Source organism: Colletotrichum karsti (assembly GCF_011947395.1).
Source record: "Colletotrichum karsti strain CkLH20 chromosome Unknown Scaffold18, whole genome shotgun sequence".
In the NCBI taxonomy this organism is placed as follows: Eukaryota; Fungi; Ascomycota; class Sordariomycetes; order Glomerellales; family Glomerellaceae; genus Colletotrichum; species Colletotrichum karsti.
The window spans coordinates 1-202,943 of record NW_024065918.1 but is presented as its reverse complement, the minus strand read 5'-3'; the positions used below and the strand labels follow the sequence as shown (position 1 = coordinate 202,943).

The window sequence follows — 202,943 nt, the reverse complement described above, 5'->3', positions numbered from 1 at the left end:
CCGATCTGCCGCGTTGCTGGTCACTGCAAATAGCATCTCGCGAAGCTCTTCGTTTCCCCTGGTGGCAACCCCTCTTTCGTTTAAGTCGTCCGCGTCATGGTATCCCCACGACAGCAGCTACCCACCGATCAGATACACTAGACGGTTGGCAGCCGCAGCAGGCGCCTCTCCTTGGACCTGAATCACGTCGCCAGATCCAATGTAGAGTAAGACAAAGAAACCACCCAGACGAAGCTCTAACCCATTTCCTCGCAAACGGCATATCCGATATGACGCTGTCTTACAGTGTTACCTAAGCCAACCCAAATTCATCTCAAGTGATTGGCCATGAAACCCCCCGTAGAATGAGCAACCGGAGCTCCGATCGACCTTGCATCTTATCTTGCTCTTTTCCTTCATTGTTGTTGCTGCTGTTGATATTGTGATTGCTTATCAATTGGAAATTTCGAAGAAAAACAAGAAACACAAGATGCCTCTCCGCGGACCCGTACCGGTTAAATTGTGCACCAAGGAGAACACCGAGAAGCTCGTCCTTGGCCCGATGACGATCTACATCTTCGAGGACGGGACCAACACGGACAACCGCATCGGGTGCATGACGCTGGAGCTGCCGCCGGGACAGTCGGGACCGCCCATGCATTGGCACCGGTTCCACGACGAGTGCTTCTACATCTCTAAGGGTATGTTCTCGCGTCTGTTGTGAGGAGTGAACAGCGTATTGACTCTCTCTAGGGACGGTGCGGTTCACGACGCCTGACGGGGACCTCGATGCTAAGGAGGGTGAGTTGATGGTGGTCCCGCCAAGGGCCATTCATACGTTTGTGAACCCGTCGGAGACCGAGCCTGCTGAGTTCTTCATGACCTCTACCCCTGGTACGTGTTCTCCCCAAATGATGACCACCGCGGACGCAGGGCTGACTTTCGGGCAGGATATTACATGGACTGTGAGTACTGCAAGCAAGCTTGAGAAGTGGAGGAGCTGGTGCTGATTTGACAGACTTCCGGATGATGGGCAAGAACGTCGAGGCGGGGAAGAAGCTGAACCGGGAGGACACGAAGCACTTGATGTCGCTGTTCGGCACGTTTCCGCCGGACGTGGAGTCGGAGCCATGATGGTGTAGAGATCACAAATAATTGTGACTTTTTTCCGATAGTCGTCTCGATAATTCATTTTCTTAATCGCTGCGACCTTCGTCTCCCCGTGTCCACCGGTTCGTCCGGCTTCTCCTCCGTTTTAGGGGGCGGAGCTTTGGCTTTCTGAGCTTGAACCTTTGAACCCCGCGATTTCTTGCTGGGCGCTGCGGCGGCGGTAACTGGCTCGGGAGACTCCTCCTTTACCTCCTCCTTCACCCTCTTCGAAACCTTGGCCTTTTTGCTGGGTTTCTCCTCAGCTTCGGCATCCTTCGCTGCCCGTTTCGCTTTCGGTTTAGCCTTCGCCTCCTCTCCGCCGTCCAGCGGTTCCTCCTTCGCCGAGGCTGGTACCCGTCCCGTCTTCTTCTGCCGCGCCGGCGCGTAACAACTCGTCCGCCCGCCCACCGTGATGAAGGCGAGCTTCTCCCCGTTCGGCAGCGCGGTCGAGGCGCCCTTGCTCCCCTTGCCCCAGCGATGGTTAAAAAGCCAATCACCGGGGAACTCGTCCGAGTCGCCGAGCTTGTCGACGGCCGTCTGGCAGACGTATCGGATGGCCTCGTACAGTGTGCGGATCTCCCCCTCGCTGAAGTCGTCGCAGTACTGCTCCGGGTGCAGCTTAGACTGGTAGAGGACCTCGTCCGCGACCCAGTTCCCGATGCCGCTGATGTGGGTCTGGTCGAGGAGCAGGGCCTTGACGGGGACGTGCCGGGACTGCATCTTCTGCTTGAGGTAGTCCTCCGTGAAGACGTCGACGTCGACGACGGGGTCCGGGCCGTTCTCCTTCAGGGGCGAATGGTTGCGGATGTCCTCGCCGGGGCAGTCGACGAGTCTGATGCGGCCGAACCTGCGGGGGTCCGTGAACGCGGCTTGAACTGTCGGGTTGCCTTCTGTTTCGATCTGGAACTTCCAGTATTTGGGAGGCCAGACGTCTGCTTCGCCCTCCTTCATCTTCTTGTAGTAGTTGGTATATGCGGTCTTGTCACCTTTGATGTGGATCCATCCTAGAACACGTTGGTCAGAGCAGACGCATCGTGGGGTCGAAACACTGCTCACCCGTCATTCCCAAGTGCATCACAGCATGAGGCGGTTTGTCAAAGGTTATCCTGGTGGCGTGAGTTGGAGGCGTCTTGGGTTGGAGAAGGACGCTCACCAAAAGTACTTGCCCTGGCTTCCAACGGAGACCACCTTCTTCCCTTTCACGGCTTTTTCAAACGCAGGGCCGCTGGTTCCAACTTTTCCGAAGACATTGGCATCATCGGGGGCAGAGACCTTGGCAATCTTCTTGCCCAGGAGATGCAAGCGCAGGAAGTGCACGCACCGGGCGACTGGTGGAAGTCAGTGACTACGTGCTACGCATATGCGTCTAGGACCTCACCTTCAGCAATTTCAGGCATTTTGTCCAAACACGCTCACGAACAAATCAATCGCTGACTCCAAGAGCAGTTCTCCGTGAATCCAAGCGATGACGCGACGACATCACCGGCGGCCCACCCAAGGGGACGCGAGCTCTACGCGAGGCACGTGACCTGACCCAGCTACAGTGGGTCGTGGCCGACCGCCGGCCGAATTTTTCCCAGGTGCCCCCACATTGAAGGCTCTCTCCATCCGCCTTTTAAAAAATCTTCCTCGTCAATCCTTCCACCTCACGATCTTTCTTCACTACCAAAATCACCAACGGCTTCGTAGCCTCGCATGGTCCGGTAAGTTCTCTCGCGCGCAGCGAAGATTTTATTTCTCTCTCTCTCTCCCTCTCCATCCTGATGACAACCAAACACCGCAAACTAGAGTCTTTGACCTCTCGGAATGAAAACTCTGTTTTACACGTCAGTCTGAACGGCTTCGACAATTTCGTCTATTCTACCACGAGTCTACAGCTTCTCCCAAGCATGACGCTGACTCAACACAGGCTTTTGCAGATTTGCTTCTGACGCCGGCGCCACCGCGACTACGTCGTCTTCTCGAGATGGCTGTCTGAATGGTAAGCTTTGCGCTCTTTCCTTCCCATCCCCCGAGAACCTGATGATTCATTTTTCATACGTTTGTATGGTTGGAATTACCGGCTGAAAATCATTGACGATAACAACTGGCTGTTTCTGACTGTTCTCCCATCAACATCTTGTCTTCTGTCGTGTCTTGATTGGACTAGTCGCTAACATTGACAACCAGGCCATCTCCAGCTTCCTACCGACAAGGTACATACACTCCCTTCCCACTTCACCACCCGTCCATCATCGCCTGATGAAACGGCACTGGGCTCCGAGAGTACCCAAAAGGGACTCGCTACATGAGCAGACAAGCCACTTTGCGGCAGGCCTAGAAAACCTCGCCCACTGATCCTTCGATCCGGACACTCAACTTGTCGGGCCACGACTTTGCACAGCAGAGGCTGACCAGCAACAGTGTCGTTTTGTTTCTTGAATCATCAGTTGCCCTTGAAAGCAGCATGGTTCTGGTGTTGTCATGGTAGGTCGCAGTTTTTTTCTTCATCTCCCCCATGCCTTCCTGATGAACACCTAGATGACGAGTCTGATTTGGATCTTCCAATGCGGATAACTTTTTACCTTTACCATTCATGCAACACTGAATTGGCACTTCACACTACATTATTTTGATACGATGTGGCATGAACATCGCTGACCGTCTCTAGATCTCACAGCATCGTGATCAGCACCGGAACCTGCTTGGTTCAGTGGTACGTTCTCACAGCTCTCTTTCCCTTCCGCAGCCACCCGGCTCCGTTCTCCTGATGAACGATAAAACAAAAGACAAGCATATGTCAGAGCCTAACGGCGAAGCTGAGAAACGTTGACCACAAGTCATTCTGATCAGACATCTCACATGCAACATCTTTGAATCTCCAAGATGGCAAGGTGGCTAATAATTATCAGAACAGTGGACAACCGTGCTTGACTAACCGTCATTCATCACGCTCTCACTTGGTAAGCTCTTTTTCTCTCTCTCTCTTGCTCTTCCTGATGCATCCCCACAGCGTCTCATATGATGATCATAAAATTTTCACGACGGTCTCCATAGCCATATGCTTTGATGATAATGCCTTTGACAAGGCCCCATACTGATTTTTGACGCTTCTATCACTGTTTTCAAGAATCGTGTTTTGTTTACAGCTGCTAACTGAAGTCGTCCAGGTCCTGATCCTTGTGGGTTGATGAGTTCTTTTCATTGTGTCCATCGCCTACGTGCGGTGGTATGAAGAAGAGACAAACTGTGTCCGAGTTTGGCAGGGAGCGTTATGATGTAACATCTTGGAATTCCTCGATGCCCCTCTCTGTCCCATATCTAAGATGTCTACAGATGAGGCCGTTTTCGCGACTGGAATGTCCAAGTCAGCACCTGAATCAACCTACCACGAGCTGTACGCCAGCCCTTGGTCAGGTAGTCAGACGTCCCTGACAGGGATGTTGCAGTCGGGTCACTCACTGCTCGAAACAAATGAAGATACAAGTCATTATTAGCTATCATTATGGGTATCATTAAGTATCAGCAAAGCTGCCAGAACAACTGCGCGCCCTTTTGTTTTATCCAAGTCCAAACGCCATACCGGGCACCGACCGCATCAAGTGCCGTTCCCATCTGTCCTAGTCTATATTCCGGTACATTGCATGTACAAATCTTGCTGTTGTTGTGTTCTCAAATGCTCAGCACCACGACGCCCGCGAAGGCGGCCACCAACGCGGCGAACGAGTCTCGGGGGTTGTTTGTGAGGCCGCCACTCTTGGGCGTCGATGTTGCCGTGAAGACGCCCGTCAGGACCGTGGTCGAAGACGAAGCCGCGGGCTGGGTCGAGGTCGGCGCCTGCGTTGCCAGAGGCCAGTCGCTGGACGCGCTGTACAGCACGCCGTTGATGACGGTGCCCTCGCCCTGCTGGAGCATCTTGACCTGGTCGTCGCTGCACGAGGACTGCATGTAGCGCAGCCAGCAGGTCGGCTCCGGCGAGTCCGGCAGCTTGTCCGTGTGCGTGGCGTGAGCGTCTCCCGTCGTGTTGTACTTGGACAAGTCGACCGCATCACCTGTCGAGACGGACGTGCCGAGGATAACGCGGGCGAAGACCTGGAACGCAGTCTCCGGCTGGTAGGCCGGGACCGAGTGGCCCGCTTGGTAAATGCGACTGAAGGACAGGTTCCCGAACTGCCGGACGACGCCGCCGATGTAGGAGTCGTTAACGATGATGGGCGCGTAGCCGGCGGAGCTGAACTTCTGCCCATACGTGGTCCCGGCCTGCCACGCGAGGTTGACGGAGGCGGCCTCTCCGCCCAGCCAGTTGCAGATGTAGTCGCGGTCGCCGTATATCAGAGCAACGCGGATGCCGCGCTCGAGGAGGCCAGCCAGCTTCGGGATGATGGGTCCTCGCATGTAATCGCCGGTGGAGTCGAAATTCGAGAGGACTGCCTGGCTGGTCATGGTGAAGTTCACCACGGACCCGATTGCTTGCTGGAAGCCTGCCGTGTTGACGTACTCGAGGTAGGTGTTCGGCGGGAACGAGTCGGGGTTCTTGCGCGCAATGTCGTACCAGCTCCTCCCAGCCTCCGCGTACGGCGACATGACGTTTTGGTTGCAAGTGTCGTAGGCCTGAGAGCACAACTCGTTGACCTCTCTCACTGTGCCGGTGTTGTTGGCGTCATAAACGGAGTTTGCGGTGCGGCATTGTCGAATACGGTCCAGGCAGCCGCCGGTGGTGTACAGACTGCCGTTGGCGAGGTTCAGACGGACGTCGCTCATGGCTTTGAAACCATACGTGTTGTTGTTCGCCATGGCTGGGTAGTACGGCGCCTGGACCTGATCGTCGATGCAGCCGTTGACGATACCGAGAGAGGTGAGGTGGATTTCAAGCGTCGTGTTGGTGGAGAGCGTGCCGTTCTCGCGCTTCTCGTTCTGTCGTTCCCAGACGTCAGAGAAGACCGGCCCGTACTTTCCACCGTAGCTCTCCGCAAACAGGTTGATGCCAAGCGCGCTGTTGTTGGGCGGATTGTACTGAGGGAATGCGCCCAAGAAGCCCTGCAACATATGCCATATCGCCATGGCCGCCGTCTCAGTGGTGTTGGCCGTGTTGTTCGTGTTCAGCGAGCTGAAGGTGCCGTTGAGGAACGTCGCGGGGAGCTGTCCTTGTGGCACTGGCTGCGGCGGGGTGGACTGGTTGGCGTTAAACAGGTCCATTGAGCCATTGGTCGCGATGTCGTAGGAGAAACCAACTTGGTTGGGCTAGAAGGTCAGCATGACGGCGCCATACATCAGAGCTGTCGAGACCTACCTGGTCGATGAACAGCATGTTGGAAGCGCGGTCCCAGCCCCATTCCCTCGCAACAGTATCGTACTGATCCAATCCCTTCTCGACAACCTCGCAAGGACCGACCTCGGTGAACATTCCAAACAGCGAGCTGACACCAGGCCCTCCATTGAGCCAGATAGTCATTGTGTCTGTCGGTTCGCGTGCGCCGACAAACCAAAAGAACATGTTGGCCGGGAACGGGCCCGGAACGTTGACCCATCCCGAGTACTGCTGCTGGTTCGCGTAGGCCGTTTTGCATGCGCCTGTCGGGATCTTGTAGCTGACGGTGACGTTGCCGTCTACGGGCGAGGTGATGGTGGTGAGATTGACATTGGTCGAAGGAAACTGGGCGCCGACGAAGCCGCAGAGCAGGCTGCCGAGGGCGAGGGAACGAATGAAGCGCATGTTGAGATGTCCCGCATCGTGCCTTGCGCGCATAGTAGCCTCTACAATGGCCGGGGGGTGGCACTGTCGGGGACGTAGAGATGCTTTCAAAAGGCCAACGTCGAGACGTGGGAAAAGAGAGAAGTGACGCAGCGCAGCACAATGTTGAGAGCTGCGAGGAATGTCGAGGTTTTGAAGGTTCGCCCGTAGCGGCTTGGCAGACGTGAGCCCCCTGCATTTAGCGGCCCTTTGTTGGTGCAACGGGCGCCCACAGTGCCTTACGGAGCCCCGAACACCTAAATTAGCTGGCTGCCCCGGGTACCTCTCGCCAGTCCAGGGCTCCAGGCCGACACGCGGCCCGCGGGGAGTTTCTTGCGGATCGACGATGTTCCAGGGCGTCTGGGGGAGGAACAGTGGCCGGGGTCTAGGGGAGACGCTGATGTGAGAGGAAGACGTAGGAGCTGAGTCGTGTCGTTACCCAACCACCATCCTCGTGCAACACAATGGAACCACGCCATAACCTGCCCTGCATTGCATCCTGCAGCTCATCAGCAACCATCCTGGAAGTCCCGTATCCTGCCGCCTTACCCGCTGCGTTGCCGGGCGTTCATCTCAAGTACACGAACGAGAAAAAACAGGTTGATTCGAAACTTTATTGGGCGATCAATTCTGCGGATTACTGGAGCCATTGGAGACTTTGGTTTAAATGAAAGGATCACTTTGACGTCTGTCAGCCGTCAAACTAATCCGATCCCTCAAAACTCAATTGCCGGCATCGGATGACGCGACGACTTTTGGGGTCATTGAGTTGCCGAGTCGTCTTCTGCAGGGAGATATCGGTATTCCGACTTGCAGGCGCATCCGCCCGCGAGGACGCCGCTCTAACAATTCATTCAGTGGTTTTACGGGCTTCACTCCTTTCACTCAAACATGGGGAAAGAGAACACAAGAGTACTCCGAAGTTATTGGAGAGGAATGCAACTCCTTCGACCACCACACAAACATTCCAGATCAACGGACAATGCTGTTATCACAGATCTGGGTCGTCTAATTGTCTCCGATTGACCCAACTGGATGGAATTTGAGTATGCAGCACAATGGCGCGAGCAACCGTCGACGAATGCTGGTCCAAAGAGGTAAGGTCGGTCAAGAACTATCGCCAACGGCGCAAATCCGCCAGTAGCTGGTGCGGCTGAGCCGGTCGGCCAGGGGTAAAAGTCGACAGGAAGCCTAGATCAAAACAAGCTCTCATATTCAAAAATGTTCTGATGTTCGAACATTATTGACATTCACGATCTGCCCCGCGTGTTGTCCATCATCAGTTGATCCCGGAACCCCGCCCGGCACAATGTCCGACTCCGGCACATCCTCAGCGGACATCATCACTTACATCGGCGTACCCCTGGCCGTTCTCGGCGTTCTCCCGATTCTGTACAACACCGTAGCCACCCTCGCCGCCCGCTCGCGCATCTTGCGCATGCTCCGTCATGCCAGACTGACCGCCCTCACCCGCTCGGACGTTGTCAACCGTGTCATTGAGGTCGACCTCCCTCGGTATGCCGTCACTCCATGGGACCGGTTCGACCATCGCGAGGAGTACTGGGCTCTGTCCCGGCACCCGTCATCCATCCCGGGCGGTAGTTGGACGACCTTCAACTGGCGCACGAATACCATTGGCCTGAAGACTCAGCGTGTCGAATATGCGGACCAGCTGCGGCAGCCCCAAGTCGATGTCACTTTTGATGAGTTGATCTGCTACCTCCTAGACCTCGGTGCCGTGCCTGATCCTCACGGTTGGAGGTTACTCAGGAGTACCGGCCTATGGACCCCAGTTGGATGTACTCTGATGAAGAGCCCCGATGATCAACATAAAGCTCTCACCGTCGCGCCGCTTAACGACTCAGACGGCCATCTGTCACTGGCAGTAACTTGGTCTTCCCACTGGACCACCAGAAGCCATGAGTCTTTACCTCCCTACTGGGTCCGCCTTCCGCCTCCTCCAGCACTCGAAAACCAGGACGAGGAACCCAAAGATACGATCACCGAAGAATCAGACACCGCATCAGACACCAAGAAAGTCCCCTCCCCAACGTCCTCCGTCGACTCCATCTCCCGCGCCGTCACCACCAACGCCCAGAAGCCCATAGCCTGCAAGATATCCAGCCACGGCCTCATCAGCGCCATCCCCGAAGACGAGGACCACCCCACCACAAGCCTCTACATCGACCACGTCCGCGTCCGCCCCGGCTCCTCCACGGGCGTCTGGTTCGCCAGCGCCGCCACCGCCTACGGCACCTCCAGCACCACCATGCTCTGGAACTACCGCATCCCGGACGACATCCTCACCTTCGCCCGCGCCTCCTCCGTCCCCTGCGGCGTTCTCGAGCTCCTCGGCATCGTCGACGACTCCCAGACGCCCGAATGGGCCTCCAAGAACGACGATATGAGAGACCACATGGATCTGATGAGCCGCCGCATGCGCGAGCAGCAGAGCGCCGTCCAGGCTGAGTTGCGCATGAGTCCCGCTGACCGCGAGAACGCCATACGGGCACGCATGCGGAAGGAGACAGACCAGCGTCTCGACGATCGTGAGTCCCGACTTTCTCTTGCCATCATTCAAGGTTGCTAACGAAACTCTCAAGTCCGAGATAGGATGCGCCGCGACGCCCAGCGCAGGGAAACCCGAACCCACGAGGCGATGCAGTCCCCGAAATGGGACGCCGCCCTCGTGGCCTCCCACAGCCTCCGCTGGCTGCAGCACCACGGCCACGTCTCCTCGGACCCCATCAGCGGCTCGCTGCGCGCCGTCGCCGCGGGGCTGCTGCACCGGATGATCCTGGACGGGGTGTTCGCGGGCGAGATGGGTGCCGTGCTGGACCAGTGGAAGACATGGGCCGAAAACGGCGGGATGCGCAAGTCGGATTACGAGAGGCTGCGGGAGGGCCCGAAGAACTTTGCGCTGGCGAGCTTGTTGGTCGCGGTGATTAAGGACGCGGGAGGGGCGACGGAGGGGACTTTGAGCATGGATTTGCAGGAGTGTCTGCGCATGTGGCGGCAGGTAAGGTTAGGATGACGAACATTATGATTACACCTCTCGTTGGTGCTTGTGTTAAAATCGAATCTTGAAAGCCACATGAGAATTACTGTCTACTATGTATAAGCCATTCCTACGCCAGTAGGTTACTTGCCATACCCGTCCTATTCAAACAGAATACCGAACTCCATCGCTCTGGACAATAGCCTCCCTTGTCCTCCAAGTAAAATGGATGCAATTTCACAACTCATCATCCTGCTCTGAATCATAGATGATGTCCTCCCCCTCATCCTCCCGCAGCAGACTCTCCGGCAGCATCTGGCTCTTAGACAGCAGCTGAGACGAGTCTAGGTTGAAAGTGCCGGGTGGCAGACGAATCGGGCTGTCGTCCTCCTCGTCCACAAAGATCGGCATGCTCGAGTCATTATTTGCTGGCCGCGGCACTGATCTGGCCGGCGACAGGGACGGACTCGAGGACTGGCTGACTGTAGTCGCCTGTGACGGCCGGACCGCGCGTCTGGGCGTGGGGTTCGGCGGCCGGCTGAACGGGGTCGGAGGTAAGGCGGGCTTGGGGAAGAGTTCCGTGCCGAACGCCCGCTTCTGGTTGCGAGTGGGTGTCTGGCTTGAGGGCACGAGAATGTCGGCCTCGGACGAGAGCAGGGTCGAGTGCTCGATGTCGCTCCGGATCTGGTCGGCCAGCTCTTGGGAGACGGTGCGAGTGATGGAGGTCTGCGACGCCTGCTTCCTGGCAACCTCCGGCTCCGATTCGAACTCTTCCTGATTCTCTCCTTGCAATTCATCTTCCTCGTCCTCGCCGAATATGGAACATCGCAGATTCGCCATCAAGTGACCCACAACCGCCGGCGGCACGTAGTTGTATTTCTGCGGCGGGCCGTGAAGCCACCCGTTCTCGATCATTTCCGGCAGAGGACTGGGGTCGTTCAGCTCGTAGACCTCGTACAGGCGGTACGCGAATTTGGCGCCGGGCGTCTTGAGCTGGTTGAATTCGGCGTTGCCGATCCCGTCGCCCTCGACCTCGCCGGGCACCTTCGCCTCGCTGATGCACGCCATGTACTGCAGCTGCGCGACCGGCTTGGTGATGTACAGCCACATGCGCGAGACCGTGTTTGGGATCTTGTAGGCGCGGAACTCGTGGTTCTTTGTACCGTCGACGATGTTCTGCATGTGATCTGGGTGTATGGAAATGAAGATGTCGGATCGGTCTGTCTGAGGTGCCATGGCACGGATGACGTCTAGAGAGATGCGCTGACTCTCAAGACCTTGCGTGTGAGGTGTCTTGGGCGTTTCTTCGACGTCCTTGCCTTTGCCTTTCGGCCTCGGCGTTCTTTGGCTTTGAGTCGGAGTTTCAGAGATCGATTCCTCGGTTGTCTCCTCCTGAGGAACACTGGAGTCGCTGTGCCGAGTCGGCTCTGGGGAAGAGGTGATGACCTCCACAGTCTCCCTGCGTTCTGAATCGGATAGACCGCGGGACAACTTGGGCAAAACAAAAGGTTTCGACAGGATCACCGTTGCCTCTTCTTCTTCCTCCTCACTGGTAGCAGGGGTGACGTTCTCCTTATCAGAGTCACCTTCCTCTCCAGGGGATGGTTCCTTGGTGCCTGCCTGTTCCGACGAAGTAAGAAGCTGGTCCATCTGGAACTGAGTCTCTTCGCCAACGGCATCGTAGCCCTCAGCCTCCTCATCCAGTATGTCAAGTGCATCTGAGTCATCATCAGAGTCGGCGATCTCGCGTAGAGGTGATCTTGGCCGCCGTTTAGGAGACGGGCTGACTTCCCGCGCATTCTCCTCGTTTTCCTCGTTTTCTTCGTCCTCTGTCTCTTCCTCGTCCACAGGCACAAGACTAGCCGATGGGTGTGGCGTAATGAAGCGCACGTTCTTCGCCGGCTGCAGTGGAGCTCTCAGAGGAGACGAACGCTGAGTTGGGCTCTGGCTGCCGACCGTCGCATAAGAATCTTGAATCGTCAGAGTTCGCGGGCGTTTGACAGAGCCAGTGAGCTTGATTGGCGTGTTGGTGTTCGTAGACTTGTCCTTCAAGGGAGACCTTTTGGGGGCAGGGCTATATCTTGCCAGCATTGGTGTAAGGGGGCTACCCTGAGAGGATGGAATCTCAAAAACTGTCCGCTTGTTTGTGGGCGTTTGCGGCACGACAGACGGCGTCCTGCTGGGTGGCTTCTTTCCTGGGACGAGGTTCTCCTTATCATTCGCCGAAGGGAGAACAGGCTTTTCTGGTTCCTCGTCGGATGGCTGGAACTGCCAAATGTCATCCTCCTCCTCTGGCGACTTCTCAGCCGATCTCCTTGACATCTGGGTCAACGTCTGCGTGTGGAAAGAAGAGCTCGGGGTCGGCTCGTCGCCCGTCGTCTTTCTCCTCTTCTTCTTGCGCGCTGGCTCCTCTTCCTCTTCATCGTCGGATAGCGCGATGCGTATCGGCGACGAGCGCGTAGATTCGTACATTTGGGTCAATGTCTTTTGCTTGTGGCTAGTGACTCGAGCAGTCGGTTTACGGGCGCTATACGTGCGCACTTCAGTCTTTCGATGCGGGAACTTGACCTGCTTGGGAGGTCTGCTGGACTTGTAGACTCGGTCAGGAGGGGCAGCAACGGGCCGGACCCCGCCGGAGCGAGTTTGTGGTGGCATGTTGGGCACAATCGGGATCGTCAGGACTGAAGCGTGAAAGCTGAGAGACTCGATCGCCGTCCGTGTAATGTCAACGATATCTTGGACTCGCAGGGGGGAGATCAGCCCGCGGAGTGTATGCTGACTAGTCCCTGTGCGGACATTGAGGTCGCGTCGCGTGAAATCGATTTACGCGTGGTGGCGCCGTGGTAGTGACATCACATGCAACTACCGGGGTGCTCGGGTCGAGGGGCATTTCTCTAATTGCATCACAGACGCACCAATATTTAACGACGGCAGCCTGGGGACAAAAAGGTAGCAGATTATTTTTCCCATGTCAGAGTTATCAGAATCACAACCAGAGGGGACTCGCATGGTTTTGATGTTCTTGTATTAAGACCTATCAATTTGTAGTAGTGACAGCCTTGTGTTCCATTTAGACTATCAACTGATCTCATGAATTGTCAATTTCAGAGGGTATCCTTCAACGCCAAGATGACCAAATATACAACCGGTACGCCTGTCTGCGTTACTCTTTCCAAAATTCCGAGGCCGAGCCTTTCTCTGGAATAATGTCATGTTATTGCAAGTCCTTGGAGCATGCTCATGACACCATTCCGATACACCTTCTTTTTGGTGTGTTGCCTAGTTGTTGTCGAGAATCTTCTTCCGAGTGATACGGTTGAGAAAACGTCTGAGCTTGGAGGCAGTCTTGTTTGTTGAAGCGATTGAGGCGGAGGCTGGGGTGACGGGCTTGGACTGTGCCTGATAGGCTGCCTCGATGTAGTCGTCGATGAAGTCCTCGTAGTGGACATCGTTGATCGTAGCATCGCAAATGTGCTGGTGATAGTAGAGAGTCTTTGCCTCGTATCTGAGCTCTTGGAGCTTGGCTGCAGAGAAGCAAGGCTCAGCGAGGTAGAGGGTGATCGAAGCCATTTCGTTGAGGTGAGGTGAATTTGAAGCTGAATTGGTGTTGATAGGCGACTGAACCGATGACGAGGCTATGAATAGCAAGTGAGATGAAGTGCAGAGAAATGGTGTGAATGGAAACGCAGAATCATGACAGAAACACCGGGATCTGGGCGAGCTTTATACTATTGAGAGGATAAGGTTCGTGAGAATTTGGTTGCACAATCACTCGCGGAGCTTTGGGTGTTGCCCGACTATGAGTCAATGGAGATAGACAGGTATGATAATACCAAGGGCTGTACAGCTCAGTGTTGGGGGTTTCCCGGTGGTCTCAGTGGTAGACGTTGGGTGTGCCAATGGCAACAACACAAGGTTGAGATTCCGGAGATAGTTGCTTAGTGGTTAGCCTTGCCCACGGCGAACTCAAATCACACCATGGAACGAGCGATGCAACGCGAAATGGTTGTACAAAAGGACTCTAGCGCGGTCAGTTATATACACATCAGGACCTTCTGATTTATTTCTTGGGCTCCTCCTTCTTCTCCTCAGGCTTCGGCGTCGGCAGCTTGAAGGTATCGGGACGTCTGTCCGTGCCAGCTCCAACCTGCTCCCAAGAGCTAGTGCCACCCTCGAAGTTGCGGAAAGCCTGGGTAAGCTCCAGAGGCTCGGTGACAATACGCTTCTTCTCCTCGTCATATCTGATCTCGGTGTAGCCAGTAAGGGGGAAATCCTTTCGCAACGGGTGGCCCTCGAAACCGTAGTCGGTCATGATTCTGCGCAGATCGGGGTGGTCGGTGAAGTAGACACCAAAAAGATCGTAGACCTCACGCTCGTACCAGTTGGCGCCGTCGAAGAGAGGGGTGACGCTGGGCACGGGCGAGGCTTCGTCGGCGTAGGTCTTGACGCGGATGCGGGCGTTGTGGCGGACGCTGAGGAGGTTGTAGACGACCTCGAATCGCTGGTCTCGGGTGGGGTAGTCGGCGGCGGTAATGTCGCTGATCTGAGTGAACTCGGCCGAAGTGTTGTCTGGCAATTGTTAGATTACATCCATCGCATATCAGGACCAATTGGCTCTTACACTTCAAGAACGAGAAGACGGGGATGATTCCGGAGGGAGAGACGTAGATGGTGAGCTCGTCCTTCCAGACAGAGATCTGCTGAACGTACTTGGGCAGGCAGCCCATGATCCAGGATCCATACTTGTGCATGTTGTCGCCCTTGGACTCATACTTGTCGGCAGGGTTGACGAGGGGAGCCTTCAGGGTGCCGACAGGAGGGCGAGGAGCCTTCCTGATGTCCGCAACATCGGGCTGGCCGGTCGGGAAGCCGGCCAATTGAGGGATGGTGGTCGAGAAGCATCGGATCTCGGTAGGGCGGCAGTTGCGCAAGCCCGCCAGAGCCCTACTACGGTAGAGCCTCGTCGCCATTGTTGCGGTTGTTGCAATGCTGAGGGGGCTTGATGCCTCTGTGGGAGTTGATTGATGATGCTGTGCTCCTGCGATGCTTGGGGATTGAAAGAAGCTAGCCGACTTGGGCACGCCCGGTGTGGGCTTAGCGGGCCTGCTTGCTGCAAAACACCCGGTGCCTAAGGTAAGGTGCTTGAAGATGTTTTTTTATACAACCTAACCAAGGGCGCGGTTTTCTGGAAGGAACCAAAAAACTCAAACCTGAGAAGAAAAATCTTTCACGTCAACTTTTCTCCGTTTTATTTTTTTTAACCCTTTTGTGCCCTGGTTCACTCGACCGCACCCTCATCGCACCTTCTTCAGGTGGTTTTCAGACAGAGGGTGAGCCTAAACCCTGCTGACTTGCACTATTCTGAGCGGTTCTATTGGTTCAAGGGACGGTCTCAATCACAATCACGTGAGGCCGGCTTCGTCGACCCGCTTACCTAAGGCACTAACCCAGCGGGCGACCCATCCGAGAAAGGCTTTGGCTTCACTTGGCCGTATTGAACAACTTCCCTCTCCTTACCACCTCCACAGAAATCGTCACCTACCCTCCCGCAATACATCAATACCCTCCCCTACAGACTGTCGACACCATGGCGCCCCAAGATACCTTCATCGAGGAGGAGGAAGATACCTGGTATGTTTGCTCCCTGCTCTGCGCGCCTTGTCTTCGATAGCCACCTTGCCCCATTGGGTGGCTTCGCCTCAGCCTTCACCCGCATCACCACCCCAGGTGTCGCGATCCCACGGTCTGACGCGAATACCAAAAGCTTTGGTTTTTGAAGCCTCTTTCCAAGCTGGAAGTGGAGCGACGTCGCTGCGACCCTCGCTTCTACGTTACAGCTCTTTCACAATGTCGTGCAGTATCAGGAAGCTAACTTGTCTCCAGCCCGCTATGCATAGAAGAGTTCGACCTGTCAGATCGGAATTTCCGACCATGCCCCTGTGGCTACCAGGTACGCCGATCCGTCCCACGATGCCATCCGTTCTGCCTCCGCCGATCGCCGATCTCTGACTGTTTCATAGGTGTGCCAGTTCTGCTTTAACAACATCAAGAACAACATGAACGGCCTGTGTCCCGCGTGCCGCAGACCTTACGACGAGAAGACGATAGAGTGGAAAGTCGTCACTCAAGAAGAGTGCGTTCTCCTCTTCCAGATACAATGACACCACGCTGACACTATTTGCAGGGTCGCCCAGTTCAGAGCCAACATCCAGAAGAACCAGAAGAAGCGAGCTCAGGAACAAAGGCAAAAGGAGGCTCAGAAGCGCGAGGCTGAGAAGGAGAACCGCAAGAACCTCGTCGGCGTCCGGGTCGTTCAGAAGAATCTGGTTTACGTGACCGGCCTGACACCTACAGTTCGAGAGGACGAGCTGCTCAAGACGCTCCGCAAGCCGGAGTTCTTCGGTCAGTACGGCAACATCCAGAAAATTTCGATTAGCAATCGGAAGAGTCAAGACGGCCAAAACCAGTCACTCGGCATCTATGTGACGTTCGAGAAGAAGGAGGATGCGCAACGGTGCATCCAGGCTGTCAACGGCTCGCAGAACGGCGACCGCGTCCTCAGAGCCCAGCTCGGTACGACTAAGTACTGCTCGGCATGGCTGCGTCACGAGCAGTGCACCAACAGGCAGTGCATGTTCTTACATGAGCTCGGTGACGAAGAGGACAGCTACACTCGCCAGGACCTGTCATCGATGAACAGTATCAGCTCGCAGACGCAGCAAGCACGGCCAGTGGCGGGTGGATCATCAACCAGCGGTGGAAACAGCGCTGCCGGTCCTTCGCGGTCTGCATCTCGACAACAGAATACCCCTTCAGCACCCCCAGCGTCGCAACCCATGGTACGCACTTCGAGCAAGGAGGACTCCGAGAACGGTGGCGATGGCTCGGCGCTCCCGTCGTCGGCCAACTGGGCCAGAAACCCTCAACGCAGTCGGAGAGGAAGCCACGCCACGAGTGGCGCTGCCTCAAGCCCCGCAATTTCGACATCGCTCCCCGCAACCGCTGAGGCCGTCCCCGAGGCCGTCGAATCGCCGCCGAGAAGAGAGACCCCCGTGTCCACGGATAGCAAGGCATCCAAGCCGGCCAGTGGCGGCAGGAGCGTGTTCGGCCTGACCGAGACCACCTTGAAGGACATCCTGAGGATCATGAATGGATGCCCGTTCAGCTACCGCGTGCCTGACACGAATCAGATTGAGACGATTTACCCACCCATGTTCGACATCCGTGGCGGCGAGAAGAGAAGAGCGATGCGTGAGGAGGAGGAGTCGCGTCTCGGCGTTGAGGAGCAGCAGAGCGAGGCTCAAGAGCCCTCCGAGGGAGAGCCCGAAACCGGTGGTAGTCTCGCCCTTGGCGGTGAGCCCGAGGACCGCGATGCTGCCAGAGATTCAGGCTTCGAGCAGCGAAGACCCGGCACGCAGCCCCCCATTCAGCGGACCAACACCGACGGCCTCTTTGGCCCCGCGCTCGGCTCGGCCTTCGGTCAGGCCTCGGTGACTTCTGGCTCCGTCGCCGGCAGCCGTTCGATGACTCCCCAGCAGCAGTTGTTCATCCGCTCTCAGGGCACATTCGGTGATCACTTGCCTCCCGGCATCCCGACCGCTCAGCCTGCGGTTCAGCAACAGGGTGGCAACGGCCACAACAGACAGGGATCGAGGTTCAGCTTTGCTAACGACAGCGCGGGCACCTCCGCTTCGGTCAAGGTAGCCGCCAACCCTCGCATCATGGCACAGCAGACCGCCATGATGCCTTCGACCTTCCAGTCGCAGCCCGGCAGCCAGTATTACGCTTCGTCCATGCCGGGTCCGCCTCCGGGTCTCAAGTCGACGGGCACGCCACCAAGCATGTTTGGACAGGGTCACTCTTTCGGGGGCAGCTTTCCGTCAAAGGATTCCGCCGAGCTTCTTCAGACGTTGATTCGGGGTCGTGGAGCCAATGGACAGGGCCATGATGCTGGTAAGCGTGAGTACATGTTATCTTCTTTTTCTAATCAGTACCCATCCTCTACCTCCTCCACCCCAGCTCCTGCTTCGAATCTCCTGGCGTCGCTCTACGGTACCCAGCCCGGAGCATTCCAAGACTTCGGTCCCAAGCAGAAGAAGAAGGGGAAGAAGCACAGACATGCTAACACTTCCTCCTCTGGGGGAGGTGGCTTAGTTGATCTTGCGGACCCGAGTATCCTGCAAGCGAGAATGCAGCACCAGTCGCAGAGCAACGCCGGAGTCGGACAGGGACTGTTCGGTGGTCAGAGCCAAGGTGGGTACAACCCGAACATGATGTACAACACGCGTTTCCCGGGTGCCGGCTGGTGAGCCCGCCAGGAACGCGACTAGACGAAGGGCGGTGTTGGTCGTTCAAGGGATTTGTTTTACACTTCATGTATCATGAGAGGGGGGCGTCGCGGCATATCACAGGCGGGCGACCGTCCTCGAGGGACCGGGAAGAACCGCGCATTACACGCATTGATTCAGCGAGCATTGCGGAAAAACACATCAGGGCCGCTCAGGGGAGTGGCAAGGGCTGCATTTGGCGTCGTCTCGCGTTTCTTCTGGGCAAGGACCGACACTACAATCGTCCCGACATTATACCTCTTTTCTTTTGGACCCGCATGTCATGGTTTATGGGATCACGTCAGTCAGGCAAGCCATCATCGTCTTCCAATCGCCTAATGTACGTTAACTCACAGGCCATCCTCTGGTGACGAGGATGGCGGTGATATGAGGACAAATATAGCAAGCATCTTGCGCAAACACTTCGCTCGTTGTACCCCGCAAATCATCAAGGAAGACGATGATGGCTGCCGTGACTTGATCCTGTAAACTCGCACCGCATGTATATAAGTGCTCATGTTTCTGCGACGTTTCCTATCGTCTTTTCATCACTCCAGGGAACCTTGGCTAACTGGTTCCCTAGATGACGAGCAGCTCTCGATCGAAGAGACGGTCTTCTCAGTCGACGCCCTGGTCTCCGATGACCCTCTCCCGGCCTATGGTGGAGCGTCGATCACCGCTACCCCGACACCTCCGCCTGGTCTTGGACCTCAGCGCACAGCATCGCCGGCTATTAAGCAAGCACCAGTCCCGGTCGTTCCGTTGACGCCGAATGTACCCACGGGTCCGAAGGCGACGCCGACGATGGCCAACATCATCCGGACGGCTACACCCGACATCACGCCCCGCAAGAAGGCCCCAGGATCGGAGGCCAAGAAGAACATCAAGGCACTTGCCGTCGAAAGTGGTCTGTCCAAGGACATCGTGGCCCAGGCATCTCCGTCCAAGGGTAAGTCCGTCTTGCAGGAGGAGGACTTTCCGGCGCTCGCTGCGAGGGTCACCGCACAACGGCCTAGCACTCCGGCCAAGTCTGTCGCCTCGACTCCCAAGATTGCGCCGGCGAGCATCAAGAAGGCTCAGGCGGAACCTCCTGCTCCGGCTACCGAGCCCCCCAAGCCGACTCCCAAGCCAGTCGAGAAGAAGCCTGTTCCGGGCGTTTTGAACATTGCCGCAGCCACCAAGGCTGCCCAGACGAAGCCCGTGGAGTCCGCGAAGTCCGCAACGGCCGAGCATTCGGATTCGTCTGCCTTCCCGGCTCTGCCAACGCCCACTACCGCCGTTGCATCGCCGGTAGCCAGAGCTGCCCCCAAGACGTTGCGAGTCGTCCCAACCCCCAAGGTGGAGATGCCTCCCGCTTTGGCGTCTGGCGCTTTCTCCGCCGCCGCCAGAGCTGTTTCGTCTGCATCTGGTCGCCCCGGAACCCCTGCGAGCGAGATCATCAGCGACAGCGCGTCCATCGTATCTGCGTCCGTCTCTGCATCTCGCACAAGCTCGCCTCCTCCCACCAGGGTCGGCACCGCTCCTGTGCGTTCAACAACTAAAAGCCAACAGCGCAAACAACGCAAGGAGGCTCATAAGGAGCAGTCAGCCGTCGTTGCCGAGACAGTGAAGCAAGCCGAGCCCGAAGAGCAGGCCCCTATCATGGGCCGCAAGAAGAAGCAGAAGAAGGAGAAGCCGGTCAGCACAACCACCACAGCGGTGAAGAAGGCAGCGGAGCGTGTCGTCACACCCCCCGAGCCTCCGAAGAAGGAAGAGCCTCCTGCTCCGAAGCCTTTCGTTGAGAGAACGGTGGTGGAAGACTTGCCTACTCCCAAGGGCAGGTCGGCCAAGGCGGCTAAGAACGCTGCAAAGTCCGCCGCTCTCGAGGATCTATTCAAAGCCAGGGAGGCTACAGCAGTCTCGCCGCCCAACCCCCCCGCCTCGAGTGCGGTCGCCACAGCTGAGGAGTCTCAAGACATTGCCGAAAACCCCATGAGCCTGCCCGAAATGGTCTTTCAGGACCTCGTCAACTCCGGCTTGGCCCTCCCTGCCGAACTCCTCACTCTGCTCAAGACCTTTCCCGAGCAGAACACTCGCCCCGACCGCTCGATGGCCGCTGCGCAAGGAAACAACCCGCCCCCGTCTACTACGACCAAGGGCATCGTCAATGATGCTGACCATGCCGTTCTCCTGTCTGGAGAGCCGGTTCGCAAGGTGATTGAGGGTCAGCGTGTGCTCATCACCCCCAACGGCGATTGCCTTCGCAACTTGACCGAGGAAGAGGAGAACAAGTACCTTGAGCTGCAAAAGGTTGTCGCCGAGGCCAGTGAGCAGCCCGACAGCTTCGTCGCTCCCCGCCACCAGGCCCGCCCGGGTGGCTTCTCTCTCATCAAGGGTCGTGCCGTGCCCAACGGTCCTCCTTCTTACTTTCCCCCGTCCCCCAACGCTCAGAAGATGTTCTCTGACGACCCCGTGAACAAGATTCAGCGTGAGGAGGCCATCAGCTACATCAACCAATATGTCCTCCCTCGTCTGAACCTGGGCAACACGAACCTCTTCCCGGGCAGCTGGAAGTCGGCGCCCGGCGCGAAGGACGCCCTCTCCGCTCGTGAGACCGCCGCCGCTAGCCTTAACTCTCTGGCTCCGTACATCTATGGGCATGACGCTGCCGCGGGTGCTGGCATCTACTCCGCTGAGAGCGGCGGTTCTGGCAAAGACATCCCTGAGGACGAGACGCCGTTTGGAGGCCTCGACTCGCCGCAGCACAACGAAGCTGCCGTTAATGCTTCTGCGTCTGCTGCGTCTGCCGCTGCTGCTGCCGCCGCCCAGGCTCATGCTCAGCACAGCGCGCACCCCAGACTCCCTGGCACGCCGCTCAACAGCATGACTCTCATGAGCGTGGATGATGCTGAGGCCGCCCTTGCTCTCGCGCGTAAGGAGACCGAGAAGCTGGAGAAGAACCTCAACCAGGCCATCAAGCGCAACCGCAGACTGCTGCTCGGCGGCAGATGACTAGCCGTGGAGCTGGCGGGAATTGTGGAGAGAATCGTTTTGGTGACGGTCCAGACACTCGTTTTTGGGGTCGGAGTCGTCGGGACTGTGGTGGACATGTTAGCTGGCGCGGGAGGGCAGAGTTGGTGAAAATTTTCACCAGTAGCTGCTACTGCGCTTCATCAAAGGATATGAAGCATTGAGGATACAAAGAATCAGGGATACGACACGGGCTTTTGTGTAGCTGGAGGACACTCATTGGTTCACAGCGTTGAGTATTGGTACGATTGTGTTGGTTTTTGCTACGAGCATCATTGCCAAAGTAGCGTTTGTAAGAACATTTTGTATTCTACAAGGTACCTAGCGAGGACAGCCCTGGGTTTGGGGGTTGTCTTGGTCAAGGATGGGCGGCGTCCCAGCGAATTCACAAACTTAATGATAGTATTGATACCCATTCAGAAAGGTGCGTCCAGTTGTCTTCATCGTGAACTCCCTTTGACAGTGTTCCTTTGAGCCTTGGTTCACACATTCATTTAAGTAAGCACCTTTCAAATGCAGCAGTAGTTGGTCAAGTCGAATTCACAGACATGCTGTATGAGTTGGGTTTAATGCTTGAGGTGAATGCTTTAAATCAGGCAAAATTGCAAGTGCATACTTATACAAACGTCCACTTCCCTTGCCTGCCTGGGGTAGAATGCTAGGCGCAGCAAGGCAGTCTCGCGTCGTACAAGCCTCTGCAGGCAGAGGAGTGGTGGCCACGAGCATGATTGGGTGCCAGCCTGATCAGCCCAACCAGCCTGCACTGCCAACATCAATCCCCGCTTCCCCTCTTGACTCCTTCATGTCAGCTTCTCTGAATCAATCCATTCGACATCTTGCTAATGAGGGCAAAAGCAGCGGATGAGAACTGACTTCGACGCTTCAAACAGATTCGTAGACACTCGGAACCCTCGCGCGTTTCAAAAACTTGATTGCCACAATGGAAGCGATCGGGTTGACGGCCAGCCTAATCGCAATCCTGGAACTATGCGGCAAAACCATTCTCTACATCCAAACGGCCAAAGGCGGAAGTAAGCAGAAGGCCCAGTTGATGACCGAGATACAGTCTTTGCAGCTTGTCACCGGCCAACTTCACGATGTCTCCGATGACGATGGGTGGAAGAGGACGATGGAGATTCTCGCCGAACCCGGCGCGCCCCTGAAGCTGCTCGAAGAAACGCTGAGATCTCTGGTGCAGAAGCTAGGTTCAAACGCCGGCTTACGCCGTGGTCTCGATGTCGTTCTGTGGCCCTTTCAAGAGAAGGAAGTGAATAGCATACTCGCTATGATTGAGCGCCAGAAGGCATCTCTTTCCCTGGCCCTGGAAAACAACAGCAGGTCAGTCTTACCGGTGTGTAGCATGGATACGTAGATAGGCTTACTTCTTTGCAGGCTGTTACAGGACAGGATCGCGTCGCAAGTTAACAGCAACCACGACAGTCTGGAAGAACTCAAAACGATATGCGGCGGTCTACATGACGAGATCAATAGTAAGCAGGATTATCAGGTCTCGAAGGGGCGAACCGTTTGACTGACCATTCAACAGCGGTGAAGCGCAGCTTAGAGCAGTCCAGAGTGCGGGAGACACTCCAGTGGATGACCAAGCTGAACTTCGGGCCTCGACACGATACCATATTACAGTCATGGGACAGAAAATCAGGAACGGGCACGTGGATACTTCGTCATCCCTTGTTTATTGAATGGACGGCGAGCAAGACTACAGAAACCAAGCTCTGGTGTTATGGAATACGTACGTCAACGCCCTGAAACCGACGACGCTCTTTCTAACTAGTAATCGGTGCAGCTGGTGCCGGCAAATCTGTGATTGCGTAAGTAAGAGACGACGTTTGTGATGTAAAAATCTCACAATATCTCAGGGCAATCATATTCGATCACCTGAGGGAAAGCCTAAAGCCATCAAATCAATATGTTAGTGTGGCGACTTTGTATTGCGACCACGAACAACAAGCGGATCAGAATTTGGATGAACTTGAGCGCAGCATTCTTCACCGAGCTCTGGCCGACTGCGTAACGCTTCCAGCAGCCCTTCAAGATCTTCGAAACGAAACGAAAGATGGATTCTCTCCGTCACTGGTCAAACTTCACTCAGTCATCGCATCATCACCGGCCGCATCTCAGACTCTATTTGTCGTACTGGATGCTCTGGATGAGGCCAGCGAGATTGTACAGGATCAACTTGTTGACCGGATCTCAGCGCTCCCGTTCAGAGACGTGAGGGTTTTGTGCACGTCGCGTACATGGCCCAAGTTTGAGGAGACTTTCGCAGGTTCGCCACAGATCGAGGTCTCTGCATCCGACAACGATGTCGAACACTTCGTACTCAAGAAGATTGAGGACGTATCGAGATTGCGCAAATTCATGGGAGAAAGTACCACTCTCAGAGATCAAGTGGTTACCAAGGTCCTCGAAAAGGCCAAAGGAAGGTATGTTGAGACTTCAGTATCACAGAAGGTCAAGTTTGACACGAAGAAACTATAGCTTTCTCATGGCAAAGCACCACATGGACGAGCTTTCCTCCGCAAATACCCGGAAGCAGTTACTTAAAAAGCTTGAGAAGCTACCAGAAAAGATGCAAGATGCCTATGACCTTACTATGAAGAGAATACGACAGCAGCCCAGCTCCGACAAGACCTTAGCTGAGAGAACTCTATCGTTGGTCTTCGGTGCTCACACGCAACTCAATCTCTGGGAAATTCAGCACGCCCTAGCCACTTTGACTCTCTACAAATACGATAGGGACGATGAGGAGGATGAGCCAGACGGAATCGAGGAAGACGATCTGCCGAGCGCGGACACCATCGTCCAATGCTGCCAGGGGCTTCTGATTGTAGAATACGGAGACTCTGAATGGTTCTTTCCTGGTATCCGCGCTTCTCACTACACTGCTAGTGAGTATTTTCGTCAAACATACCGAGACTGTTTTCCGGATGGACAAGTGCTACTTGCCACGGCTTGCTGCTACTACTTGACGCTACCCAGCCTGCAGAATGCCTTCAAAGACAAACCACAGTTCGGTAAATTCCCGCCGGACTTCCCACTTGAGCCTTACGCTAGTGATCACTGGGGTGTTCACTTTTTTGAAGCTCGTAGCGAGTCACCGATTTCCTTGAGGAGCCATGTTGAGGGCGCATTGCAACATGGTTGGACGAGGTTGAAGGAACTCGCAGGGATGTCGAGGTACGATACAGAAACAGTACGCGATATCCTGGCGCCTTTTCGTGTCCTCCGGGTAATTGATCAGTGGGGAGGCGACGTCAACGCAGTTGACGGCAAAGGAGAAAGCCTACTGTACAGTGCTGTGGCCAATGGCGACATTTATGCTGCCAAATTCCTTCTCAAGCTACCAAGCCTCGAAATCGATCCCATGAGCCCTTACTTTGATCGGTTGCTGAAATTGGCCGTAAGAACTCTATGGGCAGATTTGATACAACATCTGGTCAAGGTCCTCGCTCTCGATAAAAGGCTGGTGCGGAGGAGGGACGGCGCCCTGTCGGAAAGACTGAGAAAGGTCCAGAACGACGTAATTGCGGAATTTCACAATCATTCAGTGGAAAAGCACGATTTCTTCAAAGTAGACGATCTTTTCGGGTTTTTCGATACAGTCTTGAGAACTCTGCAAAAGTTTGATCCTCAAGACGACAGAATGCTGCTCATCAACCTGATCTCGGCCCTCGATTATGTTGCTGAAGATCAATTTGAGCTTATTCGGTTTTTCTGCGATCATGATCTCCGTCTCAAAGCCACAGACGCCGATGGAAATAATATCCTACACCTGGCAGCTAAGCTTGTCCACGATGACGCTACGAGTTTCCTTCTGGAGCAAGGTCTCAGCCCGGACCTGGTCAACGTGCAAGGAAAGTCGCCTGCTCAGGTGGCAATTGATAACAACAACTTTCGTGTTTTCTTGCAGCTTCTCTCCGCGATGAGCGTCTCGGCCAGATGTCAACTGACCGACACAAGGCAGGCTGCAATTGCAAATTCGCATATAGAAAGGCCTGAAGACGACGGCTTCTCGATTCTTTTATCTGAAGCCAAGACAGGGCACTTTGGCTCGGCAATCGACGCAAGGAAAAGAACGGCCCTTATGTGGGTAGTCAGCGAGGGCAGACTCAATACAGCCGAAAAGCTGGAATGCATCAACTTGCTTTTGGACCTCGGCACAGACATCAGCTCGCAAGACGACAATGGCATGACTGCTCTGTCATATCTAACAGCCGGACCTTCTGCCTGGTCTATTAATCTCTACGACGAGCTACTTGCTGCTGGCGTAGACCAGAACGCACAAGACTGCAAGGCCATGGCACCGATTCACCATATAGTTTTTCAAAGACCATGGGTCCCAAGTGGCCAGCTGAGCTTAATTGTTGAACTTCTGCTCGACAAAGGCGCCAACGCTGGCGACAAAGATAGTTCTGGTATTTCTGCAGTCGGCCATCTTATTCATTCAGGGGGATATGCGGACGACGACGCGCTTGAAGCGGCGCAGATTCTGGCTAACGAATACGGCGAATTGGGTCCTACCTATCCTACCTTGGAAAACACCTTCGTCGCCAGTGATCAGAAAACCTCCAGGTGGGCGGAAGTCGATATCAAACCTACTCTTGCCACCCTGTGGCTTCTTCTCGGCAACGAGGCTCTGGACACGGTATCATTATTCGGGCTGAAGGTTGAAAACACCACTGGATATAAAGCCACGCTACGGTTGACTGAGCTAGTCAAGTCTGAGAAAGATGCTCTTGAGGAATGCTATCAATCTGATAAGCCGCTGGAGTGGCTCGGTCGGACTCAAATCGACAGAAGGATCAAAGAGGAGATCGGTGAGCTTCTCAATCTGGCAGGGATGGAGCTAACAAGTCCATCGAGTTACGAGGGGTCGGATACCAGTTCATGCGAATCGACTTGATGCTGCTGGGCACCTCGAAATGGCTGCTGGATATCTGCTGGGTAGAGCTGCCGTCTTGCATTTTCTTTTTGTTTAACGCACGCAGTTATTTTCAGTTCATCAGTTCATATGTCTAGAACATCAATACATTCTCATATTCAACATGCAAATCACACTGATCAGACCATCGGAACCAGAATATTTGACTGGGCCCCGAACTTGTCATCCCCGGCCGCGCCTGACACGACTGACAAGGTGGCGAGTCAAACTAGCATGACACAAAGCGAGTCCCAGCGAGTGAGAGGTCTGGAGATGAATATGCATTTAGATTTGCGCGGCAGGAAGGAGAACCGGTAGGCGGGCAGTCCTTTTGGGCAAGGGCGGCCGGGATGAGGTGAAGATACGGATTGATGGGCCGGGATCGACATACCATGGAAAGCCTCTGGTTTGTATTTGATGCTGATTATATGTATAGGTCAAGAATCACGAATCTATTAATCAGCTCAATCCAAGTAAGCATATGATAGGTTGTATGATGAAGAGCTTTTCCTCTCGTCACGTCTTTGGGCAAAGCATCCTCGAGGAAAGTCTCAACAGCCAACATGGACCATCACATCAAAAGCGACAGCAGCAAAGAAAAGCATCTGAAACATCCCTATTGTTGGCAAGAGCAAAAGAACTTTTCCTATGAGTACACTCTGAAAACTCCAAACCTGTCCACGGGATATCCTCCATCCTACCACTCAAGTCCAAAGGCCAATGCATTCCAAGGCAAGTTCTCGACTAAATTCATCGTCTTGTACAAAAGCCCGAGTCTTACCAGCCATGTTCCCATCATTCGTATTCTCATGATTCGTTGCAAGTCCATCTGTAGCAATAATCCGTGATCCCGATGGCGAAGCAGACCAAAACCTCAACGGCTCTGGTTCTCACTTGGCCTGACGACGCTTCTTGGGCTGAGGCTGCTCCTCCTCCTCCTCCTCCTCGGAGTCGCTCGAGATGTTGATGACAGGTCCCTGGCGCTTGGCGCCAGCAGTGCCAGGCTCGATCTTGGGAGCCACGGTCTTGGAAGCCGCAGCCTTGGGAGCAGCGGCCTTCTTGGTGGCCGGCTTCTTCTGCGCGTTGTTGGCACCGGCGTTGTTGGCAGGGGCGGGCTTCTTGTCCGCCTGGCCCTGGGCGATGTTGGGACGAACGGGGTTGGGGCGCGCAGCGGCGGCCTCATTGGGGTAGTACACGACATGGGTGCGCGCGGGAAGCTGCCAGATGGCCAGGCCTCCGAACATAGGACTCTGCTGATGACCCTCGATGGCTCTGAGAGCCGAGTCCCTGGCCAAGCGACCGGTCTGGTGGGCTCTGTTGCGGATGAAGGTGAGAATGTCGAGAGGGGGGTTCGCCGGGGCGCTGCCGTGGATCTTGAGCTGCTCGGCCCAGTCGAAGATGATCTTCCAGGCTCTCCAGCGGCAGGCGGCATGGTCCTCGATGATGAAGGGGGTGACGGTCTCCTGAATCCTCTGGGCGGGGTAGAGGTCGATCTTGATGACAGGGGGGTAGCGCTTGGAGGTGACGTGGACTCCGAGGTAGTGGAAGACGAGGCTGGCGTTGTTGTCGACGTGAACGCGGGTGTCCATGTTGGGAGGCAGGGGGATCTCCCAGGGGCCGCAGCCGGGGAGCTTGGGAGCCTCGACGGTGGCGCCGTCAAGGGTGAGACGGGTCCAGTAGTCGTAGGTTCTGGCGATGCGCGGCAGAGTAAGGGGCTGTCTCTGAACATTGGAGTAGTTCAGGATAGGGCCAGCAACAGGGTTAATAGCAGGAGGACCGTTGGCGTTCTGGGCGGGCTCATCGGGAGGAGTAGGCATAGGAGCGTCCATGTGAGCAGGGCGTCTGTAACGAGGAAAGCCATCCGTGGCGGCACCGATTCCAGTGGCAGGAGCCGGGATCGCAAGAGACGCGGAGGCACGAGCAGCAGCGCCATGAGCAGCAGCGCCACCAGCGATAGAGACAGTAGCCGCGGAGGCAGGAGTAGCAGTAGCAGTCGAGGTGATGTATCTCTCAGCGGAAGGCTCAGAGACGGTCGAAGCCTGGGCGGTGGTCGACTCGACGTTATCATCATCGTCAGCGATAGGAGCAAGGGGCTCGCTGGTGATACGCTCCATCAGCTCAGCAGGAGCAACGGGAAGCGGCTTCAAAGCAGGAGTGAAGGCCTTGACAGGAGCCTCGTCGTCACCCGAGCCGTCCTTGTCGGCGTTGGTGTTCCAGGTCTGGGGAACGTGCTTGGGAAGCTTGACGGCCTTGGCCTTGCGACCCGCCGACGACGACGACTTGAGAGGCGAGAAGCCCTGGGACGAGGCCTTGTTGCGGAAGGCGTAGCGGGGGGAGCCGCCGCTCTGCTTGTTGTTGTGGAACGGCATGGTTCCAGTCTGATCCGAGGCAGATCTCTTGTGAGCGCGAGGCAGGACCATAGCGATTGTCAGGCTGCTGTTCCTGTTCGACCGTCAGCCTCTGCCGCCTCTATTCCGAGTCTCTCGCGCTGTACTCGGCCCCCCGACGAGGAACGGAGAAAATAAAAAATGTAACGACGAAAAAGACGACGGGGAAAACGATGGAAACAAAGTTGACTGTCGCCATCTTCGATGGTAGAATGACTTACCTGATCACTTCAATGAGCGGTTGCAAACAATGCGATGTTTGCTCGATTGTTTGTTTGTGAAAGAGCGAGTGTGAGTGAGGTTTTTCAGGAAGATTCTTCACCTGCCCAAGAGAACCGTGAAGAAAAAAGATAATTGAAAGTCAGGAAGTGAGCTGCCGGTCTCTTCCACGCTTTGAAATTGCCCTCAAGGGCAGGCAACTTCACCAGCCGCATGGCCAGTCTGACGGGGATGACCGGTTCATGAGGGGCTGCTCCTTCCTCGAAATACAGATATTAAGCGAGTTTGTAAACAACGCGTAAAATTTGATCGAGGTAGGGCTGGGGATTTGGCAAAACAACGTTGGTTGAAGTCGCGGTTGAAGTCACGATAGTTGCGGTGGTGGAGTTGCGAAGAGTCTCTGACTTACACGGTGTCAATTCAGGGGTAGTCAAGAAAAGGGGGAGATACATAACTTACATTCTACAATACGACAAGTCTTGCACTTTAAGTAGTCGTCAAATCCACCTAAACATGATATTGCTCAACAACACCGCTTGCTTCGTCACGATATTGAAGACGGCCGTGGTGACCACACCGAGCTCACCTCGGTGAAAACACCACGCAGGGCCCTCCCTGCGAACATCGTGGGTCTCGGTATCACAACCCCGAATTTCCCGAGGGGCCCATGTCACCAAAAAATGCATCTCGGAATGCTGCGCCAGAGACATTCGCCCTCGCCGACCACTCCCATCGCGGAAGCCCAGCAATTCAATGCGTCTCTCCAAAGCAGCCCCCCATTCACTCCCCAGGATTCTCCCCCAAACCAGCCATTCGGTTTCAATATGCCGTCGAAACCACCCCGGCAGCCTCTCACCGAGGCCACCGAGGAGGACGACGCAGCTTTCCGCACAATGGCGTCGCACCAAACAGCAGCAGCAGCCGTTGAGTCGTGGCTGCTGTGACGGTCGCACGCATTCGCAACAGCTCTTTAAACCCCTCAATTCTTCCTCCAATCAGCCACCCCCGCCCGCTTCTGACATCATCCCGAACGTCGGTGTAAAGCCGTCGCCGCCGCGACACCACCACCAAGGGCTGCTGTCCGTCCGAAATTCGACGCCGCCGCCGCCGCGGAACCAGACGCAGACCCTTACCCTGGGGATCCTGAAGGCTAATGCGGCCGTATACGCCCCACGAGTTTACTCAACGTCTACTCGTGCTCGCGAGAGCTTCCGTCCCGTCCAGATCCAGACCGCGAGGGCCACGCATCCAACGGCTATTAGCCAGCCTCGGCCGACGGTATATTTAGCCAGGTAGTTTTCCAGCTCCAAGACACACACACACACCTCGCCCCCCGGTTCTCCATCGTAATTTTCCCATGTCTTCACACGATTCCCGACTTGTCCCCGTTTGCCCCGCCACATCCTCACGGATCCCACGGTCTTTTGCTTTAGGATACCCATTGTCAATTTGATCGCACGCGCGTGATACCCGTCCCCAGTTTCTCCATTCGAAGCCCTCCCCAGCTTTTGCTTTAATCCCTCTTGACCTCCTTTCGAAACTCGTTTTCCCACCAAAAAAAAAACTTGTCAACCAACCAACTCGACACAGCAGAAGAAACCACCATACAATGGCCGAGCAAAGAGACCACAAACGCCCCCGTGTGGCCGCCGACCCTGGCGAGCACCTCCCGGCCGGCATCACCGAGACGGAGGAGGAACTCCAGAAGCACTGGTTCGTCGGCAGCATCGACCAGGGCACGACGTCGACGCGCTTCCTCGTCTTCAACGGCCTGGGCGACCCCGTCGCGATGCACCAGATCGAGTTCGAGAACCACTACCCTCACTCGGGGTAAGTCCTCACAACCCGTCCTCGTGTCGTGTCCGAACCGCGGCTAACACACACCCTCCAGATGGCACGAACACGACCCCCTCGAACTCCTCTCCTCGGTCGAAGAGTGTATCGAAAAGGCCATGGCCAAGTTCGCCGAGCAGGGCTACTCCGCCTCCGACATCCGCGGCGTCGGCATCACGAACCAGCGCGAGACGACCGTCCTCTGGGACTCCCGCACCGGCGAGCCCCTCCACAGGGCCGTCGTCTGGCCCGACACCCGCACCACCTCCCTCGTCCGCGAACTGCGCTCCCGCCCGGGCGCCGACAAGCTCCAGGACCTCTGCGGCCTGCCCCTGTCGACCTACCCCTCCAGCGTCAAGCTCCGCTGGCTCCTCGATAACGTCCCGTCCATCCGCGAGGCCTACGACGGGGGCTACCTCGCCTTCGGCACCGTCGACTCCTGGCTCATCTACCGCCTCAACGGCGGCGCGTCCCTCGGCGACTCCGCCGTCCACGTAACAGACTCCACCAACGCCTCCCGCACCATGTTCATGAACCTGCGCACCCTCAAGTACGACGACGAGCTCCTCTCCTTCTTCGGCATCGACAAGTCCAAAATCATCCTCCCCAAGATCGTCCCCTCCTCCGACCCCACCGCCTTCGGCAAGATCGCCACCGGCGTCCTCAAGGGCGTCCCCATCGCGGGCTGCCTCGGCGATCAATCCTCGGCGCTAGTCGGCCAGTGCGGCTTCTCCCCGGGCCAGGCCAAGAACACCTACGGAACGGGCTGCTTCCTCTTGTACAACGTCGGCGACGAGCCCGTCATTTCCAAGTCGGGCCTGCTCGCCACGATTGCCTACGACTTCGGCAAGGGCCGCAAGCCCGTGTACGCGCTCGAGGGCTCGGTCGCGGTGGCCGGCTCCGGCGTTAAGTTTTTGGTCAAGAACCTCTCCTTCGTCGAGGACTCGACCCGCATCTCGGAGCTGGCCGAGAGCGTGCCGGACAACGGCGGCGTGGTCTTCGTGACGGCCTTCAGCGGCCTCTTCGCGCCGTACTGGATCGACGACGCCAAGGGAACCCTCTGTAAGCTCGCCTCGCCTCATTCGTGTCTTAGTCACCTACTAACACCGGTCAGTCGGAATAACCCAGCACACCCAAAAGGGCCACATCGCCCGCGCGACCCTCGAGGCGACGTGCTACCAGACGAAGGCCATCCTGGACGCCATGGCCAAGGACTCGGGCCACGCGCTCGAGTCCCTCGCCGTCGACGGCGGCCTCTCCAACTCGGACCTGTGCATGCAGAGCCAGGCCGATATCAGCGGGATCCGCGTCGACCGCCCGGCCATGCGCGAGACGACGGCCCTCGGCGCGGCCATCGCCGCCGGCCTGGCGCTGGGGGTCTGGGACGAGCTCGCGGACCTCAAGAACGTCAACCAGGCGGGCCGCAAGGTCTTCACCCCGTCGCCGGACCGCGAGAAGAACCAGAAGATGTTCAAGAAGTGGGAGCAGGCCGTCGACATGTCGAGGGGCTGGGTGCGGGATAATCTAGAGTAGACATATTATTCTGCGGGAGACGATTGTTTTTGGTTATACGGAGTATTGGATCTATAGAGAAAAAAAATAGAGAAGCGGCTCTGGGATGGGATGATTGATGTAAGGGGTGTGTGTATTTTTGGTTCGGAAAGAGATACCTATAAAGTACTATGAAGTCAGTTGGTTCCGTCCAATATGAGAATGTGACCCAAGTAACTCGTTCGTGGTCATGAGGCAGTCGTTCGACACTCGCATGACGGGGCGCATAACACGGTAAACACGGCCATCTGGTCTGGGGTCGGGAAAAGAGTCCACAGGTATCGTCTTTATTGTCATCTGTCTCGGGAGGGAGAAACCCCCACAATTCGGGTCCTCCGTCCACGGCAGGTCGAAGGGGGAAAAAAATTCCGTCACGGATGTTTTCAATCCCTCGACGCCGTTTTCTCTCTGCATTCGTGGTCTTCCCAAGGAGAGAAAAATAACAAGAAAAAAGGAGTATGTGTGAAAAGAAACACACATCATGAACAACATTTCGCAAAGCCAAGTGCTTTTTTTCGTGCTCGCCAAATGGATTTCCCTGCCGACGCCAGCCAAAAATGTGAAATGTTTGGTTTCCGCCCCGCCCCCCTTTCTGTAACAGAATCTCGTGAGTGGAGTGGTGAATCGTATCGCGACTTTGGAATTAGAAGGTCGATAAGAACAGGCGCGCAGGCAAGAAGTATGAAGAGCTTTGCTGGGGCGTCTCGGGGATATGATCCGAGGGCCTGGTATAATGTTTTTTTCTGGTCCCAGAGGGTGGTGTTTTACATGATGATGGCGGGGATGTCGACGTTGGCCTTGATGCTCTTGTGGGGGAGAATGCTGCCGCCGTTGACGTAGATCTCGTCGCCGATGGTCACGTCGTCGCCGAGGACGGTGACGTTCTCCAGACGAGCCCACTTGCCGACGGTGCTGTTCCAGCCGACGATGGTGCTCTTGACCCAGGCGTGGTCCTTGACCTTTGAGCCGGGCAGGAGCACACACCTTTGCAGACGGCAGCCGTCGCCAATAACGACGTTGGGGCCGACGGTGACGTTGGGGCCGATCTTGCAGTTCTTGCCGATCTTGGCGGAGGGGTCGATGAGGACGTTGCCGGCGTGGACGTAGGGCTCGGAGGGGGGCGCGAGGAGCTTGGAGCCCTGCTTGGTGAGGGAGGTGAGGTAGAGGCAGGTTCCGGTGAGGAAGTCCTTGGGCTGGCCGACGTCCATCCAGAAGCCGGGGAGGTCGAAGCTGTGGAGCTGGCCGTCGCGGACGATGGCGGGGAAGGTCTCCTTCTCGATGGAGGTGGGGCGGAGCTCGATGCGCTTGAGGACGCTGGTGTTGAGGATGTACATGCCGGCGTTGATGCGGTTGCCGACGAACTCGACGGGCTTCTCGACGAAGCGGTCGATCTTGGTGGCGTGGCCGGGCTTGTGGACGACGACACCGTACTTGGAGGGCTCCTCGACCTTTGTGACGACGATGGTGCCCTCGTCGCCGTGGTTCTTGTGGAACTCGGCGAGGTCCTTGAAGGGGAAGTCGCAGATGACGTCCGAGTTGAGGACGAAGAAGGGGGAGTCGTCCTTGGCGAGGATCTCCTCGGCGAGCTTCAGGGGGCCGGCGGTATCGAGGGGCTCGGTCTCGATGGAGAAGGTGATCTTGAGGCCGAACCTCTTCTCGTACTGTGATGAGGGCTTTCGTCAGCACAGGTCGACATAGGAAGGGGGAGAGCGTCAGGTTGTTTGGGGGGTCCCACCTCTGCCAAGTGCTTCTCCATAACCTCAGGGCGGTAGTTGACGGCGAGGACGACATCGGTGACACCTGCGGCGGCGAGGGCCTCGATCTGGTGCTCGATCATGGGCTTGTTGGCGAACTCGACGAGGGGCTTGGGGAGGGTGAGGGTCTGGCATTGTAGTCAGTATTGGGTCGTTGCTGCTAAGTGTCCGCAGCTGAAGCAACTGGCGATATCGTGGAGGCCGCGCGTTCAAGAGCTGGGAGGAGGAGGCAGGCGTACAAGAGGGCGGAGGCGAGTGCCAAAGCCACCGACGAGAATAATGGCTGTTGCGCGCGAAGGTCAGCCAGGTCCTGCATCGTCACTACCCCATCCTGCAGCTGCCAATCTGGGGTTGCAGAAGCGCCCGTCAAAGCATGGCAGGGGGTTGAGTGGAGGGGGAGCTTCTAGAAGCTGGGGAGAGCGACTTACCCTTCATCTTGGAGTTGTTTGGTTATGTGTGTGAGGATTGACTTGGTTCTCGTGAGAAGCGGAAAGGGAGACGCGATGGGCTTCCTTTAGAGTTGCGCGCGCGCGGGGAACAAGCGAGTGTACGAATTGGGAAAGGGTGTGGAAGTTTCTCAGCAGTGAATGGTCTGTTCAGGAACGGCTCCAGTGACGGGAGAGAAGAGAGAGAGGGTAGTGAGAAAAAATTAATAAAGCTGGTACAAAGAGCGTGCCTTCCTCTTGAGGGTATATTGAGGGTTTGGTGAATTCACACACTGAGGAGTGGTGGATCGGCAGGCTAAGGAAGTTGCTAGAGCGAGCGCAAAGAATAAAGTAAGGTAAGGTGGTGGTGAGGCAAGGCAAGGCAAGGCAAGGCCAGGTCGAGGTGGGAGGAGGGAGGTTTAGTTTGACCTGGATGGATGGGTGAATGGGAAAGGATAAGGTAGGATGGGATGGGATGAGATGGATAAGATGGGAAAGGGGAGAGAGGCACCTGGACCTTCAAAAATGACACGACATCGCCTTACCTCCCCCAAGCCTCAAGGTACCTGCTCCTCCTCCTCCTCCTCCTGTCTCGACTCTCCCGATCGACTCCTCGAGCCTAGCAGGTAGCGGGTGGTTCATGCCGCTGTCAATCAGGAGCCCAGGCCAGCCCGGGGCAATCAATTGGGGGCAGTGAGTGGAAAGGCACAGCACGGGGGTCCCCCCCAAGGCTCAAGGGCCAAGGGCAAGGCAAGGGGCCAAGCCTCATCCCGTCCCCTCAGGTCAGCTCAACAATTTGACATTGGCACCCCTGGAACGGCTACACCAACGGCCGCGTTTGTGCCACTATTAAAGGTACTGCGCGGTAAGGAGCGCTATGGAAGCCTCGAGTTGTCTGACACATTCTTCCCTTTGGTTTCTGTTCGGTCCCAATCAACACGAGCAACAAATGCACGTTTACGAGGTTCGGTATCAATCATCACTCAGCATATGCTCCCACGTTGCAGTCAGCCTCCGAAATGGTTGAGCGCATCTTCTTTACGAGCTGACCTGACTGATGCCGGATTGCTCTTTTTCAGAGGTACACTGCTACCAACGGCGAGGTACGTCCCTCCAAAAATGGCCAATGCCCACTCCCATCCAATCACCATCCTCCATTCGCCATGGTGGTCCCCCCATGTGATCCAATGACCCAATCCCGATGCCCTCAGCTGTCAAGGGTGGGGCTTGTGCGCTGAGGGCCACTGAACACTGGACGCTGCACCCTGAACTCGGTCGTCGTCGTCGTCGTCGTCGTCGTCCTCTGGGCCCGGGCGCCTCGGTCCTCCGACCTCTAAATGGCCGGATGACACAAAAGCGGGTTCCTCCCAAGGACAGCGACCCCAATTTCCCTGGCGAAATTGTTAATGCCCCCCCTTGCTTGAAGGCATGAAGCTTGAACTGGACACCCGCAGCGAGTCTGGATGAACCTCAAGACTCTTGCAAGTCACAGTCTCAAGAAATCAAAAAACCGCCGTCCTCCGAAATCGACCGCGCGTAAATCCGCCAGACTGGTCTCTCTTTCTCTCTCTCGCTCCGTACCCGGCCGAAGATCATCCAGCCGGGTCCCTCCCTACATCCGACCAACATCTGACCTCGCCCCTACTCAACTCGCAACCGTAGTCTCGGGGATCTTGGTTGCCTCTAAATCCAGCCTTCTTTTGTTCTAGAATAGCAATCTAGTGTGCTTTCTGCTCAGAACAAGTTCGCCAGTCCTCAAAGCGAACAGTTGCAGTCGCAGTTACATCCGGGCAAACCAAAAACCCTCGTGTCGAACCACGGAGATTTTCTCATTACGAGGCCAATCCTCCCTCCCTCCCTTTCCTCCCTTGCCCTCTCTTCTCTCCGATTGGATGGTGTTCAACCACGCCAGTTTCCATCATTAGAACAAACCACTGGGACTCAATCAACTCCAAGTCTCCAACATTCGCCGCAACGCCTCACCAGTGGAACCCCCCTTCCTCCTCGTGACCCTTCAAAACAAAACGGGTCCAATTCCCAAGTCGCAAAGCCACATTCAACGTTTCCAACATCCCCAAAAGCCTCACTCCATTGCGCTGTTCAAACTCGAAAAAAATAGGGGCCGCTCAACATGCGACGTGACGTACGTGTTCAACCTCCATCCATACGCCACAAGCCCTTCCAGGAATCCGCCATCCACATCCCGGGACCGCCCGGATTCCATCGCCCTCTGTGCCTCCGTATATTTAAAAATACCGCGACCGCCTGATTTTCTCCATGGTCATCCTCGACATCGGACCTCCAGAATATAAACCCCGGTCTCCCGTGATTACGAGATTCGCAATCCCAGCAACGCACGCGCACACGGACTCCCGTCCCTTCCCTTCCCTTTCCATCTGCATCAGGAGGAAATCGTCCGAATCATCCATCACCTCTGCATCGACAAACTCAATGGGCATGGGCAAAAAAACAGACCACCTCGGCACGTGGATATAAGGGAAAAAAAAAAAAAAAACTTACCTGCCATCCCATCTCAGACATCCAAATCAAACAAGCCCCCCCAAAACCTCTGATTCAGCCGCATCTTCTTCCATCACATATAGAAGAAGACGACACGTTGCCCAACCGTCGTCTCCCTTACCGACGTACCGAGAGACAAAAATGTCTAGAAAGTGTGTACCTGACCATGTCTAGAACATACCAAACCACGGGAAGCCTTTCTTCTAACCCGCCCGCCCCCGTGCCCCCCTTGCATCGATCCAGTCCATCAGGAAAAAGCCGAGTAATCTTAATCTGAGTACATACATAACATAACCGCCCACCACTGCCACCCTCTCACCATGAATTCCCATGTGATAAATCATGAAGTGAACACAACGCCGTGGCTTTCCGCTCCCACGCAACTCCCCGATCCCTCCGTCACATTGCTGCTCCTCCTGCCTCCTCCACCTCGGCTCCGGGTTACACCTACACTACGGATACACACACCTCAAGCATCCCCCCAGCGTCCCCGAAACCCGGCTGTTCGGCGTCATCCGGGTCACACCACCACCACTCCATCCATCCATCCCGCGACCGTACCTGAACTGAACGGTTTCAGGGGCTCCGATGAGAAAAGGGGTAACAAAGTGAACTGATACATCATCACCACCCTCTATCAGAGCGCGCGTGTGTGTACTTAGATTCAACTGCACGTCATGACACTTCGAGACCGAGGTAGCTGGAACGCATACATTCTTTTTTATATCTTTCGTATCATCACTATCATAAGAATCTTCAGTGGTCATTATCATCATCGTAAGGCGATGCAAGGCGTCGCAGAAGCAGTTCGCGTCATCCATCCCCCGTCTCCCACACATGTTCGAGTTGCAAGATGCATCCTGTTCCCATCCGATAGGAAATCTTCCATCACTCCCCATCCTCTCATCGTCTCGCAGGGGGCAGCAAGATCCGCCCCAGCAAGATCCGCCCGTTGTCCAATAAGTCCTCCATCATCTCCTGTGATCCGGTTCCAGCAGCAGACAGCTGTGCAAAATATGACGATGCCGCATCCCATCAAAATGTCCCGCGCTGTTTTCCAAATGCAGAGTCGAAAATGCTTTGCTTTTGAGGCAATGTAAAAAAAGGAGCGTCTGCCCCATTGTCTCGTTCAAAGTTCTGCCTCTCCCCTTTTTTCGCAATTTTCCTTCCAAATATCCTCTCTCTCTCTCTCTTTCTCGACAATGCGAGCGTTCCAAAGTAGACAGTCTAGCCACCTCATCATGGTCTTTTTTCGTTGCAATCTTTTGTCATTGTGCGTAATGTCAAATCGTGAGTCCAAAAGGAGAAACCGTATCCACGGTCGAAAGCCTCCGTGGAGTCCAAATGAAAGTCGGTCGGCCCAGAGTTGCCTCTGGGCATGAATCCGTTCGAAGGTGGGAAATAACGTTCGGCTGGTACTGTACAATCCCAGCGAAAGCGCTGGGTCATCAGAAACGTCTTGGAAAGAAATGCGTATAGCCTCTGGACAAGCCGGAAAGACGAAAGCCTAGCCCAATGGCTGTATCCGGGGAAAAGAGGTTCAAGAAGCCCGCCCGGTTATGAGAGAAATCGCAAAGATGTGAAACTGAAATCAGAGGTGCCGCGCGTAGAAGCCGTAATCTAAGTCATAAAGTCGTCATGAGGTCGTTGCAGATGCAAAGGTATGCTTCGCTTTTCCCACTCTGTTGGCCCAGTTCTTGGAACCTTTTTTTTTTCTTTCCTGACCGATCTCGGTCCAAATCCCAACTTCATTGGGTTTCCATGCCGTATGTTCTGTGCAAGACGGGTCGGGATCCTTTGATGCCGCTCGTCATAGGCTGGCGCTGGCTTCAGCCGCCACACCATCATGCAGAAGCGCTGTCCACTCAGTCGAAGGAAGCCGTAGAGGAGCTGCTGGAGTGGTGCCCGCTACGCCTGTGGCTATCCCGCGAGCCATGGCTGGACGACGTATGACGGCTGCTCTTCTTTGATCGGCGGCTGGTGCTCGTCTCGGTGGCGGGCAACCCCTGGACAATGCCGTTGCGTGCAAGCATGCCGCCGTTGACGGAGAAGTTGCGGCACACCATGAAGGCGCGCATGGCAGCGTTCTCCTGCGCCAACGAATCCGACTCGTAGGCCAAGTCCGTCTGGTACTCTCGTCCGTTGACGAGAACCAGGCACGTGTAGCCGCTGTGGTCGCGGTAGCACTCATACGAAGGATCCACCCAACCACGTCGTCGGCAAAGACCTAAATCGCATCGATTAGCCCCTGGTTCCTGCGAGTATGCCAGATTTGATCATGATGGCGTCCCAGCGGAGCGGCATAGAAGCCTTCCCCGTCATACAAGGCGAACCGCATTTGAGCCCAGCCCAACATCCCCCGGTGCATTGCCCTGGTCGTTCTTCTTGAGAGCCGCAACCATGATCTCACACCGATGACGGGGCACATGGCCACGTCCCGACTCGTTACGCAAACGTCAGAGTCCAGGAAAACGCGTGTCATTCCCGCCTTGACAGGATGCAGGGGTAGACACACTCGATCTGACCCAGTTCCCCAGGCTCATCACGTCCCGGCCCCACTTATACGGACAATTGATGATGGGAACGAGGTTCAGGGAAGAATTGGGTTCCAACGATGCGTCCAGCAAAGTCAATTGATCACTTACTCTCAAGGTACTGCATGTAGAAGCCTCCCATGTTTGCCGAGTTTCCCAATGGGTTGAGGAATATTAGATGTGGTGGTTCTCTGTTCAAGACGTGCAGGGTTCCAAGATGCGGAAACGGGCTTGACCGAAGCGCAGGGGGCCGAGATCGAAGTTGTCTCAGAACGAAGAAGGAAAAGAAAGTGAAGCAACCGAAGAATAGCTCGTTTCCAGACGACGGGATCAAGATCCAGGCGGGTTCGGGATGCAATCGAGCCCAACGGCGAGGCGAACGAGGAATTTGTGGTTGAGGATGGCCGGGGGGGGTTCGCAAGCGCACTTCTACGCACCACACGCCAGAGCGGTCTTGGGGGTTGTAATGTAAGGCGTAGGGCAGAAATCCTGGGTGGGTTCGAGTATGTATGGTTGCTCAAAGAGAGTAGAAGAGAACGGGGGATCGGGACCAGACGTCGAGTTGCTTTCGTGGTTCCCGGCTGGGAGAAGTAAGAGCCTGATGAGGTATGGAGGGACAAGATGAAGAAAGTCGGTGGAAGGGGTGGTTGATGTGTTGTACTGGTGAATGTGTGTGTGTGTTGTGCGTTGTGTGTGTGTGGACGTGGACGTGGTGGGTGTGGGTGGTGCTGTAAGTTAAGCTACGTATCCAGGGCTTCTTCCGCTCTTGGGTTGCAGGAAAATCATCAAAACCATGGACAGAGAGACATGTGTCTGCTTTATTACTGCAGAAAAAAAAAGGGTGCCTTTTTTTTCTCCTTCGTCTGGCTTCGTTCGATCAACTAGTGCGGGGGCAGGGGGAGGGGGTGGAGGGGTGTTCCAGCAACAGGAGTCCAATCCAGGGCCAACATCAACAACATATGTAAAGGTACATTAGATCATACATGGGGACATGACAACGACCGCACTGGAGTCGTGTAGTTGCAGTGTAGGAAGTAATAACAAGCTGCGGCGGCAATGGCAGCCGCTGCGGCAGGAAATGAGGGACCGACAAGCGAGTGGTGAGGGGACTAAAGGTACTTTGGACTTACAACCGGAACAAAAAAGACTAGAGACGAGACGAGAGGAGAAACAAGACTCGGAGGGGATCGAGAGGAGACGGTTGAGCCAGAGAGGTGGAATCGACCTGCTGGCTTATGCACTTGCTGTCGCTCTGCTGCTGCTTGCTGGAGAGATGGAAAGAAAGCCGCCGAATGAGCAGTGTACAAACACACAGAGAGAGAGGGAGAAACGGGCACTGGGGGAAAAAATGCACAATGGGGTGGTTCTCTTGACTTTTGGTTCGAGATGCAAGCGTCGATGCGGCTCTCGCAAGAGTGTGACCCATGCTTTGCTGCGTTGGCTCTCTCGTTGCCAGTTGATAAAAATCGCTGGAGACTAGGCAACTCCACCACGACACATTGGGGAGGAGGGGACCAGGAGGGTGGAGGGGCGTCCCAGCATCATCCATCATTGCTGGGCTACGACCAGGCCAGGGCCCAGGGCCAGGGCAGCCCAAGCGAAGATCTGTCTCTGGCTGAGAGCTCTCTCGCGCCCATCCATGTACCGCAGCGGTCGTGCTCATGTAGAGCATCGAAAGGTATCGCGATAACGTTGCTGGGTATCCGTACGGGAGTTGGCCGTGGGTGGAATTGCTTCAGTCCGAACGGCACCGGTCGCTGGTTGCTGACCTCCGGTTGCCGATGCAATGGCTCGTGGCGCTTGCTGGACCTCTTCTCAGCAAAGGAAATCAGTCCAGTTGCCCTGGCGCCGGTAATGCGCCGACTTAGACTTTGCTCTGTTTCGGGCCCGGTCTGTAGCCCACGGCATCATCGTCACAAGCAAAGGCGCGCGCCTCTCGAAGCAGAAGCTTGTACGAATACATGCAGACGTACATGGGCGAAACTTTGGACGAAGTCTCTCTCCGACCATGTGGCCCGCCAGGTCGCAGGTTGGGCTGCTTTAGCTGCTCTAGGGCTACAGCACACCGAGAGGGCGAATATGACACGAACAAGACTGCAAAAAAGTAAGAGACGGACGAGGGCTGCAAATATGCAGAGCCGGTGGCGAAATGGAGCCATTCAGAGAGGCAGGATCCAATCTGGGCGAGCCGGTCTGGCCTCGATGGATGGATGCGATCATAACCGCAGAGTGCAGCGAACGCAACTCTCGGAGACGATCATTTCACTATGTCCGTAGTCGTGCCAAGTAACGCTCGACAAGGCAACCGCTCGTCCCGGGGCCGGGTTTCTTTGGTCTCCTTGTAGAAACGTTTCGGGCTGATGGCGAGTCAAACCGCCAGAGCATGCTTATTTGATTCTTTGGTGCCTCGGTGGAGGGATATGCCTTGTTAAGCTGGCGAGGTCCTATGCCTGTCTGGAGCAACAAAGGACGACTCGAACCGATGAGAAATCGAACGTCCGAGTTTCTTTGGACGTGGTGTTAGCGGCGACTAATGCAGCTCCAATCAATCAGCGTGCAAAGGGCCGGATAGCATTGGTAGCATTTGTGGACAATTCGTTAGCAGCATGTCAGAAGTGCGTCTTTTTGCCGGTGGTGGTGTTGCTTTGATGCCGTTGGCGTTGTTGCTGATGTTACTTTCTCCCACCGCCAATTGCGCATCTCCTTGTCCCGGGCCGAGCATCGTCCTGCTGTCCAGTATTTCCAGCATCGTCATGGATGTAGGTATGAGGCCATGTACATCGCCTTCAGGGCCCGCGTGCATGTACTGACTGCGGTCGGCGGCCGTTGCTGCGGGGGCAAATGGAACCGGAGTCGAAGTCGAGGGGGAGGAAAACGACCCCCGCCAACGTTGAGATGGAATTGACCCGCTTGTCGCTTGCTCGCTTGTGCTGCGGGATCCGAGGCTGGGGATTGGAACGACGATGCGGGTAACTTGGAAGGTGACATTGTGAGACCGTGACAGAAGGACGAAGAAGAGAAGCCGAAGTCTGACTCTGAAGAACCGGCAGCCACAGGACAGCCAAGTTCGTCCGTCTGTGCCATGTCAGGCAAAGCTTCAACCAGCTATGCGATGATGCTAGCTAGGACAGGGCAAGAAAATAGGCCAGGCGCCGGGGCCACGTTTGGGATCATCCAGTGGCTCCCAATGATGTGCAGCAACGGCGGGCGATTCGCACGGCATCATCAAAGTCAAAACGGCTTCTCAGCCAGTCTCGTCTCGTAGTGTGGCGGTTGGTGCCCAGTCAGAGATGGCAAAAATCGTGAATGCCCCGGTGTCGTCGGCAAATCAGCGCTTGGAGAAATGGAGAAAATTCCCCGTCGCAGTGTACACCGGTCTCCGTACCCAAGGCATCGTAGTGTAATAGTGTGCGGCCCTTCCTTGCGGTGATGGAACAGGGACGGAGCAGCGAATCAGAGCTTGTTTTCCGGAGAACCGTTCGTTGGTTCGGAGCGTCAGCATGGGTGCCGACTAAAATAGGCCCATCGTCTCCGAGATATTCGTATGTATCCGTACATAGGCGACAGTGATCAGAGGGTTGGCGGCGAGACGCTGGAGGTGAGATGTTATTGCGAGGATTGACCGAGGTGCGTTGCTGGCGACATGTAGCGATGCTGGCGCCGGCGCTGGCAATTGGAGTCGGGTCGGGTCGATGGCGTCGTCGTCGAGGGAATTGAATTCGACGGCACAGGAGGAACGAACGACGGGCGTCCGGTGGCCAACCATGGACAAGATTCTAGCCCCGTCCCCGGCGGGCGGCAGAGAGGCGCGGCGGACGAGATTGCAAGTCGGTGAAGGGGTCATCTCTCATGTGCTGTGGTTGTTCAGGTTCAGGGCCTGGACGACGTGCATGAACAGTTGCCAGCGCCGAGAAGAGGCTACCGGAAGTGGGTTCGACGGGGGCGAGATCCATCGACATGGGGAAAACGAGCGAGCTTCAGCATCTTTTTTGGCTCGACTTTGGTGACTGGTCTTGGGGTGGGATGAGCGACATGGGACCAAGAGGGGTGCGTCGTTATCGTTGCAATAGGCAGTTGTCCATCTGCAAGAATCATCTGCATGTCTCCATTCCTCCCCCTCTCTCTGTGTTGTCTAAATGCCGTAGACTGCCTGGGCAGGCCAAAGGGTCCTCTCCTGCGGTGAAGTATCCGTAGTTGAAGAGGTTGGACGACGATACGGAGGGCGAGTGTAAATGGGCCGAGAAAAGAGGTCAAAAGCCACCGGCCACGCAAAGGCAGACCGTTGGGTGGCCGGAAACGGACGACGGCGACAGGTCCGAGAGGTGTGTGCGGGAATGCTGGTGAGGATCGCGACGGCGAACGAAGACGACGGCCTGTATGGACGAGAGAAAGAGAGCAGTGAGGTCAAGGTGAGCCTGTGAGGTGTGGTGAAGGTGTTGTGGTGGTGGTTTGTGGTTGCGAGGTGTGAGGACGCTGAGAGGGCGTGGGGAGAAAGTGGGGAAGAGAGATGTATCTCTGCACAATAGATTCGGAGCAGGGATACACTGTACTTGACAGGGAATTCTGGTGGTGCTGCATCATTAGCAGCAAGCAAGAGGAGGAGTAGCCAGATGCAGCGCTGCAAGTTGCAACTGGTGCGCGCGCGCCAAAAAGGCAGAACTAGGCAAAGAAGCGCAGGCGCAGGCAGGCAGGGCCTGAGGACGCAGACGCAGACGCAGACGCAGTCCATGCAATGATGAGTTGGCAATGCCGCTGGAGGTGGACGTTGAAATTGCAAAGGTAAGGAAGGTATCCAATCTAGGTGAGGTAGAAATGAGAAAATCAGGAAACCACGTCGGCCATGATGTACTTTGACCGCTGAGGTAATGTCCAGTTTGAAGATGTACCTAAGGTAGGTAGATGTAGCTCATGATTTCTGATGGAGCAGCGAGGCAACAGGCCCTCCGTACCTTACCAATACATCATTCATCTGCATCGTGTGAAGTCCACCTCAATCTCTGGTACAGAGTCGAGATGTGCTACTGATGCAATGTGAGGCAGGCGCATTCAGATTGCCGCAGGCGAACCGTTCCTTCCTTTCTCTCTTCCTGCCGCTTAAAGCTGACGGGCATTCGGGCAGGCGGTACGGAGTAACCTAATTCTATTGGCACGTCAACCACCTCGGCGAATCGCCCGTGCTTTCCTGCCGAATACAGAGTACATCTGGAAAATAAAATGGAAGGCGCTAATAGCTCTATGAATAATTTGATCGCACCTTCTCGTAAGAGGAAAAATGGCAGTCACTGCTCATGACCTACAAGAGGGAAGCTACCTGAACCTTACAAGAGCTGGCCAGCTCCTTCCAGCTCGCAGCGCCGCCGTAGACACCGCTCTGCGCTCTGATTCGCCAATTGCACCTTCCAGAACCCTGCCTGCGTTTTCCATCCACGTCTCCACTCTCCATCGACCGCCCCTCCCACGGCCGGCCTGGCGCTCCACCGTCTCCACAACACAAGTGAACCCCTCAAATCGGTGCCGGCCTCAAAGCTCCAGCTCCAGCTTACAACTCACAGCTACAGCTGGTGCTCACTGTCTTCGTCGGTGGCTGGAGGTGACGTGACTTGCACCCGACGGCTGGCGACATGTCGTCCTTATTTTTCCATGACACATTGCTATCCTTTTCAGCAAATGAGAAACGGCACTATTTCTTGCCTCAAATTACCGCAGAAAAATACACCATCGCATCGAAACTCTGCTGCCTTCTTCGCCCCCGGTTGTCGTTAAGCACAATGACATCCATCAGCCCCGTCATCCATCGTCCGGTGATTCAACGACCCCTCCTGGAAGACGGCCGAGACATACCAAAATGGATATCCGACAGGGAACATGGCACTGGGGATACCCTCATTGCGTCCGGAACTTCTTCCGAGCCATCTTTTCTCTGCACCTTATCCTCGCCAGCCCTGCCAACACGACGACGAACCCCCACCATTTTCGACCTCTCTCTCCCATCATGCCCGGCTTCCCACGGGCCACGGCCGAGTGAGGCCTCTCGATGACCTCGTGACTCCTCTCACCGTCTGTCCGTCGTCGGCCGTCGCACAGTCTCCATCCTCACTCGAGTCTAATACCCACCGTCGGGTTGTTGTCACCACCGCCTGCGGGATCCGGTGGCTCGGGAATACAAGTTCATGATTACGCTGGTGTCCCTTTCGTGTACCATGCTCTGTACTCAGTACCCCGTTCGAATAGCTGGCCTGCCGGGGTTGCTGTTCATGAGGGGTGTGAGGGGCGAGACATCAGGGACCTCTCCTCGCCAGCCTCTACCATACCCCGCCAGAAGAAACAAGCATATTTGGCCTTTTTCCAACGTCATTTCTCTCAGACGTCCAGTTGGTCCATCTGTCATTGGATACAGCTGAAGGGCTGTGGCCTGTGAGATGGGGGGTTCATCGTCAACATGCACATGAAGAGAGGACGACGTCTCTCGAACGAGCTTCCACGCCGGGACTAAGGTCGCACCGCAGACCAGACCGCCGTTCTACCGTTCCGACTGCAGCAGCCACGCCACGCCACGCCAGCAGCATCTGGCCTGGGCTGGCTTCTTTGCACTTCTCTGCGGGCGTGTTCACGCTACGCAGAAGGGCCTTGAACCACCGACAGTATGCCGCTCACCGTCGAGACCAATCTGACGGAATCCAATCTGAACCTCTCTTTTCCCGCCACCTTTATCGTCCGACGACGCGTCCTCCTCAATAACAAGTGGGAAAACTCATGTCTCCTCGAGACACAGAGCGGCCAGTTCTGCCGGCCACAACACCACTCCCGGGTCTTTTTGATATCAATGCCACTAACGGAGGCGTCTTGTATATGTATGACAGCAAAGACATCTGCGCCCAGGCCCTGCGCGCTCCTGCAAGGCGAGATGCGCCAATCGAACACCGCGTGGGAGCCATGGGTAAGGTCAGTCTACCGGGATCATCCACCACGCTCGCAGCAGATGTCTCTGACTTCTCAGCCTGCCTCTGCCTGATGTCTCAAATCTGCCAGCCGCCTCCAAGACAAGCATCCAGGTCGTCGTCTCCAGCCCGCCGTCTAGCATTCGTACAGGCACATCTGGGCGGGCTGCCACACGCGAGATGCGCACGGCAGAGGCATCAAAGTGGCGTGTTGCAGGGGCGGAAGCCGCCAGATTGGCCCGGCCTAGGTATGATGTGCATTCGCCGCCACCACGCCGTGGCGCTGAGAGTCAGGAGAAGCAGCGGAAAGACTGTTTCCTCCACGTTGACCGTTGAGAACGCGGGACGGGAGTCAAAGAGGTGGGCATCCCATGGATGGTACATGACGCCGACCGATCAATTTGGCCGACGGCTTCTTACAAGGCCAGATATCGTTGCTGCGTTGTATTACCTGCCATTACCAGACTGTTCGTCCTCCTCCAGCCCGCCATTGTATGTCGATTCGAGCGCTGCAGCTCGCGCGCGGACTTTACCATGCAACTCGACCCTTTGGGAGGCCCAGCCCAGACCTTGACATGTACGACCACAAAGTCTCCTGCGTCGCCATATTGCAGTGATGAGTTGTCCAAAGTTTCACGTACGATCCCTGTCCGAGATCTCTTGCGCCGGGCCTCGAAGCTGCAGGCTCCGTCGTGTTCATCCCGCAATTCTTCCACCCCCCTTATACCCTCCTGTTGGTCGCGGCCGTCGGTAGGCGCGTCGACGTTCACGGAGTATATCCCCCAAAAGCCCATTTTCACCAAAAGCCCACGTGACACAAGAGTCGACTGCATCGCAATCCTTCCTCCTTTTCATACATAGAGGGGGGGCGGTCGCCTCTGCGGCGGCCTGGTGGCGGTACAATTTCAGAAGCCCTGTTTGGCCGCGAAATACGCCTTCATGTCGTCGACGCTCTCTTGGGGGATGGTGTAGACGGGGTGGATCGTCCCGACGCGGTCCTCCTCGTCGAATATTTGCGCGCCCTCCTCGGCACACGGCGACACCACCCATTTCGGCTCCGGGAGGATCGTCTCGTCTTCGTTGACATATGTGAGATCCCACTGGTGCTGTGCCGAGCTCAGTCCGGAGAGCACGTAGCAGGTGTGGTACGCGTCGGACGGCCTGCCATCCCAAGTGTCAGATTTTCCTATTCATACAGAGAGATTGGGGACGCATGGTCGGGTCGACACTCACCTGCTCGGTTTATCACGGAGGCCGCCGCGTTTGGACCGGTCCTGTCCGCAGCACAGGATGTACCGGATCAGTCCTTCTCGACTGTACAGGCTGCCGTGGTGCGGAGCAGCAGACCTCGGCCGATCCTGGTCCTCCTGCTGCTCGTCGAGCTCGCTCGCACCCTTCAGAACGGCGTCGATCAGTGGCCAGCACCCACCGACCCAGTGGCTGTAGCAGCCGTCGACGAGCTTGTTCGTGCGCCCGCTGAAGCCACCCTCCGGAGCGTACTGCCGTGACGAGAGCCAAGAGATGAGTCGTGGCACGTCAAGGTATCTGTCACGGGGACGCGGCGAGAGTCAGTTCGAATTCGATGCATATCAATGTCGACCCCTCATTCAAAAAGGGGGGGCGACGGAGCGAAAGGGGGAGGAGGAGGAGGAGGGGGGGGGAAACCACTGCGAAAGCGAAAGAACTACGTACTTTGGAATGATGCGATGCGGAGTATCCAGAATCGAGAGGCAGCCCAGAGCGCAAAACGCGTAGGCGCCATGCGCTTCACCATCCGGTTTTCCCGATATCCCGCCCTCGAACGTTTGGCCTTATTGGGGGGCGTGTGTGTGTGAGCTCCCGGGGAGGAACGAGAGAGAGAGGCAGCCGGGGCTAAGGCATGACTTACATCTGCGTACATAATCCGCCAATCCGGTCCAAATCGTGGGCCGCTCAGGCGTCCACGCCGGCGAGTCTGTAGATAGTTCTAGAGGGAGGTTCAGGAGGGTGACGATGACGGCTGCGCAGTATGCTCCCCTAAATCGCTCGAGTCAGACGGTCGCAGGGGAAGTAGAGTGGTGAGAACGAGAGAGAGAGAGAAAGGTCTACCTGACATCCACCTCTCCGCCCAGCGTCATCTGTATGCCGCCGTCGGGCTGCTTGAGAGAGCAGATCCATCTCCACATGGCCTTCCTGTCGATGACCTCGTAGGCGTCCTCCCCACCGACGATGGCGAGGGCGAGCACGACGGCGTACGTGGTGGCCAGGTGGGAGTTCTGCCCGTGGCCGCCGCCGACGCCGCCGGAGGGGTTCTGCATGGTGCGCACCGTCCTGACGAGGTCGTCGCGGTAGACGGCGGTGTCGAAGCCGAGGAGGGCCAGGGCGTTGAGGGACCAGTAGAGGAACCAGGGCCGGCTGGCGTCGGCGGCGACGTAGGGGGCCGGGAAGCGGCCGAGCTGCTTCTGGAGGAACCTGACGTGGTTGTCGCGGAGGAGGGCGGGGACGCCGCGGGCGTTGTGGGCGACGTCCGGGTCCGTGGCGGCCAGCAGCGGCACGCACTGCTGCACGGTGTCGTCCTGGGTCCTGGAGGTGGCGGTCGCGAGGGCGTCGCGGACGGGCGGGGAGGGGGCCGTGAAGAGGGACGGCACGGCGGGGTGCGGGGGCCGGGTGGCCGCGGCGAGGTCGGTCGTCGAGTCGCTGGAGTAGTCGACGAAGTTGTCGTCTTCGTCCGGGTTGTCATTTTCGCCTCCCGGGCGTTGCGCCGCCGGCGGGGGTGGTGGTTGTTGCTGTTGTTGCTGGGCCGCGGCCATTTCTGATGCGCGCTTGGTGAAGGTGACTTTGGGACGGCGGTTGAGAGGTTTGATGCGGGGTCTCATTTCTCGGCCGCGAGGGGCGCGGAGTGTTTATGTTTTTGGAGGTTTCAGTGAGATACGAGGCTCGTACGAGCTCCTGTTTTCGTGTGTTCGAAAATATCGTTCGGTTTTGTAAGGCTGAGAGGGATGATTGGTGAGTGAGCGTCCTTCTCACTGAGGTTCGTGGTGGTTCTCGGTCATCAAAGGAAGTTCATTGAAGTGGGGGTACCCTGGTTTTGATTGGTCGAGTGTGTTTGCGCTAGTGAGCTCTGAGGACCCACCGCGGGGTTACCTTATGGAAGGTCACTGCACCACCACCATCAACACCAAGACGTCACCTCACGATGTTTTCATTCAGTCGTTGTCTTCATGCCTTTTTTGAAGAACGTTCTCCGTGAAGTTTTCTTGACCAAGTTTGCCTTATCGTGTGGTTTAGCGATCTTGTAACGTTTTAAGATGCCAATGTCATTAGAGTACCAGAAGTCTGTTTTACGTAGTTGATTCTACTGAGTTGGAAATGTATGCAACTTTTTGCTATAAGCTAACGTTTTTATATAGCTGATGTACAACCTGGTTTGTTATTAAAATCATCCAGTGTATACTCTATGAGTCTGGTGTCATGTTCGAATCATAGGTATCTTACGCAGATCTCTGAATGGCAAAGGCTGGCTGGGACTTGCTGAAGGGATGTGTTTATAGTCCAATCATCAATCCCCTAATATTCAAATAGCGTCTATTATCTTACGTACCCAAGAGTGCCTGGAGACCGAGAAGTTGGCATCTTGCCACACATCGGGATGGCCCCCATTCAGAATCCAGGACGCCGATGACGTTTTGGGTGACGAATTCCCAGGAAGCCTCCTTTCTTGAAATTTTGGATTCGTTTTACATTTATCCCTAAACTCGAAATACAAAGTGTCTTACGCACAATGTAGTCGCCCTCTTAGACTTGAGTTCATATGTTGTGTTGGTTCTCCAACTTCTCTCTGATTTCTCTGGTCAAAACTGGTATGCTTGAAATCCCTCGAACTCATGAATAGTTTCGATGACTGCGATTCCATGTCCGCAACACGACATCTCACACGTTTCCTCGATGACTCCACATGTGAACCCGAGTGAAGACGTGATCAGGGAAGGGCGCCTTCGGTATGGATGCTCCCTGTATCTCCAGCAGACGATGAACGAAGTGGAAAGCCGCTTGAATATATCAAACAGGTCAGCCTTATAGACGCCAGAATAAATCTTGGTCTCGGGGGCTCTATGAAGCCTTCTCAATGAAAGCCAATGGTTTTATCCGAACCATTATTCTTACATATTCTGAGCTCACCCATCAAGAAGGTCTGGCATCCACGGGCTTAGCGTCGTAGCTCGCATTCAAACTCATCATCGTCGGTCACCGGAGAGCTTCACTTCCCTCAGTATATGTGCCATATCACCTGTGAGAAGTGAGTGCCGTAAGGACAGCATGAAGTATGACATTTCAACGAATCCAGTCATGGTGTCAGGGACGTTGACAAAAACGCCAGAGAGAATGACGACGAGTACGAACTGACGCCCTCGTCGTTTTCAGTTCGAGAATACCAACGAGATTGATCTACAGCCCATGGAGAGGATGTCTTGGAATCCGGCGTTGGCTGCTATTTTCTGTCTGGTGCTGGTATCCGGCTCAAGATTGTCCATCTTCCAAAAGCTGTTCTCTTTAGAAAATCTCACGTCGAAAAAGGGACCGGCTGGGTTGGGTGCGGTATTCAATTACCTATGGACAACCGACGCATCTCCGGCTTCGTTCATTGTTATGTCTTTACAACTCACCAGTGTCTCGATTCAAGACGCTTTTTGTCACCAAAAGTTGTGGATACCCTCATGATACATACATTCTCCTCGGCCTCCACGGGCTCAAGTCGACAGACCACACGCTCATCACCCACACACGTCGAGCCTCGGAGCTCAAATATCGTCACGCACGTCGCGGGATTACACGCACTGGCCAACACAGAGAGAGAATGGGACGGTCTGTTGGCGAAAATCCTATTAATTGCTGTCTAGACAGGAAGTCTCGTTGTGATCGCGGAGAACCTCGTCCTAGCTCGTCATCACAGCACATACTTCGGGGTTCGTATTGGGCACGTAGCCTCTCGGCCCCGGTCCTCGTGTGCGTTTATGAAGGACATTCGTCCCGTCCCGCCTTGGAGACCTCAGTCTCGCGGACTTCGTGGTTGAATCCGTTGACGATCTCGACAGTGCCGGAATCGGGCTGGAAAGTCATTTGTCGGAAGACGAGCCTTGATCGTCATCAACCTTGTGAGTTTCATCTAGCAGCGTGGACGAAGCGGAGAAAAGATGCCTCCAGGAAGACGGCGAAAAGCAGATCTCATCATTTGGAAGAGCGACATCTGAGTGATGAATGAGTCAACCTCCATTTCATCAGAACATAGCATGAGTCCCGTGACCGCGAAGCAAGGCTAACAATTAACGGTTCACTGCGAGAATTGGTCGCATCGACAGCCAAAACTTGTCGTAGGGCAACGACGGAGATACCTTCTCTAAATTAAAGTCATATGACCTACTAGAGCAAGCTGATTATGACTTGAAGAGTATTGTGAAATAGTTCAACTCATGCCGATCGTTTTATCAACACAGCGAAGAGTCGAGCAGAAGGGCCCTCAGACTCGACATCAAATGCGCGTTTTGTTTACTGCCTCAAGACGTCGAGTAACCTTGACCAATGCCAGATTCAGACAACCGTAAACGAACCATCATGACACTGCATAACGAATGGAGCCAAATGCATCGCATGTCTTGCCGCTGGTGCAGAAACGCTCAGATGCTCACACGGGAGAACAGAGTTCACAAGCTTCGTCGCAACTTATTACCTCATGTCTGTCCGTCCGATGCTTGTCTCATCAAATTCAAAACTCACTTTCATCTCATACCAACGTGAGCTGACGGGACGATCACCAGTTCAGATGCGACAAAAACCTAAACGAACGACGTCCTCACACGAGCCTGAGAGCGCCGACTTTCTCAAACTCTCACCTTCGGTCGGTGAGCCTCGCAGTCAATGAGCTCACGGCTCACACAAGGATGATCGGTGCTCCCCATGAACCGGCGGAGGTGAAGCCGATGAGTCACCACCCGTTGGGCACGAACCGCCCGTAAGGCTGGCGCCACGAGGGACAGGAGGTTGAAGAAGCGGGGGGAGGGGGAGGGGTTGTTTCGTCAGGAACGAACATTCCCGCGCGGACCGGTCAACGACGTCCCTCCCACTTCATGAAACATCCACGACACCGCATTTTTTCTCCATCCAAAGCCCATAGAGTTTCTCTTCTTCAACCACGAGAAAGCCGATGATGCAATGGGTGACCCCGGCGGGGGTTGGGCGGACCAACAGTGCCCTCGAGCCTGCCAACCGGAAGGAGTTCCATTCGGAGCCCAATTGTAAGAACCCATCAAGGCGCGTTATCAATCTCGAGAGAAAACCCGCATTTGGAAATTCTCTGAAGAACTTCCTTCGAATGGGGCGGGCAGCCTTGTGGTGTGACTTGCTTGACGTCCCCAAATGCATGCGTTGGCCATGTACCTTCCTTGCGAGGGCGGTCAACCTCCCGGGATGCGACTGGAGCCAGCACATCATCGACGTGCTTGCATAGCCAAGAAAACCCGTCTTGCTATTCAAGAACACATTCTTCAGCTGCTCAAGCTGCGTTTCGAATTATTTCGAGCTGTAAAACCGGTGCCTGAAATCCCCGCTCATATTACCCCTCCAAAGGAAAGATGGTGGCATGAAGGAATGATGTCGAAGCAGCTTTCAGCTCCGTACAAGAACACTCAACACGGAACAAGCGGTCAAGACTTTTTCACTGCTCAGGCTCCGAGCGTCCCACTAAGGACGGTCGGTTCCGTGACGGTTTCGAGGCCGGCGTGTGCTCGGACGGTAAGCCCGAAGTGCCCGGCCCAACGACGGTCCGGCGCGCAACGCTTCAATCGCCAGGTCTGGCTGGATGTTGCATGGCTGGTGAGGTCAATCAAGACAACCCCTCCATATATCAAACGGGGCTTGGCACAATGTAGGATTGCCCCGCGTCTGGAGGACTACGAATAGTCGACGCTTCCGATAACCACTTAGCATCAGTGCCTCACCCGCAATCTAAGATGAATCGAGATCGTCTCAGCCAGCATATCCCGAGCCGTGGCTGGATTGAACGAACCGATCGAACTATCAATCGAGCCAATGCACCGCCAATTTCTCGTCTGGCAGCTGACAGCGCCTAGCCTCCTGTCTCTCAAGAGGCATTACTTGCATCACGTAATGCAAGGAAGAGGCTAGACCAGCAGAGTTCTCGGGCGAATGCCGCCAACGGCCGATAAATCTTGCGGCAGAACAGTAAGCGATTGGCCGATGGCGTGGTGGGTGTTCATGAAGGCGTTTTCAATCAGACAGGAAATCTCACACCGCACATTCAAAATCCAGGGGCGGTTTCTTTTCCCGTCCAGAAAGCCCGGGGCATGGCGGGGAGACACGACTGTGCCTGAGCGACCCCTTGCTGGCACCTGTAGATGCACCAATGGCAGCTTCAAAATTGGCTATTGCCTGCATCGCTGCCGGACGATTCGCTGCCTCTCTCTCCACGGCGGCCGTCGGGTTTGGCCATGGAACTGATTCACTTTAGCACGAGGTTCGCAGCTCAAGACGAGACAAACAGCTCTCTGACATCGGATTCTAGATTTCGTGCGACGTCGGCTTGGGCGGATGTCTGCTTCAGACCACGCGCCATTTCCAGCTTCTGGGTCTCACGCATCCGCGTGGGGAGTGAGCGGCCAACCGCTGACGAGTGCTCGTAGTGGAAGAAACCATCTTGGTTAGAGGTTGAGTATGCAAGATGATGTGCCATTTTTCATGCCTTGACTGCAGCCGACCGAGAGCTGGTAGGTGGCACGAATCGCCATCGAGAACGGCACCTCTCGGAGTGGGCACGCCGGGTCAACCATCGTCTTGTCCGTCCACAACCCGTGAGGTGTGCAGGGTGCAGGGTCTCGTCGTAGTCGTCGTCGTCGTCGTCAATATTGGAGGGATGGAAGCTGGGAACGGCCGTCTCGATGTAGATCTGATGTGCCTTAATTGCGTGCGAAGCCAATTGGGGAGACGTGCACTGGCGGCAAACGAGGGCTAAAAGAGACTCCCGCCTGCGACGTTGATCGCTCCGTGGTGCCAAAGGACAATGTGAGTGCGTAAATGGTCGGGATGTACCCTGATTGCGAGCCATTCTTGCAGTATCGCGAGGCCGTCTTCAGACATAATCCGTGATACGGGTGGGGAATATGGCGTCGTGTTAAGCTGCTGCTGGCTGGTGTCGCTCGCTACTGCAGCGCGATAAGTTCGCGGAAGATGCCTGGACCCTGTACAGACTACTGAGTGCTACTGTCTGTTTCGTCATCTGCAACTGGCTCGTTTGACAGGCTGCGGGCTGTGCACCCATTGCCCCTCATCGTGGTTCGAGCTAGAAGAGGGAGATCTGCTGAAGCCTCACCACGGCCTTTGCGCCGGCACTCCGCGATCCACCTCGTGCTCGGACTAGAGATTGCAGCCAACCACCGGGAGGTTGACAACCGTGACAGCGAAACCGTCGGACCACTGGACACATGATTCAGAGATCCGCCAGGAAGAAACTATTCCCGCGAGAGATTCCCCACCAAATCGTGCAACCCGTGTGTTGCGGCGGCGTATCGCCAGGTGCGCCTCGGCCAGGCTTCCGCATTCGAGCGTTGAGGGTCGAAGGTCAGGCCGGGTAGCATTCGAAAATAGTCTTGTTGATGCAAACCAACAATAACAATGCCAACGAGTCGTCGTCGACGAGGCTCAGATGCTTGAGCCCAGCAACAGGCGGGGTATGCGCTGCAAGAAGACAATCCGGACGCAGGCCGTCCCCACGTTTGTGGGGAGACAGCAGCATCGGAAACATCAGGTCGCGTCGCCGCGGTCGCCGTCGTGATGAGAGGACCACCGGAAGGCAAGGCAAGGCGGGTTAGAACCAATGCCTCATGCCAATAGTGGCTTCGTCTATCTGCAGCGGGGACTGGGGCGAGCCGTGAGGGTGAACCGCAGTGCAAAGTCCATCGGTCGAGGGGTACATGGCAAACAAGTTTGTACGGGCGTGTGCCAGGGCTTGCGGTGGTAGTGGTGACTGGCGATGGTCTGGTGGATTTTGTTGAGCCAGGCCAGCTACCACAGGCGCGAGGGCGCGACATCATGTACTCGCATGAGGTACGACGGAAGGTGCAGGCGTCTGGCTCTGGACCCAGAATCGACTGGAGCCCGTACGAGAAGATTTTCATCCTTGCATTTGCCAATGTGCCATGGCAGATCTGCGGCAACTTGCGATCGAAACCTAGCGTAACGGACGTCTTCTCAGTGGCTGTCCTGCCATGTTCGTGGGGCTCTGTTTCTGCGGTGGTAGGGGGCGGCTTGAAAACTCCGAAGGGTCTGGCGAGAAGTTGTGGTTCTTGACTCTCCCCCAGCCACTGCCCACCGTGCCCTTGGCAATCATGGGAAGGGTCGTGAAAAGCCTGGTTTTTTTTTCGCTTCGCGACCGAGGACTGGCAAACGACCGAGGCTGCTAGCGGACGACCATCCTTTTTGGACGGATCTGGTCGGCGTGGCCGCTTGGAGAAACAGGGCAACAATGGCATTATATTCGTGTTTTCCCTGAGTCGATTGCCCCAGTTGGTGGCCCTGAAGGAGAATCAACCCACTCTTCGAAAACGCTGCCGATACGGACTGGATATGGATATGGACCCTGGCGGAGGCTGACTGACAGGAGGAGCGATGTGCCGTTGCCGTTGACGCGAGGTGCAGATAGAGTTGGCCGCTGACAGCCGATCCATTGCCAGTGCCGTCCAGTGTGAGCTGATCGTCTCGACGTTTCCCCCGTTTCGAGTGGAAGGGCACCTCGGGCTCAGGCGGAATCAGGAGCCGCCGTGGGCATGTTTTCCCGCGCCGTTGCACTGTGTGTTGTCTTTTGTGGCTCACACGCCGTCGCCGTTACACTGCAGGCGTGGTGGTGAGAGCCAGTCTGAGTCTCTGTGCCGTGTCCGTACTCTATCCGTACAGGCCACAATGACTGTGTAGACTGTAGGACGGGAGCACAGTCAATTGCTGATCGTCGAAGCCTTGACCAAGAGCCGGCTAACGTCCGTTCTCTGCGTGGTCTGTGTTGTTGCGCAAGAACAGATGAATGCCTCGGGGCTAGCCGCTCGCTGCGGTCTTGTGCGCAGACTGCACAGGTGCTGATCGGGGGAGACCTCGTCAGTCCGATGTATGGGTGATGCCGGGCACGATCTGGCGATAACGGCTACTGCGTGTTAGAGGAGGCCGGTGGTGGCGGCTGCAGCAGCGCGAAGCGAGAGGCAAGATAGACAGTGGCAGCTGCAGTCTAGCTGTGAGCAGCACAGTGGTGAATGGAAGTTGCTGCAAGTGCCAAATGCCGATGGCCCTCAGCTCGGTTGAGGGCAGGCCAGGTTAGGAGCCATGCCTGGTTCGAGATCCTGGGCGCAGGCACAGGCAATAGGTCGAAGTTAGGACGAGAGGGTCGAGACCAAAGGTCCACCGGACCTGAGCAGATCACCATCCGGAACCTCCTGTTTTAAAGCATCGCCTCGGCGGGCAGCGTGCGTGAAGCACGAGCAGAGCTCTGGAATGTGGGCGATGGATCATGTATTGAAGCAGTCTTGCCTTGACGACATGAGAGCCAACACGACGAGCTGTGGAGCTATGGGCAGTTGTCTTGTTTGCTCGACGCAATGCCCACGAGTCGCGGAAGAGCAGCCAGCGGCGACTTTTGAACCGGAGGAATGGTCAGATTGGCGTGGAGGAGCTGCTGATGGTGGTGTCCAACTCGAATTCGAATGCGCGTGAGAGTGAGAGTGTGAGACTGTGAGGATTGAGGGTGAGAGCTGGAAGCTAGAGAGAAGATACGTACCACTACGGACCGAGAGAGAATGTGGAGGTTCAGGACTCGCCAAAGGCGGAAAGAACGTTTCCATTGTTGCTTCTACGGCTGGGGATTGGTCCACTGACAGGGCAGTACGTACCGGCGCTGTCAGTCTCGTCTTTCGCACAGTCTGGTCCCAATATCTCGACTTTTACTGGATTTTCCAGCCATTCAAATATGGGTCCTGGTCCAGTAGCCGGCGACGCTAATCCCACTCGAGACCCTCTACCGGGGTCAGCTAGCGACACGTTTTGCAACTGCCAACCGCCCGTCCACTGTTTCCTACCCGCTGAGGCTTGGGTCCCGCTCTGCAAAATACAGTGCTAGCGAGTCTTGAACACAGTCTCCCTCCCACGGAAATGGCTGGTGATTGGCCTAACCTCGTCGCAAAGTGGTCCTCGTGAACAAGCCCCCCCCTCCACTAAGGTATCGTGGACTGCCCGCTGGACGTGGGTTTTGGTGGAGGGAACGGAACGATGGAGGGGAGCCATCCACTGCCATCCAAGACTTCTCACCACTGGCGCAACTGTGAACCACCCCGGTACCTACCACCCCCGCTCCACACTCGTGCAGCTGCAGAAGGAGCATCGGCCCCCGTTCATTGGCTCCTCCTCCCGGCCGGGGCTGGACGTTGAACTGCATCTCTCACCGCTTCTTTCGCGGGCTCTTCGCCGTTCCTCTTCACCCACGCATGCCCGCATTTGGGGCACCCTCGTTGCTCTCTCGCCCTTCTTACCACCTGAAGCTCCTCTCAGTCCATACAAACCGTCGCCCAAAACCTCAGAGTCGCTGCACACAAACCTCGACTCACCACCCTCATCCACATCCAGACGCCCCGACGAAAGAGCGGTGTCCTGGGGTCCAAGGCCATATCACTCCTCCAACTCCCGTTCCTCGACTTACACCTTACCTGTTTGACCTCTCTTCCGACTGATACCAGCCGAACCCAAACATGAACGTCAACTTCGATTCGAGTGGAGGCGACGGCCTCATCGACCTCTCCTCGTTCGACCAGCGGGACCGGTTTTCCTACGCCTCTCAGATCCCCTCTTCCCAGAACAGCCCTCAGAGCGTCACGAATATGCCCGCCCAAAGGATCTGGCCCATTCCTCTGGATATGGCCTCCAATGTCGCAGCCTCGAGTCCCCCCGAGGACCAGCAAGCCCACTCGCCTTCCCACAGCTCCTCGCCCTTGAGCCAACATTCACACCACTCGCCGTATCAGCAACCCGTCAACTCCTTGACCGACTGGGCTCTTCAGCAACATCAGCACCAGCAGCAGCAACAGCCTCACCTTCCCGCCCAGGACTTCTCGCAGTTCGTTTCCGATGCCTACATGCCCGTCACCTACAACCCCTACGCGCCCGGCTTTCAGACGAATACCATCGACTTCCTCCCGGCCACGACTCAGGCGCTGCACGCCGCAAACTTTCAGCTCGCATCCGCCTTCAACACCATGCCGCCCATGGATGAGACCGTTCCCGCCATGAACTGGAACATGGGCATGGAGAGCTGGCACGAGATCCAGGCCGCCGCTTCCGCCCTCCAGATTGACGGTCTGTCACATAGCATCGGCAGCAACTCGCCGACCGGCACTTTCCTCGAGGTTCTGTCCTTGCCCAGCTCCAGCAATGGCGAGGGTTGGTCAATGGTTGTCGAGCAGGGTTCCGGAGCCGGCTTTGACCACTTCCAGCACCCCCAGCCCAACGCGGCAATTTTCAACCCCAGCCAGACGTTGCACCTCAGGACCAACTCGGACTCGTCGGACGGAGCCAACTCGTTCGAACTCGGCAGCTATGAGGAAATTGCCCCTTTCCCCATTTCCCCCTTCTCGCCCGAGTCCGATGGATATGTCGACGCCGGATCGCACCGCAACTGCTTCGGCGACAACCACAACCACAACCACGCTCACTCTCACTCTCACTCTCATGCCCACTCTCACAGCCACGACACATCCAGCCCTACGACCGCCGTTGCACCCATGCCGATCAAGACCGCCACACCGACCCGCCCGACGCCCGCCAGCGGCTCCGGCGCCACCTCGCCACCCATTGTCAGCGCCCGGAGGAACTCGGGCCAGAGACGGAGCCCGGTCACCGCCAAGTCCACCAAGTCCGTCATCCGCCGCACCTCCACCGGCAAGAAGGACGGCACCGAGGTCAAGAAGGTCGGCCGCAGAAAGGGTCCCCTCCTGCCCGAGCAGCGTAAGCAGGCCAGCGAGATCAGGAAGCTCCGTGCTTGCCTGCGCTGCAAGTTCCTCAAGAAGACCTGTGACAAGGGTGAGCCTTGTGCTGGTTGCCAGCCTTCTCACGCCCGTCTGTGGCAGGTTCCTTGCACCCGCATCGACATCAAGGACATTGGCTACTTCATGAAGGACTGGAAGGCCGACTACGAGCGTCATCTCGGCCGCGGCGTCTCCGTCTACAACGTCAAGGGCTTCGCCCAGAACGAGACGCTGATGTGGATCACTCACGGCTACGGCTTTGCTCTCCCCGTTTACGTCCGCGAGGTCTTCGTCGCCGACGAGAGCTGCTTCCAGGCTGACTGGGTCGAGTCTTGCTTGACCGACCAGGAGCCTATCGACTTCGAGCTGCGCACCGGCAACCTCGACGTCGGTGCCAAGGGTGTGTCCGTCGAGGCTTTGTCTGACTACCTCGACAAGCACATTGACGGCGGCTTTGAGGACTTCATTGAGGACCACTTCGAGGGTACCCCCTTCATCACTGAGATCCTCAAGACCGCTCACCGCTTCTACGTCAAGGAGCGCATGCCCGTCATCCGCAAGGCCCTCAAGCTTGTCCTGGCCTACAACCTCACCCTGCACATCACTCTGGTGGAGAACCAGGGCGACGAGGTCAGCATCGATGGCCAGATCGACGACGAGGACTCCAAGTACTACGGCCGGACCGTTGCTCCCGTCATGATCAACTTCCAGATCAAGTGCGCCATGGCCGACATGTGGCGTGAGCTGCAGAAGGAGATCCTCGAGGAGCTCTCCTCCCTGTACTCCAGTGTGTACAGCGGCGAGCGCCTCAAGAACTGGCCCACCATCTTCATGCTGGCTTCCATCTTGTTGGCCGTCTGGGAGGAGATGCAGTTCGACTGCCACTACCGCGTGCCCGACCCCGCCGCCGTCAACAAGTTCTGCAGCGACATGGAGACGACCCCGGTCGGTGTCATTGTCGGTCTCTTCCACGCCATCTCCCAGAAGCTTCCTGCCTTCATGGACTGGGACACCTCCAAGCACGGTCACCTCCTGAACAACAACGTCGCCGTCTGCGAGGCCATGACTGAGGTCCGCGACCACGTCATCAAGCACGGTAAGTCTCATTCATCACTTGCGCCACAAATGAACATCAGCTAACGTCCTAACAGAGTCGTACCTGCGCACTCGCCCAGATGCCACGTTTGACCGCAACGACTTTGACTGCTTGTCCAACAAGTTCCTGTCGAAGCTGGTCATCCGCGCCAACTAGACATGTTTGTGCTATAATTTGCGATATAGTCCTTTTCTCGAAACGGTGGTCATTTAAAAGCCCCCGGGTGGGCAAATGTTTCCTATGTTATTTTGAGTCACAGCGACGGCGTTGAACGAGACACCACACACACACACACTCACACACACGATCTTCACCCCCACAACCTCTGACTTCACTTCTCCTGCGGCTGGTCACCTCACCACGAATCATCGCGATGTGTTACGACCCTTTTTCACGATTCACATTTACGAATGTATGACTTGAAGCTTTCAGTTGGATTGGAGGTCTGGAGTCGCGCGTCGGCTAGACGGCCACGCTGCGGCAAAGAGAGACGCGACAAACGCGTGCTCAAGACATCTTTTATTGTTGTTATTATTTTTTTTACGGAGACGTATCATGTCGGCACGACAGAAACGGAAATGACAGAGCATAGCATAGACGATCACGATATGCATTTTTTGTTTTTTGTTGGGTTTTTCGGAAGGGACCCGTTCATACAAAACAACCTTCTAGAGAGTTTGGAGAGGCTCGTTTGGCCAGGGTTTTCGGCATTTTATGTCCGTTGTAGTTAGGCCAAAATTTCGATATATCGAAAAAAGATTGCTTGTTTCTTGCCCTCCAACAATTACGATTCTAAGGCTCTTCACGTGACGTTTGTCTCCATGTCGCCCATTGCGTCTCATAATGCTTGAAGAGACTACGTGGCATTTTTGGGCTTTATCTTGGCTTGGTATCGTCGATGTCGAGTAGAACGGCCCCCAAGCAGTGCTCCATTGAGTATCAGTGGAACTGCGAAGGGTCGACGACTGCCGATTTGACTTTCAACAATTGATTCAACCCGTTGCTCCAGGTCTCGAAGCGCGACAGAGTGGGTGGTTGGAGATGGGGGCAGGGATGGAGTTTCTTTTGCCAAACACAATCATGATCTGAAGCACCATACGATGTCTCGTCAATGGTTTATATGTGTACAGATAGGAGAACGGTATCGATTAAATGGACAGAGTCAGATTCAGAATTGCCTGAGGTCTTAAATATGTCTGGGTCCAGTGTGCAGAGAATCAGAGCAAGGTAGGCTCGATCACACCGATACCACGTTGTCGTCACCGTATTACTATCCCTACCATTTCTGTTGCTAGTGTCATTGCTATTGTGGCTATTGTCATCAGGGTCTCTGCGTTGGATTCATACGAAACAATATTGCATACTAGCATGAGGTCTGGAAGTTCGTCTGAAGGCTTGAGTCGATGCGGGCAATGCGGCAAGTGGCATCGTGTGCCCATCAGTCTAATTCCGACGAAGCCCGTCGCACCGTGAGGACTGTGTCAAGTCATTCAATCAATGGGCATGAAATTGTTGTTCCTGACCACGGAGACATTCTCACGAGCGTAGATACTACCGTGAGCAAGTCTTGTCATGCGTGCGACATTCTCTGGGTTATCGCAAGATGCGGCGATGGGTGTCCTCCTGACCGCCAAAGCTAGCGAACCCCTGCGGCGTGGAATCGGCCCAGGGAGCTTATCAGCGAATCAGCTTTTGGCATACTGAGGCCAAACCAATTAGATGGCGGCCGGCTGGAAATGGTAGTGTTGGTGGTGTTCGTGAGCTGCAGACATGAACTGCCACGCTGGCCACGTTCGGCTGACGATGTGCTCTCCGAGCTCTGTCGTGACGGGATCCGAGCGTACGGGCGATGTCGCAATCCCTCATTTCTTCGGCGGACGAATGCGTCATCGGAATGGAGGATTCAACTGCTCTCGTCTCCCTCATGAGCCATGTGGCTGTTCCCTCCCGAAACAGAGCGACCGAGAGAGACAGTTTTCTTCAACCCACCCATTCCTCCCGGATAATTTCCAAGTCGAGTACATTGTTGGGCAAAAAGCCAAAGAGGTTGCTTGCACCTTTGCAGGTTCGCAGGCCGGTCTCGAACGGCGGTAAAATCAGGGTCGGGGGGCCGGAGTGGTTGGGAGGAATGACGTCTGGCGTCATCCTGCGCCAAAAAGTGCGGGGGTCCATCGACAGCGATACCGGGGTGCGCTGTCGGGGTGTATTCTCTCGTGACTGTTCGGCGACGGCGGGTGAGCCGATGTGTGGAAATGAAGGCATCCTGAGTGAGGCCGACGCGGGCACGATGGGGAGAAAACGACGATGGGTGAAGGTTGTCTGCTTTGAAGTCGAGAAAAGCTTTAGGGTCAGCAGGATTGGCAGGCGAATCTTCGGACGAGGCAAAGATTGACTGGGAGGCTCTGGAGGTGGCGATTCTGTTGGTTTGTGCAAGACCCGACTCAAGAGACTAGGAGGTCAAGTCAGGTCAGGCGTCGCCGTGTTTCTGAAAATGGCCGATATCCGGGTGGCGGGTGGGGCGGGATTCTGCATTGTCGGTCGCCCGTGTGAGGCCTCGAGTCGGTCTGGCGTCTGTGAGTTTGGCTGAGTTTTGTGCATAGTTTGCAGGTAATCCCGTCGTCAGGGTGGTGTTCTCGGTGCGGTTGGGTAAGACACCCAATTCCAGGCCCGGTGTCGAACGAAGACAGCCAGTTCTTTTACCGCCGGCCTTCTTAGTCGGGAAGGTTGGTGGTTCGCGTGGGAAAACATTCCAGTTTGTGCACTGCGAACTGCGAAGCAGTGAATGTTCTCGGCCACGCCTCAGCCATGAATCCGTCGTAGGCGATGACGATTGCTTGATGATGATGGAACAGAGTCCGATATGGACGAGCAGAGGCGGAGCAGTGACAGGGGTCGGTGGTGGGCTGACCCACCAGTGACAGACTGCCTAAGGCTCCGGGGAAACAGTAAACAGTGGCTCCCTCCTCAAGTTGTCGTTTGCCTCCGTTGACAGATTTCCCATCGGAAAAATGATATCAAAGCAAAAAAGAAAATCTTTGATTCTTCGGAAGCCCCTCGTCGAATGGCGTTTCGGAGCTAAGGCGGCATGAGCGAGGCCATCTGATCAAAGGAAAGCGGCGGGGGCGAGTGGCCAACCCAACGTTCTTGTCAGGACTCAGGACTCAGGACTCAACTCAGTCGGTCGAACTGAACTGAGACATCAGGCACAGCAGAACTGGGTTCCAGCCTTCCCAAGTCGGCGGGAGAGAGGTGATAAGAAGTGAGAAGTACCTGCCCGGCTCACCTAATCACTGCATTCCAGAAAGTACCGGCTACCTCTGGATCACTGTCGGCTCCACCTCGTTCTGGAGGGTTCCGGCTTGCTCCTGCCTGCGTTAGCGCGCTTTCCTTTCCTCCCAGTGGTCCAAGTTGCTGATGAATCATTCGCCATTCGCCATTCGCCATTCCCCCAGACAAGCCAGACAAGGACACAAGGACACAAGGCACTCTGCATAATCCGTGTCCCCACTCGCGCCTGCGCCTCCCCAGTGAGGTGCCTAGGTGCCTTCCCTTGCCTTCCGTTCGCCGCGGTCAGTCAGTCATCACCCAAACTGGTACCTTCCCTCTCGAACAGACCTCCCCGCCGCAACCTCTCTGTCTCTGTATTTAAACACTACTACCTCGCCTCTTCCTCTCCATCTCCGATTCTCACATCCATCCATCTACATCCATCAGCAACTCTCGCTACACTGGTCCACAAGAGACACAGTCACTCACAAGCATCATCAACAACACATACGAACAATCACACCGCATCAGCGAAGTCGCCCAACATGCAGATCTTCGTCAAGACCCGTAAGTTACATCACTGCCTCGCACCATCTCCCATCACCTACTGACATCTCCTCCTGCAGTCACCGGCAAGACCATCACTCTCGAGGTCGAGTCCAGCGATACCATCGATAACGTGAAGTCCAAGATTCAGGACAAGGAGGGCATTCCCCCCGATCAGCAACGTCTTATCTTTGCTGGCAAGCAGCTTGAGGACGGTCGTACTCTCTCCGATTACAACATCCAGAAGGAGTCGACCCTCCACCTGGTTCTCCGCCTTCGTGGTGGTATGCAGATTTGTAAGTTGCCTCGTCGCCTCCAACCGCGCCCCAGACAGTTCCTAACCTCCATTTAGTCGTCAAGACCCTCACCGGCAAGACCATTACCCTTGAGGTCGAGTCCAGCGACACCATCGACAATGTCAAGTCCAAGATCCAGGATAAGGAGGGCATTCCTCCTGACCAGCAGCGCTTGATCTTCGCCGGCAAGCAGCTTGAGGACGGCCGCACTCTTTCTGACTACAACATCCAGAAGGAGTCCACTCTTCACTTGGTTCTCCGCCTCCGTGGTGGTATGCAGATCTTCGTCAAGACCCTGACCGGCAAGACTATTACGCTCGAAGTCGAATCATCAGACACGATCGACAACGTCAAGTCCAAGATTCAAGACAAGGAGGGTATCCCGCCCGACCAGCAGCGCCTGATTTTCGCCGGAAAGCAATTGGAAGATGGCCGCACCCTGTCTGACTACAACATCCAGAAGGAGAGCACCCTGCATCTCGTCCTTCGCCTGCGTGGTGGTATGCAGATCTTCGTCAAGACTCTCACTGGAAAGACAATCACTTTGGAAGTCGAATCATCCGACACCATCGACAACGTCAAGTCCAAGATCCAAGATAAGGAGGGTATCCCTCCCGACCAGCAGCGTCTTATTTTCGCTGGTAAGCAGTTGGAAGATGGACGTACCCTGAGCGACTACAACATCCAGAAGGAATCCACTCTCCACTTGGTCCTCCGTCTGCGTGGCGGTCAGTAAGGGTGTCTTGTTGTCTTTTGGCGTTCACGGGAATCATGATCATGGGGGATTTGGCATATGATATCTTAGTCCCTAGTAATTAGCTGGGCAGTCCGCTCTCTAGAGAGAGCGTGACAATACAGACTCTATTGAAGTCTCAAACTTCTTGTTCCTGTCGTTCACTTGGTGACATGTTATCGTGCGATGTTTCAACCGCGAAACGCGGATGCCTTGGCAGTGACGTATCCAGTGGATCTGTGCCTGCGGCACCTGTAGTGGGGTTGCGGAGGTCTTCCACAGCATGCTAAACCTTGCACCTACCTAAATTATCTTTCTCCGAAAAACATCCCACCACCGTTGTGCCCTTCGTTTTGTTGCTATGAGCGGCTCACGAATTCTACGAAAACATCTGGAAATACACGTTCTTTTGCCACCATAGTACTTACGTTGGCCGACAGACTAAAACTGGCCTCCATCGACTACCAACCAAAGCTCGATCGACCCGCGCCAGCCTGCGAGGCTGAGAAAGGCTATGCGGTCCTTCTTCTATCACTTGAAGTTTGAGCTCTACCCGACCTCAAATCCAGCGACCGGCGACTCGACAAAAGGGAAAGCGCAGGCTTCTTCTTCTGCTAAAGGAGTTTGGCTTCCGCCGAAAGGCACCGACATCTTCGACGAGCTTCCGGCGCATTCTAGGAAATCTGCAAAGAAAACCGACATCTACCGACCACAGCCCTCGCCGCTGCAATACGACACGCCATCTCCTGCGGATACCTACCGATCGGACGACGTACGAGCTCCAAATACGCCGGGAAACACTGGTCTGATTGACTGTGGCCCGTCGAGAGCACCGGTCAAAGAGAAGAGCGGCGGAAACATCGAGAGGCTCACGGAGAGGCAGTGGCGCGCGCGCACACAAAGCTTTCCTCCCCCATCCTCATACGCGGCGATCCGGCCTGAAACTGCCGTACGGGACTGGCGGTTCGGTCAGTTGAGCATACAAAGCATCGACCTCGAGGGCGACGGCCAGAGAGGTGAAATGGCAACGGAAGGAGCGAGCTCGTCCGCGGCGCTCGGCGTGGGCCCCATCTTCGCCGGTACATCGACAAAGGCGAAATACATCCCGCTCGAAACGAAGAATACCGAAATTGGCTGGGGCGTGGTACATTTCTATCGCGAGGAGGAGGAGACTCCGGAACTGGGTCTCGAGCCTTCAGCAGATGACGGCGTCAAAGACGAAGACTGCACAACTCTGTGTATACCCGCAGTGCCCAGCTACCTCACGCCAGGCGACTTTCTTGGATATGTGGGCGAGAAATGGAGGGACGACATCAGTCACTACAGAATGGTCATGACGGCTAGGATGAATAGATACCTTGTGCTCCTCAAGTTCCGAAACAGCGAGGGCGCACGGAAGTGGCAGCGGGAGTATGATGGCAAGGTCTTCAACAGCATGGAGGTGAGTAGTCACAATGACAACCAACGTGGCGGTGGTACTAATCATTTCTCGCAGGCCCAGGTTTGTCACGTCGTGTTCGTGAAATCTATCACCTTTGAGTCCCCGACGAGAGAAAACCGAACGTTTCCCGACCTCAACCACGATCCGTTCACACCGTCCTCCTCCTCCGTCGCCGCGTCGAGCAGTCTAAAACCCTTCCCCCCGCCCACACCGAACCTCGTCGAACTACCCACTTGTCCAGTGTGTCTGGAGCGCATGGACGATACCACCGGCCTAATGACGATCCCCTGCCAACACGTCTTCCACTGCACCTGCCTCCAGAACTGGAAGGGCTCAGGGTGTCCAGTCTGCAGGCATACGAACCCAGAAACTGCGTACGACCCCTCGAATCCATATACCCAACCCTTCGGCTCCTCTGCGTCGAACCTCTGCAGCGTGTGCGACTCCACCGACGACCTCTGGATCTGTCTCATCTGCGGAAACGTTGGCTGCGGCAGGTACAAAGGTGGTCACGCAAAAGATCACTGGAAGGAGACGGCACACAGCTTCGCCCTCGAGCTCGAGACGCAGCATGTGTGGGACTACGCTGGCGATACCTGGGTCCATCGCCTCATCCGCGACAAGGGCGACGGTAAGGTCGTTGAGCTCCCAGGCAGTAACGGACAGCATGACCGTCCGGAGGGCGGGTATGAGGACGTAGTCCCACGAGCGAAGCTGGACAATATCGGCCTGGAGTACACGCATCTCCTGACTAGCCAGCTTGAGTCGCAGAGAGTGTACTTTGAGGAGATGCTGAGCAAAGTAGCGGACAAGGCCTCTAAAGCCGCCGCCACAGCAGAATCCGCATCGGCGCAGGCCTCCACCGCGCTGGAAGAGAACGCGACTCTCAAGGCGGAGCTCACGCGGCTCAAGACGCAAGTCCTCCCCCAACTCGAGCGCGACGCGGAACGGGACCGTAATAAGGCCGCCAAGTCGCAGGAGCTCGCGCGGAACCTCGGCAAGGCCCTGCAAGAGGAGAAGGAGGTCACGCAGGGGCTGATGAAGCGCGTGGAGCACAACAACGCCGAGGTCGAGGCGCTGAGGCGCAAGGACGGGGAGCACAAGGCCCAGATCGCCGAGCTGGAGGAGATGAACCGCGACTTGACCATGTTCATCTCGGGCCAGGAGAAGCTCAGGGAGCTGGAGAACGAGGGGAAGGTCGAGGCCGGGGAGATCGCGGAGGGGAGCGTGAGTGTGCCTGAGAAGAAGGGCAAGCGGAGGGCGAAGAAGTAGGGGCGTGAAGTGGTGCTCGGCGTCTTTGATTATGTGCGTTGGGTTGGAAGGGTCATAGTCTAGCGATATTTGGCTTCTAGCTAGCAGGTGTTCTTGGATTCGGCGTATGTTTTGCCATTGGTGAATAAAGCTGATGGCGCACTTCCCTGAGTAGTATTTTGTACCCATACTAGGGAGATTTGCCCATGAACCATGATTGTCATCAGGTGCCTACTATGACGATTCCCGAATTCGTTTCGTTGAGCTAGCCATCTTTGACTTCAATCCGCGTCGAATCTTTCGACAGGAATTTGAAAACAAGGGGCATCCTCTATCTTCTATGAAACGACCATATTTAATCTACATTGATTTGACGGGAATAATGATGTAATTCAACTCTTTTCATAGTGAAAGCGGCACTGCATGGCCTCTTACCGATATGCTGTATACAAAATCAAGCTGTATCCAACCAGTTGGTATGCTCAACTGAATAAGCCGGTCGCGGTTATACAAACCAGCAGTAACAATAACGGCAATTCGAGTGATGTTACTTTTCCTCGGCGTTGTTATAATGTACTCAAATAACGACGAAAACTTTAACAAAAACGCACGAGAACACCTACGAAATACTTGGGAAAACACAAATTGGAACAACGACGACGATAATGATGACGAGGACAAGGACTACAACAGCATCAATCATAGTAATGGCTACTTACTCGATGATAACAATAGACTGGCTGAGTGCTCCTCCGATCTTTGCCGTTTGATGTGTTTTTGGCGACTGGTTGAGATGAGTAAGATTTGCCTTACCACATGCTAGGCACCGTGGCTCTTCTCAAGCGTCTTCCCAAGACAATGTCACTCATGGCAAGCGACCATTGCGTGGAAGGCTCTCACTTTGATTCTCGTCGATGTGAAATACTTGAAGTTACACAGCCTGGCATCACCGAATTCCAGCATAACTTCATTGAGAGTCTGGAGGCCGCCACACGTAAGCCCCTCAGCCGAGATGACATCTCCAGATACGATCCACTGCTTGGTAAAACAGATACCAACAAACAATTGAGGCAAAACATGAAGTTGACTGGCTGGCGATATTGATCTCACGGTGGGCGGCTTACATCTCCCCCCACTTGTACCGCTACGCGACTACTATTTGAGGCTCTTGACTGCGGCGCAGAGTAAGCACTTCCGCAGTGATGGTTCGATCTGACCCTCCTTGATCCCAAATGAAATGCACATGGAAATACTCCCACCTTCCCAACGAGGAAAATACTGATGAGACCCGGTGAGACCAGAATCCTCGGCACTCCGGTTCATTGGTTATGAACCCTGTCTGGTGTAAGTCGAACTCTTCTGAAGTGGTTGCAGTGAGAGTCCTGGCATTATGATTATTACCATTGTGGGTTTTAACAATGGGCCTAAGTTTAGAATATCTTTCAGCCTTATTGTTGGTCCCGGAACTTGAGAGAGATATAAAATGGCACTTCCAAGCATGTGGTCCCCTGTGATATGCTTCATCAGCAGGTTCGTAGACATATATTCATGAAATAGGTCGCCAATTGGCCGCGACTCAGAAGACAACCATGATACAAGAAAAGGCTCGAAGGCACGAGCTTGAGGTAACTGTCAGGGCCTATACACACTCTCTCAGGTGACTGACTTGCATCGATGGTCGCCAGGTACATTCTTCTCGCTCCCTGGCCTATCACCTCAAAACCGTCCACCTCTTCACAAAAAGCGACATCAAATGTGTCATGATACCACAGACTCTCTTCACAATCTCCAGCATCCTCACCAACGGGTTCCGTACCATCGATGCCCCGCCCCAGCTCACCGCAACTACCTTGCTCCGCCCGCTCCTCCACGCCGTATCATGGCTCTACGCCAGCCTCCTCCTGGAAGACCTTGCTAACCAGCGCCTCCCGGGATCCGTGGCAGAAGACGCCTTCAACAAGCCCTGGCGCCCCGTGCCGGCCGGCCGGATAACGCCCGACGAGGCCCGCCGGGCGGCGCTGTATCTCGTGCCCGCGCTGATGGTTTTCGGGGGGTGGAGCGGTGTGTTTCGGGAGACGGCGGCCTTCGTCGCCTTTGTCTGGATGTATAACGACCTGGACGCCGCCGACACGAGTATATATTGGCGCAACGTGACGAACGGGCTGGGGCTCGCGGCCTTGTCCGCTGGAGCGACGGTCGTTGCGAGCGGGGGGTTGGAGTACTCTCCCCCTGAGAGGGCGGTTGTCTGGATTTTTGTCACCGGCTTGGTTGTCTGTACGACGATTCACGCGCAGGACTTTCCTGACGTCGTAGGAGATTGTGCGAGGGGGAGGAAGACGATTCCGCTTGTGTATGGGGACGGGATTGCGAGGGCGAGTTTGGCGGTTGGGGTTTTGGGGTGGTCTTTTGGTGTTCCTGCGTTTTGGGGACTTGGGTGGGTTGGGTATGTGCCGACTGTTGGACTTGGGCTGGCGATGTGTGTTGGGACGCTTCGGAGGAGGACGTTGGGGGATGATGAGGTTGTCTGGAGGCTTTGGTGTGTTTGGGTTGGTGTTATATACCTGTTGCCCTGTTTGCAGATAATTAGGGTCATCTTGGTACCAGTGGGCAATGACCTTGAGTTGTGAAAATATTTACCAGCCAATTTAACCACATTCAATGCCATCGTTCTCAGTCACATTCGATTTGCGTTTGATTGGCAAGGTATTATGGATCCTTAAGGACCTTAAGCTAATGTATGGCTATAGTACGCTTATAGTTGTGCACGCATGACACCGAAGCGTCTCGCGGCGGGCAAAAGCATGACCCAAATATTGCCTTTTTATTACAGTTGCGTCGACGCACTAAGAAACAATATGGACAAAACTTCCTTACGAAAAGCATTTTCAATTGAGTTTGATGGTGCCTGTTTAGTCGGCCTTTGTTGTTAGTTGCTTCGACGTCGACTTACAACTTGCGTCATAAGTAACTTCGACAAGGACTTTGATTTTCTATCAACGTCATAGTGATACCAATTCTTCACCAAACAGTAAAACTACTGCCCGGATAAATTTTGAGGGCATTCGTTCTTCGGTGCCCTCTCAGGCTGATGGGTATCAGCCTAGTCTCGTGCCGGCATTGGCACGAGCCCGTCGGTCATATCTTCAAGCTCCGTTTCTCCAGTCTGATTGGAACGGCCATTAAACATAGAGGCATGGGCTTTCAGATAGAGCTGGGCTAGACAGACGCCAGAATTAGATGCCAGAGGAAGTGACGGAAGGACTGCCTCCAGGAACAGTCCTGATTTCGTGGGCAGCTTGGCCAGAACTGATACTCCGATCATGATGGCCAGAAGATAGAAGCTGTTCAGAAGTCAATGGTATAGGACTTGATCTAGCTTGGGATAGAATTAACGTACGCGTAGGGTTGCTTCGACTTGATGGACCAGACGATGCTGAGAAGGATGTTCGAGACCATGGAGAAGCACCAAATACTACGTCAATAATGTCAGGACGTATCTCACAAGCCTCCCTTGATAAACTACGAACCTAACCCATAGCTTATCTCGAAAACCGCCAAGGTCGCGTAGCACCATATCATATACCAGGATAGACGCCGCCATGGCGAATATCATCAGGATCGATCGTAGAATCGAGAGAGAGTGGTTGCGGCAGAGCACAATGACTACTTGTCCGCACTGGCAACTGCAATTTGAAACTTTTATCAGCCACGAGACTTCGAACAATCTTATGAGAAGCTTTTCTTACCAACGTCTGGAGTACACTTGATCGGGATGGCGAGACAACAGTCCCGGAGCTCGGGAAGCTTGCTCGTGGGGCGAGGGTTCAAACTCTGCCATCCTGAGGTCAAAGGTAACGCAGAGGATGGTGAAAAAGTTAACAAGCAACTTTTGGAGCCCCTCCAAAAGTGGCCTGGGGGATGTCGCGGTAAAGGAGGGAGGTCACAGTTTACTCGAGGCTTCCAAGGCGAGAGGCGGTGCATGCTGACTTCCTAGCAACGTGAGAGCACCACGTCAGATACCCCGCATCAAGTGTACAGGAGGCCTCTTGCGTGCGGCCAATAGTGTTTCCTTCTGCTGCGGTAAAACAGCGTAATCAGGCTGGCATAGCCCGTGGACCGTCGACACTGCAAAACTAGTCACATATGAGGGAAAGCCCAGCGCTTGAGACGTCTCACGCAAGTTCCCTCGCAAACCCGGAATTCTTTTTCTTTTGACACTCGCATCCTACTGAGGGTTGATCGCATCGTTGCAAGAACTGACTCCAACGTCCTCGGCATCATGGCAAGGCTGCTTACTCTCGCGAAGATTGTAGGCCGCTGGCCATGCCGACTGCAGACCTCAGACCAAGATCTAGATGAAGAAAAGTAATTGTTCCTATCCAAGAAAAAGATCAAACTCACACTAATGCGGACTAATAGAGCGAAAATTCGATGCGAACTGGCAGATAATCCATTCATAGCGAACGTCATGGGCGATAACGTTCGCCATGACTACACAAAGAAGAAAGTGACGGGAAGATTTGCCATGGTGGAAGTTGCGGCCATCTTTTGCGCCTTGATAAGCTCACTCGTCATGGGCAGCTACAAGGTGAAGGGCCGAGCATTTGATCTTTTCAAAGAATCATCTTCCGAGTCTTCACCGGGAACTCATATTCAGGGAGCCACCGGAGAGGTGGGATGTCTACCCCAAAGGACTACCGCAAGACCGCTGACTTTTGACATATGGTTTAGGGATTTTGGGAACCCTCGCCAATGATACTCTTCATGGCAATGATTGTGTACGGGGTTGCGACGTCAACTCTGTACCAAATCAATCGCGAGGACAAATATCAGGACGTGGCACTTGCCGTAGGAGTCACTACTGGTGTGATCTACGAAGAGCTATCTGGGGACAGCATCCTTGCGACCTTGCTCCATATATTTCCTTGGAGCATCTTGCTCACGCTCTCGGTCAGTCGCATCGGCCATCGATTCTGTCGCTGCAAATTGGGTTAGGCACCGCGACATGTGCTCGGCACTTCCCTCAACCTAACGCCACATCAACAACGATCTCCGACTTGAAATATCACCTGACCGTCTGGTACAAGAACGGGAGCACAATCTCCCGTAACACTTTTCCGCTGTTAAAGCGACTGATAGCAAATTGGTTTGTAACGATATTTTCATTCTCACGATTCTAGATGCTCTCGTCACCGGCTTCCAACGTTGCGACTCTTACCTTGACTCGACACCTTACCTTGATTCGACATCTTACCCTTGGTTCGATATCTTACCATTGTGTCGAACATTTTACCGCTTCTACACTTTACCGATTCTACCCATATAATTTATCACGTTGCAGTTATTGCGCATCATCACACCGTGAACTACGGAGTGATGCTAGTGGGACGCAGTGAAGAACGGTGGAGCGTTATCAAGATAGGGTTAGGGTTGGTTCTAGATGCTGGAATGGGGTTGTGCGTGATAGGTTTCCTCTATCTTGGAACATGAAGGCACTCCACGTTATGCAATGTTTCGTCGTGTTGAGTCATATGCTCCTTTGTTTTGAAAATCTACACTTTGGATGTCAATATTTCCCAAGTCATAAATTGAGAATTGCCTAAAAAGACAATCATCAGACTTTGGCGAGGGCGAGTATTGCTTGGAGAAAAACGAACTCTGCTTGTGGGTGAGGCTGCTACAATGAGATGTTGTAATCGTCCTCAGCTGCGATGATAGCCTTGAAGTGGTTGTTGAGCAGCTGGTACCTTTAGCCATGTCACCCGGCATCTTTGACTGTTTTTGGGCATCGGACGAGCTGGAAGTCTACGTTCGAACCTCAAAACCAGCTTAATGCGGGAGCCCATTCGTTACATACCGACCACACCGAAACCGACCGAGATTCCGCCCCACTAACCCCTCCATCCGAGCTCCTGGTGCCGATGTAGATCAGCACCACCTTGACATTCTAAACCCTCTTCCAACCTCAAACCACCACAAACAACCCACGCACAATGGCAACGACCGCCGCTCCCTTCCCCTTCCCACGGGAATACTCCTTCCCGCCCTTCTTCACCCGCCAAACGAACCTCACAACGCACCACGCCCAGCTCGTGAAATGGTCCGACCTGATCCTCGCCTACTGCCGCCACAACCGCATCTTCAAGCTCTCCCTCGGCACCGCCATCCCGACCGCCCCCTCCGCCCTGCCTCACGCGCTCCCCAACACCAGCGCCACGAACACCAGCACGATACCCACCGCGACGACCTTCGACCCCGCGACCGCCGCCTCCTCGTCCGCCGCCGGCCCCGAGGAGCTCTTCCACAACAAGACGCTGAACAAGAGGCTGTCGCTGGCGGACGCGCGCGAGGTCCTCGAGTTCATGAGGAAGGACGGCCGGGCCGAGGCGCTGCCGGCCTCGACGGACGTGTTCTGGGTCTACTGGCGCACGCCGGACGAGTGGGCAGCGAGCATCGAGGCGTGGATCGACGAGACGGCGCAGAAGGGGGTCGTGTTGACGTTGTATGAGCTCACCGAGGGCGAGGGCACGCGGGGGACCGGTAAGACACATTGCGTTCACTGGGCACCGCTTTGTGTGTTTGGCTGACATGATTTCGCCGCGACAGATATCCACGGCTTGGACCCCGATCTGCTGCAAAAGGCGCTGCAGGTGCTGGTCAAGCGCGGCAAGGCACAGATCTTCGGACAAGAGGACTCGCAGGGTGTCAAGTTCTTTTGATTGTCCATCGACGATACGACGACATGATGACGATGCTATTCTTTTTGCGATTCTAGACGTAACGGCGTTCATAACATTATACCTCTCAGCTGCAACGATACCGATGACAAAGATCGATGTCCCTCCTTTCTCCGATGCTCCCCATGCACGCGTGGATATTATGTACAGGTGTAAAATCAGGTAACGATGATGGATTACCGACAACTCCAACAACACCAGTAATAGCGACAGCGGCGACCAGAACAATGCCTACGGAAATGACGACCCCACTGACATTGTCTGTGAACGGACCGACAACGTCTGCGAGCGGGCTGGCAACGTTTGCGAACGGGCATTCTAGGCCTCGTTGAAGAAGTTCTTGACGAGGTATTTCTCGTCAAACGACAGCTGCTGCCTCATGGCCATGTCGAGCAGCCAGTCGGCCGCGACGATGCGAGGCTCCATGTGGCCCTTGCGTGCCATTTCCTCGAATTTGGGCCAGAGTGCCCGTTCCTGGAGGCTGTTGGAGCTGAGCAGGTACACGGGCTCTGGCGGGGCACCACCGTCCTCCTCGGCAGTCGTGGGCTTAATCGTCGTGCCACTGCGAGCGCGGTACAGCTTGAACATGGCGCCGTTGGCCTCGGCGATGGCCTTGAAGCAGTCGGGCCCATTCTTGATTTGCTCGGTGCAGTAGATGGGGACGGTCCAAAGAAGCTTGCCGAGGTTGGCTCTTGCGCGAGAGACAGCCGTTACGAGTTCGACGCCGAACTTTTGCTCGCTTTCCTTATCGACGAGAAGGAAATCTTCGGGATCAGGTACTTCTCCCTTGTCGAGGGCTTCATCGATGAACTTGGACGACAGGATGCTGCAACCTTTGGCGAGTGTCTTGAGAAATTTGACGGTTCGCACCATATGCGGAGCGGCAAGGTAGTCGCACGGCTTGTCGTCTTGGACGATGAGAATGCCCATGTCGCGGAGATTCCTCTGCGCATCGTTAGTGATTGAATACAAGAGCTGCGCAGACTACTCACCCTTTCCTGGTCCTCCTTCGTCTTGTTGTTGACCCATCTCGAGAATCCAGTCAGGACAACTCTCATAATTTCGATGTCCGGACGTGAAGATTTTCGCTTCTTGGCTGGACGCTTATCCTCGTCCTCAACGTCATCATCAGCAACCTGCGCTGGGCTGGAGGTGCGTCCTCGCTCTCTGTCGATCTGGTCCGCGGCACGCTTACCGCCCCAAGGACCGTGTCCATCCTTGGTACTGCGCTTCTTCTCCTTCTCGTATAGTGCAATATCCGGCGCGATGCGTTGAAGATTGGTAAGGGCCTTGCTCTTTGCGCTCCGACTTCCTGTCGACATGCCAGAGGGGGTGTCGTTCTCCTTTCCGCGACCGCCTTTCTTAGGGCGGACAGGCGTCATGAAACTGTCGTCGACGGCATCCTCACTGTTCCCTTCATGCATGCCAATAACGACACCCTCGGCAGGACCATTTCGGTACGAGTTGTCGTGGGCAGCTTCAAGGATCTGACGCTTCCGCTTGGCACTCGGGGACATATTCTCCTCTCCGCCCGGATAGTAGATTTCTCGCAACTTGGCCTCATCGAAGAAGGTCTGGCCGACAACTTCGCCGAGATTTGTGCGAACAGGGAAGTGGGAGTACTTGGCCACAGAGACGCGCTGTTTTTCAGATCTTGCGTAACTCTCTTCAATCCACAAATGATTGACCGTCTCGATGTTCCAGTCCTTAGCTGCCTCATACTTTTCGCTGCTGCTCCGGGCGGTAATCAGATGCGTGTTCTCGCTCTTCATAGTCTTTGTGTAGGTGGCTCCAGTTGCCCTGATTAGGTTTTCGAGGTAAATGCGAGCATCACCGCCGTAATTGGAAAGGCAGATCTTCAGGCCCTTGAAACCCTCTATGCCGTCTTTTGGAACGGGGTAGTGAAGCAAGCGGCGCAGTGGCGAGGTCCATTGGTTGTGCGTGATCAGGTGGTAGAGCCAGGCAAGATTGCCGACGTCTTTGCCTGACTGGGCTGCCTTCACGTAGTCCTCACCATCGCGATACTGGCAGATGAAGTAGTCACATTCGTCGACATCTTCCACCACTTTACCGCCTCCATTGATGACAAGTGATTTGATGATATCCAGCGATCGGGGGCTGATAGAGAGGTCTGTCGACAGCATGACACTCTTGCCCTGGAAGATGGTGGCCGTATTGCGCGTAGTTTCAATAACATAGTCAGGTACAGTGGACGTGGCTCCGTTGAGATGTTCGTTTTCGCGAACCTGCACATCTGTTTGCGCATCGGGGTTCCTCAAGATTTCGGGATCGGGCAACATGTAAGGCCCTTCGTCGATTCGCTTGCCGAGCTTGAAGCAGTCTTCGAACCTGAGAGAGGTCAGCTAGGTGGCGGCGTTCCTTAGGACAGGGCAGTGGAGCTTACCAATGAGGCAGAACAATCTTGCATTTGAGGCCCTTTTCCACAGCAGTGGTGCACTTAGCATTGTTCATGTCGAGGGCGCAGATATGTGTGGTCTGTCGGGTGACGTCGACGCTCTCCATACCGCCCATAGCGAGCGTTGCGCCGATGATTGTCTCCTTGTCAATTTCGGGGAGGTCGGCGCAGGTCAGGTTGATTTTGGAGAAGAACATGCGCGGATCGGGCGAGTAAGGGCGGACCTGAGCCTGCTTATTCCTTTGAATCGAGGCCTTGATCCAGTTAGAGTTAACGACCGGGATCATGAAGGCTTGGGTCTCGGTGAACTGAGGAAAGTCGATCGTGTTCGCGATGATGTGGGTGACCTGTTCCAGTCGAATGGAGCCGTCGCGTCGCGGATCGAGGACCTCGCCGCCGCGTCCTATGACAATCTCGGTGAGATCGCCAATCTCCTTGGGTGCGAGGTACGCAGAAGGCACGAAGGCGAAGGCGCATTCTGCAAAGAGCCCTTTCGGGTCAGCCATGGTGAAAGCAGTTCGGAGCTGGCAGTTGGTGGTGGTTTGAGAGCCGGTGGGCAGGCTTGAAGTCGAAGTCAAGGCATGCGGTGTATGGGTTCGAGGTTTGGTGGGTAGTGTTTGGTAGCTCTGGGAAAAGCGATCGTGTTGGAGACGAGGTGTTGGTAGTTCGGTTGGCTGCAAGAGGCGATTTATTCCTGGACGCGGTTTTTGGGCCAAACGACGCGTCCTGGCATTTGCAAGGGTAAGTACTTTGGACTTCCAGCGCGGTGACTTCCCCACCAACGCGAAAGTCCCTGTACATCATGTGACCCTTGAGGAAAGTTCGCGTCCCGCGTGGCCATTAAAACGGGCAGCTTTCACTGACGCTATCGGCACTGGCAGCTGCCACCACTTCTATCGAGATAAGAAGCTACCTTATTGCAACTACGGATGACTACATCAATTACCCTGTGTTTCTTCCTCCTACATTTCGCTTCCTCTTGATATTGAAGCCGCCAATCATTATCGGATTCCGGCATCATGCTTTCTTCATTCTTCATACTCGGCCATGACCTCACCCGATTGAGACCATTCCGACCCTTCAGAGACTCGACTTGATCAGGTCCGCGGCCTTCTCAGCAACCGCATAGACAGTCGCCTGCGGATTGGCACGAACCGTGATGGGCACAATGCTTGCATCAGCCACCCTCAGGTTGCGAATTCCATGGACACGCAGCTTCTCGTCAACAACGCCGCCCAGTTCGCGAGGCATCATTGAGCAGGTTCCCGTGAAGTGGTGAGCGCCGACCGCAGTCTGCCGCACGAACTCCTTGGCCTGCTCGACATCCTCCAACTTGCTAGCCGGAACCCGCTTGCCTCCTGGCTTCAACTGGCTGCGGAGTGGCTCAGTCTCCACAATCTTCTCGATAAGTTGGACGTGCCTGGCCAGGATCTCAACGTCGAGTGGATGCGTCAGATACCCGGGGTCAATCGCCACGGCTGGCGACTCCAAAGAAGCCGACGTGATGTGACTCGAACCGCGCGATAGAGGGTGGGCGAGGAGCAAACCGAATGCAAAGAACTTCTCGTCGCCGGGAGGTGGCGGCGCCATCGTTCCGTCCGGGTTAAACAAGGCGTACCCCGGAAATGAGAGGTAGTAACCGGATGGCTCCGATGACGAAGTGAGGACCGAGCGGACAAACGACTCCATCTTTTCTGTGAACCCGGCCGTCGCCGTCGTCTTGGGGGCCGATGCTTTGAGCTTATCGAACAGTTCCCCGGCATCTTCGGTAGCCGGCAGCGGGAGGTTTGCCGTCGCCGATGTTCCACTCCTGGAGAAAGGACCCGCTCCCTTGCCGTACGCTTCCATAGCGGCGCCGACGGCCGCAGGGTCCTGGCGGACGATGCCGTCCATCGTCTCATGCTCCGGGAGCACCTCGAACGCCGCCCCAACCATGGTGTGGTTTTGCAGGTTTTCTCCAACATGCGGGTTGTCAAGCACAACGTCAATGCCAAGACCCCGAAGCAGCTCGCCGTTTCCGACGCCTGAAAGCTCCAGAATTCGTGGGGAGTTGAGGGTGCCAGCACTGAGAATGACTTCCTTTTGTGCTGTTACAATCTTCTTCTCGCCGTCCTTTGTGTACTGCACACCCTCGGCGACGATCTCCCCAGCGTCCGACTTGAAGAGAACCTTCTCCACGAGCGCTTGCGTCTCAACGGTCAGATTTGACCTAGACTTGGCAGCCTGGAGATACGCACTCCCAGCGTAGCTTCTCGTCTTCGTCGCTGGGTCCACGGTGTCGGGAGTGATGCTGCTTCCAACACCCTGACCACTCAACGGGTCGCAGACGCTGGGAAAGCCCAGCTCGCGGATGGTGTCTTGCCAGACTTTCGGCCAGAAAGACTCTGCGTTGTCGGGCAGAGACAGCTTGAGAGGGCCGTTCTGCGTCTCATCAGATGCAATGGAGTACGCCTTCTTCTGAGCGGCGCTGAACGACGGCCAGTCCCAACCGTCATTGCCGAGACTGGCCCACGCCTCAACATTGGACCGAGTCGTAACGGTGAATGACAGGCCGTTAAGAGCACCGGAACCACCGAGGAGGCGGCCTTGAGGCACACCAATCTCACGACCACCCAAGCCGCTCTATAGTTGAGAGTCAGCAAGCAGTTCATTTCACCGCACCTCGAACAGACTCACCTGCGGCACCGTCTTGAATTGCCAGTCAGAAGGTGTCTTGACCAGACTGGGTCCAAGTGCGGGAATATTGACCCTCGGGTCTGCCGTTTGGTCTTCGCCCGCTTCGAGCACCAACACCTGAATATCGGGGTTCTCGGACAACCGAGATGCAATTACCAAGCCGGCAACGCCGCCGCCGACGACAACGAAATCGTATTTTGCAGACATTTTAATGAGGGCTTGATCTTAAGCAACGAAGAAGTGCAGTTGAATGGGGGGTTGTGACAGTGGAATTCGGTCACTGTTAAATCAATCAATTCTCCGTCGGGGATTGTGACAGTGGAATGGCAACGGGCTGTTAAATCAACCAGTTCCAAGAAACCAATTCCCCGTCCCGAAGGAACCGCTACGTGTGCATAACGCCTCAGGCGAGCGGCACAGCGTGTTGTTCATCTCATGTCACTTCGCAACGAGAAGCTCTTCCGGCATCTCCCCCGCGTCGACGGTATCGCATCAATTCGGAACGCTGCGCCAGCCAACCGCTTTGGGTACCGTTGAATCAGGTTCCACCACAGAGTCACATCCGTACGACTGCGTTTCTGCACCATCGACCTGACATATTTAGTCAATATGGACGCGGACCCATCCACTTCCCCGGGAGCCCCAGTCCATGAGTCGTGTATCACGGACAGGGGCAGACCCAGCAGGTACCCGGATATCAAGGTTATCGGGATGACCCATGGATCACCACGAAGCGATGCAAGTATGTACTTTACATCGAGCAGTACAAACTCTCGATGGTATGATGGGTGTTGCAAGAATCGTGTTGATTTGCAATTCGGCCATTGGACGCTAGTCAGTTTGCGCGCTTTCTGTAACCGGCGAAAGATGGTACGGATCAGGCTAGACCCATCACAAGAGCCATGCCGGGTTCTATCACGGTAGAATGGTCATGTTAGCCAGCTCGAGGGCAGACATGAAAGAAGGTCTTTGAGCGATCTCCTGTTGCCAGTCGGACTTGGACAGTTGCATCAACGACGCAGACTTCATGATGAGTGTTCTCTACAGCTCCGACTACCAAGGCGTCTTCGTCTATGGACTTGGGCTTCTTTGCGGCTTCGCCGTTCACTATGGCCTTTTCATTCATGGAGAGTGGCATGTTCAAGCGCCCCAGATTGTTCTGGGACACTTTTGGTTTTTCATCTGTTTCGTCGCGTCGAGCATCTATTACAAAGGCACAGCCATTGGGGAGCTTTCTCAATCTCTTCTGGTGCTGTACGCTGGCTATCTTCCTGGTCTCCTAGCCAGTATTGCTCTGTACAGACTCTTCTTCCATCGACTGGCTGGCTTCCGTGGTCCGTGGTATGCCCGCATCACCAAACTCTGGCACGTATGGGCATGCCGGGACTGCAAGAACCATCTGGTCTTGGAGAAGCTGCACGAGCAATACGGAGACTTCGTCAGGACAGGTGAGGAGTCCTGCATGCCAAACTGTTTCTAAGCTGACTGTTTGAAAGGACCCAGTGAGATCACCGTCTTCCACCCAGGGGTCTTCATGGCTGTGGACGGCCCTCGATCGGAGTGCATCAAGGCCGAATGGTATGATATCCTGCATCCGGACCGAGCTCTCGTCACAACCCGCGTCAAGCCCATTCATGCTGCAAGACGCCGCGAATGGAACCGTGGATTTTCGGCTCAAGGTATGTCCCCAGTGATCTTCCGCATCGTGAGCTTATCTGACGAGCCGTGCCGCCCTACAGCCCTTGTCCAGCACGAGTCAAAGATTCTCAAGTATATTGAGCAACTGGACCAATGCATTGAAGCCAACGCCAAAGCGAAGAAACCCTCGGAAGTGCGGGACCTCTTCTTCTGGTTCGGTTTCGATGTCATGGGAGACTTTGTGTTTAGCAAGTCTTTTGACATGCTGCATCAGCAGCAGTGGCACCACATCATTGTGCGGTTGCAGCGTGCTCTCTCCCTGCTGGGGCCCTTCAGCCCGACTCCTTGGCTGATTCAAGTCGGCTTCAAGCTCGCTCCGCGAGTGGGTGTTCTCAAGGACTGGTTCGATATGGTCGCTTGGTGCGAACGGCAGATGCGGACAAGACTAGACGATGCATCTCCCAAGCCGTCGGTTCCTGACCTTGCCCACTACCTGATGGAGCTTGATGATGGCCAGACCGAGATGAAGGATCGATTGACGTGGCTCTTCGGAGACAGCCTGCTTGCCATTGTGGCCGGAAGGTAAGTACAGCCCAACATCATCGAGGTGTCGAATACTTACACACATAGCGAACCTACCGCCGCCGCCCTGATTGGCATCTTCTGCGAGATGGCAAAACACCCAGAGCACGTTGACAAGATCTACGAAGAGTTGAAGGACGTTGACGTGACGGACCTCAAAACCCTCACGAGTCTGCCGCACCTCAACGCGGTCATCAACGAAGGCCTCCGCCTCTACCCGGCCCTGCTCACCGGCGGAGCCCGGAAGACGACGGAAAACGGGGCCAACATTGGCGGCACCTTCATTCCGCCCAACACGACCATCATTGCGCCTCGGCATGTCATATCCAGAAGTGAGTCCGACGTGTTCGCATTCGCGCTCAGACCTTCGCAACTAACTATCATTTTCAGGAGAGGATTGCTTCGAACGCCCGAACGAGTTTATTCCCGAAAGATGGAGCACTCGACCGGAGATGGTCCGAAATGCATCAGCATTCGCACCTTTCGGGACAGGTATGGGCCCTCACTCCCCCTGCTCATGGGACTGGAAACTAATCCGTGCGCCTGCAGGTCACCACAGCTGTCTTGGTCGTTTTCTTGCAACGGACTCTATGAGGTTCGTCGTCGCAAGGCTCGTCAAGAAATATCACATTCGCCTTGCTCCAGGCGAGACGGGCACTCGAGTCTTTGACGAAATCCGGGATCAGTTTACATCCAACCCGGGTCCCTTGTCTCTTTGTTTCGAATTGAGGTGAACGGACTATGTTTAGATATGGGCCTTGGCCAACACAGCCTCATAATGCACTTACAGGCGGCTTAGATAGCGCTCCAAAAGGACTGTTTCGCATCAAACTTCTCTCAGCTGTTATTGTTTCCATTACAACTTTAGGCACTGCTGTTTTGACAAGAGTGCTTCCGACGACAGCAGAAGCTGCAGCAACGGTCTAAATCACAGTTGAGTACTGCCCCGGTGGCCTCAGATAGCACTCCGGGACGATCAACAAGCTGGCGTTGCATTCAATGACATTCTTTTGATGTATTTGTCCTGCATTCATTCAAACATAACGCGCATGGAATATTGAAACTATAAACTTCTAGCTGGATCCCAAGCCGGCACTCAAGCCGGAGGAGAGAAGGGAAATCCGTTAATCCCGCTGGTGTACAGCGTGCCCGATTGGATGGTCTCGGCGCTCTTCTTGAGCTCCTCTACGTCCCAGTTGGCCCATACCGAGCGTCCGTTGAGGAAGGCTGCTTCCGAACTGGTCAACCACACGGTGAAGTGGGCGGGGAGTTGAACTTCACGATGGCACGGACGTTAGCACCTGGTCGGCCCACAGCGGAGTTGACGAGTCGAAAAGGGGACCCGGATCGTCGTCGTCGTCTTCTTGATATGGACAACTTTGACAGGGACGCCACGCACCTTTATCCATGGGCAGGGCTTCGGCCTTGGCACCGCTCTTCTTGAAGATGTCCGTCTCGACCATGCCCGGGTGCAGCGTAACCGCGAACAGGTTCGGGTTCTCCGCGGCGAGGAACTCGATGATTTTGGTCTGCGCCAGCTTGGAGGCCATGTAAGGGGACAGACCGGGCAACATCGACACCGGCAGCGCGGTGGTTCCGCTCGTCAAAGCGACGACGGCGGCGTGCGAGGGGTTCGTCGTGGACAGGAACGACTTGGTCACGAGGTACGTGCCCTTGGTGTTTGTCTTTTTTGTCACATGTGAGCACACATACATGGAGAGTCGCAACTGACGTGGAGAGAAGAAAAGGCGACTGACCTCGAAGTTCTGCCACCATTCGTCGGTGGAGGACCCCGCGATGGGCGACGGGGGCGAGGTGTAGCCAGAGGCCAGGACGAGGACGTCCCACCTGCCGATCGCCGCCGCGACCTTGACCAACGTCTCCTCGCTCGTGATGTCGGCCACGAAGACCTCGGAGGGGACAGACGACGGCAGCGAGGCTGCGGTGGCGCGGAGGGCACCCTCTGAGCGACCGAGGAGAATGACTCGGGCCGCCCCGGCAGCGGCGAACGCTAGGGCAGTCTCTCGGCCAATTCCACTACCCTTTGGGATTGTCAACGAGAGCTACGAATAATAGAGTTGACGATATACAGATGCGAGGCGGGGATGGCTATCTCCAGCTTTGCTCTATCGGGAGGAACATGGCCGGGGTTATTGGGAAGGGTAGTACATACCGCACCTGCCACGATGACGGTCTTCCCCGCCGCGCTCAGCTCCGGGCGAGAAGGGGAGATAGCATCGTAGGTGTCGTTGCGCCATGTAGCGGTGGCGGAGGGCAGAGGGGGTTGCATTTTGGACTGAAATTGGTTTGACGTCAAAGACGAAAGAAGAAGCTGTCCGGATGGATATTGGGGGTGGCGAAAGATTTCGAGGTTCAAGAGACTGAGAGAAGCGTTGCGTGGTGCTATATCGGATGCGGTCGACTATCGCGAGTCCGGCCACGTCTTTTATCCCTGGGAAAACGGTGTTGTTGCGGCCCCACGTCCGAACCCGACGGCGACGGATTTAAGCAGCGGAACTCCTTCGAGCGCAGGTAACAGTGCTAAGCAAAAACACAGCCCAACAGGAGTATCGTTGGCCGTACGGCGTAGCAAGCGTTGGTTTGTCGCGATATGGACTGGATGGTCACCAACACCCAAGACGACGACAACGCTTCTCCACCGACACCAATACCAACGAGGCAGGCCGAAGGGGAGGGAACGTCGCTGGTGAAACCCGTCAGAAGTGACAACATGTGCCTTGCATAATTACCGGAGAGGCACCGCAACCGCAGAGCTGCAGCAAGGTAGAGCAAGGCAAGGCGCGGCGCGGCATTTGATTAGAAGGCCAACCGCGGTAGGCAAGACCATGGGAGAGGGATGGTGCGCCGTGAAAGGCACAACAGCCGCGCCGCGCGGCGACGGTGCTGCTACATTACAGCTGCAGCTGCAGCTGCGGCGGTGCTGAAGACATGGAGAGAGAGAGAGAACACCATGCCATGCAGAGTTGACGCCCTGTCTTTCACATGAGGGAACCGGGGTGTGGATCTCGGTCAACGTTGTGTGTGAGTGGAAGTCGGACAAGGATCAAGAAACTTTGATATATCAACTACTTGCAGCAACTCCACTTCGAAACTCCCCCCCACACCTCGAAACCTGAAGACAGAGCATTTCCAACTTCGGGGGTGGGCTGGTCTTTGAATCCCTGCAAGAATACACAGCAAAAGCGGGAACCTCACCGTTGACGGAAGAGACAAGGGACCTTGCAAGTCACAACCCTGGAGTGGCTGGGGGTTGGAAGTAAACTTGAGAGAGAGAGAGTTGCGGAGTCAGGATGATTCTGCTCCGGCCAGGACCATCGACTTACACTGAATTCCGATCACATCTCAGAGAAAGAGGGGACGTCCTGGGAAAGTTGTCACCATCGACAAGAAAAAAGTGGCAAAACCATCGACGGATACCCACACGTGCAGCAACACCAGGCGGCTGGTTGGTCCCAAAAGACGAACGAGATAATTACCTAGTATTGCGTTCGAGGTTGCTGCTGCAGCTGCAAGTTTGAGTGTGTGGAGAGATGGATCATGACCTCTGCAGTGTCATGCAGGTGCAGTTTATGCCGGCTCCCTTCTTACCTTAGCTTCACAGATACTGATTCGTGTCATCCCATCTTTCTTATACACTAGTCTCTCTCCGATCGGATGAGAGAGGGTGAAGAGAGGAGACGCGATCCGATTAAGGTGGCCTCGCCGGTACCCTTTGGATATTGGAATGGAGATGGGTTGACGCGGGAAAAGAAACTATGGCACACACACGCACACACCACGGCAAGAGTAAAGTACCTTACTGCAAGGCACGGCGGCACAGCAATATGGCAAGGGGACTTGGAGACTTGGGTCAAACCTTGGCTCAGATGACCGAAGCTGGGAACCACCGCGAATAGGGTCACATCGACTTGTGTCTCATCGACCGGCCCTCGTCCACTCTTTTTTCTGCAATTCTCCTGCCGATATGTGATTGATAGTCGGGAGTCCACGTTTCGAAAGAGTGACCTGCTGATGGTGTGTATTATGAGTGTGTGGAGGGAGGGATTTCTCTTAGACTGAATGTGATATGGATTTCGACTGAGTTCGGAATTAGACAAGCCAGAGACGAGAACTGGACCTTCTCTCACATAAGATTGATTCGACCCCCCGCGATCTAGGCCTGCGCCTCGGCGGTAGTTGTTGGATCCTTTTTCAAGGTTTGAACTTGCACCAACAGGCTTCTTGACATCCCGACGCCTTCCAACAAGCGCGCTTCCTCTTCCTGTTGGTTCGAATTTCAGCCTCTTGCTACTGCTTGCTTGCTGTTGCCCGCCATGCCCGGCGCTGGTTCGAGGGGCATTGCCCTGTTGGTATGGATCGTTGTCTTTACGGTGTTTGATGCCGTGGTCCTATGCTTGCGCTTCTGGGCAGCGCGGATGATGAGGAGAGGGTTCTACTGGGACGATGCCATGATTGGGTTCGCTTTTGTAAGTCTTTGATCTCTCACACTGACTTATACTTGACTGACTTGGACATAGGCGAACATCGTTGCGTTAGAAGGCGTGGTTATTTGGGCTATTTACAATGGTTTGGGCAAACATACCATTGAGCTCACGCTTCCCGAGTATGCGGTTCAGTTCAAGGTATGAGATCCTACGCCCCCAAAATCCTATTCCTCCACGATCCTGCTCCTTCATGATCTACCTCTCCCGCGTCACATAATTGGCTTACACCATTCGTACAGCTCATTCTAGCTAGTGGCGTCACTTGGCTGCTGGGAACCATCTTCATCAAGTTCGCCATCTTGTGGATGTACACCCGCATCTTCGCCACGGCGCAGTTCAAGCGATGGTCGCGCATCCTGATGGGCGTCGTGGGCGCCTACGGCGTCGCCTTCCTCATCCTCTTCATGAGCCGTTGCACGCCCATGTCGCAGCAGTGGGCTCCCGTCGAGGGCGGCCACTGCCGTGACATCACCATCGACCAGATCGTCTCCGTCACCATCAACATCATCGTTGACGTGGCCATGACCGTCCTCCCGATGCCGGCGCTCTGGGGTCTTCAGATGCCCCTGCGGAACAAGATTGCCGTCAGCGCCATGTTCGGCATGGGATTCTTGTAAGTACAGAACTTCGTGCTGCTTAGATAGCGACTTTTACTAATAGCAATAGGACCATCGCGATCATGATCTGGCGTCTCATTAATACCGTCACCACCATTGGTGACACCGACTTCGTCTACAACCTGCACGACATCGGCCTCATCAGCCTCCTGGAGCTGTGGATCGGCATCGTCATCGCCTGCCTGCCCACCCTCGGCCCCCTGCTCAAGACCTACGTCAAGCCGGCCGTCGCCAAGATCGGCTCCAAGCTGACCAACCCGTCCACCGACCGCGGCAACATCAACCTCAAGGACCTCTCCAGCGTGCAGAGCAGCAGGCACGGCACCCGCAGGAACTACGACAAGCTCGGCGACAACGTTTCGTACGTCGACCTGGAGCGCGGCGGCGGCAAGGTGGCTGCCGGCGAGCACGCCGTCACGACGAAGTGCCAGTACGCCCCCGGCGGCGAGGCGCCGAGAGACAGCCGGCCGGTGATTTACGTCCAGCAGGACATCACCACGTCGCAGGACTCGTGGGAGCGGAGACAATGACGAGAAAGAAGAAGTGAGAGCTGGTTTCACGAGGGATATGAGGTTTTGATACGAGACATGTTGTATACACTGCCATTCTGGGCCTTTTTTTCTATCTGCTTTGTTAATGTTTCTGTTTGTTCTCTATCTTCTGTACCCAACACTCGTGTACTCTATTCTTCAAAAATAACAACACACACAATGATTCACACCAGGGTCCCAAATTGCTTGCGTCTAGACCTCGCCAACATCGCGTAAAAGACTTCCGGGAGATTTACCAATAGACTTTCCCACGCCCACATTCGAAAGCTCGCCTCGGAGCACAAGCGCACACGGTCCTGTCGATCATCGCTCGGAGAACGGCAGCCCGACTCTGTCGTCTGTGGTCCAGAGGGGTTCTCAGTTCCCCAGGAACATGGTCTCCCATGCCATCCGAAAATGGGACGATCCAGACCCAAAACCATGGCGGGGACCACACCCAGCCCCTCTACTGAGGTAACACCTTGGGATATCCCTTCGGCATGACTGACGGTTCGTCAGGAAACTCGATCCGCTTAGTCAAAGAGCCTGGCGGAGAGGGAGCTACGGTCGCATCCGTTCGGGTACACGTGCGCGCAGTCTCGGATAGACGGTGTGAGGAGAGCCAAATCCGAGGAACAACCCTCACGATGAGTTGCCATTTCACCAAGACACACCAGCCCGTTTGCGAAGACCTTGCGAGATAGAGAACCACCCGCCCCCGTCCAACGTCGCCCTGTGATAAAAACCCCCACAATTCGGTACCTGCCTCTTTAATAGACTTTTGCAATCTATGGATCGTGTTATCTAACAAACATGCGAGTTTTCGATGGGCTGGGGCCAAGGTCCATCGAGCTAGTTGCGACGGTGTGGTAACACCACCGGTGAGAGACGCGTCCACCATGTAAGGTAGACACAGAGAGACGGTGTTTAAAGACCATGTCCACAAACAAGACCCGAAATCCACAATTGTCCAGAACCAAGAAAACCAAGACCGCGGTTATTAGACTTTGGGAATGCATTCCCAGACTGCCCATCCGCGTCAAATGTGACGACTCTTAAACGGAAACCGCTTCAAGGAACGTTTCCCAAAGGGGTCCCATGTTTAAACCGAACCGCGTGCTGCGCTTCCATGGCACACAACGTCTCTATATTGAATTGCAAGTTATTTGCCTCACTTCGTTTACAATGGGGGTATGTATCATCGTCCAGGGGTTTCCGCATATTGCATAGTGCCTGCCGCAGAGATGTCACCCACAGCAGCAGGCGGTTGTGATGCCCTCACGCAGCGTCGTCGTCGGGACCGGGGAGGCAGCCAGATGTACCTCTTAACAATTTAACATCGACGTCGTCTTGGGATATCCGGTTCTTCATGACACGGTCATGAGCTTCGGTGGGTGATGAAGCGGAGGACGTTTTGCCACGGTCCCGGGCGTCGGCGATGGAGCATGAGGTTTCTGGGACTTGGACCTCGAGGGTCGTCCCTTTAACTAGAGCCCTCGGAAGACTTCTTCTTGAAAGGCATATGAGAACCACATCCGTCGCTCCATCCACGCTGTTGTCGTCGGTCGAACCAGACTGCCGGAACACTCTCATCCACATCTCATCTATCCCCTTGAACAGAGCAGACGCAAAGAACGGGACCATCATGTCACAACCGGGTATTGGGGAACACTCTCCCCTCACGTTCAAACGCTCCTCGTTTGAGGACGACGCGGCACCCAGCAAGCCTTCGTCGACCAGCAGCAGCAGGAGCAGCATCAAGACGTTCCTCAGAGTCCCTCGTCTGATCTGGGACTTTACCGAGAGCAACTTTTCCACCTTTGTCGTGCCCAACACAGCCTTCGGCGTCCTGGGCGGCCTGACCGGCCAGCCCCTGACCTCGGGACAGGCGACGGCGCTCGCCGTGCTGCAGAGGTTCCCCTTGGTGGTCGCCTTCAACTGGTACAGCGTGCTCATCTTCGACCTGGCCAACCAGAGAAGCTCCGAGTCCGTGGCCGAGGACCTCGCCAACAAGCCGTGGCGTCCCATACCGGCGGGCAAGGTGACGCAGGAGCAGACGCGCAGGTCGATGCTCGTGGCCATCCCCGCGGTGCTCGTCTTCAACTACGTCCTCGGGGTGTGGAGGGAGGGCGTCTTCATCCTCATCCTGACGTGGCTGTACAACGACCTCCAAGGCGGCGACACGCTCCTCCGGGACGCCATCATCGCCGTGGCCTACTTCCTCTTCAACACGGCCTCGCTCAAGATCGCCATCGGGGAAGGCACCGACGGCGGCAGCAGCAGCAGCAGCAGCAGCGCCGTCGGCATCACGCGGGAGGGCTACGTCTGGGCGGGCATCATCAGCGCCGTGATCCTCACGACGATGCAGGTGCAGGACCTGAAGGACCAGGCCGGGGACGCAGGGCGCGGGCGCGAGACGATGCCCCTATTCTTCGGGGACGGGGCGTCTCGCGCGTCGCTGGCGGTGCTGGTGCCCCTGTGGTCCTGCGTGTGCGTCTACTTCTGGCGCATGGCGTCGTGGGGTGTGCTGCCGCCGGTGGTCTCTGGCGCCCTGGTGGTGGTCGGAGTCCTCCGGACCAGGACGCCGGAAACGGATGCCCGGGCGTGGAGGCTGTGGTGCCTGTGGACGGTGTGTCTGTATTCCCTGCCGCTCGTCGGTGACGGTTTCGTGTCGTCTGGGCACGTGTGAGTGAGAAGTGACGGACGGGACGCGGACGGACAACGGGAAAGGATAGGATATCGCACGTGTTGGACGGTTGAGTTGAAGAGGAAGGAGTTGGTTGGAACGGTTTGGCACAAGACACTTACGAGTCATGAGAGATAACGACACCGGGTAAGAATCGGGTGAAGTTGATTGAGGGGGAAGGGTTGTTATCGAATAGTTGACGTGCGTGATCTGTTGTCGAACAGGGATCACGAGTCAAGCAGTCGCAGGGAGCGGCCCGCGGGAAGCCAGGATTCCTCAAGCGCGGCGCCAGGGGCGTTATTTGACTTAATTCGAGATTCACCGGAGGGAACCTACCGATCAGATTCCTGTAGAAATTCACTCACTTTTCTTAGCGCAAACCGTAGTTTGACGGGAGGATCACTTGGCTCGTGAGGTGTTTTAGTGTCGGGAGAAAACAAAAAGAAGATGGTGTTGAAGTTGAAATGCTGACACAACACACGGCACACGGGGCCTAGCGCCGCCGGCTCATTGGACCTCCGACCGGACTCGGCTTCCGTCCGCTAATCCGGAGCGGCCGGGGTCAACCTTCCATGCGGTGCCACACCGGTCCCAACTGCACCAGCTGCACCAGAACTGCAGACAACCATGTCTACGGATACCTCCAAACAACCACCCACACAATCGCACACACACACTTGCTTTTGGATGAACCGTTGACAAGCATTCTATCATTTGTGAGAGCAGGGCCGGCCTACAGCTGAGGACCTTGGCAGCCCACCAACCATGTTAGTGTCTCCGTCGTCAACTCGACGGGTAACGTAGCCATCCTTGCATCTCCCACAACACGCGTGTCAGGGACGATCCCTAAAGAGGGTTGCTGCGATGTTACCTGCCTATATTAGCTCACATGAGCTCTTGGGGACCGTCTTCACCTGCATAGTACACGCACCGTCCGTGAGTCTCCGCATCTAGGCAGAATCCCGCGCCGGCTTTCCCATACGGCAGATTGCAGGTTGGAATACTCCCCCCTCGTCCACTTCTTCCTCTCCTCGGCCATGGGAGAAGGTCAACGCGCTGCCGACCGACCGATCACTTACAACTTGGCTGGCATCCAGCAATGCCACGCGGCTTTCGGCCCCGTTGCGGCCAATATTTCGTACGAGTTCGCAGGGTGAAGAGTCAGGAGAATGCCGGGTTGGACCCTTTCTTTCCAATAGCTTAAAAGTTTCTTTCCACAAAACCATCGAGAGTGCGTTGGAGTCGTGGGCCATAACTACACTGCCAGTCAATATTGGCATGGGTGCTAATCAAACCATCGTCTGAGTCTCCCGGTCAGGTCGGGATCTCATTTCCAGTTGGCATGCGAAGTTCGTCGGAGGTGCCTTCTTAAATATGCAGCGTGAAGCCTAGAGTTGCATCGTGAAGTTTTCCCTTCCTCACCTCCCTCGCCTCAGTCTCTCGCTACCCTTCCCCTTCTCCCGGCGGTTCTCCCAGTCAAGTCAAGATGGTGTCATTCCTTAACCTCCTCACCCTCGCTCCGGCGATCGTCTCCGCCGTCTCCGTCGGAAAGCCCGGCGGCTCCTTCGGCAACGACCTCGCCGAGAGGGACTCGACCTGCCGCTGCTTCCCCGGCGAAGACTGCTGGCCCACGGCCGCGGAGTGGGACGCCTTCAACTCGACCGTCGGCGGCCGCCTCGTCGCCACCGTCCCGATCGGCGCCGTCTGCCACGACAGCTCCTTCGGCGCCTACGACGAGGCCAAGTGCACCGCGCTCAAGTCCGCCTGGGCCAGCTCCGAGACGCACATCCAGACCTCGTCGTCCGTCATGGCCGCCTTCTTCGCCAACCAGAGCTGCGACCCCTTCCTCCAGCCCTCGGACCGCTGCATCATCGGAACCTACGTCCAGTACGCCGTCAAGGCCGCCAGCGCCGCCGACTACAGCGCCACTATCAAGTTCGCCCAGGAGAACAACATCCGTCTGGTTATCCGCAACACCGGCCACGACTACCTTGGCAAGTCCACCGGCGCGGGTGCTCTGGCGCTGTGGACTCACCACCTCAAGGACATTAAGGTCCTTGACTACAAGTCTGCCGCTTACACCGGAAAGGCGGTCAAGGTCGGTGCCGGTGTGCAAGCCGGCGAGGCCCAGGCTGCTGCTCACGCCCAGGGACTCGTCGTCGTCGGCGGTAACAGCCCGACTGTTGGACTCGCGGGAGGCTACACCCAGGGTGGTGGCCACGGACCTTTGGTCTCCAAGTACGGTCTTGGTGCCGACCAGGTCCTGGAGTGGGAGGTTGTTACTTCTGGAGGCCAGACCATCGTTGCGACTCCCACTGCCTACTCCGACCTCTACTGGGCTCTGTCCGGTGGCGGTGGTGGTGTCTACGCCGCTGTTCTGTCCATGACTGTCAAGGCCTACCCTGACATGATCACCTCCTCCGCCAACCTCACTTTCACCAACACCGGTGTCACCGATGAGGTCTTCTACGGCGCTGTCAAGAGCTACCTCAAGACTCTTCCCAGCATTGTTGATGCCGGCGCTGTCAGCATCTGGCTCATGAGCCCTGGTGTCTTCCTGATGCAGCCCACCACTGCCCCTGGATTGAAGAAGGAGGAGCTCCAGGCTCTGCTCCAGCCCACTCTTGATGCCCTCGATGCTGCTGGTATTACTTATGGTGAGTTTGTTATCACATGTGCTTGAGACAGGATGAACTAACGCGAATAGACTACCACATCGGCCAGTACGCCACGTACCTGGACAGCTACAACGACATGAACCCCGAGCCCGCCGTCACGGAGTTCAACGTCGGTGGCCGTCTCATGCCCCGCACTCTTGTTGCCGATGATGCCTCCGCTACCGCTCTCGTCGACGGCCTTGCATCCATCCTCAGCGCCGGCGGTATCGTCTCCGGTCTCACCATCAACGTCGCCCGCCCCTCCGGTGCCATTCCCAACGCCGTGAACCCCGACTGGCGTACGGCCCTCTTCTCCGCCGTCGTCGGAACGTGAGTCTTGCCCCTCAAACAACACATCTGTTCCATAAGACCACTCACTAACTAACCCTTAGTCCCTACGACCGCGCCGACTTCTCCACCCTCACCTCCGGCCAGACCACCGTCACCAACACCATCATCCCCATCCTGGAGAAGCTCAACCCCGGCGGCGGCGCGTACCTCAACGAGGCCGACCGCAACGAGGCCGACTGGCAGAGCGTCTTCTACGGCGGCAACTACGCCAAGCTCAAGGCCATCAAGAAGATCTACGACCCTTGCAGCACTTTCTACGCCCTCACGGGTGTTGGCAGCGATGACTGGACTGTCAAGAGCGATGGTCGTCTTTGCAAGGCCGCGTAGATGGTCTTGAGGGGTTGAGGAGAGGCAGTACTTACTTAACGTAGCGTTTCATAATTATATAATACCACTTCAAGTTTCTCACTCAAGGCAATTCGCACTTTGACATTGGACCCAACACCATTGTTATCAGGTATTTGTACCAAAAGCAACATGTAGAGTCTAGATCATCGCCTGCGTATGGGTGTCGCGTAGCGCTACATCATTGGCCCAACACATGCTGGATGACTTGTGAAAGCCGCGCCCCCATAGGCCGACGACGCGAGCCTGAATGCTGCCTTGTGTCAGCAACGATTTTCAGCTTTCTCGCTCATTCGATCTGGGATCAGGCTGACTTCCCCTCGACATAAACCCCGCGGAAATCCATCTGGCCTCAAATGCTTCTTGTGTAGAAGTATTCTCGCATCCGCCCTCGTCCGAAACACATCGCTTCAGCATAGCTTCAATCATTCTGCTTACTCGTTCTCACCATCGTCTTAAAACCTTCGCCTCAGCATAACTCCAACCATCACCCCTGCCCGTCGTTGCCAGAATGAAGCTCCTCAATGCCAAAACCCTCAAAATCGAGGAATTCTTCGGTTCCAAAATCCCAAAATATGCCATTCTATCGCACAGATGGGAGGAAGAAGAAGTCACCTACCAAGACCTTCTCGACGAAGAGGTCAGGTCGCAAAAGCGCGGCTGGGCCAAGATCCGCAAGACGTGCGAGCTCGCACTTGTCCAAAGGCTTGAATATGTCTGGGTCGACACCTGCTGTATCAATAAACAGGACTTTAGCGAGTTGACTGAGGCGATCAACTCCATGTTCAACTGGTACGCCAGGTCTGACGTCTGCTATGCCTATCTATCCGATGTGGACGATAGTGCCCCCCTAGAGAGATCTTTGTGGTTCACTCGAGGTTGGACACTGCAGGAGCTCATTGCCCCGGTTCAAGTATGGTTCTTCAACTCCAGCTGGAATCGAATCGGATCGCGCGCAAGCTTTTCCAAGGTTATACATCGACGGACTGGGATTAGCGAAAAAGTTCTTAGTCATTTGTTTCCAGACGGCTTTGGAATTCGACAACAACTCGATGAATTCCCCGTGGCGGTTCGCATGTCTTGGGCATCTGCACGGGAAACGACTAGAGACGAGGATCGTTCCTACAGTCTTCTGGGTCTATTCGGGGTAAATATGCCTTTGCTTTACGGGGAAGGAGATCGTGCCTTCATACGTCTCCAGGAGGAAATCGTCAAAGAGACGAACGATCTCACCTTGTTTGCTTGGACATATGACACAGGCGCCCCCTTCGATCATGCGCTAGATGCCCCCCAACACCGAGGAATTTTGGCCACTTCACCGGATGAGTTCAAGAACTCAAAAGATCTAAAATGGAGCCGAGGCATAGATACGAACCCCGAGGTACGTTGAGTAGGCATTATATGCGCGGAGAACTTGTCTTGCAATATGTCAGCGAAGTTAACAGTAGCTTCAAGTTTGTCATGACGAACAAGGGACTCCGAATAACCGCCGAGAGCATCCAGCTGAGGACTCACACTCGCTTTGCGACGCTGCACTGCTATTTCTTGAGCCTTGGGTGCCGCCAAGTCGAACAGGCTTCTCAAGATGACCTCGGAATCATTCTCGTACCATATTCTGGTACCCACGAGGAGTGTGTGTTCGCCAGAGGATACACGACCAGTCTTATGAGCAGCAACGAGCTATGGAAATCGACTGCCAGAATGGCGAGGGAAGAATTGTCTGACAGAATTTCGATGCCGAAGAAAATCAAGAAATCATACTTCATCAAGAAACATGTCGACGCCACTCACACATCCCAGGCGGTTGGTCTGAGGCGCCCTCTTACAATTGAGTTCAAATTGGGATGTGGTGTTGACCTCGTTAAGGCTATGCCCATGGAAGAGTGGAATGCTGTGAGCTACGGGCTCAGTAGTATGAAACTCTATGACTTCGCGGCCTTCGTCGAATTTAAGAAACCCCATCTATTGGGCAAAGCCGATCACTTTATCATGTTTTGCTGGACTGGTCTAAACGCGAATTTCAAGTTTTATTTGGTGGAAAAGACCAACCTAGAGCAGGACATTTATAAGGCCGCGATGCGCGAGGACTGGGTACTTATGCGAAATCTCTGTATGAGTACTGGAAAGACGGGTTTGCATACCGGACAACTTAGAGTATCGACGAAAAGCGTAGGAGCCATTGGCAGGCCTTTCCTCCATTCCGTTGAAATATTGTGTTCGTAGGTAGGGAGGCGCGGGAGTGAGTGTAACCATATTGGAATCCAAATTCAAAGCTAGTTTTGACCTCTTCAGTCTGAAATTCAGGTCCTTGGTGGACCTGACGCGGGGATTTGACTCGAATAATCAATTCACACCGTTTGGTGTCATGGCCCAAAGCTCGCAACGTGACCAGAACAAAATTTCATTTGCTGCTCTATCTCTAGACAACTTAAGATACCTGGTTACCACCACCAAACCGTCGCGTCTCGAATCCGTATTCGGGTCCCTCTTAGTATTCGGCTCTTTCGGACCCGATTTGACGCTCAATTAACCAATCAAATCCTGCCGTCGATCGATCTGCACGTAATCTGACAGGTACCGATTCGCCTAAAACCGAATTCCATCATGTCTTTCAGCTAACCCAGGAGCCCAGAATCCTTCACCAACAGATGACACCATGTGGAAGCCACTGTCCCGAGCGGCGTTGGTGTTGTACTAAGGTACTGCGCCCCCTCGAACCACGCGGAAGTCGTCTCACCCGGCTCGCCGTTTGACAAACATCCATACGCGGAACGCCGGTTCTCGCGGATGTCAAAAGACGTGGACCGGGGATGGGGCGGAGGTTTCCGCGGGTCCGCATTGGCCGTCGCCGCGATTTCCTAAAAGGGTAGCAACCTTAAAGTGCTTGCTCCTGAGGTAGCTCCTCCCCTAGGGGCCCCGTCCGAAATTTATTGTGAAGCGTCGGGTCTGTGATAAGACCAGTCTCACCGCCAAACACCCCACGACGCACCGTGACGTCCACGGTTCACCATTCTCCTACACTCCCTCCTTCTTCTTCTTCTCCTCCCGTTCTTTGACTCTGACAGGCATTTTCCCCACTCGTTTCCAGCAAGCCATCGCCAATTGAACCAGTGAGACCATCATGATCGCCGCTCCTTGGGACAGGGTCCCTCCCCGCGACCAGCTCTTCGTGCTCGTCACCGGCGCAAACAGGTATCGTCTGCTTCTGTTCTTCCTCGTAATTATCACAGCTAACAGGACTACAGCGGCGTCGGCCTCGGAATCTGCGAACGCCTCATCGACGACTTCCTCTCCACACGCTCCCTAACCTCCCACCTGATCCTCATCCCGACAACCCGCTCCGTCCGCAAGTCCCGCGAAACAATCTCCTCCCTCAAACTCCACCTCGACCGCACGGCGACGACATCCACCTCCCTCCGCTCCCGCGCCGGGCCCGACTACCACCCCGACGACACCACCTCCCGCGTCCACCTCCTCTCCCTCCAGCTCGACCTCTGCGACCTCCCCTCCATCTACGCCTGCGCCACCACCCTCGTCGCGGGCCACATCACCGACCCGACCGACCCGAACGCGTACCCCCGCCGAATCCCCCGCCTCGACAGCATCATCTTCAACGCCGGCTTCGGCGGCTGGACCGGCCTCGACTGGGCCGGCCTCTTCACCTCCCTCTTCACAAAGGGCCTCCTCCCCGTCCTCACGTGGCCCAGCTTCAAGCTCGCCCGACCCGGCGCCGTCCTGAACCAGCGACCCGTCCGCTCCGACCTGGTACCTAACGAATCCCCCGATAACCCCCTAGCCCACGCCTCCGCTTACGATACCAAGCCTTCCAGCCCCGTCCTCGGGGAAGTCTTTTGCGCGAACGTCTTTGGCCACTATGTTTTTGCACACGAGCTACTTCCCCTGTTGAGCAGAGCCTCGCCGGATGAGACCCCGGGCAGGGTCGTCTGGACGAGCAGCATCGAGCCGCTGGCCCGGCACTTCCGCCTGGATGATTTCCAGGGCGTCGAGACGGAGGGCCCGTACGAGAGCTCCAAGCGGCTCACGGACATCCTGGCCCTGACCTCCCACCTCCCCAGCACGCAGCGCATCTCCCAGAGCTACTTCACGCCCGAGGAGGAGGACACGGCGCGCAGACTCCCAGTTCGTCCCTCTTTCTACTTGACCCACCCCGGCGTCGTCGCGTCGAACCTCTTCCCCGTCCCCTTCCCCTTCATCCTCTTCTGGGCTTACAAGTTCGCGCTCTACCTCGCCCGCTGGCTCGGCTCCCCCTGGCACCCCGTCACCTGGTACGGCGGCGCCGTCGCCCCCGTGTGGATCACCCTGCAGGACGACGAGACGCTCAAGGAGCTGGACGCCGAGAAGATCAAGTGGGGCAGCGCGGCCAGCGTCACGGGCCGCGCCGAGGTGAAGAAGACCGAGGTCGAGGGGTGGGGGTGGGAGGGCGCCGTCGAGGACCGGGAGAGCCTCGCGAGGGACCCGGCGACGGGTGTCCTGAGGAAAGCCGTGGGCCGGCACCCGGCGGCGAGGGACCTCACGCCGGACCAGCTCGTGGAGTTCGAGGAGCTGGGGTGCACAGTGTGGGCGGAGATGGAGCGGCTGAGGAGGCAGTGGGAGGAGTTCCTCGACATTCGCGGGGGCACGACGCACGTGAACGGCAAGGCATGAAGGCGTTTTGCGGTGTGAATAAAAAATAAAAATGGTATCTAAGAAATTACAAGTAATAATACTAATTCACATTCCACCACCTACGCCGCCCGCTGCCCCGCCTCGTCGGACCTGACACGCCGCAGGCTCACCCTGTCACCCCTGCCGAACAGGCCCAGGAACAGCGGCAGCGGCACGATGACCAGCGCGACGACGGCCTGGAAGACGAGCGCGTTCTTCATGTTCCTGGGCGGGTCGGCCGTGTCGCCGGCCTGCAGCGCGTCCGAGATGATGATGAAGATGGCGCCGAGGAGCTGGCCGCCGGCCCAGGCAATGGTGCTCGTGACTTCCGGGCTGATGGGGTGGCTCAGCTCGATGAGCAGCTCGAGGGCGACGGGGACGAGGGAGAAGGAGGACGCGCCGAGGATGGCGAGGACGACGTAGGGCCCCGCGATGTTGCGCGTCTCGGGCATCCAGACGAAGACGAGGTAACAGATCCCGATGACGGGGACGGCGGTCTTGATGGCGAGGAGGAAGGCCTTTGTGCGGTCGAGGATCGGGGAGGTGATGGCGGAGGCGACGAGGCCGACGACGATGAGGAGGGCGCCGGCGATGCCGGCCTCCTCGTCGGAGAAGCCGTAGGGGTTCATCATCTGGTTGAGGAGGGAGGAGATGGAGTTGAAGAAGCCGACGTAGAAGGCGTAGGGGACGAGGACGAGCCAGAGCTCGAGGGAGCGGGAGATGAGGCGGAACGAGTCCCTGATGCCGAGCTTGAGGGTCTGGGAGGAGGGGGCGACGGGGGACGGGGGGCGGGCGGGGATGAAGAAGGCCGGGAGGGAGGCGACGGTCGAGATGACGGAGACCCAGAGGACGCCGGAGGAGACGTCGGCCGGGGAGGCGACCCAGAAGGGGACGATGAGCTGGCCGAGGGCGGCGCCGAGGGGGTTGGCGAGGGAGGTGAGGGCGGTGGCGGCGACGCGGCCGCGGTTGGTGAACCAGAGGTCCGAGTAGCGTGTCGGGGCGGCGAGGACGAAGGGCTGGGCGAGGCCGGTGAGGATCTGGCCGAACATGACGACGCCGTAGTTGCCGCCGGACCGGGAGTGGGCGCCGGCGTAGCGGACCCAGTTGCCGACGAGGATGAGGGCGGCGGCGGTCATGAAGGAGGGTTTGGGACCCTTGTGGAGGATCTTGATGGTCAGGGGGAAGATGGCGACGAAGGCGAAGAGGAAGGACGTGGAGAGCCAGTTGATGGCGGACTCGGAGACGGAGAAGTAGGTCGCCGCATTCGAGGCTACGGGGGCGAAGGTGAGCCACTGGTGGGAGTGTCAGTCTTTCTCTTGTGATTTTGTATGTAGATATGTATGCGGTGGTGGTGGTGATATGTCATTCGTCGCCTGATGTGCAGATTGTAGATGTGGCTTGCAGCGAGACACGAATTACACTGCTGACGAAGGGAAGTCCCGATCCGTCCGAGACAGCAGGAAAAAAGAGAAAACAACTCACATCCCACGACACGATGATGTTGAGCAGCGTCAACTGGGCCAGCCCGAACCAGCGGCGCTTGTAGGTGCGGTACTCGGTGGCGGTGCCCTCGAGGACGCTGTTGTTGTCGTCGTCGTCGTCCTCGCCGTCGGCCGCGACGCCCCGCGCCGCCGTGGGCGCGCCGTTCCGGGCGTGCAGGTCGTGCTCGTCGTCGCCGAGCTTGCCGAAGCCGTTGTGGGACGGCATGGCGGCCGTCTTCTTTTCGGCGGCGGCGTCTGTCGAGGAGTTGTTGCTGTCGTGGGTGGTGATTGCCGCGGCCGTGTTGTCGTTGTCGTTGCTGAGGTCGTGTGAGACCTCTGGGGTCTTGGGACGGCGGGAGAAGGGCATTTTTGAGAGAGAGGTCACCACGGACAGGGGTGGCGTGGGCGTGTGGATTAGCGGGCGCGGGAGATCCTAGCTTTGTCTTGGCGGGGAGTCCTGGCGAAGGCTTGCTTGTCTCGGGCGTCTCAGAGTCTGTCCGTCTGGTAGTGTTGTGTCTGTCTGTCGTGGGACGGATGGTCCCGACGATTTGGGGATGGGAGAAGCCGAAGGCCAAGAGGACGAAGGAAAGGGACTTGGGGGATCGGGTCGGGTGATATACCAAAGGGCTGAATGGACGTGACCGGGGGCAGGGTGAGGAGGGGACGAAAGGCCCTGTCGTTGCATGGTGCTTTTGTTGGTGTTGCATTCTCTTTTTGGACAATTGGGAGATATGGTAAATGCTGCATACCTTAGCCGATGGTAACGAAATCCTACCCACTCATGATCAAGACTCCCAGGGTTATCTGAAATCTCTTTATGGCTATTAAGGTTATTATGGCTTGCGATTGCGAACCTTACGAGACGGAATATAGCTATAGCTTTCTAAGTACTGAGAGATTTATGAGGTGTTTTGTCATTAATTGTATGATACCTCTACGTATAAAAGTAGCTGGGTCAACGGAAATCCCACCCACGAAAAGCGAAAAAGTCTGGAACTGATGGACGCTGGGAATTGAGTGATGACCAGACCACACTCGTCCCGCCCACTCTTCCGGCTGAGCTCCCCGGCCGCGCGTGCTTCATGTTGGACAGTCGAAGGGGGAGGGGACCTAGCGTTAATCCACCTCGCGTCTTCTCATTCCATGCTTACTTAGATCCAGGGCGAAGCGAGAGTTCAGTCAGCGCTAGTAATCCAACTGATGTCGCGTTAGAGTTGGTGACATGAACGGAGGGGAACCGAACCGGTTAATGCGAGGAACACACACCATCTGGCCGGTCAACGAACCGTCGCATAAACACCAACGAACGAGCCTCGAACCCAATTCTTTCCATGAATCTTCTTCGGACTCGATAAGGTAATACCTGCGCACATGTCACGTCGTGCAATTCCGACCCTGCAGATATCCGTACCCTCATCCAGAGCCGAGGGAGATGAGTTTGCTTGCTGGTGTGGTGTCGCAGAAAAGGCAGGCCATTTGTTGGCTGGAACCGAGAATTGCTCGACCTAATCGGGTCTAAACCACTTGACCAGCGTGCGGGGACGAAAAGGGCACCTGGTGACCGAGGCGTGATTGGACCGCCTCTCGGCCGATTGCATCGCATTGGGGAATCTAAACCCGGCCGCTCATTCACAGGGAACGGCAACCCCATCCGAACTTCTTTTTTGGTCGAGCCCGGGATCAGCGTTGCTTGATATGCCACCGAGAAATGATGTGCAGGAGGTGTTGCTGATGGTGTCCAAAGGCCAATGTGAATGTTCAAAGTGCTGTCGGAAAAGAGCCTTCTTGAGCTTCATGACTGCTGCGCACTCGACGATGAAGAACTCGTTTCCCAGCAGGATCTAGCGGTCGGTCGCTTCGCCGCACAGGAGCATATATCCTGCATCCAGCTCCATTCTCTGGCCCTTCATCGCGCCACTTGGACTCCCGCTGGCAAGTCCCTCAGAGAATTCTGACGTTTCCTACGACAGGCCAATCGAAGCTCCGTTCACTGCTGATCTGCTTTGAACAGCCCTAAGACGACCCTGGAGCGATTAGACTCGTGAGGCGAACCTGTGTCCTAGCTGTGCCTATGTAAGTCAGTCAGTTCTCAAAACTCCAGCTGCGATCTGCCATCCCAGCACGTATGGCTCAACGCGAGCCTCGGCACCATTCCTGGTCGGCGAGCCCATTCGATAACGATGCAGCCGCGTAGTAAATCAAGAGGAATCTATTGCGGGCGATGCCTATGGTACAAAAGACAAATGTGTCGATGCCACGTCGAACCCGGCCAGGCCCGTAACAGAGCCGTGGACCAAGCCTGACGTATCATCATTTGCGGTACAAGTGTGTCGATTCCGCCCGGTAAGAGGGGGATCAACGAGTTTGAGCTTTGCTGCTAGACGGGATCGTCTCGTCTCGGCATTGCGTTTCTTCTCTTTTCGCGCGGCCCCACAACTTTCTAAAAAAGATTCTAATGCCGATGCCGTTCCGATTCGTTGTCGTATATCATTGACAGGTGAAACCGTCCGCCCACGCTTCGCGTATTATCGTGGTTGAGGAGGAGGGCGGCACGTTTACTTGAGCTGGGCCCAGAGCTTAGGGGCGGCGCACGCGGTGGCGCAGTGGGCGAGGTGGAAGACTGGGCGGATGTCAGCAGTGGCCTCGACAGGATAATTATACCCATCTTGTCCGGCAAGATGCCGACATGATTGCTGTTTTGGCAACTTACACTCCTCGACGCAGTCCTCCTTGGCACCCTCCTCGGAGTCGGCGGCCGCGGTGACGCGCTCGACGCACTCGTCGTAGTGGTGCTTGGCCGGTGCGCAAGCCTTGGACTCCTTGCACTCTGTGGGAGATCGTCAGCATGGACTTGATCGATATCCTCACGTGTGTCCTCCCGCTTCCGCGGTTGTCCGGTGACGTCCGCTCCGGCTCCGTAGCACGCATATAAAATTGCTCATGTGCGCGTCATCGGCCGAGTGTCGCGATGTATCGATCGAAAAGACGAAGGGGGCAAAACCGACCTTCCTCGAGCTTCTCCTTGGGGTCGACGAGCTCTTCCTCGTCTTCCTCCTCCTCCTCCTCTTCTTCCTCCTCCTCTTCCTCCTCCTTGCTCTCCTCGGCGGGGCTCTCCTCCTGCGGAACCTGGTTAGCACATGTCCGACAGCTTCTCGATGGCCCCAGAAGCCCCAGGAATTTTGCGAAAAACCGTCATTGAGGAGACCCGGCGCCGCGGGAGGCGCCCGGCAACCTCTGACCGTTGCAACAAATTGCGCAGAAAGCTCGTCTCTCACCTTGTCCTCGGCGGCAGGGGCCTCGGCCTCGACGGTGGCCCACGGCATGGCGGCCTCAGCCAGGTCGGTAATCGTGTCCCAGAAACCCATTGTGGCGGAGGTTGTGTGGCTCACTCAATTGCTTGACGTGATGTCGTCGTAGATACGGTGATGGAAAAGGTGGTCGGGAGCTTTCGGCAGGTTGAGGACGAAAACTGGGTGTCTGAATCGGCTCGTAAGTTATTCCCAATTGGTCGATTTTGATTGGCTGCGGCGGAATGGCTCGCTCGAGAATGACTAAGCAGAGCGCAGCCACGTCCAAGTCACCCGCCACAACGCATTCGCCAGCTGCCACCAGCTTTGTCGCACTTCATCATTGCGCCGTCTTTTTTTTTTTCCTATCCCGTTTGGCGCAAGTTCAAAGCTCCAAGCTATCGTCACCATCACATGAAAATAACGTGCAACGCTATATGTGGAATACAAAAGTGTCACTTGTATGGTCGCGTGTGCTTGCGTACAAATCCGCTGGTAAAAGGCAGCTCGCGGAGGTCGTCCTCCACCACTCATACAGCAAGGTGACCTTGAACACCCTTTCCGTCGTAACATCCTTATCATTCTCTACTTGGATGTTCGTTAAGAAACGCAGGTCCGCCGCCGCTGGTATAGATGCTATCAAAAGTACAAATGTGTAGGGAGTGAAATGCTGCAAGGTATCGATGCAAAGCGTTAGTCGTGAGCCGTGACGGACTGGTCCCCGTTATGATCTATCTGATTCCTCGCGGATGTGGTCTTCCAGTCGCATGCTGAGTGTCTGCGCCTGCGCCTCGTCGTAACCCGGTGGCGGCTCGTCCGGCCGTCTGTTCTGGCTGCCAGAGCTTGCTGACCGACTGATCGTCTCTTGCGGAGCGAGGGTCGCCGGTGCTGCCGCACCACCGCCCTCCGTTGCCTCGTACGCCGGCAGCGGCTCGTCCGGAATGTTGACCAGCTGTCCCGTCTCCTGCTGTAGTCGCCGCACATGCTCCAGCCGTTCCTTGAGTTCCCCGAATCTCTGCATGAACTCGTTGTGTCCCCCCTCCTTGAAAGTGAGCTTCAGTTCGACCCTCGGAACGTCGGCAGGCACGCCGCCTCCAGGAACGGGCACGACGGTGGCGAGCCAGTACCACGCGGCGAAGAATGGCGTGCCCACAAACGTGTCTACGCAGCTTAGGATGGGCGCATGAAACGATTTGAACTCGGGGGTTGGCTTTGCGGGAATGTAGATGACCTGGAGAGAGCATCGTCAGCCAGCGCCATGTCTTGGGATGGGAGAGCCGCGCGTACTCGTTGCGTCGTTATGTATACCGTGCCACTGTCGCTCTTGCGCGTGAATGGCGTCCGGCCTTGCTGCAACGACTTGGGGACGGACAGCTCGAGACCGACCCTCGCGTTGGACCTGTGTCTGATATGCTCCTGAGGCAAAGGGTTGATTTCACCCGTTTGGGTGATCATGACCCAACTATCGCCATGGTCAGAATCCAGCCGGGCTTGGGCGAGCTCTCGTTCTCTCTGGACGGTGCGGGCAATGGTAAGGGCATGTTGCTCTTGCAGATACTGGTCCGTCATGGCGGACGGGGTCCTTGTGGGGTGGAAGAGCGAGGAGAGAAGGTGGTCGACGGCGGGGTACTGCCACGGACTCTGACCGGGATGCCGGCGTGGTGATGGGGCTAGGACGGCGTGGGATGATGGGAGGTTGAAGGGGGAAGCAGAAGCAGAGGCAGAGGCAGATAGAGAAGATTCGAACCAGGAGGGACGTACTTTATTGACATTTTGAAGGGAACGGCCTTCGCAGCTGCAGCGCAGAGCTTCCTAGTTCGTCTCAGCAGCGAGTTGAGGGTTGCGTGGGAGTGGGCGTGGTCGGTAGCGGCAGGGCTTGCAGAGAAGCTTCGGAGATCTGGATGCTTGTGGTGGGGTGGATCCCTGAGGCACAGGGGAGGTACCTAGGTAAGGTAGTGGGCGTGGTTGTCGCGTTCTGGGCAGCGGCGGAGGGGCGTCGGCGGCGTTGGCGGATGGATGGTGTTGAAGGGCCCTTGGGTCTCTGATACAGCTCTTGGTCGAGGCGACGGGGGAATCGAAAGGAGGGAGGAAGCAGAGGCCGGTCGATAGCGTCAGGTAGGTAAGGTAGCTGCGGATAAAGAAGGCAAGGCAAGGTTGAAAAGTAAGGTATGGTAGGGTTAAGGACCGACAGGGTTAGTTGCGTGTGCCGTACGCAGTCGTCGCGGTACGTCGAGCCAGTCAGAGTTGAAGTTGGACGAGGCCGACTACGCAGCAGGAGTGCTGTATCCGTACCGACAAGTACCCCAAAAGCGTGCGTGTAAACGGCCAACGGGACGAGAACAGTCCAGAACCCAGAGCTTGCTAGTAAGCCGACGGTGGCTGGGGAAGTTCGGATGCGTAGGTAATAGAGGTGGGGGAGGTACCGACAATGGTGTGATGACCGTGGGATGGGATGGCGAGGCGCGCAGGCAGTTGGAGTTGGAAGTCGAAGGAGTTCATCAACCTGAGGTGAGATGGGCGTGTGAGGTATGCGGATAAGGTCGACAAGGTGAGGTGACGGGCTCCCCAGGTGAGAGAGAGGGAGAGAAGAAAGAGCCAGGTGAGGTACTTCTGGTACGGTGCGTGGACGGAGTGACGGACTAGAGTCGAACAGCGGATCCAATAGGAACGGAGGGCGCGTTTAGTGAGATGACTGTCTTTTGTCTGGCTGAATCTGTTTGTCTTGATGGCTCAGTTGTCTGGAACTAATGCCTCTGCTTCTCGGTTCTTGGGTTTGACTCTGACGGCTATTGGCCGGTTCAGCCAGGGGACGACGACGTCGATCGATGACGGTTTGCGCAATTGTTTGTTTGATAACATGTGTTTGATGTTTATTTCATGATTTCGTTTGCTTCAAGCTTGTTGCTTCTCCCGTACGTCCGTCCGAGGCTCCTTCTTCCGTGATCCAGTGTCCTGAACTCCCGTCGTGGCGGCAAGGCAAATATGCACTGCTAATTGTTCCCTCCAGGGCCCAACCTTTTCCCTCAGATGAAGAATGATGGAGAGCCTGGTATCCGTGCGAATAGAATCCTTCTCGTTCGTCCAGCAGCTGCAGCAGGTGTGGACGAGGTGCCAGCGACATGGGCCCTGCTGGTCAGAACTGCTGCAGCCCAGATAATCTGGACGAATGAGCGGGCGCTTGGCCGGGGTTCGCTGGGTCGGTTGTGTGCGACCAGCAACCGCTGCAGATGCAAAAGCAAAAGACACACGGATTGCACGCCTGTGCGCTTCTCCAAATGCAACCGCAACTGCAACTTCAAGTCTCCAAATGCAAAGCGCGCATAGCCAGAACGTCCCACGTCCTCCGTTAATGCAAATTTGGTGAGTTGGATGCGGAGCTTCAACGTCGTCCCTGCAGCCGGCCAATGGAAGCCGGCCAGGGTCTGGAATTGATCTGGATTCGAGCGTATCAACCCGCCAGGCGGCGCAGTTATGGAAAAGGTGCTCAAGTTGCCCCATCCCTTCTCCCGGGGAGCCATGTCCATGTCGACTGCCTGCCGTGGTAATAAGTCGTGACTAAGGACCGAGGACGGCGTCATGACTTGACTTGGACATGGACGTGAAGGCGGGATCTCCAAGACTCGTCCTGCAGTGGCAGACTCGCCTTCGAGTATCCAGTATCTCATAGGCGCGATGCCCTGCGCTGCGCGCCAGGGACCTCGGGATGGACGCGCCGATCTTTTTGCACCCAACTCAAGCCAGGAACCCTCGTCTTGAAACAAAGCCTGCGAGGGGGATCCGTCATGTGCACTCCGCATCGCATTGCGTTGGTGTCGCCGCTGGCCACGGCCACGGCCACTGCCACTGGATTGGTTCGGTGAGCCGCACTTCACCGCGACTGCGACTGCGACCCGTGACAGCAATGACAGATAACATTGAGTGTGGTTGCCTCCGGGTTCGCGCCAAGACGTCGGCATTCTAGCTTGTCTTGTCGGGTTTCCGAGAATGGCAGTGAATCATGATGTCTGTGGAATCGCCGAGACTGCGGCCGCGAATATGAATCCAGGGACGTGGTGTCTTGGTGCCTGAAGGCGTTGGGAGCTGTGGTATTGGTGAGAGGTTGGCAGCGCAGCTTCAGCCGCGAGGGAACGTAGACCAAGACGCCAGGAGGAAGCCGATATTGGGCATTGCTCTGAGGTTCTGGCAGTCAAAGGCCCAATCGACGGACGGCGTGGCGTTGAGGTGTCTCAAGCGGGCAGATCCAAGAGTTGTCAAGTTATTTTGCGTGTTTGGGAAGAAGAAATACACTGCGCCGCGGGGAGTCCTGCGGAATGACTCGCAAATTCGAATCCCCGTACTTTGTAGTGGTCTTCAGCTTTGAAAATCGGCGGGCTTTCTTCAGGCTAGCTTCGTCCAGTGTTTTGCTGTCAGACACGGAGATGATCTTCAGCGGGACGGGACATTCCTTGACATATGGCATCGGGACAGATCCATCGTGTTGTGATTGTCCAGTTGTACGTATCTGTAGTCTGTAGTGTGTATTCCGTGCCATCATCGTCGACGGCCCAAGGCGGTCTTTTTGGTTCGGCGACATGGCTGTCCGAGACATCCCTGGCCCATGTCCGAGACATCCCTGGCCCATGTCCCTGGCAAGTGGCCGTGTCCCGCCTGGAACCCGGCAATAAACGGAGATCTCTGAGTCTGGGGGTCTGGACGAGTGGAGGGGATGGAGATGGATGGACTGGGAATGGAGCCAGCCAGTGATGAGAGACCCGTGTCATGTCCATGTCGTTGTCTTGTCGTTGTCGTTGTGGTCGCTGCCAACTCGGTATCTCTCGTCGATGCGCGATTGGTGGTGGTTGGTGAGGGGTACGGCCAGTTTTTGAGGCCAGTGTTGCATTGCCAATGATGGAAAGCAGTCGAGAGCGATGCGAACCGGACGTTGGGAGAGGGGAATTTTTCGATTGCAGGGCCGGTGAGTTGATGTCGCAGTCATCGCATCACATTTGAGATCTCGGTCAAGCGGCGCACGGATAGATTCTTTTTTGTTTTCTGCTTGATGCCTCATGTTGATGTAGCAGTGAACCTCGACTGGCACATTCCATCTTCCATGAAGCATCGATGCTTCTTTCCATCCTTCCTTCCTTCCTTCCTCCAAATGAGATAAAAGTACCTGCCTAACTCTCCACCTGGTGCCTGAGGAAAGGCAACGTGAAAATAGCAAGAAGGAAGGAACGAAGAAGAAAGATACTTACTACCTGCCTCCTCGGTGACCGGCACCTGCCCCGGCCTCTATGCAGCCACCTCCGGTCTGGGAAAGCACTCACCTCACCTCAGTTCTGCCCGTCGCGCCTTCCGTGTCACAACATCCAGCATCTTAGATTTCGCCTGCAGTGCTCTGTGGAGCTGCTCCTACCTCGATTCATCATCATGTGAGGTTCGATATGACTTGGGCCTTCCAATTGGACATGCCCATCCTCGTGTCACCTTCGCTTCTCTCGCCTTGCATGTCAAGAACTACCTTACAGTACGGATATCTCTCCCAATTCACCATTCAACAGCGGCAGCAGATTGAGGGCTGACCACCAACTCCCGTCAACTCCAGCTCGGCTCGGCTCTCGCACACCAAGCGACAAACTCCTGTCGGCGACGGTAGATGCATGTTCACGTATGGTATGCTACAGCGCCGTCTCCATCCAGCCGCAGCGGCACCTACAACTAGAAAATGATTCTAACACCTCACAGGTACGGACGGACTACGGATACATGAACCGGCGGATACCATGCTCGACCTGCCAAACCTTCCATTCGTCAAATCATGGAGGATCATCCGTCTATGCGTCTCTGACCGCCGGTCCGGATCGTCTGCCCTCATTCACGCACCGGGGCACCCACAAGAACAGGAACAGGAACAGGAACAGGAACGCGCCCCCCGGAGACACTGTCCTTGTCGAGTGCCCCCATCCGCATCCACGTCCTATCCATGATCCCCATCACGGACGCTTGCAATGGCCCATTTTGAAGCCTACGCTACCAAGCCATCGAGTCGTTGACCTTGGCTCATTCCCTGTTTGCTTACTCGGGTCCCAACATGTTTCCTACAAAATCTCGTGCGGCGCAGCCACCTGCATGAGAAGCGAGCGCACAGAAAATCCAATTCGATTTCTTCCAACAACTTTCGCCCACCCGCCGTGGCTCTCAAAGTCTTATCCGCGATAGTCGGATTGAAAACATCCACCACGCCACACTTACACCATGAATCCTCTCCGACCTTTCGACGCCCGCGCCAGCAACTGCCCAACACACGAGACATGCTGCTTTTCGGATATAATCCGCCAATAACGAAACAGCGATATCTGTTGGCTCGAGTCCGAGAACACCGTAACTGCACCCCAACTCCAGGGTCTTACCTTGCGCCCGCGTCCAGCTACATAGTACGGTATGCCGTTCCGGACTATGTTCCGGCATGTTCCTTAGACCCGGTTGACGGGCTGCCACACGTTCAAATGCATCGGGGACCGGTATCGCAGCTTTCGCATCATCAATGGAGTATTCGGCGTGCTGCCCCCTCTCGGCCGCCTTCAACGAGCCAACGCTGCTGCAACGACCAACGCGCCTGCAGGGAATAATTGCACACAAGGCACCTTGAAGGCCGCGCAGCCGCCAAGAGCGCACCGCATTCCAAGACGTCGCTTCTCCATGTGCCTTCACGCTGCTGGTTCTGCTGCTCCTGCTCCCCACCACACATAAGCCTCGAGCCTGCATTCCAGCAAGCCCGCACTTGCTTCTGGGACGTTGTCTGATTGGACGGTTTTTGCCTCGGCGGCTCCCGAGCGAGGATCCCCGAGACCCCGGCCGCAATCAACGTCTACCTTATCCTCGACGCCGTTCGTCGTTGCTTGAGGTTGCTTGAATCCTCTGTTGCATCCCCCTCTCCAAATTGACCACAGGATTCTGGCATCGTGCAATCAGCTGAGCCCAAAACTGCCGTGTCCTCAGCTTCTTGCCTCAAATTGTCATCTTAAGTCGCCCATTCGCTGCTTTACGCCACAATGGCCACTGCGGAAGATGCCCGCATTGCAGCTCTCCAGAAATTCACCGCCTGTGACATATCAGATGCCCTCGTCAAGCTCAAAGTCTCCGGAGGGGGCTTCATACCCGACCTCCAGCTTCTGGGCCAACCAAACCCTGCAAACGCTTCCGTTACCATAGCACCGGCGTCCACAATCCTGTTTGCCCGGAAAGGCGAGAAGCTGGACTCGCCTCCCACCAACATCCCCAAAGACACCCACTGGGCAGACATAACCCAACCAGGAAGTGTCGTGATCATTAGGCAGCCCGATGGCCAAAAGAACGCTGTCTGCGGGGGTATCATGGCCGTCCGGATGAAGGTCCGCCAAGCCAAGGCGGTGGTGGTCGTGGGTCGCGCAAGGGACCTGGACGAACTGACCAGTACGGGCCTGCCCGTGAGTTGATTCATGTCGTTTCTTGATCCAACGGTGGCTAAAACACTGCAGATCTGGTCGCGAGGCCTGTCCACTGTTGGAGCCGGGGCGGACAGCACGCCGTGGGCAGTCCAGGTACCCATTACCGTGGATGGCACAGTCGTCAATCCCGGCGACCTCGTCTTTGCTGACCCGGTCAACGGTGTTGTTGTCATTCCTCGAGATAAGATCGACCAGGTGTTGGAGCTCCTGCCGAAACTGACTGCTGCGGATGATAAGGTCAAGGAGGATGTGCTGAAGGGCGTGAGCGTCTTTGACGCTTTCAAGTCTCATCGGAGCAATCTATGAGCACGCCACGCTCTCGGCTTGCGACCTCTATCATTGTTTTGATACATGATTCGATGGCGCTGTTTGGCATCTATGCATTCGACGAGGCAATGCCAGTGCCATGCCGCGGGTGGTTGAAAAACCAACAGTCATCTCTCTCCTTTCCATCGGTCGCCTCTAATCATCCAGCTGTCTGTCATCAAGGCCCCGTATCGCTGATCACGCGTGATCATCGACCTCGCGAATGAGACAAGAAGCCTTCGCAGCAGAAACGCGACGAGCAACATCTTCCTGCCGCGCTGCTTCAAACATTGCAATCAACAATCCACCTCGTCACCGGTCTCCGCCCAAAGCCAAGACCGCTCGAAGCCCTACCCTCAAAACCCCTGGCCCTCGCGAATCATACCCCCAAAGACCGCACCGATCTTGTCTGTATCCGTTCCCAGGTGGAGGGGGGAGGGATTGGTTCTTTTGTCGAGGAGCCCAAAGCCAAAGCCGAAAAAGAAAAACCCAAAGCAGAAGAGAGAAAACCAACCCCGACCGCCGGTTCCTTCGGCATCCCGGCCCCTTGGGTCCTTTCGGGTTGCAACGGGCAAGGGTTTTCCGTCAGATATCACATTTTCTAGAGTTTTCCACTTCATCCTTCGCGTTGTAGGTAGGTAGGAAGAATGATTCGCACTGAGCAAAATTTCCCTCGTTTCCTCTCGCTGGGGGGGGGGGTGTTCGTTTGCCGCTACACACGTGTGTGTGTCTCCCGGAGACAGAGTTCGGCCGGGCATGGATGCGTAGTCACATGGTCTGAACCCAAGTACGTTGGACGTTCGCCCAACCAAGCTATTGTCACGCTTCATTTCCCTGTTAGTGTAGACGGGACCAATTCTCCCATCATGATGAAGAAAGGCGTATCTCTGAACCCGACGGTCCTGAGTATGAAGTTAAATCTTCTTGTATGAGTACTGAGTATAGTACTGCTTTTGTCCACCTTGTGGTTTACCTTGCCTACCTTTTGTTGCTTGGCCCCATAAGGGTTTTTGCCTCGCTATAAGTACCTCGGTCCTGATCCGTCCGTCATCTAAGATCCGCGATGCATCGCATATACGTAGGCAACAGTAACACTCTCGCCATACATACCTCTGTTAAATGTCCAGACAGACAGTTGCTGCTGAGCATCCCAGAATCATGACAACATTCTCACCGACGCTGGCAACATCGACACGAGTTTCACCAATTCCACAATTGTTAAAAAAGAAAGGTAACGAACGGCACGAGTTTGCTTTTCTATGTATGATGATCATCAATTCATAAACGTTGCCCTTTCATGAGAAGCATTAGGCAGCATGATGTGTGTGTGTCTGTGAGAGAGTTCTCACCCTTTTCCTTTTCCTCTCTCTTTCTCAGTGTGTGTGTGTGTTTAATAGTGAAAGAAAAAGAAAAAAAAAGGAGAAACCAAACTGCAATATTCTCCCAAGTTTCCCAACACCCCAAATGCAATACGACACACGACGACACACACATGATTCAACAGGAGAAGAAGGGGGGGAGGGAGGGATAAGGGCGGGCGGGATAAGGAGACCGAAAAGGACCAAAAATGACACATGACGTAAAACTCCTCCGATAACCTCCCAATAATAAAAAAGTAAAAGAGCAGCGAGAACGCGCGACTTCCGCCTTGCCTCATCTCCAATGCTGGATGACGAGGGGCCTCGGCCCGGCGTTGACGACGTTCCCGCGGATGCTGACACTGAGGGGAGCAGACGGACGACGACCTGCTGTCCCCCCATCCTGTTTGTTCATTTTCTCCGGGTTCATTTGATGTACAGTTGGTTGTTGGTGGTGGCGATGATGCCGGTGCTGCTTGCCGGGCGACGTCTTCGGGGAGAGCTGGAGCTCCTCCTATGACAGCCAGGCATCCCTCTCCTTGACGGGCGTCCTTCCCGGCTGGCGGTCGAGTCCGAAGTCGAGCTTGGGTATCTCGATCTTGGGCGCCGGCTCGGCGGGTTTCTTGGCCGGGCTCTTCTTCGCGGGGCTGGAGCTGCGCGACTCCGGGGGCGGGCCGTAGCGGACGTCCCTGGCGTCCCAGCCGTCCTCGGTGGCGGCGGCGACCCAGCATCGCAGGGCCTCGTGCACGCAGCCGTAGAACTTTTCTTTGCAGAGCCGGAGGCTGCCGCCGAGGACCTTCTCCCAGCCCGAGATGCGGAGGTCGTGGCGGAGGGCGTTGCGCTGGTCCGCGGTCGGGGTGCAGGCGACGATGGCGTTCAGGAGGTCGAGGTGGGAGGCGAGGTAGTTGGTCGCGTCCCACTCCACGCCGCCGACGTAGGGGGCGGCCGGGACGGGAGGGCGTTCCGAGGGGAAGTGCCGGTGCATGTAGGCGTAGGGATCGTACGTGCTGCCGTTGGTGATGGCGGCGAGGGGAGCACCGCCCTTGGTGGACATTTCCGAGGGCAGGGCGATGATGTTGAGGTGGTGAAGGAAGATCCAGAAGACTTCCTTCGTTACGCTGACGACCTCCTTGTTCCAGACGGTATAGGGGCGCTCTTTGCGCATGTCCAAGACGAAACCGACGGGGCGGTCCTCGTCCTTGGGTTTGGGGTTGCGGAGATACGAAAGCACCGTCTTGGCGCGGACGATGCGTTCTTGGGGGGTAGCGGACTCGATATATGTGAATAGGACTGACGTGATGATGTTGCGGGTAGTAAATTCGCTGGGGCCCTTCTTCTCCGGGTCGAACAGCATGTGGAGGAGCTTCGGGAAGAGGTCAGTATTGATGGAGTGTAAGTACTGCAGCGCCAGGGCGGTGGTGCACAAGGCCTTCAAGCAGAGGAGGTTCTCGTGAAGGAGGGCATCTTCATGCTCCTCTCTGTGTAGATCGTTAGCCTCTATGCATCATGCGCTGAGATGAGATCGGGGAAACATACCTCCACTCCACTGCAAGAATACGGTTAAGCAGCCCGACAATCTCCTCCATACCGCCCTGCTTGATGAAGTCCTCCGTCCAGGAGACCGTCTCGTTCCGCAGCAGCAGACGCAACTTGTGCAGCTTCCCGACTTCGACGAGTTCCGGCTTCTGCACCTTGCGGAGGTACGAAACATAGTCGCCCGGCCCCTGGCCGAACTTGATCTTAGAAAGAATGCCGTTGCTGGTGTTGGAGCTGGCAGATATGGGGCGTTCGCTCGTGACGCTCTCGGTGGACTTGCTCCTGAAATGACGACCGATCGAAGAGGAATCCCCCTTGGACTTCTTCGTCGGGGAGTTCGACGCAGACTGGTCCTTTTTTCTAGAAAGAGTAAAACTCCTGCCCCTGCTACGCTTGGATTGTTGGTTCTCCTCCTTATCGGAGCCGCCCATGGTGACAGCGGATGTCGGCTCAACGCCGCCGCCGTCGTTACCGGCAGCTTCCTTCGCAGCCATCTCGGCCCAGTCTTGGCGAATGAACTCCATTTTAATCGTATCGGCGAGGTTGCGCATCTTGTAGCGCTGGTTCTCGGGGATGTTGCGGCGGTCAAGCATGGCCTCCAGGTGGGTATCGATCTCCTTGGGGTCGATCTGCCTTTCTGAAGGGTCGGCCGACGTCTTCGATTTCGTCGTCTTCTGGCTGCCAATAGCAGAGAAGGCCGTGAATAGCTTCGGTCGTTGCACCTTACTAGTGATTCTCTCCGACGCGGAAGGCTCCCGACCGCCCGCCGGCGGTCTACTCCGCAGGTCTTGTGTAGATTCGTGCTTGGATATCGCCGTGGACGGGTGGTACGATTTGGGCCGCTGCTTCTTCGAGTTCATCACGTCGTTCGACGACGCCTCGCTCCCGTATCGCCCGCTGCCCGCGTCGAACGACGCCTTCCCACGCAGTGCCGTGCCGAGATCCTGACTGCAGAACTGCGCGTATATGGGAGGCGCGGGCCCGCCGACGGCGCTGGCGGACATGTCGGCGCTCGACGTCGAGCTGGGCGGCGTGCGGTTCTCCTTGTCCTTGGCCATGCGTCGTTCGTCCTCCTTGTCCTTGGAGGAGGTCTTGTTGAGGGACAGCGTCGACTTGGGCCGCGACAGGAAGCCCGCGAGGTTGGTGCTCGACTTGGTCTTTTTGGGTTTCTCGGGTGACACGTCGCGAGACTTGCGGGCGGCGTCCTTGGCCATGGACTTGAGGGACAGGTTGCTGAAGGCGGACTTTGTCGGGGAGCGTGATCGATCGCGTCGGTCGTCGTCTGGTTGTTTTCTCGGGGAGCGCAGGACGGGGTCCTGCTGGGAGTTCTGGTTCAGCTCGCCGAGGGCGCCGAAGCCGAAGCCGGTGCGGAGAGGCGAGGGGGGCGGCGGCGGCATCATCTTGCCCTCGAGGCGGTCGTAGGCGGCCTGGACGTGTTGTGACGAGGAGGAGGTGGTGGTGGTTGTGGTGATCTGGACGGAGGGGGGCGAGGTGAAGAGCGCGGAGCCCTCGGACTGGTTACGTCGATGGATGAAGCTCTTGAGGACCGAGGACCTGGGGCGGCGTCCGCTCTCGACTCCTCCTCCATTGTTATCTCCTTCGACGGCGGAGCCCATTGTCGTGGGAAATGGGGGGGGTTTCTTGGGTTCGGGGGGAGGAGAGACAGGGTCCTGCTGGTTCGGTTTGGATGAAAACAATGCCCGGTTGGAATGCTGGCCAAGATTCTTGTCTGTTGTTGCCGGTCTAAAGCGAAAAATGGACCAAAAAGTCGATGGGGGTGTTTTAACAAAACAAAACGTAACTCCAATGCTTTTATTCTGATGAATGAAGACGGTGGTGCCCCGGACAGCTGTGGTACTGGACCTCTTTCTGCTCACACCATTGTTGGGAGAGGAGGAAGAGATGAAGCTGCACAACCGGGAATGGGGGTGGGAGACAGGCGCAAAGCCAGACTTTGGTCCCGTTGCGAAAGTTACTGTTGTTTGTCGTTGCAATAAGAAAAGTTTCGGGGGGCGCTGTTTTTGGAAGAACAGATGGGAGTAACAGTTAGGTAGGATTGGTTTTGGGGAGGACGGGTTGGGCTGGGTTGGTCGTGTCGTGTCGGTGAGCTGAACACTACCTATGCATGTGGTTGGTACTTTTGGGGCAGCGAAGGAGCCGTCGAGCGTGGGGATTGTTTATCCTAGCTTCGTCGTCTGGGCGACCGCGGGTGGGCCGTGTAGGTCTTATCTTATCGGCCGTGCAACGCGCCTGCAGCTTCCAAGTTTTTTTCGGGGTTCACTGCAATTTTGGGGTGTTTTTTCTTTTTTTCTTTTTTTTTACCGAAAGTACGGGGCGGGCCGGTGGAAGTGGGTCCACGCCGGCCGAGTCGGCGTCACAGCGGGGCGGTACGGAGCTTGCGGGTCGCCAGCTCAATTGCTTAGGTAGCTTCTGCGGACGTCATAAGGGTCCTGTTGGTGATGACGACAAACATGTTATACCAATGCTCGAATTCTGTTTTGCAAGCAGCGAATCGGACAGTGACATATCAGTCGAGTTCTTTGTCCCTCCACAATGCATTGTATGCCTTCACTATTATCTAGTCCCGTGTCATGTCTAGGATCTATGCCGAAGCAATTTATATCCACCAACGCCAACCGCAGCCTGGCCTGATTTGCGCCCCGTGTTCCTCCCAAATGCCATCGTACTCAGCCTCTGCTGACAGGCTACCAATAAACCAAATGGACCCCAACCTCTGCCATGTTCCCACGTCGTCCCTCTTACCAACTCATCAGTCCCTTGGCGCGATCAAACCCGCCCCTCAACTGCGTCTCCGGCTTGACGACCTTGCCCTGCAAAATCGTATACCGCACCAGATTCTCACAATCCTCCGGCTTGATCCTCGCCAGCCAGATACACTGCGCGGCCCCGACGTCCTCCGCCTCCGGCACCGCCGCCCTGACCTTCGGCTTCAGCTCCTCCTCCCCCCCGGCCACCTTGGCCCTCTCCACCCCGTCCAGCCCGAACGCGTCGGGCCGGCGGTACACCATCACGTTGGCGCTGTACTTGTGCCCGCCCACGTGCGAGATGAAGTAGATGCCCACGCCGCCGGGCCTCTCGTCGTCCATGTCGCGGAACAGGCCCAGCGGGCGGAGGTGCCGCTCGAGTTCCTTGCGCAGCAGCGGCGCCGACTGCCCGCAGCGCGCGTCGCGCGTCTTTTGCGAGCAGAGGAGGATCAGCGCGCTGTGCGGGCACGGGCGGCGGGACATTTGCGGGGGGATGGACACAGCGGTTGCGCCTGTCTCGGTGCCGTTTGTGGACGCGACGGGGACGGTGGTCGGGAGGGCGAGGGGCGCGAGCGGGGAGGTGTTTGTGGGCGCCTTGTCGACGAACTCGGAGATGAGGTCCGGTACGCGCTTGGGTGTTACGTGGTCGATGACGACGAAGGCCGGGAGGAGGAGGACGGTCGTGGGTTCGGAGTAGTCGCTCGAGTGGCTGGGCGTGGGGATGTTGGAGGCGGAGAGCATGAGTTTCTGCGGTCCCGGTTAGCAACGACCTCTCGTGGGTGGAGGGGACACATACCCCATTGCTAGGCGCGGCGGCTTTGCCGATGGCCTCCATCACGCTGCCCTTCTCGTCCGCGACGTCCCTGACCCAGTCGCTCTTCCCCGTCGCGACGAGCGCGTGCGTGCTCCATCCCTTGATGTGGCCGTACAGGTCGTCCGCCTCGTCGATCTTGAAGCCCTTGGGGTACTTGACGTGGCAGCTCTCGCAGTCGTGCTCGCAGGCGTCGCCGTCGACTTCCGGGTCCGTCTTCGGGAAGAGGTCGGTGGGGTTGCCGCCGTCACCGAGGGCGAGCTTCCTGGCGCCGGAGATGAGCGTCTTGAAGACCATTGTGATTGCTTGTCTTTCTCTCTCTTGAAGACCTTCAGAAAGATGTTGATAACAGAAAACCAAAACAAGATCCCCCTCCAAGTGGGAAGAGAGGGAGGGGCAAAAGGGGAGAAGCCACTACTTTAGTCTGCTGCGAAAGGGCTGAATCGTAGCAAGTTGCCGTGGCGTAGTGTAGGATCGGGGAACGGCGTTCGGTCGGCCCACTCGTTCGGAAAAGTGGCGGGAAGTGGGGTGGAGGGGGAATTGCGACAATTGGCGGCGGGATGATTGGGGAGATCGAGAAAGGACAAACAGGGACTCGGCTCCTCGACCCGGCGCCAGAGAGACCTCCGGGGGCCGAACCAATGCTGTCGCTTGCTTTTCTACCTGCTGGTCAACTGCTAACAAAGCCTTCCGAGTTGTAAGGCTGTTGTGTATGCGTGTGTGCGTGGTATGCCGGCTTGGCTAGTCAGTCCCGCGCGGTTCCTTATTAATGGCCCACGGGGCTCGTATCACCGAGTCCGTCTCGGACTTATATCGTCGGGAAATTCTGACAGGAACGCAGTTTGGAGAAAAGAATGAAGATCAATTACGCCCGGCATTCCGTGCCGGTACGGCCACGCGTGCGACCCGTCGCAAATAGCGTCATGCCAGCCACCCAGCCGCGTAGCCATCCGTCTCGGATTGTATGTGAGTTTGAGGAACTTTTTGAGTTATCAGATCCTGCCAACGGCGGAGTTACTCGGCGTTCTTTTTTATCGCCGGGATTGATTGCTCGCAGAATGGCAGCTTCCCCGTCATCAAAATCATGACCACCCGAGATGTCATCTTCACTGCTGCCATTGGAGCTTCCCACTGTTTCACGCAACATCCAAACAGACTCTGATTTGAATAAGCTTGGTCATTCAACTATCGCTGATTTGCAAATGAAAATGGGAATCCATACCGTCCGTACCTCCGCTGTCTATACATTTCCCGTCCCGATCCAGCTGACGCTGGCCACTTTTAGTATTAGTTGCATCTCTCTCTCTCTCCCCCTTCTGATGTTGAAATTCTACAGTGTTGAAACGTCTTATGTGTTCTTCTTGCGAGCCTCGTTGTACTCCTCTTCTTCGCTCTCGTCGGCGCCCAACTCCATCTTGTGGTCGCCGCTCTTCCTCCTGCGCAACTTCATCGCCTCGCGGATCTTCCTGCTGGCTTCGTCAAAGCCGCCAGCCGAGTCCAACGTAGTGAAGCCGCTGATGGGGAAGCCGCCCGAGTTGAGACCGCCTCCGCTGCTGCTGCTCCGACTCCTAGAGCGAGAAGGCGGCCGCGTGGAGAAGATACCCACGCCGCCGATGTTGCTGTACGACTCGTTGCGGGGAAGACCACGGCTGGATTGTGTCGTGGTCCGTCTCGAAATGGAGGGCGGCGTGGCCGAGTCGTACGCGCTCGACGCGTCGCTGTCCCGGCGGGCGGGAGGGGTGCGCGGCCGGGAGTAGCCGTCCATCTTGTACGGGTCGGCAACCAAGCGCGTCTTCTCGAAATCGGGGAACATCTCCGGTCCGAGGGTGTTGATGAGGTCGGTGACCTGGATACTGAGCTCTGCGCGCTTCGTCCGCAGCTGCTGAATGTTGTAGCTCGAGGCGGGGTTCAAGCACAGCACGAGAGGTCTCAGGGACTTGAAGATGTCCATGCCGACCTCGCCAAATCTGAGGGCGGCGAATGTGATGCCCACCATCAACGGCCACATGACGAGGTAGGTCGTCCACCACGGAACCCACGCAGGGACGTATCCCCAGAGGTGGTCCTTCCATACCTTGTAGGTAACAATTGCCGAGTAAAAGTGATACAACGTTGGCGCGAGGAAAATAGCCACAAGGAGCTTCCACGTTGCCATGACGTCGCGCCCTTGAATCTTGACCGTCGATGCAGCCAGCGCCTGCTTCGCCTTACGAACACTAATCGCTTTCGATGCGATGAAGACAGGAGCGAAGAGGATCAAACCGGGCAGCACACCGACGAGGAGGACGAGAAGCTTTGCGATGCGATAGAACAGAGTGAAGATGACCTTGGGAATGGACATTCTCGCGTACTGAACCTGGTGGTCGCGGAGGTTGACGTAGCGGAGCTGCTTGTTGTACACCTTGACCGACTTCATCACGTCCTTGATCCGCGGGTCGTCCTTGTAGCGCTCGTATCCCATGGCCAGTCTGCGGTTCAGCTCGACAACGACGGGCAGAGGGAGCTTCTTTCCGGTGGGGTTGTAGAGGCGACGAGCGGCCTGCAGCATCATGAGGGTGTCGTAATCGGGAGTAGAGACAGTGACGGCGCTGAGTGCTTGGTAGACGGTATCCAGGAGCTGGCCGATGGCCTCTCTTCGCTGGTTGTTCTTGTACATACGGACCAAATCCGGGGGAATCTCGAGGGGCGGACCAAACTCGATCACGGCACGACTGCGGAACTTGTGCGCGTGGAAGTAGTTCATGCCGACGGGCACAATCTTCAGACCACAGTCGGGGGCTTCGGCCAGAGCACCAAGGGCCATGATCGCGACACCAGCCTTCAGGGGAAGCAGTTCGGTGCGGTCGTGGCTTCCACCCTCGGGGAAGATACCGACGCAACCGCCCGACTTGAGACGGTCAAAGACGGCCTCGTACACTTTGGTCTGATCGATGTGGGGAGCCAGCTTGTACTTGGTGCCCTCGAAGCCCTCCTTGCAACCCTTGATGTTCTTGTCGGTGAAGTTTCCATTCTCGTCGATGTCGTCGCGGCCGGTCAGCTGCTCCAGGGGAAGCTTGCCCTTGAAAGGGCGCTTGATGCGGATTTCCTCGGGTCCAATGATTTGCGCAATATCAACGCTGGCGCCGGTCTGCTTCTTGGCAGACGGCAGAAACAGCATGCCATGAATTTCACCCTCGCCCTGGCCGAACTTGGTGCCGACACCGCGAATCAGTGTAGGGTCGTTGATGGGGTCCGGGAGGTAGATAACGCCCGAGCCGGGCTTGGCGGCATCTTGAGCACGGCCGACCGGGACGGAACCGACCTGGCGCGAGCCCCAGCCGATGAAGCCATGGACGGACTTTTGGGCAATGAGAAGAGAGACTCGGCGGCCGGCTTCGTGACGGAGGGTGCGCTGGAGGATCAGAGCATCGACGAACTGCGAAGCGAAAACGGGTTAACATGTGACGGACGAAAACTGGGGCTCTTTGACAGGGAGGCAGAAGACGAACCTGGTTCGCGTGAGGAGCGGCGACGAAGAGGATAGGACCGGTCTTGGGGACCTTCCAGGAGCCGCGAGGGTGAACCTCGCGGAAGAAGAGGTCGACGAGAACACCCAGAACCCAGAGGAAGAGATCGTATTTCCAATTCACCATGGGATACAGCTCCTTAGGCGGGGTGGGGTTCGATTCGCTCTGCGGCGGCGCGGCCGCGGCCGTCCCAGCGTGGTCGGGCATGACTGGTGATGATCGCGAGATGTCGCGATGCTCGATGCTGCGAGGCGAGACGAAAGACGAGAGGTAGGGAAAAGGTACAAGAAGCTCTGGCTCTTGCGTCGCTCCAAAAAATTGCGCCACTCCCTTAGGCTCTCCTCATCCTCGGTGGTGCGGGAACCTTCGGGCTGGGCGGCAAGATGCCCTGATGTGATAACGGGAATGAGTCGCAAATGTCCGAGGAAGAAGAAAGTCGGACGGCAGTGAGCAGAGGGCACCCGGCAGGAAGATGGCGACAGAGAAGCGCCGGTCTGGTGATGTTCGCGACAAGCGGATGAACAGGAGACGGGATGCAAGAAGCAGCACCAGCCGGGGAAAAAAGAATATGCCCTGGTGGAAAAGGTGACGAAAGGGAAGTTTCCCCAAATTTTGGGAGGGATGTGGCCTCTGGCGTCCAGGGAATGCGCCGATCAAATTGGGCCTGAAGCCAATTGGCTGCACTCCACGACATGTCATTTAATGGAGCCTCTACCCCCTGCCCTTGAGGTGTGTTCTGCCTTCTCGTCAACCGCGTCTTTCCATCACTTGCTCTTCTCTCTTCTGCGTTTTTCTGCCTGCTTCTGAGACATCCACCCGTGTATTCTTCTTTCTTCTTGACGAATTTCCTATTTTCACCTCATAAACAGCAGCACAAATAGAAACCTCCGTTCGAAACATAAACGCCATCTCCAGAGGCTTGACGCTGCAGACTCCAGATCGTCTCATCCAGCCCGGCGCGCTGAACAATGCGGGGGAGCTTCTCCGTATTTTTAGTTCGCCTCAACCCAGAGCAAGGAAGCATAACCACACGCACTACGCACGATTACAGAGTACACCGGGCGAGAGGCACAAACTATCGGCCGACTGCAGCACGAATTGGAGACACAATGCCTGCTTGAGCCTACGAGCCGTACCTTGCGCAGTACCCCTCATTCTCAACCGTTGCTCTTCATGCATTTTGTTGGGACGTCGCAGACTTGACTTGACGTCGCCGTTCAACAACTGTGCTACCCACGTCACCCAATCAGGCAGACAATTCCCATTATCCCGAAAAGATCTCGCGACCACCTCCCGCTTCCGCATGTCCGATGGACCGATATACCGGCTTCGAAGAGACAAATTCCTCGGGCGCACAGAGACGCAGCTCTGGACCATCGTCTGCCGTGTCTGGACTCGACCCCGCACTTGATTGGACGACGCCCGTCTCTTTTTCCCCATCTGTGCTGTCATTGTTCTTCAGCCGGTGCCTTTTGCTAGATCCTGCGCCTGCCTGCAGAATCACGCCGCGAGGTCATTAGTACGTCAGACCTGCGTGCCTGGGCCTGGGCGGGAGAGCAACGGTCTTGAGGCTAGGACTTGGCGTGTTCTTTCTTACTAAGGCTATTGGCTTGGAATCGTTTCTGGAAACGAACGCTAGGTGACCTCACTTGCCAATCGGAAGATGCAGAGGGAAGAGGTTCTGCGCACTTTCTTCAGCTGGGCGCGGAGTAGAAGATATCTCGGACCTGCGCATCTCCTGCGTCCTCCAATCAGGGTGATCATCATGACATCGAAGCCTATCCTTCTCTCCCTGACAACTGATCATTATCAATCGTATATATTAAGACGTAAAACTATTGCTGAAAACTCTGTATCCTGATGACGGGGTCCCGCAACTGAGGGGCGGCGGATCGGCCCCGATCCCGCTCCGTCCGGTTCAAGTGGGGCCGTCGAAAGAACCGGGATCGACGGCTTCAGGCGATCGGCCAGAGATTTGCAATACGTTCGACACAAATTCGATTCAGTGCTGACTGCTCTAAGTACTTCAATATAATGACATGATGAAATTATAACGTGCTATTTGCAAAGCCTTTCCACTCAATCATTCGTCGTCGTTTGATTCGCGCCGGCGGCGGAGATCTGCCTGACGAGAACTCAGGCAGTTATTTTCTACCACCTATAGCACTCAAGCATTTGATGCAATCTCTCATCTGTATCACTCAGTCGAATTAGGGCACTCTTCAGTTGTTGCTGGATGCACATCAACAGGGACCAGAGCAAGACACCGGTCTCTCTTGAATTCCCTTTACATAAATACGGCGGGAAATGGCAATAAGTCCTTCTGGCTGCATGTTTCCTACTGCGCCAGCACTCAAAAGACCAGAATATAGAAGATTCTCCTCTCAAGGCGCCAAGGTGCGTTGTGAATAGCACTATCATACTGGACATCACTCATTTAGTTGCGTCATCGTGGAAATCTCATTGAAAGAAGCCTTCCTTAGAAAAGATGAAGGACATAAAAATAGCCAGCATAACACAACGTTGTTTTGAGAATCATGTTCAACGATGGACAATTCAGTTCAAGCCTAAAATAGTGTCAAGGGACTGGCGACATAAAAGCCGATGCCAATATGGATAATTTATAGATAGACATACATCCAGCTGCGCAGAGAAACTCCCGGAAGGATCGATAACCACACAAATCCCCGCCTCACCAGAGCAGTCGGGCCATCGGTATTCACATGCATCCATCCTCCATCCGTCCCGCCTCCAACTGAATGCCCCGTTCCACGCGCGGGACGAGCATTGCTTAAACACCGACGGCACGGTCGAACGCATAAGCTTCTTCGACGGGTCGGGGGGCCCAGACTGCGTTCCATCCCATCCTCGACGTGTAAGCACCAAAAACCTTGACCACAACATGCGCATGGCAGAGCTTCGGCGCTGCATATCATCAATTTTATACATCAGACTGGAGGATATAGCTTACGCGCATACCACGTCTGAGTGTTCACGACATGATATGTCGAGTCTACTGTCTGAGCTGCGGAGAGAATCCTCCTCTGGTGCCGGTCAGGGCATCATCGCGCCCGTGAGGTTTGTCTTCCTGGGATGACTATGCGCGGCGGCGGCGGCGGCTGTCTGTTCGAGTTCTAGTCCTCCCGTCGGAGCCCACGTCCGCGAGGCGAGGTGCCTGGAGCTCAGAAGACGGGAAAATGCGCATTTCGGCACGTAATCCCGCATTTCTTAAGCCCGCATTGATCTGCGCAGGGGAACGGTGGCGCGGCCGGTAGACCACCTTGAAAATCACAGCCAGGGAATCCTTGCCTCGCATCAGTGACAACGAACCCGGCAGCGGAGCACGAAGTGGGCTAACCAAGCCAAGCCACACAACTTCACGCGATATACGTACACATGATTTGCGGGAAAAGAAAGGTAAGGTGTTGAAGCATTTACGCATGAAGTTACGCCGGTAGATCAGTGGATATCAAAGCTCTAAATGTCTATCAACGCGGCTTCTCCGTCCTTGGCCATCTCGTCCTTGGCCCGCTGGATGACGTCGACCCAGGTGGGCGGCCGGCACCGCTCCTTCGCGAACAGCTCCTCGGCGTCGAGCCCGAACTCGAGGAGGCTGTGCTCATCCGTCCACTCGCCCATGCCCATCAGCCCGACGGGCACCTTGCCCGCGGTGTCGGGGCCGGCCTCGGTGCCCGCGCCGGGCTGGTCGTGAGGGACGACGTAGCCCGTGGGGACGGTGACGCCCGGGAGGCCGCAGAAGTTGCCCATCCAGACGTACTCCATGGAGCGGATCGTGCGGTCGCCGTCGCTGACACCATAGGCGAGCTCGCTTTCCGACATGATGGGCCAGCCCGCGCAGGAGGTCGTGGGGGTGACGATGATCATGCCCGGGTAGGTGGCCCAGAGGTGCGAGAGGTGCTGCATCAGGAGGCCGCGGAGCTTCTGGGCGAGGAGGTAGTCCACGGCCGAGGTGACGCGGCCGATGGCCAGGAGGATGCGGTTCCCGTGGGTAAGGTTCTTCGTCTCGGGGAGGAGGGTCGCGCCGTCCGTGAGGACCGTCATGGCGTGGGCCGACTGGCCCTCGGTGAGGAAGGGGATCTCGATGGGGACGGTGGTGTAGCCGTGGTGCGTCACCAGGCGAGCGATCATGTGGCGGCACAGGCGCTGGATGACCGGGTCTGCCTGCGCGAACCACGACTCCGGGATGCCCAGGATCTTGCCGCGCTTCTCGCTCGGGGAAAGGATGAACGGGGAGGCTTGGATGAAGTTTGAGTTCGCGTGCGGTGCGCCGATGGCCTCGAAGCAGGTTGCCAGGGACTCGATGTCTGCGGCGATCGGCCCGTTGACGGCGCAGGAGTTGCTGTGGTTCGGGCAGGGGTGGAAGGAGACGCGGCCGTGGGTTGGCTTGAGGCCGTAGACGCCGCAGAGGGAGGAGGGGATGCGGATGCTGCCGCCGCCGTCACTGCCGAGGGCTACTGGGACAAGGCCGGTTGCGACGGCGTAGCCTGCGCCCGAGGAGGAGCCGCCCGTGTAATAGCCGCGATTGTATGGGTTTCGAGGAGTACCGTAGATCGGGTTGTTACCGGTAGTGTCTGGATATTGTTAGATGTGCGGAGGTTTTCAAAGGATTGAACCTACCAAGTCCAAATTCATGCATCGAGAGTTTTCCCAGGATAACGGCGCCCGCTGCTTCTAGCTTCTTCACGCACCAACTGTTGATGGACTGTCCGGGCTCGACTTCGGTGGTGTAGTCGTTCCTCGAGCCGAGGCACGTCCGGTAGCCGTCGATCTCGTACTCGTCCTTGACAGCGGTGGGCACGCCGTCCAACATACCCAGCGGACGGCCCTCCTTGTACCGCTTTGTGGACGCCTCTGCAGCGATCAAGACCTGGGTGACCTTGGTGTCGAACCACGCGATCGAGTGCTCGCCCTGCGGAGCGGTGTCGCGACGGATCAGGGGCAAGATGGCGCGAGCGACGGCCAGTGGCGTGACTTCGCCTGACAGATACATCTCGTGGTAGTCGGAAACGGAGTAGTACTTGAACGGGCGCGGCTTCAGCAGCGACTTCACGTTACTCTCGCGATGAAGTACAGCTGGATCCTTGGCCTCCTCGAGAGGGAAGGGAAGGACGGTTGGATCGTAGCGTGGCTCGACATCCTCTATGTATTTGCGAATCTTGCGCACGCTTCCAAAACCGGCATTGCTCCAGATGAATGCGCGAACGAAGGACAGACATTCCATGCTGCGACTGTTAGCGACCTCGTCTCGTTGTGCCGCCTGGATAACTTACACCCATGCTGCCACCACCAAAAGCCAGCCTTTCAGCGGCGGGTTGCTTCCTCGCTCATTTTTGTAAGGGACGAGTGGTCTGGATGAGTGAGTCAGTCATCGTGTAATCGAAGCATATCGACGCGAACGGTGGTTTGTGCATCGCAACGAACGCGTGGTCATGTCGGGTGAAGCTTGTTGCGAAACGGAACGGAACGAAACGACTTACCCTGCCACAGGGACGGGATAGTTGATGAACTTTTTGCGGGTGTCGGAGCTCATGATGGGCCGCCTACGGGCGTGACTGGGCGGCGAAGTATCACCAACGTCGGCTCCGGGTTCTTGAGGTTGTTGTCGCTGTGATTCGAGGTCGAGTGCCGTCGCACTTGGCATAGTAACTGAGATGAGGCTGACGCCGTCCGATACGAAGGGGGCGGGCGGGTGACTGGGACAAGCTTATATACGTAGCCGAGCTACCTTATGAGTATGTGTCGAAACGGAAAAAAAAAACTAAGGTTGATGCGTCTGGCGCTGGGATGCTTCCGCCGGGACCTCCCTCGTGTGAAGGACCGGGCTCGACCATGCACCAGGTTTGCGCCTGGGCCGTGTGATGCTCGCCACGAACCAACGAGGGTCGGGTGGGAGGGGAGGGCCGGATGGACAGGGGAAGTTCTGGCAAACGGGCGAGTCCGTCTGAACTTAGGCGTCCAATCGCGGTGAAGGAGTCGGACGGAGCTGTCGAGGGTGCGAGGTCGGGTTGCGGTGGTGAGCCCGGCGTTGGAGTCCGGGTAGGTCGGTCAGCAGATGCCGTTGGTACGTGATTTGAATCTCGCGTCGTCCGTCGAAAGCCAAGGCCTCATCTGTCTGAACTAGAAGTAGAAGCTCAAGCTGGGTGTTCCAATGCTGATGCAGTCGGTGCGAAGCTGGCCGCGTCAGGCTGGCTTTTTGATGCTGTCCACCGGGATCCTCGGCCGGCCGATTCATCCATCCCTGTCCTTCTGTGTTAGACTGGCTCCGCAACCCGGAAGCGCTGGGTGAAGAGGTGAGTCGACTGAGCCTCTCTGTCCACGGCAAAGTATCCGTGTCTGGCTGCTCATGCAAGGGATATGAGTTATCCATGAGTTGAGGTAAGGTGACGGGTGGGCGGGATGATGAGCTTATTCCGTTTTGGCTCTCCCGCTGACGAATGCCCGCCGATGCTAGGCTGGGCGGCTCGAATGTCTCACTTGGGGACAACACGCGGGGGGACGCATCTCAGCAGGTTTCCGTCCGGTGACTAGCTGCCCACATCCTGCAGCAAATGAACGGTAAGCACCCATCATAGTAGTTGGCGAGTCGAGAAATAGAAGCGTAGGATGTGTCTTAGTCGCCTCGGTGGGCAGTGAAACGAACATGGAGCATCGCATCGCATTGGCAGCGGGCCAAAATAGTCGCCAGCGCATAACTTGAAAGAGGACTTCCCTGTCGCAGAGCCATAATCGTCGCTGTTTGTTGCTTCTCGAGGTTGATCCCAGTCATCCCAGCTGTTTGGAGTGACAGACACTGGATGCTGCAGCGACGGATACAAGTGCAAGTGATTTCTTTGGGTGACAAGACGATCACAAGTGGTGCCTCGGGAAGAGACCCGGAACGTGGAAACGACGCGCTAAGCTGAATCAGGAAGAGTCTCCACAAAGGCGGGCCACTGACGTCGCGCCACGGAGGGGGCATATTGACGACTTGTGATTGGACAAAATTCTTCGCATCAGCCACACTTTACTCCTCCTCAGCCTCGGATTACCAGCCACAACGCACGTGCCAATGATGACCGCAGACCTGGTCGAATGGCGCTTTTTTCTCCGGCACCTACTAGTCGAGGCGAATGACGGCGTGACCCAATCTCCGGAATCACCAGCGCAAGAGTCATTGACTTGGGTGCTTTCTTCTCTTCATAAACTGGAATCGGACCAGGAAATATGCACCTCGACTTCGACTGCATAATGAATCATCAAAAACTCCCTGGAGCGCGCGTTTGAATAACCCAGTGTCTTGGACCCTTCAAATCTCGACGACGCCTTTGCGACAACACTGCCCCGCAGCGCGTCGTTATCGCCATTGACTTTATTCCCCCACACAACTTTTCCGCATCTACGACCACTTGTCGCATTTGCCTGCTTCGCGCGTGCTACACTCGTAGACCTGCACATACCCGTTCTCATTGGTTGTGGCTGTAGTTGCACCCAGTGCCCAGCGAAATATTTTCATCCCTCGTTCTTTTCAGCATGACTATTGAGCTTCTCTGGATTACGCGACAATACCTCGAACCCTGAAGCTTGAACTCGTCCAATGGCATCTTCTAAACTCGACGACTTGGTGGTGAGTACTCGGTCTCTGGGCGCGTTCTGGCGCATTCTGGCGCACAATCCTGCCCAACTCCCACCCTGAGCACAGCTAACGGCGACCCAGGCGGAGTTTCCTCTCCTTGACCCCACAGTCGTCATCGCAATCGCAAGTGAGCTGGACCTCGGCGATGCTAGCCAGTTCAATGACGTCCGAACCATGCTCCAGAGCCTTGCTCAGGATGTATTAGTTGAAGAGGCAAGCGGATTCAATGCCAGTGGCGTTCCCGATGCCGTCAGTTCCAACGATACGGGAACAGACACCCGGGACGGCTCTACCAACGTATCTGATGGCTTTCAGCTTAGGGACTCCGACTCTATCGTTAGCAGAGTCACGAGCCCGCCTCCTCCCGATGAGCTCGAGTACGACGTCCCCCGCATTGAGTCTTTCGACGGGGACTCGGAGCAGGAGAAGCTGCACCAGCTCCAAGAGATGTTTTCTGATCTGAAATCGCATGACGTCAGCTTTGCTCTCAAAAAGGCACAGGGAGACTTTCAGATGGCACTGGAGACATTACTGAACATACAGTTCCTTGAATCCATCGGAGAGAGACCCAAGGGCATTGATGGCTTCTTCCAGCCAGAGAAGCAATCGAAACCCTCCGGAAAGAAGAAGGGCAAGGGAAAGAAGCGGAAGGGCTTGCTTACAGATCTGTCGTCGAGCTCCAGCAGCATCAGCGACACATCGCCAGTTACTGAAGACAATGAAAGTAAGTCGAGCCTGGTAACCTTGGACTAAGAGGCATCAAGTTGACTTGCCGTAGAAGTTGAGAAGATCCTATTCATTGCAGAGAAACTCGACCTGCCATTTGAGGAGGTCTCTACCGTATTTGACTCTCACAAAGGATCAGTGGAACGTACCGTTATTGAGTTTCTAGAAAGATACACCAAGCAAGGCGTTGTAGTCGAGAACAGCGACAGTCCATATGGAAAGCAGCATCTGCATGAGCTGAAGAAACAGTATCGACACATACCCGAGCAGCTGCTGTCGCCTCTGGTCGAAGTCACTCGGAGCGATCACAAATGGACGGAGGAGGTTGCCACCTTGCTGAATCGTTACTTCGGCAAACTTCCCGCTCAGCGCCTGAAGATCGACTACAAGCTGGCACCCCTGACAACCGAAGAGGTTGAAGGCTCGTCAGAGGGTTGGCAAAAGGTGGCGTCACCAAAGACGCCGGGCATGTCCCCGATTGTGCGGCCGCTGAACAGTCCAACTCTGAACAGCCCGACGTATGCGCCCCGCACTTACAAGCAAGCTATGGACACCGCCGGAGTGTATCGCGAGGCGAGCAGTCATTCGTTCAATACCGCCGGCCAAGTCTACAAGAAGGGCCACTTGTACAGACAGGCAGCAGGATTCTTTGCAGACCGCGGTCGGGAGGAGGCTCGCGGGTTCGCCAAGGCCAAGAGCGTGGCCGCCGACATACACGTCGCCAGCACTAGTACGTCTAATGAGATCGATCTCCACGGTGTCGAGGTCGCCGACGGCGTTCGTATCACGCGAGAGCGCGTCTGGGACTGGTGGAACAACTTGGGCGAGTACCGCTCGAGGAAAGCACAGGAAGGCTTCACGATTGTCACGGGCCGGGGTCTCCATAGTGCTGGAGGCGTCTCGCGCTTGAGACAGGGTGTTATCGCCGCCCTAGTCAACGACGGTTGGAAGGTCTCGGTCGGGACGGGAAGCTACCGGGTGACGGGACGACGTTGATGATTGATTACGTGGTTGTACAGGTGCTTGCGTCACCCCAGCCGCCTGGGAATTCGGAGACTTTTGGCGGCAGGCAGCAGCATTAAATGCGTTGAACGTATGCTTCGTGTTCGGGAGCCAAGATATATGCCATTGGGCAATCGGTTAAAAGAGCGGGTGTTATGGACATGATGAAACGACTTGTGGCCATTGTTGAAGATACCACTGGAGCGCGACGGCTGGAAGACGACTTGGATGATATACATTAACGATAAATATACCAAGAGACGTGGGAGGGCATCGTCTTTTTCTTTTGGCTAGACGCCCTGTATTCTATTCGCAGAGGATTCTGTGGATAGAGACAACAACGCGACGTTGATACGTTGCAGGGTTACAGTTAGCATCCATATTGATGTCAAACGATCGCCGCATTTTCAGCCTTGCATTGCCTGTCCAAATACCTCGAGGAATCCTCACCTCGACCGAATGACTCTAAAAGCCTAAATCCTCCAGAGTCCGCGTACGACTCTCACCCATCTTACCAGCAAGAACGTGGCAGGACAGGGACTTTGGTCGTCGATCAACCGCACCATCACCAAATCCGAAGTCAACCACAACCACACCATACCCGACCGAAACATACACGGCCACCACCAGCCAACATCTATCCTCGTCGCGAAACCACAACGCGCCCTCCCATGCACCGCCGCGGACTCCGCACTCATCATCCCCGCGTCCAATGACATCCCGGCAAGGGATGGTGTCTTAGCGACAAACGCAGCCAAGTGGGAACTCCAGGCACCCGAATTCCGAAGCACATCACTGGCCGGCTCGAAACTCTGGGCGTCGACTCCGCGATCGATGGTCTAGCAAAGCCGGGCGAAATGTTGACATCTGCGGCTCTGTACCCCCTTGTCAACATTCAGGAGGGGCAATTGGGGGGCAGGGCCATTGACGTTGGCATTGGGATGTTTTTGCCGGCCGGGCGATGCAAAGCTTCCTTCGTCCTGTCGCGCGCAGCCAGGGAACTTTGGTTTTCACTCACTTCTTGAAACAAAACCAAGCCTCATTATGAGATGGGAAGATCTATATAACGAGTAACTCACCCTCACCCCCTACCAGATGGTTCTCTCTCGATGCCCTCGCTAGACACCCAAGTCCTCTCGTCTCGTCAGGACATTTCCACGCTCGACGACATCATCACGCGGGACCTTTCTTCGACAAAGTGTCTCGGAACGTATAAAACCATGGCCTCGCCCACCCCATCCTCTCCCGCGGCGGCAGCTCCCACCACGCCGCCGCCGCCGCCGGCCGAGGCGCCCAAGACCCTCAACCCGAACGTCTTCCGCCCCGCCACGCCCCCCTCGCACCACCACTCCGACGACGGACGGGGCCCGAAGAGGGCGGTCTCCTTCATCTTCCCCACCGTCATCGTGCTGCGCGTCGTGGCCATCGCCCTCGCCATCACCCTCATCGTCCTCGAGTTCGAACGGACGGGGCGCTACCACGGCATCGGCCCCTTCCCCGTCGTCCTGGCCTTCTTCCAGCTCTTCTGGCTCGTCTTCGCGGTCCTGCGGGACCTCGGCCGTGGCGGGAGCGGCGGCAGGAACAAGGGGTTCACCGTGGACCTGGGCTTCGTCAAGTGCATCTTTGGCCGGCGCGGCCACGAGGACGAGGACGCCGGGGAGATGCTGCTGGGCTGGGTCCCGGGAGACTCTGGCAAGAAGTTGAAGAAGGCGGTGCTGTTCACGACGGCGACGGATCTGGTGTTTGCGACGATCACGTTCACGGTCGGCATGGTTGTGAAGGGGGGCTGGCATTGGTCCTGGGGTTCCGGCATCTATGTCGTCGCGTTCGTTATTGCGTAAGTTTGGCCGTCTGTGTGTCTCTTTGTGATGTGGTTGTTGCTGACGGAGGTATAGGGGACTCGAGATCATCATTGCGTTTGCGCAGCATTTCACCATTTTGAAGCGGGCCAGGATCCAGATCTCGTATGACGAGGACGAGAGCGAGGATGGTCTCGGCTCTCACAAGTACCGCATCCGCCTGCCGCAGAGCCCTGAGAGGGGACAGGCGCCCATTTCTGTTTATGCCCACACGGCCATCTGAACTTGAGGCATCCGGTCATACTTACATTGAAGTGCGGCGACGCTGTCATGTGTGAAAATGCTACTCGGCAAATAGTGGAGTTGAGAATCGTGATTCAGGCGGGGACGAGTTGACGATGAGAACGATCATAAAGGTTGCTACGCGTTTGTATGAGATTGTGATTTTGAGTATTGGCATCACGCAGGGCGTTATCTCGTTTACATATCTATCTTTAAGGCTCTAGAGCGAAATCATGCAATGAACGCTTTATCCCCGGGATTCCTCTAAGCAACGCCCCTTTTCGCGGCGACACCAGCACCGCACCTCTCCCAAATATCCCTGCTCGTCAAGACAGTCGTGATGAACATCGCAACCCCGACCGCGCCGGGTCCGATGTTAACCCAGCCCAGGATAACACCTGGAATGATGCAATCCAGCGAGTCCGAGATGACCTTGCGCCCGAGGCTCTTGACCTTGAACGCGACCTGCCTCCGCCACTTCCTCATGCCCTCCCGCCTCTTGACGACGAGAGCCTTGAGCCGCGCGCGCTCGGCGTTCAGATCCAGCTTCTCATCCTCTACCTCGGCCTTCGTCTCCTCAACGACCTCTGTCTTTTCCGCAGCCTTCTCATCTCCCGCAGCAGCAGTCCCGTTCGGCTTCTCTCCGGTGCCGTACCCCGCACCGTGCTGCGGGACGGGGGCGTAGGCGAAGGACTTCGTGATGCGAATGACGTTGCCCACGATTCCGAGGAAGAGCGCGAGGAACCAGAACCGCTGGGCCTCGACGTTCAGCGCCCTCGTGCGCTCGGGGCCGAAGAACTGGATCTGCGGGACGCCGAGGAGGTCCGGGAGGGTGAGGGACTCGAGGCCGCCGTAGAGGCCGAGGAGGGTGAATTTGAGAATGTCGAGCCACGTCTCGAGTCCTGCGCCACCGCTGGATTTCTGACCGGGAGCCGTGGAGGGCGGTGAGATGGAGGTGTAGAGGTTGTACGAGGTGCCGAAGGAGTTGAGGAACCAGAAGAAGCGGATGAAGCGCCTGGTCAGGTTGAGGTGGCCGCGGAGGGGGCCCAGGGCGTCGAGGACGGGGTCTGGGGTTGAGAGGACGAGGGCGAGGAGGGCGGGTGTTGAGGAGACGATTGCGGTTAGGGCTTGGAGGCCGCGGAGGATGCGTTCGAGGCCGGCTGGGGTTGTTAGTTGTGAGCGGGAGTGAGAGTGAGCATGATGGGTGAGAAGGGTTTGAGTGAGAAGGAGTTCCCTGAATTCAACGCCAAGCGGTCAAAGTCGGCGTTGAGACCAAAAGAAACCAACGCCAGCCTTCATGCTCCGAAGATGAAAATGAAGAGAAGAAATGTTTTGAATGAGTTTGAGATTGAGGGACTCACCGCTATCCGCCCCGAACGCAACGAACTGGTCGTATTTGAACGATGTCATCTTTGAGACCCCAGCACATGAGTGAAAATGAGCGATAATAATCACTTAGATCACCAGGCGACTCAATTCGCCAGACAACGCTTCAATCGGACTTGCTGAAGAATGAGAGGCGGTCAGCCGAAATATCTCAAAGTCCGATGTGTCGTTGAACAACAAAGAGCGCCCCGCCGTGGTCGGAGGGTCTTTTGGACCGGGTTGAGCCGGGTTTGAGACGGGATGTGCGGTCTCCGGCAATGTGGGCCGAAGAGATCCTGGCTGTAGCGGATGCGGCGCTGAGAAATCCGACCACCTCATTGGGCGGTAGATCGTTAGCCTAACGCCGACAGGGAGGCTTGAAGAATGAAGTTCAATGCTGAGGGACATGAAGATTATGCAGTCACCATGTTCATTCATGCTGCAGTTATGTCACAGGGTTGACGAACATCATTGTAGTTTAACAAATTGAAATCACATTGCTGATAGAGTACAAACCCGGTCTGAACAAAAGGAACTCCGGCGCGTTCGGGCTCTATCACAATGTACGATACTAATATATACAAGCCCTCGCGCGAGTCTACCACCATGCGAAACCTTAGCATTTTACTGTCCCGGTGCAACCAACTTGCCCTGAGCCCGCGTATCGGGGTCCCAGCCGCCGGCCAGAGCGTTAGCACCGCCGTTCTGCTGGGCGAACTCCTCCATTCTCTTCTCGAGCTCGGGGCGGAAATGCCTAATGAGACCCTGAAGGGGCCAGGCGAAAGCCTCGCCAAGAGCTGTTGGTCACGTTAGTGTTGTGCTCATTCAAGTCGTTGACATCATTGACGTCATGGAGGCGAGTCAAACATACCGCAAATAGTGTGGCCCTCGACCTGCTTGGTAAGCTCCTGAAGCATGTCGATCTCGCGTGGGCGGCCGCGGCCCTTCTCGAAGCGCTTCATGATCTGATCGGTCCACTTGCTGCCCTCTCTGCAGGGTGTGCACTGGCCGCAGGACTCGTGGGCGTAGAAGTGGGAGAGACGGCTGATGGCGCGGACAACGTCGGTGCTCTTGTCCATGACGATAACGGCGGCGGTACCGAGACCGGACTGGCTGTCCTTTAGGGCGTCGAAGTCCATGAGCTGGTTGTCACAGACGGTCTTAGGGAGAATAGGAGTAGAGGAACCGCCGGGGATGACGGCGAGCAGGTTGTCCCAGCCGCCGCGGACACCACCGCAGTGCTTGTCGATAAGCTCGCGCAGAGGTATCGACATCTCCTCCTCGACGGTGACGGGGTTGTTGACGTGACCGGAAATACAGAAGAGCTTGGTGCCCTGGTTACGCTCACGGCCAAAGCCGGCAAACCAGCTGCCACCACGTCTGCAAATGGTGGGGGCGACGGCAATAGTCTCGACGTTGGCGACGGTAGACGGGCATCCGAACAGACCGACGGCGGCGGGGAAGGGAGGCTTAAGACGGGGCTTTCCGGGCTTGCCCTCGAGGGACTCGATAAGGGAGGTCTCCTCTCCGCACACGTAGGCACCGGCTCCGCGGTGGATAAAGACGTCGAAGTCGTAGCCGGAATTGCATGCGTTCTTGCCGATCAGGCCGTCGGCGTAGGCCTCGTTGATGGCGTTCTGGAGGACGGCGGCCTCGTGGACGAACTCTCCGCGGATGTAGATGTAGGCAGCGGTGGCGTTCATGGCTCTGCCGGCGACGAGGCAGCCCTCGATGAGCTTGTGGGGGTCCTTTCGCATGATCTCGCGGTCCTTGCACGTTCCGGGCTCACCCTCATCGGCGTTGACGACCAGGTATCTCGGCTTGTTGTCCTTGTCCCAGTCCTTGAAGTTCATGAACGACTGTTTTGCCGCATTGTCAGCCTCGATTGTTGCCCTCGAATCCTCGTCCCTTGATTGCCGCGGCAAATAATATTCGCAAACCGCACAGGTGGCGACCTACCCATTTCAATCCCGAGGGGAAACCGGCACCTCCACGTCCTCTCAGACCAGAGGCCTTGACCTCGCTGATGATCCAGTCGTGTCCCTTCAGAATGATTTCCTTCGTCTTGTGCCAATCGCCCATCTTCTTCGCCGAGGCCAGGGACGGGGGCATCCGGCCGTACAGATTCTGGAAAATACGGTCCTGGTCCTTGAGTCCGCCATAGGTTCGTACTGTCGCGAAGTTTCGTGCGGCCTGCGCGGCCTGCGCGGGCAAGCGCTTCGGAGTGGCCATCGTGGGCGTTTGGAGGGGAGGAGTCGGGTGGATGGGGAGTGGAGGGTGTTCGGTCGGAGGAATTCGTCGACGTGGGAAACGAAGCTCTGCTGGGACCGGGTCGATGATGCTTATTTCCTGTTAGCGTTGATTGGCCAATGCGGGCCGGTTAGTCAGCTATGCAGTCACGTGAAGTCGTTCGATGCATTAACCGGGGTTATGCACTGGGGCAGCTTTCTGGGGAATATCGCCGTGATGCTCCACGGCAGCCAGTCACTGCCTTCTGATCACTAACCGGCGACGCGTCAAGGCCGGGCAATTTCCAGAAACCAGCTACCGTCGCGGCGGACGAAGAATGCGTATTTTATCAATGACTCGATAGAATTCAACTGGGTCGGAGCCACCAGCGCACTCGTCAAAATGTCGTCTAACAAGCGGCGTTCTATGCTGCCCGCCGTCTCCAACACCGGCCCAAAACCACCAGTCAACTTTTCCTCCTCCCTCACAGTCTCGGACAGCGCGATTCTGGTCGGAACCCACTCGATTACGATACAATCCGAAAGCGTATTGCACCCCCGGTCGAAGCTCGAGTCTACGAATGGCAGCATCCTCATGGGCCGCCGCTGCATTGTTCACGAACGAGTACACATCGGCGTCGTGGGAAACGAAGAGGTCAGCGGAGGCATCGTGCTCGGAGATTACGTGACGGTGGAAGTCGGCGCCATCATCGAGGCGGGAAACACAGAGATCGGACCGGACTCGGTGATTGGAGTCCGATCTCGGATCGGACACGGAGCTGTCATCGGCAAGGTTGGTGTCACTTTTCTTCGATAGCAAGGCCAAGACTGACGACTGTAGAACTGCACGATATCACCCCTTACGACCATCAAGCCTGGCGAAAAGGTCCCAGACTTCACCGTGGTGTACGCGAATGGCCAGAGGCGGACCGATCGACGAGGAGTCGCAGACTTGAAGCACAAGGCGCAAGCCCGACAGATTGATGTGCTGAGGAGATTGATACCCAACAAGGCCGAAAAGTGGCTGAGTTAACGAGATACAAAAATGATACCCCTGATTCTACGTTGTGCAGACGATCGCGATCTCGTGAGTGGCAGGTTGACCTATTGCGGGATGTTTGTTGGTCCGTCTTACACCATTTCTGCCAGCCTCACGCCCGGAATAGCACATTTCGCAACGTTAGCTGCAAACTCGATAGCATATCTGAGACCATGTGCTACCAGGGCAGCCAACCACCATTCTTTGAAGCGCTACAAGTGTGCATCCATACAAAACTTCGAAAAGTCTTATCGAAGGGCCGGACGGCAGGGATAGTGCTGAAAATGGTATGTAAACCCAGTGGTTTCCTCCCGGACGATATGGTCAACTATGTCTGGTTTGAGGGCCAATCGGTCGGAACAAGATGGCATCACAAGAAATTCCACCTCTTGACATAACGCCTAATCCTACATCCACCTTGAGACCCTCGTCTCCATCGACAGTTTCCAAAACCAGCGAGGAGTTGAATGCAGGTCCATCGGAAGACCCCAAGCACGGCACTTTCCATCGCCCAGCCACAACACGGTCTAAGGGCGAGTACGCCATCGTCCCTACACAAGAATCGGCCGGGGAAAAGCCTGACGGACATCGGCCCAGTCAGCAACAACGTGTGACTGCGACGCATCTCTGCGAGACCCCGACAGGTCGTACACATTACAATTTTCCAAGCAAATTCTCCATTTTGTGGCAATGGAGGTCCGAAGTCTCGGCACTTTGCGCATCGATACTTGCTTTCCTAGCTATGATCATCTTCTTGAGGACTCGCGATGGCAAACCACAACCCGAATGGGACACCATCAACGTCAACACCCTTGTCGCCATTTTCACCATGCTTCTAAGGGCTGCGATGCTTTTCATTATAGCTGAGGGTAGGGCGACTATCTTACAATGAATCGCGCCATTCCAAGCAAGCTAAAAAGTTCTAGTCATTGGACAAGCGAAGTGGTTATGGATGTCAACGCCGCGGCCACTACGGCACATCGAATACTTCGACAACGCTGGAAGAGGTGCCCTGGGGTCAATCAGGTTCCTGTTCCTCACTTGGAAGCCGTTAGTATTGCCCCGATATGTACCAGAGAAGTTGATTTGCTGATGTGTCCCCAAGGGTCTTGACCGTACTTGGTGCCCTCATCGTCGTCACGTCCTATGCGGTCGGGCCTTTTGCTCAACAGGCCGTCAAGACGTTTGCCTGTGAGATACCCTCGGCAGGTGTCGCACGCATTTCAGTCGCCGACTGGGTCGGCCAAGTTGACAGTAATGAGCCAGTTGGTACACGAACGATGAGCTATTCGTGGCTCAGTCCAACGATGCGCACGATCGCAATCAACGGCTTGCTGGGAAGCTCCCAGAACAGTCCTCAAGATCTGTTCCAATGCGACTCCAGCAATTGCACTTTCCGAGAGACCATGAACGTCACGCACTCTTCAGTTGGCATCTGCAGCAAGTGCTTAGACGTGAGATCAGAGTTGCAGGAGTACCCGGACCTATGGGACCTGACAGAGTACGGCATGGGCATTGTGGACAACAATGGCTCTGTCTACAAGTTCCATAACGATTCGGGATTTTCGATTAACTCCCGTTACCGACCAAAGGCTCTGAATATGGAAACCCAAAAGACCGACGACTACGACACTTGGACATTCGATTTCAAGTCCGGCACCCCCAAGACTTCGATTTTGACTCTGTCAACCGCCGGCTGCAGCCTGCGAGGCAACGGTAGCTTACTCCAGGACGGGTTACCAAATCGTATGTGTCCAAAACGCTACGACAATACACCGGCATTGCATTTGGGGGTGGATATCGTCGCTGCGAACTGTAGCTTGCATCCCTGTCTTCGACATTACCGGGGTTCCATTCAGAATGGCGTTCTCCAAGAGATCTTATTGACGACCAGTCCAATGATGCGAGCCAACATGTCGCAAGCAGCCAGGCTCACAAAGAGGTTGAAGCCAAACCAATACGTTGCCATAATGGAGCCGTGTATCGTTGATAATATCTGGTATTATTCGTCTAATATCAGTCAAGCACCCCGGAACGGCATTGACTGGGCCTCATGGACTTCACGCAACGTATCCTACGAAGCACCTACCTCATGTTTGAGATACCTGGACGCACAGGTTTTCTTCGGCCTTCAAAGCTTTCTCTTCAACGAAATGGTTGGTCATTGCCAGGCTATAATTCTAGGGGAAGGGTCCATCACAACAGTCGCACCGGATCTGCTGGGCTGTACTGGGGGTTGGTGGGTTGAAACACTTCACAATGGAGGGAATGCAACCTTCGACATCATTTCCACAGCTTTCGACGACATGGCGACCGCCATCACCAACCGCATGCGCACCTACGGACAAACCTGGGCGCAGGCGTCCCGAAGCTACGCCGAAGGTTCAAGCAGCCGCACGTCGGTTTGCATACGGATGGACTGGCCATGGCTACTCTATCCTGCAGGCCTGCTGGCTCTTACTTCGACCCTGCTCGCCACCGCGGTGGTGCAGAGTTGCCGAGATAGAGGGAAACGGCCCGTGTGGAAGTCGAGGATCCTGCCTTTGCTGTTCTACGGGATTTCGAGGGACGAAGCCCAGGACCTGCGGCATGATACTCCGGTCGATGAGGGTATTCCTCTGCTGCAGCTCGCCGAGATTGAAAAGCTGGCGGATAAGACGGTGGCCCGTTTCTGCAGTGATCGTCAGCGGATTGGGTTCGTTGTTGAAGGACATGCTGCTCCGAATTAGGGAGTTTGCCTATCACCATCAACGGACGGGCCGCGGCCATCTTACGACCAATGTATGCCGAGTCGAAGAAAAGTAAATACCAAGAAATTCCTAGCAACAGCGGTCACACACGACACCCACGCACAATTACCCCCTTGCCCTCGCCTGTGGTATCTACCTTTGAACGCAACCCCGCAGCTGTTGTAGTACAACGCAGGCTTTTCATCGCCCACGAAACAGGGCCTGAACAATCTTGAAGCCTGCAGGCTCTGAACTCTGCTGATACTCTGTAAACCTTTCCCGATACCTTTTTGTCACCCCGCATTCCCTTCTTTCTGAAGCAAGGCGAGCTCTCCAGATATCCAAAACAACCGTCATGGCAGTCACCGAGACTATCCCCGTTATTGACATATCCCCTTACCTCGTCGACAACTCATCCGAGGCCGCTCGCGATGTCATCAAAGCTGTATACGATGCGGTCTCGACCTGGGGCTTCTTTCTGTTGAAAGGCACCCCAGTCACGGATGCGCAGCAGACAGCCCTGTTGAAGTCGGCGAAGTCCTTCTTCGATCTGCCACTGGAGGAGAAGATGGCGTTGGACGTCGCAACCGGCGGCGTACGATGGCGCGGGTACATGCCCATGGGAGGAGAGTTCACCCATGGCGGGCAGGACTGGAAGGAGGGTCTTTACGTGGGACCGGAGCACCCGGCAGATCATCCGCTTACGGGAATGCCGCTGCACGGAGGGAATCGGTTTCCTGATGCGGCGCTCCCCAGCATGCGGAAGGACGTCATGGAATACGTCGACGAGGTGACTGAGCTGGGCAAGACGTTGACGGATGTTCTGTCCTGCGGTCTGGGACTTGAGAAGGGCATGCTTCGGGAGAAGTTGATTAGTCCGGAGCCGATTGTGCTCTTCCGGTGCTTCAAGTATGCCCCGGAGTCTGAGCTGATTGAGGGCCAGCCGCGGGGCTTTGGTATTGGTGATCACACCGATTTTGGGTACTTGACGATTTTGAAGGCTGATTCCCCTGGACTTCAAGTGAGCTCCCAGACAGACTAGAGACTGAATGGGCGCTGAATCTCTGACTGATTTCTAGATTCTGTCGCCGTCGGACACATGGGTTAACGTGCCAGTCCTGGAAGACGGATTCGTTGTCAATGGTGAGTCCTTGTGCTGCACGATAACTTCTTCTGCGTTTCTAATTTGGACCGTAGTGGGTGACATGCTGGATCGAATGACGGATGGCCGCCTTCTTTCCCGGCCGCATAGGGTGCAACGACCTAGTCCAGACTCGCCGCCTAGATTTTCATTCCCGCTCTTCTTCGACTTCGCATGGGACTGTCGGATGGAGCGTCTTCCACTTGGCCATCTTCCTCCCATGACGGCAGATCAAAAGGCACAGGCGAGCCAGCGTTGGAAGGAGACTACGTTCCGCGAGGTGAAGGGGACTTGGTCGCAGTATCTCGCGCGAAAGGTCCAGAAGGTGTTTCCGGATCTGGAGTTGCCTGATTTTGAGCCGAATGCGGCGCCTTCCACGAGATTTAGGCGGGTTGTAAGTGCTGTTTGAGCCTGCCATCGCGATGGTACGAACGATAACTATTGAGACATAGTGTATATGCCTACGCGCATTTTCTTGAGACTGAGTAGAAGTGACTTGCGCGTTACTTGACTGTTGTAAATCAACGTGGGCAGGTGGGCAGGAGCACTTATCTATGTTTAATGAAAAGATGGCGTCAATCGTTGACCTTTTCTATCGTGCTAAATAAGATTCAGAATGACGCCGCGAAAGCTTGAAGTTATAGTCATGGTGACGGCTGCCCGACCACTAGCTCATGATGTCTTTCCCTCCTGCGCTGCCGTTTCCTCCGCTGTTTCTCTGTCTTCCCCAGGGGATCCAAAACCATGTCGTGACTCATACATTGCCCAATATTCTGCTCGCAGTCCTGCAAAAATGTCGTGTTCCTTAATTGCTTCGATGGTTCGAGGACGGATACCAGTGCTGGTGTTGTTAAGTGGGAAGGACCCAAGGCCAACGATGCAATGAAGTTTTCCCACCGCACCAAGCGCAGTTGTTCCAAAATTTTGAAATCCAAGAAGGATCCCGATTCTTCCACAAGTCTTTGGATTTCTCGCCCGTAAGGCTGGATCTCGCCAAATTGATGAAGCATATTGCGATATTTGGCATCTGTTGAATCCCAAAGTCGCAGTCTTTCAAGCTGATCAGTCGGTCTGAACCCAACATGCTGAAACTCGTCAAGAACTTTGGAAACCGATACTCGAGCTTCTCGCAGTCTATTCTCTAGTTGAATGGATGTAGTTGGATTTGTCGCATCACCGGACACTGATTTGAGTTCCTCCCCCAGAATCACACTATTCGTGGTCGCGATCAGAAGTTTTAGACTGTCGAACAGATTGACCCATTGAAGTTGAACGGGCTGGAAGAAATCCGCTAATATTTGTTCAGCGGCCTTTTGTCCAACTTCTAGCTCATATGCTGTTGTTCGCAGAAGAGGAGGAATGGCAGAGTTTTGAAGCAGCATTTGCGCGGAATCTTCCGTGTGCGCAGTCTCTGAGGCTGGAAGCGTGGGACTCAAGAAAACAAAAAGCATGTAATCTTGACGAATGACGGTTGACGCTTTCGAGAGGATTCTCTTGAAGTCCCGCTTTTGTGATCTCCAGAGGGAACGACCCTGACCATGTCGAGCGTAGACTTTGGCTTCGAGTATTAGAAAGTCGTTTTCGAGACAATGCGCCAGATAGATGTTTGCATGGTTGTCTCTTCTGACGAAATGAAGGATTCGAAAACGGTTGTCTATTAGCCTTCCAACGAGGTGTTCTGGGTGAAGCGGAGATGCAGTTGCGTTGAGATGCGAGTCGTTGAGAACGCTGCTGCCCTTATCCAACATTCTGCAAAAGTCTTTGGGATAAAGAAAAAAGATACATTAGAGTAGAAGCCTGATTGTTGCACGAAGAGTTGTTTCTTGGCAATCTGTTGAATTGTAAATTCGGGACGGCGAAGCCCTCATTTCTTATACATAGAAATGACACAGCCGCACTGTCTCCACGTGCCACCACTTGTTCGCCGATCCAGATCTCAGCATACCACTCAATCAGACTTGGAATCGTGGTTAACTAGGATAGGTTCTAATACAGTGTAACGTCAGGCATCAATGCAGCTTGCAGGTTGCCTCGTTGCCTTCGCAAGGCTTAGGGTGTACCGATACTACATGATACTTACATCCAAAGACATGCAAGCGAACCAATGCCCTTAGAACTTGGTTGATGATACATGTTGCCGACTCATCGTAGCTTCTGAACGTCATGTGTCGCTACCGGGGTTGTGATTCTGGTAAGTATCGTTTTGTACGAGGATGTATTCTGGCATGTCGGACAACCCTTTAGGTCGTTCTTGGGGCCAGTTTTCATGGGGCCAGTTTTCTTGGGGCCAGTTTTCTTGGGGCCAGTTTCTTGGGGCCAGTTTCTTGGGGCCAGTTCCTCTCCTCACACAATCGGGCGACCGAGGTCGGCCGGGCCTGCTGTGGCATTAAAAGACGCTGGTTCCCCCAATGGGCTTCCTGTCAGTGTCTGCCAAGGGGCCTTCAGGCAGCTTCCCGATTTTCATCATTCAGCCATTGAACTCGAAGAATTTATTTCGTGGCACGCGGGGCATCTTGACCCCGCGCTGCCCACATTCAGGACGACCATTATGATCATCACGTAATACGACAAGGGACTGGATCTCTCCAAAGTACCGGAAGGCTTGACATCAACTTCGATTCCGAGTTTTCAACATCGTTTCCGCCTGAAGATCCCTGGTGGTGGACCTTTTGGGAAAGTGTTGCCTCAAGTACCCTGCAGAATGAAGCCTCGCTCGAACTCTGGTCTGAAACGCTCAACAACCTGTCAATCATTGGCTTCTCTGCTGGAAGAGATGATCATTCGAGCGAGCTCCCAGTTTTGCAGTGTTTGGAACCAAGGCAATTACTAGATCAAGAGGTTAGCCCAGGTCTCCAAGGAAGCCCCAATCTCATTATGCCAAAAAGTCTACATTCACCAAACCCGGCAAGCCACATCGTCACACCAAATTGGCACGCCGCAGTATCAAACTCAGTAACGCAAGAAACTCCATTCACCAGCCGGGACATTCCGCTGCAACCTGTTTCTCACCCGACGTCGACGTCTTCGCAAACCCACAAGGACCTGGAAACCATACCAACGGCGATTTCGGAGACTGGTTCCCTTGTTGGATCCAGACAAACATCATATTCGCCACCGATTTCCCAGCCAATGACCGCGGGCTTAACGTCTTGTTCAACATCTGCGACTTCGGACACCAATTCGCCATGTCTAGGCGATGGGAATGCGCGAACCAAACGCAAGGAAAACAAACGTCGTCTGAATTGTGAACGAGGTTGCACAAGCACTTTTGCTAGCCCGAAGGACCTCCGTCGTCACTACAATTCGGAGATGCATTCCCAGTCAACGACCTCGGCATATCGATGTCGTTGTGGCTATTCGACGAAACGAAAAGACCATTATCGACGCCACCTGAGAAACATACAACCCACACGTTCTTGCGATTTCGAGTTTCAATTTTTTCAATGCATATGCCAAGAGTTCAACACGCAACCCGACCATCAACAACACTTGCTACATATTGATGCCTGCGTCGTGGGTCAAGGACGCTCCGGCAGACCGAAAAAACAACGAGAGTCTCAAAAAGTCGTAACTGAGCAGTATTCAACGAACTGATGGTGTAGACACTTCATTCTACAAGTGAAGCATTCGAATATGAGGTTGTGGGGGATACGGGAATCTGGTTCCAAGGCTTCCGGATATTTTGGATGGAGCCGCCCTTGCTCTGTTGACTTGCATGATCTGTATAGAGAATATGGTTGGTTTTATCTCATAGGTTGTGCCTACTGAGAGTGTTTTTAGTTTAGTCTGAAGGATTTTCTCTTTTCTTTGTACGGATGTGTGATCAAGCTGTGTGGCAAGTGCTACGGCAAGTATCTTACTGGAATCACCCAGCCCGCAAGCGGACTTGGAAGACCTGTACCCTCTATGTCATCTCCGATGTAGTGTGGGCCCAACTCCCAGCGGGAGAAATATTGAATGTAAGGAAACCTAAGAATGGAAGGAAACATAACTAAAACCAAGAAAAAAAACACTAGAAAATGAAAGAAAAGCCAAAACTCTCGGCTAGAGAGAATCAAGAGCAAAATAGGACGATGACCTTCTTTTCATGAAAACTATATGAAAACTTCTGAATGCTAGAACAGTCCCTTCTAAAACGCGTCAATGCAACAGAACTGAAAGCGAAAATAGTTTCTTTCTGCAAGTCATTGTACTAAAGATTGTCACAGGTGATTAGTGGCTGCTCCAAACCCTAATGGTGGATAGTGTACTATGTAAACCTCTGGGTACCGTGAAGAAGTAGCCCCTGGAGCCATTTTCATGTCTTCGGTTGTCAGGTCTGTTGAGATAAGGCTTACTATGCGAATCACACATTTTTCGCCAAGATCTGGCTCAGAAAGTGGCCCCAGTGATACCGTCAACAAGGCTGTAATCCGCATGATTAAACCCTTGGGGCCAGATACGAAACTGGCCCCAGGACTTTGAATCAATCTTCAACCACCTGGGGCCAGTTTTGAGACTCGAACATATAAGTCATGGAAGAGCCTCGAGGGAAAGAGACCAAATGCTTCCCTTAAATGAAAGTCAAGCACTGCAGCATCAGGTCAATCGCCCAAAATGCCTTCAAGTCAGGGCCACGCTTCTGGATTTCAAGCCCAAAAGGTCGACAGGCAAGTAAAATACACGGAAAAACTGCGGTTGTAGCCTTCTAACGCAATACAGAGTCCTGATTAAACCCCAAGGAGCAGATGGATCGACACGTGTGGTCACTTCAAGCGCGCTGGAGTCGTGGTTCAATCAAGCCCCAAAGGACGAGCCCTGGAACGGACTGAGGTATGAGAGCACCAGCCGTGCAGTTACTCAGTCTGGGAGGCTGCACAGTCCCCAATCTTGGAGCGTTACAGCGACGAAAGGCAGCCGAACCTCCGAGCCATCCTCTCAGGCTGTGTCCAAGGCCGGGGGGACTTCCCACGCTGCGAATGCGAACTAGGCGAGAGCGATTACTCAGTCAGCAATGGACGAAATCGACTTTATTGCGGCAACTGGGGACATTGGGGAGGAGTAGATCTACGTTACATGAAGTTGGCTTTAAGTGGAAGGTCCGCCCGGCATATTGCCCCACCTTGCGCCGATCAGCCAGCCGGCGCCGGTCTATCGGTAATAGTGGAGCAAGATCTCGGAGCAAAGCCTGCCAGGCCTTTACTTGTAGCAAATACCATGGATTTGATATGCAATTGAAAGAGTCTCGACTGAACATCCTGGCCAGAATATTTTGTCCGTCACTCGCAATATCATTGGTGTACCCCAGACTCCTGTCCGCCCTAACAGTTTGAATGACATTTTTAGTGAGACTGTGTTAAGAGCAGCGGGCGCCTACATCCCACGTTATCCGGGGTCAGCGAACCTGAAACAGGTCTCAGCACGTCTCGCTTAAACACCTCGCTTCCAATCAGAAGCGGCAATCGGTACCGGGGAACGTTGCAAGGGGATCGAACATGGCACGTACATTAACTTTTAGCGCGGAACGGGAATGCAGCTTGACAGCGCCAAAGCGTCATGACCTGAAGCCAAAACCCCCCGAATAGGCTGCTGTTTCTTCCATTACCAATTCCTCACTCCTGAACGGCCTCCTACTAAACTCCGATAATGCAACATAACCTCCACCATCCCACTGGCACTTTTCAGATGACCATGCCCACGATCACTTGAGTAACGAACACCCTAAGCAACGAGCTGCTTGCTGTACTCCTAATCGACTGCCCACCATGGCGGGAAGCCTCCACGCCTACATCACCGAGTCCTTGACTCCCGGGCGCGTCTTCGCCTCCCTGTTCTTTGTCTTTGTCACACTCCTTATCCTCGACCACACATGGAAGCCGACCTATCCGAATAATATCCCCGTCGTCGGCCACGGCAAAGGTACCATTGCCCGCCTCAAGAACTTCTATCACTACGTCTTTCGGTACCGGGATTGGGTCAAGGAGGGGTACCAGAAGGTAAGCCATGCCCTGGATACCGCCAACTTCTGTACAACAAGGGATTGCTGACATGGAGGGTAGTACAACAAACAGAACCGCGCCTTCGTTGTCCCCGCCGCCGCGAGCAGAGCTCCCGATATCATTCTCCCCCGATCCCTCACGAAATGGCTACTCGAACACCCCGATTCCGTTGTCTCCGCCCACGAAGCACACAACGACGTGCTGTATAGCGACTACAATTTCTTGGGAAAGGTCTACGCCGACGATGTGTGGCATACCCGCGTTATCCACAAGAGCCTGGCTCGGCACCTCAGTACTCTGGTCCCTGGTATCGAAGAAGAGGTTGGCGTAGCTGTCGACGAGGCATTCGGTACCGACACGGAAAACTGGAAGACATTGACCTTGTGGGATGCTTGGTTGACTATTGTCCCACCTGTTACGAACCGCATGCTGGTTGGCGATACGATATGCCGGAACAAGGAGTTCTGCAAGGCCATGGTCTCGTTCGTGGACCAGGTCATTCTGAACTGCTTCGCGCTGCACATGGTCCCGCAGATCATGCTCCCCATCTTTGGGCCCTTGATTACCCTGCCCAACTGGTGGCTATGGCGCAAAGCGGCAAAGCACAGCCTCCCGGTCATTAGGAAAAGACTCGAAGATATGCAGAAGAAGGAAGCGGGAGATCCGGAATACGACAGCTGGACTGCACCGGAGGACTTTGTTACTTGGGACATCCGCATGGCTAAGGCGGAGAGGAATCACTTCGAGCTCGACCCATACGTCATTTCGAAGCGATTGTTGCCGATTCAATTTGCGGCGATTCACACGACAGTAATCACCGGACACAGCATTGTTCTAGATCTGCTAAGCTCCGATCCTGAGAAGGGATACATCGAGGGCATCAGGGAGGAGGCGGCGCGAGTGCTCAGGGAGGAGGGCGGTCGCTGGACCAAGAATGGCTTGTCCAGGTTGTACCGGCTGGACAGCGCCATCCGCGAAAGCCAGAGGCTCAGCAACTTCAGCTGTACCCTCATGGAGCGCAAGGTGGTTGCCGCGGAAGGTATCACGAATGAACAGGAGGGCTGGCACTTGCCAAAGGGCACGTTCCTTACCGTGAACCTCGAGGGTCTCCACCACGATGACGAGATCACATCCAACGCCCTGGAATACGATGCTTTCAGGACGAGTCGCGAGAGGGAAGCATATGAGGCGAAGCCGCAATCGGAGAGAGACTTGGAAGAGGGACTGAGGTTGAAGAACTTGGGCATGGTGACAACAAGCGATGCGCATCTACCTTTCGGTCATGGCAGGCATGCATGGTGAGTGAACACTCAAGTCGAATCGGTCAAATCAGGTTTATGCTAACTCATGCTAGTCCCGGCCGGTTTTTCGTGGCTCATGAGCTCAAGATGGTTGTAGCAAACCTGCTCCTGAACTATGAACTCAAGACATTGTCCGAAAGACCGAAGCCGCAGTGGGTCGGCGTCACTGTTGTCCCTCCGGTGGACGCAAAGATCGAGATCAGAAGGCGGAAAGGGACTGTCTAAACGAACAGGATACGGTTATGACTTACGAACGGAACCGGCGCCTAATGGAAGGAATGTACTTGTAGCTCAACGTGCAGGGACACGTATAATTTCTAACTCCTTGTTCTTCACCGTCGACTGTCCATGTTGTTGTGGCTTATTTGTGGTTATTGCCCGCCTTAAACTCATACGGCGAAAACTCAAATCAAGCAGTCGACTGTCCATGTGGGATGACACTTGCTGACGAGGTCGAGTGAGACCCGAAGCACAACGAACTCTGACTTTCACTGCTTCGAACATCATGAACAACTTGACGATTGGTATTAAGATGCCATGAAACTCGTACCGGCCCGTTTACACGAGGGCTCCCGTGCGATGAGTGCTGATTCCCATTTCTTCCTCCCAAGCAAGCCATTCACCATTAGGAAGGTACATCCCGAGGACTTCGCTATCCATCGTGACGCGGAAAAGCGCCTTTTCCGCCTGTTTGTTAGCCAGAGAGTACGGGCTGCAATAATCATACTGCCAGTACCCAAGGCTTTCATCGATCGACGATACTGGAAACCACCCAATCCTCTCCAGTACGCTCGGATCGACGTCGGTGATTGTTGATGGTAAATCCCCTTTGAAAAGAACGACCGAGACGACTCCGGGTGTATGTATGCCGAAGCAAAACTCTTGCCGGATGTTCGCGCTCGCCATTGTCTTTCGGTATTCGTTGCACTTCTCTTTCTTTCGAATACGATCCCACGTGACACCGAGCTCAGCAAGTCTATGCGGTGGAAATCCCAAGCACATCCAGTTCGAATATGCCTGAGAAAGGTGCCCGCCGAGGGAGGAGGTGCTGAGAATCGAGACGATAGGTAGTTCTCCCTGGGTAATTTGTTCGGGATCAACTCTCTTGGCAGCGGCATCCGCAAGATCTTGGCCGAGTCTTGTTATGTAGTGATCAATCAACGGGTTAGCCACCCAATTGAAAGTCGCTCCTTCGTTGAAGTATGTCTTGACGAAGTCGGCTGCGTCATTGACGGTGTCATTCTGATCCATGGACGCAGGCGTGTCCGAGTAGCACGAGTTCCATAGATCCTGGTAGATTTCCAGTATTGCGAGGAGCAACTTTCGTTCAACGTTGAAATTTTCCCGGTTCTTCATATTGAATGTGCCACCGCTGGTCAAGTTGCGTGGTCTATAGTAATCCCTTTGCAGAGGTCCCTCGGTATGACGGCCCAGAATACAACGGTCGACAACACCTCTCTCAATATTCAGCAGAAGCTCCTCGAGGCTGACAGAAGGCGTCCGGGCGGGTAGATCGTCCATGCGCTGCTCTTCTATATTCCCGTACAGCACGAGGTCGAGATAAACCTGCCGTTTGGCCTCGAACTCGGTGAGTTCTACCTCCTTGTTGCACAGCCATGCCGGGCCGTCGATGTCAAGTTTGAGTTCCCCAGATTCCTGTTGGAATCCGCCAGTGCGGGTCAGCAGATCGGCATGTCTTTCTCGCCGAACCTGATCGTGATGGCGTGAGAGGGCTTGTCTTCTTGAGAGTCCAGCCCTGTGGTGGTCTCCCCTTAGGTGCCGGACATCGTTCCATTTCTCCCCAACGTCTCTCAGATAACGGAGCTGCTGCGTTCTTTCTCGTTCTTCCTTTTCGAGACGGGTTCTTTGTGTTTGAGTCAAGTCGGGTAAGGAGAGGAGGTCGCTGGTGTCCCTTTTGCGGCGACGAACAACGGAGTCACCGTCCTCCAGGCGACCACGATTTGAGTCTGCATCTGAGTCAGAGTCATCGTCGTCGTTGTCTCCTGATCCCGTACTACGTCTAGGTTGGCGGTCTCGCCGACCTCGGAATGGAAGAACCGCCTGGGGTTGCCTGGAGGGCGGTGGGTGAGCTTTCGACACCGAACTTGCTTTTCGCCGAACGTTTCCAGAAACCTCTCGGTGACCAGGAGTCGGAATAATAAGCGCCTCTTCTATGGAAAGTCTATCATGCGATGCATCTATTATGTGGTTGTCTGCCACAGGATTTGAACAAGACTTGAGTGCCGCTTTTTTGGCCGCGATAATAGATGTGCTTCCAACAGTCGTCACTGGAATCGACATTTTGCCATGGGCTGGTGTTGATGTGTAAAAGTGTGCTGAACAGATGAAGCGAGAAACTGAACCAGATAGTGATGATATGAGGCTAGAGATGAGCAATAATCGTGATGATGCCTATGATTCCTAATGAGGTGTCCAAGACATCAAAGGCAAATAACTGAAAACGCGAGGACTTAGGAAAGCAAATGTGAGTTACAAAGATCTCTCAGATATTTGTGAGTCAACTAGGCGTGATAAGGCAGCTGTCTGCCTTGCCAACGCATGCATAATCAGGCAACGGGCGAGGAGCAAGGAGCGAACAGCGATCCAGCACTCTTCAGCGCCAACCAGATGCGTCACGTATCTGGTCATAAGACACACCAGATCATCATCAGCAGGAACGTGAGAAGATACTAAGGTACCGCTTTTGTTTAATAGTTGAGGCTTTGATGCCCTGGCAAACTGACAGTTTACTTCCACACGCTTGTTCAGCTTCCACGTCGACAGCCTAACGAATTATCTCACAGAGCCAACTTTTGAATTAATTCACATCTTCGACTACCTAGAATAGAGAGGTTAAATTTGGAAAACGCCAGAGTATGTTTCAGAACAAAATGACTCTTAAATCCGTTCGTCTTTCCAAGCCAAGTGTATATCCAAGTAGAACTTCTTCAATGCCTCGGCTCTCGTGCAGGCTACGGTAGTGACTGTAATGTTTTGCCCCAAAAGATCGTCGGAGTGTCACGACAAGAAATTCGCGACGTTAGACTAGTGGGCAATGTTATCATCGGGTTCAACATAATCAGAAAACTTTCTGACCTACTGAAAATCCGAGTTCTTTGCTTTCTCTTTCTGTGTTGTCACCTCCTTTTTGGCGTTCCTGTTCCACCTGAAGTCCCGCCCGAGATGGTTGCTGGTTTATTGCTCTGGTGCCCACGACTTCCCCCTGCGCTCGGCTGTTTCTTTGGTGGATTTTTCGCCCGAGGTTTTGGATCGGTCTTTTTTTCCACGTTGCCAGCTACGCGGAATTGGTGTTCCAAACATACTGTGCGTACAATGCCGCCATTGTCGACCATCGATTCAAGTCCGTATGCTTGGATGACGTTGTCCTCAACCCAACACAGCTCGCAAATGTTGCCCATTGTGTATTCACACCCGAAGTTCAGTTCAAGAAATAGGGTATACTGGATGTGGGATGAATATCAGCTGATGCTGTCGTTGATGCCCTCTAGCACTCGTGGGAATGGGGTGAAGGCGGGCTTACAACTTGAGCCGGTATTTAACGCCTTCCAGATCGACTACAGGCTTTCAACTTGTTCGCATTGCTCTGCGCGTGTGGCTGTATTAGAACGTCGATAAAACCAATGATCTGGCACTTCTGGGGCTTAGCATGCAGATGCAGGTATAAAGTGGCACAGTCGTGCCCAATCATTCTTATGTCGGCATGCCACGTAAACCAGCTGCCTGAATCTGCCTTGCTGACGTGCATATTTGGTAAGGCAAATACGATCCCCTCGCCACATTTGAACGCTACTCAGCTCGACTTGCGATAATTCAATAAGCAGCGGCGTTGTTTGGTGATCGATGGCAATGAAGCAACATTTCTACGAGAATTCGCAGAAGCCATGTCCGTCAGACAGTCAACAGGCTCTGGCACTACGAGATCGGCAAGCTCCCGCAGGTCACCGAGTCGGCATTCATCAGGGACAGAGAACGAAAAGCCCACTGATGAGCAAGTTCACGAGAGACCTTGGAAATATATCGGCTACAAAGGCTACGCCGAGTTCATCTCGTCCGAGGACGACTTTTACCTCCTTCGCAGATTCGATACTCTGAACATACGGGCGACACTAGCTCTTCAAGATGAGATCTCCCAACTTGAGCAGCAGCTCGAAAACCTTGACCAGGAAATGCGCCGAGTAAATGGGTCACACTACAACAACGGCACGATGAGGGGTGACGAAGCTGATCGGTCAGCTTTGCTTAGTGAAATCACCAGAAAGTTGAAAAATTATAGTTAGTAAACTCACCTACGGCACATAAGCTGTTCTTGATTCAATGCTCACATCACACAGACGAATTTCTCATCCAACAAACCGTCCTCAGGAAGTACCCGAAGGCACCAAAGCGAGACAGAAGAAGCTTGAAAAACTGGCATTTTAACCATGATTATAAGGCAATCCATCATGAAGAACAACGGTATCTTGATCGCGACGATCTGGTGCCCGTAGCATTCAAAGAGAAAACCCCTCTTCGAGAGGTCATTGACAGCTCCCTGCGACTGAGGACACTATCCATTTGGAGACACAAGGACAATGTAGCCCCAACCTACGACTCCAAAGAGGTATCATACTACTCGGACAAGAGAATGAACGCATTCGCCTCGGCAATGATCATTGCTATTGGTGTCACCATGCTCATTACTCCAATTTGGGTTTTGCAGAGAATGGATGACTTGAAGGAAAAGCTTGCTGTCATTACGGTATTCATCTTCGTATTCCTACTCGTCATGTCGTTGGCTATGGTGACCAAGCCGTTTGAGGCCCTTGGAGCTACAGCAGCGTAGGTATTTGGCCAATAACTTTGCCAGATTCCAACTAACCTGATTGTAGGTATGCTGCGGTTTTGATGGTATTTATACAACTAGGGTCTTAGAATTTCACGTCAGATTGGTACGAAGTCCTCTAGGCTGTTATCGAGTATAACCTGGCGGTAACCGGGCACACTAGAGACGATAACGAGGGGGGAAGAGAAGGCAGAGGCATCGATCAATGTTGAAGTCTCCTAGATAGTGGACGAGAAAAAATACCCCGATCAAATCTGATACGGCCGCTGACCTATGCAGACCGTATATCGTGAAGAATCAAAACCCTTCCAACGCAACTTCTGCTGAACCAAGGCCATCACTCTGTGCCATGATAACAACGTTGCCAGCGCCGTTGGCACTGACAATCGTCAAGAGCAAACCATGAAACGCACTTCTCTCCAGAGACGTGAAAATTGTGTAATCCGCAGGGTGGCCATTGTCAGTAGCCAAAATCTGTCCAGACCCAGCTGTAACCGACACCGATATTTTGTTGTTTGCCAAATGGACAACGTTGCCATCGCTATCCACAATTTCCACCGTGACAAACGAAAGATCTTCGCCATCTGCTGCAATACTCGTCCGGTCGGCTTTGAGACGAAGCCCGGTGGCATCGCCCGTGGTTCTGACAGTGTCGTTTGCCCATTCCTTTCCATTCTTGTACGTCACCACATGTACTTCTCCGGGTTCGTATTTGACGTCGTCCCATTTGAAGCGGTAGAAGCCTGCATCTCTCTCTTGTTCCCGTCGACCGAATGATTCTCCGTTGATGAAGAGTTCGGCCTCATCTCCGGACGAAAACACATGGACCGGCGTAATCTCTCCCGTCCGGTTTGGCCAATTCCAGTGCGGGACGATATGTGCCATGGGAAAGTCTTGTCTCCATCGCGACTGGTAGAGCCAGAATCGCTCTTTTTTGAAGCCGGCTAGATCGACAATTCCCCAATACCCGCTTCTGATGTTGTCGTAGTAGTACGGCTCTCCAATGTAATCCCAACCTGTCCAAACGAATCCACCAGAAACGAACGGATGCTCATCTTGGGCAAGAAACACTCGATCTGGAGAGGAGCCCGCCTCTGCTGAATACAGCTCATACGCACTGACACCATATTCCTCGAGAATACTGCCATCTGTTTCATTCACGGGTGCGCTGTTATATGGCGTCACCGGAAAGGAGAAAGAGCCACGAAGACTGAGTTGCGATGCGTACTCAGAACTGGTGATCACCTTTCCAGGGTAAGCTTCGTGAAATGCGTCGTACTGCGGAGTCTTTTTATTCCCGGTGAGGTATTCGTACGCGGGGCCATACCGGATTCCTTCGCCTTGGTAATTCAGACTGATGACCTCCAACGAATCGGCCAGGGAAGAGTTTGGGGTAGATCTGTTGATGGCTGCCGTGCTCAGTCGAGTGGGATCCTCTTCACGGCATATGCCCCGTAAGTAAATCGAGATTTCTGCTGCAAGCTGATCGCTGCTGACTTGTTCCTTGACTTCATTCCCGTAACTCCACATGATGACCGAAGGGTGGTTTCGATCGCGACGGATGAGGGAGCGCAAGTCCGGTTCCCGCCAGTCGTCGAAGACGAGATGGAAGTCCAATGCTGATTTCCCATCACTCCAGCTATCGAAAATTTCGTTCATCACCACGAACCCCATTCGATCAGTCATATCGAGAAGCTCGGGGGCGGGAGGGTTATGAGACATGCGAATCGCGTTGGCGCCCATTTCCTGAAGTATTTCAAGTTGTCTCTGAGCCGCTCGATGATTGTATGCCGCTCCAAGAGCTCCCAAGTCATGGTGCTGATTCACGCCTTGCAGGTACACAAGCTCGCCGTTCAGAACCACCCCCCGGTTTGGATCAAACTCCAGAGAACGGATGCCAAATTGAGTCTCATATGTGTCAAGGAGTTGCGATTCGTCAGGCTTTCCGCCGGAATACAAGCTCGTCACAATGACATAGAGATTCGGAGTTTGAGCAGGAGGTGGTCCCCAGAGCTTCGGGTTGTTGATGACGACCGAGTTGTTGCTCTGCGTTCTATCGCCGGATGACAGCTCGACGGTCTGTTGAGGAAACCTCACTGCCGGCGATTGTTGTCTAAGACCGGTGTCTCGATTGACTTCGAAGACTTCGCTGACAATGGTGACATCCAAACTGTCTTCTTTCTGAGTTCTTGCGTCTGAAATTTGAGTGGAGAGGTCAATTGTCGCCGCCTCCTTGGAAACCTCTTTGGTTGTGACGACGGTGCCCCAGTGAGATACATGCACGGCCGAGACTTTGGTAAGCCAGACATTCCGGTAGAGACCAGCGCCTGGATACCATCGTGATGATTGTCCTGCAGGATTATCTGTGCGTATCGCAAGTGTATTGTTGCCGCTCACCAAGTAAGGTGATATGTCGAGACGGAATGAGTTATACCCGAATGGCCAACCTCCAACCAAGTGACCATTCACCCAAACCATGGGGTATGACATTCCACCATCCACGTCGACATAGTGGATAGTGTCGTTCGAGAATCCATCGACGAGAAGTGTCTGACGGTACCAGCCAACTCCATGGACCGGGAGCTGCCCCATAGCCGCTGGGATGATGGGCTTGCTGCCCTCCAGAAACGGTAGCTTGATGGCCCAGTCGTGAGGGACAGTGACGGTTTCCCAGTCACCATCGTCAAAAGATGGAGATGCGAAGCTGATGTCCACTTCAGGTTCGGCCTCAGGTCGCTGGTAATGCTTCGCAGGATCGTTGATGAAGTCGTTCGCCGTTGGCATGATCCATGGCTTCAACTCGACCAAGTCGGAACTGTTTGCGTCCGATCGACGCTCGTAGATAATGCCATCAGGAATGGTTTCTGAACGTAGAAAACGCCAGCCGTCATGCAATCGAATTCTTTCGCGGGTGGTAGGAGAAGAAGCATTACGAGGAACACTCTGTCTAGGCCAAGTTCGGGCAGCTGCAAGTTCAACGAGAAACCACAACAGAAGGGTTATGTGGAAAGCCATTATCATCGTACTGTCTTTGAGAGAAGACCACTCAGTGAACAGGAAGTCTTCAAGGATACTGCGAATGCATTTGGTATGACTAGTGGATTAAAAACATAGCACACAAGATAAGTCTTAAGCGAGCTCGACGTCCATGTAGAAAGAGGGCTGTTTCGCGCTTTCATGACGCGAGCCTTTCTGTTAAGAGTGAGATTTCCCACCACCAGAACGCCGTCTCTGATGTTTGATCTAGTTTGCACATTCGATGCAGGTACTGCAAAGGGGAGAAGAGCGGGGAAGTCAGTGCAATACGACGATCCTAAGCCTCGATCCGACTCACATGCTCCGAAATTACCGGCCCATTCGTGCGTCACGTTGCATCTGTTTACAAATGAGGAATCGCTAAAGCCTGTCATTCGAGCACTGAGATCTCGGAGTAGCCCGAGAAAACGATGGACTTGTCCGCATGTCCGAAAATGCCGTAATGAGATGGCAGAAAATTTGTCGAATTGGGTGTGAACGTGCGCCATCTAGGTAGCTTGCCAGAGAACTGGTGCAGTCGCCTCGTTTCCTCCAATACGTGAAAATATCTGGGCAAGTTCGCAGTAGGTAGGGCCTTGGTATTTGTATTGTCCATTGCTAAGAGGCATGGCAGTGATCTAGTAGATTTGCATATGACTGCCTCGTTAAAGACGACATATTTACAATATTTCCATTGCCTCGAGTTCGAGGACAGATGCGAGAAAACATTGTGAAGTAATGAGAACAGATGAAGACTACAGCAACCGAGCTTGACTTTGAAAATGGATTTCCCTATCACTAATCAACGGCTGTAGGAAAACAATACCCAACTGGGCTCTTACAGGATAGTAGACCCGCGAACCAATCACTTTTTGAACATGACTTGACCACAGAATCCTACCCATCGACTTCAACCCCGCATGCCAAGTAGTTATCTCAAGCTGCAGCTATCTTGCCTTACTCCACTCAATAGCAGTACGTTTTGCTAATAAGATGGGGTTACGTGTAGCGGCGCGTGACTGATGGTTCCTCTACCCGGCGCTGTAACATATTAGTTACTTTTAATACCTAGTAAAAGATAGAAACTCTACAAATGTTACTTTGATAATTGATAAGAAAGAAAAAGCCTTCCCCATTAATGACGCGGCGTCTTATTTGTGGGTAGGGGGTTGAAAGCGGAAGTTGGAGACACTGCTCCTGGACCCGCGATTTGGAGACCACCTCTTGGAGACGTTGGCTCTCATACTATTGAAGTTGCACACAAAACGCACCCGATGAAAAGTTCAATAATGGCCTTTTATTAGAGACATGAAAAAACGAAAGATCTAAATGCCGGAAATGGCAACCTTTCCAAAGTGCTCCCGGTTCCAGACTCTCTTGTACACCTGCTTCAGCTCCTTCAGCGAGAACCTGGCATCATCCAGAACCGGCTTGATATCCCGCGCCTCGATGGCCTTGATCATATCCTGCAGCTGCTCCCGGCTCCCGACCTCCACGCCGCGCACAATGCAAGCCCGCACCAGCGGCTCGAGGAACGTCGGATCCTCAGGCGCCTGAGTCTGTCCGGCGAGAAACCCGATGACGTCGATGACGCCCCCGCGCGCGACGCACCGGAAGGACTGCCGCATCGTCGCGGGCCCGGCGACCTCGATGACGTGGTCGCAGCCAAGGCCCCTGGGCGTCAGCGCGCGTGCCATCTTGCCCCATTCCCGGTCGCGCTCGTAGTTGATGACGTGCTGGACGCCCATCGCCCGGAGGACGGCGGCCTTGGCGTCGGACGAGGTGGTCGCGATGACGGTAGCGCCCGCGGCGAGGGCGAAGCGGATCGCGAAGACCGATACTCCGCCCGTGCCCTGGACGAGGACCCAGGAGTCGGGCTTGATGGGGGCGTAGCCGTACAGCGCGTTCCACGCGGTGAGTGCCGAGCAGGGGAGGGTCGCGGATTCCTCGTAGGAGAGGTTCGCGGGCGCCCTGGCCAGCGCGCGCTCGTGGAAGACGGCGTGCTCGCGGAAGACGCCGGGGGCGTCGAGGCCGCAGATGCCGACGCCGGTCTCCTCCGTCGGGGCGGGCCCGGAGTCGAAACGCGGGTAGTAGACGGGGATCACGCGGTCTCCGACGGCGAGGGACTCGACGCCGCTGCCTACGTGGACGACCTCGCCGGCGGCATCGGAGCCGGGGATGTCGGCTGGGTTGTCGGGTTTCCAGGGGTAGATGCCCGTCGCGACTTGGCTGGGGTCAGAATCTCGGGGTCGGTGGGTGTGTCTTTGTGTGTGTTACTTACTGGCTATCTCGGGGTAGTTGAGCGACCAGGCGCGGAACTTGACGACGACGTCGTGCTCGGACGGCGTCTTGAGCTGCTGAGAGTCCTCCCAGGACAGGGCCGCGGAGCCGTCGTCGGGAGCGGTGCCTTTAATCCGCCAGCCACGGGTGGTAGTAGGAGGCGCCATGTTGGTAGTTTATGTTCGCTTGGAGTTGGAGGGTGAGAGAAGATTGGGATTTGGGTTGGTCTTCTTTCTTGCCGTTGATGGTGACTCGGTTGCATGAAGAAACGAGATGTAGGATTTAAGATTCGGACGACGTCTTATATCGATATACGACGTTAACTTTCCACTATTTTGATCGACATTAGATCTGTCACATTTAACGTAAGGAGACGCTACGTCTCCAACTTTGGCCAAGGAATTGACCTGAAGACGCTACGTCTCCAACTCTGGCTAAGGATTTGAGCTGGAGACGATGGCCACGGTGCTTAGAAATGTCGAGATGAATTGCTGCGAATTTGGCCAAGATTTACTTGATTTTGTGACCAAGCCATTCGAAAACGTCAAAGAAAAGTTACCTCTCCAACTCTAGCCAAGAAGTACGCGGAATCACGGCCATGGCGCTTATAAATGTTGATTATAATGTCTTGGAGAGGTGCCACACGGGTCCCGCTGTGACGTGTTGTTCTGCTCAAGCGTTCGGTTTCCGGTTTGCGGAAGACTCTGATGCTAAAGTGTGGGTGGAGGTCGACCTAGGAAACCGGTATCATTGTTTCGTCCTCCCATCTCTGAACGTTTATCAGTATTTCAACAGAACGTCATGAATTTTGCAGGGTTTCCAGTCTAATTACAGTAGCCTCGGCATCGAAGAGCGTGCCACAGACGCACATTACTACAAAACGCTGGAAGTCAAAAGATCACATGGCTATCGCTGTAGAATTTGGAATGCTCGGGCTCTAAGAGACATTCTGAGAAATCGAGATTTGACCGAGACAGTTCCAAGTTCGAGGATTTAGCAGCTAGTCAGGGGAAATATCTATTACGAGGTATCTACGTCAAGTCTAGATGATGGCTAGGCCTTCTCGATCGTAGCTTTCCAAAGTCCACTATATTTACAGATCTTACTACATATATGGTCACTAGGAGTGAGTTTGTGACAATGGGATGACTTCCCTATCGATGACATATCGCAACGGAGGAGAGTCACTAGAAGGCCACCGTGAAAAGCCCAATCCGGGGACAATGAACACATCCAATTCAACATCGGTATAGACTCGATCAAAATGGAACTATTCATAGTCATCAATGGCGACGACCTGTTCCACCAAGTTCGTTCAGACTTCACTAGAGAAGTATCTACTCCGGAGCGAGCGAACGCTCTTTCGCATTGATTTTGTGAATGCATCCCGCTTCTACACTCTCTAAGATACTCAGTACGTGAGCTTCCTCGGATTCTCGTTAAGAACTTTTCTCTGAGATTCATATCCGTCATAACGTAGCCTAATTCAGTTGCTTCGACGACATGTTTAACTATGACTGAAATGGCTTGAAGCCTTCATTTCCTGACGAGCCTCCACACTCCATTGGTGCGCATGTACAAATATGACCTCGGCAAAGGTTCGTAGCTCGGGTCTGACAATGGACTCAAGACAAGCAAAGATATGTTAAAATTGAAACCATGACGTGATTCTGTTCGAAGCAGTTGATACTTTTCTTGTCGCTGCTATCGACCACACTCACAGAAAGCACCAGACAGAGATGACTGGAGATCATACGTGGCATCTCGCTCTGGATGAAGTTGAACTCCTGACAACCGGCACAAACAGAAGATGCGCTTGTTTGCCTATCATTTCTGCTTCTTATGAGAGGCTACGGATAAAATTCATCTGCAATTTAACGGACAGGCTGCTTGGCACCCCCGGCGCTGCAGGCCACGAAGATTGGGCTTCCGCTGAACTCCATGTTGGGCCCTCTATAAACCTTTGACAAGTCATTTGTAGGATCCCAATTGGCGATTAAGACGAAACCAGGGCTATTTATACCCTTCTGGTTCCTCTACTCGAACAAAAGTCTTCTTTAGCATGTTGTATTGGACTCTTACGACTGTTGTTTGTATCCATTTGCTGCATTGAGGGATAGTACGGGCTGAAGTGGTAGAATTGTGTTAAAGTACAGAAGAACTCGCATTGGTAAACTGCTATAAGCTAACTCAGAGCCGGACGATACTCCCACCTCATATTGGACTCTTGCTCTGCGGGTAGTGAACCTGCGAATGTGGTATCGTTAGCCCTTTTATGAGTAACTTCCAAGGTCTAGGTGAAAGTCGCAGCTCAATATCATCAAAAACTACCAACTTAAGAATGAATACTGGCTCAACGTCAAGGCCTGTCTTTGAGCCCAAGATAAAATTTCACCGTAGCTCATCAATGTCCAATCTAGACCGAGTAACTACCTGCAGAGGTCTCAGCCATTGACCATTTTATGACTTGGAATATTCCAAAACAGAGGTATGTAAGTCATAGAGGTATGATCCTTTTCACAACATGATGATTGGATACTTCATCCTAAGCTGCAAGCATGGAAGAACCTAATGGGGATAAAGAAGATGCTCAGATATTCTGCTTCAAAAGCTAATTGAGCCAAAAGTAAACTATCTCACAGAAATTTGGACAGAGTATTCCGTAGTCTCCGCCTGAATTGGTGATGTCACATTTGCGACCCAGTCTATCCGTTCCTGAGTCCACCATCAACTCGGACGACAAAACAACGGCACGCGCGGGAGTCCACCGGCCCGGCAAATTTCACTATGAGAACCAGGATGAAGTCTACATCAACAGGTTTGATGGGCAAGCACAGGCAAATCGAGCAGGGCAAAGCCTGGTACAACATGCAGCATCTCGACCGCCCAGACCTAGCGCGGTCAGTCCCCTCACCAGCACAGACACTACAGCACACCAAGTCTGCCCTCGGTCAGCCACGTGAGAGCGATACCGAGCAGTTCTAACTTACTTGGCGCATGTGGCGGACTGTTTCAATGACTCGCCTTGTCAAACCTTATGCGGTGGTTCGGAAGGGAAGAACAATAATGGAAGAAGGGTTCTCGGCTGAAACCCGCGCACGCTGTCAAAGCGGTCCGACAACTCTTCTACATGTATTCTAACGGCCCCGCCGTCCCAGTTTCGGACTTAGATCTCTTGACTGGGGCAATAATTCTCGATCGTTAACATCGAATATCGACTAGAACAGACGGGGCGACATCCCGCGGAAGTCCTCCGAGTATCCACTGCGGCTGTCGCGCCGTTCCGGATGACCGCCCCATCGCCATTCGACTCGAACCATGGCGCAGGTTCAAGGGGCAATTGGCGAGAAGCTGTCGGAGGCTGACAAGATCGCCCTTACGGCCCTCGCCACGGCGGGCATGTACAATGCGATCGAAATATACGTTCTCATCTTCACCACGTTCCGACGCCGACGCGGCCGATACTTCTGGAGCATGTTGGTTGCCAATACGGGCATCCTCTTCCACGCCTGCGGGGGATTGGGCCGATATCTTCAAGCACAACGAACGCCTATACCTGGTTCGTTTGCGCACGTCGGATGGTACATGATGGTGACCGGGCAGTCCGTTGTCATGTACTCCAGGCTACATCTCGTTGTCTTCAACCGACTTACGATCAAGCTGGTTCTCGCTATGATAATCACCACCGTTTGTCTCGTCCATATTCCGCAAACGGTATTATTTTCACTAGTCTGGTCCGGAATCGACACACCACTGTGGACCAAGCGATTCAGTATTTTCGAGAAAGTCTCCCTGATGGTCTTCACAGTACAGGAAACCATCATCACCGGCATTTTCGTTCGCATGGGATTTCACAACTTCAAATCTTTATTCGAGTTCAAAGGAAGGGAAGCCAAGACTTTGCTGGCATACTTAATCAGCATGTTTGTGCTCGTCTTCCTACTCGACATTTCCTTATGCGTTCTGGAATACATGGACTACTTCGTGTTTCAAACAACGAGTAAACCGCTAGTTTATGGAATCAAGCTTAAGGTTGAGTTCGCGGTGCTCAACAAGCTCCTGGCCTTTACACGGATGTCATCTTGTAACTGTCAACGACTTGAGGATCTACCAGCAGCCGCTCAAACGAAACCGTCGACACTAAACACAAGCCTCGTTACAGAACCAGTTACAGACCCAGTATGAACGATATCCCACGAGGCAACGCCACTGCATCAGATTTGATAGAGGGGGCACCCAGGCGTTCAAGAACCGGTCCGGAAAAGTTAACAAACACGTCCGATGTTACCGTCGAGCATACTACGGGACATGTGCGGCTCCAAACTCGCATTTTCATATCGTACAGTGTCGACGAAAAGCAACAGATCATAGTAAGACCTGTTCTGAAAATTGCTGCAAATTCAGCTCTCCTGACTTAACAGCAGCGTCGAACATGTCTGAGAAGCACTCGAGCAAACAATTTCAGTGTACATACTGTGTGCATACCAACAAAAGCACGACGGAGACTCCCGCTCCAGTCAACGATTTATGATAATAATGATACCCCCAACGAGAGATGAAGAAAGCGGGATGGTCGAAGTATGTGCATAAAAGTATGTGCAAGCAAGTAATGAAAGATGACTATGTCGTGCACGAATGAGTGGCTCAGTGCTCTAAAGCAGACAGTCTCAACAATAGTATTAGTGTTATAGAACAAGTTACAACTCGTATCTGAACTCTTTGTTTTCCAAGTCCGTCAAGTCCCAGAACTCATGGTTAAGCTCAGCATGGTGGGCGTCCCCTAACGCCGCCTTCTCAGCATCTCTCTTCTTGTTCCTCCTGTCCAGTACCCAGCGCATCACGAACAGGTCCACGGTAACCAAGACATAGATGATGCAGATTGAGATCTTTGCGGGCAGATATCTGGGCGCATCTCGCGCCTGAAAAGTCTGGGGCGAGATGATGTTCCCCACGGTGTACGCGATCGTACCGATACATGCCACAGTTACCTTCTTGGTGGAACCCGCGACGTTGGAGGACTGGAGACCCAAGATCGTCGTCCATCCGATCGGAATACCTCCCGAAGTGTAGTATCCGATCAGTGCGGGTACCTTGGAAGTTGTTGCCATCAGAATGGCACCTACAATGGCGGGGATATGGCCGGCGATGCACCAGTACAGCCGTTGTCTGGTTTTCATGGCAAGCCACGTGAGGCCGACCAATGCAACAATCTCATACGCGCCAAGAGGTGTGACCAGGAGCAGCGACTCTTCGCTCGAGTACCCCATGCCTTTTACGAGGATGTTTCCGAAACTGGTGGCGATCGAGTTGGGGATGTTGGCGGCAAAGATCCAGAACGCGTAGAGCCAGGTCATGGTATCCGTCAAAGCCTCCTTGACATGCGACCATTTGAACTGCTGAGACCCGATACCTTGCTCGTTGTCACGGATTCGCTCCAGGTGAGCAGCCTTTTCTTCTTGAGATAAGAAGGCGGCCGAGGCCGGAGAGTCGGGCATGATGAACCAGAACACGATGCCCACCACAGCAGTAAGGAGACCGAGGAACAAGAAGATGACCTGCCACCCGCGGAGAAGCGCGTTTGGGTCCTTCCCAACGTGTACGGCTACACCGTATGCGAAAAAGCCACCAAACATCTGGGCAGCGCCGCAAACGGAGAACCAGATGCCGACACGGAAGGCCTGTTCCTGCTTGGTGTACCACTGTGATGTGAAAAGGACCCAAGCAGGCACGACTGCAGCTTCGAAGACACCAAGGAGAAAACGGCAAACGAGGAGACCGGCGTAGTTTTTGCAAGCCGCGAGACAGGCCAAGACCAGACCCCAGAGCATAATGTTAACCGAGGTGTACTTCGCCAATGGAAAGAGTTGGATGAGGCGAATGGTGGGGAATTCAAACGCCAGTTGGCCGAAGAAAAAGATGGAAGCCACCCAGTTGAACTGATTCCCATGTAGGCCCGTGTCCTGCTGAATGCCGGTGACACTGGCGTATGAGATTGCTGTCTTATCGATGTACTGCAAGAAGTAGACGATGCAGATCAGGGGCATGATGTGAGTGTCGATGCGGCGCTTCAGTCTTCGGTTGAGTTCCGGGTCCACGGCATGGCCCAGAGGGCCGGTCTCGTTGAGCAATTCGAGAGCGGCATCGGCGCCGGACTTGGGCTGATGCTTCGCGGTGTTGTCCGGATCTGAAACAGCCGGAGCGGAAGTGATCGAGGCGGGCCTCTTCTCTGCACTAGGCGAAATGTCTGTCGTAGGGGCCTCCACAGCCCCTTTCTCGTTGACGTTGGTCATAATGTCGGAATTGTTTAAAAAGTGGGAGTATTCACGGACGTGTCTTCATGGATGAACGATGGGGATTTGACGTTTATCAATCGAATCATGCTGCATGACAGGGCCCGTCGCGTCGAGCACATCATCTCCAACTCTCGAGCACCCAGCACCGGTGATTTTGGCGAGACTTCCCAAAATCGTTCGCCAAGGTGAAAATTTCAGAGCCTTTCCTACGGTAGCATCCACCCATTACCGATAATAGGCGGAAGCTCCGCCTACGATGGACGTATCATGAGCGAGAGTCTGACGATTATCGTCCTTTGGTCAAGCACGTCATCGTCGAGTCGATGGTGCAAGTCAGCCACAGGTCGTACTTTCGGTCTCCGGCCCCACATTCTCGGTCTTTTACCGACGCCCTCCGGCCCTTCGGCATACTGCAGTAACTTAGCTGCGTTGGAGTCAGAATCACTCCAAACTTTCTTGAAGCAATTATGAGAATAAAGTAGGGTTTCCATTTGAGCGTGATATCTTCCCTGGCTCACATCCTTGAAACAGATAGATGCGGTCACTGTAGGGCGAATAAGGCGCCTTACTGCTAGATATTGCCAACTCGAAATCATCAACCGCTCCTTGGCGTCAATTTCACCCACAATCCTGGCTTCATCCAGTTGTTGTAGACCGTAAGTCCAGGATAGTCTTTCTCAGGATCCCAAGCATCGTTATCTCCATGGAACTGCAAGTCGTTATGCCACAGGAGCTTGCCAATGATCAGGCGCATCTCCATGTAAGATAAGCTACGTCTAAAGTTAGTCTGGTTATCATCGTCTTCGCATCTGGAAACATACTTGCGCCCAATGCATCCTCTTGGTCCGAGAGAGAAAGCATTCGAAGCCCCAAACTTGTCGGAACTTCCTTCCCTGTTCAACCAACGTTCCGGGAGAAAGGTATATGGATCTTTGAAGTTCCTCTCGCTATGAGTAGCACCCCACATGGGCACCGAAACGGTGGTCTGTCCAAAATGTCAGCCAGAATCTCGATTTACCGTTTGGGCCCAAAAGGTCACGTACACCTTCCGGTATGAATTCTCCATCCACGGTATCACCGCCCTGAGGCACGGTTCTGACGAAGCCAATTGGCGCAGAGGGGAAGATTCGCAGGCCTTCGTCGATAACGGCACTGAGGTATGGTAGCTTGACCAGGTCTTCGAAGTTGATGTCAGCATCGGATGAGAAGTTTGACCGGATCTCTTCTGTAAGCTTGTTCAACACTCTTGGGTGCCGAAGAAGTTGATTGAAAAGCCCGGCAAGAAAACCAGCTGTTGTTTCTGTCCCGGCAATGCTACATTTGAACGTGTCAGGCACACACTTTTGCAGTCATCCATCGTGGAACCTACATGAACAGCGCTCCATTCACGATGACTTCGTTTTGATTAATGGATCCGCTCTCTTGTTGCTTAAGAAGATAGTAGAGAAAGTCCTTGTGATCTGAGCTAGACTGTGCCATACGTCTGCAATTGTGTCAGCGCACTCAGGACCAATGTTTCATAGGATAATGATGGCTTACTTCAAGATCTTCTCTCTGCTATACTCTAAATGTTGAATCCTGGTAGTGCGGATGCGTTGAGGAATCAGCTTCAGTAACTGCTTTTGCATGAAACCATCGGCCTCTGCGAGTCGCCTTGTGGCTTGTTCAAAAGCGCCAGCCTTGATCGATGAGCTGATCATCGGCACCCAAAAATGGAAGTCCTCTGCATAGTACTGTCAATTGTCTGTTTCCCCGAAAGTTATTGGTCTTGAGTTTAGCTTACCATTAGTCAGGCAGCCAAACGGTTCTCCCAAAGCCATATCGCCGATGATGTCAAAGGTGGTGTACGCAAACCAATCAACCACATTCACCGGTTTTCCCAGCTTGGCGAACTCCTGCATCTTCCGTGAGAACACATCGATGTACGACTTGACGATGTATTCCTGCTCCAGCAGAGCTTTTGTAGAGAATGCATGTGACAGCGCTCGTCGTTGCCGTGCATGGTCTGCATCGTTGGCCATCGTTATCGTTGAGACGCCGGGTACCGATTGTATGCTGCCCACATGAATCGGGTCTTTGTGGAAGTTCTTGTGACCGGGCCGACTGCCGTAGATGTCCTTCCATGCGACTTCATTGTCGAAAGATAGCTCGTTTGGAGACACGCGGACGATGGGACCGTACTGATCGTGACACGCCTTTACCCAGAAGGGAATGCGTCCTCTGACGAGAGCAATGACGTATGGGATTGGTGACACCCGAGCAAGAATCGGTCCTGGAAATCGAGCAAGCGGATGGAAATACAGGTTGTAGACCACAGTCCACAAGCTCCATATGAGAGCCTTCAATCTCCTGTTAGCTTTCTACTTCCTGTGGCCGTGATTGCAACATCTGGTAGGTTTCACTCACGCCAACGACACATACGCATACAAGCGCGTGGGCCAGAGAACTGCCAGAGTCATGCTCCGAGGATATTACCGCCATGTTTCGTGTGTTTAATTTTTCCAACGCGAGCTCAATCGTCAGACATACTTTTAATTCATGAGGCAAGATCAAAAGATGGTTATATGCAAAAACGCAGCCTATAGCCGGGGAAGTGTATGATTAAAAATATCTAAACTTGCATTCGCTGCCATATTCTTTCGCTGATCTGGTAGCTGATGGATTGTCGGTTCGCGTTAACATATCCGGTCAGGGGATAACTGACATCGCATGCTCTTGCACCGTCGGTAAAGCTTTTCCTCGACCGCCTCATTATTTAATCACCAGCCACAGCGAAGAGCAATTGAGGCTATTCTCCATGATGCCTGTAAGGTACATGAACTTCGCCACGGCAAGGTCTCCTCACATCGGAACTTCAAATTTCAACCTGTACTTTCATTGGCTAGATGCCGGTACACCGGCGCGAGGGCCGAATACCCGGCAGAGCAACCTAGAGCGGGGCGGACCCGAGAAATATGGAAACTTTCGCCGAAACTTCGGCGGATTCTCCACTTCCGGCTGGACCATCCGGCTCCGGTTGGCCCGGATCTTACGTGCGGGGATGCGACGAAAGGACAAATGACGACGTTGTACGCCGAATCGTTATCGTGATGCCTTCCACTATTTACTCGGTTCCTGCGTCTTTCTTTTCCCACCCGACTCACCGTTCTTTCTTGTCACCACCCATCTTCGCATTGCCTTGAAGATGCATGTCTCCTGCTTGTGCGGGGCGACTTCCCAGGAAGTTGAGCTGCGGCGCCCCGAGTCCGGTGCTTTGGAGTTGTCACTCGACCACAGCGACATAGAACGGCACTCAAGCGGGGTTCTGTGCACATCTTACTATCCAATCGCACGGCCGGATGTTTCTCGTGGCACTACAGCTCACGGAGGTGCCGATGGTCGCACGAGATACTTCTGCTCAGCCTGCGGCTGCCATACCTTTCGAAGCCAGACCCAGGGCGCAGAGGAACAATGGGAAGCGGCAACCGGTGTAATCAACGAAGCTGCTAGCGATATGTCTGACACCGACACACGCTACGCTAGGCACATCTCAGTGGGTGACACCAATGACGGCGGCATCTCCCTATGGCTCCCGAAAATCGGCAACCGAACAATGGAAACCGTCAACCAGTCTTTGGCTGATGGATTCCAAAAAGTCACAGCAAGAGAGGTGCTACCAGAAGTGTCACCGCTTGCGCCTCCGGACGCCCTGCCAGCCACATGCGCGTGTGGGACCGTCAGCTTTCACATCACCCGCCCGAATGAAGAAAGTTACATCCCTCATTCCGGCTACCCGGATCTGCAGTACGCTGCATGTTCGCATTCCTCGGAGTTTATGGCCAATCCAAACCGCGATAAGTGGTGGATTCGCGCAAATGGCACAAAGTACCTCGCAGGAACATGCGCATGCCGCTCTTGTCGACTCATCTCCGGCTTCGAAATCCAGACCTGGACCTTCGTCCCTCGAAGCAACATCTTCTTTCACGTCGCTGCTTCCAACGGGGAACAGACGATCACGCCTCTTGACTTTGGGACACTTCCGTCTGGCATTCTGCAAACCTACGAATCTTCCCCCGGCGTACATCGTGAGTTTTGTGGTACATGCGGCGCGACGGTCTTCTGGCACGACAAATGGCGACCTGACGTCATCGACGTCAGCGTTGGGTTGCTACGGGCCAAAGAAGGCGCAAGGGCGGACACGTGGCTGGACTGGTGGACCCGCCGTTGCAGCTTCGAGGAGGAGACCACCAGCGGTCGAACAGGAGAGCCCGCGCGGGTAGCACGAGAGTTGATTGACGGTCTAGAACGCGGCCTGCGCTCAGGGGACAAACGGGAGTTGAATGAGGGTAACCGGTGATATTTGTAAAACAAGTTCCAAGAGAAGATGATTTAATCGGCAACAATAGTCTTCAATGCTACTCTTGGACAGAAATAGAGGCCACTGACAAATCATGGCTATGTTGCTTGGCACTTCTATCATGGGAAAAAATACGCGATGCTTCCATGACCCATCACGGTTGAAAGTAAGGCTGAAAGAATGCCCCTGAGCACGCGCCAAGGACGGGCACCGAGTCATCCCATATCGATTTGTGCCCAGTTTCGAAGTAATTGACCTAAGAATTCATTCGGATGAAACGAGTTGGTAGTTGCTATTAAGATAGAAACAGCGTTCTTCTTGCATTGTTTAAGGGGCTTCTCGGCCCGCTTTGTTGGTTTGGCGGGCCAGGCACATGACTCGAAACTTTGGATCTAAACTAGCCCGGCCTTCCCAGCGCGCCGGGCCGGGAACACGGACGGACGGACTTTTTCTTTTTCGTTTAATCGGCTCCGGAGTAAATGTGGGGCGCCGGTGGGCGGCCGGAGTTATCCAGCTGACAGCCGTCCTGCCGGCCTAGCCTCATCCTTCGGAATCCTAAAGACGCGGTGAGATTGAGGCCTGTCTTACACTGCTGGTACTAGCCTCACTTGGCGCTCTTATGGTCGAGGAGCTGGCCGAGGACCCCGCAATCCTAGTACGCCGCTAGAGTCTGCTGCGCCATGGTAGGTAGGCGGAGGATTCTGATTACCAATTCCCAATTGCTTGTTAGTTATTTGCGGAGTTACTTCGAGGTATCGGGCTCATCTTTCGGTCTGACATGACTAAAACAGATGATTTTGGACATCAACCCATATGAAGCCTACAAAGAATGCCACACAAAGTTCACTTGATAGTGGAAGAAAGTCGGCGTGCTTACTACAGAACCTCAACAGAAACGATTCTGGACTCGTCACATGAAGGAAGGTGATACAAACAATTATACTCGTTCACTTGAGACTCAAGACTGTCGCAAGATGCAGCGTTTCCTTTTTTTGAGGGTTAGATGTCTGAGTAACTACAGACACGAGCTAAACAGTTGAAACGTCAACGCGGCTCTACAGAGAATGTCTCCTGAGGTAGGCTATCTCTAAATAGAAGAAATCCCAATATGAGTATGCAGAAGTATACAGTTGACTTTACAGATGCGAAACGAGAGGCATGGCTGCTCACGCTGACGTCACACAGATGGCTGAGTTGGTGAACCAATTGGAAGTCAGCCGTACCATATCGTGCACGTTGGATGTGAGATAATGGACACTGCCGATTCGCTGGATGGTGTTCAGAAAATGCTAGATGAGGCTCTAATTATGGTGTGTAGTCGTTTCGAGACATAATGTTCATGCAGTGTGCTGATGATGGTGACCTACAGGTCACATTGAGCGATTTGAACGACGTGTCCGGCTCCCGTTCGGGAGGCGACGAGGCAGTACTCAGACCGCAGAATGGCCCATTTTCCTCCTGGCAGCCACTGCGAAATGCATGTATCAACATAGGGTGTGAAGGCTTGGAAGTGCATATGTTCGGTTTCGCAATGTCGAGCTGGTCTGCTGTTTCGAATAGTGTCTCTTGTAGGGCATCATAAGGAGATGGTGTAATGACCTCTTACTGAAGGTCTTTGATTAGGTAAACTGAACAATAATTCACAAAACAGATCTTGTACCAAGGAGTGTTCGGAGATCCGAACGCTCAACTCCGGATGCACCAGCTTCTTCAAAGCAGCGAACTGATTTCCCAATGGGCAGAACATCGTTCTCACTGCCACGACTGTGGTTCGCTCAGGTATCGGATGCAATGTGCTTCCAAAGTAACCTCGGCCGATGCGTTTCATTCTATGGTTCTAGTCAGTGATAGTTGAACAGAGTTTCGGAGCCGAATAAGAATGTGAATTAGAGTCAACGAGAACGAAGCCGTCTCATCACATGCCCATACCTGGACCGTCCTCAACAGCATGCCGGGAATCACCGATCCTTCGCTGCAGAACTGAAGTCAATTAGGAATGCTTGATTCATTTCCGCCCGGAGCAAATGGCTCGGAACACCATCAGCATCCAGTAGAAAGATGGTGGTTTACAAGCAATAATCGTCTGAAGGTTTGCGTCAATGATAGTGCAGAGGGGCACGGTTGTATGATTCATCATTGGTAAGTTCAACCATATGGTGGTGTGAGATGAAGTGAAATTACCAAACGCAGAATTTCCCCCTCATTTCAGAATTCGATACCATATCTTACGGAAACTTTGCTATTGACCGGGCCACAAGAGGACCGCGAACTTCCAAGCTAGCCGAACTGCTCAATTTGTAGTGCTTGTTATGTCAACAAGCTGTCCGCGGGCGCCTGGGACTGGGACGAACTAAAGCAGGCATTGTTTCCGTGACTTTCGAATGCCGAGACCAAGGTGGTCCGATGCCATTGGAACGTCGGCAAGTGGGTGTCGGCCGAGACTCCAAGGTCCAAGATGACGATGCAGGGGTGCACGTTGCGCAGTTCCAAAAATTCAACTTGCCCAGAGAAATAGTGAGCTCGAACATGGCGGTAACGCGCAAGCGATCACATCCTTTGCAGGCTTGCAGCCACTAACCAACGTCAGATTTCAGATGCTCACCTTGCTCACCTTGCTCATGAGAGACTCATGCTCACTCTGCATGTGATGAGAAGCCACCCGCCAAGAGCTCTTGGCAGCTATAGCTGTCGTGGCTGTACGGACTATTATTCGCGACTACGTACTCTTCTCTATCACAACACTCATTTGCCTACTGTAACGCTGCACACAGGGTCGCTTAACCCGGGCATTCCCGGGGTCGCAGGATTCTCGGCCGACAGGTCCAGTGCATCGGTGGTCCTGCATGTCAAGAATCTAGCTTCCCAGTCGGGGATGGCTTCGTGGCTGGGAAACCCAAACATCAAACAGTTCTGCACCTGTCAACGGCGCCCAAGTCCGACGGATGAGCGGGCGGCGCGGGGGTCCAGATCCTCAGCAGAACCTCCAAGTTTTCCCCAACGACGTTCCCCCCGAAACTACGTACAGTACATCCAGTAAAGAGTAAGGAGTAGTGTACACCACAAAGTACGGGCAGAAAGGATATAGGGCTGAGTCAATGCACGATTGATGAAAAGCTTCCTTCGTCCCATGTGCGGCATCATTCGATTTGGGTTGGGAACTTTAGCTTGTGCAACTCCCCATAGCAACATGTGCCTGGATTGGCAGGTTTTCGGCGTGGCTAACAGGGTTCTCCTCTTGAATGCTACAGAAGTACTGCCATAGTATGCGGCGTATGGATCTGTAGTCGACGTCGACGGAGGTTTCAATTAGGCCGCAGCGCGCGGGTTCCTCCGCCAGCCGGTGAAATGATCCGACTACGGCATCTCTAGCTGTCTCTAGACAGCAATGATGTGTACAAGAATGGATACAGAGCAAAGGGGGGCGAAGTTTATTATATTCAGAGTGGATTCTGCAGCTTGGAAACTGTCATGACACAATTGGTCGCCATTGGTTCGAGTACCACCTTACTCTTCCAGTGACTTGGCACCGGCCCGCATCCAACAGTCACGATAGCTCCCCGGATTTGTGACGTTATGCCTGTTACGGACCGGTGGACAGGCCGATCCCAGCTCATCCCAGCTCTCCCAAGGTCATCCCGGCTGCTCTGAGCAAATCCTCGTCCAACTCCATAGAAGATGGGCGTGGGGTTTCATCCAGATGGCCCTTCGGCTAGCGACAATCCCCTCCCAAAAAGTGTTTAAAGCGGGTAAACAAGACCGGGGGCCTTTTTGTACGCTGACTTGTAAACGCTCATCCCAATCAAAGGAGATTGTACAATGCAGTACAAGTCAAGCGCTTATTTTGGATCGAAACCTTGCATTTCCTTGCGAGCGAGCCTCTGCACGCCCTCGCCCTTGCAGGGGTTCCTTTTCAACTTGGCAAAGACTCGTCTAGGTACCACTAAACACTTTGTCTGGTTCGCCTTTTGTGATTGGGGTTGCAGAGGGCAATACCGACATGACTGCCGTTGTAGGAAGCTTATTACCAAGCCCCCGTCAGCCTGGGAGAGAGGTACATGAGCTTTTGGGAAGGACAAGAAATCGGCCTCATCAGACTTGGCCTTGGTACCACTTGTTACTAATCGTGGATCTCACGCTGGAACCAAAATATTTCCCTTCCCACGTGAGTGACAAAGGGTCCTGGTCGGTGTGTATTACAGGTTCTGGTCTGGTCGACGAGAGTTGTGGCGGCCGGGTTTCATACATATGCCTGGGTTCGTCCCATCTTCTAGACTCTTGTTTCTGAGCAATCTCCCGGACCAACTCATCTCGATCATTGTCCTCGAGTCGACTACTTGATCTCGGGGTTCACCTGTCTTTTCTTTTTTGGACTACCAGTCCAATTCTTCATCACCACCATGCACGCCAAACTGTCAAACCTGCTGTTGACGGCATCAGCTCTGCTGCCGGTCGTCACCGCTGAAGGATGCCCTTTCGCCAAACGCGATGGCGGCGTCAGCAGCTCTCTTCCCAAGAGAGAAACCGCCGAGGGCTTCGGAAGATGCTCGACCATCAGCAACCAGGCCGGCGGCGGCACTCGCAGCCACGACTGGTGGCCTTGCCAGCTTAGACTTGACGTTCTCCGTCAGTTCCAGGCGGCCACAAACCCGTACGACAGCGACTTTGACTACACGGCTGCTTTCAACTCCCTCGACTGTGAGTTTCAACCCGATGTTCACGTGGAAAACACCACACTAACAAATCACAGATGAGGCTCTCAAGAAGGATCTTCACGATCTGATGACCGACTCCCAGGATTGGTGGCCGGCCGACTTTGGCCACTACGGCGGCCTCTTCATCCGCATGGCGTGGCATAGCGCCGGCACTTATCGCGCCATCGACGGCCGAGGTGGCGGTGGAATGGTAAGCCGTTATTGTCCTTTCGTCACCTCTTCGGTTTGCCCCCGCTCTCCGGGCCTCCGACTCCCCTCCGATGATTCCAAATTCTCCTTATCCCCTGTCTTGTTTTCTTTGCATCTCCATCTTTATCACTTCACACGAATTTTTTCCTTCCTTTTTCCCGCCTCGCGTGGGAGATCAATTGGTCAGGCGGAGTATTTTGTCCTATCCCCGGTCCAGAGCCAAGAGCTGCTAAAGCATCTCCTTTCTCCACACGCACACAATTATGGACCCAGCGTCGTTTGCATCTTATCACGCTGCATCACTTTTATTCGTCTTATGGATTGGCGTTTACTAATCTTGGACTCTTGCAGGGCCAGCAACGGTTCGCTCCACTCAACTCCTGGCCTGACAACCAGAACCTCGACAAGGCTCGTCGCCTGCTGTGTAAGTCATGTTGCAACTCCTTCGATCTCAATGGCTAGAGGCGGCTTTTCATCCCTGTCCCTTCACATCATCGACTCATTAGCCACCTCACGGCTCGGTGGCTGGGACATTGAATGTGGAGGGACGGGATGTCTCGCTGGTGGAGAATTTCTGCTTAGCCTATTGATCTCGCGTGCGGTGTTGCGGAGACTAACATCCTCTCGTCTACAGGGCCCATCAAGCAGAAGTACGGAAACAAGATCTCATGGGCGGACTTGTATCTCCTGACCGGCAACGTCGCCCTCGAGTCCATGGGCTTCAAGCCCGCTGGCTTTGCCGGCGGCCGCCCTGACACCTGGCAGGCCGATGAGTCCGTCTACTGGGGTGGCGAGACGACCTTCGTCCCCAAGGGCAACGATGTCCGTTACAACGGCAGCACCAATATCAACGAGCGCGCCGACAAGCTCGAGAAGCCTCTGGGTGCCACCCACATGGGCTTGATCTACGTCAACCCTGAGGGTCCCGACGGCAGCTCGGACCCCGCCGCCTCGGCCAAGGACATCCGCGTGGCCTTCGATCGCATGGGAATGAACGATGAGGAGACCGTCGCTCTCATTGCCGGTGGACACGCCTTCGGCAAGACGCATGGCGCCGTCAAGAGTGGTGAGTGCTTTTCCGTTTGGTTTCCGGAGCTAGTGACATGCTGTTCCACCTCTTTCACCGCTTATTGCCGAACATCTGCTAACTTTGTAATGCAACAGAAAACATCGGAAAGGAGCCGGAAGCTGCTGACATCGGCGAGATGGGTCTCGGCTGGCACAACAGCGTTGGTGAGGGCAACGGCCCCAACCAGATGACCAGTGGTCTCGAGGTCGTCTGGACCAAGACCCCTACCAAGTAAGTGATGAATGAGATGACCTCTGCATATCCCTCCATGTCGGTCTCGTCTTGGCTTCAATACTTGAGGCTTTTTCTCATATGCCGTCCTCGCCCATATGAGAAGGTCTTAAAAAGACGTTGAGAGAGACTGCAGGAGGCAAAAGATGTGAAAATCTATTTTTACCCATCGGGTGATTATGCAGTGATACATCAACGCTAACCCCTGTACCTGCAGATGGTCCAACGGTTACCTCGAATCCCTCCTGCACAACAAATGGGTCCTTGTCGAGTCTCCTGCAGGTGCTCACCAATGGGAGGCTGCGAACGGCACCCTCGACTACCCCGATCCCTTCGACTCTACCAAGTTCCGCAAGGCGACTATGCTCACCTCCGACCTGGCTCTCATCAACGACCCCTCCTACCTGAACATCTCCAAGCGCTGGCTTGACCACCCGGAAGAGCTCGCTGATGCCTTCGCCAAGGCTTGGTTCAAGCTCCTCCACCGTGACCTTGGCCCCGTTTCTCGCTACCTCGGCCCTGAGATCCCCAAGGAGACCTTCGGCTGGCAGGATCCCCTTCCTGCTCGTGAGGGTGACCTGATCGATGATGCCGACATCTCCAAGCTCAAGTCCGATATCCTCGCTGCCCCCGGCCTTGATGTCTCCAAGCTTACCTCCGTCGCCTGGGCTTCTGCTTCTACCTACCGCAACTCCGACAAGCGTGGTGGTGCCAACGGTGCTCGCATTGCTCTCGAGCCCCAGGTCAACTGGGTCTCTAACAACCCTACCCAGCTCAAGGAGGTTCTCGCTGCTTTGAAGAAGATCCAGGAGGGCTTCAACACCGGCTCTAAGAAGGTTTCCCTCGCTGACTTGATCGTCCTCGGTGGTGCTGCTGCCGTCGAGAAGGCTGCCAAGGATGCCGGTGTCGAGGTCACTGTTCCTTTCACCGCTGGTCGCGTCGATGCCACCCAGGAGCAGACCGACGTCCGCGCCTTCGGCTACCTCGAGCCCCAGGCCGACGGCTTCCGCAACTACGGTCGCGGCACCGCTCGCGCTCGCACCGAGCAGATCCTCGTCGACAAGGCCGCCCAGCTGACCCTCTCCGCCCCTGAGCTTACCGTCCTCGTCGGTGGTCTCCGCGCCCTGGGTGCCGTCTTCGACGGCTCCAACACCGGCGTCCTGACCTCCACCAAGGGCCAGCTGAACAACAACTTCTTCATCAGCCTCCTCGACATCTCCACCGTCTGGGCCAAGAGCGGCGACGACGGCGAGGCCTGGGTCGGCACCGACCGCAAGACCAAGGAGCAGAGGTGGTCCGCCACCCGCGCCGACCTGGTCTTCGGCTCTCACGCCGAGCTCCGTGCCATCGCTGAGGTGTACGCCAGCTCCGACGCAAAGGAGAAGTTCGTCAAGGACTTCGTCGCTGCTTGGGACAAGGTCATGAACCTTGACCGCTTCGACCTCAAGGTCAAGAAATAGATACCAGGCGGGTTTTATGGGGGATATGGCTTGGAGTTTTTGGATGGGTTTATCTTGGTTTAACTTCACACTTCACGGACATACTTCTTTTTTCTTGAGTCTGCTAAGAATTTGACTATCTTCTTCTATCTCGGTTCTCTTCAGTGGCTTTTATGACAGATGAAACCTGAAGCCAGTCATTCTTGTTCCGAGCGTTGCTTGCAGATCGGATGATGCACTCACTCGAAGACCACGCGACATGATACCGCGCCCGAGATATCGTTTTCCTGTCAATTTTTCGATGTTTTCCTAGTGAGGTCTCATTCCCGCAACATCAATGCCCGCTTGTGGCGGCATCACAGTAATCATCACAGTAGTGAAATCCTTGCTCAGCTAGCACTCACAAATATGATATACAGATGTGAGCTTTATCGTGGAAATCGAAGTAATTTCACAAACAAGCTCGAGGCGTTGGCCTGTTGTTGCAACATAGGCTGGAAAACAAAGGTCCTGGTGGTCCGGTGGAGATGCACCCGTTCCGTTGTTTTGATATCAACTATTGCTTAAATTCCCCTTTTCTAAACATACTCCTCGATATGCCAATTTGATACAATGTAGCAGAAGTGCAGCCAAAGACTAACGGTTACTACAGAGGTACGCAAGGGTAAACCAAAAGTAGAACAATGTGATCAGAAGTTGACCATGGACAGTGCTATACAAGTCCGAGAACTGTGAGATCCCTACAACACTTCTCAATACCTCTTTATGTGCATCTTTTTGATTATCCTAGACGCAAGATCATATCTATCTTCCACACAGTGTTAGGCGCAGATTCCGCCCTGTCAGCTAAGAGCTGGCAAGTATAGTAGAAAGTCGGACTTAATAGAATCCTTATAGCCCCTAGTCTTAAATATATCTACTGGCATAAAGCCATGTCTTTGCTCCAATCCCGCCCAGAACTGAACGGAATTACAAAAGGGTGCGGATTTTATATTAACTATGTAGGTTTCTATAGCATGTCACTATGAAATCTACCTATTTATAATCACAAACTGACTCCAAACTGGTTCCAACTGAAGTAAGCCCCTTTTGAGAGAAATGACAGGGGACCCCTGAGTAATATAAGGATTCTTATTTGTTCCTATTGCGTGTTGGTTGGTGTTCAGCTAGTTCCTGGATCCACCAGCTACATGTATTGACCCTTAATTTACGCCGATGGCACACTGTGAAAACGAACGAGAAGAATGGGCACAAGTCTTCACATGTAGACTTGAAGGTAAAGCAAAATCCTGCTATCCAACCTGCCCTCCATTTCCGCCGCACCGCAACCCTTGTTCATTCTCAGCCATCTTTTCCATCTTTCCACCCTTTTGCCTGACTTTCTGAGGATCTTTCCTTCATTTCCTCGTGGAGTTTCTATGAATCTGTGCTTGCGAAGGACTGCATTGGCTCGTAGGTTGTGACGAATTCCAGCCTGGTTGCTGTTTGTCCCCAAACTAAGCAGCTTTTTTACGCCGATGCTCTCTTATTTGTAACAGCGTGACCTGCACCTCCCAGAGAAATGGACGACGACTCTGACTCTAGCTCTGTAATTGATGATTACGAATTCGAGGAACTCTTCCCGGAAGATGAAGATGACGCCGACAAGATCCGGAAAGGCAGCCATCCGCTAGGCCTCAGCAGGAGCTACATTCCGAAGTGGAATTGCGCAGACAGCTTGCGGGAGATCATACAGAACTGGTAATACTGTGGAAGACCTGCCTCTGTCAAATAAAATGCTAACGGAAAGCAGGAAGGATGGTATCGTTGAGTCCTATGGCTTGGATCCCCGCTCGTTCGTAACGCATTTGCACGAAACGAAAAACGAAATCCAGATCACCGTTCATCGCCCAACCCCCAATGCGCCCAGTCCTGAGACTTCCAGAACTCGCCGCCAGATACGCCCAGAAGGTGAATTGCTAGGCTTCATTCGATTCAAGAGAAAACAAGGAAGCATTGAACTGGCCAACTTCAACGCCGCTCTCACGATGCAGAATCTGAGCCTTGGCGGCACGACAAAGCACGGTGATGACAAGTTCGTAGGAACTCATGGAGAAGGCTTCAAGCTTGCCGCTCTGGTAATGCTACGCAACAACCGACGCTTTCAGATCAAATCAAGTTCTGCGTCATGGAATTTCTCCTTCAAAGGTGTCTATCAAGACCGATTTACATGCAGTATTGGACCCGCGACCGACAGAAAGGTCGAGAATGACAAGGCCGCCTTGGAAAGAGAAACGACGAACAAGCCCAGGGCTTCTCTCAAGGCCTACATTCATCAAGATGTCGTTGTGAAGATTTACAACAGGCCTAGTGACATCTGCGACAGAATCACCGAGGACCAGTTCAACGACTGGATAGCTGTGTCTCTCGACATCAAGGGCCCTCCTCCGGACGCCATGATTCGAACTGAATACGGAGATCTCCTTCTGGATGAGCGTTTTGCTGGCCGCATCTACCTGAAAAGTCTACGAGTCAAACACAACGGAGCCGGAGGCAAGAGATACCACTACGGCTATAACTTTGCCGAGGGAGAAATCAGCCGCGATCGAGAACAGTTAACTAACAGCAAGGAAAAGGCCTTGATGTTAGCTGATATTTGGGGAGCCGCCATGCAGCACGAAGAACACGGGGGCGATCTCGTGCCCAAGTACATTGCGTTGTTCGGCAATTCGGATTATGGAGATGTTTTTGGGGTTGAGGACGCAATTTCAGAACACACTGCTAGGCTCATCTGGAGGCGGTTGAGAACGGATGCGCCGGGCGAGTTTTTCTACTCGGAAGATCCTGAGACAACTACTGAGTATGCACCTCAGGTATGCGAAAACATGCGTACTGATTAGATGAAGACTGACCGACAGGCCGATATCATCACAAACGACATCAAGAAACAACCAAGGAAACTCCCGAACAGACTTTGGAAGGTTCTCAGAAGGTTTTCGCTGGCTCGCACGCCAGAAGAACAGCGGCTTCATCTTTTTGAATCTTCCAGCCCTATTCCACCTATCTCGAGTCCTTTTGCTGCTGGTGTTGAGAGGATGTTGAGAACAGTCTTGTCGATGGACCCAAGGCTGCGTAGCGTGACACCGGTCTTCGTCAACGGCGGAAACATCGGCATAAACCTTCACTACAAGAAAGAGCAGAAAGCTCTACTCATTCACCGGAAATGGCTTGATTTTGGCAAAGCTCACGAGAACAGTGCATGTGAGTTTTCCAAACTTACCACATTGGAAGGGGGCCAAGAAGCCAGCGCCTTCGCTTGCGATCATGTCGTCGAAGACCTCTTCGAGCTGGCCGTCAACGATCTTAGGGGCCATCTCCAAATCAGCCCAATGGAAGCGATCGACCTCCGACGTGAAGCAAGAGAACGCCTTCATCAGACTCCAAGAGATGTTCAAATAGCGAATTACTCTGGAGGTAACGCTCTCCAAGTAACGTGGATCGGGACTTCATCAGGTGTTGCATCCAAATACTACGAGGATCGAATTTTCTGCATCGTCGCTCTCCACGCAATGAGCTCATGTGAGAATCGGAGAGAAGAGCTCGTCAAATCCACGAGTAAGTCAATCGATCCCCATTTCGTAGAACGATCGATCTTAACGCAATGCCTAGATGTTGCTGCTTCAGAGGCATCTTGCCGGTGTGAACACCGAAAGGTCGGCCTTTCTGAAAGTTCTGCAACTTTCCACGATCTCGACCCCGCAGAAACATACTTCGCGTTGGTATGTCGAGATGCACCCTCTGCATTTTACGGTTCACCCACCCCAGCTTTGGCACCACGACCTCCGACCATCAGACCAACCAACAGCGTCCGTACTTCTAGGGCAGCTGCATTCCCTCGAACTAGACGCTTTAGTTCGTCTTCTTACGAAACAGCAAGTGGCATCTCTTCAACCCCACAAGAAGGGCCTGCTTCCTCACCCCTGCCTTACGTGGACCCAGCCAACGACGACAATGGCAACGACGTCGATGACAGTGACATCATGGATATGGACGACCAGTCGCTACCCATGTTGAAAAGTGAAAGTCCGGTGGGTGGTGGTGAGGATGTTACCAGACAGCTCATGGATGCGTGGAACAAGGACGAACAGGAATGGAACAGCTATCAGGAGACGGAACTGACCACAACATTGACCCGAGGTTTGATAATGCGCACCAGATGCTCATGCGATGTAAGGGAATACTCGCCAACAGAAGCTCCGAATTACTAACGCCAATGCCAATTTAGGCAATGTACCCGGAAACCTCATTTGATGATACACACTACGACGACGAGCGTTTGGACTTCACTTTCGAGAAGAACCAGTGGATTGTGATGCGGGACCGTACCATGGCTTTTCATGAATACGTTGCGTGGGTGCATGAGGTTCACGCTGAGAGTGAAAATTGTATCAACAAGCCGCACTTGACCATCACTAAGTACTCGTCGTGCCGGTCAGATACACTCCTTTGGGAGGCCGAGACATCCGGAATGACCGAAACTTCGGACATCGACGTAGAGTCAGAAGAGATGCTACTGCACTTTTCGTCCCTGCATCATATGGGGCAACTGGCTGATGCCGAGGTGATTGAGATTGACGATATCACGGTGGTCCGGCCTGCTTCGGCAGAGTTTTGCATCAATTATGCCAAGTTTTCAGGCAAGAATTCATCGAACTTATGATGTTTGAAACTTGCTTACTCTTATGATAGGTTACGCTGAACTCCCTGGAAATATCTGTCGGTTTGGTCGATGTGTCCAAGGTAACACGGTCACGGTCATGCCAATCATGTCACATCTTCTGTCAGGGAACAAATTCCGGGAGGAAAAAATGTTTTCCGAATCATCTGAGCTTTCTGTTTGCGATCTGACTCCCAACGTTCTCGGTCCACTGGAAGGCTTCACTGAAATGGGCTTTAAGGTCTTGGCCGGAGCTGGTTTTGACGAGAGTCGTCACATGACTTGGAGGGTACGCCCAAATTACGAAAGATATCCATGAAATTGAACACATGGTTTACTGACAGTGATCTTAGATTCAAAACCCCCAATGTGCTGTCTTTGACGGGTCACTCAAGACCGTCATTGACGACTTCAACTTGGGCAGACTCGTTGCTCCAAGTTGGCCACCAGAAGGTTCCGCCCTCGTTGCTTTGGTAGCTGGTGAGAACTCAACCTTCCGATTGAGTGCCGAAAACACGAAAATGCCTTCCAAAGAGTCATTCTTCGCGCCTCTAGACATCGTTGAGTCCGTTGCAGCTTCCGAGATCAACCCTGACTTCACAGTGCTACAGATGTCGCCCGCAGTGCTTCATCCCTCTGCTCTTGGCAGGTTTTCTGCGACTATTTCACAACTTCTTTAGCAGGGACAAACCGTCAAGATCGAAATTTCGCCAGTCCGCGACTTTGGAGTACCCCAAAGCCGCTTCCTCGTCAATGTTATCGGATCTATCTCCCAAGCCTTAGCTGTTATGCCAATCGAAAAGTTCGGGCAGCCATTTGCAGGAAACCTCGACAGCATCACCCATAGCATTGCTAACTTAAATTTTATAAATCCGCATGTATCTCAGAATGAGAACTAGGGTTTTATTTGCTCAACCCTAGACCTACAGCCTATTAAGGGAGCCCCCTTATCTAGGCTGTATATAACCTATAGATACCTATATAGTTAGAAACTATTAGTACCTAGGGGTTTCTTATAAGTAACTATATAGAGTCTAAATACCTATAGATTATAGTTATATTAAAAGATATAGATTCTAATTAAATAGGTAATAACTATATAAGTTTTATAGTTAAATAGTTATAGAAATAAAGATTAATTATTTTAAAAAGTATTAATTATTTTAATTTAATTATTTTAATTTTATAACTTTAATTTGGCTATTTTAATTAAATAACTTTAATTTAATAACTTTAATTTAATAACTTTAATTTAATAATTTAAATTTAAAAACTTTTATAAAGCTATAATTATAGCTTTAACCTCTAACTTTATTTCTAATTAAGCTTTTATTATTTTATTAATAATCCTCTATTACTTTAAACCTTTTAGATATCTAAATATTAAGACTTAATTTCTTATTCTTATTACTAACTATTTAAAAGAAATAAATAAGTTAAAAAAAATAATAAACTTATTATATTTTAAGAGAATTATTAAAATAGCTATTAAGAGGCTAATTATAAGAAAAATAGATTAAAAGAATTAACTTAAAGAGAGCTTTAAATTCTAACTTATAGATATTTAGCTTTAGGTTTTTAAATTATAATAGATTAAGATTTAATAGGGCTAAAAATAGTAATATTATTTAAAATAATATTATAAGTTAGAAAATATATTACTTTAAAAGTATTCCCCTTAATTAAGTTAATATAGTTAAAAATATACTTTAATATATAGTTTTATTTCCTTATAATCTCTAAAATATTAAACTATTTTAAAATAAATAGCTTAAGTTAACTAAAAAATAATTAGTCTTATTAATTTTACTTTATAATTAGTATAAACTAACTATAAATAGTTTCTAGAGAAAAGTTAAAGTATATATAATAGTATATATAGTAGCTAAAGCTAAATATATATTTAAATAATATTAAAATTAATATTATATTAAAGTAGTTATAAGCTATTTAGTAAAACCTAATATATTAAAAAATAAATAAAAGATAATATTAAAACCTTAAGAGGGTTTTAAAATCTTATTTACTTTAAAGGAATTAAATAGATAAGAAATAATATAAATTATAAAAATATATATTTATAGTAGAAAGAGATAAAAATAATATTAATATTAAATATAGAGGAAGAATACTAAAAATTAAAATTAATATAAAAGATTACTTTAAATATAATTAAAGACTAACTTACTTCTTAAAGCTATTAAATATAGCTATAAATAAAGTATAAAAAGAGATATTATTTTTAATATTAAAATAAGGAGTTTATTTCTAAATAGTATAATAATAGATATCTTAATAAATATTTCTAAATTAAATATAAATATCTTTATAATTAACCTTAAGGTATATAATAGAAACCTTAAGGAAGTAGAAATTAAAATTATTAAAATCTCTCTTATCTAAAGGGATTAAAAATAAAGATACCCTATAGATATCTATAATACTACTTTAGAGTTAAATATATTTAGCTATTTTATATTATATAGCTTTAATAGCTAAAGAGAGAGGCTATATCTAAAAGGAGTTTCCCTTATAAATCTTTAAATCTATTACTTCTTAATAAGTAATAAGATAAAATACTATAACCTTATTAATAGTAATAAACTAAAAGATATTAATAAAGTCTTAGTTAAATATATTTATAGCTAATAAGAAAACTTTAGCTATATTTAAAATATATTTAAGTTAAGACTATTTATCTTCTAAAAGTTAATACTTATTATTAATAGAATTATTAATAAACTATATATTAATAGACTTTTAAGCTTAACTATATATAAATATATAAGAGTTATAGAGTTTTAATATATCTTAATATTAAAAATTAATTAATAAAATAAAAATAAAAAATTTAAGTTTTTCTAAAGCTTAAAAAAGCTTATAAGCTTTATTAAACTATATTTAAGTAGTACTATAAGTTAATAAATCTAAATATTAATTAATATAAATAATTACTTTAAATAAAATAAACTTAAATAAACCTTTATAATTAACTAAGAGATAGTAATTAGTATAAAAGCTTAAATTTTAAATTTAAAATTATTTAGATCTTTAAGTAATATTTTATTATAATCTTTATTTACTTAAAAAGATTTACTAAAAGTAAATAAGAGGTTAAAGTTAATAACTTACTCTTTTATTTTAAAGTTATCCTCTTTAGTATTTTAAAGCTATAAATTATAAGTAACTATAATTAGAAGTAGATCTATAACCTTAAGAGTATAAAAGAGCTTATAAGTAGTAAAGTTAAAAATATAAGCTAAATAGTAAATATAAATTACTTATTATTAAGGGATATTAAATACTAAAGTATACTATTAAGAGAATATTAATAAGTTAAAGTTATTAATATTATTTATAGTAATAATATTAAAATAAATATAATTTTAGCTATTAAGCTTAAGCCCCTAGAGCATTTAGACTATATATTCTATAATTACTACTTATATATAGTTCCTTATAATACCTAGGGTTCCTAAAAGAATAGCCCTCTAAGTTTAGTTCTTTATAATAAAGTAATTTATAATATTAAGAAGAATATACTTTTAATTTAGTATTATCTAAATATTAATAATAAGTAATACTTATAAGCTAGAAATAATCTCCTAAAGGATTTAGATATATAGAGTAATAGCTTTATTTTAAAGTAAAGTTAAAAGTTAGCTTACTAAAAGAGTACTATATACCTTATTAAGCTTTTTAAAAAGTAACTTAAAGCTTATCATTTAGACTATATAGAAAGATAGTTATATTTTAATAAAAAAGTAAATTAATACTTTTATAATCTACTTATTAGGGAAACTTTAAAAATAATATTAATAGAGATTAATATAAATAATTATTATAAATAATAAATCTAAAATATATATTATAAAGTAGCTAAAATAAAAAGCTATTATTACTATTAAGATTATTATTTTAGCTTTAGTTTTATTTCTTTTTATAAGTATTTAAATTAAAATAATTTCTTATTAATAAAGTTTCTAAACTTTTTAGTATTAAGTACTTAAGTATAACTAAATAAGCTTTATAAATAAGCTTTAAGTTATTATTAAAGTAGTTTATACCTTTAATAAACCTATTCTATATAGCTAACCTTTAAGAGGAGTAAAAAAAGAGCTTTATAGCTATCTTAAGATATCTATTTTATATAATATTCTATTAGCTATCCTTAATACTATATATAATATTTTATATATATTACTTTATAATATACTATTAGTTATAAAAGTTAAAGAAGTTAGTAAAGGGAATAATTATACTATTATAAAGGAGTTCTATATTAAAAAGAGATAGCTAAAGTTTAAGAAAAGGATTTTTAAGAATAGTATTATTATTAAAAGCTTAAAAAGAAAAAGCTATAGTAAAGATATTAAGAGAGACTAATATAAAGAAAGGAAAATAGAATTAAAATATATTATTATAAAAATTTAATATAAATATATAGTAGAGTAAATAAATCTTATTTATTATAATATAATTAGCTTATTAAAAAGTATAACTAATTAATATATTATTATTATAGAATTTATTATAAAAAAAAAAGCTTAAATTAAACTTTATATTTTATATATTACTATTTAAAATACTATTATTATTCTTTAAAAGTATACTTTTAACTTTATAATTATTAAAATAAAGTTATAATAATAAGATATTTAAAACTCTATAAGGTCTTTAGAAATAGCTAGTCTTTTTAATTAGTTAAGATTAATAATTACTTACCCTATTAAGCTTAAAACTTCTATTACTTTTAAAACTAAACTTTAAGATATTAATAATAAAATTAATATAGAGGATAAACTCTAGCTATAAGCTTAAGCTATAAAAGTAAATAATATAGAAAATACTATAAGTTTAATATATTATAATAAGAAAAAAAAAGATAAAGAGATTTTAATTTAAAAGTATATATTAAAAAAAAAGAAAGAAAAAGAGAATAATTACTAATAATTCTAAGTAGTTTTATTTTATAAGATATAAAAAGAATAAAAGTTAACTAAATAGGTAATTAAAAAAGTATTATTTAGCTACTTTATTTAAGAAATTACTCTTATTATATAACTAAACTTAAGGTTTTAGTTACTAATACTTAAGGTACTTTAAAATATAATAGAATTCTTTTTTATTATAATCCTTAAGAATAAGTTTAACTTTATAGACTTTTTATTTAAATTAAACCTAATTAGATATAAATCTATATATAATCTATACAAGAGGGTTATATTATAGAAAAAGGATATTAATCTCTTATAGTAGTTAAGTAAGAGAATAAAGTTATAAATAAACTATTTAAACTAAAGAAGTATTATAACTAAAATTGATAATTATAATTTAATTATTATAATTTAATTATACTTTAATTTATAAGGAAATATTTTCTATTAATTAACTATATATACTTTAGAAGATTTAATTTAAATCTTTTAATTACTTTTAAAATATCAAACTCCTCTATCTATTAAACTATTATATTCCTAATAAATATATTCTATAAATAAAAAACCTTTATAAAGATAGCCTTATTAAACTTCTTAAATACCTTAAGGTATAAACCCTTAAGGGGTAATATCTCTAAAATAAAAGGAATTATCTATAGAGTTAATTTATAGTATTTATAAACTTTATTTAGAATAGCTAAATTATAATAACCCTTATTATTAATATAAGCCTAAATATTAATAGAACTTAATAATATCTACTATATAGAATCCTATTTATTACTAATAGTATTAGTAATATTTTAAATTATCTTCTAAATAGAGATATTAAAATATACTTTATAGTTTTAAATATTATTTTAAAAAGTAATATAAAAATATTAAATATTAGTTATATAATAACTCTAATTAATAAGCTTAAAGTATAAATTAATATTTTCTTTTATTAAAAGTAGATTAATATACTTAATATTATAGTAAAGATAGACTCTTTTATTAAGCTTAATAGTTTAATCTTTAATATAATTTAGGTTCTATAGGTAATAAAGTATATTATAGAGAAATACTTCCTTAAGTAAGAGTAAGTTTTATATAGCTAGCTAATTAAGAGTCTTTTTAATACTAAATAACTACTAATAAACCTTAAGGGCTCTTTATAGGAAATTATAGAGAATTAAGAGCTTTAACTAGAGAGCTTTAAAAATATTTAGCTAATATACTCTAAAAGTAATATACTTAATAACCTTAACTTACTAAATAAAGTTAGTATTAAGAACTTTAAAAATAAGAAATAAAAGACTTATATATTATATCTTTTAATATAGGCTTATAACTATTATAAAATTAAATACTTAAGTAGTACTATCTATAAGATTAAGAGGAGTATTATTCTAATTATCCTCTATATATATATAAATATTAAAAGTAAGGATCTTATTATTCTTAATAATTTTAATATTATTAAGATCTTTAAAGATAGGATTATTAAGAGCTATTAACTTAATTATATTAAACTAATTAAGATATTTATTCTTTATAATACTAAAAAATTAGTTAAAAGAATAAAGATAAGAGAATATTAATTTATTACTCTTAATAGATTTATTTAATTAACTATATCTTTATACCTTTATACTTAAATAGAGTTATATTCTTTTATTAATCTATATTCTATATTACTTTAGTTCTCTAATAAAATATTTAGTTTAATATGTTTTAAAGGTTTTTAATTTTCTTTTTTACTTTAAGTAAGTTTACTATATATTAATATAACTTTATAGTATTTAAGTTAAAAGAGTACTTATTATCTACTTTTTATTTTAAGCTAATATTTAAATTAAGTAGTTAACTTTAAAAAATTAATTAATATAAAAAATTACTTTAAATTTAAAATATATATTTACTTTAGCTCTAACTATAACTAATTATTATAGAGATAACTTAAAGATATAAAGTTATAAGATAATATTAAAAAGTAGATTATAAAGTAAAAAAGTAATAAAAAATAATAGAATAAAAAATAAAAAGAGGTTATTATAATAAATAAGAGACGTTATTATAATAGTAAGAGGTTATAAAAGGGAAAAAAAGTTATATTTTATAAATAGGATTTTAAAGATTAAATAAAAAGAAGGAGGTTATAACTAAAAGAGAAGGTATAATTAATAAAATTAAGTAACTTCTTTATTAGAAGAAAAAGAGATAATTTCTTAAAAATAAAAGGAATAACTTTTTATCTTATTATTTATTTTAAATTAAAGAGTATAACCTAAATATTATAAATAATCCTTTTTATAAATAAAAAGTTTATAAATATAAAAAAATATCTCTTATAATATTAAACTTTTCTTTATTTCTAAAGTAATCTTTTTTTATTTATAAAGCCTTCTTTATAGCTATTTAGCTTAATAATAATATAATAATTATTTATTTTAATTTATATAATTTCTATAATTAATTTTACTCCTTAATAAATTAGATATTATAGAGTTACTAGAGATATTACTAAAAAAGAACTAAAGCTAAAAAAAGCTAAAGTATATAAATAGTTATAACTATTAGTATTATTAATACCCTAAAAGTAAATTAAGTTAATATAATTAATTACTTTATGTCACGGGCTAGAGCCCGGATCGATATCTCCGGCTTTGCCGGAGCAGTCTCCGAGATCCGGCTCCGTTGGACCCGCTATTCTGCTGGGGTATACCGCCTAACCCGGTCTGCTTTACCGCTGTTAGGCGCCTACCCCTGTAAAGTCCTTTCTTCCTTCTTTAGCTTAGAATAGTTAATTAATGGCACCCATACTATTGAATAAATACTGGGCTAGCCCCTTATATATTCTAAGCTTAATAATAAAAGACGCTATATGAAACCTCACGAGAGCGATACGACGATTCGCTGAGGGTAGCGCAACGAGAAGACGCTATATGAAACCTCACGAGAGCGATACGACGATTTGCTGAGGGTAGCGCAACGAGAAGACGCTACATGGAACCTCACAAGAGCGGCACGATGGATCCGCCAGAGGGTAGCGTAAACGACGCAATGAATGCTGAGATTGATCGCTGGATTAACGAAGCGGTCAACACAAGCGTCCGTCCTCTTTAGGACCAGATGGCCCAGCAGACGGCCTAGATGACGCAGCTCTTGATAGCTCTAAACGAGCTTATGTTAATAGATAGAGTAACCCCTACGCTGCTTATAAGTAGCGTACCAACCCTATCTATAGCTGATATAACTATATAGGCAATAAGCAATAGCATTATAATAATAGTAGTTGAGCCCTATAAACCAACCTCAACTAGACGACTGAGGCTAACGCTTCCTAACCCCCCAAAGTTCGATGGCATAAGACGATGGTTCACACAGTGGGCTCTGGAGATGAACTCGAAGCTATAGATCGATGCGGAAGCTATAGGAGGAGAAAAGAGCGCGTTCGCATATATCTACGCTAGGCTAGAGGGGACCGCCCAAGCAACGTCCACCGCCTTCTTCGCCGATGGGGTAGCCCGAGAAGACCACTCCCCAGCCCGATTCATGGACTATCTTGAGAGAACGTATGGGGACCTAAACGCTGAAGCCTGGGCCTTAGATAAGTTACGCACTATGCGGCAACGAGAGGAAGAGAGTTTTACTTCCTTCTTTCCTAAGTTTGAGAAGGAGCTTGCAGCAAGTGGAGGAGGATCTTGGCAGGATAAGATTAAGATCAACTATTTAGAGGGCGTATTAAATTCCCAGCTAAGCAACCTATTAATAGGGGTACTAGAAACGCTAAAGGATTACTACTAGTTCATGAAACTGCTTCTTATTATGGGATCCCGCTTAGATAGCTGGAAGCTTAGGGAACGCTATCTCAGCTACACTTCCTAGAAGGTGCTGCAACCCAACCGCTAACGAGACGTAGATGGAGATACACTGATGTCTGGCGTCAGCTGCGCTAAGGGTAAGGAGAAGATAAAGTCACGTCGCCGATAAAGCAGCTCCTCATCTGAAGACCCGCTGCAGCTCATAAGAGATAACCGTAAGTGCTTCAACTGCAACTAGATCGGCCATATTGCTATACGGTGTCCTAAGCTGAAGCATTTAGGACCTAAGAAGGTTAAGAAAGTTAAGAAGGCTGTGAAGCTAGAGGATAGCAGCAACAGTAGCGCCGTAGAGGACCAGGGAAGCTCTGAGACAGAAGAGAGCTTGGGAAAAGAGTAACTCTAACGCAAAGTTGGGCGCTGGAGGCAACGCCTAGTGATATCATAGAATGGAAGAAGTTTAAGCATCGCATGAGCAGCAAGTCAGCAGTGATCACTACCCGTATATATAAGGGCACTCAAGCAGACGCCCTAGTAGACACTGGGTGCGACCTATACGCCCTTGTCGACCATGACCTCGCCCGCAGGCTACGCCTACTAATAGTAGACCGCTTAGAGTGGGTACTAGGCAGCTTCAGCGACGCTATAGGCGCCACGAAAGCGATAGGTGTAGTTGTCTTTAACCTAGAGCTATGTGGCTATGATGAGAAGATCTTTGTGTATACTGTCTGTGGTCTTGGGGATGACCTCTTCCTTGGGAAACTGTGGATGGAATGGAACTGCGTCTTATATGACGCTTCTGCGCAATAGATACGTTATAGGAGAGGTGGTATAGACTTATGACTGAAAGGTGAGGAAGAGCTAGAATGAATACGCTAGATTAGAACTGCTTGACTCCTCCTAGGAGCCCCCTTTACAACGCTCTATAAGAGGGCGTAACGATAAACTGGAGAAACTGCAGCATATGAAGTGCGGGCTATTAGCCTGGTAGACATACAGAAAGCCCTTGTGAAGAAGATAGAGAAAGCAGACCTTAAGGCTCTCCTTCCGCTAGCTGTTCTAGCTGAATTTTGTGAGCTATTCCAACCCGATGAGGCTGCCAACCTCCCACCGCATCGCCCCGGGGTCGACCACGAGATCCCTATCAAGCAGGATAGTAAGGGCAATGAGGCTGTACTACTATGGGGCCTGCTCTATGGGATGTCATGAGAAGAGCTCCTCGTCCTCTGGAAGACCCTGTGAGACCTACTAGACAAGGGCTTCATCCGCGCTAGCAGCTCTGAAGCATTAGCCCCAGTACTGTTCGTATGGAAACCAGGAGGAGGGATACGCTTTTGTGTTGACTACTGCGCCCTTAATAAACTCACTAAGCGCGACCGATACCCTCTTCCCTTAATTTGAGAGACGCTATGGACGGTTAGCGCTACTAAGTGGTTTACTAAGTTAGATGTGGTGGCAGCGTTCTATAAGATTAGAATTGCTAAGGGAGAGGAGTATAAGATAGCCTTCTGAATAAGATATGGGCTATTTGAATGGCTAGTTGTCCCCTTTGGGCTTATAGGAGCCCCTGCTACGTTTCAGCGATATATCAACAGCGTACTTTGAGAGCATCTAGACGACTTTGCGACAGCATATATGGATGACGTCCTGATCTACTCAAACGGCTCACGATAAGACCACGAAGCAAAGGTTAAGCTAGTACTATGTAAGCTAGCTGCTGTAGGGCTCCGATTAGACCCTTATAAGTGCGCATTCTCTGTAAAGACGGTTAAGTACCTTGGGTTTATTATTACTGTAGGAGTAGGTATCTCTTGTAACCTAGAGAAACTGAGAGCAATTAAGGAATGGGCTGCGCTAAAGACAGTTAAGGGAGTCCAAAGCTTCCTAGGGTTTGCAAACTACTACTGGATCTTTATCCCAGCATACTTAGAGATCGCTGGACCCCTTATAGCTCTCATGAAGAAGGGGGCCCTATTCTGCTGGGGAAAGGAACAAGAAGTAGCATTCCAAGAGCTAAAAAGGATCTTTGTAGAAAAGCCTGTCTTACACTAACTAGACCCTGAGCGTACAACCTACGTTGAGGCTGACTGCTCAGGCTTTGCTCTTGGGGGAGTACTATTGCAAGAAGATGAGCATGGAAGACGTCACGCAGTAGTATACCACTCGCAGCGGCTGAATGCCGCCTAGTTTAACTACCCAATCCACGATAAGGAGATGTTAGCTATTATGAGCTGCCTGCGAGAATGGAGGGCAGAGCTATAGAGCGTTGAGAGCTTTAAGATCCTATCTGACTATAGGAACCTTAAGTACTTTATGTAGAAATAGAAGCTTACAGAACGATAAAGCCGATGGGTAGAGGAGCTATTATAGTATAACTTTGAGATATAGTACCGCCTAGGAAGCGAAGTAGTAGTGCTAGACGCACTCTCTAGACGCGAATAAGACGTACCCACGTCTCTAGAGGACGAGTGCGAATAAGGCCGGATTCTCTAGCTTCTTCCTGAAGCAGCCCTTCCCTCAGCACGTGTATAACGTATAGAGGCAGCACTAGTGATGCTTATATTTACTGATGATAAAGAACTATAGCAACTCTGGGATCAGACTTAAGGACAAAATGAAGTCTACCAGCAGGTCTATACTGTAGTGAAATAGCGAGGAAGAAGTTTCCCTCCTAGTCTCAAGCTGAAAGTCCAGATTGCTGAGTGTGAGATTGATAACGGTAACCGGCTACTCTTTAGAGACTGGATCTGGGTACTAGGTAGCGAAGACCTAGATAGCGAGGCGAATACGCTGCGTACTCGTATCGTCCAAAGTATCCACGACTTAGCGCTTAGCGGACACCTAGGAAGAGATAACACTCTAGCGCTAGTTAGTAGACGCTTCTACTGGCCTGGCCAGTTACAGTTAGTATGACGCTTCTGCTGCAACTGTGATGGCTGCGGGCGTAGCTATATCTGGAGAGAGCGTCGAAAAGGACTTTTGAAACCTCTACTAATACCATAGCGTATATAAAGCGACCTCGCTATGGACTTTATTACCGACCTTCCCCTTATGGATAAGGGCGAGAGATACCTTTGGGTTATTATCGACCGGCTAGGTAAGGGTGTAACTCTTGAAGCTATGGAGAGTATGGAAGCTGAAGCGTGTGCAGAATGATTCCTTAGCTGCTACTTCCGCTTCCACGGTATCCCTACGTCTATTGTGAGTGATAGAGGTAGCAACTGGACGAGCCGGTTCTGGCGTCAGTTCTGTAAGCTGTTAGGGATAGAACAGCGACTCAGTACCGCCTACTACCTACAGACTGATGGAGGCCTGGAGAGGATGAACCAAGAGATCCAGGCCTACTTGCGCAACTATGTTACCTACTTGCAAAAGGACTGGGTAAATAACCTCCCAGCAGCTCAACTAGCGCTCCGCAGCTGCGATAATAGCGCTATTGGTATGAGCAGCTTCTTCTTAGAACACGGATACCACCCTGAGCCCATCCGGGTTCAAGAGGTAGACCCAGAAGACCGTGAGAGCCCTCGCGAGGACGTAGCATGTAAGCTAGTAATGAGACTTTAGGACGTGATGGATATAGCCTAATTAACCCTCGCATCAACGCAGCAACGCTATGAGGAACTGGCCAACGCGAAGCGCTAGCCTACAGAGAGACTGGAAGTGGGCGACAAAGTCTGGCTTCATATGGGGCATTATAGATCCCCTAGGCCTTGTAAGAAACTGGATTGGCTATACTATAAGTATATAGTCACAAAAGTTATCTCACTATACGTGGTAGAGCTCGATGTACCAACAGCTATATACCCACGCTTCCATGTGGATAGCCTGAAGCGCGCAGGCAACGACCCCTTACCTGGTTAAACGCTAGATGATGAGCAGCTGCTACTGATTATAGATGACGAAGGCGAGGAGACCTGGAATGTGGAGAGTATTGACGCGGCTACCTGGAAGCGCTGAGGGCGCGGGCGACGCTGCGAGGTTCTGGTTAAGTGGGAAGGGTATGCAGAGAGGACATGGGAGCCTGTTGAGACGCTCCAGGGAACAGAAGCAATGGAGGCTTACGAACGCCGTTACGGCTCCGCGATGGAGCATGATGGAGACCCAGCCTTAGCGCCGCGGGCGCGCCGCCGGAGGGGAGCGGGGGGGTGATGTCACGGGCTAGAGCCCGGATTGATATCTCCGGCTTTGCTGGAGCAGTCTCCGAGATCTGGCTCCGTTGGACCCGCTATTCTGCTGGGGTATACCGCCTAACCCGGTCTGCTTCACTGCTGTTAGGCGCCTACCCCTGTAAAGTCCTTTCTTCCTTCTTCAGCTTAGAATAGTCAATCGACGGCACCCATACTGTTGAACAAACACTGGGCCAGCCCCTTACACTTTATTTCTAATATTTTATAATAAAAGCTCTCTATAAAATTAAGTAGCTTTAATAAACTATTAACTTCTTCCTCTTTAAGCTTCTATTCTAATAGCTAGTTTAAGAGATTACTAATAAATTCTAAATAGACTTTTAATTTTAAATATCTACTATTAGGGCTTTATAGAGATCTTCAAAATAGCTCTTAACTTTTATTTTTAAAAGTATATTTCTTTAATTTTATATTTATTATTTTTTAATATCCTTTTAATAGTAAACTATATTACTATTTATATTAATTAATAGATAGTTAAGTTAGAGGATATATAGCTTATTTAGGAGATTATAAATATAGCTTAAGGTCTAAGTAATAGCTAGCTAAATAAAAGTATTAATAATATATTTTCTCTTTTTATTTCCTTAAGCTTTAGTAACTTATTTCTTATTAATATATAAAAATACTTTTAATAACTATATATTTTATCTTAAAAGATAGAAAGCTATAAAAAAGAAAAAGTAGTTTTAAAATTAAAGAAGTATAAATTTTAGTCTTAATATTAATTATTAGTCTCTTAAATATTAATAGTAAAGTATTAATTTTAAAAATAATATCTAAAGAGTATTTTTAAATTTTTAAATATAAATATTAAAAGAATAATTATATATTAAGTAACTAAAATATACTTACTTATAGACCTTATAAGGGCAAATATATTAATATAAAAGATATCTAAAGATAGGATATATTTAGAATTATTATTTAAGAATATATATATAGAAGTTTTAGAAACCTATAGCTTATAATATTTAAATTATAAATTAAACAAAATAAAATTCTAAAGTAATATAATGAAAGTTAGTTAATCTTTATTATACTAATAGAGAAATTAAAAAATTAACTATAACTTAATATATAATTAAATATCTATAAAATATTATACTATATTATATTCTATCTCTTATTTATATAAAAATAGCTTAATAGAATAATATATTAAATAATATTTTAGTTTACTAAAACTTTATTAATAAGGATTAATAAGTATATTTAGATTATTATAATTAAATTATTATAACTATAAAATTAAAATCTATTATCACTAAATATATAGTAAATATAAATTAAGAGTTCCTCTTTAAGTACCTTTAGTTCTAAAGTATAATATATTTTATTAGCTAATAGAATATATTTAGATATTAATATATACTTAAAGCTATACTATAGATTTTATTCTATATTATTATCTATCTCTATTTCTTCTTAAGTATTTATAATTATAAATTTAAAATATTATATATAATATTAAGTTCCTATTATAAACCTCCTATATATAATAAATATATTTATTTATATTAGTTATAAAGTAAAGAGTATATATAATAAGATAAAATACCTTACTTTTAGTTTTTAAACTAAAAGGAGCTTAATAATACGTTTTATATAATAATATATTTCCTAAAGTATTAAGATTCTCTAAGATTATTATAATTAAATTATTATATTTAATATATTATAATAATTATTAAATTAAGTAATTAATTAATCTATATTATTCTTTATATTAGAGATTCTCTCCTTAAGCTAAATAAGCTTATAGTTTTAAATACTTTATTTATATCTTATATACTTTATAGATAATAAGAGTAATAAATAAAAATTAATACTATTAATAAGTTAGCTATCTATATTAATAACTTTATTATTAACTTAAGCTATCTCTTATACTATAAATTTAAAAGTAAAAGAACTAAAAGATCTCTTAGAGATTAAAAGTTATATATACTTACTCTACTTTCTTAAATCTAAGAGGATTTTAAGCCTTTTATATAGGCTCTATTCTTAAATCCTCTTATTTTAAGGCTTACTTTACTAATATAAAAAGTAAAAACCCTTTAGATCTTTCTAATTTATAAGCTAAAGGCTTTTAAGTTATTAAAGCTATATTTAATTAAGTAGTAGCTACCTTTTTTATAACTTATTTATTTATAAATAGGATCTTTTTAATTATTATTTTATATTTTATTCTTATTATTCTCTATTCTTTTTTAAATATTTATAATAAAATACTAAATATTATAAATAGAAACTCTTTTTTAGTCTATATATTATATTTATAAAGACTATTACTTAAATAGACTATCTTAATTATATACTTAAAGTAATTACTTATTAAGTTATAATACTATATAATAAATTACTTAATTATAAGGAAAATCTAAAAGATTATATCCTTTATATAGACTTTTCTTTTAATTTATATTTCTAGAAATATTAGTCTTTTTTAAGATATATATTAATATTTTATTCTTATTATTCTCTATCTCTTTTTAAGTATTTATAATAAAATACTAAATATTATAAATAGAAACTCCTTTTTAGTTTATATATTATACTTATAAAAACTATTACTTAGTTAAATTATCTTAATAAATTATATACTTAAGATAATTACTTATTAAGTTATAATACTATATAATAAATTACTTAGTTATAAAGAAAATCTAAGAGATTATATCCTTTATATAGACTTCCTCTTTAATTTATATTTTTAAGAATATTAATCTTTCTTAATATATATATACATTCTATATTATATATTTAATCTCTTATTTCTCTTTCTCTTTTATTTAGCTTATCTCTATTATTCCCTACTTATTCCTTTAAAGTTAAAGAACTAATTATTATAAAAAGATTATTATAATTTCTATTTATAAAACTTCTATTATTATTTCCTTTAAAGTTTATTTATTTAATACTATATATCTCCTAATAAGAAAACCTCTATTTATTCTTTTTTATAACCTTAATATTTTAATAATTCTATTTAAGTTCAACCTCTTTTATACTTTTAAATAATAATTCTTTAAGAGTAATATCTCTAAAAAGCCTATAATTATTATAAGCTATTTTCTCTCTATATTTTATAGCTTTATTAAAATAATTAGGTTATAGCTAGTAATATTATTTATATTATTTTAAATTCTAACTAGCTTAAGTAATATAATTTATTTTTTATCTTACTTTTATACTATAGTACTTAAAATATTTTAGATTATTTATTAAATAGGAATACTAAATAATACTTAATATCTCTTAGTATAATTTATAAATATATAACTAAATAATCTTCTTATTATAAAATATTATATATTTTATAAACTTTCTTTATTAAGTTTCTAAATCTCTTTATAATATATAGATATTAAGACTTATTGAATACTTTTATAAAAATAAACCCTCTTTTTAAGCTTAAATAACTAATCTTAAATATAACTTAGATTTTAATATAAAACTAATAAACTATAAAGAAATATCTTAAAGATATTTAAGATATCTTAAATAGCTAGTAAATCCTATTTTAGCTTTAAGATTTATATTTCTCTAAAAACTTAAAAAGCCTTATTTAGAAATTAATAGAAAATTATAAGTTTTACTTAAAGTACTTTAAGAATATTAAGTTAAAATACTTAAAATACTTAATACTTAATAACTATAGCTTATCATTAATAATTAATATTTAAAAATAATTCTAATTAGAATTTTAATACTTATATACTTTACTTTTTTTAATAAATTTCTAATATCCTCTTTAAGTATAATAGTTATAATAAGTTTATTTTTAATATCTTTATTTTTACTATTTAAATAGTTATTAATATATATTTAAATAAAATATTCTTAATCTTAAAGTTTACTATTAGGAATATCCTCTTAATTTAAGTCTCTATTATTAATAATAATCTTTTCTTAAGAAAATATTATTAACTCTTTTAACTCTATTATTTAGATCTATATAGAATATTTATTTTTTTCTATATTAGAAATTTAGCTTAGAGATATAAAGTTAAGAGTAAATAAACTTATTAATTTAGATATATAGCTTTAGTTACTTACTTCTTAAGCTTTATATATTAAGTAGCTAATATATTCTTTTATTAATCTATATTTTATATCTATTTAATCTTTTAATAAATTTATTAGTTTAATATATTCTATAGATTATAAGCCTTTTTCTCTAGCTTATTTAAATTCTTAATATACTTTTATACCTTTATAATATTAAGGTTTAAAGAGTATTAGTTATTTACTTTATACTTTTATTTAATATTTAAACTAAATAGCTAACTTTAAAAAATTAATTAGTATAAATAATTACTTTAAATTTAAAATATATACTTATTATAACTATAATTAGTCTTTACTATCTTTAAGATTAAAATATAGAGAATAAGTTAAAAATTTAGCTATTAATATTATAAAGATATAGTACTTTATTATAATCCTATACTTTATTTTTAAAAGGTTAAAAAAAAAGAAATTTATTTTACCTCTATAAAAAATTTTCTTTAGCTTTATTAAAATATTAATATTATATAGACTATATAGATTATATTACTTAAATACTCCTTCCTAAAGATAAAACATTATTTTTTTTTACTATATATAGACTAAATACTTATTAATATAAAATAGCTTCTATCTATTTATATATAAAAATTAGTTTTTTTTACTATATATAGACTAAGTACCTATTAATATAAAATAGCTTCTATTTACTTATATATAAAAATTATTTTTTTTCTATTATATATAAACTAAATACCTATTAATATAAAGTAGTCTCTTATTTTTTCTATCTCTCTAGACTACTTCTTACCTTTATTATAAATTTACTCCTTCTAAAAATAAACTTCTTTTTTCCCCTATTTATATTATAAACTCCCTTATATATTAAATATAACGCCTCTATAAGTATAGATATATTTTTTTTCCCCTTTTTTCTAATTATTACTAATTCCTCTTTTTAGGCTTATAATATCTATGTTACAGCCAGCTAACTGACAGTGGGTTTATATTAGCAGTAAGTTAGGGATTAAGAACTATAAATAGTAATTAGTTATTTTATAGGTCTAGTTAAGTAATTATAGGTCTTTAAAGGTCTTAGTAATTAGTTAAGGCCTTAATAAGAGTTATAGAGTAGTTATCACTTAGGTATAGCTAAAAGTACTAGTGAGGGTAATTATAAAGTTGATTACTAAAGAGCTATAGAAGTCTATCCTTAAGGCAGGCTTAAGTCTATCCTATATATAAGTCCTAGTTACTTCTCTTCCTATATAGACTATAATCTAAGAGTTAGTCCTCCTTAAGGACCGCCCTTAGTACGTTAGTCCTAATCCTTATACTAGTTTTAGGACCGCTTATTAAAAGTTGGTCCTACTTATTATCACGTAACTTATACTATAGTTCTTCTATTCTAGGCAAGCCCCTTATATTCCTATAATCCTATATATAAAGGTGACATTCTAACCGCCTAGTATCCTTATAGGGCGTTCTTTATTAGTTATACCTAATAGGTTATAACATTAGGTCTCCCCTCTAAAGGTCTAGTCTCTTAGACCTTATATAAGTAGGTTATTACTCCTAGGCTAGGGAGTTATTAATTATGCTTCCTTATTTCTATAATACTAATACTATATTAAGTTATATTTAAAAGTTAAAGTCTTAAAAGATAGAAATAAAAGATTATAAGCATTAAGCACTTCTTAAGTTTATAGATTCTTATTCCTTATATATAGATATAACTTATACCTATTATTTCTATATAAAGGTTATATATCAGTTTAGTAAGGGGTTATCTTATTACTATAAATATATTAAGGTAAAGAAACTATGTAATAGTGTTTTAGTGGCTTCCACACGTAGGTGCTGAGATCTTATGTTTTCCCCTTTTTTCTGACGTCTTCTAGTGCAGAGGTTGAATGCTCAGTAGAAGGAGTAGGATGAGAAGGAGGAGAAGGCGGGTGAAGAGTTTATAGCTCTTCATGTTCAATTAACTCGCCTTTAGGCTGATATAGCGGCAGTAGTGAGCTATCTCTTAAGGATTTATACTATTTAGAAGTAGGTTTATAATCATCAGTCTGAGGCGTTTCATCAGGGTATATAGGAGGTTAATAAGGAGGATAATATTCTTCCTATATTAGATACTCATAAGTAGGGTATTATAGGGGACCTCTAGTTTATAGGTGTTGCAAATAACCCTTCCTAGCTGGACTTTGGAATTAGTGAGGAGTTTATGGACCTAGGCCCCTTACTTGGGAGTACTCCTGCAGTAGCTGCTGGGAGTGCTAGAGGTTCTTAATGGGTTCCTATAAGTTCTCTTTATGTCTATATCCTTCCTACTTAATAAGATATTCTATATTTCTGTTATTACTATAGTAGTTAATAATTTATTTAACTTTATATTCCGGTTTAAGAGGTTCTATAATAATGCAGTCTTCTATATATAAACTTTATAGTGCTTTTTTAAAAAGTAAAATATAAAAGACTAGATAACACTTTATAGTATCTAGTAGTATAAGTTTAAAGTTAATATTAGATACCTTCTATATAATTTTAAAAGGTCTAAGTTTCTTAAAGTCTAACTTATTACTTAGTTATTTTATCTTAATATTTCTATAGAGAAGGTATATACTATCCCCCTCCTATAGAGTTAGTCCCTTAACTCTTAAGGTATTAGCATATTTATATATCTATTTATATATAAATTTAAGTTCTCTAGGTAGCTCTTACTAGATTTCCTTAAGTTTATTAATATCTACTATAGCTTTCAGAGCTGCTAGGCCTTATTATGGTTCTCTATAGGCTATTAGGTTAAATCTATAGTTTAGATAGAATAGTAATTCTTTTATACTTTCTCCTATTACGCTATTATAGGCAAACTAGGCTATAGGTAGTAGTTAAACCTAATTATCTTATTAGTAGTTAATATAGCAGTATAGATAGGTCTCTATAATCTAATTAATTTATTCTATCTAGCTATTAGTTTATAGATAAAAAGCAGTAGATATCTTATAATTAGATCCTAGCTATAAGATCAGTAATCTCTAAAACTTAAAAGTAAATAACTTATCTCTATTAGATATAATTTCCTTTAGTATTCTATATTAACTAATAATTACCTATAGAAACTTATAGGTAAGGTCTTCTATAGTACTAGACTCTATATATAGGATAAAGTATAAGTACTTTATAAGTCTATTAATAATAACTAGGACGCTATTATAGTAGACCTTAGTTATTAGTTCTTAGGACTTAGGTAACTTAGTAATAAAGTCTAATAAGATAGATTCCTATATAGTTTACAGTATTAAGAGCAGCTATATCTTACTATAAGGCTAATATTAGCTAGGTTTACTTTTTATATAAACCTTATAGTCCCTAATTGCTAAAGATACTTCTTATTATATAGCTATTTTATTATAGTATTATCTAATACGTTTCTATATCTTAGTTACGCCTTAGTAGCTATATATAGGAGCAGAGTATATCTCCCTAATAGCTTCAGGAGACATCCTTCTAGTTATGCTAGTATTATCTCTTTTAGCTATTATTAAGAGTCTAGCTGCTAGCATAAGGTCTCCTTTTTTGTCTTTCTTAAGGATAACTTAGGTTTCCTTAGGTACCTAGACTTTATAGTCCAGTCTTCTACTAAGAGCATCTGCTCTTCTATTTTCCTTACCTTTTTAGTAAATAATCTTAAAATTAAATTCTAAGAGGAATTTAGACTATCTAATCTATTATTTATTAAGTTCCTTTAATATTATAAAGTAGGTAAGATTTTTATAATTAGTATAGACTTTAACTTTATACTTTATTCCTAATAGTTAAGGTCTCTATTCCTTAAATGCTTTATTAATAGCTATAAGTTCTTTATTATAGATCTAGTAGTTAAGTTCTAGACTATATAGCTTATATGAAAAGAAGGCGTATAGGCGTAGCTATCCTTTATCATCTTATTAGCCTAGTTATCCTCCTATTATATAGTTTAAGGAGTTAGTCTTAACTTTAAATAGTTTCTTAGGATTAGGTATAATAAGTATAGGTTCTAATATAACTTATTATTTAATCTTATTAAAGGCTTATTCTTATTTATCCTCCTATTACTAGGGGACTTCTTTCTTAGAGAGTCTTATAAGAGGGTTATTCTTATCTAAGTATCCTTCTAGAAATCATTAGTAGTAGTTTATATATCTAATAAAGGATTATATATCCTTAACGTTCTAGGGTATTAGCTAGTCTTATACTACTATAATTTTATCTTTTAATATTTTAAGGATTCTAGGGGCTATTATAAAGCCTAGGAAATTAACTTCTTAGGTATGGAATTTGCTCTTTTCTAGTTCTACTAGGAGTTTAGCTTCTTAGAGTTTCTATAGCACTTAATATACATACTTCTTATAGTCTTCTAGGTTCTTTAAGAAGATCAGGATATTATTAAGATAAACTATAATAAATATATCTAGGTATTCTTATAAAATATAGTTAATTATTATCTAGAATATTATAGGTACGTTAGTAAGTCTAAAGGGCATTATAAGGTACTTATAATATCCTTAGTATATTTAAAACGCTATTTTCTATTCTTTACCTAATTTTATATATATTAGGTTATAGGCTCCTTTTAAGTTAAGTGCTATAAACTACTAGGCTCTATATAGTAGGTCTCTAAGTTTTAAGATAAGTAGTAGTAAGTAGTAGTTCTTAATTATAATATTATTAAGTTTTCTATAGTTAATATAGAGTTATAGTTTATTATTCTTTTTAGGTATAAATAGGATTAGATATCCTACTAGTAATATAGAGGGTCTAA

The 202,943-nt window shown here is 52.0% G+C and overlaps 51 protein-coding genes across 51 annotated transcripts; 27 read left to right on the top strand and 24 right to left on the bottom strand.

Annotated features, from left to right (window-relative positions):
• Nucleotides 1–469: 469 nt before the first annotated feature.
• Nucleotides 470–1,113, top strand: CkaCkLH20_06151 (uncharacterized protein; the record flags this gene model as incomplete). Its single annotated transcript, XM_038888868.1, has 4 exons — nt 470–680; nt 733–873; nt 930–944; nt 998–1,113. The coding sequence occupies 4 exons, from the start codon at nt 470–472 to the stop codon at nt 1,111–1,113; spliced, it is 483 nt and encodes a 160-aa protein (XP_038745669.1).
• A 54-nt stretch (nt 1,114–1,167) lies between these two features.
• CkaCkLH20_06150 (serine carboxypeptidase) lies at nt 1,168–6,820 on the bottom strand (the record flags this gene model as incomplete). Its single annotated transcript, XM_038888867.1, has 6 exons — nt 1,168–2,132; nt 2,185–2,234; nt 2,282–2,456; nt 4,691–4,727; nt 4,795–6,348; nt 6,398–6,820. The coding sequence occupies 6 exons, from the start codon at nt 6,818–6,820 to the stop codon at nt 1,168–1,170; spliced, it is 3,204 nt and encodes a 1,067-aa protein (XP_038745668.1).
• A 1,327-nt stretch (nt 6,821–8,147) lies between these two features.
• CkaCkLH20_06149 (uncharacterized protein) lies at nt 8,148–9,872 on the top strand (the record flags this gene model as incomplete). The annotated part of the gene is made up of 2 exons (XM_038888866.1): nt 8,148–9,387; nt 9,442–9,872. The coding sequence occupies 2 exons, from the start codon at nt 8,148–8,150 to the stop codon at nt 9,870–9,872; spliced, it is 1,671 nt and encodes a 556-aa protein (XP_038745667.1).
• Nucleotides 9,873–10,073: 201 nt separating this feature from the next.
• CkaCkLH20_06148 (uncharacterized protein) lies at nt 10,074–12,491 on the bottom strand (the record flags this gene model as incomplete). Its single annotated transcript, XM_038888865.1, has 1 exon — nt 10,074–12,491. The coding sequence occupies one exon, from the start codon at nt 12,489–12,491 to the stop codon at nt 10,074–10,076; it is 2,418 nt and encodes an 805-aa protein (XP_038745666.1).
• A 624-nt stretch (nt 12,492–13,115) lies between these two features.
• On the bottom strand, nt 13,116–13,406 carry CkaCkLH20_06147 (uncharacterized protein; the record flags this gene model as incomplete). Its single annotated transcript, XM_038888864.1, has 1 exon — nt 13,116–13,406. One exon carries the CDS (start codon nt 13,404–13,406, stop codon nt 13,116–13,118), a length of 291 nt encoding a protein of 96 aa, XP_038745665.1.
• Nucleotides 13,407–13,896: 490 nt separating this feature from the next.
• On the bottom strand, nt 13,897–14,806 carry CkaCkLH20_06146 (nadh-ubiquinone oxidoreductase 304 kda subunit precursor; the record flags this gene model as incomplete). The annotated part of the gene is made up of 2 exons (XM_038888863.1): nt 13,897–14,405; nt 14,458–14,806. 2 exons carry the CDS (start codon nt 14,804–14,806, stop codon nt 13,897–13,899), a joined length of 858 nt encoding a protein of 285 aa, XP_038745664.1.
• Nucleotides 14,807–15,423: 617 nt separating this feature from the next.
• Nucleotides 15,424–21,154, top strand: CkaCkLH20_06145 (uncharacterized protein; the record flags this gene model as incomplete). Its single annotated transcript, XM_038888862.1, has 6 exons — nt 15,424–15,467; nt 15,720–15,786; nt 15,857–15,969; nt 16,021–18,141; nt 18,330–18,463; nt 18,747–21,154. The coding sequence occupies 6 exons, from the start codon at nt 15,424–15,426 to the stop codon at nt 21,152–21,154; spliced, it is 4,887 nt and encodes a 1,628-aa protein (XP_038745663.1).
• Nucleotides 21,155–22,112: 958 nt separating this feature from the next.
• Nucleotides 22,113–26,096, top strand: CkaCkLH20_06144 (uncharacterized protein; the record flags this gene model as incomplete). The annotated part of the gene is made up of 7 exons (XM_038888861.1): nt 22,113–22,510; nt 22,565–22,662; nt 22,719–22,922; nt 22,977–23,001; nt 23,050–23,616; nt 23,672–24,081; nt 24,130–26,096. 7 exons carry the CDS (start codon nt 22,113–22,115, stop codon nt 26,094–26,096), a joined length of 3,669 nt encoding a protein of 1,222 aa, XP_038745662.1.
• A 908-nt stretch (nt 26,097–27,004) lies between these two features.
• Nucleotides 27,005–28,534, bottom strand: CkaCkLH20_06143 (uncharacterized protein; the record flags this gene model as incomplete). The annotated part of the gene is made up of 1 exon (XM_038888860.1): nt 27,005–28,534. One exon carries the CDS (start codon nt 28,532–28,534, stop codon nt 27,005–27,007), a length of 1,530 nt encoding a protein of 509 aa, XP_038745661.1.
• Nucleotides 28,535–30,329: 1,795 nt separating this feature from the next.
• Nucleotides 30,330–32,086, top strand: CkaCkLH20_06142 (glycerol kinase; the record flags this gene model as incomplete). The annotated part of the gene is made up of 3 exons (XM_038888859.1): nt 30,330–30,550; nt 30,612–31,615; nt 31,668–32,086. The coding sequence occupies 3 exons, from the start codon at nt 30,330–30,332 to the stop codon at nt 32,084–32,086; spliced, it is 1,644 nt and encodes a 547-aa protein (XP_038745660.1).
• Nucleotides 32,087–32,868: 782 nt separating this feature from the next.
• On the bottom strand, nt 32,869–39,497 carry CkaCkLH20_06141 (mannose-1-phosphate guanyltransferase; the record flags this gene model as incomplete). The annotated part of the gene is made up of 4 exons (XM_038888858.1): nt 32,869–33,765; nt 33,840–33,986; nt 38,816–39,030; nt 39,449–39,497. 4 exons carry the CDS (start codon nt 39,495–39,497, stop codon nt 32,869–32,871), a joined length of 1,308 nt encoding a protein of 435 aa, XP_038745659.1.
• A 7,683-nt stretch (nt 39,498–47,180) lies between these two features.
• CkaCkLH20_06140 (farnesyltransferase beta subunit ram1) lies at nt 47,181–49,130 on the bottom strand (the record flags this gene model as incomplete). Its single annotated transcript, XM_038888857.1, has 5 exons — nt 47,181–47,436; nt 47,509–47,820; nt 47,968–48,085; nt 48,164–48,291; nt 48,364–49,130. The coding sequence occupies 5 exons, from the start codon at nt 49,128–49,130 to the stop codon at nt 47,181–47,183; spliced, it is 1,581 nt and encodes a 526-aa protein (XP_038745658.1).
• An 8,916-nt stretch (nt 49,131–58,046) lies between these two features.
• CkaCkLH20_06139 (uncharacterized protein) lies at nt 58,047–60,570 on the top strand (the record flags this gene model as incomplete). The annotated part of the gene is made up of 2 exons (XM_038888856.1): nt 58,047–60,414; nt 60,470–60,570. The coding sequence occupies 2 exons, from the start codon at nt 58,047–58,049 to the stop codon at nt 60,568–60,570; spliced, it is 2,469 nt and encodes an 822-aa protein (XP_038745657.1).
• A 3,572-nt stretch (nt 60,571–64,142) lies between these two features.
• CkaCkLH20_06138 (RING finger protein) lies at nt 64,143–67,969 on the top strand (the record flags this gene model as incomplete). Its single annotated transcript, XM_038888855.1, has 5 exons — nt 64,143–64,248; nt 64,308–64,523; nt 64,580–65,255; nt 65,731–66,697; nt 66,752–67,969. The coding sequence occupies 5 exons, from the start codon at nt 64,143–64,145 to the stop codon at nt 67,967–67,969; spliced, it is 3,183 nt and encodes a 1,060-aa protein (XP_038745656.1).
• Nucleotides 67,970–69,708: 1,739 nt separating this feature from the next.
• On the top strand, nt 69,709–72,943 carry CkaCkLH20_06137 (UbiA prenyltransferase; the record flags this gene model as incomplete). The annotated part of the gene is made up of 3 exons (XM_038888854.1): nt 69,709–70,222; nt 72,409–72,620; nt 72,680–72,943. 3 exons carry the CDS (start codon nt 69,709–69,711, stop codon nt 72,941–72,943), a joined length of 990 nt encoding a protein of 329 aa, XP_038745655.1.
• Nucleotides 72,944–73,941: 998 nt separating this feature from the next.
• Nucleotides 73,942–74,667, top strand: CkaCkLH20_06136 (vacuolar protein-sorting-associated protein; the record flags this gene model as incomplete). Its single annotated transcript, XM_038888853.1, has 2 exons — nt 73,942–74,488; nt 74,555–74,667. 2 exons carry the CDS (start codon nt 73,942–73,944, stop codon nt 74,665–74,667), a joined length of 660 nt encoding a protein of 219 aa, XP_038745654.1.
• A 336-nt stretch (nt 74,668–75,003) lies between these two features.
• CkaCkLH20_06135 (brct domain-containing protein) lies at nt 75,004–77,607 on the bottom strand (the record flags this gene model as incomplete). Its single annotated transcript, XM_038888852.1, has 3 exons — nt 75,004–75,630; nt 75,678–77,034; nt 77,090–77,607. The coding sequence occupies 3 exons, from the start codon at nt 77,605–77,607 to the stop codon at nt 75,004–75,006; spliced, it is 2,502 nt and encodes an 833-aa protein (XP_038745653.1).
• Nucleotides 77,608–78,181: 574 nt separating this feature from the next.
• On the bottom strand, nt 78,182–79,984 carry CkaCkLH20_06134 (GMC oxidoreductase; the record flags this gene model as incomplete). The annotated part of the gene is made up of 2 exons (XM_038888851.1): nt 78,182–79,723; nt 79,778–79,984. The coding sequence occupies 2 exons, from the start codon at nt 79,982–79,984 to the stop codon at nt 78,182–78,184; spliced, it is 1,749 nt and encodes a 582-aa protein (XP_038745652.1).
• An 820-nt stretch (nt 79,985–80,804) lies between these two features.
• Nucleotides 80,805–82,731, top strand: CkaCkLH20_06133 (cytochrome p450; the record flags this gene model as incomplete). The annotated part of the gene is made up of 6 exons (XM_038888850.1): nt 80,805–81,225; nt 81,274–81,456; nt 81,517–81,997; nt 82,046–82,329; nt 82,388–82,489; nt 82,547–82,731. The coding sequence occupies 6 exons, from the start codon at nt 80,805–80,807 to the stop codon at nt 82,729–82,731; spliced, it is 1,656 nt and encodes a 551-aa protein (XP_038745651.1).
• A 362-nt stretch (nt 82,732–83,093) lies between these two features.
• CkaCkLH20_06132 (short chain dehydrogenase reductase) lies at nt 83,094–84,287 on the bottom strand (the record flags this gene model as incomplete). Its single annotated transcript, XM_038888849.1, has 4 exons — nt 83,094–83,272; nt 83,397–83,682; nt 83,755–84,039; nt 84,171–84,287. The coding sequence occupies 4 exons, from the start codon at nt 84,285–84,287 to the stop codon at nt 83,094–83,096; spliced, it is 867 nt and encodes a 288-aa protein (XP_038745650.1).
• A 2,044-nt stretch (nt 84,288–86,331) lies between these two features.
• CkaCkLH20_06131 (uncharacterized protein) lies at nt 86,332–87,649 on the top strand (the record flags this gene model as incomplete). The annotated part of the gene is made up of 4 exons (XM_038888848.1): nt 86,332–86,484; nt 86,536–86,640; nt 86,742–87,115; nt 87,169–87,649. 4 exons carry the CDS (start codon nt 86,332–86,334, stop codon nt 87,647–87,649), a joined length of 1,113 nt encoding a protein of 370 aa, XP_038745649.1.
• A 1,522-nt stretch (nt 87,650–89,171) lies between these two features.
• On the top strand, nt 89,172–90,338 carry CkaCkLH20_06130 (uncharacterized protein; the record flags this gene model as incomplete). The annotated part of the gene is made up of 1 exon (XM_038888847.1): nt 89,172–90,338. The coding sequence occupies one exon, from the start codon at nt 89,172–89,174 to the stop codon at nt 90,336–90,338; it is 1,167 nt and encodes a 388-aa protein (XP_038745648.1).
• A 1,483-nt stretch (nt 90,339–91,821) lies between these two features.
• Nucleotides 91,822–93,670, top strand: CkaCkLH20_06129 (FAD binding domain-containing protein; the record flags this gene model as incomplete). Its single annotated transcript, XM_038888846.1, has 3 exons — nt 91,822–92,992; nt 93,043–93,322; nt 93,385–93,670. The coding sequence occupies 3 exons, from the start codon at nt 91,822–91,824 to the stop codon at nt 93,668–93,670; spliced, it is 1,737 nt and encodes a 578-aa protein (XP_038745647.1).
• A 529-nt stretch (nt 93,671–94,199) lies between these two features.
• CkaCkLH20_06128 (3-ketosteroid reductase) lies at nt 94,200–98,353 on the top strand (the record flags this gene model as incomplete). The annotated part of the gene is made up of 3 exons (XM_038888845.1): nt 94,200–94,480; nt 96,800–96,880; nt 96,934–98,353. 3 exons carry the CDS (start codon nt 94,200–94,202, stop codon nt 98,351–98,353), a joined length of 1,782 nt encoding a protein of 593 aa, XP_038745646.1.
• Nucleotides 98,354–98,433: 80 nt separating this feature from the next.
• CkaCkLH20_06127 (uncharacterized protein) lies at nt 98,434–100,201 on the bottom strand (the record flags this gene model as incomplete). Its single annotated transcript, XM_038888844.1, has 2 exons — nt 98,434–99,645; nt 99,836–100,201. The coding sequence occupies 2 exons, from the start codon at nt 100,199–100,201 to the stop codon at nt 98,434–98,436; spliced, it is 1,578 nt and encodes a 525-aa protein (XP_038745645.1).
• Nucleotides 100,202–102,389: 2,188 nt separating this feature from the next.
• CkaCkLH20_06126 (uncharacterized protein) lies at nt 102,390–103,199 on the bottom strand (the record flags this gene model as incomplete). Its single annotated transcript, XM_038888843.1, has 4 exons — nt 102,390–102,454; nt 102,545–102,661; nt 102,840–102,951; nt 103,110–103,199. The coding sequence occupies 4 exons, from the start codon at nt 103,197–103,199 to the stop codon at nt 102,390–102,392; spliced, it is 384 nt and encodes a 127-aa protein (XP_038745644.1).
• A 646-nt stretch (nt 103,200–103,845) lies between these two features.
• On the bottom strand, nt 103,846–104,690 carry CkaCkLH20_06125 (WW-domain ligand protein; the record flags this gene model as incomplete). Its single annotated transcript, XM_038888842.1, has 2 exons — nt 103,846–104,352; nt 104,409–104,690. The coding sequence occupies 2 exons, from the start codon at nt 104,688–104,690 to the stop codon at nt 103,846–103,848; spliced, it is 789 nt and encodes a 262-aa protein (XP_038745643.1).
• A 5,462-nt stretch (nt 104,691–110,152) lies between these two features.
• Nucleotides 110,153–110,893, top strand: CkaCkLH20_06124 (DlpA domain-containing protein; the record flags this gene model as incomplete). Its single annotated transcript, XM_038888841.1, has 2 exons — nt 110,153–110,566; nt 110,618–110,893. The coding sequence occupies 2 exons, from the start codon at nt 110,153–110,155 to the stop codon at nt 110,891–110,893; spliced, it is 690 nt and encodes a 229-aa protein (XP_038745642.1).
• Nucleotides 110,894–112,765: 1,872 nt separating this feature from the next.
• Nucleotides 112,766–115,403, bottom strand: CkaCkLH20_06123 (GTPase binding protein rid1; the record flags this gene model as incomplete). The annotated part of the gene is made up of 2 exons (XM_038888840.1): nt 112,766–113,729; nt 113,788–115,403. The coding sequence occupies 2 exons, from the start codon at nt 115,401–115,403 to the stop codon at nt 112,766–112,768; spliced, it is 2,580 nt and encodes an 859-aa protein (XP_038745641.1).
• A 1,143-nt stretch (nt 115,404–116,546) lies between these two features.
• Nucleotides 116,547–117,660, bottom strand: CkaCkLH20_06122 (sucrase ferredoxin domain containing protein; the record flags this gene model as incomplete). The annotated part of the gene is made up of 2 exons (XM_038888839.1): nt 116,547–117,299; nt 117,349–117,660. 2 exons carry the CDS (start codon nt 117,658–117,660, stop codon nt 116,547–116,549), a joined length of 1,065 nt encoding a protein of 354 aa, XP_038745640.1.
• A 1,051-nt stretch (nt 117,661–118,711) lies between these two features.
• On the bottom strand, nt 118,712–121,076 carry CkaCkLH20_06121 (acyltransferase; the record flags this gene model as incomplete). Its single annotated transcript, XM_038888838.1, has 2 exons — nt 118,712–120,778; nt 120,852–121,076. The coding sequence occupies 2 exons, from the start codon at nt 121,074–121,076 to the stop codon at nt 118,712–118,714; spliced, it is 2,292 nt and encodes a 763-aa protein (XP_038745639.1).
• A 3,270-nt stretch (nt 121,077–124,346) lies between these two features.
• On the bottom strand, nt 124,347–126,420 carry CkaCkLH20_06120 (amidase; the record flags this gene model as incomplete). The annotated part of the gene is made up of 4 exons (XM_038888837.1): nt 124,347–125,461; nt 125,508–126,112; nt 126,161–126,238; nt 126,368–126,420. 4 exons carry the CDS (start codon nt 126,418–126,420, stop codon nt 124,347–124,349), a joined length of 1,851 nt encoding a protein of 616 aa, XP_038745638.1.
• A 2,043-nt stretch (nt 126,421–128,463) lies between these two features.
• On the top strand, nt 128,464–130,224 carry CkaCkLH20_06119 (smr domain-containing protein; the record flags this gene model as incomplete). The annotated part of the gene is made up of 3 exons (XM_038888836.1): nt 128,464–128,493; nt 128,584–129,226; nt 129,281–130,224. The coding sequence occupies 3 exons, from the start codon at nt 128,464–128,466 to the stop codon at nt 130,222–130,224; spliced, it is 1,617 nt and encodes a 538-aa protein (XP_038745637.1).
• Nucleotides 130,225–131,339: 1,115 nt separating this feature from the next.
• CkaCkLH20_06118 (uncharacterized protein) lies at nt 131,340–132,312 on the top strand (the record flags this gene model as incomplete). Its single annotated transcript, XM_038888835.1, has 2 exons — nt 131,340–132,067; nt 132,126–132,312. The coding sequence occupies 2 exons, from the start codon at nt 131,340–131,342 to the stop codon at nt 132,310–132,312; spliced, it is 915 nt and encodes a 304-aa protein (XP_038745636.1).
• Nucleotides 132,313–132,575: 263 nt separating this feature from the next.
• Nucleotides 132,576–133,721, bottom strand: CkaCkLH20_06117 (AoPex11B; the record flags this gene model as incomplete). The annotated part of the gene is made up of 2 exons (XM_038888834.1): nt 132,576–133,471; nt 133,673–133,721. The coding sequence occupies 2 exons, from the start codon at nt 133,719–133,721 to the stop codon at nt 132,576–132,578; spliced, it is 945 nt and encodes a 314-aa protein (XP_038745635.1).
• A 579-nt stretch (nt 133,722–134,300) lies between these two features.
• Nucleotides 134,301–135,908, bottom strand: CkaCkLH20_06116 (uncharacterized protein; the record flags this gene model as incomplete). The annotated part of the gene is made up of 3 exons (XM_038888833.1): nt 134,301–134,473; nt 134,548–135,535; nt 135,636–135,908. 3 exons carry the CDS (start codon nt 135,906–135,908, stop codon nt 134,301–134,303), a joined length of 1,434 nt encoding a protein of 477 aa, XP_038745634.1.
• A 399-nt stretch (nt 135,909–136,307) lies between these two features.
• CkaCkLH20_06115 (transferase hexapeptide domain protein) lies at nt 136,308–136,937 on the top strand (the record flags this gene model as incomplete). Its single annotated transcript, XM_038888832.1, has 2 exons — nt 136,308–136,697; nt 136,746–136,937. 2 exons carry the CDS (start codon nt 136,308–136,310, stop codon nt 136,935–136,937), a joined length of 582 nt encoding a protein of 193 aa, XP_038745633.1.
• Nucleotides 136,938–137,685: 748 nt separating this feature from the next.
• On the top strand, nt 137,686–139,672 carry CkaCkLH20_06114 (uncharacterized protein; the record flags this gene model as incomplete). Its single annotated transcript, XM_038888831.1, has 4 exons — nt 137,686–137,812; nt 137,870–137,993; nt 138,049–138,689; nt 139,239–139,672. The coding sequence occupies 4 exons, from the start codon at nt 137,686–137,688 to the stop codon at nt 139,670–139,672; spliced, it is 1,326 nt and encodes a 441-aa protein (XP_038745632.1).
• A 355-nt stretch (nt 139,673–140,027) lies between these two features.
• Nucleotides 140,028–141,222, top strand: CkaCkLH20_06113 (isopenicillin N synthase-like protein; the record flags this gene model as incomplete). The annotated part of the gene is made up of 3 exons (XM_038888830.1): nt 140,028–140,693; nt 140,752–140,815; nt 140,870–141,222. The coding sequence occupies 3 exons, from the start codon at nt 140,028–140,030 to the stop codon at nt 141,220–141,222; spliced, it is 1,083 nt and encodes a 360-aa protein (XP_038745631.1).
• Nucleotides 141,223–146,557: 5,335 nt separating this feature from the next.
• Nucleotides 146,558–148,317, top strand: CkaCkLH20_06112 (cytochrome P450; the record flags this gene model as incomplete). Its single annotated transcript, XM_038888829.1, has 3 exons — nt 146,558–146,788; nt 146,852–148,089; nt 148,146–148,317. The coding sequence occupies 3 exons, from the start codon at nt 146,558–146,560 to the stop codon at nt 148,315–148,317; spliced, it is 1,641 nt and encodes a 546-aa protein (XP_038745630.1).
• Nucleotides 148,318–148,650: 333 nt separating this feature from the next.
• On the bottom strand, nt 148,651–149,778 carry CkaCkLH20_06111 (uncharacterized protein; the record flags this gene model as incomplete). The annotated part of the gene is made up of 1 exon (XM_038888828.1): nt 148,651–149,778. The coding sequence occupies one exon, from the start codon at nt 149,776–149,778 to the stop codon at nt 148,651–148,653; it is 1,128 nt and encodes a 375-aa protein (XP_038745629.1).
• A 2,216-nt stretch (nt 149,779–151,994) lies between these two features.
• CkaCkLH20_06110 (uncharacterized protein) lies at nt 151,995–152,935 on the top strand (the record flags this gene model as incomplete). The annotated part of the gene is made up of 2 exons (XM_038888827.1): nt 151,995–152,385; nt 152,445–152,935. 2 exons carry the CDS (start codon nt 151,995–151,997, stop codon nt 152,933–152,935), a joined length of 882 nt encoding a protein of 293 aa, XP_038745628.1.
• A 297-nt stretch (nt 152,936–153,232) lies between these two features.
• Nucleotides 153,233–155,830, bottom strand: CkaCkLH20_06109 (beta-galactosidase; the record flags this gene model as incomplete). The annotated part of the gene is made up of 1 exon (XM_038888826.1): nt 153,233–155,830. The coding sequence occupies one exon, from the start codon at nt 155,828–155,830 to the stop codon at nt 153,233–153,235; it is 2,598 nt and encodes an 865-aa protein (XP_038745627.1).
• Nucleotides 155,831–157,275: 1,445 nt separating this feature from the next.
• Nucleotides 157,276–158,397, bottom strand: CkaCkLH20_06108 (uncharacterized protein; the record flags this gene model as incomplete). The annotated part of the gene is made up of 2 exons (XM_038888825.1): nt 157,276–158,174; nt 158,232–158,397. The coding sequence occupies 2 exons, from the start codon at nt 158,395–158,397 to the stop codon at nt 157,276–157,278; spliced, it is 1,065 nt and encodes a 354-aa protein (XP_038745626.1).
• A 3,151-nt stretch (nt 158,398–161,548) lies between these two features.
• Nucleotides 161,549–162,415, top strand: CkaCkLH20_06107 (uncharacterized protein; the record flags this gene model as incomplete). Its single annotated transcript, XM_038888824.1, has 1 exon — nt 161,549–162,415. One exon carries the CDS (start codon nt 161,549–161,551, stop codon nt 162,413–162,415), a length of 867 nt encoding a protein of 288 aa, XP_038745625.1.
• Nucleotides 162,416–162,927: 512 nt separating this feature from the next.
• Nucleotides 162,928–164,520, bottom strand: CkaCkLH20_06106 (major facilitator superfamily transporter; the record flags this gene model as incomplete). The annotated part of the gene is made up of 1 exon (XM_038888823.1): nt 162,928–164,520. The coding sequence occupies one exon, from the start codon at nt 164,518–164,520 to the stop codon at nt 162,928–162,930; it is 1,593 nt and encodes a 530-aa protein (XP_038745624.1).
• Nucleotides 164,521–165,118: 598 nt separating this feature from the next.
• Nucleotides 165,119–167,004, bottom strand: CkaCkLH20_06105 (benzoate 4-monooxygenase cytochrome p450; the record flags this gene model as incomplete). The annotated part of the gene is made up of 7 exons (XM_038888822.1): nt 165,119–165,293; nt 165,345–165,508; nt 165,567–165,837; nt 165,893–166,006; nt 166,063–166,246; nt 166,307–166,862; nt 166,945–167,004. 7 exons carry the CDS (start codon nt 167,002–167,004, stop codon nt 165,119–165,121), a joined length of 1,524 nt encoding a protein of 507 aa, XP_038745623.1.
• Nucleotides 167,005–168,016: 1,012 nt separating this feature from the next.
• CkaCkLH20_06104 (glutathione-dependent formaldehyde-activating enzyme) lies at nt 168,017–168,859 on the top strand (the record flags this gene model as incomplete). Its single annotated transcript, XM_038888821.1, has 1 exon — nt 168,017–168,859. The coding sequence occupies one exon, from the start codon at nt 168,017–168,019 to the stop codon at nt 168,857–168,859; it is 843 nt and encodes a 280-aa protein (XP_038745622.1).
• A 4,397-nt stretch (nt 168,860–173,256) lies between these two features.
• CkaCkLH20_06103 (catalase/peroxidase HPI) lies at nt 173,257–176,520 on the top strand (the record flags this gene model as incomplete). The annotated part of the gene is made up of 6 exons (XM_038888820.1): nt 173,257–173,554; nt 173,607–173,761; nt 174,112–174,184; nt 174,395–174,826; nt 174,925–175,060; nt 175,278–176,520. The coding sequence occupies 6 exons, from the start codon at nt 173,257–173,259 to the stop codon at nt 176,518–176,520; spliced, it is 2,337 nt and encodes a 778-aa protein (XP_038745621.1).
• A 1,540-nt stretch (nt 176,521–178,060) lies between these two features.
• On the top strand, nt 178,061–181,198 carry CkaCkLH20_06102 (uncharacterized protein; the record flags this gene model as incomplete). The annotated part of the gene is made up of 7 exons (XM_038888819.1): nt 178,061–178,239; nt 178,292–179,351; nt 179,397–180,093; nt 180,148–180,257; nt 180,304–180,344; nt 180,416–180,707; nt 180,764–181,198. 7 exons carry the CDS (start codon nt 178,061–178,063, stop codon nt 181,196–181,198), a joined length of 2,814 nt encoding a protein of 937 aa, XP_038745620.1.
• Nucleotides 181,199–181,346: 148 nt separating this feature from the next.
• CkaCkLH20_06101 (uncharacterized protein) lies at nt 181,347–181,875 on the top strand (the record flags this gene model as incomplete). Its single annotated transcript, XM_038888818.1, has 2 exons — nt 181,347–181,484; nt 181,549–181,875. The coding sequence occupies 2 exons, from the start codon at nt 181,347–181,349 to the stop codon at nt 181,873–181,875; spliced, it is 465 nt and encodes a 154-aa protein (XP_038745619.1).
• Between the last annotated feature and the right edge of the window lie 21,068 nt (nt 181,876–202,943).